Source organism: Leguminivora glycinivorella, chromosome Z (genome assembly GCF_023078275.1).
Source record: "Leguminivora glycinivorella isolate SPB_JAAS2020 chromosome Z, LegGlyc_1.1, whole genome shotgun sequence".
NCBI lineage: Eukaryota > Metazoa > Arthropoda > Insecta > Lepidoptera > Tortricidae > Leguminivora > Leguminivora glycinivorella.
In genome coordinates, this window is record NC_062998.1 from 39,706,274 (window position 1) to 39,994,631 (window position 288,358).

At 37.4% G+C, this 288,358-nt stretch overlaps 11 protein-coding genes and 1 long non-coding RNA gene across 21 annotated transcripts; 7 read left to right on the plus strand and 5 right to left on the minus strand.

Moving 5' to 3' along the window:
* The first annotated feature begins 5,980 nt into the window (after positions 1 to 5,980).
* Positions 5,981 to 20,411, plus strand: LOC125241821. 2 transcript variants are annotated; one of them, XM_048150465.1, is made up of 8 exons: positions 5,981 to 6,138; positions 9,930 to 10,062; positions 12,676 to 12,810; positions 12,945 to 13,084; positions 16,881 to 17,057; positions 17,493 to 17,530; positions 18,187 to 18,309; positions 20,080 to 20,411. In XM_048150465.1, exons 1-8 carry the CDS (start codon positions 6,061 to 6,063, stop codon positions 20,288 to 20,290), a joined length of 1,035 nt encoding a protein of 344 aa, XP_048006422.1. In that variant the 5' UTR covers positions 5,981 to 6,060; the 3' UTR covers positions 20,291 to 20,411. The 2 variants fall into 2 exon arrangements, with proteins under 2 accessions (XP_048006422.1, XP_048006421.1); XM_048150464.1 differs by having other exon boundaries at positions 5,982 to 6,138; positions 20,077 to 20,411.
* Positions 20,412 to 24,206: 3,795 nt separating this feature from the next.
* On the plus strand, positions 24,207 to 26,162 carry LOC125241125. The gene is made up of 2 exons (XR_007178712.1): positions 24,207 to 24,359; positions 24,873 to 26,162. It is a non-coding gene; the product is annotated as an uncharacterized LOC125241125 (long non-coding RNA).
* Positions 25,208 to 41,748, minus strand: LOC125241124 (ER degradation-enhancing alpha-mannosidase-like protein 3). The gene is made up of 10 exons (XM_048149459.1): positions 41,409 to 41,748; positions 40,449 to 40,595; positions 37,876 to 38,028; positions 36,592 to 36,745; positions 34,976 to 35,145; positions 33,455 to 33,676; positions 32,773 to 32,938; positions 30,959 to 31,347; positions 27,772 to 27,973; positions 25,208 to 27,103 (listed from the first exon to the last, which is right to left on the minus strand). The coding sequence occupies exons 1-10, from the start codon at positions 41,522 to 41,524 to the stop codon at positions 26,240 to 26,242; spliced, it is 2,583 nt and encodes an 860-aa protein (XP_048005416.1). The 5' UTR covers positions 41,525 to 41,748; the 3' UTR covers positions 25,208 to 26,239.
* Positions 41,749 to 45,161: 3,413 nt separating this feature from the next.
* LOC125241379 (glutamic acid-rich protein) lies at positions 45,162 to 65,054 on the plus strand. The gene is made up of 9 exons (XM_048149837.1): positions 45,162 to 45,398; positions 45,982 to 46,473; positions 53,137 to 54,208; positions 55,686 to 56,434; positions 57,012 to 57,242; positions 57,784 to 58,040; positions 58,466 to 58,586; positions 59,123 to 59,438; positions 62,825 to 65,054. Exons 2-8 carry the CDS (start codon positions 46,015 to 46,017, stop codon positions 59,432 to 59,434), a joined length of 3,201 nt encoding a protein of 1,066 aa, XP_048005794.1. The 5' UTR covers positions 45,162 to 45,398; positions 45,982 to 46,014; the 3' UTR covers positions 59,435 to 59,438; positions 62,825 to 65,054.
* A 15,412-nt stretch (positions 65,055 to 80,466) lies between these two features.
* Positions 80,467 to 87,106, plus strand: LOC125241025. Its single transcript, XM_048149299.1, has 3 exons — positions 80,467 to 80,572; positions 85,105 to 85,165; positions 85,254 to 87,106. The coding sequence occupies exon 3, from the start codon at positions 85,283 to 85,285 to the stop codon at positions 85,841 to 85,843; it is 561 nt and encodes a 186-aa protein (XP_048005256.1). The 5' UTR covers positions 80,467 to 80,572; positions 85,105 to 85,165; positions 85,254 to 85,282; the 3' UTR covers positions 85,844 to 87,106.
* Positions 87,107 to 88,973: 1,867 nt separating this feature from the next.
* On the minus strand, positions 88,974 to 111,767 carry LOC125241411 (sodium/potassium/calcium exchanger 3-like). Its single transcript, XM_048149886.1, has 11 exons — positions 111,386 to 111,767; positions 106,808 to 106,929; positions 105,974 to 106,076; positions 103,531 to 103,718; positions 102,384 to 102,531; positions 101,706 to 101,807; positions 101,474 to 101,602; positions 95,804 to 96,019; positions 91,323 to 91,424; positions 90,669 to 90,790; positions 88,974 to 89,571 (listed from the first exon to the last, which is right to left on the minus strand). Exons 1-11 carry the CDS (start codon positions 111,546 to 111,548, stop codon positions 89,359 to 89,361), a joined length of 1,608 nt encoding a protein of 535 aa, XP_048005843.1. The 5' UTR covers positions 111,549 to 111,767; the 3' UTR covers positions 88,974 to 89,358.
* A 9,165-nt stretch (positions 111,768 to 120,932) lies between these two features.
* On the plus strand, positions 120,933 to 140,715 carry LOC125241409 (sodium/potassium/calcium exchanger 3). Of its 4 annotated transcripts, none has more exons than XM_048149884.1 (10): positions 120,933 to 121,153; positions 134,059 to 134,247; positions 135,105 to 135,292; positions 136,270 to 136,456; positions 137,469 to 137,531; positions 137,913 to 138,208; positions 138,781 to 138,943; positions 139,297 to 139,398; positions 139,668 to 139,789; positions 139,962 to 140,715. In XM_048149884.1, the coding sequence occupies exons 1-10, from the start codon at positions 121,135 to 121,137 to the stop codon at positions 140,187 to 140,189; spliced, it is 1,557 nt and encodes a 518-aa protein (XP_048005841.1). In that variant the 5' UTR covers positions 120,933 to 121,134; the 3' UTR covers positions 140,190 to 140,715. The 4 variants fall into 4 exon arrangements, with proteins under 4 accessions (XP_048005841.1, XP_048005839.1, XP_048005842.1 ...); XM_048149882.1 differs by lacking the exon at positions 120,933 to 121,153 and adding an exon at positions 121,246 to 121,456; XM_048149885.1 differs by lacking the exon at positions 120,933 to 121,153 and adding an exon at positions 121,378 to 121,501.
* A 1,137-nt stretch (positions 140,716 to 141,852) lies between these two features.
* Positions 141,853 to 153,547, minus strand: LOC125241256 (sodium-coupled monocarboxylate transporter 1-like). Its single transcript, XM_048149638.1, has 13 exons — positions 153,319 to 153,547; positions 153,073 to 153,232; positions 152,639 to 152,756; positions 151,659 to 151,726; positions 150,510 to 150,664; positions 149,970 to 150,110; positions 148,801 to 149,019; positions 148,425 to 148,552; positions 148,095 to 148,237; positions 147,332 to 147,516; positions 146,714 to 146,834; positions 143,593 to 143,739; positions 141,853 to 142,017 (listed from the first exon to the last, which is right to left on the minus strand). The coding sequence occupies exons 1-13, from the start codon at positions 153,501 to 153,503 to the stop codon at positions 141,943 to 141,945; spliced, it is 1,845 nt and encodes a 614-aa protein (XP_048005595.1). The 5' UTR covers positions 153,504 to 153,547; the 3' UTR covers positions 141,853 to 141,942.
* A 3,466-nt stretch (positions 153,548 to 157,013) lies between these two features.
* Positions 157,014 to 186,367, minus strand: LOC125241107 (voltage-gated potassium channel subunit beta-2). 4 transcript variants are annotated; one of them, XM_048149427.1, is made up of 19 exons: positions 186,249 to 186,367; positions 182,706 to 182,800; positions 181,442 to 181,543; positions 180,750 to 180,878; positions 176,791 to 176,899; positions 171,851 to 171,983; positions 164,014 to 164,087; positions 163,695 to 163,928; positions 163,274 to 163,367; positions 160,379 to 160,506; positions 160,219 to 160,298; positions 159,973 to 160,105; positions 159,582 to 159,718; positions 158,813 to 158,909; positions 158,545 to 158,660; positions 157,667 to 157,803; positions 157,426 to 157,585; positions 157,267 to 157,333; positions 157,014 to 157,150 (listed from the first exon to the last, which is right to left on the minus strand). In XM_048149427.1, exons 2-17 carry the CDS (start codon positions 182,712 to 182,714, stop codon positions 157,477 to 157,479), a joined length of 1,821 nt encoding a protein of 606 aa, XP_048005384.1. In that variant the 5' UTR covers positions 182,715 to 182,800; positions 186,249 to 186,367; the 3' UTR covers positions 157,014 to 157,150; positions 157,267 to 157,333; positions 157,426 to 157,476. The 4 variants fall into 4 exon arrangements, with proteins under 4 accessions (XP_048005384.1, XP_048005383.1, XP_048005385.1 ...); XM_048149426.1 differs by having other exon boundaries at positions 171,839 to 171,983; XM_048149428.1 differs by lacking the exon at positions 180,750 to 180,878 and having other exon boundaries at positions 171,839 to 171,983.
* Positions 186,368 to 189,980: 3,613 nt separating this feature from the next.
* On the plus strand, positions 189,981 to 201,779 carry LOC125241226. Of its 2 annotated transcripts, none has more exons than XM_048149594.1 (11): positions 189,981 to 190,767; positions 192,919 to 193,068; positions 193,548 to 193,680; positions 196,621 to 196,783; positions 197,142 to 197,254; positions 197,327 to 198,090; positions 198,444 to 198,609; positions 199,225 to 199,388; positions 199,679 to 199,803; positions 200,648 to 200,854; positions 201,104 to 201,779. In XM_048149594.1, the coding sequence occupies exons 1-11, from the start codon at positions 190,372 to 190,374 to the stop codon at positions 201,174 to 201,176; spliced, it is 2,454 nt and encodes an 817-aa protein (XP_048005551.1). In that variant the 5' UTR covers positions 189,981 to 190,371; the 3' UTR covers positions 201,177 to 201,779. The 2 variants fall into 2 exon arrangements, with proteins under 2 accessions (XP_048005551.1, XP_048005552.1); XM_048149595.1 differs by having other exon boundaries at positions 196,642 to 196,783.
* A 13,425-nt stretch (positions 201,780 to 215,204) lies between these two features.
* On the minus strand, positions 215,205 to 219,486 carry LOC125241672 (secernin-3). 2 transcript variants are annotated; one of them, XM_048150251.1, is made up of 8 exons: positions 219,441 to 219,470; positions 219,301 to 219,358; positions 219,016 to 219,217; positions 218,688 to 218,884; positions 218,180 to 218,483; positions 217,838 to 218,029; positions 217,454 to 217,588; positions 215,205 to 217,175 (listed from the first exon to the last, which is right to left on the minus strand). In XM_048150251.1, the coding sequence occupies exons 3-8, from the start codon at positions 219,184 to 219,186 to the stop codon at positions 216,945 to 216,947; spliced, it is 1,230 nt and encodes a 409-aa protein (XP_048006208.1). In that variant the 5' UTR covers positions 219,187 to 219,217; positions 219,301 to 219,358; positions 219,441 to 219,470; the 3' UTR covers positions 215,205 to 216,944. The 2 variants fall into 2 exon arrangements, with proteins under 2 accessions (XP_048006208.1, XP_048006207.1); XM_048150250.1 differs by having other exon boundaries at positions 219,301 to 219,486.
* Positions 219,487 to 246,244: 26,758 nt separating this feature from the next.
* LOC125240488 lies at positions 246,245 to 248,744 on the plus strand. The gene is made up of 2 exons (XM_048148382.1): positions 246,245 to 246,989; positions 248,470 to 248,744. Exons 1-2 carry the CDS (start codon positions 246,863 to 246,865, stop codon positions 248,742 to 248,744), a joined length of 402 nt encoding a protein of 133 aa, XP_048004339.1. The 5' UTR covers positions 246,245 to 246,862.
* The last annotated feature ends 39,614 nt before the right edge of the window (positions 248,745 to 288,358 follow it).

Sequence of the window (288,358 nt, forward strand, 5' to 3'; positions counted from 1 at the left end):
ATGTTATCAATTCGTTTGTATATTTTTTAATGTTTGTTATTCGATATCTCCGTCACTTCTGAACCAATTTTGAAATTTGGATGATTCTGAAGTACTTACAGATGAGAATGATTATCAGAACGGAACTCTAACCAGGGGCGGCTCACTCTTCATCAGCAGTTTCACTGCACCAAATGTCACTGTTCTGGACGTAAGTACATGCTGTTCTTATAAAAATACCAAAGTCACTATAAGTGTGCCGTTCAGATTTGAGGAGTTCCGTTCTGACCATCATCAGCAGTTTCACTGCACCAAATGTCACTGTTCTGGACGTAAGTGCATGCTGTTCTTATAAAAATACCAAAGTCACTATAAGTGTGCCGTTCAGATTTGAGGAGTTCCATTCTGACCATCATCAGGAGTTCCACTGCACCAAATGTCACTGTTCCGTACGTAAATGCATGCTGTTCCTTTAAAAACACAAAAATCACCATATGTATGCCTTTCAGATTTGAGGAGTTCCCTCGATTTCTCCAGGATCCCACCACCAGAACTGGGTTCTGAGAAAAATGGGACCAATCTGTATGCATATACATTCATTCACGACGGAGATATCGAAGAACAAACATTAAAAAAAAAATACAGACGAATTGAGAACCCCTTCCCTTAAGATTTGGAAGGCGGTTAAAAAAATAGAAAGGAGCCCCCTTTTAATTAGGGAATTTTAGTTAAGTATACTTGTGTCACTGACTAGAATTTTAGAAAAAAAAAGGTCCACTCAGGTAAAAGATATTGTGGATAAGCTTTAAAATCGTGGTACCGCTCTCGACTGTTTCCTCCTCCAAAATCGGAACGAAATTTGAGAATTTTAATAAATAACAATGAAATAATCTGTGTGAGACCGTTTTTTAGTTTTTGGCAAATTGTTACGAATTTTGAACATCACACCTTATTTTGCGACATAATCAATTTGGCTGTTTTTGGAAAATTTTGATGGGGCCCTGCGCCTTTAAAAATAAGAATAACAAAAAAAAAGCAAAACGGTCCGACACAGATAAAAATAATAATTAATAATCTGTGTTGAGAAATCATTGCTCTAGCTTCAAAAACCAGGGAGGAAGTAAGCGAGAGCGTTTGTATGGAGAATCTCGCGCGTTGAGTCTTAAAAGGTCAATTCTACTAGCCAGCTTCGGACATCAAGGTACTTTTTTATAAAATTACTTTGTGCTTTTAGTATTCAATTAATATGTACTCATTTTTAGGGTTCCGTACCTCAAAGAGGAAAAACGGAACCCTTATTAGGGTTCCGTACCTCAAAGAGGAAAAACGGAACCCTTATAGGATCACTCGCTTGTCTGTCTGTCCCTCTGTCACAGCCGATTTCTCCGAAACTACTAGACCGATTTACTTGAAATTTGGCACACGTATGTAAACAAGTGGCCCAAAGATGGACATGTAATATAATTAAATGAAATTAAACGAAATTTAATCATAGGGGCCACTTTTGGGGGGTAAAATTGAAAATTAAAAATCAAAGTTATTAGAACTATATTGTGCTACATATCAAATGAAAGAGCATTTTATAAGCATCTCAAATATATTTTTTTTATAGTTTTTATTTTGGTAATTTAGAAGTAATTTAAGAAAATAAGCAAAAAATGACCATTCCCCCCTTATCTCCGAAACTACTTAGCGTAAAATTTTCAAAAAAATACACGAGATAGCCCTCTACCTGTAGATTACAGGAAAACCTATTAGAAATCTACAGTCAAGCGTAAGTCGGAGTTAAGAGAAAAAAACTCAAATTGAGATTTTTCACTCACTGCCGCTGCAAGTACTTACTAAATGTTTTGAAATTTTGTGAGCGCCATGGACAGGTAGAAAGAAATTCATTTCTGTTTAGAAATTGTTAAAAATTTTAAGCATTTGCCAAAATGACTTAAGTTCCTACTAAAAAAGAGGCGCTTACGACTGTTTAGAACTGCACTGACCATAATATTGCCCTAATAGGTCCAAAAAATGGTGTATATAGACGAAAACAAAAAAATTGTGCCACCGACAACCAAAATCTGAAGTCTATTTGCTCTATCTCTTATAGTGTCCAAAATATACGCAAAATCTTTAAAGTACAAATCTAGTGTACACGTTGCCATCACATGTCGTCAGGCGCTCATGACCTTTTTGTATGGAAATGTCGAAATCCGACTCGCACTTTACCGATTTTCATAGAAAGTTGTGTTTTATTATAGTTTTGAAGGAGGTTTCTTGTTTTTAACCACCAACGCAAAAATATAATAATAATAATAGGTTTGACGCTTGACATGTCTGTCTGGCATCATAGCTCCCGAACGAATCAATCGATTTTGATTTAGTTTTTAATGTTTAAGGTGAATTCGTCGAGTTTTTTTTTTGTACCACGTAGGTGGCAAACATGCATACGGTCCGCCTGATGGAAAGCGGTGACTGTTACATATGGACGCCTGCCACTCAAGGAGTGGCACATGTGCGTTGCCGACTCGACTCATTAGAAACTTGTACAAACTTAGAAGGGGCCTGGGTGCCGACGACTCAAAGGACCGAAGGAAGGAGGGGGAAGGAAGGAAGGAGTACCGCACCCTCGTTGAGCTCTGGCTGCCTTACTCACCGGCAGGAACACAACAATGAGTAAAGTCTAGTGCTACTTGATTGCGGTCTTTTGTAAAGCGGAGGTATTAGACTCTGCTCTACCTTAGAGTATATTCAATTTAGTATTAGAGTTATCAGTCAAGAAATTTAAATGCAGCGCCATCTATTATTAGTTTCGACAACTTGTCATGTGACTTTCCATGCCTAAAGGTTCGCACAAGTCTCAAGTCGCGTAAATTACTTAGTAAATTTTGCCGAGAGACGGCGCTAAATACAATAATACTCATTAGAGTACCTATACTTCTAGTCAAAGACATATATAACTCCGTATAGACAGATAAAGTCTAAGAATAAAACGTACTTACCTCAGTACCACACAGAAGAAGGGCTCAGCTAGATGGCGCTAATATTAATATTAACACGCTTTTATTAGGTCGTCGTGTATGTAACTAACTATGTAATGGAATCTACGGAGGCTAATTTAACCATCTTCCAAGGATCGTAGCGTAATGATAATTGGCAGCTGTATGTAGTTCTGATGACAGTACAATATTATGGTACTGTTGAACTGATCTGATGATGGAGCCGGAAGATATGAACTGGAACTACATGATGGAACATCGTATCATAGCTGTTTTTGGGTTTCTTAGAAAAGTCTTGTAATGAACTTTGACTACGATTAGGTTTCAAGGTCTGATGATGGAGCCGGAAGATATGAACTGGAACTACATGATGGAACATCGTATCATAGCTGTTTTTGAGTTTCTTAGAAAAGTCTTGTAATGAACTTTGACTACGATTAGGTTTCAAGGTCTGATGATGGAGCCGGAAGATATGAACTGGAACTACATGATGGAACATCGTATCATAGCAGTTTTTGGGTTTCTTAGAAAAGTCTTGAAATGAACTTTGTCTACGATAAGGTTTCAAGGTCTGATGATGAAGCCGGAAGATATGAACTGGAACTACATGATGTAACATCGTATCATAGCTGTTTTTGCGTTTCTTAGAAAAGTCTTGTAATGAACTTTGACTACGATTAGGTTTCAAGGTCTGATGATGGAGCCGGAAGATATGAACTGGAACTACATGATAGAACATCGTATCATAGTAGTTTTTGGGTTTCTTAGAAAAGTCTTGTAATGAACTTTGACTACGATTAGGTTTCAAGGTCTGATGATGGAGCCGGAAGATATGAACTGGAACTACTAAAAAGATCAACGTAGTATTTAAAATAAGTTGGGATAGGGTTTTCTTGAGACCCTTAAGAGCAAGTAAAGGGGGGCTCAGGGGCGATCGAAGCCCCCCACAAAAAAGACTGATCAACGTAGTATTTAAAATAAGTTGGGTTAAGGTTTTCTTGTGACCCTCCAGAGGAAATAAAGAAGGGCTCGGGGGGCGAAGCCCCCCGCAAAAAAGAAAGATCAACGTAGTATTTAAAATAAGTTGGGATAGGGTTTTCTTGTGACCCTTAAGAGCAAGTAAAGAGGGGCTCGGGGGCGAAGCTCCCCACAAAAAAAAGATCAACATAGTATTTAAAATAAGTAGAATAGGGTTTTCTTGAGACCCTTAAGAGGAAATAAAGGGGGCTCGGGGGCGAAGCCCTCCGCATAAAATAAACATCAACGTAGTATTTAAAGTAAGTTGGGATAGGGTTTTCTTGTGACCCTGAAGAGCATGAATAAGGGGGGCTCGAGGGCGAAGCCCCCCGCATAAAAGAAAGATCAACATAGTATTTAAAATAAGTTGGGATAGGGTTTTCTTGAGACCCTTAAGAGCATATAAAGGAGGGCTCGGGGGGCGAAGCCCCCCGCATAAAAGAAAGATCAACATAGTAGAGAATGCCTTAAAGCATGAGTCCGCCTTTTGTACTGCAAGATTTTCTTTTATCACTGCTTCCAGTAGTTCCACAGGTGGTAAATGATCTTTATTACTAGATTCACCTACTTTTATCAATTTTAAAGCACTAGTGGATAAAATGCGTTTTTACCCGCTGGTATTAAAGGACAAAACACGTGTTTCCGAGCTAGTGAGGGGAAAAATTCAATGTTGGCTGCTCGCGTGCGGTCCGTTTGTTAATGTATGTAAGAATTTAGAATAGCGTCATTTTGTGAACATCAAAGGAGTGAGCCTTCTGTACTTGTACTATTATACATATATTCTGTGACAAAACTAAGAACATGTGTTCCAAGTACAACATTCGAAATGCCGGAAAGTTAGTAGGTATCGACCGTAAATTGGCGAAATCCAATTTACGGTCAAATTAACACATGTGATGGACTGCCGTCTATAATAAATTGCCGCAATATGTGGTTGAAGCGTCTAGTGTGTCGAACTTTAAGTACCTATCGCTTAAAAAATTGGCTGGTCGAGCACCCGTTCTACACTTATGACAATTTTTTTATTACCTAATTAGAAAAATAATTTTGTGCATTTTTTATGTGAATATTGCCTAACTTTTTGTAATTTCAATCTTCTGTCTATTTATTCTCTAAGTATTATTGTTGTATGAATATTATTTTTTTAAATCAAATCTTGACGTGTAAAATGGCGTTGAATGAATAAATGAATATGAGTATGAGTAGTATGGTTATTTTAATCATTGAAAGTTTGTACGGAACCCTCGGTGGGCGAGTCCGACTCGCACTTGGCCGGTTTTTGAAAATAAACGTTCATTAATGTCATTTGATTAAAGTTAATGTCACATAAAGTGGATTGACGCGTTCTGGGTATAGTCAAATACCACGAAACATAACGTCACTACTTTTAAAAAAACTTGTATCTTCGTCTGTCAATGAAAAGAAAATTGTAGTAAGTATGTATGGAATGCATATAGACTTACTGCGTTTTAACTTTGAGGAGAAGCATGAGATACGAGATTTTTTAAAAGTAGTGACGATAACTATAATTAATAATTATTGTCGATTTGAGTACAATGCCCAGCATAACCATACAAATAACTATCACGCCAGTACAATACTAAATACTATGCATGATAACTTAACTAAATCGAGAATATTTTTCACGCGCAATACTTACTGAATTATTTCAGTTAAAAAAAACAGGTATATCAAACATACCTTTAATTATCTCTTTGTAGCAAGGATGTTTGTTAGTTGTGTAGTACTTAGGGCAAGAATTAAACTATCGCATTGTAATAAGTATTAATAATTTTTAGACATCATCTTATTTATTTATAACGAGTGGTAATCCAGTTGAAATATAGTATTGTCCGAGTAAGTACAATACATAGAAAGGAAACCTTGCCTGACACGTCACACTCTCGGTCGTATCTCAGGAACTCGTCGCAGATAGCGGCCTGCGCATTATTAATATCGATAACAATTATCGCGATACGATTAATGCTCCTCCGGTATGGTTAATCCCTTCGTGAAATAATACCGAACTTGGTACGACGTGTATTTTGCAAGTGATGTAGTGACTGTTTCGTACAAAATGAATGTAAGGAGCGAAAAACCGAAAATCCCGGCGGAACTCTCTCTTGCTGCGTGTCTGTCGGCGGGTATAACTCTTGTAAGTATTTGCATCGGGAGTAGAGTGACAAGCAAACAGGAAGTAGGCACAATTTAAATTAAGAACTAACTATGCACAGAGTGTTCAACGTACTTGACAAATTGTGAAGAGAAGAAAAGGAGATTACTTACCTACCTGTGTAGGCATTTATATCTTACTCATTTTTAAACTTGTGAAAATGTAATTAATGCCTAACATATTATGAATGCTTAGCGAATTTAAGTAACAAAGGGGCAGATCCCGCTAATTGTAGTCTTTAAACTTACGTGAGACATATTTAAATATACAGATCACGTTAATATTAGACTCGGAACGCGTATATTTAAATATGTATTTGATTAAGTTAAGACATTGAAACATATTCATGAGTTATTTTTATTTATACCGCTAATACCTTGTTTATATTTGAGGTAGCAACGGTACGACGGTCCTCTAGGCCTGAAAAATATTGTACCTACATACTTTTGTTATCGTAAAAATACCTTTATCAATAAATGCCTGAACTGTTCCGGTATGCGTTGTTTATCCTGTCAACTAGTGATTCAGATACAGTCTACATATTAATGATAAAAATATAGAAGTATTTATTTATTTTTATGTGAAAATAGTTGTAGCCTAGTACATAACTAAGACAATGTAGGTATTAGCTAAGCGTAGAAGCTAGATATCGTACATTCTAATATGTTACGTTTCGCGATGAAAGATACTAATAAGATAATTTAATACTTATATCATGATGTTAAAGGTAGGTAGGGCTGCCATCCGTCCGGGTTTCCCCGGATTTGTCCTAGTTTGGAGGCCGTCCGGGGGCCGTCCGGGCGGGGAGTCAAGAAGTGTCCGGGGAAACCCGGACACTTTTCACGTAAGGAAGCACTTTATTGAATTTAAGTATTATCAGCGAATTTAAGTTCACTGATTAACTAATATCTGTTTACATAATAAAAAACCGGCCAAGTGCGACTCGGACTCGCCCACCGAGGGTTCCGTATTCGTAACTTTCAACGGTTAAAAAAATCTTAGTTCATATATGTAGACATAACGACTTGACTATAAGCACAGTATAAGCGTTCACCTACACGACCTTAGAATATGTGCTAGGAACGGGCCTCTTTCATATATTTGATCGCCAGGTGTCCGAGATGTGCTAGAAGTACAGGTACTAATGAGCATTATTGTGTTTATTAAAGTGCCATCGCTCGGTGAATTCTGTAACTAATTTGCGCAACCTGTATTGTATGATGGTTTTTCAGGGATAATTATTTATAATGTTAACTGATTTCGACAGTTTTACTTTATTTGAAAGATAACGTTTTAGGTAAAATCTCGTATAATTTTAAAATATGATATGGATGTATAATATGTATATGCAAGGGTGGTAAAATTGAAAGTTGAAATTAAAAAGTTTTTTGTCAATAAAAAAAAAGTTTTCAAGATACACACTCGATTTATTTTGTCCTGTAATATTTAGCATAAAGCCAATGTTTCGTAAAATTTTCACAATTTTTCGTTGGTAAACTTTGGAGATAAGGGGGGCGGGGGAAGAACGGTATTTTTTTTACATTTTCCTTTAATTTTTTTTTTCTTTAACAATAAAATTATAAGAAATAGTTTTGATATGTGCAATTTGAGCTCTTTCTAACGATACCCCATTTGACCTAGTAACTTAGTAACCTAAAAAGAGACAATTTTTTTTTGTAAGAAAAATTGTTTTGTTTTTGTTATTGTTTATTGCAAATTACACATTGTGTGAAATTAAATAAATAAATGGATGAAAATTAAAGGTAATGTTTTTTTTTTAATAAATTCTGACTCGTCCGGGGAAAAAATGCGATTTACGCCAAATGTCCGGGTTTTTTGTATCTTTGTCCGGGTTTGGCGAAATTCGAGATGGCAGCCCTAAAGGTAGGTATCATAAACAAATGGAAATGGTACTTATTATTCTGCAGACCAGTGTGCGTAGCCGAATGCACAAACGCTCACTATAATATATCTTTCGTAGCCATCTATCACTATCGCTCTTGCATATTGGCGCGACAGAGGCAGACTGGATTTCTGCGGTGTTTGGCGTCGCAGAAATGCCATTCGGCTACGGGGCCTGTTAATTATTAAAATGATTCGACTAAGTTACGCAAAGCTTAGAACTCGCTAGATATCGCCACTCTTTGTGGCTCATTTTTAGGGTTCCGTACCAAAAAGGTACAACAGGAACCCTTATGGTGCGACTCTCTGTCCGTCTGTCACATTGTTAAATATCTCGAGAACTACTTATGCTATCGATATGAAATTTGGAATAGTTATAAACATTGTGAACTTCTACAAGTTGACAGTTTTTTTTAATTAATTAATATAAATGATAGAAAATGGCCAAAATGAAAGGGGGGCAAACTGAAAATTTCAAGTTACTAGGTCAAGTAGGGTATCGTTAGAAAGAGCTCAAACTATACATATCAAAACTATTTTTTATAATTTTTTGGTTGTGGGAAAAAAATGTTTTTTGAAGGAAAATGTAAAAAAAAAATACCGAGGGGAACGGTATTTTTTCCCCTTTTATCTCCGAAGTTTACCAACATAAATTTATGAAATTTTTACCAAACATGGCTATTATAACGAATATTACAGGAAAAATAAAATCGTACACGTATCTTGAAAACTTTTTTTTTTAATTTATAAAAAACCTTTCAGATTTACATTTTCAATTTCAACACCCTTGCGGGTGTTTATAGTACCTGTATTTTTTAACAAAATAACAATGAAATTACCTGCTCTCAAATAGAGGCAAAATGGTTAAAATCGGTTCACGCAATAAACAATTATTCCATAAAAATCATCCTCCATACTAGCTCGCGCGCATTAGTTTACTCAATATGCCGATGTACGTTGAACGCTCATTTCCTACATCGCGTTTTTCCTGATATAATGAGGTCGGTTGATCGTCCTTGCGACATGTCATAAGTCGTAAACTATTGAAGTCGAATAGTCTTGATTTTATTTGGACGTTGTCTAACAATAAAATTGTATATTAAAATATTACTTGTTATGTGGGAAATTGAGTATTGAGGGATTTAGTAAAATCTGTAGAGTTCTATGAATAACATTTTGATGATTCAACTATTGAAAGTTTGTACGGAACCCTCGGTGAACGAGTCCGACTCGCACTTGACCGGTTTTTTTTTCTAATGGTCCTGTGGTACCTATATGTCCCTCCTACTTCAAATTGTGATTAACTTACTCTTTAACTATTTTTAATATTACACTTGCGTACGAAAGCCGCTCCGCAATGGCGACTGGCTGAATAAGAATTAGAGAATATTCACACATGCAAATAATAGTGATTATTTTATTCTTGATGATCAGTTTCACACAGCGTAAGTACTCGTACCATGTCTAATGGCTTCGTGCTAACTGCGTACGTGGAAAGACATGTAAAGGGGATTCGGGTTCGAGAATTTATTTACTAGTCGAATTCCACGTAGCAAATAATGATTGAACTTGAATAGTACCTAGATTAAGTATAAGTACCTTAAGTACCTTAGGCCAGTAAAGTAAGAAATGTCTCAGACAGATCAGATGTAATTGTCGGCCGAGGCAGAAACGAGGTTAACAAACATGTGATCAGTCTCTGATTTACTGGCCATGGTATTGTATAAGTATCTACTATTTTTCTGTTCGACGGAGCCGGGAAACGGTAACTTTGTTTAGCTCAGCGGCCTGAGATTTGACGCTTTTCGGCCGGAGGACAGAAACTGTATTTATTTGAACTCGTAACTCGATATTTCATAATATATTTTCAGGTAATATCCCCAATATACATCGTGTTATGCATCCTCGCTTTAGTATACCGCTACAGTTGCAACTCAGGAATGCTGGCCGGTGCTACTGGAGACAGTTACTTCGTCTATACACTCTACAGGGTATACATACAGAGTACGTATTTTACGTAAACAACTGATAAAAAGTTTAAGGATTGCAATTGCAAATAGTGATATCGATCACTTGGCAAATCTTCTCAGATTTGCCTTTTATTCACTATCTTTTCTCTCAAAAATTCCAAACTATATATTGATAGGTAATAATTTTAACTATTAAAATAAAACGACTTGTTCAATAGATTTATTAATTATACAAAACAATTTTTGGTCTATAGTTTTTTTAGGTGTAGGTTTTTTTTACGGTGTTTAGCATAGCTGGGAATTAACGTTAATCCGTTATTCGTTAATTAACGAAGTTAACATTTTGGTTAACGGATTAACTTTTAAAAATGTTAACGGATTCGTTAACTTCCGTTAAATTTCTTCGAGTCCGTTAATCGTTAATCCAGTTCCGCACGCGCCGAGTAAAACTTGCTCTGACCGCTACTGTAAAAGCCCGGAGTACGGCGAAACCTAGGGTTTTCACGTAAATTCACAGTCTACAGACAAATTGGTGCCTTTGGATCACTTGTTCGAGACCTGCTAAAGTTTATTAGTGCTACTGGACCCATCACTAACTGCGAAATAAAATGTAAATCATCAGGCATGACACACAAATCGCGCAACCGACGTATCAAGCCAGAGTGCAGTTACCGTGGATCACAACTTCGATTAGAGGTGTCTCAATCCGAGGAGCCTACGAACCATGACTACGACTGCATGATTGACCCAATAGAACATATAAAACCTAGAATTTACCGAACCAACTTCGATATAAGTCTAAAGCGAACAATACATAACATTTTGCTTTTATCAATTGGCAGCTGGGATTTTTAAAGAGATTTTGGCGAACTTTGGGCTTTTACAGTAACATATAAACTTACGCAAATACTAAATAGTTGATAACTGATGCAACTAGCAGCAGTAAAATTATTTTTTATAGCGATTAACGGATTATCGATTAACTAACTTCCGTTAAATTTGTTGAAATGTATCGCTTTAACGATTAACGAAGTTAACTTTTATAGTAACGAATTAGCGATTATCGAAGTTAACTATTTGATTAACGGTGCCCAGCTATGGTGTTTAGTGCTAGGTTAGCGCCCAAACTATTATCGTGCTTACAGCAAGACGAGTGAAAAACCGTGAGTTCATGAAACTTTAGACCAGCATAGACACCGCGTCGGGAGTTTTATGTATGCAATTGATACTGTAGATTAAACTATGGTTATGTAAGACGATACTCTATACATATAAAAAAAATTAAAGAGTGACAACGTCGTGGTAAAAAGGCGCCTAGAACAACCTCGGTCACAAAATGAACGAAAAAAGATAAAGGCTGCACGGTATTCTAGGGTTGTCACGAAATTCTAACGATTTACATAAAAGAAGGGTAGACTACGGTAAATAGCAGATACTACGCAATATTTTTTGACCAATTACGATAGCAGATTTCGCAGAATAGTCTTTAAAACTTAGCAGAGGCACAAAGGCATCTCCGCAACAATTTTCCCGTTCACGCTGCTTCATTTTACAAGGTTGCTGTGACGGAATGTGTCTTCAAAAAAATTCGACGACCACCTTATATTCGAGACGTGGGGTCACGTCACGTGTGACTATTATTTGTTCTAAAACGTAAGGTAGATTGAAGTAGAAAAAAAAATCTTCCGTTGACAAAGTGACCAGTGCGGTTTAGGCCGATTTTGAAGACAAAAATCTTTATTATTTTCATTAGGTGATAGAGAATCTTTTAAAGAAATTTGAAAAGTGCGTTGTAACAGAGGAAGACAGTCTTCCTCTGTTACAACTTACAACTCACTTTCCGAAGACTACATATAAGTATCAAAAAATTATTATTTTTTTTAATATGTAAGCCCTCTCTTTGTTAGGCCGGCAATTTTTGGAGCGCACCTCGTATGATGCCTAGACATATATTATATTCGCATCGTGCTACAAGTGCTACGCCGCATATTTCTGCTAATGGTACCGTATACCTTTACAGTGAACGTAATTACACGGCTTATTGTCGATGTCTATTAAAAGCTTCTTGGTAAAATCAGTAAAACTGTTTTTCTACGACGTAACATTTCAAGTGTAGTAGGTAATTATAACAATTATAAGGGAATATTCACGAGCTACGACGACTCTAGCCTAACAACGCTTCAGATTTATCTAACAATTATAACATTATGTAACCGGTAAACAAAAAGAGATATACACATAGAAATAATCATTATACTTGATATTTCTGATCGCAAACTGTACCAATTTATCTATAGGAATTTAGAAAACTTATTCAGATTATCAGATACTTTAGGTGAGTTGTTTATGTGTGCAAAGAGAAAAAATTGTGTATTAGAACAGAAAAGTCTACTTTTAATTCCTTCTGGTACGAAAAAAGGTCTTGGATCCTAGGATGAATGACGAGAAGCAATAAATTCCTTTTTCCAATAGGTTTATCAAAAATCTTTTCCACTTTAATAATTGCAATAATTTGATTGCACTACTAAACATACATTTAAAGTTCCGCAACTTCAGTGTCTTTAATAATTTTAATATGTGACACTTTTTCTGTAAGTATGATCACTGTACCGAGATTTACTACCGATGCACATTTTATTTCTTTTAGCGGACTCATGTGGTAACGCGGGTTCGTCGCCACCGGCGGGTGTTCTACTGACGACCCCCGACACAGTGTTTATTTTCAATATTACTGTTTTATCTGCCACCCTTCTGAGCTCTGCAGCTGCTATTGCACTAATTGGTAACTATTTCAGGATATAATGTAGAAGTTTATACATTCAATCCAATTAAGTAGATTTTGGTGGTCACATTATTAACGGTACAAGATTATTAGAAACTGAATTCGTAATACCCAATGTACCTGTTATTTTTCAGTGGTCACAGTTAATAACAAAAGTGGGCTGGTATTTGCCACCGTGTGGACATATATCAGTATATGTGTAGCGTCGTTAATCGTCGATATAACTTACGCTGTTTTCTACGGAACAGATTTTGCGGAAATGAATTACACAATGGTAAGTAATAATTAGGAGAACATTGTGAAAATTTGAGTTTCCTTTAACAAATAATATTTTACTTATGTATTAGAATATAAATTATTTCTAATAATTGTAGACAAATTTAGCATTTAAAAAACCTATATAGTGTAAAGTTTTTTTCACCACACCAACGGGTAAAGGCTTACTTTGCTATTCGAAAACAGGTAGCAAAATTGCATTTTATCCAGAAGAGTGTAAAGTAATTTCATACAAATTTTAACTTGACGTCTTAAGCTAGCTGATAGAATTTACCTATAAATGATGATTTTGAATCATAAATATTGAATAAATCGATGGATTTGATTCAGTTTGATGTTTTATAGTCAGTATTTTGTTCGTATTGGTGTGGTGAAAAATTTTGTGTTTCAATCGGTGGCAAAGTTTGTTTAACCTTAGTGCCTTGAAACCCTCGCAACGCTCAAGATTTCACTTTTTGAACCACTCGCTACGCTCGCGTTTCAATATTGGAATCTTTCGCTTGCTCAGGTATCAATATTGGCACGTGCGGTTAAACAACTACTTTGCCCCCTTGTAAAACAAATAACTATTACACCGTTGTTTGCAGTTCGATAAAATCGATAAAATAACGTATACAGAGTGGGGCCTGTAACAAAGGCGAAGAATTGAACTCTAGGCTATTCTCCTTATACTGATCAACATTTGTTCGGCGACTTTTAAAAATAACTTGTATTTCGATTTTTATCACCCTTGAAAGTTTTTTCTAAGAAGTAATGTGTTGCGAATTCTGTTAAGTCTAAAGTGTGACAGACATCGTCAATGACAACAATAATGGCGTACATTGAAGCTAATATTTATTTTGTATGAAAAATTAAAAATTTAAAGACTTCATAATTTTTAAAAGTCACTGAACAAATGTTGATCAGTATAAGGAGAATAGACTACAGTTCAATTCTTCGCCTTTGTTACAGGCCCTACTCTGTATATAGTAGAGCGGCGAGAGGGTCTCGGAAAAAGTTGATGTGACTGGAGAGTATACTGCTGACAAGTGGTATCGTTGTGATCGGTAGACTTTACTGAGTACGAAATAATGACTTGTCGCATTCTCGGACTGTGGGGGGGTTAACTATGACGTCACAAAGATCGCGGTCCCGGGTTTCAATTTTTTGCCAATTTGTCTTCAGAATTGGATAAGGGGTTCTAGAGAACCCCTTATCCAATTCTGAAAAGTGAGGTGTCGATTGAAAGCGTATAACATGCTGATTAAGATTTCTTATATGTGAAAAGTATATTTTTGTTAGTTATTTTTTAATTAACAATAATGCAAAAAATACTTTTTTTTACTCTCTTTTTTGATTTTTGTGACTCAAAAAGGCAATGAAAACGGCCACTTAGCTAATAAATATGTTATATAAATTATTTAGCTACATTATTAAGCTATCTGTTGCTTTTGAAATTTCTACGATCGGATAATAAATAAGCAAACTACAAGAACAAACCTGTAGGCGGGGAGTACCGCTTGACACGCGTTCCCATACATTCGGCGTCTACCAAATTACACCTCGCGCAAAATTCGTTTCAAGCAGATATACCTCTAATCTTATTCATCGTAACCTATCAATATTGGTATCATTTGAAAGTACAATTAAAGTACTTTAAGAAACAATGTCAATCATTTTCTTAAAATCAATAATCGCCAGTCTGCGGTGGTTACAAAGGAAAAAAGTGGGTATGCAATTTGACTGGTTTCCTAGGTTTGATACCCTAGACGAGTTTAAAAGGGGAGGTAAAGGTGACATATGGGTTGTTCTCTGGCCTAAAAGCTACACAGAGGGTCAGGGGAGAAAAAACTAGGGTTTAAGTTTAGTTTTAAGTTATTTTTTCTTTTATTTGTTGATTTTATTGTGTTTATTTTTTTGTAATTGTATCAAGGGTACACGTTGGTTTCTTTTACAGAAAATTCCCTTTTTATGAGAAATGTGATGAATTTCATGGCATTTTCCGATAGAGACTAAAATTAACTTTCAAATAAGGCCACATAGTCATACTTTTACTTATATAATATTAAGGTGAAAAGCAAGTAATACCGTTTGAACTCAAACGACTTAGAGGTGCGGTTTTTTGACCCAGTAGGTATTAAAAAGTAATCATAAAATCAAAACGATTGGACTTCGGTCGTTATACACATTAAATCAATAAAATGAAGTTACTTATAATGTTTTAGTAATTATAATCATCACTTTTAGCCACTTTTCTCAAAACATAATTGTTCAACAGAAGTCAAGATAAGATTAAGAGCATATTTATTATCAATAATGCGTTATTAAATATGAAATAGTTCATGGGGTACACTTGTTAAGTACATACACTCAGTGTCAAAAAAATTACACATCTCAATCGTTTGCGTTGAAGCAGTATTGACCCACATATTAGAGAGCAGGGCACGCAGGGCGCCTCGTAAGACTATGTGTGGCACTGAGGAACCAGTGAAGTCAGGTCTATGGATTGCTACACTGCTGTCCCGCTTGCACTACTCCGCCGGGGCTATTACCCGTAATATTATATAAGTAAAAGTATGACTATGTGGCCTTATTTGAAAGTTAATTTTAGTCTCTATTGGAAAATGCCATGAAATTCATCACATTTCTCATAAAAAGGGAATTTTCAGCAAAAGAAACCAACGTGTACCCTTGATAAAATTACAAAAAATTAAACACAATAAAATCAACAAATAAAAGAAAAAATAACTTAAAACTAAACTTAAACCCTAGTTTTTTCTCCCCTGACCCTCTGTGTAGCTTTTAGGCCAGAGAACAACCCATATGTCACCTTTACCTCCCCTTTTAAACTCGTCTAGGGTATCAAACCTAGGAAACCAGTCAAATTGCATACCCACTTTTTTCTTTTGTAACCACCGCAGACTGGCGATTATTGATTTTAAGAAAATGATTGACATTGTTTCTTAAAGTACTTTAATTGTACTTTCAAATGATACCAATATTGATAGGTTACGATGAATAAGATTAGAGGTATATCTGTTTGAAACGAATTTTACGCGAGGTGTAATTTGGTAGACGCCGAATGTATGGGAACGCGTGTCAAGCGGTACTCCCCGCCTACAGGTATGTTCTTGCTTATTTATTATCCGATCGTAGAAATTTCAAAAGAAACAAAGAGCTTAATAATGTAGCTAAATGATTTATATAACATATTTTTTAGCTAAGTGGCCGTTTTCATTGCCTTTTTGAGTCACAAAAATCAAAAAAGAGAGTAAAAAAAGTATTTTTTGCATTATTGTTAATTAAAAAATAACTAACAATACTATACTTTTCACATATAAGAAATCTTAATCAGCATGTTATACGCTTTCAATCGACATCTCATTTTTCAAAATTGGATAAGGGGTTCTAGACAAATTGGCTAAAAATTGAAACCCGGGACCGCGATCTTTGTGACGTCATAGTTAACCCCCCCACAGTCTGAGAATGCGACAAGTCATTATTTCGTACTCAGTAAAGTCTACCGATCACAACGATACCACTTGTCAGCAGTAATACTCTCCAGTCACATCAACTTCAAAACTAGACGACTTTTTTCAATTCCGCCGCCTTACTAATAGGGAAAATTAACACCATGTGAACTAGGACACAATCGTAACCACCAACACAAATTTCGAATTTGTGCTGGTTTTCAGGACGAATTTGTAATTGACGATGCTAACATTGAAATTAACTTTTCCTTTTCTGTCTACGGATCTGTTTCTAATGATTTTCGTGTAACTGTATGACCGAGTGTATTCATTTGTTTGTTTTAGGAAATCACTTTTCCAGGAATCGCGAGTAATTATTTGAATGACGTTCTCCGACTGGGATCTTTGCTTTTTGTGACGATTGCTCTTAAAGGGTTCCTTGTTCCTGTAATAAATATCGCTCTACTCATAGTAATAGCGATATATGCTACTAACTATAGGAATAAACTACAAACCGAAGAGGTGAGTCAAAAATCTAGTAGTAGCTTAGGTACCTATCTCTTGTCTCGTAGATATTATATAATATCTACGTAAGGTCAATACGGGTGAAAGAGTGTCATACTTGTACTATTATATATTCTGTGGTCATACGGAGAAATGTATCTGGCCTTCACATTTGGCCTGCTTACACAATGATCCGTGTTTATTGAGAGCATACGTTTACCACTAATCGTGAGTAAGTAGCCAGTAGCAAAAGTATGAACTCTCAAAAACACCTGTTACAATAAAAAGGCCAGACACTAATTAAGGTACCTACCTACACTTACCCGTATTGACTTTACATAAAAATGATAATTGACAAGTAGCATAATAGCCAAGGCCTAATGTAATATCCGTATTAAACTTAATATGTCTGGTGTAAGTAATTTCACATTCACTGTTTAATTTTCATTGCAGCATTCCATACACAAAGTGGGTGCAATTCACGCGTATGAGTAAGTAAATGGTACAGACCTATTACATCTTGCAAGTGTACAAAGTATTTATACACCAGTCCCGCAATTGGAGCTGTAGGCGAAAAATAAACTAGATACATCGTATAATAAATTAAACCAAAAAATATTGTGAACAGGGTGCGTAGCCGAATGGCACAAACGTTCACGAAACGCTCACGAAACGAAACGCTAGTAGATATCTATCTCTATCGCTCTTGCATATTGGCGCGATAAAGCCGGACTAACTGGCGCGGCGTTTCGTTTTCGTTTGGCGTCGGAGAAATGCCATTCGGCTACGGGGCCAGCTCTGCTTGCTACACTTCTACAGTAAACGCTACGGCGGCGTAGCACTTCATCGTAAATGTCGTAACGTCCAAACGATAGAATATAGAATAAAATGTAGGTAGTATTAGGCTCTCTTTAAATTACAAAACGGTTGTGAATAATGTAATTACTCATCTCTGACGATAATAAATATTTTAGGAATACGTAGTTTACGATGTAAATCAGATAACAAATATAGAGGTACTCTGTCAATCTGTCTGTGTGTTTCTCTAGAACTCTAAAGAAAAGGATGCATATAGTTTTCTTTGTTCTTATTTACTGACAGACTTGTTTGACAGAGTATAGTTACTTACTTCAATATATATCATTAGCCAACGAGTCAACCGTGGATTTGTGGACGACGAGCGGCGCAGCGCGCCCCGCAGCCCGCTGAGGGCCGGCCCGCCACAGACGAACACTCTGCAACCGCACCCTCCGCTCTCGGACTATTCCAAGTAGGTGCACAAAACTAAAGGTAACCTTCTAGCTTTTGCCCGCGGCTTCGCTGGCGTTAGAAAGAGACAAAATATAGCCTATATCACTCTCCATCCCTTCAACTATCTCCACTTAAAACATCACGTCAATTCGTCGCTCCGTTTTGCCGTGAAAGACGGACAAACAAACAGACACACACACTTTCCCATTTATAATACATATATATATATATATATATATATATGTATATATATATATATATATATATATAATATTATAATAAAAGTATAATGAACTCTGTAGGTATATTAGTAAACGGAATTATATTTATAAAAAACCGGTCAAGTGCGACTCGGACTCGCTCACCAAGGGTTCCGTACAAACTTTCAATTGTTGAATCATCAAAATGTTATTCATAGAACTCTACAGATTTGACTAAATCCCTCAAGACTCAATTTCCCACATAACAAGTAATATTTTAATATACAATTTTATTGTTAGACAACGTCCAAATAAAATCAAGACTATTCGACTTCAATAGTTTACGACTTACGATATGTCGCAAGGACGCTCCTGAACCGACCTCATTATATTAGGAAAACCGCGATGTAGGAAATGAGCGTTCAACGTACATGGACATCTATCGGCAAATTGAGTAAACTAATGCGCGCGAGCCAGTATGGAAGATGATTTTTATGGAATAATTGTTTATTGCGTGAACCGATTTTAACCATTTTGCCTCTATTTGAGAGCAGGTAATTTCATTGTTATTTTGTTAAAAAATACAGGTACAATAAACACCCGCAAGGATGTAGAAATTAAAATGTAAATCTGAAAGGTTTTTATAAATAAAAAAAAAAGTTTTCAAGATACGTGTACGATTTTATTTTTCTTGTAATATTCATTATAATAGCCATGTTTGGTGAAAATTTCATAAATTTATGTTGGTAAACTTCGGAGATAAGGGGGGGGAACGGTATTTTTTTTACATTTTCCTTCAAAAAACATTTTTTTTCCACAACCAAAAAATTATAAAAAATAGTTTTGATTTTTACATTTTGAGCTCTTTCTAACGATACCCCACTTGACCTAGTTACTTGAAATTTTCAGTTTACCCCCCTTTCATTTTGGCTATTTTCTATCATTTATATTAATTAATTAAAAAATATACTTTCAACTTGTAGAGGTTCACAATGTTTATAACTATTCCAAATTTCATATCGATAGCATAAGTAGTTCTCGAGATATTTAACAATGTGACAGACGGACAGACAAACGGACAGAGTCGCACCATAAGGGTTCCTGTTGTACCTTTTTGGTACGGAACCCTAAAAATTAACTCTTATAGCAAGTAAAGTTTATAGCTAAGGGTGGAAAGTTATGCGACACTGGCGAGTTACTTACATCTTGTAAATTGTTATTCTAACTAAACTAAACGTCAAAGGGAAAAATGTTTTGTCTGTTTGTTTATATTTAGATGAAGGAAAGTTAATTTAATACAGCCTGGCAAAAAGAGTAGAATTTAAAAAGTGCATGGCAATATCATCGTGTCGTCTGATTTTCTCACACGTATTGATAAGAAAGGGATCGATGGCACGACGATGGCACTTTTTTGCCAAGCTGTACAGTCAACCAAATGGAACCCTAGGCCACTCTACAACCATGTCAAAATGACAAGCAGTAAGAGATTTCTTACAATCTGATTTATAACGTCACTGTGACATAGTTCTACAGTGGCCTAGGGTTCCAATTGGTTGACTGTACATAAGCTACTGTTTTTTGTTTAGCAGCCGAGATTATGACCGGTCCAACTCCTGGCAACACAGCCCAGCGCCGATGCCATTCTCGTACATGGAGGAGGCGCGGCGGCCGCGGCCAAGCTACGCTGCGGGCGAGCAGTGGCGGCGCGAGCCTTGGCCGCCCGCGCCGCCCGTGCCCGCGCCCGACTACAGCCCGCCGGCCCGCCGCCTCAAATCGGCCTTGAAACCCAACTATATGTAGACACCACGACTTCTTGCAACTCTCATGTACCATTGTACCTACTAGGTGTCGAGCGCATTCAAATTGTTGGTGTTTATAAAGATTTCCCTAAACAATAAGTAATAAAGTGTCCTTACCCTTACTGCGTACTGTTTGTCTCATCATTATGCGCAGCCTTTTCTTAAGAATCAGAAATCTATTCGGTTATCTGTATGAGGGTTCGAACAGCAAGCCCGTTGCAAGGATGAAGGCATCTTTTTTCATAATGACTAACAATAGCAAACTTAAAGTTTATAAAGATTTAAGTTAAAGCAGCACAGGCTACTTTTTAACCGCCGCCCCAAATCTCAAGAAGGGGGTTCTCAATTCGTCTGTATTTTTAGGGTTCCGTACCAAAAAGGTACAACAGGAACCCTTATGGTGCGACCCTGTGTAGGAATGTCCTATAATATTTATTGTAAACCTCTACAAATAGAAAGTATAATTTTTTTAAATATATTAATTTTAATTGTAGAAAATGGCCAAAATGAAAGGGGGGCAAACTGTAAATTTCAAGTTACTAGGTCAAGTGGGGTATCGTTGGAAAGAGCTCAAATTGAACGTAAATAAGCTATTTTTTATAATTTTTTTGTTGTGGAAAAAAAAAGAATTTTGAAGGAAAATGTAAAAAAAAATACCGTTCCCCCTCCCCTTATCTCCGAAGTTTACCAACGAAAAATTATGAAAATTTTAGTAAACATTGGTTTTATGCTATATATTACAGGAAAAATATAATCGTGTTTGTATTTTGAATACTTTTTTTTTAATTCACAAAAAACTTTTCAGATTTTTACTTTCAATTTACCCACCCTTGCGGATGTATATCGTACTTCAAATTAATACGAGGTGTTACGTAAACCATCTTCTGTCCAATAAAGTAAAAACTGTTAAAATCGGTTAACATTATAAAGAATTATCCCTGAAAAACCAGGTCGCGCAAATTAGTTAGCAAATTGACCGGGAGATGGCGCTATACACTATAATACTCATTAGTGCCTATACTTTTGTCTTCTAGTCAAGTCATTAGAGTTACTTATATGAAAATATGAGATTATTTTTACTAGGTAGTTTGAAAGAAAGTTTGTACGGAACCCTGGGTGGGCGAGTCCGACTCGCACTTGGCCGGTTTTTTTTAATGGTTGTTATTCGATATCTAACTGGATCGATTTTGAAAATTTTTTTTTGATTGAATGTATTATACATACAGATTGGTCCCATTTTTATCAGAACCCAGTTCTGATGATGGGATCCTGAAGAAATCGAGGGAACTCCTCAAATCTTATATGGTGATTTTTGTGTTTTTATAAGAAAAGCATCCATTTACGTTCGGAACAGTGACACTTAGTGCAGTGGAACTACTGGTGATGACCAGAACGTAACTCCTCAAATCTGAACGGCACACTTTTAGTGACTTTGGTACTTTTATCAAAACAGCATGCATAAACGTTCAGAACAGTGGCATTTGGTGCAGTGGAACCGTTGGTGATGATGGTCAGATCGGAACTCCTCAAATCTGAACGGCACACTTATAGTGACTTTGGTATTTCTATCAGAAAACCAACCAAGTACTTACATGAACAATAGTGACATTTCGTCACTACTTTTAAAAAAACTTGTATCTTCGTCTGTCAATGAAAATAAAATTGTAGTAAGTGTGTATGGAATGGAATGCATATTATAGACTTACTTACTGCGTTTTAACTTTGAGGAGCAGCGTGAGATACGAGCTTTTTTCAAAGTAGTGACGATTTGTTGAAGAACAGGAAAGAGGAACTTTTGATGATGAGCAGAACGGAACTTCTCAGCGACGCATAGCTCATGTTAGGACATTTGTTATGTTTGCTAAGGATATACTTTTCAAGACAAATTTTGTCAAGCTCCATTTCTTATAATTGGATATCGGATTCATGAAAAATTGAGGCAACTCCTCAAACCTGAACTGTATACGTATCGCATACTCATTTTTATTTCCATCAAATACTTACATTAAAAGCAGTTTTAAAAAAATACACATTTCTACATATTAATCCATTGCAACATTCGCAAGGTACCTTTCACCAGAACCCCAAATGCGGCGGTTTTTTTCAATTTTTTCTTGAAAAATTATACCAATCAGAGATTCTGCTGACCAAAACTATTAAACCACCTACTAAATGGAATTGTTTGTTATTTTTATTTATAATTCGTACAGCTAAATAAATATAAAATGTATGTTATTTACTACGAAAACGTTGTTTGAAGTCGTTTTATTTATAAAATATATCACGTAAAAGAGCTTGCGAAATAAAAAGTTTATATCCAATTATCCACGTTATATGCTCACATAAACGCAATAGGTATTCACCGATATGATCGCGATTTGCTTGTTTACCAATCTTTAAGACTGCTTCATGACTAATCAGACTAATTTCTGATTTCGGCTATTATTTGTGACCTTTGTATTGTAAATTTCTCTTTCGGGAAATGTGACTTGTATTCAAATGTGTTCGTGGATTAATTGGAATTATTTTTTTTAACTCTTTGGCGAATCGCATATTAATGGTGGACGTAGGAACCTTAACACATTGATTCTAATCAATTAATAAATAGTGTCAGAACGGAGCAATATTACAAATTTACAACCAGCACGGGAAGCATGGTCGCGCGATAGACGATAAAATAGCAGGCCGTCCCTATCGCACTATTTGTAAGTGCGATAGGGACGGCCTGATATTTTATCGTCTATCGCGCGACCATGCTTCCCGTGCTGTGCATTATGTCGCAGTAAGATAGATAAAGCCGTTATATAGTTATAACCCTAGGGATATAATTATATGTCGTAACATAGTTAAACGAAAGCGATTAATTGCTATCTTACTAGGAATATAACTTTAAATATTACGTTACTAGTTTAGTAAAATAGTTATATGACTGGATTCAGTCTAGTGAAATGATTGTAGGCAGGAGTGCGGCGGTGCGGCAGAGGTATAGTTATAACCCTAGGGATATAATTATATGCCGTAACATAGCTAAACAAAAGCGATTCATAACCATCTTACTAGGAATATAATTATAATACGGTAGGTACTAGTTTAGTTATATAATTATCACTGGATTAAACTTAGTCTAGGGATATAATTATAATACGTCTCTAAGTGGAACTGGAACCGGGAGTCCCGGTTCTTTATAGTTCTATACCAAAAAAAAATCAAAAGGAACCCTTATGTCGCGACTCTGTCCATCCGTCTGTGTGTTTAGAGAGAATAAGCACATTGAATTGGAAATAATTAACAAATTCTTGCCCTAAACAATTCTTCACTGTGGTTTGTTTGTTTAACGCATATAATTATATCCCTAGGGTTAGAACTATACCTCCGCCGTACCGCCACACTCCTGTCTACAATCATTTCACTAAACTGAATCCAGTCAATATAACTATTTGACTAAACTAGTAACGTATTATAGTTATATTCCTAGTAAGATAGCAATAAATCGCTTTCGTTTAACTATGTTACGACGTATAGTTATATCCCTAGGGTTATTACTATATAACGGCTTTATCTATCTTACTGCGACACATATATTAATTATTGCCTCTTGGAAGAAGTGAATGTAAAATTTACAACTTAGGCTGAGCGCACACGGAGGCGACAGTCGCTCGACGACTTTTTTGTCCCTGTCGTCACCCCTTGCGACAGTCTCCGAGGTGCGCACACGGGAACGACAGCGACGTAACCACAGACTACTAAAAAGCTATTACCATAGACTAATTCTATTATCTTTGGATATTTCGGATGCAACTTTTTCTTTTTTCATGAAATTGAGAGCCTATCTAAAATAATTTTTTGGTACTTCAGAATGAGTGTTTAAAAGTTTTGATGATTTTACAACCCGGCATCGTTTTTTTCTTAATATTGTCGGAATATTCTTTTGAATTCTTGTCATATAAAATCAGTCTTTCCTCTACTTCTTCAATTAAAAGACAGATATCAATGTCGTCTTCAACAATCTGCATTTAAAATAATGTTTTTTTTTTCGAATAACTGGCAACATTGACAACCGACCGACGACTGTTTTAGCTAGGAACATACTACGCGGACGTCCGTCGTAAAACGACCGCGACCGCGACCTATCAGTGTGCACGGAACAAAACATCCAGAGAGCCAGATTTCGATCGGACGTCCGTGCGCTCAAGGCCACGTCCGCGTCCGTCGACCGATAGTTTGCACGGTTATGTGTATTTCCATTGTTTTACTTACCTACTTTATGTTATTTATTTACCTATTTTAAACTCCATTTCAATAAAATATGTATAACAAAAGTGACTGTAATCTGCGTTGCTATACACATCTGAGGATTGGAGACCTGGTGACCTGACACACAGGTTCAACCTAGTTTGGGCACCAGTCTCCACCGCACAAGTTTTGCAATTATTGTAACCATCCATTAATTATAAGAAAATTATTGTACATGTATACTTTGTGGTGGAGTTAATAAATACTTTTTTCACTTTTTCACTTTTCACATTGTCCAGATTCCCGTCCGCGGTCGATTTACGACGGACGTCCGCGTAGTGTGTTCCTAGCTTTTGTCGCCGTGTGCGCACTTGCATTGAAACCCATAGGGAAGGAGACAGTTGCGTCGCGGCAGGCCTGTCGTCGACCCCTGCGACAAAAAAGTTGCGTCGCAACGTGTGCGCACCTTCATACTAGCCCATAGACCGAGCGACGGAGACAAAACTGTTGCGTCGCCCGTCTGCGCCCTCCCTTAACGTAGTGAGGAGTCATTCAAAAATGTTATTACGGCCAAGGAGGAAATCATTTTGTTAATTTGGTTAGTTTGGCGCTTTGCCCGCATCGAGATTTTAAGATGGGCACAGTAACATTCATACATAAGTAAATAAATTACAATACTCAGATACATGTTTAAAAGTACTTTTATTTTATTTTCTCTGTAGACAGTGTAGACTATTGTTAATAAAAATGATGTTTTTTGTTGTATTACACAACTAACAGCATAATATAACATCGACGACAAGAGCAAACATATTGTGTACAAATAAATAAAACTTATGTATAAATATAACAAGGTCCAAGGAAACGGATTAGGTACGTTTATTTCAAATGTGGCAATCACTGACACTCCATAGCAATCGAAACGCAACTGAGAGTGTTAGAGAAGCATGAAACGTTTCGTTGGCGAATCAATAGCGATTTTTGGCTTGGCCGGCAGACTCGTTAGCATTTTGTGTCCTGCGTACTAGCATTCATCCTTCTCACATTTATGGCGCTTCTACATCTGCTGTTATAAAATGATGTATTACATTGTGTGACAGGGACAGCATAATCAAACACTGTCAAATCTATTACGTTACACATATACCCCCTTATTCATAAACGTTCACTAAAGTTCGACGTATGGGTGTGATAGAAAGGGATTTTATCGACTTGATAACTTTAGTGAAAGTTTATGAATAAGGGAGATAATATTTATAACAGCCAATGTGGGCGCAGTAATACATACATACTTGCTATTTAGAGACGGATGCTTTACGTCGACGTAAAGGATCGTGCCGCTCATGCATGCAGGCGATAAGTTAAACACAAAATAATGTTCCTATAAAAATCAACAAATAAGACGCTGCACACGTTCTAAGTTTGTATCGATAAATAAACAAGACGTTGACTTGATATCTAGGAGGCGTTATAAGGAATGCCGATGCGTCCCAACGGCGGATCAGAGCAAGCGAGAAATATTCGTATACATATGGAAATTGCTGCGTCATTTTTGCATTGAACTTGCCATTGAATTCGCCACAACAGTCGTTTTATTTTATAACTTATGTTAAAGATACGTCAACGGATCCTTGTGTTAACCTTACGTTAAATCTTACAAATAATATATACAATATTTTACATCACTTTATACAAATTGCTATAATCATAGACTCTATCAAAGGTCGTCAGGTTTATTTACATGTGTTTTAACTTGTAACGTTTCGTCGGAGACGTCGTTTTGTGTGTCAGGGGTTGTATCTTCGTGGACGGGAACAGCCGTTCCTTCTATGTGGCTTTCGATGAGTTTTTCGCTCAGGAACGGCTGCTCGCGCACCTCGCTGCCGCAGCGCTGCTCGGCCGCGCCGCCGCCGCTCTCGTCGTGCGATAAAGACAGTTCAAACTGCGCCACTAACTGGCTAAGTACTTTTTTTAGGTGATCAAACGATTCCGACTCCGAGGGCCCGCTCGACGTTTCCAAAACGGCCTCACAATTGTCGTCCTCGCAAGTGTTTTCGTACTGCCTTTTGAGCGATTTCAGCTCGCCGACGGTGACTATTAATTCGGGGTTCTCCCTCATGGACTCCAGTAGGAATTCACCCTCCAGAGTGAAGAGGAACACGGCCGGTATCTCGATGTCGTCCTTGCCGTCGCCGGACATGGCGAACATGGCGGTGACAGTGTGCGTGGAGTCGGGCACGTTATCGACGACGATGGCGAGCTTGGCGCCGGCGTTTTGTATATTTCTGACTTTCTGAGCGAACGTGCAGTGGCCGCGTAGCGCGACGGCAAACTTGCCCTGCAGGTCGGCGGCGTTGTCGAGCGGCGAGCAGGCGTCGAGCGGGAGCGCGCGCGCGGGCGAGCCGGGGAGGCGCGCGTCGCGCACCTCGCGCCCGAAGTGGCCCGGCCCCGCGGGGAACACGCGCCCAAGCACCTCCACGCCCACCGGCGTCACGCCGTTCTCCACATCGCTCATGGAGTTCCATTTGGACATCTCGCGCATAAACGTCAGCCCTTCTGCTGCATCTTTTGATGATTTTGCCTACAACAAATATTAATACTTTATCGATATACTCAGCCGAAAGGGGTCCAGCCCAAATAACAATATTTGATATATTAAAATGTTTAAAAAATCTAAGCCCTATTTAAACCGTTTTAGAACTTGCATGAGATTTTCGTTACATGGAAATATTTAGTGAAGGACTTAACGTCGTTTTATCGAATCGCTTTTGCTGTTCTGTAGAATAGCTTTAATACATTATTTCTATTCGTTTGGATTTATACTTCGATGTTTGTAGGATCAAGCAAAAGTAAGCATGAGGTATAACAACTACAAAGAACGAGAGAACTTCATGCTTATTTCTGTGGAGTTGATCTGAATGCTAAGAAAGTTGATTCTAATGAACACAAGTTAAATTATAATCTATTGAAAATATTTCAACTTGTGCTGTCTTAAAGTAGTCACACTACTATGTATATAAATTAAAACCGAAATAAATTACACATATGAAAGAAAAAGTGACCAAGTCCTCTGGTTCCAGCCTCAGGCACCAGAGGACTTGGTCACTTTTTCTTTCATATGTGTAATTTATTTCGGTTTTAAGAAAGTTGATGTACGACGAATGACGATCTCGTCACGTCTGCAAATGACAATGATCGAAATTTCCGGCAAATAGGTATAGGTATAATAAAAGTGATGTGTGTATTTACCGTATTGGTGGTGTAGAGCAGTTGCACCCTGCCATCGGGCAGCGTGAGCACGGAGATGCCCATGTCGGAGAGCGCGTGGATCTGGCGCGGGTCGTTGAGCGGGCGCAGGCGCGCCGCCGGCCGCGCCGCCGCCGCGCCGAGCAGCTGCCGCATCGGCTGCCGGACCTTCTCCGCCACCAGCGATGCCGTGTTCGGACACGTTCTGTGCAACAAATTAATTCATTCATATTATAGGACATTCTTACACAGATCAACTTAGGGTGCTAAGCGAAGATATAGATAAATAGATAAATACATCCATACATTATAAATGGAAAAGTGTGTCTGTCTGTTTGTTTGTCCGTGTTTGACGGCAAAGCGTAGCGACGAATTAACTTGATTTTTTATGAGAGATAGTTGAAGGGATGGAGAGTGACATAGGCTACATTTTGTCTCTTTTTAAACCCCCCCCCCCCCCCCACTTCCCTAAAATGGGGGTGGATGTTTGTATGAAGCAGCAATTTTTGAAGCCGTGGACAAAAGCTAGTATTACATACATAGAAAACATCCATGACTCAGGAAGAAATATCTGTGCTCATCACACAAATAAATGTCCTTACCGGGATTCGAACCCAGGACCGCGGCTTAGTAGGTCACTACCGACTGAGCCAGACCGTTCGTCATATACTATACGAGAATGACTTTAGCCTACAGCCAAAACCGGTTCTAAGGGAGGGAGCCAGGGCCTTCGAACTTCGTCAAATCCAAGGAGTGACATATTCTTCACTTTACAGATTATGTTTGCCCTCGAATAAAGTCTAGATCCGGCCCTGCATACAGTCAGCATTGAATATATTGATTAAAGATCGTTATCAAGGTGCACTTTTCGTGGCAAATGGTACGGTTGGCAAAAAAAAACAAATACTTACAATTATACTTTAAATAAATATTCAGTTTGTTCTTAACTACAAAATAAATGCTTTCCTTCTTAGGATTACACCTCTACGGTACAGTCAAGTGCAAAAATACGTATCGAAATAATCGTCTCATAAATATGGTACTACGCTCTTATTACACCGGACTAAGATGCTATAGGACATATTTTTGAGTAAGATGTGTACACCCATATTTTTACACTTGACTGTACAAAGCTTTTTCCAACCAAATATATTTTTAAAACAAAATACGTCAAATTATGTCGTAAAAATACATTACGCGAAGTGTATAATATTATTTTAATCCAAATAATCAAATGCACTCTAGATACGACTATCTAGAATTGTTATTCAAGTAGTTCAAGTCAAAAGTAATGCGCGAAGCCAAATCTGTTGAACAAACTTTAGTTATTTATTCAATGTAATTTAGATAAGTAAATATAAATATGTATATATTTCATAATTTGTTAAGTATATGGGCCATTTTTATTTTCAAAGTTGTCCACCCCACTTTTTTTGGATTTGGAAATTTGTATGTGGTTTCCACTTAGAATCGCGAGCTCTTTCAATTCTAATAGGAGAAAAAAAGTGTCCCCAGATTTTTTTTTTCCATTCCATTTCCATTTTTTCATACATTTTGTATGGCGGTAACGGAATGGAAGGTTCGAAAAAATGTATGGAAATCTTGGGAATTTTTTTTTCTCCTATCAGGATCGAAAGAGCTTGCGATTCTAAGTATTAATCGCGTAAAAATACCCATGTTACAAAATAAGTGGGGTGGACAACTTTGAAAAAAATGGCCCATATAATGTTTTAAATACTTGTGTATTTGTTTTTTTGTCAACCATACGCTGCCACCGATACAGCACGCTGATAACGATCTTTAATATTGATACAGTCAAAGGACCGGAACGCATATTTATTTTTATGGTTACGATATACTTATGTATTTGGGATTGAGGTGTCACACTATATTCGATGCTAACTTATTATCGCATCGTGGTTTTGGGTGCAGGAAGTTACAAATACACGAAATCATTCCGGCGCGCAAAACCAAGATGAAAGGTTTTTAAACAGAGTAGTCCAACATAGAACCTTTTATAATTCTCTATCATAACAAAAATCATTTAATTTTAAATTCCTTGGTTATTTGAATTCCAGAACTAACTTAAAATAAACACATATTTATATCACAACCAACTACATTTACCTTCACCAAGACGCAGTATTCGTAAAATTAAAATGACTTGTATTTCCATACATTCAGTATACTTAACGAGGTTCGTGGTTTCTCAACATTACAAGCCATGTTCATTTTAAAACTTAACTGCAGCGCCACCTGGCGAGTCTACAATTAAAAAATAATTCATAAATAATACCTCTATTAAAACAAATTTTTAACAAATAAAAAATAAAAACTAATATTTGCTTACCAGCAACGCGTCGTCACTCGTTTTACAGGAGAATTGCTAATGTTTTTAATTTGAAGTTGAACTACACTGTTTAAATCGGTATACACTGGTAATACGATAAACTCACACAAGTTACACATTCTTATTCATAAAACTTCGAAAATGCTATGGTAACTTTAACTCTTTATTATAACAGAAATGTCAAAATAACAGATAGGCACAAACGATCAACGGACTAATAGTCCTAATAATGGCGATAATCTGGACTTATATTTGAAACGCTTCTGCATTTAGATGTCTATCAGTGCCTTTACGCGCTTCGTGTCAAGACGTTAAATCCTGACATCGCATCCAAAATAAAATTAAAAACTTAATTTCTAACAAACTAAACATAAATGTGCTTTATTCAAGTAAGCCTAGCAACATGATCATTCGAATAGTAGTTCAAATTACACGTACATTATGGTAATTAATAAATATTCATAAAACATAAATTGTCACAAAAAAGCAAACTTTAATAATAAAAAAAATACAAAATGTTCGCTATCATTATATGACAGTTATTTGTAAAGATTTTAACTCTTTAACCGCATATTGAGCGGGTCTTAATTACAATACTGCATTAAACAACTCTTAGGGTAACATAAAGTAACTAACCGATCGAGGCATGTCAACATAAGCCAATTAGGGTCGTAAAATAGACGATATTACTATAAAACTTTGTGCTGCCTACATGTAAATCACAATTTCACGAGCACGAGAAGTGAAAAAAAAATCATCTGTAGCAGTGTGCGTCAACTGAAGTTTCGACGACAAAAGACTTAAGATAATCTCTAAATATTCAAACTCTTAAAGACTTACTTTCTGTATTTGTCCTCGTCTTCGTCATCGATCTTCAGGCTGAAGTAGGAAGTGTTTTTCCCCGCGTGGGCCAGGGACAGCGGCAGGAAATGCGCTTCCGTCGTCAGCACATAGTCCTCCAACTGTATCGGGATATCTTTGTCGTCGCCGAAGAGCATGTACAGATACTTGAAGGTCTCGGCTAGGACGAAGGAGTCCATCCTGTCCTCGTGGACTCGCGTGCGGACGTCGTTGACGGCCGCGTAGCCGCAAGGCACTTTGGTGTACTGCTGGAGAGCTCTGAGGGCCATCTTGCCGACGTGCAGGTAGTGGTCGTCCTCGGTGGCCCGGTGGAGGAAGTACGTCGACTCGAGGAACTCGGGCCGGAGGGGATGCTGTCCCCAGTGCACCTGTTAAACATGCCACGGGGTCAATTTAAAAACGTCTCCCATGAATCCTGCGTTGGTGGCATTGTAGACACCAAAAACAAAAATAGCCTATGAGTGTAACTAACTAACTACGCAACATCTGGCAAATATTGTAGTTAACTTAGGTGATTAATTGATTATTCAATTGAATACGCCGTGTTTTTATTGAATTCCGTTACCTTTAAGGGAAGGTTCTTTAAATCAAATACAATTAATTTCTCTAAGAAACTAGCGTCTTAATTCTTACGGTTATCGAGTTATTAAAAAAATGAAGATAATTACTGAACACGTGTGTGACAGCCTTTACCAAATCCTAATGTTATTTGTTTTGACATGTGCCGTCAATCACTTGACACTAACTTGAATGTTATTCTTAAGGGTCTCTCACACTAATAAACTCATTTATTATGTATGAAAATGGTGATTTTTTTTGCGAATTTAACTAAAACTAATATACATGGTGGTTCCTGATAATGAACCTAACAACGTGTTGAATTTAACGAAAAACAAAAAAAACACGATGTATACACCAGTCTACAGATACAGAGGTAGTGAAAGTATACGTGATTCAACCATTGATTGTAATCCAGCGAAACGAGCCGATTCGAGCACGTCTTGTTCCTCAGCTTTGTGCAGCAAAAAGAAAGTTCAATGAAATTAGGACCCTTTTTTTGGTATCCAACACATAAGATATTTGAAGCAGGAGCGGCTCACTTCTTCTTCGGCGTTCGATTCTTTCGCCGAGCCACAACACAAGTACGAGTGTGACGACCTTCGCGCGGTGCAATAGAACTCAATGTCGGCTGCACATTTGTTAATGTAGGTAAGAATTATGAAAGGCGGCATTGTGTGAATATAAGATCAGTGAGTCTTCTGTACTTGTACCTTATACACGGTGAAATAAAAAGAACCGTTCAAACTTTGCATTACTTTTGGCACACCTCGGACACTGGCGATCAAATATATGAAAGAGGCACGTTCCTACGCACACAGTCTAAACTCGTGTAGGTGAACGCGCAACATGCTTGTATGAGTAAGATATGACAGGTCGACTGGTCACGTTTGTGACAGGCGGTAACTGTGAGGTAACCGAGAGGGGGTGAGCGGCACTTTCAGCGGGGAGCGGGAGTGGCCATACTGTACGATAGTACTCTTTATTATACTGTGCTTTTGGGGGTATAATGAACAACTTTTATCATGGAACCTATGCTGTAAACGCAAAAATTTTTTTGGCTGTTTCATACATTTCGACTGTCATGTTGAAGCTCATTTCTATGGAACAGCCTTTTTTTTCGCGATTTCAGCATTGTTCCCACAACAAAAGTTGTTCATTATGACACCAAAAGTAACTATGCAAAGTTTGAACGGTCCTTTTCATTTGACCCTGTATATTGTATGTGAGCGCACCTGGAAGTCGGTGGTGAAGGCCTCGGGGATGAAGGTGTGGCGCTGCATGACCTGGTAGAGCATCTCGTGCGTCTCGACGGCGGGCCGCACGTCCCCCAGCAGCACCTGCAGCCCCGGCCAGAACGCCAGCAGCGCGTCCATGAAGTTGCGCGATTGGAGGTGCGGCCTGCAAATCATAAGTAGGCTTAGGACTTTTTATCGCATACAATCACCCCCCTTGCGTTATCCCGGCATTTGCCACGGCTCATGGGAGCCTGGGGTCCACTTTGACAACTAATCCCAAAATTTGGCGTAGGCACTAGGCACTAGTTTTTAACCCCCGACGCAAAAACGACGGGGTGTTATAAGTTTGACGTGTCTGTCTGTTTGTCTGTCTGTCTGTGTCTGTGTGTCTGTCTGTGACATCGTAGCTCCCGAACGGATGAACCGATTTAGATTTAGTTTTTTTTGTCTGAAAGCTGAGTTAGTCGGGAGTGTTCTTAGCCATGTTTCATGAAAATCGGTCAACTATGTCGCAGTCGGGGGTTCTTTCAAAATTTTAATTTTGTGGTTAGGTTATTACAAAAGCGACTGCCATCTGACCTTCCAACCCGAAGGGTAAACTAGACCTTATTGGAATTAGTCCGGTTTCCTCACGATGTTTTCATTCGCCTTCATTCATCCACCTCCCGGCCGCAGTTACCTGTGCATATGGACGGCCAACATGACGGGCCCTCTGCTGATGTACTTCATGACGGCGTTGTAGTGGCGGTTGAACCGCGCCAGGTACTTCTCGTCCCCGAGCAGGATGTATGCCTTGAGGCAGTACTCGTAGTAGGAGTCGATGCCGGCGCCCACGCCCGAGTCCTTGCGGACCCAGTCGCCGGAGTGGATGTTGATCACCGTGCCCATAAGGTCCGAAGTCCTGGAAAACAGATGCTAAATAAACACGGTGGGCTCGTGGTGAGAGTAATCTTGTAACAGTTAAACCCATTTGGTGATTAGCCGAGACCACACAGATCCGAGCAACGTAGCAAGGCAAATGGCCAAACTAGACGTGCCTTGTTCGATGCAGAATGCTCGGCCGAGGAAAAAGTGCGTTCTACCTTTTATTTTTTCTTGTACATCATGTAGAATACAAGAAAGTTACAAAATATTTATACCCTATAATTTATAGCGATACATATATAGGCTCGGAGTATAGACTATAATACATAGTATATAATTGTATTGCTAGTACAATGCTTGGTCACACGTTTTATCATTAGGTACTCGTGGCAAACGGAAAACGTGACGATGTCGACAAGGAAACTTCGTAGGCGAATATTAACTTCATTGTGTGAATTTGTATGGTATTTCACCGATAAGTGAATTTATTATCAATCAATCAATCGATATCTTTATTGCTTACTTTTACATAAAAGTATAACGTATGACATGAAAATGGGTATAATACATCGCTATTCCTATAGATATAACTTTATTATGGCTGCACAATGCTTTTAAAATGACTAATTTATAAATAGCACGCATACGGTTAGACATAAACGAAATACCTAATGGTCAATAGACTTGAATTGAGTAGGTAAACATGCATAGTCGTATATTTTTATTTTTGAGTTTTAAGCCTGATCTCCTAAAGACACACTTTTATGGAGGTCGAGTTGCAGGACCGTTGGAATTACCCGATTTTACTCTACACGTGACCTTTTAAGAGTTGGTGCCAAAAGTGCAACAACCTGACAACCCTACTATCTTAGAACTTTTCGGTTCTAATACTTACACGCCATAAGATAAATAAATACCTTCTCGTAGAGTAGACAGAGACCCTAATGAAGCGAGCCAGTGCTGCCATCTACGGGATCATTGGCACTCGGGCATAACACCTGCACGTGGCGCGAGCCTTGTGACAGGCTGAGGATACTATTAAGTGCCTGTGCCGGATCTTCCACATCCTGTCCATGCCCTTGCGCGCCTCCTGCTAGTAGACGAGCCGGTGAGTGCCCGCGCACGCCGTGCACGTCTCGCGAGAATCCCGAGTTGAGCACGCCGTGCCGCAGGTATGACACTGATAGGTACCTGTGCCGGATCTTCCACAGCCTGTCCATGCCCTTGCGCGCCTCCTGCTAGTAGACGAGCCGGTGAGTGCCCGCGCACGCCGTGCACGTCTCGCGAGAATAACGAGTTGAGCACGCCGTGCCGCAGGTATGACACTGATAGGTACCTGTGCCGGATCTTCCACAGCCTGTCCATGGCCTTGTGCGCCTTCTGCTCGTAGACGGGGCGGCCGGTGAGCCGCGACAGCGCCGCCATCTCCAGTATCATGGTGCCCGCGCACGCCGTGCACGTCTCGCGAGACTCTTGCAGGTAGCGCACGCCGTGCCGGAGGTTCACCTGTCAATTATCATCTCCGTTACTGTTACACGTTTTTACAAAAGTTTCCAACTCTATACTAGAAACTTATATTCTATTATTTTCTATTCATACCACGTTGACGGCCTAGTCGAAGTCACAATCGCTCCGTATCGAACGAAACTCAGCTGTCAACCAATAAGGGAGAACGATAAATAGAGATAACTACCTACAATATGCGGCTACGGAGCGTGAACGGTTTTCAACTTATCTACGCAAATTATGCAGAAAAAAGTGAAAAGCCTTGTGCCCTTTCATATATATATAAATAGTTTTCCATCGCATGTTTAAATAAATAAACCTATGTACGACAATGACAATAATAAATATCGCGCATCATAGTACCACAGGTAATGTTTCAACAAACGCCACAAACTCTCACTTACACGTGTCATTGGCAGCAAATGACTTAGCGCAGGACGTAGATACAAAATGTTGGTATATTTTCTTGTTATAATATAAATAAAGCCAAATATGTTCACGCGTGACTGCGGTTTCTTTGCACGGATAGCAGTAATTAGATCCGCTGAAAAGGTGCAATGAACCTTCGGTGTATTTTCTGCATCTGATTGGTTGCACACTACTAGGTACCTAACTTGGTGAGAAACTCAAAACGAAGGTATCAGGCACATGATGATATAAACGTGTGTTTTTTTTTAATATTAAGTAAGTACAACAATCAAACTACTAATTTACTAACATAACCGGTTAGACGACGACGCACAAAAATGTCTACTATTATTTATTGCACTTATTTACAATCCGAAGGTGGCATTCATAATGGCGTTCCTAAGTCCATACCTATACCAAATGACTAATTACTAAAATCTGTATCATACCTACTCTTGAGACAACGAGCGTTTCAATCGTCGAGCGCGAGGTTAAAAACGAAAGTCAAAGTGTCACTACACTTTGACATTCAATTTGATTAAGAACTTGTATCTGTAGTAGTCAGTTTAATAATACATATTTGTCCTGGTTCTGTTTTACAGACCTATTTTCGATCTTCACCTGATCTGCTCTGCTGATGTTCACCAGCCCATGAGCCCATAAAGCGCGTACTTTCCTAAACCTTGACGTTAGCGGATCATCGACAACATCGATAGAGCCCTAACGGCTCAGCCACAACAATGGTCTAAGCGCGACAGCGGTGAGCGGCGGCCATACATTGGAGCGAGACACAGCGATGGGACTTTTCATTCGCACGTGTGACTGCCGCTCACCGTCGCGCTTAGACCAATGTCGTGGCTGGGCCTTAACACTTAAAAAATGTTTTTTTGACTTTTATGTTGCTTTAATGCCACGGTAAGTGCTTTAACGTCAGGAAATCTAAGACAGATTGACTTTATTTACAAACAATCTAACAAGTAGCCAATTACATGAAGGAAAAGGGGGTTGACTTTTGAAAAGTTCAGTGCGTATAGGTACCCTTCCGTGCGGAATCCCCGTGGACGTGTTAAACGCAGGCAGCAGGCGGCGTCCTAGATCTTCGGCTAGGGCCAGCAGCTCGCCGCCGTACCACTGCAGCACGGCCACCTCCGGCTTGAGCGCCGTCGCCAGCACGTGCGCGGACAGCAGACCCCTGCCATGCACATGAGAAGAGAATCACTCATAACCATTTCACCTTTCCATATAAACGGACGTTTAGAATAGAATAGAATAGAAAAAACTTTATTCAGGACGCTTAAACGAATATATATTACAAAAAGATGTCACAAAAATTGAAATAAAACGTCACTGAAAAGGTTTCCACTCAGCTTGGTGTCAAGGTACCTTTTGGATACTTTGACGCTGGTCTTCCGTGGCAACCCTTCCTCTCATTTTATTAAAACTACCTGTTAAGTTGTAATGAAACTTTTCAAATTCAATTTTATGATCTGTCGATTCGTTACCTATAGTATCTATCTACATATACTATATATAATTACATATTACATATTCTATACTGTCCTGTACTACCTGTCCGCCCTAAAAAGGAAAGGAAAGGAAGAAAAGGATAAAATATAATTTTCACCACACCAACTGGTAAAGATCAATTTAGCTATTCGAAAACGGATAACAAAATTGCATTTTATCCACAAGAGTGCAAAGTAATCCATACTAATATTATAAATAGGAAAGTGTGTGTGTCTGTTTGTTTGTCCATCTTTCACGTGATTTTTAAGTGGAGATAGTTGAAGGGATGGAGAGTGACATAGGCTACTTTTTGTCTCTTTATAACGCCCCACTTCCTAAGAATGGGGGGTGGATGTTTGTATGGAGCATTCAGCAATTTTCGAATTTAACGCGAGCGAAGCCGCGGGCAAAGGCTAGTTTCATATAAATTTTAACTTGATGCCTTGAGTTGGCTGGTAGAATTTACCTTCTAATAATTATTTTGAATCATAAATATTGAATAGATTGTTGATTTGATTCAGTTTGATGTTTTATAGTCAGTATTTTGTTCGCGTTGGTGTGGTGAAAAAAATTGTGTTTCACTCGGTAGCAAAGTTTGTTTAACCTACGTGCCTTGAAACCCTCGCAACGCTCAAGATTCCACTTTTTGAACAACTCGCTACGCTCGCGGTTCAATATTGGAACCTTTCGCTTGCTCAGGTATCAATATTGGCACGTCAGGCACGTGCGGTTAAACAACAACTTTGCCTCCTTGTAAAACAAATAACTATTAGCAATATCAGATTCATAAATTTAAAAATAACGTATGAAGCTTACCCCAGCATTCTGATGTTAGTTTCGAACACGGAGACTACGATGTCGTGGTCGAACGAGACGTCGTCGATGACAAGTTTGATGGCTCTGCTGAACTCGGAGAAGTCTCCCATCACCACCAGCGTGTCCAAGCTGTCCACTAGCGTCAGCGAAAAGCTGGAATCGTTCAAGATATTGTCAATCAATCGTTCATCTATTTTGACAATCGGCAAACTTTTTTATATATGAAGGAATTTTGAATTTTACTTATACCAAAAATGCATTTTTACTACACTACGGGCCAATATGGCCATATCACACACTATTTTGAATGACCGGTGGAGGGCTGGATATAATCCCTTCGCGGGCCGTACTTTTCCCAACACTGTAATGGTCATTACAATGTGCTGATCGGTAAAGTAGTCCAGCACGGGAAGCATGGTCGCGCGATAGACGATAAAATAGCAGGCCGTCCCTATCGCACTATCTGTAAGTGCGATAGGGACGGCCTGATATTTTATCGTCTATCGCGCGACCATGCTTCCCGTGCTGGGGATTATCAGCTATACGGACAGTAGCTGCGTGCATTAGAAGTAAAAACCGGCCAAGAGCGTGTCGGGCCACCTCAGTGTAGGGTTCCGTAGTTTTCCGTATTTTTCTCAAAAACTACTGAACCTATCAAGTTCAAAACAATTTTCCTAGAAAATCTTTATAAAGTTCTACTTTTGTGATTTTTTTCATATTTTTTAAACATATGGTTCAAAAGTTAGAGGGGGGGGACGCACTTTTTTTCCTTTAGGAGCGATTATTTCCGAAAATATAAATATTATCAAAAATCGATCTTAGCAAACCCTTATTCATTTTTAAATACCTATCCAACAATATATCACACGTTAGGGTTGGAATGAAAAAAAAATTCAGCTCCCACTTTACATGTAGAGGGGGTACCCTAATAAAACATTTTTTTCCATTTTTTATTTTTGCACTTTGTCGGCGTGATTTATATACATATTGGTACTAAATTTCAGCTTTCTAGTGCTAACGGTTACTGAGATTATCCGCGGACGGACGGACGGACGGACGGACAGACGGACGGACGGACAGACAGACATGGCGAAACTATAAGGGTTCCTAGTTGACTACGGAACCCTAAAAAGTATGTCCGTCCCTATCGCACTATCTGTAAGTGCGATAGGGACGGCCTGATATTTTATCGTCTATCGCGCGACCATGCTTCCCGTGCTGGGGATTATCAGCTATACGGACAGTAGCTGCGTGCATTAGAAGTAAAAACGCCGAATAAGGGACACTTCGCTGCCGTCCGTCGAACGGATAGTCAGTAGGCCCCTAATGCTGATGATGCCATGATAGATTTCATATAGGTTTGAAATATTTACTAGGGAGAGTTTGGTGTTATATCGTTTTAGCAAAGCAGACACTCTCCTTGTTTGATTTATTTTGGGTTTAGTTGTGCTAAAATGGAACTCTTAGGTATAGGACAAATCTACTGACCGTCTGTCGCATTAATTTCTAATCTAATAAACTGAAATTAATATCTAAACCTACTGTGTTACACGCCTGTATTCCCAAAAGGTTGGAATCAAACGAAATTGTGATATTGCAGGGACAGCTAGACTGGCTAGCCCATCGCCCACAATACAATTGAATCCAATCCCACAATCAATTTCTGAGACACCAATTGGAGCAAAGGGGGTGATAAAATTCTTAACCTGTCACTACACAGGGTACAGGGTATAAGAAATTTATTAAATTTGTTACGCAAGAGAATTATGAAATTTGCTAAGTAGCTATTACACGCTTTTTTCGCTTGCCTCTATATGGGAAAAGTGGGATTGGATTGTCTACTCGCATAGCGCTACTTGGCGCTACGAAAACATTGTTAGCGAATGTTAAAGCACGTGCCGTAACTATAAACACCAACCACTGCCGACTGACCTTGAGAGCAATTATTGTTATCAGTATTACAAGTACGATTATTGATTTTTGCGTTGCAGGCAAAATTATTGTATCTGTTTTTGATTAATTTTGGTCCCCTTCGACACTGAGAGCTGCAGCATGTGCAATACATGGTGGCATTGGTGGCGAATGTATCCCGCTACCGACGACGGTATTTTACGACGCACAAAGTGGACTGAACAGCCATAGGGATAACTGGATATTTATTTTATTATAGGAGAGTCTAAGTTACATGGCGTAGCAATTACTCAGATGTTAACAGTATATAATAATAATATTTATGACTGAAATACTTTCAATTTGATTTGATTATTTAACATATAAACTGCAGTAACAATACAAATTATGTGTGCTTGCATCAGAAAGCTTTTGTTTCATAGATGTCTTTAAACTTGCTGACACTCAACTTACTCTCCCATCACACTCTTCAAGAAAAAACATGGCCACAGGAGAGTATTGCACCACACCAGGCGTATGTGTATGTTATTTTTAAGTAATCACACTATCTAAGAGTACACTTTGAATTCATGAGAAAGTTTAGGAATAATAATGATTAACATTTTAGGGGTCAGTGGCAATGATCTCCAATGATAATTTAAACAAATAAACAAAATTCTTACTTTCCCAGTGTGTCATCCATGTCACCCCGGCTTGGTGTAATGCCCTTCCATCTCCCTTTGCAGCTGAGAGGCATCAACTCATCGGCTGGATATGCATTGTCCATATATGCATTGTATGCATGGTAAAACATTTTCCGGGCTTCCTCTCTGTACAGTAAGTTAAATAATATTAATATCTATATATTTACATAACCCAACATTCAGGTGATTATTAAATAGGTACATAACATATTAACACACATGAGCATAGTCCTAAACATTAGCTATGATGTATCAAGCTATGCACTATAGTCTATACCATGACAGCTTACAAGTTACAGGTGTGCTAGTTGGAATAGTCATTGTACAAAAAATGTGTAATCAAACCTCACTCCCCCCCCCCCCCCCCCCCAACCAATGGAATATCAATTCAAAATAGAGAAAGTAACTCTAAATTTATAATATCTTTGTAGTACAGTTTATATGTACATCCAGTTCATTAGATACGGCTCTTGGCACTGAATATGTGAGAAATAAAGTTTGACAAAACATTTTAATGAGGTTATAAGTTGAATATATATAGCACATAATTGGTGTCTTATTTGTGAATACTTTACTAATATTACTTTAATATTAGTTGAATTGTTAGTAACACCATTACATGGTCGGCCTTTCCCCACCACACTTCATCATCTCTGTATTAGCAAACATAAGTTGGAAAGATGGGTGGAACGTTTAAAGATTTATAGCATTAATCACATTTTAAACAATATATTTGGTTAACTTCTTAGTCATGATAACCCAATTCAAGAGGTCAATATAAGAATAAGATGTCTATATCTGTACTTTACATTTCGGTTGCTAGACATTGGACAATTTGATATTCACGTTTACCTCTGCTATTAGTATAATTAAGAATTTAAATATCTGATATACCTAATGATAAAAATTAACATTACGTTAGACTTTCGTTGGTTTTACCTTAAACTTATTCTTTCAGCTTTAGTCATCGGTGCAGAAGTTTCTTCTTCAGTGCTCACACTGATTATTGCAAGAACAAGAACTAATAAAACTCGATAAGCCATTATTATGATCATAACACAATATTTTCAGTAACAATATGACTAATAATCAGTTGTAAAGAAAAAATGAAAAAGAAGGAAATAAATCATAAAAAGCGCTACTGCTATAATTTAATCATTTTTAACACTTTCACATTGTTGTAGTTTATTGTGTATATCGTTTACAGTCAAAAATTAAGCGACTACAAAATAATAGTGTCGCGAGTTGTGATGTGATTGTGATGTGTAGTACTATGTACAGCGATAATTAAATAATTGACGTGTATGTAGTCTATGGGTAAATGTCATACCACAGACTATAGCACAAGGTGCAAAAATGCAGGGTGCACCAAATACTGGAAAAAATCAGGTTTAAGGGTTGATTAGATCTAAGCGTTCGTAGATGGTTCGTAGAGTGTACCAACGTAGGATGGCACTTAAATATCATCGGAAAATCTCGAAAATCTATGCTTTCTGTTTCACGAAAGTTTCTAATAGTGCCAATCGGAGTATCTTCTTAATAGTTTGTGGTGCCAATTCACGACCGATCCGATATAACTTAATTCTTATTACTGCTCTCACTTATGGAAGAACTTTGCCTCAGGCCGGTATTGAGTTAGAGTGGGTGGTCCGTGGTTAGAGTTAGCGCTATAAAGTAGCTAACACATGACCGCACCGCACCGCGACCTCGCAATGTTTCACAGGTTTCACTTACGAGGGAGTAAGTAAAAAGGACTCTTTCTCACCCTGACTTACTGGATAGTATGTGGACGGCAGTGGTGCGGTGAGGTCGAATGTTAACCACTTTAAAGTAGCTGACAAACGACCGCACCGCACTGCGATCTGGTGCCACTCAATCACTTGAAGGTCACACAGGTTTTTCTGGACCTCATCGATCCATCGCTACCTAGGTATTGCGACCGGGCGTTTCTCTATAGATCGCCACAAGTAGAGGAGAGGTAAGCTCTTTTGACCGCACGATCCTCTCCCATCCTTTCCACAACATAGCCGAGAGAGCGAAGATGATCAGACTTGTTCTCGCTGATGACGTTGGGGTCGCCCACCTCCAAGTTCTTCCTGACTCTCCAAAAGCCATAATCCCGTCTCGCAGAGTCAAAAATATTTCTGAAGATCTTCCTCTCTGCCACTAAGAGCCACTTGCACCAACGAAAATGGAGGGTTAACCAACCATTTTATATGGAATTTGAGAGTAACAGCCCACTAACCCTGAGTTAAGTCGTTGGTGCAAGTGGGCCTAAGAGTCACTGTCCTCCTTCACCTTCAGGGTCAACGTCCAAGCTCCGCATCCATATACCAAGAAAGGCCTTATCACGGTATTGTAAACCCTGATCTTGGTTTTATTATTCTGATATAATATCATCAATATTTTGTGAAGGGCTGATAAACATCTTAGCCAAATCTTAGCCTCTTAGGATCAACTTTAGGACATTCTGGATACGGATGTCAATTTCGTCTTCTCTCTGGTTGGTGTCAGTCATCGTGCAACCGAGATACTTACGCCCTTGTCCAGTCAAGCGTAAAAATATGGGTGAACACATCTTACTCAAAAATATGTCCCATATGCATCTTATTCCGGTTAGAGCATAGTCCATTGTCAGCCATATTTATGAGACGAGCTTTTTTTAGAGCATAGTCCATTGTCAGCCATATTTATGAGACGATTTTTTTGATACATATTTTTGCACGACTCGCAGTGCCCGCCTCTAAGAGGGTGCGCCCACGGGCGACTTTTTTGTCGCGACCATGGGCTAGTATGAAAGTGCGCTCACGAAGCGACGCAACTTTTCATACAAATACGTAAGTCGCCGAGCAAAAAAAAAAAAATGCTAAAAAATATCTAAGTATAACTTTAATAAATAACTGAGCATTCGTTTCTGTTTTATATTAATATAGTGTAATAGTGTAGTAATATAGTAAATATATATACAGTATAGTTTGAAAATATTGTATATTGTTAAATAATATAGTTAAGAAATATATCTGTTAGTAACCTAATAACTTAAGTCTTGTCTGAGCAATCACAAATGTTATTAGTTATAAGTGGAAACTGTTTTGGCTATGTATTACCTAAATTATCTTTTTTGTTGATGTAATAGTTTGCTTGTTTGTTTCCCAAGTTTAAATAAAATAAAATAAATAAAAATAAAACTTTGTCGCCCGTGGGCGCGCACCCTAACTACGGCCTTGTCGTGGTTGTGGCTATCCCGTCCGTATTTATTTTGCAAATATTATTATGACAATAAATACTTTAAAAAACTTAAAATGCCGCTTTTTTTTGCTTATCGCATTCATAACAATTTCAATACTCTTTCACGCCCCCTCATGAAATTTCGGTTATTTCAGTAGTAGGTACTTAAGGGTCTATAGGCAATCTAATACAGTACATATGGGTCATACACATGGGCATCATATATGGTACTTTAAAGTTTCGACCTAGGCAAGTACTGTTTATCGCACTAGTGCTACCTCCCTTCGACCGTATTTTAATTAAGTAACCTCCCCTTTGCGGACTTGTATCTACTTTGATGAAATATGTAGTAGGTACTTCTTCTTCTTCTTCTCGTGTCGATGGTTTCCTTTTCTTTTTTATATTAAGCGGGACCAGAAGGTCGCGACGCTTATTGCCCAGTAGGTACTAAATAGTACCTATACATAGACAGATTTGCCCCATTTGTGTAAAAACCGTTCTTATGAGATCTATGAGGCATCAAGGGAACAGGAATAGCCGGGTTTACACAGAGCAAGGCACGTCGCGAGGCAATTTCCTCGCGCGGTAAACGTGCTAGGTATGTAGACGTGCTTCTTCTTCTGTCGAGGCCTGGCTGGTTGCTAGGCCGAGCAAAACGCATGCACTGCCTCGGCCGATGCACGATACCCGGCTATTGATGAACGAAACTCCACGACGACTTGTGCTTTTCTAAATGCACATGTTCATATGATTTTTGATGAAGTAAGCTAGAAGTTTCGGTTAACAATCAAGATTTCGAATTTGACTTGACTTGTATCCCAACTTGGCAACGGTACGAACTCGAACTCGGACCTGGAGCTGAAACTGAAGTTAATGATAATAGGTAGGTGCAGGAAGTGCTCTAAGAACAAATTGAATATTTTTTTTATTTCATGTTTATACAAGGAAGTGCTATTTTGAATGGGACTACTAAGAAATATCCATGAAATACCTAATTACCACTTTTTTTCTAGTCAAATTATTGTGAAATGCACTATGGTTTTAAATGGGGTTTGCTAGTTTTTATGAGCCTGAAAAATTTGGAACGGTCAACTTACGTCCTACCTACACGTAGATACACGGAGATTCAAGACCTTTGTAAGACAAATAAAACACACTTAAAAAGCGTTACAAATATTTAAATAAAATGTAAGACATAAATGCAGCCAGTAGCCACCAAGCTCATGCCATAAAGAGTCATTTTATCGAATGCTAATGGGGCATTTTATGTCCATGTAAAAGAATACAATAATCACTCAGTTTAAATCACGTTTAAATTGATATGCATCTCTTGTTTTTGAAGTCGGGAGAATGAAGCGGGACTTTTGAGTTGACATTAATCCCGCCCAGACGGCAGCACTGGCGCAGTCACGTGACTCAGCTTCAGCCGCCATATTGCATTAGTGCGATAGTGAGAGCATTCTGCCGTCAGTAATATTTAATTATTAAAAATTGTCTTTTACAATTAAATAGTGGAGCATACATGTGAAATTTACCTCAAAACGTATTAAAATACATTTTAATTCATCTCGCTTCGTTACATATTGTTTGCAAACGGTCAGTTCAAAGAAGAAAATTGTTCTGGGTTTCCACCATTGAAGTAACCAAGTGGTGAACGAGTATCAGGAAAGGTCCGAAGAAGCGTACCGAAGGCTGTGCTAGGTAAAGTACTTAAAAAATTATAAGTATATTAATGCCAGAAAAGTACGTTTTTTTGTGTCATTAATAGTTAATTATTTACCGGCATTGATTGTTTACGTTAGTTATCGTAAAGAAATGTTTGTTCTTATTCGAATAGTTACATTATTTTCACAATTTAGTCGGCTTTTTTGATAAGCAATTATTTTGATATAGTGTTGCATTTTCTGTTTATGAGGAAAGTGTACGTTTTGTATGTAGGTAATGTAAGTTTTTGATTTTGGAGCGAAATTCGCCGATTGCATGTGTACGTTATTTATTTTGTTAATACATCAACATGCTGAATGCTAAAACTGTGTACTAATATTACGATTTAGTTTAATATTATGACCTTTAAAATCATAGTACATTATGTACACGTAGCTAGCTGTACGGAGTTGTACCATGGAACCGCCATTTTGATTGCTAGCGCCTTGCCAGGGGGGAGAGGGGCGGCGGGAGGGGGCGGTGTACACTAAAAAAAATGTGACGCTCATTCAGTTGGAATCAGTTCTGAACATCATGAGGATAATAAACCTAACCTTATACATTGTTTGTGTTTTGACAGGTACTGTCACATGGAATGTAGCTTTATCTCAATATGAATGGAGAAGTGAATGGAACCATGGATGAGCCTATGGAGATTGCTCCAGCTTCACCTGTGGACTCACTACACTGTAATAAAATTACCTCTGAAGACTGTAAACATGAGAATAAATCGGAGGATAGTGAGAGTACAGAAATTAATAACCATTTAGAAAATAATGAGAAGGAGGCTGAAGATAAGGAGGTCTCAAGGCCAGATGATGGGGACAACCATCAGGATGAAAGTATGGATCAAACTACAGAGTTAGCACCTACTGAGGAAACTAGTAATAGTGTTAATGAAAATCCTTTGGAAAATAACTGTAGCAATAGTAATGAATCATATCCAGAGTCCTTAAATAGTAATCAGGATAAGACAATATTCATAGAGCAGAAGAAAATGCATTGTGAAGATGAAAAGAGCAAAGACGGAGAGACTGAAAACAATTGTAGTGCAGTCACTGTGAATGATGAGGTGAGTTATTTTTTTCATTATTTCCTAGTTAGGGATCATCCACATATTACGTCACACCAAATTTCAGGTTTTTGGACCCCTCCCCCCTATGTCACGCTTTTTTGTATCCCTTTAACAGGGATTGTCACATTTAGTATGACCCCCCCCCCCCCCCCTCTTACACTGTGACGTAATATATGGATGACGCCTAATACACTGGCTCCCTACTGATTATGTAAATATAATAATTTCAAATAAAAATCAATATCCAAACTACTAAAAAACCACTTGGGTTATGTGTTTATCCTGTTCAAAAGTATGTAATCATTTTTCAACCCTTGACTGAGGTTGTGAAATTTGTTGCATAAACTAAATTTATAACCTATAAAAGGCTTGCTTTATTAGCAATTGCATTAGTTATCCTATTTAAGCACTCAGTTCTGTATTGATAAAAAAACAATGTTAGTAGTATTCTACTAACATTGCCCTAATTTCTATTCTATCCTATTGGATAGAATAGAAATTTGTTGAATGTTGACATGTTTACACCTAATATACCTATAGTAAAAAAGTACTTTTTATGATTTATTTTAATATTGAGTAATAACAAGAGAACTTTTTAAATCCTACATAAATAATTATTTGATTACATAGAACTTAGTTCAAAACAATTTTCCCGGACGGACAGATAGACATGGCGAAACTATAAGTGTTCCTAGTTGACTACAGAACCCTAAAAATCAGACCTTGAACAGAATAAATTAATATGTCTGGCTGCAAATAGTTATTTTAGAAAAGAACTGAATTACTTAATGGTTTTAATAGTTTTATAGTAACTTCTATGCTAGGTCAATTGGTAAAGGCTATGTGAGACTTTTTGGTGTACCTGAAGAAAATAAATGAAAGGTTCAAGCCAATTCCTTTAATTTGTTTAATGACTTACATTATTGGCTTGCATTATTAATGTGAGCCATTAACCAAATTAAAAGAATAAGTTTGACACTTTCATTTATTTTCTTCAGGTACACCAAAAAGTCTCACATAGCTTTACATTGACCTAGCATGGCAGTTATTATGTTCACATTGTTCTTTCACATATACATGTATTAAAGAGTTATTAGAAAACAGCAAGATCTGTGATCTCCACAGCTTGTTGAAAACTAGGGCTCCTCATTTCCGTTCTATACGCCAACCCGTGGGCCGTGTTCTTAGCCGCGCCGGTGCTAAGCGCCCGAACCCGTCAAAGTAGCCGTATAGTGCCGATCGGACGGAGTTCGGCTCCGTTCGGGCTTAGAGTTTACGGGTCTTCCTTAAATATTTTATATTTATTATTTTCATTCTTCGCTTTTATAAAGAACGTGTCACTATATACGTCGACAAGGGATCGGACCTGCGTGATCGGACCTTAATTACCTACACGGACCTAATTACCCGTTCAGAACTGGGCGCAACTCGTGCGGAATTTGTGTAACACGAGTATGGGCCCCCAGCGCTGGGTACACGAAATCCGGACGCAACCGCGTGCCCTTTTGGTAACTACATTAAAACTTCGAATATTAGACATTGAAGTTTCTAGTATTTTATTGTGACTTAATTGTTATTTAGTGCCTTTTTAGGGTTTTTTAATATAGTATAACAATGGCTTTAATTGTATGAAAATATAGTCTCATCTCCAAACCGAATAATACATGCAAAACATTGTATTTTATTGTAGTTTGTTATTTGATATTTCATTATCTTATATTTCGACTTTTCTCGCCACTAATGTTCGTTTTCTGTATCGAACCGGCGCTCTCAAATCGCCGACATATCTATTCAAAAACTATAGCATAGCATTAAAAAATCCAAATTGAAATATTGATAACTTCAAAAGGCGTAAAGGACAATATACCTTAAGGCACTGGTCCCACCGCGAGCTAGTAAGCTATGAGCTATCGGCTATCAAAACGAACAAAAGATAATCACTCCCGTGTAAATAAAAGAGACACGGCGATGTTTATTAGTTACTCGCCCAGCGGTGAGCTATCAAAATCGCCGTGTCTTAGCACGCCTAACGAAGACATTTAACTGTCCGTCGGCGGAAATAATTCGTGTATAGGCGAATTTTAGCATAGTTGTAGGGAATGGTGTTCTAATCCACATACTCAAAGTACTGATGGGTAGGGGAGGAGCTAACGGGTGGAGGGGGGTGTAAAGGTCCCTTTTTTTAGTTTTTCGCGAATAACTCTTAAATTGTGGCACATAGCAAAAAATGTTCTGAAACACAAGTAATCTTCATAAAATTCTCTACAAAAAAGTCTTATACACTTTTTATCTGGGACCAATCGTTCATGAGATATGGAAGGGAAAAGATGGACAATAAAGGAATAAACTCATTTGTTTATGAACAATACGTTTATTCTTATAGAGACGCGGTAGCGTGTCAAGCCAGGTTCAAGTAACAAAAGTAGCAAGCAGCACCGTGTGTAATATTACACGAACCGTTTGGAGCCACATTTGACCCCCTTCTAACTCAAAAACTATTTCACATAAACGTGTTATAATGCAACGTAAAAAGAAACCAACGCGCGTAGTAAAAGTATGAGCTATAAGCGCTCCTTAATAAGCCCGGTACTAGCAGCCCGCCTTAGTGCGTTTTCACATTATGCGATCCGATATCGGATGTCGGAAGGAATTCAAAGGCAAAAATCCAAGACGGCGCCTTAAATGTACGGGATATCGGTCCTACTTCCGATATCGGATCGGATAATGTGAAAACGCACGTAACCCGCGCGCGCGCGCGCAGCCCTTTATAAGCCACCGCGCGGCCGGCGCTCGCTCATCCCAGTCGTCCTCAAAATGTCGACGTAAGACCGCCCCACAAGGATGGGGCGCGACCAGATACAACCCTCACAGCGCCCAGCGCGGAAGGGGCTACTCACACCCCAGCAGGGGTGTTGAACGACATTACAGCAGCGTTCGCTCAGTTTGTCTCGCGCAGCGATCCGATCACATTGTAGCTGACTTGACGAGCAAAGCATCACGACCGCCCGGTATTGCTTTGATGGGATAAATTCATAAATAAAATTCCTAACTATCTTCCGTCTCTACTTCGATGGGAGCGCGGGTTAAGTGCGTTTTCACATTATCCGATCCGATATCGGAAGTAGGACCGATATCCCGTACATTTAAGGCGCCGTCTTGGATTTTTGCCTTTGAAATCCTTCCGACATCCGATATAGGATCGGATAATGTGAAAACGCACTAAGGCGGGCTGCTAGTACCGGGCTTATTGAGGAGCGCTTATAGCTCATACTTTTACTACGCGCGTTGGTTTCTTTTTACGTTGCATTATAACACGTTTATGTGAAATAGTTTTTGAGTTAGAAGGGGGTCAAATGTGGCTCCAAACGGTTCGTGTAATATTACACACGGTTCTGCTTGCTACTTTTGTTACTTGAACCTGGCTTGACACGCTACCGCGTCTCTATAAGAATAAACGTACTGTTCATAAACAAATGAGTTTATTCCTTTATTGTCCATCTTTTCCCTTCCATATCTCATGAACGATTGGTCCCAGATAAAAAGTGTATAAGACTTTTTTGTAGAGAATTTAATGAAGATTACTTGTGTTTCAGAACATTTTTTGCTATGTGCCACAGTTTAAGAGTTATTCGCGAAAAACTAAAAAAAGGGACCTTTACACCCCCCTCCACCCGTTAGCTCCTCCCCTACCCATCAGTACTTTGAGTATGTGGATTAGAACACCATTCCCTACAACTATGCCAAAATTCGCCTATACACGAATTATTTCCCGCGAGATAGGCTTCATTGAGTGTGCTATCTCTTTTATTTGCACGGGAGTGCTTATCTTTTGTTCGTTTTTATAGCCATTAGCTCATAGCTTACTAGCTCGCGATGGGACCAGTGCCTAAGGCCTAACGAGCTTAAAGAACGAGAACTTTTATGCCAATTACGCCCTTTTAAGTCTTGAGCTATCTTGTCTTTTACAATCTTTAATTGAACCTATAGTAGTCGTTCTCTAAGTTTTGCACTTATATTAAAAGTATCACATATAATTAGGTAGTAGTTAAGTTAATAGGATACTAAGCTAAAGGGTTCAAGCAATGTTGGCCTAAACCGTATCTTGAAACCTTTGCAGATAGGTAGCACATTTCATATAACAACTTCATATAACTCAAAGTTAACTGACTAAGACTCACACTAACTTAGACAAGTGGGAAAGAGATAGGACTGTTGCTTCAGAAGTCCATTGATATGTTTGCTTACTGTACGAGTTTACGCTATTTATGACATCCCGCCATTTTACCGACTGGCCGTACTACTAAATCTTCTATATGGACGTTAGGTATCTTGGACAGGGTCTAACATATTATTGCAGGACGTAGGTATTCGGTTAATGATGTGTCATTCCGTCGAAAGCAAAAATCCTGCTCTAGGCTAGGTGTCACTGGATCGCATATGCACCGGATCGATATAGTCGGGGTCAAAATACGTACAATCGGCCACGACTTGCATTCGTATAGTAATCGTAGTTTCTAACTTTGATTTTTAAGTTAAACCAATAAGTTTCGTGTCATGCATTGATTCTATTATTAGAATGAATAATATTAACGTGCTGGTTTATGGGATCCCTCTTTCTTAAAGTGAATTTCCAAGATTAAAGTCGCGCTGACGCTTCGTCACTATGCCGGATAGTAAAAAACTTACAATCAATATCAAGCTTTTACATAATACGAAACATCAATAGTCATCGATTATTGTGTTCGTAACTTCGTATACATCTTCTACTAGCAGGTATATTTCTATAACAGAATACTATAACTTGAAATTTGCTATGAATGTATTATTTTTATCGTTAATGTATGTATAAATACTTTTACTTGACTCAAAAAGTAATTATGAAAGATATAAACAACAACGCGTTAATGCCGCATAATGCACGCCTGCAAACATAAATTAATTTTTCTAACTCACTATCAGTGTACACTTGAGTGCAGTGTTGCATAGTAACCTCCGAGTTGTCCGTATCTAGCGAATGTCGAAAGTAGGTTGTGAAGTTTTGAGGCTTAGGGTCTTTGACCATCGGTTGCACAACATCGGCTCGCGATGGCCCGCGACGGATTTTCATATATTTTCGTAGTAGCGCTTTGTGTAATCAGTTTAATCACGATAAACAATAAATTATACATGAACTTGATGCTTACTTTATTATACTAGAATTACGAGATAAAAAAAAATATTAAAAGAGATCTTAATTTAAAAGTCCGTGATTTCAAATGATAATTATAGATGTTCGTATCACCAAGAAAATGTATCCATTAAGATTTTTAATAAGGTGACAATAACCTGACGAGATAGTCATTACATTTTGCGATATTAGTGTTTGTCCTATTTATAATGAACATCTTGTTATATTGTCTGGCTGATTTCAGACTGCGAAACCGCTCTGAAGGTATAACAATGAGTCAGTTTACCGTCTACGATAGATAAAAGTGTCGTACGTTTCACGTAAACGGCGTCCCGAGACTATCGATATAAACTTAATGTGTAAATTCTTGTATTGAAACTGTACTGAAATATCAACTAAACTGCTTTGTAATGATGGCTTTCCCATATGTGAGAAACGTATTAAAGCGGTACGATTCGGTAAAACAGGTAAACTATACCTACGCACGGTCCAAAGCAACCTACCTATCTAGCTGTGCGAGACAGCACTCGAACTTGCGGTTCGTTTTCAAAGCATAATAACTTGACTGTGAAGTCGTTGCCAGTATATACTGATCCCAATATCTTCGAAAAGAAGCGAAATGAGGGGCCCACTTATATTGGCCCTCCTGTGACAGAAATATGAGCTAACGTTCTGAATAACGGACCTGTTCGGATATACTCTTCGCTCTCGCCCCGCCCTATAGTATTAAATTTAAAAAAAAACAAGACCACGGCGGACGTATTCAGATTTTAAAAATATAATACAATATCAATTTGAATTCAATTCCCTTACGTCCCTCTCGCACCAACTTACGTTGCGTGCCAAACGTATTAAAATAAATTAGTGTTTGATGATTATGTTATTCTGAATAAGCGCCTAGTTTTCATTATGTCTACGTCTTTACAATTGCAAACTTGAAACATAGGCGAAATGTGAGATTATTGTTAAAGTTTCTGTTATTTTTTTGTGGTGTTATTGAACTCTAGTGACCCTATTGTTGTTGGAGATATATTTTTTTAATTATTTAACTCTACCGCTGCCCTTATAACGATTTTTTTATAATTTCGAAAGGAATTGTTGCAGCCTGATATCATGGCATGCTTGAGATTAAAATTTGTTAACTACATTAAAAAAACTGACATTGCCTCTTTTTTAGCGACGTAAAAGGATGCCACAGTCACAGAAGTAATGCCAGCACAGATAGCATGGCGCGATAAATGATATAACATCAGGCCGTCCCTTTCGCACTATTTGTAAGTGCGATAGGGACGGCCAGATGTTTTATCGTTTATCGCGCGACCATGATTGCCTGCCTGTTTTCTAACTTACATTAATTCTCTGTTTCGTTACTGGGAGCAACTATTTATTAACAGTTTTACCGTGTGGTTGGCGCCATCGAACTAATGACGTAATAATAATTACAAATTGTTGTACTAAATGCACCAACACATGGTATGTTTTATTTATTGCAGGAATCTGACGAGGAGATGGACTCTGAAGAGGATTCATCGGAAGAAGGGTCCGAGGTGTCTGCCGTGCCCAGAGCCGAGGACACCGTCAGTATTAATTCAGACTCCGAGCCCGATCGCGGCGATGACTCGTCTCAAGAGAGTCACAGAAATAACAGCAGCGAAATAATTATCTTAGAGAACGACAATGGACCCGACAGCCAGAATAATGGCAACTCCCGCGATTCCGCAGCCGCCGAGGTCCACGAGATTATAAGTGATAATGATAATGACGATTGTGTTGTGACCAATGACGAAAAATCCAATTCAAGTGTTAGTGATAATAGAGTACAGCTGCGACGCAGCAGTAGAGCTATTAAAAGAAAAATTTACATTGACGAGGAAATGGAGAATGGGGGTGACGGGTCTGATATTGAAGAGGTGGTGATGGAAGATCCACTAACTCGTAAATCCAAGCCTATAGTCGTAAACGATACTAAGGCCTTAGTAGCGATGGCAGCAAAGCAATCTAAGACCAGCAATAATCAAAAAAAGGAACCCACTGTCGTGATTATAGATACCAATTCAATCCTTTCTGGAAAGAGTTCGACGCCATCGGCCCCTAAATCGACGGTCTCGTCTATGACGGCGGAGAATTTATATCAAAGTATTGTAGCCCGCGGAACGACTGTTACCCCAGTGAGTAGTAAAACGGCAAGTAGCACTAATACTGTTACTTCCCAAAACTCAAGCCAGACTGCACAACCTAACATACTCCCCTCTCTGACCGACGACATGTTCGTCGTAGAAGCACCTTCATTTATCGTACCTTACGTTTATGAAAAGCCTTCCATAAAGCCATTTAGAGAATTTGTAGACATATTAGGTAAAGAATTAGAGGAACAAAAAGCCAAAGAAGAGCAAGAAAGATTAGAAAAACAAAAACTGGAGAAGGAGAAACGAGAGCAAGAGAAAAAAGAAAAACGGGAGCGAGGTGAAGAAGTAGAAGACTCTGAGGATGAAGAGAAGGAAAAAGATGCTGCCAAGGATGACGCTGAGGAAGACGAGAAGAAAAAGAAGAAGGCTGAGAAAAAAGGTAGGACCCTGTCGTGCTTGGGCTGCTTTACTCATATTTTAGATACCAGTAAATTTTTTTGAAAAAAAAAGCCTTCACAGAGTCTGAATATTTGAATTTCGTGCTATTTTCTACTTACAAACTGGGTGTGCACTATAGCAGGGGGAAATTAGCTAAAATTACGGCATAATTAATGGAAGGTTTTTTTAAATTGAAATATGTACGTTATAGACCAAAGTTATTTTTCATCAACCCTCCCCACTCCTCCCTCCTCTGCGTCACCCCTCTACCCTCCCTTAAAGTGCCGAAAATGCGGTTTTTCTCGATTTCTGACAAAAATGTTGAAGATACAGAAAAAGCGCGTAGGAACGAAGTAATCCTTAATAAATTTACTACAAATCATTCATTAACACTTTGGTTCTAGCACTTATAGTTTACGCGTGATCCGTCACGAAAGTTGGTCCTTTGCGTGAATGTTAAGTTTTCGCCCAAAATGCATACGAAATCGTCGAAATTTGTTTGATATAACTAAAATATTGTAACTCATGACTAAAATAAAATTAAGGGGGAAAAATCACTACCATGGGTGGAATTTCCAATATGTCTTGGAATTCCAGTAACTATTTAAGACGTAATATTTTCACGGTAGTAGTCGCTAGGAGTACCATTGATCTATATAGTGTATCTATGACTGGGGATGAGCTTTTGGTAGCTGTTGGTAGAGCCCTGGAGTATCAATCCAGTAGCCGTGAGTTCAAGTCCCACCCATGGTAGTGATTTTTCCCCCTGAAATTCATTTTCAGTTTATAATATTTTAGTAATATCAAACAGATTTCGTAAGCAATTTGGGAGAAAACTTAACATTCACTAAAGATAATTGCAGTAAAGGACCAACTTTCGTGATGGATCACGCGAAACCTATAAGTGCTAGAACCAAAGTGTCAATGAACGATTTGTAGTAAATTTATCAGGATTACTTTTTTCCTACACGCTTTTTCTGTATCTACAACGGTTTTGTCAGAAATCGCGAAAAACCGCATTTTCGGCTATTTAAGGGGGGGGAAGAGGGGTGACGCAGAGGGGGGAGGGATGGGGAGGGTTGATGAAAAATAACTTCGGCCTGTAATGTACATATCCCAATCAAAAAAAATCTTCCAGTAATTATGCCAACATTTTCATACATAACTTTCCAGAAGCAACGGACTACTAGGACTATGTTACTTGTTTATATTGCTGACTTATTATATTTGTACAGTCAAGAAACACTTTGCAGATTTTAGGGCCCTTAACAGCCTTAACCTTGGTTAGGTTAGTTAACCACTCATTTAGTAAAATATCACAAAGATATTTTTTGAAAAACAGACATGGTGTCTATTGTATAGTTTGTACGCCTTCATGATTTAAGTAATTGACGACAAGGACTCGAATACGGTCATGCCAAAAGTAGGTACGAAGAAAATTGATACTTTGCATAATCATTGTCTATTGCATTTTTCAGAAAGGAGGCGTCGTAAAAATGAAGAAGAAGATGATGTGTCATGGGACGGTGAAAGTTCCACAGATTCAGAAGATGATATTAATAGTGACGAAGAAGATAAAACTGTTGTTATTAAGGATAAAGCTGATTCTATAGAAGAAATTAAGGATGTAACAGAACTAATTACTGATAAGGTTACCACTGGAAAATCTGACAATTATTTTGATTGTTCGCTTGGGAAATTCTTTATAAATATTGGGCTAAACTTTGTGCAGGAATATGTACAAAATGATTTATTGAAGCAGCAAAATCGAAAACTATACAGGGAAAAGAAAGCCGGCCACAGCACGAAGGCGACAGAGTCTTCAATAGCATCCCTTATGAAGAATCTTGAGTTTAGTAAAGAAAATAATGCACCTTATCGGTATCCTCAAATTAAATGTGAATTTTGTAGTTTCAAAACTGAATCCATGTTAGTAATGTCTCATCACTTGGAAACGCCGCACATGAAAAATAATGTATATAAATGTAATTTCTGTGCATTTGAAATTCGAAGTCCTCATGATATTCTTTATCATATGGAGGCGGAGCACAATACGCGGGGGAAGTTGGAGCGAGCGCCGGCCTACCACCAGTGCGCCAACTGCCCCTTCGAGGACAACGGGAAGGGCAAGCTGGCCCGGCATCTCATCCCGTGCGCTAAGAAGTTCAAACCGGAGATCAATCTGGCGCCTCCCGTCGAGTGGGAACCACCGGCCAAAATACCAAAGGTACTTTTTATTCTATTACTGTATGACTATTTGTATTTTAATAGTACATTACATCAGAGGCCGGGAAAATGAGGATTTCCGGCCAAGTGGGTATATACGGATAGGGATACGAGGCCGGGAATCCGTTTTCACGCCGAGGCATGTATAGTGCTTTTCTCAAACATACAATGAAATAAAAAAAAATGCTTTAAAGGACAATATTTTATAAAAAAAAGTTACTTTGCAGGCCTAGGCCTAAAAAATAATATGAAATCCCTTTACAGTCCTCTCGAGTTGTTGCGCCCAAAAAGCGATACTTCCCAGCCCATTTTAAGGAACGTAAAGACAATATTTCATTGCATGTTTGAGAAAACATATTTTGTAGTTTTGAGCTGACAAATCTAAGACGGATGAAACAAAGTTCTAAGTTGGCGTTCCTCCTAATCTGTAGTATATTCTAAATATAGAAATATGTATATTTTTTGTTTGGTTACAGAGAGGTTTAAAATACGTTTGACTCATAGTCGAATACTTAATCGTGTTGTGTATTAGGCGGTAATATAAGTCACATTTTGATTTGATTTTCATAATGTTTCAGATAACAAGAGCTCGGAATAACATGTTGGGGTCGTACCAAGGCGGTTTCGGGCGGCCGCAGCTCGGCAACAACCTGGTGCGCGCGCCCAACATGGGCGGCGTGATGGGCGCGGGCGCGGGCGCAGCGTTCCGCGCGAGGGGCCGCGCGCCGCTCGCCGCGCCGCCGCGCCCCACCATGCTCGGCTCCACCATGATCCGAGGCGTCATGGTGCGCCAACCTACCCCCGCGATGGTACCACTTTGCCTTTGCTTACCTAAATAATAACCAGTTTGATATTGTTAAGACACAGTGTGCATTTTATCACCTTAAGGAGTATATTTCTCAACCTACTTTGAAGTTTTCTATCTTTGACAGGTTTCAAAATTGCCAAAATTTAGACATTCTCATCCCCAATTGGGTTAAATGAGTATACTATTCTACTTGGACTTAGCAATTGGATTTACCTGTGTAAGAAAAAAAACTTCTGAATCTCACCAGTCGTCGACCTATGTCTGTTAGGCTGACCAAAATACTTATTTCATGTGACTGATATATTAGATTCAAATTCGAATATCAACGGGTATAAAAACCGTTCAGTTACTTATTTACATCTCGCGATTCAAATCTTATTGCATAATCAATGCGGCCAGGCAATTCCATTCATCGTTGCTGTCAATACGTACACAAAAAATTTATTCGCCACGATCTCATGACGTTATCGCATTACAAGTTTACATTGCTCTCGGTCTTATTGGTCCGAATAGTCCACACAGTAAAATGCAACTTGTTTCAGAATAACAATAAGAGCGCCATGCTCGGCAAGTCGATGCACCAGCCGTCGATCTCGATCACGCCGCTACCGCGGCAGCCGCAACCGGCGCCCGCGCCCGCGCACACCAAGAGCACCTTCGTCATCTGCGAGATCTGCGACGGCTACATCAAGGACCTGGAGCAGCTCCGCAACCACATGCAGTGGATACACAAAGTCAAAATACACCCCAAAATGATATACAATAGGCCGCCGCTCAATTGCCAAAAGTGTCAATTCAGGTAAATGCATTTTAATTATCACATTATTATTATATATTATTTGTGGCAAAATAAAGTAAATCACTCATGTTTATTAATTCATAACGTTAACATAACGTTGTATATTAAAATAAAGTAGTTTTTTTTCCTGCTTTGGGTTTTACTCCCTGCCAATTTGCACAGGGTGAATTTGCCAATGTCAGTGTTGGCTTGGTGTTACCGTAGTGTTGACTTTAACAAAGTAGTTACTGTTAAACACAAAACACGTTAGATATTATTTGATATATCGATCATCCTGTCAAATACAAGTTTTCGACACAAAGTTGTAAGTCCGTTTTTACAATTATAGACAGGTTAATAAACCTAATTTTGTGATACGATGCATCATGCAACACAATGAAGATTGATGAAGAAGCTATTAATTTTATTGGTGTGGTTATTTTCAGATTTTTCACTGATCAAGGGCTAGAACGGCACCTGCTGGGGTCGCACGGGCTCGTGACGAGCTCCATGCAGGAGGCGGCCAACAAGGGCAAGGACGCCGGCCGGTGTCCTGTCTGTGGCAGGGTCAGTTCTCACACTTCTTCTATTAGCTCATTCAATTAGAACATGGATGTAAATATGATTACTCTAACGAGTTTCATATTTTTATTCATCAATGAAGTTGAAGATTTTACGGTTGCTCAGAATCATCAGGGACATGAAGAGCAGATAAAAGTTTTGTATCAATCTCAAAGCTCGCGCTTTCTTAATTGTACAAGATTTTGTCACGAGAGTACTGCAGTAAACCCATATTTTCAACCATAAAGTAACTTATGAGTTTATTGGCAATTTTTTGACTGTGATCAAGGCAGTTAGTTTACAGAGTCCACCGCGAAAATTGAAATGTCGTTATCCTTTGATATCTATTGCTGACACATTAAAATATGTTAAGAGAGGTAAATAAAGATAAAACATTTCGCTTTGCCTATTTTACAGTAGGTGCTCTACGCAGACTTTTGCGATATATGCGCGCCATTAATAACACCGTGCATTAGCATGGGATGTGCCAGTGCTCTAATCTCCCTTGAATGATGTCCTAACTGACCTCGTTATTTTTGCAGGTATACCAGTGGAAATTGCTCAACCATGTAGCTAGAGATCATAACCTGACGCTCAAGCCGGCGCACCTATCGTACAAGTGCACAGTGTGCACCGCTACCTTCGGCATGTACAAACAGTTCGAGAACCACGTGTACTCGGCGCACAGCGTGGTGGCCAAGCGCGTGATGGACAAGAGCAAGACGGCCGCGGCGGCCGCGCCCGCCGCCAAGCCCAACGACTCGCTGCTCAAGCCGCTCAAGATCAACGACGAGATCACCATCATACCGCAGCCGGTCAAGGCCTCTACTCCCACGCCGGCGAAGGATAAATAAACAGGTAACTTTTAACAAGTATTTATTATGATATGATAGATTTAGACAACTTCGCTCCTATTTTATACGTTTCTGTGAGCTATCTTTTTAATAATGCTTGTTTTATTTGTGTGTGTGCTTATACTTTTATTTTAACATAATATTTCAATTTTACAGCGCATTGGCCTATAAGAATAAGCTGTAATGCTGTAAAATTTTTCTTGGAATAAATAAAATAAATTATAGACTCTGTAGACTTTATCTAATAAGGATTACAAATGTACAGCTAACAGTGTTGCCGATGGTACCAGCGCGAGTAATTTTTGAGTGGGCCTTGAAACGGTAACGACGTTCCAACTGATCGAGCTCTCTGAGCTATGAGCCATTAATAAATTGTTACGATCTTTTGGCCAAATGCTGGGTCCCGAATTTGACAGTTTTTATTCGATCCAATCATGTCGTTTCCTACTTACCTACATTTCGTCACTACTTTTAAAAAAACTTGTATTTTCGTCTGTCAATGAAAAGAAAATTGTAGTAATATGTATGGAATGCATATAACTTTGAGGAACAGCGTGAGATACGAGATTTTTTAAAAGTAGTGACGATTTATTCTTGTTAGTTTACTGTCGCAAAAGGTGATTACAAAAATGAATTAAATATTGACAAAGGTTCCAGTCCCCATCAGTGACCCTGTTGATGCCACTTCAATGTTAATAAGCCGTTGTGACAGAAATGTATCACCTATTGGGCATTAATATTACACGAGCACTGGTACGTTTGCCTTATATTTGTATAGTACTTACGTATAAATAAATAAAGATTTATATTTATGAAGCTTGGCGAAAGTAATTGTAACATTCGAAAGTATCGATGAAATAATGACAAAATGGCTTATTTCAATATTTTAATAGGTAATTACAGTGCAGTGCTCTCAAATGATATGGTGCAAAGAAGACCGAAAAAAAATATGAGACTAGCTCTTATGTCTCTAAAAATAGGATCGTGTCAGATATTTCTGAGGTCTTCGTCGTGTAACATATTATTCACATATTGCGCACATGGCAATATTTCAACTGTAAATTTAATTAGGGCCACATGCACCCGCTTAACTCAAGGAAATGGTGGGTTAACCTCGGGTTAACCCTCCGTTTTCGGTGGTGACCTTAATGCAGTTGCGTGTATTCCTTGCAAAGACATGTAACTCCGTATAGACGGATAAGGTTTAAGAAAAAAACGTACCTCAAAGCCATAAAGAAAAAGGTACGGTGGCCAAGATGGCGTTACACCTTTGGGGAATGCTCAGCTAGATGGCGCTAATATTAATATTTGACATTTTAACACATATCAAGCTAAGAATATGGGCCAAATTGTCAAAACTGAGGTTCAAAAGTTTTAAGCTTGTGTCGAGAGATGACAGTCTATGCGCTGGGATTACACTTTTTACTTTGACAGTAACTCTCTATAATACTCGATCCTCTTTGACTCCTTGTAATAATGTTAACTGTCATCACAGAGAATCTCCTATAGAGTAGCAATCTTGTATATTTTGTTCGCGATACGAGTCACCAGTGTTTGGGGTGCGAGGAGCGGGCGGGGAATGTGTTAAGCGCGCTGTGATTGGCCGTTTCAAGGACGGCGGGCAGTCGCGCCAGATGAAAAGGGATAGAAGTATGACTGTCCCTCTACTGACGCGTAAGTGGCCAATGTAAGTTGACCTATGCCGGCTCTGAATAAATTATAAATATGACTTATTTGTGGAATGTAATGCCGTCTGTTTTTAAATTTGAGCTTCTTGTTACCTTTCCACACCATTTCACACTACAGGTGGACATATTTAAGGCATCAAAATACCCTTTTCCAATTTTTTTGTGCGAAAAACACGCGCTGCTTTCGGGTCTGTTACTTGGTCGATACTGATCGGGCACGGCGAGCGCCCGCGCTTATATCAGTGCAAATACTAGGAAGGCTGGCGACCGCGAGTCGTCTTGTAATGGATGTCTATATGGGTTGGTCTGTGACTGTCATAATATAAAGTATAAACATTTATCTACCATGCTATGCAATATATTTATCTAAGTAGCAAATGCGAACTATTTACATCCTTATTGTTAACAAGTATGACTTTTCGGCATATGCGAATGTGATTGAGAGTGATCACTGATCACCTTTAACGACTGTAGTCACTGGGTTGAACTCACCGCCGTCATCAGTGATTCAGTATTGAGATAAAAACTTCAATGAACGATAAGGTTCTAAGTTCGTATCGGTCCTCCGGCCGGAAAGCGTTAACATTCTGACCGCTGTGGAACACGAAGTTACTGCTTCCCAGCAAAAAAAAAAAGTGAAAAAATTATGTAATGTAGTGCGAAAAGCTTTTCCTTCGTATTTTCACAGAAACGTACGAACGTGTCATGCTATTTCAGTCAGTGTCAGTACAAGACGGACTGACATTGTCTGAACTCAAATACGAACGTTTCTGGTAAAATACGAAGTAGAATCTTTTCGCACTACATCAGTAGACTACAATCTTTCTTATTTACTGGCTAAGGTAAGGGAAGGTAATCTACTATAAAGGCAGCAGTAGCCTACACACTGTAAAGAGTGCATAGTCGGTCCTCAACTAAGGTCTATATTCTCTCTCTGATGTTGAGCATGGCCATATTCTACGTGTTTTGTAGAAGACTATTTGTTAATTTACACAAATATTTGTTGATGCACAGCGAATGTCTCTTGCTGCGCTATTCTAAACAATTTTGTAAATGTATTATTATGTTAAGTAAATATTTGGTATGTTGTATATATGAATGCATTGTCTCGCTCAACAATCCATACAACGGCTGACTCAATTTGAAATAATACCAAACCGCGGGTCTGGCATGTTAGTGTGATATAACCAATAGCATCGGTGTGTCCTTTTCGCATTTACAGAAAGTGCCCATACACGCGACCGTAATTGCTCGTCTGTAATAATAATAGGCAGAACTAAACGTCATGATCTTCTTTTTTTAAAGATTAAGTAAATACAGAATATTCGTCTATTGTGTACTGGATTCTAATATAATAAAAAAAACACCAAAACGAACGAGATAAAAGTAACCCTTAACAAAATTAGCACACGCTACCAATCTATTTGCTACCATTCAGGTATCAAAGAAAATCGCAATGATGTTTTCTGTGGTCTTTTTTTGTTGCATTAATGCGATGCGATGCTAATGCGAAATCTTGTGAATGATTTGTGTATTTCTACAAGAATCTTGAATATATTATACCATTTATCTACAGAATGATGAAGGTGTGTCTTATTAGTTTTATTAATATCATGGATGTATTGATAGAATACGCAGCTGTCAGTTGTTTGGTTGGCATGAGTTGTACGAGGCGAGTTGACTGAGAGCGCGCTTGTTGCAGGGAGCGCCGGGACGCCGCCAGCTTGCCGCCGCCCGCGCCGCGCACCCCACCTCCGCGCCGCCTGCACGGGACGCCCGACAGTCGACCATTAGTATACATTCCAATTACAACCTACCAATAAAATAGATTTTAAAGTCACTTAAAACAATAACACCACTGATATATAAAAGCAATAAATTAAGAGCATATCGACAAGTAATTTGACATTGTTTGCTTTTTAGGAGTCGAAGATCCTTCGACTTGTAGGTAGCAATGTGTATGTATGTGTTCTTGTATTTGATACTGAAGAAATTTGCACTGCCTAGGCGAAATAAGCCAGTGATATGTTGAACGACTTATACTGTCCGTTTGACAGACTAAGATTTCTTGGCTTAAAATTAATTGTGCCGTATTGTAGCAGACGAGAGCGCAGTTTGGTGACTAAACTGCACGTTAGTGATAAAAAGTTGTTTACGTGACATTAATAAACCTTTGATAAATTGGAATGTATACTAAATGCCTAGAGCATTTTTCAATGTAGGCTCTAAATACCTCAGGATTTTTATCGTCGAAAATAATAGATTTGAAATATATCTTTTGTTACAACATCGTGTTCTATAGTTTCAAATGATGGTTCTGAACATTTGATTTATATATATAATATATATATATTTGTGAGAGGTTGTGTTATACAGTTAAGAGCATAATTGAACCAACACAACATGCATCATTTTGAATCGCTTCTTTAATTTTTTCAGAAAAGGTATTATTTCAATACATTTAGTTTAAAATTTGGATATTACTTCGCGAGTGTAATGAAAAACATTGTGTATATCACGGGCGGCTGAAGGATTACGAACTCGAGTTATTTAAGCCTCTCGTTCGTAATTCTTCACTATCTGCCCTTAATACACAATTTACTATTACAAGTCAGTTTTGTCGCGGTACTTAAGGAGTAATATTCTGTATTTAGCATTTCGACGTAAATTTGATTGTCATCAAATTATTTACATTTTACCAAGGGACAAATATTGACTTAGTTGTGCTCCTATCTGTATGCCTCGATTTTGTATAATTCACTATAAAGTTAGGTAGACGATTTATCTTATCTGATATTAGAATCTTAAAGCACCGAAATTAACGAATTTACGGTTTAGTTGCCGCAGCTGAAAAGGGATCTCCCTGCCAAGCAAGTAATAGTTTAAAAATGGAAGTTGTTTTGCTGGTCAACAGCTTCGCATGAGACATAGTTCACACGGCAGGCCACGTATCGTCGCAACTCACAGAACTGTTCCCAGAAGGCTGCGAAGACTGGTCTTGTAAAGTCTGTGTTAAAGTTAAGGATGCCGTCGTAAGGATAACAAATAGTTACAAGTGTTAGATAATCACTAATAGTATTATTTTAATGCGCCTGATCGTCTAACAACAAACCGCAACTTTTCGGTTTGAAACCAATATAGCATTTTGTATCTAGAGGTTGAATCGTTGCTTCTTTATTTATTATTATAACTTATAAGACCAGTCCGCAGTTTTACTGTAGTATTTATATGTATATATTTAGTGAAAAAATATATAAGTATCTCATTTTAATGAGATGTCTTTTGTCTAGTTTTATATGCAGTGTTACGGATTTATAGCGATTTTATAATTCACGGATATGCACGGGAGAAGGTATAGGTCTACTTCGAAGACGAATTACGAAATACAAATCCATCGTAGCGGGTACGTAACTTTTGTCTAAAACGTATATGGTACAGTCATAATTATAACGAAACATCACAATGCTTATGATTTCATCTTTATGTCACGTAGGCGTGTAACACCCAAACTTGAGCTTTTACTATTTTTAACCGACTTCAAAAAAAGGAGGAGGTTCTCAATTCGACTGAATGTTTTTCGTACATAAGATTCAATGAGTTCATTGAAATTCTTGCAACGAAAATGTTTATGCACGCACCAAATGAAAACCGCACTAATAATAAAGCCTCACGGGAGCACAGCTGCGAATGAAAAATGCTAATATACAAAGCATATTTCATAATTATTTAACAGCGTGAGATTAGTCGATTAGTCTTACGAAGTTCAGTTGGTAAAGTTAATCTTTTGTATTACGTCGTGAAGTTCCTACTTTACAAATAAAGTAAAACACTTTTTCTACTCGTCGACTTTAATCTGTCAATTAGGACACCACAGACTAAACTATAAGTGCTGACTTTTCAGTGTTAGATAGTCTTTGACACTTATAAAAATAGTCAACTATAATATTTCATTACAGTTCACTTTTAGTTAAATGTAATAATTTCAAACAAGTTCTTTACTAATTTAAGATACCTGGCAAATTTTTCTGCATATGAAACACGTTTTTTTTTATCTTTCGCGTTATCGACCAATCAGAGTCGGTTATTACAAACAATTGGTTGCCAGGTAATTCGATGTTGATACAACGGTGAACGACGCTATTAACATTAATTTTAACTTGAATGATGATATTTTTCGTCCATTGATGATAAAGATGATGACTCATAGAAAAAGTGTTGTATACAATAGCGATATAATTAAGCTTTTCACACTCGTACCGTACTATTAGGCCACTCAGCAAGCTTCGTGGCCTAAACATGGTACTCGACTGAAAAGCTTTGTATTATATCACGATTGTATAAAATACTATTTAAAATATCTCATCGCACTGAAAGTCGTGAACACGCGAGGAGGGTACCCTAACTGTTCCTAGTCAATTTTCTCCACAAAGCGGGAAGATGTTGGCAGCGAATTCATGAGATTATCGTCTATCTAAGAGTATCGAAACTTTAAACGCGCAAGATATTATCGTATATTCGTTACTCCCTTTAGTTAGTTACGAAAGAGATATTCTCTTTCGTAACTATATATTTCTATCGCTCTGGCGTATTGGCGCGACAGAGCTAGACTGCCTTTCTGTCGGCGTCTGGCGTCGCAGAAATGCCATTCGGCTAGCAGACTGGTCGTAAAATGTCAAGAGCTATTTTCATAAGTCGTTATTACGTAAACGTTCCAACTCTCTAACTACCCAGCAGGAAAGCGTCGTGCTCGCTATATCATATGAAAGGGCGGAGAGTATTATTCCTTTTACGTCGGGATTTGACAAGCTGTCGATAGGTTCTGGGTAATTGAAGGAACTTTCGCACGCTACTATATCCATCTCTGAAGTGGATTTCAGGCCTGGAGCCCATGTCTAGAAGCTACGAGTACAAGTTACAATTTACAAGTGGTAATCATTGTCTAATACGACAAGTTTGAAAGAGAATTCCACTTGTAACTTTCAGTTTTGAGAAATGGTTTCTTTGCTTATACTGACAGGCTAAAATATATAACAAATCATACTGGCGAATCAATTACGAACCAAATAACAGTTTCAAATATAAATAAATTATTCACGTTGATTACATGATTAAGTAGTAATACCTTACCGTACCAGCAGATATTCTTCTGTTAGTGCTTTCTAACCAAGTTTAGACAGCATTAGCTAAGATGGGACACATCGAGAATACGACATCACCTATGATGCAATATATCACAAACGTCGAAAAAGGAAACATGTTGATCTCCGTATTCACCACCACTCAAATATTGGTATGGCTTTGCCGAGGGAGTAGATATTCATTTTATATGTATAAATTTTCTGTCACATTTCTTCGAACGTAATTACGCGACCGAAAAGTGGAATGTAACTTTACTCATTTGTATCGAATAATTCCCGCTTTAGTTAATTATACAAATCCTTTTAAATGTTTGTAAAATGTATACGAACTAAGTACATGTCAAATCTCTAGGATATGGCATCACAACAGGCTTTCATTTATGTGTTCACTTAGCCTCTACCTTCGTGTACTTGCAATAATAATTGTAACTAAAACTGTACCAGTACAATAAAAAATACGGTTTAATGTTGAACCGTTAAACTACAAAGTTAAAAATACTTCTCACGTTTCGTTACACACGACTACTTAAGTTTAGTTGAAGTGCCTTCTATATCTTAAAATGTTCTATTAAATAGTACCTTTGGAAGAGAAGCACTTTTTGTGGCGAATGGATGTGCTCTGAATAGTTCTCATGGTGCACGTTTATTTCGATTTTCTCAATCGCTCAGCTTAACCATTTAATTCACAACTTAAATTATAACCCTCATTTATTTTCCTAACCAATATTTTAAGACAATCGAGTATCAAGAACGTTGTAGCCTCACTGCCTCGGCTAATTTTTGCTTTTTTTTGCATAATTATTAAGGAATATATTTTTGAGTCCTGGTTTCAGAAAATATACTCTGCGGTTGAGAATTAACATCGTTTGATGATAGTTTAAAAAAATCGACTTTGAGATATACATTTTGATTATGTTGAAACATTTACTATAGGTACTTTTTCTAATTTTGTGGTTGCCCATTTAACATTAAGTAGTTTTCTGCTACATGATGTTTTATTGGTACCTATTAAAAAAAGTTGTGCACCGAGTATTTAAATACCTACCTGTAAATTATTTTTAGTAATTATACTCTAGCTAGACGTTAAACATAAATTAATGCTCTATTGTCTTAATATCGGCATTTAGTGAAATTGGATTTAGCTCTAATCATAAATTATTGCTACCAGTTTGTTTAATAATTTTAATGCATAATTATTGAATATGTAAGTGGGCCATCCACCCCACTTTTTTGTAACATGGGTGTTTTTTACGCGATTCATACTCAGAATCGCGAGGTCTTTCGATCCTGATAGGAGAAATAAAATGCCCCAAGATTTTCATAAATTTTCGGACCTTCCATTCCGTTACCGCCATACAATATGTATGAAAAAATGGTAACGGAATGGGAAAAATCCTTGGGACATTTTTTTCTCTTATTAGGATTGAAAGAGCTCGCGATTCTGAGTGGAAACCACATACAAATTTCCAAATCCAAAAAAAGTGGGGTGGAACTTGAAAAAAATGGCCGCTACATACGATTGTTCGTATAACAAAAACGCTGCGGTGAGTCGATGTAACGGCGACAAAAATGCGACAAGAGAGGTAGACAACGTGAAACATAGTTTTGAATAGTGCAGCATAAAGTCCTAGACCTGGGTAGACAACGTGAAACATAGTTTTGAATAGTGCAGCATAAAGTCCTAGTTATACCTGTATACCTAACTCCTCGCGCGGTCATGTGTTGACCTTAAGGAAACTTTTCCTCTAATACGTTTTTCGATAGTTCTGATTAAAAAAAAAGTTGTTGCCGTATTATTCTTGTTTAAATGTTACAAAGTATGTATTACTTTCAAAATTATATCTAAGTACAGACATTTTACGTGACGGTCGCTTCATATAGGGACCAACATTGGCTGCGTTATGTAAGCTGCATCGCAAGTAAAGCAACAGTTTTTACTTACCAGTACTTTTGTTTTCATCCGATAGCTGCTGAAATCTATGATTTAATTCAGATAAGGTACAGCGGGGCAAATCTCGACTGGGGGACAATTGTAACAAATCAATTTTTAGGGTTCCGTAGTCAACTAGGAACCCTTATAGTTTCGCCATGTCTGTCTGTTCGTCCGTCCGTCCGCGGATAATCTCAGTAACCGTAAGCACTAGAAAGCTGAAATTTGGTACCAATATGTATATCAATCACGCCAACAAAGTGCAAAAATAAAAAGTGGAAAAAAATGTTTTATTAGGGTACCCCCCCTGTAAAGTGGGGGCTGATATTTTTTTTTCATTCCAACCCCAACGTGTGATATATTGTTCGATAGGTATTTAAAAATGAATAAGGGTTTACTTAGATCGTTTTTTGATAATATTAATATTTTCGGAAATAATCACTCCTAAAGGAAAAAAAAGTGCGTCCTCCCCCCTCTAACTTTTGAACCATATGTTTAAAAAATATGAAAAAAATCACAGAAGTAGAACTTTATAAAGACTTTCTAGGAAAATTGTTTTGAACTTGATAGGTTCAGTAGTTTCTGAGAAAAATACGAAAAACTACGGAACCCTACACTGAGCGTGGCCCGACGGCCGGTTTTTCCTTTATTACACTATGATGTTGAGTTCTACATGTATCCACTAAACACGCCTACCATTTATAACCGGTGGACACTATTTGTATAATGCAAACATTGTAAAACATGGAAAAAAGGACCAGTTACATTTGCCCGCCAGTCGAGATTTGCCCCGCTGTACCTTACCGAGAATATAGGTATATAAAAAAACAGTTATACGTTTGTCTCTAAGCCTTGCAGTCATGCCATTCTTTATTTCACTTAATTTTGTCCCAGTGTGCCGCTCTATAAGTATAAGAGAATTGCTTCTCCTCATATTACGAAAACAAGAAAATTGTGAATCTTAAGTGCTGTTCCTGTTTGTAGATTAATTGATCCGCATATTAATCATATTATGCATCTATATTTTCTTTGCCAGAGGAAATGAGGACCGAGTATACTGGAATATAAATAGGTATACAATTACACATCAAGGGTGCACAGGCTTCTTCTGGGCGAGCTCACGCCATCGTAGGCCACGTATTTGCCTTTGGCTAGGCTGTGGCTAAGAGTAAGCCCATTTATAATAATAAAAAAAACATCCATTAATAATAGCCCCCACAGGTATTTAATATAACATCAAATAGTTTCTTTCTACACAGTTGCTCAAGAATATAAAAATATATTTAATGCATATTTTATTTGTATTCCCAGCAAGTAAGCTTTTTTAAAATAGTTAATCTAACATAGTTATTTAACTTAACCATGGCCTTAATTTAATCAGAAATAAAAACATAAAACTTTGTAGTCTTTCTAACAAAAAAATGGTTGCCAGAGCACAGCCACTTGTCAAGTAAGACTTCTCGTAAAGTATGAGCGATGTGAGTAATGACAATTACAAAGTGCACGCAGTACATTGTGCGGATTTCGGAAAATTAATTTTGCAGTAATTTAAATAACTATGATTAGCTGATGCACGCAAACGATTGCTAATGGATTATATTAATACCGGTTTAAAACAATGCCCTCATGGTGGTAACACACTATGTCCGATAGAACTGTTTAGGAACTTTACTATCGGCTGCCTCAAATTTACTTGAAGACTAAAAAACAGTATCCCATTCTTTCTATTTTATTTCCATTACTTTGTCATCGGTATATGAATAGGTACGTAATTTTACTTTTGGCATTACGGCTACCAGTTAGAAAGTCCTTAAGTAATTTAGTGGCTTGCTTATGAAGGTTTTTGAGTAAAGTGATTGTTTGGAATCCAATGTGTACGATTTAAATTAATATTAGTACATTACGATACAAGTGCGGAAAAGAGGAAGTTTAGAATGAGTGGCGATAAATCGACACGAGTTACGAATTTCCTCTTAGCACGTGTATCGTACGTCATTTTTTCAGTACATAGAGAAGATTCGAACTTTCGACAGTAGATGGGTACTGAAAAATAGTTTATTGTCTTTAAATGTGTCTCGGAAAAGGTGAATACCATTGATTGAGTGACTGTATTCATGATTACGCATTCCTAATTATTTAACATTACTCTGTGTAGTATTGGAGGTGCGTGGTAAAATATTTATTACCTATTTATAATAAGATTTTTTAAATTAATGACTAGTTCGAACGAAAGTTTAATTAATGTCCTATTGTGTTTTTTTAATTTTTATGTGCGTTGCATGTTTGATGATTGCGATTTGTAGAGACCCTAATTAATTTAGGCAAAATAAATATAGTGAACGACAGGAAAGATTCAGATTTGTAACACTTTTGTTATCTGTAAATATTAGGTATCGTTTAAATATTTGTAATAAAGATACCTTACCATAATATTGATGTTTTATTTTTACTTCATAATTTCCCATTATCTCAAAAACTTTACATTTAGGTAGTACCACTAGTGATGTGCAAGTTGCGGAAACTTTCCAAAAAAACCTTAAATTTCTTAAATTTTTTTCGAAACTTTCACGAAAAATAAAGGGAATTTAAATTTATGAAATGGATAGTTTCCATCCATACAATTGTTCATACAAAGTATAGAAAGTTTACGAAGTTTTCATGTGAAAATTTCAGAATTTTGGAAACTTTCCGTCGGCACATCAGTAACTACGACATCTTAACCAGATTTATAGTCCGGTCTGGCAGAAAGCATGAAACTTGGCATGTATATAGCTTATAGGGCTATAAGAAAAAAAATAGAAGTAGAAACACGCCGAGGTGTCAGTGAAAGCTTCCATCACGATGTCTATGAGAAGTATATTATTCTCCATAAAATTCTCCACAATATTGTCTTTGGAAGTATATCAGCTAGAACTTATAATTTTCAAACTAAACTCATTTTTCCCCTAACAATATTTCTGTTTGATGACCTCTACGATAAGTAAGACTAGCGACTTTGCTCTTTTACCTGTGGCGATGTTGCTTGACAAAATTGTTCCTTGGGTCAAACGGATCCGATTTAGCTCAATAGTCATGAAATCGCACGTCACTACCCCCCCTTTTTAGTAGGAACTTAAGTCATTTTTGCGAATAATCGATATTTTGAACAAAACGAAACAGGAATGAGTTTATATGTAATATTCAAACGCGTTCACACAATTTCAATTCGGAATGGTCATTTATGCCTATTTTCTTAAATTACTTGAAAAATACTTTACTAAAAATTATTTATTAAAAAAAATATTTTTGAAATACTTATAAAAAGCTCTTTCATTTGATATGTAACACAATATTATAGTTCTAGAAACTTTATTTTTAATTTTCACTTTTACCCCCCAAAAGTGGCCCCTATAATTGAATTTTCTTAATTTAAATTACATGTCCGTCTTTGGGTCACAGGTTTACATAATATATGTGTGCCAAATTTCAAGTTAATCGATTCAATAGTTTCGGAGAAAATTGGCTGTGACAACGGACAGACAGACACACGAGTGATCCTATAAGGGTTCCGTTTTTCCTTTTTGAGGTACGGAACCCTAAAAATAGGACAGATTAGCCAATAACCCAGTTCTGATGATGGGTGGGATCCTGGAGAAGTCGAGGGAACTCCTCAAATCTTACTGATGATTTATTTATTTATTTAATCTTTATTGCACAAAATAAAACAGCGTACAAAAGGCGAACTTAATGCCGTAAGGCATTCTCTACCAGTCAACCATTGGGCAAAGCAGAAAAGTTGTAGGCGGTGCAAAACGTGATTAAAACAAGATAATTTGGTACTTTTAGGACACAATACATACAACCATAAATAATACATAATATATAAACATACACAAAATACATACATAATATTAATACAAATACATGTAAAATATGTACATTCAGATGAAACTCACGAATCAATGGCAACAACAACTTTCATCACCTGCCAGCAAAATACTCATTTAGAGCTTTTTAGGGTTCCGTAGTCAGAACCCTTATAGTTTCGCCATGTCTGTCTGTCCGTCCGTCCGTCCGTCCGTCCGTCCGTCCGCGGATAATCTCAGTAACCGTTTGCACTAGAAAGCTGAAATTTGGTACCAATATGTATATCAATCACGCCAACAAAGTGCAAAAATAAAAAATGGAAAAAAATGTTTTATTAGGGTACCCCCCCTACATGTAAAGTGGGGGCTGATTTTTTTTTCATTCCAACCCCAACGTGTGATATATTGTTGGATAGGTATTCAAAAATGAATAAGGGTTTGCTAAGATCGTTTTTTGATAATATTAATATTTTCGGAAATAATCGCTCCTAAAGGAAAAAAAAGTGCGTCCCCCCCCCCTCTAACTTTTGAACCATATGTTTAAAAAATATGAAAAAATCACAAAAGTAGAACTTTATAAAGACTTTCTAGGAAAATTGTTTTGAACTTGATAGGTTCAGTAGTTTTTGAGAAAAATACGGAAAACTACGGAACCCTACACTGAGCGTGGCCCGACACGCTCTTGGCCGGTTTTTAAAAGTAAACCTGCTCGGACACTGCCTAATTTTGACAGGGAGACTATTCCAAAGCCGAGCTGCCTGAATAGAAAAGGAATATGACATGTAACCTGTTCGGTGGGATGGTATAGACAGAGAAAGATTACCAGAATAGCGAAGTTGACGAACACGAGATACACCGTAGTAGTGGAAGAGAGACTTGAGATATGATTGATGATCTAAATGAAACTCCTGAAATCTGAACGGCACACTTATAGTGATTTTGGTACTTTTATAAGAACAACATGCATTTACGTTCAGAGCAGTGACATTTGGTACAGTGGAACTGCTGATGATGATCAGCGCCATCTATTGAAAAAATGAAAAAAAATGAAAAATCGTTTATTGATCACAGATATTGTGTTACAAAGTAAGAAAGGGTTGGGACCTCCTATTAAGTATATCAATACTTGTAGCAGGAGACCCCGCTCTTCCAGCGGCAAGACAGGGGTCTACAAACCAATACAATACTCGTTAACTATACTCTGTCAAACAAGTCTGTCAGTAAATAAGAACAAAGAAAACTATATGCATCCTTTTCTTTAGGGTGCTAGAGAAAAGGATACCTATAGTTTTCTTTGTTCTTATTTACTGACAGACTTGTTTGACAGAGATTACGTAGGTACTTACAGAAAAATTAAGTTAAAAGTATAAATCTATTTTTATTAACCGTCGCCTCAAATCTCTCAAGAAGGACGGTTCTCAAGTCGTCTGTATGTTTTTTTTTTATTATTTTTTATGTTTGTTCCTCGATATCTCCGTCGTTACTGGACCGATTTTGAAAAATTTTTTTTTGATTTAATGTATATGCATACAGATTGGTCCCATTTTTCTCAGAACCCAGTTCTGATGATGGGATCCTGAAGAAATGGAGGGAACTCCTCGAATCTGAAAGGCATACATATGGTGATTTTTGTGTTTTTAAAGGAACAGCATGCATTTAGGTACGGAACAGTGACATTTGATGATGGCCAGAACGGAACTCTTCAAATCTGAACGGCACGCTTATAGTGACTTTGGTGTTTTTATAAGAACAGCATGCACTGACGTCCAGAACAGTGACATTTGGTGCAGTGGAACTGCTGATGATGGTCAGAACCGAACTCCTCGAATCTAAACGGCACGCTTATAGTGACTTTGGTATTTTTATAAGAACAGCATGCACTTTCGTCCAGAACAGTGACATTTAGTGCAGTGGAACTGCTGATGATGGTCAGAACCGAACTCCTCAAATCTGAACGGCACGCTTATAGTGACTTTGGTATTTTCATAAGAACAGCATGCACTTTCGTCCAGAACAGTGACATTTGGTGTAGTGGAATTGCTGATGATTGCCAGAACCAAACTCCTCAAATCTGAACGACACGCTTATAGTGACTTTTTGCCATTTTTATAAGAACAGCATGCACTTACGTCTAGAACAGTGACATTTGGTACAACAGTGGAACTGCTGATGATGGTTAGAACCGAACTCCTCAAATCTGAACACTTATTATAGTGACTTTGGTATTCTTATAAGAACAGCATGCACTTACGTCCAGAACAGTGATATTTGGTGCAGTGGAACTGCTGATGATGGTCAGAACCAAACTCCTCAAATCTGAACGGCACACTTATAGTGACTTTGGTATTCTTATAAGAACAGCATGCACTTACGTCCAGAACAGTGATATTTGGTGCAGTGGAACTGCTGATGATGGTCAGAATCGAACTCCTCAAATCTGAACGGCACACTTATAGTGACTTTGGTATTCTTATAAGAACAGCATGCACTTACGTCCAGGACAGTGATATTTGGTGCAGTGGAACTGCTGATGATGGTCAGAACCAAACTCCTCAAATCTGAACGGCACACTCATAGTGACTTTGGTATTTTTGTAAGAAAAGCATGCATTTAAGTTCAGAACAGTGACATTTATTTAGTTATGTTTGTTAAGCATATTGAGTTTTCAAGTCAAAGTTTTACTGGGGACGCTATTGCACAACACCCTGCATTTTATGATTAAGCACTGAGACTTGGCACAGGTTGTTTCTTGGGTGGCCCTGAGTAGATAAAGATCGGGAGGCATTGAGAGCCCCCCTTAATTTAGGAGGGAAGAGGGGGGGAAGGCTGGCGCCGCCGCGCTTCAATATGGTTTCAACATATTTCTCTAAAACTATACAAAATAGGGCATGCGATATATCATTTTCGGATAAATGAAGGACGAGGAATTCATTTTTGGAACAAAAAAAATGTATTTTAGAACAAAAATACAAAATAAAATGGGAAAATCTGAAAACGAGATTTTTTTTTATACATATTATTGCACATTGTATGAAAACTGTAATGGTTTTTTCTAAATAAAAAATATTATTTAATAGCTACATTTATCTAGTTTTAGAAAATATATAATTTGTTATAGAAATTATAGGACGAGTGATAAAAAATAATTTACATCGCCCGATAGGGTGATTTGAATGCTCATTTCAATAAGTTTTGTCAATGATTTCAGGTATAATCACTATTTTTAACACACGAAAGCCCTAATCATTGTAGTTTATGGCTATTTTAGTGATTAATGTACTTAAAATAAAAAAAAATACAAAATTTTTAAAAAATATTAAAAATGTAATATTTTTTTTTAACATTATCCTATTTTGTTCTTTCTACACAATATATATCTAAAAGCAATAAATATCAATAAAAAGCCACATTTATGCAGTTTATAAAAATATATAGTTTGTTATATAAATATATTACGAAACACGAGATAAAAAATAATGAAAATGAAATGTTTAATGTACGGGTCAGCTTGCATTATTCGATGAGGTGAGGTAAAGGTACCCGCTATGCAGTGGAGTTCGTCTAGTAATACAGAAATATACTTATTCTAATAACGTTTACACATGTAGGTATATCACGACCCAGTACAGAAAATTGTAAAAGTCCTATAATATAGTTTATTTTGATTGTAAAATAAAATTGCATGTGACTTATATTGCAAAAAAAATGTCTTAATCACGTTCTCCTCTCCTAAAGCAGTTCTGCATGCATAGGCTTGATGATTTTTTAGTTTACTATCAGAATTTAGTTACTTTCTTTGGGCCCCCTTAAATCGGTTTTACCGGTTTTATCGTCATATTCTTCCTTTCAGTATCAATGATAGTTAGTTATTGCGCAATAGTGCCATAAAAATAAACTAGATTCGTATTAGCATTAAACATTAATGATTTTTGAACTAAGACATTGCTTTTGTACAAAGGAGAACCTCAAAAAATGGTCTGACTAGACGAAAACACGTGTATCGGGGCTAGTACTCAAGGCTCTCAAAAAGTGTAGCTATTTTGAGTTATTCAAATAAAACAACATGAATAGTCTGAATTTAATTATGTATATATCACAACATCCACTGCATAAGCACATCAGCTCCGAACATTTAATTTAAAAAGTCTTTTTTTACGATTGCACCTTACGGGGCACTGTTTTTTACACCTGCATCCGACAATTTCGAGGCATGTTTCTGCAGCAACAGGCAACGTTGCGGGCAAGTAGGCTCCCAAATCCCAATTGTTACAGACTTTCGTCCAGCCACAAGTAGCAAATAATGGCAAATTTTGAATTGGGAACCCTTACAAAAATGGTGCAAGGCAGCTTTTGTCGGTGAAATGATGTTAATTTGGCGGTCTTTTTTGGTTAATAACTATTTTCGGCACTCGTTAACCAAAGTACAGGACGCAGATCTGGAATAATAAATATGTCAAGTAAGAATTATCCATAAATTATGCAAATCATATAGATAACTACTATTTCACAAGATGTATTAGGATCAGATGTATATATCTGACCTATCATATCAATCGATCATTTCATGTAATATAAATAGTTAAATTCAGACTATATAGGAGTGTGTTGTTTAATTTGAAGTACTCTAAATAACTACACTTTTTGAGAGCTTTGAGTACCTTTACCTCACCTCATCGAATCATACAAGCTGACCCATACCGTACATCAAGATCGCCCTGCCACGTCACTTTCATTATTTTTTATCTCGCGTTTCGTAATATATTTATATAACAAACTATATATTTTTATAAACTACATAAATGTGGTTTTTCATTCATATTTATTGCTTTTAGATATATATTGTATAGAAAGAACAAAATAGGATAATGTTATAAAATAGTTATCACATTTAATTTTTTTTTAATTTTTGTATTTTTTTTATTTTAAGTACATTAATCACTAAAATAGCCATAAAATACAATGATTACGGCTTTCGTGTGTTAAAAATAGTGATTATACCTGAAATCATTGACAAAACTTATTTATTACATTTCAATGAGCATTCAAATCACCCTATCGGGCGATGTAAATTATTTTTTATCACTCGTCGTATAATATATTTCTATAACAAATTATACATTTTCTAAAACTAGATAAATGTACCTATTAAATAATATTTTTTATTTAGAAAAAACCATTACAGTTTTCATAAAATGTGTAATAATATGTATAAAAAAAAATCTCGTTTTCAGATTTTCCCATTTTATTTTGTATTTTTGTTCTAAAATACATTTTTTTTGTTCCAAAAATGAATTCCTCGTCCTTCATTTATCCGAAAATGATATATTGCATGCCCTATTTTGTATAGTTTTAGAGAAATATGGTTTCAAAGGAAGCGCGGAGGCGCCAGCCTTCCCCCCCTCCTCCTTCCTAAATCAAGGGGGGCTCTCGATGCCTCCCGATCTTTATCTACTCAGGGCCACCCAATGAACAACTGTGCCAAGTCTCAGTGCTTAATCATAAAATGCAGGGTTCCCATACAAGACATAGCAATAGCGTCCCCAGTATTTGTCAAGCTTCGATTTCTTATAATCGGATTCATGAGGAATTGAGGAAACTCCTCAAACCTTAACGTTATACGTATATTCATTTGTGTTGCCATCTAATAATTAAAGCATTAAAAGCAGTTTTAAAAAATACCTACACATTTCCACATAATCCAACATTCGCATTGTAGCTTTCACCAGAACCCGAAAGGCGACGGTTTTTTTTAAATTATTAAGCCTAAAAAGCCCATAGATTTTAGGGGTACGCTTTTTTGTATGGGCTTTGTCAGTCCCGCTCGTTCATAAATTGTTCTTGGTACGAAGATAGTAAATCCTATATAAATCCTATCCTTGCCTATACGAGTAACTAATAACATTAATAAGTCAACACAACACTGCGATACGTTACGTTTAAAAGTTATGTCATTAATGAAGTGTCGGAAATTGTAGCATGTCTTTAATGAGAACACAGTCTAATAGATCCCATCCCACATCATTATGAATTTTCTTTCGGTGCAGTTACGTCAGGCGAATTATCGGATTCTATACAATAGACTGACTTCTATTCTGCCGCCGCGCTTAGGATAGAAAAAATAGGAATGTTCAGAAAAAGTCATGCCGTCCACCCATCTTAAAGGCCGGCGACTACTTAGCGATGAAAATTACATGAAAGATACATGTATGTATATTTCAAACTGTCTTGTATTTTTCGATAAGATACAGTATCTTTCCTTGCGGATCTTTGGTTGAATCTTTCGCAAGTTTAAAAAACATAAAACATAAACTTAAGATTCAACCAAAGATCCGCCGCCGCTTGTAAAATACAAGTATTTTTCTCATTATTATATTAATTTGAAAAGTGACTCTGAATGTATTGGCTCTCATACAAACAGGTGACTACTCTTTCCGCTCAGATTATATCTTTATAAAGGTATATACTTTATAATGTGAGTGTGCACGGGAAAACGTCCCACTTTATCGATTTATAAAAAAGCCGCTTTGTCAGTTTATTCGTATAAAGATACAAGTCAATCTCGCCTTAATGGTAACCGACAAAGTGGGACGTTTTACCACATCTCGGAAACTGGCGATCAAATATATGAAAGGGGCGCGTTCCTGGCACACATTCTAAGCTCGTGTGCTTGTATGAGTGAGATATGACAGGTTGAATGTTCGCGTTTTTGACATGCGGTAACTGTGAGGTAACCGAGAGGAGGTGGGCGGCGCTTTCAGCGGCGAGCGGGAGTAGCCATACTGTACGATAATACTCTTTATTATACTGTGGTTTTACTAAACACACTCACATATCTCGATGTCAGTTATCTAAAGAGGTTGAAATTGGAATCGACTATCGTTAAATCTATATGCTTAAATTCAATGCGTCAATTTTGCGTCAAAGGCATTGATAATGTATCATTGTATTTGTCAGTAAAACGTCAGTCTTGTTTTTTTCGAAAGTTACGTGTAATTACAGGATTGATACAAAAGTGTTGAAAGAAACAACATGAATCTTTCGCCATTTTCATCGCTACCTGCAACTCACCTCCAGCAGAAGGTGTTTCGGGTGTCCATGGGCGGCAGTGATCGCTTACCATCAGGCGACCTGTCTGCTCGTTTGCCTCCTATTTAATAAAATAAAAAAATTGCCTGTGCTGAAGGTACAGTCTGACCAAAAAGAGCGGAAGTTAAAAAGTGGCAACATTGTAGAGTCATCCCTTTCAAATCAATATGTGTGAGAAAACGGGACGACACTACGATTTTGCCACTTTTTAATTTCTACTCTTTTTGGTTAGACTCTATCAATATGTTTGCTGCTGTTTGACTTGTAACCTTTTGATTCAGGATAATTTTTAACCACCTTCTGAGCAATTTAGGTCCTCAGGGAGCCTTTCTTGCTCCCCTTGGGAGAACTTGCTCACTGTTCTGGGTCCCCGCATACAATAGGCTACTTTCCTCCTAGCTTCTTTTTAAAAACTGTCAAAACGATTTTGAACGACTTGCTATTATGGAATTCATATGAAATAGAATTGAGTGACGTCACGGTCAACTGATTTACTTTATATATTTCTATCTGATTTATAAAATATAAATTGGAGTTAAAAATAACTTCTGTCCCTGGGTGGCTAGCCGAATGGCACAATCGCTCACGAAACGCTCACGAAACGAAGCGCTAGTAGATATCTATCTCTATCGCGCTTGCGTATTGGCGCGACAGAGCCAGCGGCGTATCGCTTTCGTTTGGCGTCCGAGAAATGCCATTCGGCTACGGGGCCAGTTTTTCTTATAATTATCGGATGCTTTATTTCGTGCATGTTATAAAATATTTTATTTTAAGTACAGTCAAGTTGCCTATACAAGTTAGTGTATACCTACTTAACTTTACCTAAAACCAACGCCGAAATGAAGAGGGATGATAGCGAACTACACATTAAGCGAATTCGACCTTAATGAAAATGTCATGGTTTTTGAGATATTGGCTGAAACATATAACATAACCCTAAAACATACAGACAGACGGACAGAGGGTCGCACCATGATTTTGTATCTTTTTGGTGGTGGAACCCTAAAAATACTATGACCGGGAAGGACCCGCGATTCCCGGTGCCAGTCCCACATAGGACCGGGAAATGAAATTCTTGAAATCAGCACCGGTTCTGCATGTCTTAGGTGTAGTGCTCTAGTAATGTGGCTGCACTTCGTCAGTAATAAAAAATGCTACAAATATAAAAATTAAATAATTTATGTCTTTTACTATTTCCCATAAAGTTACGAAGCAAGGAATATAAGTTATTGTTGAGGAAAAGTCAGCGTTTTTCCTTGCAATGCATTGGAGAAGGGAGGTGTTAGCGGCGGCGGCGGCGGCGTCGACATCGTGTTTTTCGCCAGTAGGTACAGTGCGCTAACATGTGGCGGCGGGCGCTGTGGCAGGCCTCCACGCTTCTGCTTGTGGGAGCCACTATCAATATCGGATTCTTCACACGACCCAGGGACTTTTTACCACCACCACCACAGGTAATACATATTTCGTATGAAAGTATTTTGAGGTAGCTCCGAGTGATGGACAGTTTCGAGAATAAATTTTAATATTATGTTCTACCTTTAGTTTATGAGTGCATTGCGATTATTTCTAGTTTTTTGTTTGCATGAAGCAACGTTTTTCATTACTTATATAAAAAGAAAACATTCCATATTAATTCCACGCTACTGCAATTACAATGAGTACAGGATAGCTACACCTTAGCTGCACCAATTCTATAAATAAATATTGCAGAACTACTAATACACCATTATCCATTGATAGTTATTGATTATAGATATATATGTATAGGTGAAAGCTCACAGTTGAACAGTTGATGATATGACAATAACAAAATTTAGTTCCGAATGCTACTAAGGCCGATAGTCCACTATCATATATGTTTATCATAGAAATATGATCATAGGTAACATGCCATCCTTTTCTTTCATTCCAAGTGAACATACCTACCTACTAAAAGTCATTGAGGGTAGGGACTGTGAAACACAACATTTTCACCACACCAACTCTATAACACATCAAGATAAATAAATCCAACCATTTATTTTTCATTTTTGATTGAAAATCAACATTGAACATAAATTCTACCCTATAGAATTGGGTACCAAGTTAAAATTTGTATTATATTAATTTGCACCCTTGAGAATAAAATGAAACTTTGTCATTTGTTTTAGAAGTACCTAAGTAGTTATTTAGTCGTGTTAGTCGTGTAGCAAGGAACTGAAACATTAATAAAAATCATAAATTACAAATTAAGTCCAATCAGCCATTTGATGCCCTCGTCGCTGGGTAACAGTTTCATAATCAGGTCTTCTGGAGTTCTAATATGAGTAGGAACTAGTGAAGCTATAGGTAACAGGGAACAAGTAGGTCTAGCATATATATCGCATCAGCATTTTCGCGTTTTTTAATAATAAATGTGTGTCGTGAATAGCAGCGCTAAGACATTACTTATTCGAAATATGGTTGTAATTTGTCGAGGTTGCGTTTTAGCTGGACACCTATACTTATTCGTACCTAGGACAATATATACCGGGACTGACAAAACCCACACAAAAAAGTGTACAGCTCAAATGTATGGGCATTTTAAGGATAAAAATAGATGGCGCTGTTTCGCAGCCTGGAAGTGGCAAAAAAGATATGTTCCCCAAGTATTTTTGCGTGTTTTTATTTTTTATAAGAACAAATGACATATTTCTCTATTTTAATATCATGATATCACGTCAATACACATTTTGAAAAAAAAAAGAAATTTGTAAGCATCTGCATCAGCGTAGTTATGGTAATATTCATCAGTATTTAATAGGTGTCGCTAACAAATTGAGGTGGGTACGATTCTTAGTATGAAGATGGACAATCCTATAAATCATCCTTGTTCGTATGTACATATTATAAATAAAAAGTAAGTATGTACCTAAACAGTAACCCCCTTATTCATGTACGTTCTATATCTAAAATTATCAAGCCGATAAAGTTCGTTTGTCCCTTTCCGACGTATTGGTGTGATAGAAAAGGACAAACGAACTTTATATCAGCTTGATAACTTTAGTGTACGTTTATGAATAAGGGGGTAAATAAATAAACATTGTGGATACACTTTACGCAGATAAACCTACTGCAAACTACCCCAAACTAAGAAAATCTTGTACAGTCGAGTTCAAAAAAGTGTACATTTTTTCACGTAATTGCAACGAGCTAAGGTGAAGAAATGTACACATATTTATGAACTCGACTGTACCTATTGGGTGCATTATGGGTGCTCCTATGACTAGTGCCTACCTGCATCACTACGATGTTGTCACTTTTTAATTTCTACTCTTTCTGGTTAGACTATACTTAAATGTAATGTAAATAAATAATTATGAACAGAAAATATACTACGACTCAGGAACACTAGGACAGGCACTGTGTGACCTATGACATGGAACAGGCAGACAGCTCGTCAGCTCAGTTTATCCCTTACATTTAATTAAAGTGTCATTCATTCTTCTGATTTAGTTAGATCAGCTTATGCCTTCTCTATATTGAGTTGGCAGATGCGGACTGATGGTCCAATATTCCTTGTCATTGTACATTTTGAATACTTTAATGTAAAATAAAACCAGTGTGTAAAAATCATACGATAAATAAATAAGTGTCATAAGTGTCTCTACGTTTTGGCTTCAGCTGCGCGCACATCTCCACACGGATCTGTGATGGGAATAGAATCCTGAACTTGCGAGTTTTTTAACACACGAGAAGTAAAATACATTTGCACCCGAGTGTAACACAAAACTTTTCCCCTCACTATAGCGAAAATTGTAACACTAGTCGTGTATAATATTATTAATTACCTATTTAAACGATATTGTACTATGTATATACAATAAGTAATTTTCCACTGCCCAAACATTTTGCTGAACAGAGACTGCATCTAATTGTCATAATTACACATACTTTTACCTATATCTAAGAAAGAAAAATATGGGTTACTAGTATTTTAAAGTTTTTGGGATATGTATAAATAATATCCTGCACGAGAGAATATTCTTGGGTCCGCAGTCAACATCAACGTTAGTCCATCTGTCTGTTTGCGACTTGGTTTCTTAGTCGTTAATAGTCCTAGAAAGTATTGATTCACGCATGGCGAAAGAACGGTAAAAGAAACTAATTTGGGAATCTCCTCATAAACTTTTATTAGGTATTCTTTTTATTGCAATCGTAAAATCGTTGGATAAGTTGAGCTTTTAAATGCATACTTATGGGTGTCCTAGAATAATTTTTTGATTAAATGTATAATTTCGGAAATACTCACCCGAAAGATAAAAATACTTATATGCTATTTTGAAAATCTAGTTTTACTATTAGGAACCTTTGGTGTTGCTGTCTTAATATTTTGGAAATTTCAGGACTACAAAAGATCACGATAAGTTCATTGACCTACGTTGTAATAGGTACTTATGTTTGTAAATGAACAATAGTTAGTATAGGTATACTGTTTACAGTAAGCTATCGTGTCTACTACGTGGTATAATCTACGACACTTAAACTAAACACGGAAATCAGTATTGCGCTAAGTATGGCAAGTGTACGATAACATTGTGATCTATATGGATAATGAGTGGGGTAAAAAATCGAGCATTCGTGCTCGCGAATAATTCTTGCGTCGTTAACAGCACGGTAATTGCCAATTTGCGAGTATTTCATGATAATTGCTTCTGACGTGACTGAGTTCGCTCGAATGGTCGCATCATTCATTGCCATTGAGATTTAACCATTGATAATGTGCACATGTGAACTAGGCTCCAATATTGGATTTTTCATTTCTTATAGTCTGTTCGGAAAGAGAAGATTTGTGGAATGGCGCTCTATGCAATCTGTGGCTTTTGTGACTTCGCACTGACTATACTCGTACTCAGAAACATACCTAATGGACGTGTTTGATCTTTGACTTAATACCTTTAAAGGTGATTCAGCAAACTGCTTAATAGTAAATTAGGCTACAAGTGCGGAAAAGACGAAATTCAAAATGACCGAAGGTCCAAATGAAGGAAGGTTTAAAATTTTAAATCGACTCGAATTACAGATCCCCTCTTCGCACGTGTATCGTACGACGTTTTACAGTAACATATGGTCATTTCAATTTTTGACATAGTTGCGTAATGAGCTCATACATTAAATACCTAACCAACGTGGTATCATAGCGCCATAATCACAGAATTAGATTTAGATAGAAGAAACAAGTTCATTCATTTGTATGGCGGCCGAGCGTGTCAGATTTTGTACTGAAGTTGTTACTTGCCTATGATTTTAAATATGTCTCAGGCCCTTGAGTGTTCATATTTTTTTGTGTTGTTGCAATTAATATTACTTAAAGAGGCATTATTAATGTTTTTGTTCACTTCAACTTACAAAAATTGACGCCCGAAAGCTGCAAGCTGCGATTAAAGACGGACAACTCAGTGGATTTCACTGAGTTCATTTGACACGCTAAGTAGATACGTTTGCTTGATCTATGGTATATATGACATCTGTGGCCATAATGTAGTATGTAAATACTTATTATTAGTTTATTACAGTACGAAATCTCATAAAATTATAGTAGGTACTGTAGGAATATTTAAGCATCATCGATAATAAACTGCAGTGCCTTTGCCTTTTTGTCTCTGGGGGTGGGCGACCCTCAGAGTCGTCCACCCCCAGAGACGGTAAAATGCTCCATACGAGCAATCCGCATTTTACAAATTTAACGTGAGTTTAATTTCATAAAACGAATGCCAGCAAACTACACCCATTCTACATAATATAAGATGTTCAAACACATTGCGTTACTTATTGGAGTTATTAGCTTACAGTTTGTGTGTAAACCTAAGTTAACTAGATTATTTAGTAAGTAAGAGTATGTTAGCCGCGTGCACCACACAGGAAGCGAAATGCACGCTAGACACGCCTGCTATAGTTTCTAATACTATTATGTTTCTTTTGTTTAATAATAACTTAATCTAAGTATAGATTTCTATTGTTTTAGGTCAATTGCTTGGAATTACCAAATTATAGTGCCGACACTATAGCCAGGACATTTAATACAGGTAAATGTACTGCTTTTACTACATACTTCGATACAATTGAATATTTTATGTGAACTAAATACTTATGTAAGTATATGTTTATACTTAGGACGGCGTCTTCCGCGTCAGGTCGGCCCTATGTTCATTCCGCCCACGACGGCTACATTTCTTAGCAGACCACTGATACATATCAACAGAATATCGCCTAGGATCGATCAACTTCTGCCCGAAGCCGACGACATAGTGAAGGAGCACGCGAAACTCGTGCAAGATATTAACAGTTTGAAACAACTCGTGTTTGTGTCCCCTTTTGCGGACGAAAACCGAGACTACGAAGATTCCATTTTCCAAGAAATTATAGAGACTACTACTACACGGTTGCCGAAGAAGAAGACGACTACTACAGCAAAACCGCCCCCAAAGACGACCAAGGCGAGCTCCATCCCCATCGTCCTCCTAGGAGGCGCCAGCAACCAGCGGCAAGTCGTCAAAAGTCAGCCGATCAAGTTTCCTAAGACGTCTATAAGCTTGGTTGGGACTTCCGTATCTCCGTTATTAAAACATCCCTATCCTTTTGTGATGCAGGAGACGTCACGGAGACCTATCAAAGTGTGTATGACCACCATGCCTACCATGTACACCACCCCCCGACCACCCTCCTTGTGGGAGAGGTTAATACGCGCCATCATCCCCAGATAGCACGTAACTTTTAATTTAAGATTAGGTAACGTAAGATGTGCATGAAAATGTATTTGTATCTGTATCAACGTTATATTAAGTTTAGCCGCCTGTCATTGCCACTTGTTACCGTTTTGTTACGAAGACACGGCCGGAATAATTGTGATTCAGTAATTAATAAACGAATACCACGTATTGTATCGTTTTCTTGTCGCGTTAGGATATGGGAATGGGAAGTGCCGGTTCCCTCCGTTACTCAACCACCACCACCGCGGGTCGTCTGCGGCGGCGGCGCGGCGGTTACCGCACCGCGCGGTACATTGTTGTCTCCGATCGCGTGTGCCACTTCTAATTACAGATGCCGATTATGTATTGTCTATTTTTTACACTTTTACGCGTCGGAATGGAAAAGTTGAACGTCTTATATGTTGTTGTGACGAAACTGACTTTTCAATGGTTGATATCGATTTTCACAGCGCCTGCTGAAGTTTTTAACAAATATTTCGTTCTTTCACGATCACTTTGAAGGAAAAGGACGTATATACCGCTGAACAAATTAAAGTAGGTAACTTACGGTCTTTAAACATGTAAGTCGCATAATCAGTCATAATAATAGGTCGCACATTTGAGGTAAATTATTTAAACGCTATAATGAACGAATTTACCAGATAAAGCGATAATAGAGGTATATATAAGTGAAGCGTGTTGGTGAAGCAGTGCGCGGTAGTGAAAGTCATTCTGTTGTTCCCGGCTGAGTTTCATACGTATACGTTTGAGGACTTGCATACCATCGCGGTTAATGAGTATATTATGCCTTGTGACGTGCAGTATATTAAATAGAATCAATGTGAAAATTTATAATTATTAATAATTATGTACTGATTCCTTGGCGATGTCCTAAGGCTGTATAACCACCATACCTATAACTCATATGCTGATCATTTAATTACTTTCCTAAGTAGAACATTCTTACGCTAATTTAATAAGCAAGTTCAAGCAGTTTTGTGGTGTGAATATTAAGGTAACGACATAATAAAGTTTGTATCGTTATTTAAAAAAGAAACACAATATATGACATATTTTTTATTAAATCTAAGAGTAAATTTGGCCTGGCTAGCCATATAAGAGACGATATGAGAAAAAAACTTTGATTGCTGAGGTCGCCGTTATCGAAATCGATTTGGAAGACTATGCTATATTATATAATACATCTTGTACAAAGTAAGTACTTAGTAAACATTTTATTATTACAATAGAATATCGGCCAATATTGTTAATAATAACTATAACTAAATTTTCCTGGTTTTTCGTACGTAATGACTGACTTTCAATATATAGTTTTCAATATCAATGTCTATCGATATTTTACTACGAGTGTAGTAAATCAAAAGCAGATTTTATAGTTTGGTTGCTTGGTTATCTTTATAGGGGCATGGCAAAGGTTGAGGAAATCTAAAGATTTTTTATGCTACATGCTGATAGGCGGGAGACAATGGTTTAGCACGTGTCCACAGAAGTGACGTTTTTAATTATACCGTTTACCTTTATTTATCACAAAACATAAAAATACCATATATCAAATAAAACTAAATTAAAAACTAAAACTAATATTAATCAATTTGTTTGACTCGGTGTAACAAAGTATTGAATAAATATTATGATATTAATATTCGTCTGCTATGTTGTTTACTCTCTCAAGTCTCACATGTATACATGTACTTCTAGATTTTCATGCTTTATACAAAAAAAGTTAAAAGTTATACATTATGATATGGCTCTCTTAAACGTTTTTTTGTACAATTTGGGGCATTTACATAACTAGATTGTGTTTATATACATACGTACAGGGTGGGCCAGTGATAAATAAATGCATTTAAAAAATTGAAATAATCGGTGTTTTTTTTGTGTTTTGAAATAGAAAGTATATATAGAAAACTAAATACCTACATAATGTCAAATAAATACATTTTACTTTTTAAAAATTAAGTCATCATGATGTCGTCATAGCATTTGCGGCACTTCCGTTTGAAAGACTTAACAAGCAAGGCATTATTTGATTAAATTTTACTTTTCAAGTAACTCCAAAAAAAATGCTGCCAGGCAAGTATGGTCGCGCGATAAATGATGAAACTTCTGGCCGTCCCTATCGCACTATTTGTAAGTGCGATCATTTATCGCGCGACCATGCTTGCCTGCCAGTAGTTAAGTCAGGGCTCCTGGGAGGCCAAGCAATATCACCCCGCCTCGATATCAGTTTTTGAGGAAACATTTCATGCAAAACTTGGTCACGTTACTTGAATGGCAGTTGCCCCGTCTTGCTGAATGCTTGCTTGTTGTTGTAACCATGCGATTCGTGAAGTTTCGGTGCCAGGAAATCCCTTAACATTGAGATGTAACGCTCTGAATTAACGGTCAGTGTTCGGCCTCTTCTATCTTCAATGAAAATACGGCCTGATGATTCCCCATTTCTCCAAAACGCTCGCAGTTCTCCCGTGTAAGACACCATTTTGAATAAAACATTACTTTTTTTCTGTTAAAATGACACCATTCTTATAATGCCAATGTTTTGTAATTTTAACAAAGGAGGTCGAGACGAAAGTGATATCACTGGCCCACCCTGTATTTTTAACCGCCTTCCAAATCTCAAAGGAAGGGGTTATCAAGTCGTCTGTATGTTTTTTTTTTTTTTTTTTTTTTAATGTTTGTTCCTCGATATCTCCGTCGTTACTAGACCGATTTTGAAATTTTTTTTTTGATTGAATGTATATGCATACAGATTGGTCCCATTTTTCTCAGAACCCAGTTCTGATGAGATCCTGGAGGGAACTCCTCAAATCTGAAAGGCATACATATGGTGATTTTTGTGTTTTTAAAGGAACAGCATGCATTTACGTACGGAACAGTGACATTTGGTGCAGTGGAACTCCTGATGATGGTCAGAATGGAACTCCTCAAATCTGAACGGCACACTTATAGTGACTTTGGTATTTTTATAAGAACAGCATGCACTTACGTCCAGAACAGTGACATTTGGTGCAGTGGAACTGCTGATGAAGAGTGAGCCGCCCCTGGTTAGAGTTCCGTTCTGATAATCATTCTCATCTGTAAGTACTTCAGAATCATCCAGATTTCAAAATTGGTTCAGAAATGACGGAGATATCGAATAACAAACATTAAAAAATATACAGACGAATTGATAACATAATCCAACATTTGAAAGTATTTATCACCAGAACCCGGAAGGCGGTTTTTTTTTCTTAAAAATTATATAAAAAGCCATTGCCGATATTGTAATGATTGCGCTGCAAATTTACCCGAATTTAGATACTTCTTTTATATTATATTACCGAGGAAAAGAAATCTCATGGTTCTTCCTTGAAACTCTTGTTTACTTATACTGCCGACACAGCAGTTCAGCCGATACTGGTTGGGCGCCAATGAAGGACCCGTACAAAGCGAACAACAGCGAAATGGCGCTGTAGTACCTATAACGGCAGTTGGCAACACTGCAGGCATCCCCAGTGTGTATCGCTGGCTTAATGCGGGCATACGGGCAAGTTGACCGGGAAGAAGACGTTGAGCTCGATGAGTGTAGCGAGTACCAAGTAGCCGAAGTAGAGCGCCGCGCACGCCACGCCGACCCGGCAGTCCAGCCGGAATTTGTTGAGCGCGAGCGACCCGTACAGGGCAAGTAGCGTGGACAACAGCGAGATGGCGCTGTACGACAACCCGCTGGAGTTTATTGACACCTAAAACAATGAATACTGTGTTTGATCGAATACATTACAGGTGCCGTAGCCGAATGGCATTTCTGCGACGCGAAACGAAAACGAAACGCCGCGAAAGGTAGTCTGGCTCTGTCGCGCCAATACGCAAAAGCGATAGAGATAGATATCTACGAGCGTTTCGTTTCGTAAGCGTTTCGTGAGCGTTTGTGCCATTCGGCTACGTACCCAGGCCCCGTAGCCGAATGGCATTTCTACAACGCGAAACGAAAACGAAACGCCGCGAAAGGTAGACCTGCACGGGAAGCATGGTCGCGCGATAGACGATAAAATATCAGGCCGTCCCTATCGCACTTACAAATAGTGCGATAGGGACGGCCTGCTATTTTATCACCTATCGCGCGACCATAATTGCCTGCCAGATTTAGACGGCGTGCGAACTCGCATGCGATTTTAGTTACATTGCGGGCTGTTGAGGGTAGATACAATTTTGCACAGCCATCAAATACCGCAATGTAATAAAACTCGTATGCGAGTTCTCGTACCGTCTAAATGGGCCCGTAGTCTGGATCTGTTGCGCCAATACGCAAGAACGATAGAGATAGATATCTACGAGCGTTTCGTTTCGTGAGCGTTTGTGCATTATTCAGCTACGCACGCTGATGTAAGTAGTGCGAAAAGATTTGCCTTCGTATCGTTACGGAAACGTACGAACGTGTCATGCTATTTCAGTCAGTCTCAGTACAAGATGTACTGACATTGTCTGAATTAGCATGACAAATACGAACGTTTCCGGAAAAATACGAAGTACCTAACTATGTACAAGTGAATGCTTGTGACAAACCACTTTGTTCGTTAGCCATTTCCCACTTTAGCTTACGGAATACAGATTCCCTATTTCGCAGTAGGGCCACGAACAAGCATAGTTTTCGAATAACGATTTTACTTTAGTACCTAACTTGAAATAGAGAGAGCTGAATTGGTCAATGAATTACCCAATGAAAGAAAACTATGGAAACGGAATATATCGCGTATAATGAATTTACAATTCATCCCGACGTTTCGACGGTTTTATTTCATGAGAAACTATCGCGGTAACCGAAGACAATATTTTGAATTACCCAATGGTTGTCCGGCAACGCTGGGTAGAACAGCGACTTCACGAGCCACGGGAGCCCCAGGCACAGCAGGATGTCGAAGGTGTTCGAGCCGATCGTGTTGCTGATGCCCATGGTGCCGTGCCCTGGAACAAATCAGGTTTTTATTCAGATTTTTACAATAGTCTTGCAGAATAATAGTGAAATCAAATAATATGCAGACTTAACAGTTCCATATTATAATATGCGAAGAAGATAAGGTCTTCATAAATGGTCTAACTTCGAGTTGTATTTACATTGAATGTTAGTACTAATAACGTAATAACCTAAGCAAAAATTAAAATTTTGAAAAAAAAAAACCCCGACCGCGACATAGTGGACCGATTTTCATGAAACATGGCTAAGAACACTCCCGACTAACTCAGCTTTCAAACAAAAAAAAAATTAAATCTTACTCGGTTCATCCGTTCGGGAGCTACGATGCCACAGACAGACACACAGACAAACAGACAGACAGACAGAAAGACAGACCGACGAACAGACAGACACGTCAAACGTTTTTGCGTGGGGGGTTAAGAATATTGAACTATACAGCGTTTTTGATCGAAAAAAATTAAATAAATATTAAATTTGTTCTGTAAAATATTCAGAAACCTTCTCATTGAGTAGTAAACTTACCTTGGTTGGTGACGAGCACGCTGGACACGGCCTCTGGCAGGCTGGTGCCCGCCGCCAGGATCGTGAGCCCGGTGATGCTGTCGGGCACATCGAGCGTGTCACCTGACAATCACAGAATAGACTGTTTTATTTTGTTCAATAACAAGTTTACCACTTTCCAAATTCAGATCAGTACATTGTACATTCAGAATATAGTACATTGTGCAACAAGGGGAGGAACTTGAATATTACTAACGAGTGTAAGTTAAATCGCGACGGCTTGCCGGAGCGATTTAAAGACTTGAGTTAGTAATATTCATACTCCCCGAGTTACACACAATGTTTTTCATCACACTCGCAATGTAAAAAATATGTAAATAGATGTAAAAAAAGTTAAGTACGGTACAAGAAATTTCATTATTCCCTTGGGAGAACGATTTTTCTATAACTCACGCTCCGCCTGCGTGCAATAGCACATTTAAAGTGCGGGTGTGATGAAAATTATTTTTCATCACATTTGCTGTTTAAAGGTCTCATTGCGTCTACGTGTACTGAAGAATAATGTACTATTTTATTCCCAAGGGAGTAATGGATTTAGTTTTAAAAATAATTTTTATGAAAAAAAAACGGCCGCCTTTGGGTTTTTAGTGAAAGCTACTTGCGAAAGTTGGATTATGTAGAAATGTGTAGGTATTTTTTAAAACTGCTTTTAATGCTTTAATTATTTGATGGCAACACAAATGAATATGTCGTATAACGTTAAGGTTTGAGGAGTTTCCTCAATTCCTCATGAATCCGATTATAAGAAATCAAATCTTGACAAAATTTGACTTGAAAACTCAATAAGCATAACTAAATAAATGTCACTGTTCTGTTCTTATAAAAATACCAAAATCACTATGACAGTGCCGTTCATATTTGAAGAGTTCGGTTCTGACCATCTTCAGCAGTTCCACTGCACCAAATATCACTGTTCTGGACGAAAGTGCATGCTGTTCTTATAAAAATACCAAAGTCACTATAAGTGTGCCGTTCAGATTTGAGGAGTTTGGTTCTGACCATCATCAGCAGTTCCACTGCACCAAATGTCACTGTTCTGGACGAAAGTGCATGCTGTTCTTATAAAAATACCAAAGTCACTATAAGCGTGCCGTTCGGTTCTGACCATCATCAGCAGTTCCACTGCACCAAATGTCACTATTCTGGACGTAAGTGCATGCTGTTCTTATAAAAATACCAAAGTCACTATAAGTGTGCCGTTCAAATTTGAGGAGTTCGGTTCTGACCATCATCAGCAGTTCCACTGCACCAAATGTCACTGTTCTGGACGAAAGTGCATGCTGTTCTTATAAAAATACCAAAGTCACTATAAGCGTGCCGTTCAGATTTGAGGAGTTCGGTTCTGACCATCATCAGCAGTTCCACTGCACCAAATGTCACTGTTCTGGACGTAAGTGCATGCTGTTCTTATAAAAATACCAGTCACTATAAGCGTGCCGTTCAAATTTGAAGAGTTCCGTTCTGGCCATCATCAGCAGTTCCACTGCACCAAATGTCACTGTTCCGTACCTAAATGCATGCTGTTCCTTTAAAAACACAAAAATCACCATTATGCCTTTCAGATTCGAGGAGTTCCCTCGATTTCTCCAAGATCCCATCATCAGAACTGGGTTCTGAGAAAAATGGGACCAATCTGTATGCATATACATTCAATAAAAATAAAAAAATTCAAAATCGGTCCAGTAACGACGGAGACATCGAGGAACAAACATAAAAAAAAAACATACAGACGACTTGAGAACCGTCCTTCTTGAGAGATTTGAGGCGTCGGTTAATTAATACAATCCGTACAATACCTCAGGCAAAGGATGTTTTAATCGGCCAAGGAATTTTTTTGCACAACTAAAACTTGACTATTATGCTATAAAAAAATATTATACGGTATGAAAAATGCATTTTATTTATGTTTTACAATTATTTCAGTGTATTTTACATTTATTTTGTAAATTTCACGTAGATAAATCGTAATAATTTGCAATCTGGCAGGAAATTGTGACGGCCATCTCGATTTGCGCTTGATCGCGTTGCCATAGCAACGGGCAGTACAACACCGCCATTCATTGAAGGTTTTGCCTTATATGATTTTTTTTCTCTGTGTTTTCCTCTCAAATGTGATAAAAAATATTGTGTGTAACTCAGGAAGTAAGGATTTTGTAAACTCGTCTCTATAACTCTCTCCAACCTGCGGCTGTCGCGAGTTATTAGCACTCTTCGACAAAATCCCCCTTACCTCCCTTGTTGCACAATATACTATTTCTACTATTTACAAAGTCGTGCAAAGATCTTTAAAACCCTACATAAAAGTCTATTCCCCAAAGCCAGCCCCGCCGGCTTCCCGCGCATGCGCGCAGTAACGAAAAAATTGAAAACGCATGAACCATGGCTACGCATTGTGCAAGAATTACTCCCTACAAAACCAAACACAGACTTATCTCCAAGCACCAGCCATACATCGACCCAGTCTTTGTATTGCTTGACGGCACTCATGAAACAAAGCACAGAAAACTTCACTACACTTTAATTGAAATGTAACACTACACTATAAATAGAACACTAAAATAACCCCACAACTGACGGTAAAGCAATTCCACCACAGGTCCAAATTCAACTGTACGACGATATTATCCCCGCACAATCAAACAAAGACACAATTTCAAAGTTTACAATCACTTAGAATAATTTCCAAGTAAAAACAAACAGAGAAATAATAGCAGAACAACTTCACTCACCAGTATAACACACGAAAGCCAGAGACACTGTTAGTCTTGTGGATATTGTAAGAATGACGCGCGTCGGCTCGCTCCGACCCTTTTATAGATTCAAAGAGTGACAGGCGACAAAAAGGGCGACTGGCGACAAATATGGCGACAAAAGGGGCGACTGGCGACAAAAGGGGCGACTGGCGACAAATATGGCGACAAAAGGGGCGACTGGCGACAAATATGGCGACAAAAGGGGCGACTGGCGACAAATATGGCGACAAAAGGGGCGACTGGCGACAAATATGGCGACAAAAGGGGCGACTGGCGACAAATATGGCGACAAAAGGGGCGACTGGCGACAAAAGGGGCGACTGGCGACAAATATGGCGACAAAAGGGGCGACTGGCGACAAAAGGGGCGACTGGCGACAAATAACAATGGATAGCCGCTAAATTACACTCATAAGAAAAAGGTCATAACTGTTTTGTTTACTAAGTCGTACGCCTTAGACATTAATGTCCATGTTCTCTCAGCAAATAATTGTTTACCTATCAGTAGTAACATCTGCATGATTGCACGTGTTTTAGAGAGAGACAGAGCTATTGATATTGATGCCTATCTAGTTCAATAGTGGAGCGTTCCGTAAATCGATAAATATTTTTACTGTAATTGGAACCAAGACGCAATATCGGAACGCCATTCGTCTGACAGAGCCATTGAGGTATTGGCGGCCATTTCTCCAACCTGCGGCTGTCGCGAGTTATGGCACAATTTTTGGATAAAGCGTATCCATTGTTCCCTTTTTTCATGACCCCAAAGAAAACTGCAAAAAGTAGCGTGCTACAAATACAATTTCACTCAAAAAATATTAACAATTTATAAACAAATAAACTTTTTTAATATTATAGCAAATAGAAATATATATATTTCGCAAATATTCCATTAGTAGGAACAATGTAAATGGACATCTGCGCGGTTATATTAACGTACATACTGGACCGCAGTGGGGTGTGTTAAAAATTCTCTTAGCAACGTCGCCTCTAGTACGTAGTACATATACCTCAATGGACAGAGCAGATTGTTAATGCGCGTGCGCGTTAAAATATTCAATGTAATAATAACGAGTCCATTTCCTCGTCATGGACGCTTGTTCTGTTACAGTCTCTATAACTCTCTCCGACAAAATCCCCCTTACCTCCCTTGTTGCACAATATACTATTTCTACTCCCGAACCGAATAACAATTCGTCATTTACAAAGTCGTGCAAAGATCTTTAAAACCCTACATAAAAGTCTATTCCCCAAAGCCAGCCCCGCCGGCTTCCCGCGCATGCGCGCAGTAACGAAAAAATTGAAAACGCATTGTTTGGCTCTGTAACCATGGCTACGCATTGTTATAACATTACTGCGCGCGTGCGCGGTAAGCCGGCGGAGGATGGCTTTGGGCAGCTGGCTCGAGCGCTGGCAGTGCAAACCTTTGCGTGAAAATACAGGAAACAGTGTGATTTCTACGAAAGTTATTTTAGAAAACTATTAAAAACTAAGTGCATGGTCACGAAAAAGTATCGCATGCAACAGTGTTTAACTGAGTCAAAAAATACTCGTGGCGTCTTTATTAACAATTTTCGTCTCCTCTTTTTTGAACCCTTTTAAACGCCGGTTGCATGAAATACTATAAGTCTCCCTCAATTTTCGAATATTAAAGTTATAGAGGTAATGTTATGATACTCGAGCTAGCTACCTATAATAGTGATGATCCAAGCCACCAGGTAAGAGACTCCGCCGATCCAAGCGATGCACATGAGGAAGGTGAGCGGGTAGAGCGAGCGGTGGCGGCGGCAGTCAGGCACCGTCAGCCACAGCAGCAGGCTGATGGGCCACGTCAGCACCCACAGCGCCTTGCGCCACCGCGACCACTTCTCTCCTGGCCACGGCCAGATGGCGCTGGAGATCGACTCTGAACGCAAACAACAACGACTTTTAATTTTGTTTGACGGGGCTACGATCATAACATTAGGATTTCGTTTCGATTATTACGTAACACTGTACAAATATGTATTCTGTGGTAACACTGTAACTAACATTTTTATTTCGGACATGGTTTAAATATTATATTTAGTGAAGCCCACTATAGGTACTTTTATTTTAAAGTAGAAATACCATAGGTACTATCAGATGCAAAAGTGCATGGAGAAATTATGAATGAATTCATTGACAAATTCGCCATGCACTTTTGCAGCCGATAGAACATACTTTCAACACATAAAGAAAGTATTGGGTTGGCACAAAAGTAATGAGACACTTGGTTTACGTTTTATATATTTTTATTATTATTACAATACAAAAAGCTTAGTCGATGATGTAATCACCATTAGCATCTATGACTTCTTGCCAACGATCCGACAAAGTTTGGATGCCTTTCTCCCAGAACTCTGATGGCTGTGCCTCGAAAAAGTTGTTCAACTCCACCTGTACATCATGGAAATCATTGAATTGTTTACCCCGCAAATGTCGTTTCAGGGCTCTAAACAAATGAAAGTCTGATGGTGCGAGGTCTGGAGAATAAGGTGGGTGGGGTATCGTCTCCCAGCCCAAGTTCTGCAGCTGTTGGCGAACGGTAGATGCCACATGAGGTCGAGCGTTATCATGTAGTAAAATTACAGTGGCTCGTCTTCGTCGTTTTTTCTTGATAGCAGAAGATAGTTCGGTGAGCTGTGTTGAATATTTGTTAGCGTTTACAGTTTCATTGTGTAATAGTTCACGAAACAGCATGCCTTGCGAGTCCCAGAAACAACAAAGCAAAACTTTTAAGCAGTTCTTTTGACTCAGCTTCGGTTGAGTTGGTGGCGTTTCTTCTCGAGGCAGCCAAAAAGCACGACGTGTATCGTTCTCATAATAAATCCATGATTCATCTCCCGTAACCAGATCAGTTAAAAACTCTTTACGTCGGGGTCGCAGCAAAAGTGATTGACAGATGGCGACACGGACTGCACGACTGGCGTCGGTAAGGATGTGCGGTACCCATCGAGCCAAAACTTTTCGATACCCAAGCTCATGCAGGTGGTATTCCACAGCGTGGTGACTGCAGTTAAGTGCTTCCGCTAATTCACGAGTAGTAGCATCAGGATTCGACTGTAGTTCGCGGCGTAAATCGTCATCATTGAATGCAGGTGGTCGCCCTGAGCGTGACTGACTTTCAAGGCTCCTGTCTCCTGATTTGAAACGGTCAAACCATCTGGACACCGTGGCATGGCTTGTACTTCCAGCGCCCAATGCAGTGTTGATATTGTCAGCCGAAGCCCGCGCACTGTGGCCTAACAAGTACTCGTATAAGTAAAGTGTTTGAACTTGTCGCTCGTCCATTTTATTTCAATCTAACTAAACCAATCACGAGGGCGGCTTTATATACCCTCACATTAGAAGTACCTAGAATGTTCTACAACATACTAGAATATTATCGAAAACAATTAACTTAAGAAAGGAAATGTATAGAGTTTTGTAGAGTGTGTCATTACTTTTGTGCCAACCCAATACATACAATACTTTCAAAACATAGTGTTTGTTTTGTTTTGGACAATTGGACATTTCATTAGCTACCTTTAGGAGAATAAGCTATATAATGTGGCCTACACATTATGTATCGATCCGGTCTTAATTAAACATATTTACCAAATTAAACAATTCGAATATTACCTACTACTATACAGCTAAGAATTAGTGAAATTTTAAACAACACGTAGGAAGGACAGTACGTAAGTATAAAAGTATCTTTCCTACAGGTAGAGATTAAAGAACAATCAAAGAAATTGAAACATCTTTTTGAGCCTTATAGCCATTGTTACAAGACACAAAAGGGTACGTGCTCAATTACCTCGACCATGGGTATGTATTACAGGATTAGATGCGGAAGAACGAGGGGGAATTAAGATCTTATAGTATAGCTAGACTGATCGAGAGATTCGAGACTATTCTGCTGGGGAGCTATTTGCCTGTCAGCCAGGGTCTGGTTTTGAGGTGGAAATATATGATCATTTTCTCACAATTTAGTTTATTAAAAAATACGCTTGAGTGAAGTCTATCAACATTAGGGTTTGCAAAAACCGGTTAACTTTAAAAACCGGTTAATAACCGAACCTATACCTTCAAAACCGGTTAACCGGTTTTTAACCGGTTTTGCGGATTTTTAGTAAATTACCGTACTACGCAATAATATTACCATTACCTTCAAGAATTCTGTTGTTTATGATATCGTAGCAGGTATTACTTGCACGATGAAGATCATTTTTATCCAGTTTTTGGAAATTTTGTAAAATGCAGAAGTTGCCTCCTAGTCGAATCAGATTCTTTTTAAGAACTGTCAAAACGATTTTGAACGACTTGCTAATATGAAATTAATATAAAATCAAATTGAGTGATGTCACGGTCAACTGATTTACTTTATATATTTACTATCTGATTTATAAAATATAAATTGGAGTTAAAATAACTTCTGTCCCTGTTTTTCTTATAATTATTTGATGCTTTATTTCGTGCATGGTATTAAATATTTTATTTTAAGTACAGTCAAGTTACATATAGTGTTTATGGCGCTTAAAACTGCCGTGACTTTACTGTGATAATCATATTTAAGAACTAAATATTTGTCAGTTGTGCGTTTTCTAAGCATATCGCGGAAGGTCTACAGCTCCCAGAGACACTAGTAATACAAGGAATTAACGTAAGAATACCAAGATCTACTTCCCTTTATTTTAAAAATATAATTTGAAGTATACAGTAGAGTTCGGTTATAACGACGCCCAAGGGACCGCTGATATTACATCGTACTAACTGGACGTCGTACAAAACGAATTTCATTTCGGTTTAAAGATATGTCATTTTTTAGTATGCGTGCTTGCTCATCACCGGCAAATTACTGTCGTATATCGAAACAATAAATAGTCGCATTCCTTGAACCTCGGTTTACGTAATTAATATGACAATCGATTTTTTTATTGAGTAAAACTAGTTTATACGCAATCGAAACATAAAAAGTGGATTCTATTTAGCTTGTAAGATTAGACCCAAGGCGAACCAATGGTTAAAATTATTAAAACCAACGCTCGAAAAAGTCACATGGGCACAATCTCATCTTGTAGGCAAGACAGGGGGCCGTGCTTGGGGTGGAAATAGCTTTGTTTCCCCAATTTACTAGTAAAAGCCTTTGTACCTCTGTTCCTGTAAACTGTATATGAATCTGTTGTACACAATAAAGTGATTACTACTACTACTAAAAATGTTGTCGCTCGTCGTTGTAACCGGACTTGACGGACGGATTCTGCGTAAAATTACGTCGTAAAAAGCGGTTGGTCGTTAAAACTGGAATCGTAATAAACGGATCTACTTTCATAATATCACATATTACGTAAACCGAAGAAATACCGTTATTCGGTTATTGTAAGCGGTTGGACGTTACGTATATGCGGAGTCGTAATACTAACCGGACTCTACTGTATAAAATCTATATTTGAGTGTACTCGGGACTATTATAAATATTATAATCTATGACTTCTTTAAGAAATTCAGTGCTGGTGCGTAATGTTGTCAATGAAAAGTAATAAATAAATATTTATTGTTACAAAACATTGAAGAATTACGTACTTTTGACCCTTTTTTATGCCTAATTTGGTCGTTTTGGGAAATAAATATAGTTTCGGTTATTAACCGGTTAGCGACAATGAAAACCGGTTTTTAACTGAGGCCAAAAAGTCTAGGTTAACCGGTTTTTCGGTTAACCGGTTAACCGGTTTGCATACCCTAATCAACATGGTATGGGGCTTATTTGTAGTATTAAGTAGGTAGGTAAAGAATATTTTTACTAAAGATCAACTTTTTAAAGGAAACAAAATAATAAATTGAAAAATGAAATGATGCCAATAGGTGTATTTATTTACATTACAACTAGGGTATGCAAAAACCGGTTAACTTAAAAAACCGGTTAATAACCAAGACTTGCTTCAAAACCGGTTAACCGGTTTTTAACCGGTTTTGGAGATTTTTAGTAAATGGCCGTACTACGCAATAACTACCATTACCTTTAAGAATTCTGATGTTGATGATATCGTAGCAGGTATTAATTACTTGCACAATGAAGATCATTTTTATCCAGTTTTTGGAAATTTGGTAAATGCGGAAATTGCTAAAAAAGGCTTGTGTGGTTTGAATGTGATTCGTCAGTTTTGCGTTTTCTAGGCATGTCGCGAAGGTCTACAGCTCCTAGAGCCCCTAGTAATACAAGCAATTGATGTAAGGAAACCAAGATCTCCATTTTACCTTTCTTTTAAAAAATATAGTTGGAAATATACGGTAGACTCCGGTTACAACGATGCTCAAGGGACCGCTGATATTACGTCGTACTAGCCGGACGTCGTACAAAACGAATTTCATTCCTTTTAATTAAAAGTAATATCTACATCTCTATTACTAAAACATTTCAATCAATAGGTTTATTTACAGGGTATTATTATCATAGTATTAATACCTTATTTTATTGTGACTTGTTTAATTAGAAAAGTCCTGTTTAGTATGCGTGCTTGCTCATCATTTGTAAGTAAAGCTAGTTTATACGCAATCGAAAAATAAAAATTGGGTTCTATTTAGCTTGTAAGATTAGACCCGAGGCAAACAAATTGTTAAAAACACAACACCATGCCACCTTTATTGTTGTAGGCAGTTTGTTATTTGTCAATTTTGTGTAGATTAATTGGTTAATTATTTTTTAACATAGTAATGGTAAATTTTTTGAATATTGTATAACTAGCTTTATTAATAGTGTGTGAACCTGCCTTAGAAATCTATATTATTTGTGGTCATGGTTCGTTAATATTTCTTCTATGTGGGTAGCTTTTGCACATTGTAATTTTTCCTCAGTCACCCGTTGACCACGAACGCTGTAAAGAGTTCGAAACGTCGGGATGTATTTTAAATTCATTATACGCGATTTAATCCGTTTACATAGTTTTATTTCATGAAATTGTTAAAATTTTAAAAGCAATACTCCAAAAAGTTACATGGCTACAATGTAATCTTGCTACTTGTTATAGGCAAGACAGGGGTCCGTGCTCGGGTGGAACTGGTGGAAGTGGAGTAGACTCGGGACTAATTTTTAAAATAAAATCATTATAGATAATAATGTTGTCAATGAAAAGGCATGAATAAATCTTTATTATTACAAAACATTAAATAGTTACGTGTTTTTGAACCTTTTAATGCCTAATTTTCCAAATTTTGAGAAAAAAATACAGTTTCGGTTAATAACCGGTTAGAGACTATAAAAACCGGTTTTTAACAAAGGCCAAAAGTCTCGGTTAACCGGTTTTTCGGTTAACCGGTTTGCACACCCTAATTACAACCAACTAAGTACCTACTTACTTACCTGAGTCACTTGAATTATGCCTTCTTGCCATCTCTATACCATTTTCCAAATCGAGACGATGATTTACTTTATTAAATGAGTCGTTGTTGTTATTGTTGTCTGCAACTACTGAATAGCTTTTTTCTGCACCTTAAACATCAGAAACAATATTGACGTAATTACGTATTTATTTAAAAATTTAGATATTACGTTTTTTTATAATACGAATAATAAATGTACTTATGAAACATACCTTTAGCAAGAAGAGGAGTTACTTCACTGTACATTTTGGGCTTATTGAAATAACAACATCCACTCCTCACGAAGGATCCCAAACGCTCGTTGAAGGCCATAGCTGTAGGTAAGTAAATATAGTATCATTTATTTGTAAAATAATAAGTTTTAGAATCACATCCCTCACAATAACCCGCCTTGAAAGGGAGCCATTAGTTAATAGGGATAGGTATCCTATTAGTTACATAACAAATAACAAGCTAGTTAACAGGAAGTTACGAGTAAGTATCGTTCGCAATATTGTTAACCATCTAGGAAGGGAAGAATTTGTGTTATTATACTTATTACCTGTGACATAATCTGGGTAAAGGGACTTTATTGTCGATGCCGCTTACGGCTTTATGAGCGATGTTCGTGTACAAATACGACGCCGCGGGACCCAGATAACATCACATATATACCTATTACCTATATCACATATACAGGTACCTGTAGCGGCTGCACCTATAATTTTCGTTCACGATTTTTGTCATAACTTTGGGTTCTTTGGTTTCAATGTTCATGGTAGAGGGGAAACGACGCATCGTTCTCCTCCGAGTTCCGAGATGATACCTATTTCGAATAACTTTCCTAGATGGGTATTCGTAACATTAAGCGTAACATTATCAAATAAAAACGTAGGAATAATAATAATTACCGAGTATGTAAAAAGTGTACATGAGCACGAGCATGAGCGCCTCGTACCAGAGCACCTTGTCGTCGAGCAGCGTGAGGATGAGCGCCACCACCGCCACAGCGTACATCAGGCAGTCGCGTGACACCGACCACCAGTCCAGCTCGATGGCCTGCGGGGGAACCATTGCCTATAGGGAACTGGACTGTACTTAAAATAAAATATTGTACTATATCATGCATGAAATAAAGCATCAGATACTTAGTTATAAAAAAAACAGGGACAGAAGTTATTTCTAACTCCAATTTATATTTTATAAATCAGATAGAAATATATAAAGGAAATCAGTTGATCGTGACGTCACTCAATACGATTTGATCGCGAAAAGAGTTGCATTCGTATTGTTACGGAAACGTACGAACGTGTCATGCTATTTCAGTCAGTCTCAGTACAAGATGTACTGACATTGACTGAACTAGCATGACAAATACGAACGTTTCCGAAGGAAACTCTTTTCGCACTACATCTGTAATTCCATATTAGCAAGTCGTTCAAAATCGTTTCGACAGTTCTTAAAAAGAAGCTGATTTGACTAGGAGGAAAGAAGCCTATTCAAGCTTGAACCCATACTAAACTGAAATAAAAATCATATACAAAAAAATTACCAAGGCCTCCAAGTGTCCAATGCTGGATTCGAACCAGCGTACTCCGTTATAGCCACGGATGCCTGAAAACCACTCGGCCAAAGGTCACGGTGGCAAGGGTCGAAATTTTCTAGTGTATGACACAATTACCGAGGGCTTATGAACCTTATGGCGCCCCCATATTTTATTTATTTATTCTTTATTTATTTATTCCTTAAATTAACATTAACAGCCTAGCTAAACATTTTCTATGAATATAATTGAATTGTTCTTAGAGTTCACCCATAGTGTTAGGAACAGACATTACATTAAATATTACCAAAATTTTATCGAAATTGAGAACAGCCTTACGAGGGCAGGGTACATGTGGTTGTCCACATAATATGAGTTACGTTTTTATCCTATATATAACCTACGTTACTTATAGATAAATTACATACGGGGGTCAAGAAGAGGCGTGGCATAGATGCACGTTTCCATATCAATGCGGTGGTAACCACGTAACTATAAAATGGTGCATTGCATACCTTCCCGGCGATGAAGCCGCAGCAAGCGGGCACGGCGAGCACGTTGAACACGGCGGAGCCGACGACGGCGCCGACGCCCAGGTCGCCCTGCGTCACGAACGTGCCCACGCAGTTGATGAACAGCTCGGGGCTGGAGCTGGCCGCCGCCATGAAAGTCGCGCCAGCCACGTCCTCCTCCATATCCAGTCCTGTCACACAAGAGTTTGTATTATGAGTATTCGAAACCCTCTAGGAGGAGAGTTCATCGCTTCCGCATCCCCGATCTAACAACTGTTTTGGATACACGAGTTTGTACAAATGCATCGATCTGTTATCCTAACATGTATCCACGGCTCATGCGAGTCAACCCACAACTAATCACTAATAAGATTAGGCGTAGCCACTACTTTAGTGGAAGAGGGTGCCATTCTTCCAAGCTACCCGTATGGCGTTTAATTCGTTTTTCTCACGATGTTTTCCTTCACCGATAAACAATAGGTTAATATACAAGTACGTTTAGTAGGTACAATAAGCTCAGAAAAATTAATTTCGTGCGAGCCGGGGTTTGAACCTGCTGCCTCCGGGTTGAAAGTCGCACTGTTAGATTACCAGCGCTCCAACGATCATACATCATAGACATATCCCAATAGCAGTTCTGTTGAGAGTTTTAGTTGGAATTAGTGATGTGCAAGTTGCGGAAACTTTCCAAAAAAATCTTAAATTTCTTGAAAGATTCACGAAAAATAAAGGTAATTTAAATTTATGAAATGGAAAGTTTCCATCCATACAATTGGCCATACATAGTCTTGAAAGTTTCCGAGGTTTTCGTATGTGAAAATTTCATAATTTTGGAAAATTTCCGTCGGCACATCAGTTAGTTGGAATTCCGCTTGGTGCAAAATGTTATGAAGTATATACATACAAAGAAAAGCCTATCTTATTGACTTACTTAACTTTGCTGAATTTTAGACCAATCTCCATGCAAAGTTGCCCATGGTCCGTAATTATTTAGCAGAGAGTTCGTATTGAAGTGTTTTAAAAATAATTTTTAAACTTTGACGACCTCTTGAACTAATAAGTTGCTTTCGGGTATAATTACCTAAGTAATTACATAAGATTATATTATGTATCTTGCGTGTGAAAATGTTACTCATTAGGTAATAGGTAAACAGCAGATAAATACTTATAATTACAAATATTGACTTCCCTTTGATATCCATAGGTATTAAGACTTATTTGTGGACATAATCATTGATAGGTAGATAAATAAGTATTTACTGATGGCGATGTTGTAATATTATGTGTTTGTGTAATAAATAAAGAGATACTTACGCCAAAATTAGTACAATTACCTATTTAATGGGATACATAAGTAATACACGAAAAAATTGCGTTATTTATGTTAAAATTTTTGGTTTTGCTATTCAGCTTATTAAACTTTACTTTAGCCTCAGAGACAGTCCATTGTTAGTGTTTATAAGTAGTACCTACTACCTAGAGGAATTACAGCTACTGCGCAGGCTCAACGTCTTGCACTTGACTATAATTATTAGGGTGGATCAAAAAAACACTTTTTTGGAATTAGCAAACCTAATAGTTATCAATCAATGACCCTTAGTCTATGAAGCCTTTGTGCAAAATTTAAGCATCTTCAGCCCCCGCATTAGGTTTTTTTAATCAACATCTTCAGCGGCCCCGCATTAGGTTTGAAATTTTGAAAATCTCATACAAACCTGAAAATTCAACTTTCAGATAGGAGCGATTAAAAAAAACTTTCGGCAGTATTATGTTCAGTATACATTATTGATACATATTATTACAAAAAACTACCAAAAGTTGCGAAAATAGCGTTAAAAATCGCAAATTTTCGGTATTTTAGCGGCTATTTCGGCAAATGTACTAAAACTAGGCGAACTTTGGCGATTTTTGATGCTATTTTCGCAACTTTTGGTAGTTTCTTATATTGATATGTATCAATAACATATACTTAACAATACTTAACATAATACAGCCGATTTTTTTTAAATCTGAAAGTTGAATTTTCAGGTTTGTATGAGATTTTCAAAATTTCAAAGCTGAAATTTTGCACAAAGGCTTCATAGACTAAGGGTCATTGATTGATAACTAATAGGTTTGCTAATTCCAAAAAAGTGTTTTTTTGATCCACCCTAATAATTATGCAGAAACTGAACTCGAGTAAGGAACGCAGTTGTTTATTGTGGCAAACGCGGCGTGAGACGTAATGCGTTAGAGGGAAATGACAATGCGTTTACCCGAGTAGAACCATACACGGTAATAAATTTATCTGGTTCAAACTGGGTGTGCCGCAAACGCGCTGCGTTTGACGCTGCGTTAATCGCATAAACCGCGTACTTACATTACATAAGCACCATGTTACAGAGAAGTCATTGTTCAACAGTTCAACGAGGTTTGTTAAACTGGCGTTTTTGTGGACGACACTCACGTTCGCATATGATCTCGATCGCTGGCACGAAGTATTGTTCACACACCGCACCCAGTAGGAGAAAGCAATAGATGGCCAGAACACAATGTATTGCTATAAAACCCTGTAACATAATTGTACTGTTCGGTAAAGATGCGTCTGTAAATATTATTTTAATTAAAGTAGATACTATGTATTAGGAAGGTGAAGTAGATGCGAAATACCTATTGTTAGATTACAATGAAAACTAATCTATAACACAACATACGTAAACAGTCGTCATGCCGTTTTATTTATTCGGACTTAGACCGAGCCGTAATATATTTATTACCTATGTACAAATACACTATAGTCTTGAGGTAAGATTACATTGATTTAAAGGTATTGTGTCTTATGCGTCAATAAACCTACTTTGTAGTGATGTTTATTAAATGTAAATATGAATAAAAGGCCTAAAGCATTAATATCAAGAAAATACCTACCTTCAAGTAAGAATAGTAGATAAGAGGCTGGGTACTTTTCTACTAGTAACAATTTTACGCATGCAAGTGTTAACGCTCCCATGAACATATTTTCTCATATATACCTACTTATCATGAAATTACTTTATATTCCAAAATATTCCTTAAGCTAAAACAATAGGTACGTCTACTTAGGTATGCAGTAAAACGTATCATAACTATAGGTATAAGAAAAACGTCTCACTTTGATTCATTCTGGTAGGGAAGAAATTTTCCAAGATGTGAAAATGAAAAGTAAAAGTTCCTAAGTGTAGAAATAAGAAAAAAAAATATTCCGGTGTAATTAGGTACTATGTATATTATATATAGTAAAGTTGACAGTGAACACACATACATGTTGTCTTTGAGGCCGGGTGAACCCGTCCGACGGGAACTCTAAAATGGCGGCGGGCGTGCAATTTTTCTGCGGTTCGGCAACCGCCAGCAAGTGGCGGGACGAGTAGCCGCTGATGGACCCTGCGAACAGTATACTTATTATTATAACAGCTGCTCGCCATTGCGAACAATACAGAAAGTAAAGAGTTACAAACGCAAAAGGGTCATGAGTTCATGTGTGTTGTGTTGTAGTCCTAAGGCACCCCAGAGGTGCAAAGGGCCTTCACAAGCTCGCGCCACGCCTTTCTATCTTCAGCGACCCTCGTGGCCTCGCTCCAGCTCAAACCAGCCGCTCGTAGCTCATTTTCGACGGACCGCTCATGAGCACCCTTTATTATGGTTCCAACCCCGAGTTCACGAAACAATGTATCCTGTTTCTTTTGTACACATTGCTGGTCTGACATTGAAAATTTGCAAAGTGTTACTCTCTGATAGCAGAGGTAAGACTTTCCATCTCCTGTATATACTGTATTATGACAAGAGTTTAAATAGCCTTAATTCAAAATTAACTTACTAGAATTCAATAATTAATTGCTGGTAATGACTATCGTTAAAATTAATAATCAATTAATCAAGACTACTTTTGGCTGTTACTTCGGAAGAGGTGTGAAGCTCGACCATTGTAAGCGTAACAATTGGGTGGCTAAGAAGAGTGGATCCAGGGGTAGTGGGACACTTCGGCTGCCCTACGCAGAAATCAAGTATCTCAAAATTTTCCAAAAAATGGTTTTTTACATCATTCGATTCATTTTTTCAAAATACATATTTTAGTATTTTTTTTAAATTTTTATAATGTATATTTTTCAAAATACAGAACTTTAAAAAATTCAAGTATCTTTTTTTAACGGGATATTCTACGCTAAAGTCAAGTATCTACCCTATTTCTATCTTGAAATCGAGTATCTTGCGAAAGATACTTGCAATTCATATTAGATGGCTAAGTTACTTGACTTCAGAGTTGAAATATTGATATTTATTGCGAAGTTACTTGACTTCAGCGTAGAAATATTGATATTTATTGATAAGTTACTTGACTTCAGCGTAGAACTATTGATATTCATTGCGAAGTTACTTGACTTCGGCGTCTATCATTTTGTTATGATGTCAAAATCTTGTAATTACTAATACATGTATTAATTTGGGTTTCGGGTAGAAATTGTCTTAGTATTAAAAAACAACCAGATGTTAACAGTAAAAGCATAAGGAACTTGTCTTATTTAATATGTAACTTCTTTTATACAAAATACGAAAATACATATAACGAACATACGTTTACATAATTATTGCATGTTGGTTAGTTGATAAATAGGTTACTAGCCTCGTAGTCAAATCAGCTTCTTTTTAAGAACTGTCAAAACGAATTTGAAAGACTTGCTAATATGGAATTTATAATACATTGAATTGAGTGACGTCACGGTCACCTCAGTAACTTTATACATATATTTCTACCTGGCTTATTAAATAGAAATTGGATTTAAAAATAACTGATGTCCATGTTTATCTCATAATTCTGATGCTTTATTTTGTGCATGGTATAAAATATTTTATTTTAACTACAGTCAAGTTCCCTGTTATTATAATTAAGGAAGACTATAACTTTCATTATTTTTTTCTGTCTTCGAGTATTTAGGCACCTACCTACTGTACTTGATTAATATTGTGCGTTCCACGGGAAATCGCTTTCGAGGTTTTTTTTATTATTTAAATAGTCTCCTACAACGTAAGTACTTGATTAAGTTTCAGGAGTATTTTTGAACTCTTCGTGACAGATAAACCTCTTAAACCTATAATCTTAAGACAACTTGCATTCAAACACAACCAGAGCTTCTTTTCCGTATATTACTCCAATATTGCATTTACATTAAAACCTAATTTACACAAGCATGACATACACTACATTAAAGGCATCTATCTAAAATGTATACATTGTATACATATACCTATCTACTAGCGGCCCGCCCCGGCTGCGCACGGGGCTATCATAAAAATGGTTATAGTAATTTATCCTTAAAAGATAGACATATGCTATTACTGACTTTTTTGTATGTCTATGAAAGATACACAATTTCGCGATACATTGTTTTGATACAGCTCAAACAGTTTGGGCAGCGTTTTCGATTAAAGCTCTCAGCCAGCAGAATTTTGTCCGAGTGAAAATTGACACATTTCAACCAATTCAAACAAGATCTCAACAAATTATATACCAAAACCTTTCCGCAGAATCATTTTATTTATTGGTGAAAACCGCATGAAGATCCGTTCTGTAGTTTTTGTTTTAGATACAGTTAAAAATAACAAGCCTACCAAAGCTAAATGAAAACAGTTCAAGATACTTGCTTTCTTGTAGAAAAGCTTTAAAATTTTCTTATCGCATTCTACGCAGAAAGCTGTTTTTGTATTTTAAAATGATTGTGCTAATCATTTTGAAGAAAAAATTATAGTACACTATTAATGATATCTAGTATAATAAAGTTCGTCTGTTTAAAAGGCTATCAATTTATTAATAAGCATATAATCAGGAAAAATAAAACAAAATCGTTTTTTCGCTCTACTGTAAAATTTGGCAAAAAGCAGATACTTGATTACTGCATAGGGCAGCCGACTTGGTCCCTAAAAGACAAATACGAGTTTCAGGGTGCGGAAATCTTTTAAAATCCATATTGGAAATAAGTATCTACTATAATGCTCGTATAATCGTATAATCGTATAATAAATAATAATACCTAAAAAGTTTTATGGTCATTAACGGGATCGCTTAAAACCTGCCTACATAACTACAGACATGCCTACGTAACTATAGAAAAAATGGTAACTAACCACAGATCAGGTTCGGCCTTTGTTTGGGTTCATGTTCATATAGGTGTATAAGTATAGGTACAAGCCGTACAAGTTTATAATATTGTAGGGTCAGTTGTCTCACGTCGAAACAAACGGACGCAACGATACTTTGCGATATCTCAGAAACAGAGATCAAATAATTGTTTGACAATTAGATTTCCGACCCATTTTGCACTTCCATACTGATTGTCACTGTGAGAAAGAACAAAATGGGTCAGAAAACAAATTAAATGCATTATCATTTCATTTGATTTAATTATTTGACTTCACCAACACCATGTTATTATTGTTTATTGCTGATCTTGTTTTACCTATTTTTATTACTTATAGTTTCGCGAAGTGTGTCGGAAGGAGGCTATTCTCCTGGATAGTAATAGAATCACAGATGTCATATATACCATAGATCAAGCAAACGTATCTACTTAGCGTGTCAAATGAACTCAGTGAAATCCACTGAGTTGTCCGTCTTTACTCGCAGCTTGCAGCTTTCGGGCGTCAATTTTTGTAAGTTAAAGTCAACCAAAACATAAAAATGCCTCGTTACGTGATATTCAATTGCAACAACACAAAAATTATGAACAATCAAGAGCCTGAGATATATTTAAAATAACAGACAAGAATCAACTTCGGTACAAAATTTGACACGCTCGGCCCCTATACAAATATATGAATTTGTTTCTTCTATCTAAATTAAGTTCTGTGGATAGAATGCTGCAAAAATAGTAGGGTTTGTTTTTCGTTTAATACATAAGGTGCACTTTTTTATGATAGACTTTTGAGTGGCAAATTCATCCACTCGAAATAAAAAAAAATCTGCACCTACCTACCCAACCCAACTTTTCCCGTAGATAGATAAATGATTTATTTCACGAAAAAGATTAGTAATAACCTACATTATAAATTTACGTACTAACAAGCTTAAGCTCAATGAATGCGTAAAAAATATAAGCTAATATAAACTGTAGAATTTCTGGATTATAAAATCCCAAAATAATAGTCAGACTTCGCTATCGGGCAGATTAGTGTGTGATTAGTGTGGCGGTGCTCAAGATAATAGATTTTTACCTTTGCAACGTTTGATGGTAGATGATATACAAAACACAAGTTTATTTCTTGTACGACTTAATTTATAATAAAACATCTCAAACTAATCAAATGTTAACTTCATATGATTTTTTTTTGATACTTATATGGGACTTTCGATATTGAAAATATCAATAAATAATTATAATAATAATTATGTCTAGTCGCTGCAAAACATCAGAATGAGGTATGTGTGCAGTAATTGCCAGTAGGTATATGCATAATATAGTAATAGATAATATTAGGTCCATGGGTATATACTGTATAAAATTACATTAGCTAAAATTGTGTCGCTTAACTTAACTTCAAACTTGGGTACTTAAATCCATTCTGCGGGCCGATTTTTGAGTCTCACGCGTTGGAATTCAGAAAATTGTCACTGTAAATAATAAGCAAGTCACCGTTTTCAACCGGTATTTTAGTGACAAAATCCCGTATGCGAGATTCAAAAATCGCCCCCCATAAGTTTGATTATCTTTCAGATCAATATTGAATTTTTAGCAGAATGGATTATTGATTGAAGTTAAGCGATTGTCTCGCTATGTTAGAAATGTCTAACAAACAATAAATAAAGCAGGTTTTATGTTAAAAAGTAATCTCATAATTGTCATATTACCTGAAGCGACGCTGAACTCCTCAGTGGCAAGTTCTTGAGCAGTGCTCGTAACACTGCGAGCAAGGAAATAACAGGACGGCAGACCAAAAAACAGAACCACTCTTATTATTACTGCAACTCGAAATTTACGCACTTGTCTAGTCCTTATTAACATGTTGGCCATTTATTACTAATATTTAATTAGATCTTTGACTAGATAAATATGTTGGTGATCACGTCACGATCCAAAACTTTTTTGGGTTGTAGCTTTTGTCAAATAAAGAATTCAAAGAGTTTGTTGCATTTACAGCGCAACTGCATTGGTAGGGAAAGGGTTAAAGTGTAATTATTAATTTGGATGTGCGACAGTCACAGGAGCCGAAGTGTTACTGAGAATAGTTTCTTCGTGCCACCGAACGAGTAAATAAGTGTTGATATCGATAACATCATTATTATTACATTTTGATTCACGTATCCCTATCGTCGTTATCGGGTCTAATGTCAATAGAAACGAGGATACTCTCATACAGGTAAATACGTACATACTTTAATGTTTACGGTTAAGGTAAGAGCAATGTTGCACTTTACTACCTATTTGCTGCGCTATACATTGCTTGAATCTAGAAGTCACATACAAATCTAACATTAAAAGTTGCTAAGGAAAATACATAATTATGACGTTAATGATAAGGAACCTATGTAATGAAGTCGTTTTAAATTTATGAACAGAATACTATTGAACTGAGATTTGGCATAGGTACTTCCTTGCTGCTTATATAGCTATAGGTGTGATACAACTGATAAGTGAGAAAGTAGCAGTGAAAACTAGGAGGCAAAGAAAACTTCGATGCTGGAAGTTGAAGGAGAAATACAGCTTACGGTACAACATGTGTCAAATATATGTTTTCTTTTTACGAGCTGATAATAAAGGTATGTTATACATAATTATTAGGATAACTTAGTTTTTGCCACTTTAAGATAGTGCGCCTATTCAAACATAGGTAAGGTCACAGATCAAATAATACTAGTACAGATACCTAACCCCATACTAAAAATGGGCGCCGTCCTAAGTATTCTAGACCTGTGTACTAAATTTAATCCACACTCAAAGAGCTAGATAGCGCCAGTAGCCACGCGTGGCCACCAAAACTCTTATCAGTATCCTACGTCGAAATAGTCATCAAACTGCAACATCTTGCGACATCTGTTTTAGCTTTCACGCACTAAACATACAATGTCATGTGCACGTTTAAAGTCAGACATTACTAGATGGCGTTGTAGACATAGCCTACCAGTGGATTGTATGCCGCGTGGTTTGTATGTGTGCGTGCAGGTGGTGCGCAATGTACGTACGCGCTGGATCCCCTCATCAGTGTGCGTAGTCGAATGCACACGTGCTCACGATAATATTTGTTTTGTTGTATCTATCTATCTCTAATTATAGCTCTTGCGTACTTGCGCGACAGAGCTAGACTACATTTCTGTCGGCATATGGTGTCGACAATTGCCATTCGGCTACGCCGGCTGCTGAGTAAAATATAGCACGCACCTATTATTATTGGTATTATTTTGTTGAGCCGTTTTATTATGAGTCCTGTGGCATATTGTTGTTTATATAACCTCGTAAGGACGTCTTGTTAAACCAAATGTTAAAACTCCAGTTTTAAGTAGGTAACATGAATAACAAATTATTTAGTTTCTCTAATCAAATTGATTGCTCTATAAATTGATATAATCTGTCAAACAAGTCTGTCAGTAAATAAGAACAAAGAAAACTATAGATATCCTTTTCTATAGCACCCTAAAGAAAAGGACGCGTGGTGACCTGGTGACGTCTTAGAAAAGTTACTTTGTTGGGTTAGTATCGACACAGATCGACTAGAGAGAGGTAGTTTATCGATACAATAAGTTCGAGAACAGCATATTAATGCAAGTTAAAATAAATCATGTAAATAAAATTGTTTTTATTGAATTCCGTTAACTTTAAGGGAAGATCAAATGAATTTAATGTCTCTAAGAAACTTAACTCTTACGGTTATCGAGTTATTAAAAAAAATAAAGATAATTACTGAACATGTGTATGACTGCCTTTACCAAACATAATTACTGAACACGTGTGTGACCAATTCCTAATGGCCGCTGTACACATATGGCCAACGGTTCCACCAACCCTTTGTGAAACCCCTTGGCCAAGATAAGAGCCGCTGTTTACACATTGGCGAACCAATCACTTGGCATTGGCTCTTCATGAAAGATGGACGTGGAATGGAAAAGTCTAGGAAATTCTAGATCATAGACGTTGACAGAAAAATTTGATTAAAAAATAATAACCCCGTAGTAAAATTAAATTATTTGAAATATTAACAATTTTTTGAATATTATGATAAGAGCATTTATCTTTTTTAGGAAATACATTAAACATTTGCAAGGTTATTTTATTTCCTAAAATCTACACTATTATTGACATAGATAAACTTATTATTTTCGTAAATATTTCACTACCGTCCTCTCTGACGGCTGACGACCAACTGAATGAAGCGCCAACGTGTAAACGTAGTTGGCCATTGGCGCCAAGATCCTTTGATGTGTGGACAAAAAACCGACACCAATCGGTTGGCCGGCAAGCGCAAGCGCCAACTGCCAACTTACGGCCAAGTAGCCCTCTACACGCTTGGCCAAGGGGGTTGGTGGAACCGTTGGCCATGTGTGTACAGGGGCCATAATGTTTTTTGTTTTGACATGTGCAGTCAATCCCTTGACACTAACTTGAATGTTATTCGTAAGGGTCTCTCACACTAATAAATTCATTTGTTATGTATGAAAATGATGAAAAATATTTTTTGCGGATTTAATTAAAAGAGGTAACATCAGGGTGGCAAACGGCCTCCGCGCCGCTTGTATGTGTGCTCGCCGCTTAGGCCCCGCGCACATAACATAAAACATAAAAATAAATTCTTGTTTCCAAACCGGGTAAGCAAAGAAGAAAATAAATTATTCGTAGAAAACCGCATGTAATGATGGTTTTCTACGAGGAAAAATAAATTCTTGTTTCCAAACCGGGTAAGCAAACAAGAAAATAAATTCTTCATAGAAAACTGCATAAAATAATGGTTTTCTACGAGGAAAAATAAATTTTTGTTTCCAAACCGGGTAAGCAAACAAGAAAATAAATTCTTCGTAGAAAACCGCATGTAATGATGGTTTTCTACGAGGAAAAATAAATTCTTGTTTCCAAACCGGGTAAGCAAAGAAGAAAATAAATTCTTCGTAGAAAACCATATATAATAATGGTTTTCTACGAGGAAAAATAAATTCTTGTTTCCAAACCGGGTAAGCAAAGAAGAAAATAAATTCTTCGTAGAAAACCATATATAATAATGGTTTTCTACGAGGAAAAATAAATTCTTGTTTCCAAACCGGGTAAGCAAACAAGAAAATATATTCTTCGTAGAAAACTGCAAAAAATAAAGGTTTTCTACGAGGAAAAAAAAATTCTCGTTTCCAAACCGGGTAATCAAAGAAGAATATTTTTTCCTCATACAAAGCCAGTTATCAAACTTGGTTATCTACGAGGAACAAGGGGCCGAGCAACTGTTGCCTCCGCGTGCGCCGGGCCTAAGCGGCGAGCACACATACAAACGGCGCGGAGGCCGTTTGCCACCCTGATGTATACCTCTTTTAATTAAATCCGCAAAAAATATTTTTCATCATTTTCATACATAACAAATGAATTTATTAGTGTGAGAGACCCTTACGAATAACATTCAAGTTAGTGTCAAGTGATTGACTGCACATGTCAAAACAAAAAACATTATGGCCCCTGTACACACATGGCCAACGGTTCCACCAACCCCCTTGGCCAAGCGTGTAGAGGGCTACTTGGCCGTAAGTTGGCAGTTGGCGCTTGCGCTTGCCGGCCAACCGATTGGTGTCGGTTTTTTGTCCACACATCAAAGGATCTTGGCGCCAATGGCCAACTACGTTTACACGTTGGCGCTTCATTCAGTTGGTCGTCAGCCGTCAGAGAGGACGGTAGTGAAATATTTACGAAAATAATAAGTTTATCTATGTCAATAATAGTGTAGATTTTAGGAAATAAAATAACCTTGCAAATGTTTAATGTATTTCCTAAAAAAGATAAATGATCTTATCATAATATTCAAAAAATTGTTAATATTTCAAATAATTTCATTTTACTACGGGGTTATTATTTTTTAATCAAATTTTTCTGTCAACGTCTATGATCTAGAATTTCCTAGACTTTTCCATTCCACGTCCATCTTTCATGAAGAGCCAATGCCAAGTGATTGGTTCGCCAATGTGTAAACAGCGGCTCTTATCTTGGCCAAGGGGTTTCAAAAAGGGTTGGTGGAACCGTTGGCCATATGTGTACAGCGGCCATAAACGTAGTTGGCCATTGGCGCCAAGATCCTTTGATGTGTGGACAAAAAACCGACACCAATCGGTTGGCCGGCAAGCGCAAGCGCCAACTGCCAACTTACGGCCAAGTAGCCCTCTACACGCTTGGCCAAGGGGGTTGGTGGAACCGTTGGCCATGTGTGTACAGGGGCCATAATGTTTTTTGTTTTGACATTTACACGTTGGCGCTTCATTCAGTTGGTCGTCAGCCGTCAGAGAGGACGGTAGTGAAATATTTACGAAAATAATAAGTTTATCTATGTCAATAATAGTGTAGATTTTAGGAAATAAAATAACCTTGCAAATGTTTAATGTATTTCCTAAAAAAGATAAATGCTCTTATCATAATATTCAAAAAATTGTTAATATTTCAAATAATTTAATTTTACTACGGGGTTATTATTTTTTAATCAAATTTTTCTGTCAACGTCTATGATCTAGAATTTCCTAGACTTTTCCATTCCACGTCCATCTTTCATGAAGAGCCAATGCCAAGTGATTGGTTCGCCAATGTGTAAACAGCGGCTCTTATCTTGGCCAAGGGGTTTCACAAAGGGTTGGTGGAACCGTTGGCCATATGTGTACAGCGGCCATTAGGAATTGGTCACACACGTGTTCAGTAATTATGTTTGGTAAAGGCAGTCATACACATGTTCAGTAATTATCTTTATTTTTTTTAATAACTCGATAACCGTAAGAGTTAAGTTTCTTAGAGACATTAAATTCATTTGATCTTCCCTTAAAGTTAACGGAATTCAATAAAAACAATTTTATTTACATGATTTATTTTAACTTGCATTAATATGCTGTTCTCGAACTTATTGTATCGATAAACTACCTCTCTCTAGTCGATCTGTGTCGATACTAACCCAACAAAATAACTTTTCTAAGACGTCACCAGGTCACCACGCGTCCTTTTCTTTAGGGTGCTATAGAAAAGGATATCTATAGTTTTCTTTGTTCTTATTTACTGACAGACTTGTTTGACAGATTATATCAATTTATAGAGCAATCAATTTGATTAGAGAAACTAAATAATTTGTTATTCATGTTACCTACTTAAAACTGGAGTTTTAACATTTGGTTTAACAAGACGTCCTTACGAGGTTATATAAACAACAATGTGCTACAGGACTCATAATAAAACGGCTCAACAAAATAATACCAATAATAATAGGTGCGTGCTATATTTTACTCAGCAGCTGGCGTAGCCGAATGGCAATTGTCGACACCATATGCCGACAGAAATGTAGTCTAGCTCTGTCGCGCAAGTACGCAAGAGCTATAATTAGAGGTAGATAGATACAACGAAACAAATATTATCGTGAGCACGTGTGCATTCGACTACGCACACTGATGAGGGGACCCAGCGCGTACGTACATTGCGCACCACCTGCACGCACACATACAAACCACGCGGCATACAATCCACTGGTAGGCTATGTCTACAACGCCATCTAGTAATGTCTGACTTTAAACGTGCACATGACGTTGTATGTTTAGTGCGTGAAAGCTAAAACAGATGTCGCAAGATGTTGCAGTTTGATGACTATTTCGACGTAGGATACTGATAAGAGTTTTGTTGGCCACGCGTGGCTACTGGCGCCATCTAGCTCTTTGAGTGTGGATTAAATTTAGTACACAGGTCTAGAATACTTAGGACGGCGCCCATTTTTAGTATGGGGTTAGGTATCTGTAGACTGTTAGACCTTTAAATTTATTGAATAAATAAGTCATAATGGCTAATCGTGGCACGTAGCGCCATCTATGATTTTGGTTTGACATTAAATTATACGATGTTCCGGATGAGACCCCATGGTAAGGTGCATTAGGGTAATTCCGAAAGTCGCATAAAAATCAGTATTATTTCCATCATATCAAGATTCCCCTTTCGGAATTACCCTAATGCTGCACCTTACAACATCATTTACGACTTACGAGTATTAAGTGAAATAGGCGAAATAGGTATGACAGGATCAAGCGAAAATCCTTGGTCATTGTCTTATTTAATTTAATCGACTTCTAGTTAAATCTCATAAATAAGCTAGCAATTCGATTGTGTGTTTTTGTTTACTTTTATTTTTTATTGTTATTAATGGCAAACAAAAATACTGCTGGACTGACAGACGGACCGCGAAAAATTAGTAATAGGGCACCGATAGTAATTTTGGTGCTCCGCGTAGGTTACAGAACAATAAAAACGGTTACAGAACAAAAAATATAAACTATAAGTAGGTAAGGTGCATTCGGGTAATCGAATGACAGAAATGCTCTGGTAATTCCGAAAGGGGAATCTTGATATGATGGAAATAATGGCGATTTTTATGCGCCTTTCGTAATTAAACGACTTTCGGAATTACCCTAATGCACCTTATAAAAATATGTGGATTAGGTAGTGTTGATCAATGCCTATTTCACGACTAATCAATGTATATTTGCATTGCGTATTATTCAGTAATCTTATTAATCCAGTCCGCTCATTGAAATGTTTATTTAATTCATGGTGTCAAGGATGAACTTATATCCTGTTAAAAATACACGCTGTAAGTGTAATTATCAGTTACATGAAAAATTCCATTCAAAACATTGAAGCTTATCTGTAGATTAAACTCTTGAAGTGGCCAAGGAACTTTCCGCTGATTGAAAAGTTTACTCATGTTCGTACATACACATTATACGATACCCATTCAATGTTTAACTAACTACTATTTATATAACTGTTTGCAATCGCTTTACGGAAATACTAGTGAGAAACTTTTATATGTACTTACCAATATTGATTTTCATTCTCTTACCTGGGCCATTTTTTTTGTAATATGGGTATTTTTTACGCGATTCATAGTCAGAATTTCGAGCTCTTTCAATCCTGATAAGAGAAAAAAGATGTCTCAAGATTTCCATACATTTTTCAAACCTTCTATTCCGTTACCGCCATACAAAATGTATGAAAAAATGGTAAGTAACGGAATGGGAAAAAACCTTGGGACAGTTTTTTTCTCCTATTAGGATTGAAAGATCTCGCGATTCTGAGAAACCACATAAAAATTTCTAAATCCAAAAAAAGTGGGGTGGACAACTTTGAAATAATTTTTAAGAAAAAAAAACCGCCGCCTTTAGGGTTCTGGTGACAGCTACTTGCGAATGTTGGATTATGTAGAAATGTGTAGGTATTTTTTTTAAACTGCCTTTAATGCTTTAATTATTTGATGGCAACACAAATGAATATACGTATACCGTTAAGGTTTGAGGAGTTTCCTGAATTCCTCATGAATCCGATTATAAGAAATCGAAGCCTGACTTTGACTCGAAAACTCAATATGCTTAACAAACATAACAAATCTCATAACAAACAAAGTCTCTGTTCTGAACTTAAATGCATGCTGTTCTTATAAAAATACCATAGTCACTATATAAGTGTGCCGTTCAGATTTGAGAAGTTCGGTTCTGGCCATCATCAGCAGTTCCGCTGCACCAAATGCCACTGTTCTGGACGTAAGTGCATGCTGTTGTTATAAAAATACGAAAGTCACTATAAGCGTGCCGTTCAGATTTGAGGAGTTCCGTTCAGACCATCATCAGCAGTTCCACTGCAGCAAATGTCACTGTTCTGGACGTAAGTGCATGCTGTTCTTATAAAAATACCAAAGTCACTATAAGCGTGCCGTTCAGATTTGAGGAGTTCGGTTCTGGCCATCATCAGCAGTTCCACTGCACCAAATGTCACTGTTCTGGACGTAAGTGCATGCTGTTCTTATAAAAATACCAAAGTCACTATAAGCGTGCCGTTCAGATTTGAGAAGTTCGGTTCTGGCCATCATCAGCAGTTCCGCTGCACCAAATGTCACTGTTCTGGATGTAATTGCATGCTGTTCTTATAAAAATACCAAAGTCACTATAAGCGTGCCGTTCAGATTTGAGGAGTTCCGTTATGACCATCATCAGCAGTTCCACTGCACCAAATGTCACTGTTCCTTACGTAAATGCATGCTGTTCCATTAAAAACATAAAAATCACCACATATATGCCCTTCAGATTTGAGGAGTTTCCTCGATTTCTCCAGGATCCCATCATCAGAACTGGGTTCTGAGAAAAATGGGACCAATCTGTATGCATATAAATTCAATAAAAAAAAATTTCAAAATCGATCCAGTAACGACGGAGATATCGTGGAACAAACATTAAAAAAAAAAACATAGGTACAGACCACTTGAAAACCACCTTCCTTGAGAGATTTGAGGATGAGGCGGCGGTTAAAAATAGGCCACCTACGAGTTTAAGCCTGACCAGAAATATATGACTATTGTCAGGAGGGTGCTGTTATTCTGATGTATGCGGTGACAGTTCAATTTAGTATGAAGAAATTAGTTCTAATGAAATTCCGCAACATGGCGCGTGGTCATTTATATTTCTGGTCAGGTTTTATATATACCTACCGGCGGATCTCGGAAAGAGCTCTAACGATTTTCGGGGGTGAAAAATCGGCCTAGCTTAGTCTCAGGCAGACATGTTTGTAATACTTAAATATGATGTACCTATACATAGAAAATACCCATGACAAAAACAAACCGGTCCTCATTACGTGAATAATTTGTGTTTACCGGTATTTGAACCCAGGAAGCTAGGAACAACACCTTTGTAGGCCACTACCCTGTAGGCCAGAGCGATCCGTGAAATAAAGATAATCTTTATTTAGTTGTAGTATATTGAAGATTTCAAAGGTACCCATAATATCTTTAAGTTGGGAAGTTGAAATGTGTGCGAAAACGTAGCTACCTGTGCTCATGTGTCTTAAGTGAGTTAAATCATTATAGTTTAAGTTGCGTGTCGGCACGACACAACTCATGATCCGACAACAAAGAAAAAGGGCCGATCAAATTGACATTTGACCTACTGGATTATTGGTATCACTGCTCCGGCGGACTTAATTGTGTTAAATTAGCTCGAGTTTTCTGGCTGTCTAAGATTTTAGAATAAAGAGTGCCGAACTATCATGGCATGGAATGAAAACACAAAATTATAAATACATACATGTGTCATTCACGACTGTAACGTTAATGTGAGAAATGTAAGTACGTATGTGGTGTGAGGAGCGGCTGGGAGCGTGGAGTCAGCGCGGCTGCGAACACAACCGCGCGTCCAGCTCACTCGCGCAGGGAGTCACTCTCGGACTGCGCCCGACCGCCGGCCGACGTACGTGTATTGTATGGAAATAAATAATTGGCCCCCGTATTCTTCTTTTGACGAGCTCTCCGGCGACGGGACCATTATGTCCGTTCGAACGTGAGCGCCGGCATTCGGACGCTAGTGGCGACGCCCTCGGTCGCCTGCGCCGCGCTCCACACCACGTCAACATGAATACCTCCGATCGAGGTACGACTCTTATCTTATCATCGAAGGGTGACTTCGACGGCGACGGTCTCGTGTGGTTAGCACCGGCCGGTCATATGTTCTTCTGCTTCACATACAAGGTTATATGGAAGGAGGTCGGAAGTGCGTCCAATTCCTCGTGAATGGCTAGGGCACTTACTACAGAGGAGTGAATTACTTAAATGAAGCTGGAGAAGCATATATCACCTGCTGTCCGGGTGGCGGCTATTGAAAGTGAATATAGTGGTTCGTGCGTGACTCCTGCCTGGCCCAGTCGAGGGCGATCGCAATCGCCTTTTACTGCTGGTATGTAGAGGATTCAGGGCTGGTACAGCTCCTCTTTCGATGATCGTAAGTACAAAAGACCAAAGGCTACGCTATGTCGGACTGGGTTGAAGTTCCTTAAAAATATATGATAACGCTAATCAATACATGTCAGACAACTTATTTGTTTACATGGCGAATTGGAGTAAGTACTTAAATAGACATTGTAATGACAAGGTTATTAACAATTACAAGGAGTTGTAGTGGTTATTTTCACAATTGTATTCTGGTGTAGGTATCTAAGGTATCGGGCTAAGGGTGGGGCAACTACGAGCGTATGCGCCCATGCGGGCTGGCCTTTTTGTAAACGAATTAATGCTGTCGTTCGCGAGTCAGCCAAATCAAAACATTATCGTAGACCGGCGGCGCACCCTTTTTTTAACAGCGAACTTGCTTTATTTATTGTGATGATAAAGAGGAGTGCCCAAAAATAAGCGCAAGCCTTGGTAAACACTGAATACAGGCATCACTTGTATTGGGTAACATTCATCATAACTGTATAAAGTTGATCATTATTAGATTACTTGTTTCCTACTTTGGAGCAATTCTTGTTTTTCCAATGAGTGACACGCGAGCTTGGCGTCCCGCTCCTGTCTAGCTCCTAATTGCGAGCCGGGGAGCGCCTCTATTTCTAGACCAAGTTTGCTTCAAGTAGTTATCGATGATGACTGACTTCTTCAATTATTCATCTGATGGTCATTAATATCTTTTTCCAATTGTGGCTCTCGGGGCCGACCGCCACGAGCAGATTACTGCCTAATTAATGCATTAGGTACATTACAAACAATTAATATCAAAATTCATGTTGAACTAAATGTATATTGTAATATTTTGTGTACAAATAAATATGCCTTAGCCTCCTGGGTCCTGGTGCCCTCGTAAGGTTTGAACTTTTACAAGAATAAAAGAAAGTTCTACATTCAAAAGCACAAAAATTTGCCAGGGATCCAGGAGGTTAGGTACATTATCGTTTCATTTATGTAATTGGGTATTTTGTGATACTCTTACTCTTCAAATAAAACCACGTAACACGTTTTCGCGCTCGTTAACACGCATCGAAATCGGTTTATCCATTTGATAGATACCTACCACAAATACACGAGACACACAATCGCATCAAAATTATAAATGTGAAATATGTTTTCATCGCACTACTTGATAAATTATGTAGTTTGTTTTTTAATTATCTTTTGAAATAAAGGTTTCATTAATTTCAAGAATAATCAATTTTAATAGGCCATGCGATTAAGCTCGATTTTTTTGAATAAGGGTAAGTATTGAATGAACAAATATTCAGACAATCCTTCTTCATACAATTTAGACCAGAGTCATAAATAGGTAGCCGGCAACAGACACGGGTATGTTGTTAAGTTGGTCTCGAAGACCGAGATGGCAAATGTCTCAGTAAGGTAAATGTATTTGGCGCGATTAGGCCGTCGCTCCTAAAGTCAGAAGGGGAGCCTCATCCGGTCGGTACTCGCGCAAATTGTCAATTGGCCATCGTCGCCTCAGGGCTGTCAGAGCGCAGTGCTGCTCCGCGTCCTCACGTGACCGGCTTAAGATTTAGAAAGATTTGACGTCAACATTCTGAATGAACGAGCTGTCAATAGGTTAACACCCCTGCATACATTGTTGTATGCTAGCAAAGCGAATAGTTTTGCTGACTGTACATGTACATGACTGTAGCACCGGCATCGTACATCCCTATCGCCCGCTAAAAAGTATTTTTCCCCTCACTAGCTCGGAAACACGTGTTTTGTCCTTTAATACCAGCGGGTAAAAACGCATTTTATCCACTAGTGGATTAAGTAATTTGACCTTGAATAGAGGCAAATTTTCTGGTTTAAAATTGATAAAAGTGGGTTAATCTAGTGATGAAGATGTTTTACCACCTGTGGAACTACTGGAAGCAGTGATAAAGGCGTTTTTTGCGTTGCACTTTCCTCGCTATAGTGAGGGGAAAAATTTTGTGTTACACACGGTGCAAATGTATTTTACTTCTCGTGTGTTGAAAAACTCGCAAGCTCAGGATTCTATTCTCGAACCACTCGCTTCGCTCGTGGTTCAACTAATGAATCCTTTCGCTTGCTCGTTATTCAATTCCACACTCGGCGTTAAAATACAACTTTGCACTCTTGTATAACAAATAACTATTACAAACTCACCCAAAATAAACTTGCGCTGAAAGTTCATGCCTACTGACAAAACACTGGCAGTAGGCGTTGTATTTTCAGTGCAAAAGTAGGTATTCCTCATTTTTCTCAATAATTGCATACAAGTTTTTAAAATGAACATTATTAATAAAATAAAAATAAAAAATCCGCAAAATTTTCAGTAGTTTAAAATTACTATGTAGATACATACGGTCTGACAATTCTTCGGTTCTTCAATAGCATTCACCGAGGTGAAGGTTCAATTTAAATTGAAAAGTTCTAAGGACGCTGAGTCGATCGAGCACTCTCGCTATAGTGTAAGCAATAGAAAGAGCATCCAATAGAATTATGCCTTACCCGATCATAATGCCAACTTCCGCTAGTTTCTTAGTTCATCAATTTATTTTTGTTCTTAGTAGGTAGGCCAAGTTATTATTAATTACAGAAATTTTATTTAAAATATCTGGGAGACAAAGCCTTGTTCAGAAAACATATAATTCCAAAACTCCAAATTTTCATTATCGTAGAGATAAGTCGAGTTTTCACCTACGCATAACTCCATTCCTAATTTCATTGAAATATTTAAAGCCGTTTCCTAGATCTCCTAAATATATAACTATTATTATAGATATAATTGAACGAATGCCATCATCGATTGTATCAAAAATGGCAATGAGCTTGACGAGTCAAATCATTTTCTTTACACTCGATCATCGCATAAAAGAACTACACACCTACCATTTTATTTCACTCTACCAAATTCCCTTCAGATGAGCCTATTCTATGAATTCGTTTTTAAAAACATTTAGATTGATGAATTTACTTCACAACACAACCTATTCAATTAAATTATTCGCAGGGTAATCCAGTTAACCAGAATAAAATCGTAAAATAATACCAAGGAATCAATATACATATACCGGGGCTGATAAAGTGATAAAGCCCATACAAAAAAGTGTACCCCTCAAATGTATGGTCCTTTTAGGAATAAAACTAGATGGCGCTGTTTCGCAGCCGCGGAAGTGGCAAAAATCATATTTATCCCAAATGCGTGTTTTTATTTTTTATAAGAACAAATGACATATTTAGTTATTAATTTAGTATCATGATAACTAGTCAATACACATTTAGAAAAAAAAGAAACTTGTAGGCATCATCATCATCAGTGTAGTTATTGTATTTAATAGGTAGTTATGATAGTATTTAATAGGTAGCGCTAAAAAAATTATGTACGATTCTTAGTATGAAGATAGTCAATCCTATATAAACATCCTTGATAATACTATAAGTAGGTAGGTACGTACTGGAATTTTAATTATCTACTTATACAGTTAAAAGTATGTCAAAATTCATTCTTATTTGTTATATGAGTAAGTACTTGATGGTCCAATATTTTTCTTCTCTCAATTGTAGTTTTAACGCCTAATATATTGTAATACTTACCTGATATTTCAACGCGTTTCATCAATTATAGGATTGATAAGGTTATTGATATGAGACTATACGTCTACAATTTACATTAATGAATGAAACTTCAATGACCTTTCTTGTACTTTCTGATACCGTAAAACGGGGCTACTTTGCTCCCCCATGGGTAACTTTAAATATGGTTTGATTGCCTCAAAATCAAAATGAATGGTTGATTAATGAATTATTCAAATCCACCCTTATACACATTATCAAAAAAGTGACAAATAAAAAGTTACACTACAAGCAAAAAACTTTTTTTTATTTTCAGGCGTCATACAAAAGATACTGGTATTTAAGTACAAAATATTACGGAACAATCGAATCACATAGCGATAGATCCACCCAGACATAGTTTTCTGTATTTTTATTTGGTCTGACGTATAGTGAGCTAGTGCGTAATTAAAATGTTACAGCTTCTTAAGTTTAATGATTATCTGATGCCGTTATTCGATTGAGCAGGGGGTAGAACTGATTTCTAAACTATAAACTACACTCTTTTTTTATAAATTCTGTCCAGGAGCAATGTTACCTAGACACCGGGTAACAATGCTCCTAGATAAATAAATATACTTCGGCATATTACATTTTCGCAAAAATCAATGAGTAAAAAGTGTGGAGCAAATTTTGGTGCAATGTAGCCCCGTTTTACGGTACCTGGGGGGTTACCATGACGTGCTAAAGCCGTTCAGTTTAGGTTGAGAGAAAGGGACGGAGCTATGTAACTGCTATAGCTGTGTCCCTTTCTCTCAACCTAAACTGAACGTCTTTAGTACGTCATGGTAACCCCCTGATCTAATTTGGTTGACTATTTATTTTAAAGACACACTCGTCGACAAGACACATCGCGGTCACTAATAGTTGTTATTCTATAACATAATACGTATTACGTACTATTGTTATGAATCCATACTATTACTAATATTATAAATGGGAAAGTGTGTGTGTCTGTTTGTTCATCCGTCTTTCACGGCAAAACGGAGCGACGTCTTGACGTGATTTTTTAAGAGGAGATAGTTGAAGGGATGGATATTGATATAGGCTACTTTTTGTCTCTTTATAACCCCCCACTTCTCTAAAATGGGGGGTGGAAGTTTGTATGGAGCATTCAGCTATTTTCGAATTTAACGCGAGTGAAGTCGCGGGCAACAGCTAGTATTATGACAATCGGAACATAAACCAAGCTATTACAAAATAAATACAATGTTCTTCATTACAGAATTATACAACATCTGTCAAATAAATATTATTGTCCCAGAGCTGTAAGAACCTCTTTTTGACACATGACAGCGTCCACAAAACGTAAACTCGCGCAACCCAATGAAATTTTAAATAAAATCCTGTAATAATATTTAGAAAATCAAGTACTTAAAATAGTACATTACATCATATAAAGACAATATTTCATTGCATGTTTGAGAAAACAATATTTTGCTGACTTTAAACATAATCTAACACATGTTACATCTTCGTTAGTGAGTGTTTTACGATATTAATTTATCACGCAGGATTTACTTAATATGTCAATTATCATTCATTTTTATTTTTAAAGTAGTGGTGTAGTAAGGCGGCGGAATTGAAAAAAGTCGTCTAGTTTTGAAGTTGATGTGACTGGAGAGTATACTGCTGACAAGTGATATCGTTGTGATCGGTAGACTTTACTGAGTACGAAATAATGACTTGTCGCATTCTCAGACTGTGGGGGGGTTAACTATGACGTTACAAAGATCCCGGTCCCGGGTTTCAATTTTTTGCCAATTTGTCTAGAACCCCTTATCCAATTTTGAAAAATGAGGTGTCGATTGAAAGCGTATAACATGCTGATTAAGATTTCTTATACGTGAAAAGTATAGTTTTGTTAGTTATTTTTTAATTAACAATAATGCAAAAAATCCTTTTTTTTAACCGTCGCCTCATATCTCAAGAAGGACGGTTATCAAGTCGTCTGTATGTTTTTTTATTTTTTTATTTTTTATGTTTGTTTCTCGATATCTCCGTCGTTCCTGGACCGATTTTGAAAATTTTTTTTTTGATTGAATGTATATACATACAGATTGGTCCCATTTTTCTCAGAACCCAGTTCTGATGATGGGATCCTGGAGAAATCGAGGGAACTCCTCAAATCTGAAAGGCATACATATGGTGATTTTTGTGTTAATAAAGGAACAGCATGCATTTAGGTACGGAACAGTGACATTTGGTGCAGTGGAACTGCTGATGATGGCCAGAACGGAACTCTTCAAATCTGAACGGCACGCTTATAGTGACTTGGGTATTTTTATACGAACAGCATGCACTTTCGTACAGAACAGTGACATTTGGTGCAGTGGAATTTCTGATGATGGTCAGAACCGAACTCCTCAAATCTGAACGGCACGCTTATAGTGACTTTGGTATTTTTATAAGAACAGCATGCACTTTCGTCCAGAACAGTGACATTTGGTGCAGTGGAACTGCTGATGATGGCCAGAACCAAACTCCTCAAATCTGAACGGCACGCTTATAGTGACTTTGCCATTTTTATAAGAACAGCATGCACTTTCGTCCAGAACAGTGACATTTGGTGCAGTGGAATTTCTGATGATGGTCAGAACCGAACTCCTCAAATCTGAACGGCACGCTTATAGTGACTTTGGTATTTTTATAAGAACATCATGCACTTTCGTTCAGAACAGTGACATTTGGTGCAGTGGAACTGCTGATGATGGCCAGAACCAAACTCCTCAAATCTGAACGGCACGCTTATAGTGACTTTGCCATTTTTATAAGAACAGCATGCACTTTCATCCAGAACAGTGACATTTGGTGCAGTGGAATTTCTGATGATGGTCAGAACCGAACTCCTCAAATCTGAACGCCATACTTATAGTGACTTTGGTATTTTTATAAGAACAGCATGCACTTTCGTCCAGAACAGTGACATTTGGTGCAGTGGAACTGCTGATGATGGCCAGAACCAAACTCCTCAAACCTGAACGGCGCACTCATAGTGACTTTGGTATTTTTGTAAGAAAAGCATGCATTTAAGTTCAGAACAGTGACATTTATTTAGTTATGTTTGTTAAGCATATGTTTTGAAGTCAAAGTTTGTCAAGCTTCGATTTCTTATAATATAATCGGATTCATGAGGAATTGAGGAAACTCCTCAAACCTTAACGTTATACGTATATTCATTTGTGTTTCCATCTAATAATTAAAGCATTAAAAGCAGTTTTAAAAAATACTTACACATTTCTACATAATCCAACATTCGCAAGTAGCTTTCACCAGAACCCGAAAGGCGACTGTTTTTTTTTTCTTAAAAATTATTTACTCTCTTTTTTGATTTTTGTGACTCAAAAAGGCAATGAAAACGGCCACTTAGCTAAAAAATATGTTATATAAATCATTTAACTACATTATTAAGCTATCTGTTGCTTTTTAAATTTCTACGATCGGATAATAAATAAGCAAACTACAACCACATACCTGTAGGCGGGGAGTACCGCTTGACACGCGTTCCCATACATGCGGCGTCTACCAAATTACACCTCGCGCAAAATTCGTTTCAAGCAGATATACCTCTAATCTTATTCATCGTAACCTACCAATATTGGTATCATTTGAAAGTACAATTAATAGTACATTGTGCAACAAGGGGAGGAAGTTGAATATTACTAACGAGAGTAAGTTAAATCGCGACGGCTTGCCGGAGCGATTTAAAGACTCGAGTTAGTAATATTCATACTCCCCGAGTTACACACAATGTTTTTCATCACATTTGAGAGAAAAATACAGAGGAAACAGTCATAAGGCAAAACCTTCAACCGGCGGCGTTGCGACCAGTAGTGTATTTTGATCTACATCAGATTATTCATATTAAATCCATTGTTTTTGATAACAAACACTTTTTGAACGAAAACAAACACGAAAATACTGCATATAAATTAAATGCAACGTTCAAAAAAGCATATAAATCATATAATTAAACTAAAATTGTACTTATTTCATTTAAATATCTGTTGTACTCTCCGTTGCTAGGCAACGGTTGGTGCCTCGCGTACGCACGCGGTCAAGCGCGAGTAGAGAGCATATTGTCAGATTGTAAATTATAACAATTTATCTAAGTTAAATTTTACGAAATAAATGCAAAACACACTGAAATAATTGTAAAACATAAATAAAATGCATTTTTCATACCGTATAATATATTTTATAGCTTAATAGTAAAATTTTGGTTGTGCAATAAAAATCCTTGGCAGATTGAAACATCCTTTGCCTGAAGTATTGTACGGATTGTATTAATTTTTAAAACTAAATCCATTATTCCCTTGGGAATAAAATAGTACATTATGCTTCAGTACACGTAGACGCAATGATACCTTTAAACAGCAAATGTGATGAAAAGTACTTTAAGAAACAATGTCAATCATTTTCTTAAAATCAATAATCGCCGGTCTGCGGTGGTTACAAAGGAAAAAAGTGGGTATGCAATTTGACTGGTTTCCTAGGTTTGATACCCTATACGAGTTTAATAGGGGAGGTAAAGGTGACATATGGGTTGTTCTCTGGCCTAAAAGCTATACAGAGGGTCAGGGGAGAAAAAAACTAGGGTTTAAGTTTAGTTTTAAGGTATTTTTTCTTTTATTTGTTGATTTTATTGTGTTTAATTTTTTTGTAATTTTATCAAGGATACACGTTGGTTTCTTTTGCTGAAAATTCCCTTTTTATGAGAAATGTTATGAATTTCATGGCATTTTTTTTTTTTTATATACCACGTCGGTGGCAAACAGGTATACGGCCCGCCTGATGGAAAGCGGTCACCGTAACCTATGGACGCCCGCAACTCAAGGGGTGTCACGTGCGCGTTGCCGACCCATTAGAAACTTGTACACTCCTTTTTTGAAGAACCCCATACTGTAGTTCATCGGGAATACCTCGACAGGGAGCTCATTCCACAGCCGGAGCGTTCGTGGGAGGAAATTCCTCTGAAACCGCACGGTGCGCGACCATTTAGGTTGCAAGGTGTGTGGATGAGCGCCCTGTCGATGGCGAGCGGTGCGATGATGAAAAGTGGCCGTTGGCATCATGTCAAACAGTTCTTCAGAACACAACCCATTGTACAGGCGATAGAACACACATAAGGAGGCGAAGTCCCTCCTTAGACTTAAGGGTTCAATACCGCCTGTGAGTTTGGGATCGTCGACAATTCGTACAGCGCGTCTCTGGATCGAGTCAAAGGGTCCAAGCGACTAAAATTAACTCCGATAGAGACTAAAATTAACTTTCAAATAAGGCCACATAGTCATACTTTTACTTATATAATATTAAGGGTAATAGCCCCGGCGAAGTAGTGCAAGCGGGGCAGCAGTGTAGCAATCCATCGACCTGACTTCACTGGTTCCTCAGTGCCACACATAGTCATTATAGGTAACTTCATTTTAGTGATTTAATGTGTATAACGACCGAAGTCCAATCGTTTTGATTTTACGATTACTTTTTAATACCTACTGGGTCAAAAAACCGCACCTCTAAGTCGTTTGAGTTCAAACGGTATTACTTGGTATTACCCTTAATATTATATAAGTAAAAGTATGACTATGTGGCCTTATTTGAAAGTTAATTTTAGTCTCTATCGGAAAATGCCATAAAATTCATAACATTTCTCATAAAAAAGGGAATTTTCAGCAAAAGAAACCAACGTGTATCCTTGATAAAATTACAAAAAAATTCAACACAATAAAATCAACAAATAAAAGAAAAAATAACTTAAAACTAAACTTAAACCCTAGTTTTTACTCCCCTGACCCTCGTGTGTAGCTTTTAGGCCAGAGAACAACCCATATGTCACCGTTACCTCCCCTTTTAAACTCGTCTAGGGTATCAAACCTAGGAAACCAGTCAAATTGCATACCCACTTTTTTTCTTTGTAACCACCGCAGACTGGCGATTATTGATTTTAAGAAAATGATTGACATTGTTTCTTAAAGTACTTTAATTGTACTTTCAAATGATACCAATATTGGTAGGTTACGATGAATAAGATTAGAGGTATATCTGCTTGAAACGAATTTTGCGCGAGGTGTAATTTGGTAGACGCCGAATGTATGGGAACGCGTGTCAAGCGGTACTCCCCGCCTACAGGTATGTGGTTGTAGTTTGCTTATTTATTATCCGATCGTAGAAATTTAAAAAGCAACAGATAGCTTAATAATGTAGTTAAATGATTTATATAACATATTTTTTAGCTAAGTGGCCGTTTTCATTGCCTTTTTGAGTCACAAAAATCAAAAAAGAGAGTAAAAAAAAGGATTTTTTGCATTATTGTTAATTAAAAAATAACTAACAAAACTATACTTTTCACGTATAAGAAATCTTAATCAGCATGTTATACGCTTTCAATCGACACCTCATTTTTCAAAATTGGATAAGGGGTTCTAGACAAATTGGCATCTATGAAATATGTCTTAGGTTACCTATAGAGAATATTGCGGCACTATTCTGCCGTGAAATTGTAGCACTATCACAGACTCACACAGGCCATCATAATCTGACAGCAGCGCTTTCTGCGCAGAGTTTTGCGTAATATCCCCTATTATTATCGTTTTGATTTCAAGTCTTTAAGACATATGATCCTGCCCTGTTAAATAGTCAGTTTACATTTATAAAATTGCGGTATTACTATTGAAAAATTTTCGCGATCGTGGCGCTCGCTAACCCAGAAATATAACCCAGCGCAGATTCCACATCTATCAAATTTAAATAAAGTCTATGGAAAATATTTTGCGATCGCTACGCTTATCTTTACATTTATGTCCTATATGTTAGCTATAGTTACTGAAATACATGCTACCATGTAATAACTTATTAGTTACGTTTTGATTTTGATCACTCCGGATTTTTAAAGATATTATTTTTTTTACTTAAATTGTTGCCCCTGGGGCGGTGAAACTTATTGGCCTGGGGAGCCAAATTTCAAAATACGCCCTTGGCCATGCGTGGTGCAAATTTACTACATTGACTGTGCTAAACGAGATAAAAGATAAATCATCGCGTAAATGAGGACTCGCACGAAGACGTTCGCAAACACAACCTAGAATCCTAAAATCAGTTAATTCAGTTAAGCAGGGCAGTGCAGCGGTAATTTGAGACAATTTACTCACGATTGGCTCGTTTGCTCTTCGTTGGAGTCGGTTCTTAACAGCAGGAAGTGTTATTGATGGTAAACTCTGCTATGAGCAGCATGAATTGGCCGTACACATGCTACCATTCACTGTGGCTTTGAGACTGTCGGTCTGTTAGTGCTTACTTGACTCCACAGGATATCCTCACGCAAATGGTGAAAATGGTCTGGCGATGAACATTATCATTCGCTAGCAATGCAATGATGACTCGTATCAGTATTTTCTAACACATACCATACTACACAAATCAGCCTTGAGGCACAGTATAATAAAAAGTACTACTTATCGTCGTGCTTGAGGCAAGTCAGTGTTAATATTGTTTTAATCTTTTGTCCGAAAATGGCCGTCGAGCCGAACTAGCGAATATACTCGACAAAGAGAAAAGGCCTGGCAGCCCTGGGCTCTCGGTCCATCAAAAGAGTATAATTATGTGGTTAACTAGTGACCAAAAGTTTTTGAGATCTGATTTCGCATAGTAAGTACTGTTGTCCTACATATCATTTCGTAGTTAATACATCTTAATATCCATACTCCGAGTATCCATAGGTCAAAGAAATTACAGCAATTAAATAATTCCCTTTGCATGAAATAAAGTAATTTATGATTCTATTTGATGAAGTCAATTAATTGACGATCTCGGGTCAAGTACATCCATTCCTGTTACTACGAGTAATAAGTAGTGTGACGTCGTCTATTCTAGTCTCTACAAGACAGTAAAATATTCATGAAGATGATAAGTTACAGTACCTACATTTAACCATCAGTTTTTGTCCATAAATTATAGTTAAATTTGAAAATAAAGACATGTAACTCCGTATAGACGGATAAGATCTAAGAAAAAAACGTACCTCAAAGCCATAGAGAAAAAGGTACGGTGGCCTAGAGGCGTTACACCTTTGGGGAACGCTCGGCTAGATGGCGCTAATATTAATATTTGACATTAAAATACATATCAAGCTAACAATATGGGCCAAATTGTCAAAACTGAGGTTCAAAAGGTTTAAGCTTGTGTCTAGAGATGGCAGTCTATGCACTGTGATTGATTACACATTTTCAGTAACTCTCTATAATACTTTAATACTAGATCTTCTTTGATTATACGGAATTCATATTCCATCTTACCCCTCAAGAAAAGTCCTTCAGTTTTTCCCCACCTTATCTTAAGTAAGGAAAAATAAACTTATAGGTACAGGATCCCTAGGCCGCCAGAAGTAGCTTAATTTTCTCAACGTATAAAATGTATGGGATAATGTGGGAATTATTACGTACGTTTCATTTAACGAATGCATACTCACAATTTTTTTTCCCAAATTAAAAAAAAACACCTACTTAACGCATTTTTAAATCACTAAACGGATAATGAAATATTAATAGCGATTTTGAGGGCTGTTTCCTTGGGATTCCAGCGATCTGAATTCTGAAACGTGACGCTGACGGAGCTCAGTTACTTGTGTAAGTTAGCTGTGGACTTAAGACTCCATTCCCATGGTTACTGCATATAGCGTCATGGCGCTAGTTTCCGTCCACAAACATAATAGCAAATCATATGTTTTTTTTTTTACTTTCCTAGTATATTTTTAAGTTAGGCATATCAAATTGTTTAGACAACAAGGATTGCAAGAAACTAGCATCAGCCCTTGGGGCCTATTTACTCTCTGTAAGAACTCGCATGAGAGTTTTACTTCATCGGTGTGCAGAATTGTATTACTACAGCAATCCATCAATGTGACTAAAATCGCTTATGAGTTGATGCGCCGTCTAAATGAGTCTTCACTCTAAAGTGCTACTTGTGGTTTTCCAGACGGGTACCTGCAGGGCCGCAACTGCACGCCGCCGGCCATCGACGACTTCCCCGCCGAGCTATTCACGGAGTCGCAGCGGCAGCACGGCGCCGTCGTCATCCACATCCTCATATCGCTGTACCTGTTCATCGCGCTGGCGGTCGTCTGCGACAAGTTCTTCGTGCCTGCGGTAGACAGAATATGCCACGGTTAGTGTCCTATTATTTTAGTTCTCCTTGCCCCGTCTGTCTGTTAATCAAGACCCCTGTATATAGAAAACGTCGTCTATCGACGTCTTCACCCCCGAGCTGTTCACGGAGTCGCAGCGGCAGCACGGTGCGGTCGAAATCCACATCCTCATATTTCTATGACTGCTCAATGCTCATGGCTCATTTACAATAACTTCTTCGTAGCTGCAGAGGACAGGATATGTCAAAGTCTATATTGCAGGATATTCTCCAAAAGCAAAATATTTCAATTGGAGAAATGTAATAAAAAAAAAATGTTTATTTATCAGCTCACAAAGGATTCCGAATTTTACACTAAAATTAACTAAATTAACAATTTAATAGGTGAGACAAGATGTTGAAAATCCTTTGTGAGAGACTGGAGTCTGAACTAGGTTCAGACCTGTATTACAGATCACCAGGCTCTCACCCCGGAGAAAAAATACTACACCTACATTATCATGTACTTAAAGACTAAGTACAAGCATATAGGTAATTACAACAGAACTGATAACAAAATAAAAACATACAAAAAATAACAAGAAATGAAAGAAGAAGGAAAAGCAAAAAAAATAATATACTCAAATAACAAATAATTAACACTTATGCATGCCACAATATTTAAAACAGGAGAATGTGAGTTAAAATGTAAAAGTGGGTAGTGAAGAGGGTCGTGTGATGTTAATGATATGCTACAATTGCTACATAATTCTCAATCTCGTCAAATACAAGGCAGAATAATATTGCAATCTCTGGTTTGGTAACCGGGACAAAAGGGGTGAATGAATTCAGCCAATAATTTTCTATTATCGATAAACAGTTGTATTCTCAATTTCCAGCACTAAACATGAGCAACGACGTAGCGGGCGCCACGTTCATGGCGGCGGCGACGTCGGCCCCCGAGCTGTTCGTGAACGTCATCGGCACCTTCATCACGGAGGGCGACATCGGCGTCGGCACCATCGTCGGCTCCGCTGTCTTCAACATCCTGGCCGTCGCGGCCTGCTGTGGGATTGGGGCTGGAATGGTACTGTTTCCTTAGCATCTTTGCATACTACATACTGACTTCTGTATATATGCCGATGCACTTTAGTTGTGTTTGTCTACCATTTCCTATTTTCCTCTCTCAGTTATTCTAAGGTTAGCTGGAAGAGGTCCCTTAAAGGGATAAGCTCGCCTTTGTTCATAACCATTGTAATTATTCACTGTACTTGTAATTTGTTCTGAGCAATAAATTGTTTACTACTACTACTACTACTATGCAGGTGGTTTCTTTTCTCTTCTGAGCAATAAATTGTTTACTACTACTACTACTACTACTACTTCTATGCAGGTGGTTTCTTTTCTCTTCAGCTGTCTGTACATATACGAGATCCTTGCACTTGTAGATTTTTTATACCCACCCATCTCAAAGGCCTTTGTTACGATTTGTTTGTTTGATTGTACCGTATAAGAAAATTTGCCAAAATTTGTATGTTTTATACATAACTAGCTTTCGCCTGCGGCTTCGCTCGCGTTAAGTTCGAAAATAACGGAATGCTCCATACAAACTTCCACCCCCCATTTTAGGGAAGTGGGGGGTTAGAAAGAGACAAAAAGTAGCCTATGTCACTCTCTATCCCTTCAACTATCTCCACTTTAAAAATCACGTAAATTCGTCGCTCCGTTTTGCCGTGAAAGACGGACAAACAAACAGACACACGCACTTTCCCATTTATAATATTAGTATTAGTATGGATTCATAACAATAGTACGAGTATTATGTTATAGAATAACAACTATTAGTGACCGCGATGTGTCTTGTCGACGAGTGTGTCTTTAAAATAAATAGTAAAATTAGATCAGGTACCGTAAAACGGGGCTACATTGCACCAAAATTTGCTCCAAACTTTTTACTCATTGATTTTTGCGAAAATGTAATATGCAGAAGTATATTTATTTATATATGTTAGGCACACATACTTTCCTATTTATAATATTAGTATGGATTAAATTAAATTGCAGGTTGTCCCTCTCGACTGGTGGCCACTGACGAGAGATTGCCTCGCGTACGGAATCACCGTCTCCATCCTCATATGCATCATGCACGACGAATACGTGCTCTGGTACGAAGCTTTCCTCCTCGTCATGCTGTATGGAGTCTACATCTGCATTATGTATTACGATAAATCGATACAGAACTTTGCTAAAGGTGAGGCCGACAAATACTGTGTATCTTAGTCGTAAGATCGTGTTATTGAAGAAAACGCGTGCATTGAAACTTATTAACATGCGACTATTTAAAGGTTAAATTTAACAAATTCACACGTCATCGTGAATGACACTCAATTCGTCTGTATTTTTTTTTTTTTTTTTTTTTATTTTTTTAATGTTTGTTCCTCGATATCTCCGTCGTTACTGGACCGATTTTGAAAATTTTTTTTTTGATTGAATGTATATGCATACAGATTGGTCCCATTTTTCTCAGAACCCAGTTCTGATGATGGGATCCTGGAGAAATCGAGGGAACTCCTCAAATCTATATATGGTGATTTTTGTGTTTTTAAAGGAACAGCATGCATTTACGTACGGAACAGTGACATTTGGTGCAGTGGAACTCCTGATGATGGTCAGAATGGCACTCCTCAAATCTGAACGGCACACTTATAGTGACTTTGGTATTTTTATAAGAACAGCTTACACTTACGTCCAGAACAGTGACATTTGGTGCAGTGGAACTGCTGATGATGGTCAGAACGGAACTCCTCAAATCTGAACGGCACACTTATAGTGACTTTGGTATTTTGACAAGAACAGCATGCACTTTTACGTCCAGAACAGTGACATTTGGTGCAGTGGAACTGTTGATGAAGAGTGAGCCGCCCCTGGTTAGAGTTCCGTTTTGATAATCATTATCATCTGTAAGTACTTCAGAATCATCCAAATTTCAAAATTGGTTCAGAAATGACGGAGATATCGAATAACAAACATTAAAAAATATACAGACGAATTGATAACATAATCCAACATTTGAAAGTATTTATCACCAGAACCCCAAAGGAAGGCGGTTTTTTTTTTCTTAAAAATTATGTATCATAAAGTGCTATTCAAAGTCAAGTGGGTTACAAAGTTAATCCTCGTCTAAGATTCCGCTTGAAGTATACACATTTATGTTTAAATACAGGCGTTTGAATTTATTTACATACTGATAATGTAAATTCCAGGTAGTTGGAAGTGCCTGAAGAACTTTATGAATAAAACCGATGAAAAGTCAGACAGTGTTATAGGTAAGGTAATTTAAAAATGTATTTAAATTTATTTATCACTGTACAGTCTCCATTAGATATATCTGGGTGCGTAGCCGAATGGCACAAACGCTGACGAAACGCTCAAGAAACGAAACGCTAGTAGATATCTATCTCTATCGCTCTTGCGTATTGGCGCAACAGAGCTAGACTACCTTTCGCGGCGTTTCGTTTTTGTTTTGCGTCGTAGAAATGCCATTCGGCTACGGGGCCTGAGCGGCTGGGGCGCGCAAAAAATATCTCAACATATCTTATCGCCTTGACAATAGAGGTTTGTTCAGATATTTGGGAGCACCTTGACTGCTGAAAGTTGTACCTACTACCAAGATTAAAATATTATTCAAGATATTTGTTATTTTTTAGAAATAAAAGATTCTAAAACCACGAGCTCGACTAAAATTGAATCACCGGAGCACTGTCAGCATAATGGCAATGTCAAAGCAATAATACCAGTTTACAATAACGATAAAGAATACGGAAAATCACAAGAAGATGAACAGAATAAAGGAATCAGCTTAGATATTGAGAGAGCAAGTGATGATATTGCTTATGCCGATGATAGTCCGCATCACGTGCCGCCGGAGACCGTCAAACCCGCTTCAGAGGAGTATGAACACTCTTTGTGGAAATTCCCGTTTAAAAGGAGTTGGTTTACGCAGGTAATGCTTATATCCACGGTACCACTTTTGTTACATGAGTTATTGATCCCACCTATTCAGATACCTACAGGTAGGTACATTAATTCATTGCATATTCGTAGCAATTGCACAGTACAGTCACAGTATAATAAAGAGTACTACCGTACAGTATTCAGACCACTCCCGCAGGGATGTTGAAACTGACGCCCACCCGCTCTCGGTTACCTCACTGTTACCGCCTCTAAAAAACGCTCATACAAGCATGGTACGCGTTCACCTACATGAGCTTAGACTGGGTGTGCTGGGGTGGGTGTGGGGATGTGAGTTAGGAAAGCGCGTCTTTCATATATTTAATCGCCATTGTCCGAGGTGTGATTCAGTGCTGAAGCTTCAGCTCCAGACAGACAGACAGTCGCACCATATAAGGGCTCCTTTTTACCGTTTTTGTACGGAACCCTAAAAACCCATATTTTAAATATATCGTTTAAAACATTTGTAGGTAGGTAATACTTGATTCGATTTTCAGTGGCTATTTAAATAAGCAAACGAATATTGTGTGTTAATTAACTTAATAGGTAATTATATCTTTTCAGACCACATGGTTCGTCACCTGGCCCATTCACTTGGTGTTTTTGTTCACCATCCCGGATTGCGAGAAGCCACGTTTCAAAAATTGGTTTCCTTTAACATTCATTATGTGCATCGTGTGGATTGGATCTCTGTCTTATGTAGTCGCTTGGATGATAACTATAATAGGTATGTGTGTAAACTTATTATGCGAATAAGTAATTCACTCTCTTCACTTCTAACATCTCTTGCTTTTTCGGCACTAGAGAGGTACTCGTAATTCGGTTAAAATTTTGAGTTGCTCTTAGCTGGACTTCTAAAGAGGCTTCTAAAGGGGCCATATTTTCAGTGCGATATGCTACTGGTAACTATTATTCTCTTTCTCTAACATGTGAGTAAGATAGGAACACCAATAGTTGATAACCGCTTATTAATTTCATAATAGTCATCAACATCTGTTTTGTTCTGCTACATTAGTAGCCTTTACAGTTAGTGGCATTTTGGCGTCTAATGTATTATTAATTATATTTTTTATTATTTAGGGGATACACTGATGATACCTGATTCCGTGATGGGTATAACGTTCCTGGCTGCCGGGACGTCGGTGCCTGAGGCCGTGTCGAGTGTTATCGTGGCTAAGCAAGGTAAGGGGCTATTTACACGGTGCGAAAACTCGCATGAGAGTTCATTACATTGTGGTGCCTATTTGGTTGGTGTGCTGAATTAAATGTAACCTCAGCACTCTGCAACGTACCTAACTAAAAATGCATGCGCAAAATAATGAGTTTTAATTATTTTTCATGCTCTGAAAGTGTCTCGCCGTTCATTGGTAAATTTACTAATCAGCACCAATGATTATTAGTATTACTTAGTGCCTTAAGGAATTCTCTATCAGTATACTTTTTACATACAGGGCACGGATCAATGGGGATCAGTAATTCGATCGGTTCGAACACATTCGACATCCTGCTGTGCCTGGGGCTCCCGTGGCTCATCAAGGCGTCGCTCACACCTGCCGAACCTGGACTCTATCTGGTCAGAATCTAAAAATAGTTTTGCTGAGGCGAAAGTCTATTTGAAACCCATTACTTGTATTTATTTAACTATTGTCTATGCGAAAGTAGCGACTGCGTATATTATTGCGAAGCGATTTCTTTGTAAGTTGTTTGATTATCAGATGTATCTTATAATGGGTCATTGTCATCAGGTAAAAATTAACTCAATGGGGCTGGAGTACTCTGCGATATCACTGCTGTCGACGCTTCTGATGCTGTATTTGACGTTTTGGTTCAACAAGTATAAGCTGGACGCGGCGGTGGGGCGCGCCTGCCTGGCCATGTACGCCCTGTTCCTGGTGCTGGCCACTCTCATCGAGCTCAACGTCTTCTTCCCGGTCAACGTGCGGACCTGCAGGAGAGCGGAGCTCAAGTCCTAGGCCAGTGTCACAATCCCAACCGAACGATAACAAGTGTGTTGTACTGTACTATTCTAAGTTACATCATGCGTGCCGACTGCCGACAGATGACGGGAGTTCTTTCGCTAACCACTCGACAAGTCAAATCGCTGTATGTTATAATTGTTCGCCAAGTGTCAATGCCTAGATAGTCATTTGAACTTTCTCTTTATGAATTGCGAGTAATAAAAAAATATAAAGTTGAATATTTTTGCTTTAAGCAAGTATTGTTAATTGTTGCAAGTCTCTGCATTTTATCAACTAAGAAAATAATTCTCTTCTATCAGAATCTCAATCAATCGAATAGGGTGACTAACCGATAAGACATTAAGATTATCTTCAACATTATCGAATCTCATAAACTTAATTCGTTCCTGGCGAATTAGTTTCGTGTTACTTATAATTCAGTAAGTTTAATATTATAATGCACATTATTTAATACACTTTGTCAAGCAAGATGTTGTAAATAATTATGCGACGTAATTATAACAGTTTTAGAGTAACTAAATATATAGTTTATCATTTTCCAGCATTGTTTTATTGTCTTGTGTATCTAATACGTGGACAGTTTCAAAATAGATACCTGTGTTGCAGTTCATTATCGATTGACGAGCTATGTGACAGGTAAGGAGTGAGTACCTACTAAACATATACATAGGTAGATAGTATAGTAGATAGGTATTGAATACGAGTTTCGCTTGGAAGTACCAGTGACCATGCCGCCGGCGGTGACTCGTCAGTCGTCCCTCTTCAGTATCAGTTGCGACCCCGTCTAGTTAACTTACCCTTGTGCTAGGAGATGACAGGCTAGCATTATGGTTAGTTAACTAAATACGGTGTTGCAATAGTCTTCAGCTGTTCCGAAGTCAACTGTAATTATTTTATATTTGAGAAGCATGATTAAGGAGAAATTAGAAGAATTTATGAAGACTCTTTTTCAATGGTCATGACAAAAATCGCTACGAGTACATTTGACTGGGAGTTATTATTCCTCAACGGTAACCGCTGGTTAACTCAAAAAGGCAACTGTTTATATTTGACTACACGAGCTATATCTAGTTCAGCTAGGACATAATAATGTATGCATGTCCAGAAATAATCGTATCGTAGTTATGTCCAGAAATTCTAGTCTAGGTACAGGGGACCGATTTTTGAATCTCGGCCATTCGATTTCGTGAAATTCGTTCAATAATATCTCCACTACTAGTGATTTAAATTCTAATAACATAATCGAAATCGAGTGGTCATTAACACTAGTTTTAAAATTACTAGCCGACCTTTTTCAAAATTAGCATTACGACTTTCCACAGACTTTCGAACGGCGAATTCGTGAGTTCGAGATTCAAAAATCGATCCCCAGACCGCATCTTTCGTTTCAATCGATTGTCGTGCAGTTTGATTTGTACGTTATTAAACACTTGTAAGATTTGCGGAACTATTAGCGAGCGTGAAGTCTACAGTACGGCACCATTATTAGTATACATTTTGTAAGCTACTGCCGTACTCCGATTGTGATTATATATTAACTACGGAAGGACCGTTATTTAACGGTGCTACATTTTCAGCAGTCAGTTACAGCTAGTTGCTACTAGTTATTTGTACTTGATATGTGGTATAGGTACGTAAATAATAATCAGCATTGGAATATAAAATTTTACTTATAGTTACGTACAAGAAATCTTATTTCTACATTACGCTTACAAAATAATCTAGTTAAAACTAATCTAATTACGATTTAAGAAGGGCGTAACCTAGCTGAGTCAGAGTTGTTGTTGGAGAAGAACGCCGGATCTCGAACATCAGTCGCCTTCTGCAAAAAAATTAATACCTAGTAGATTGTGTTTACAAGGGAGCAAAATTACATATTTATAGCGAGGGCGTAAACTGAATCCTGAAAACTGAATCCTGAACGAAGCGATGGTGTAATGACCAACCAGGCACATCACTTGTTGACATTTCGCACTTAAGTTCAGAAAAACTCATTGGTACGAGCCGGGGTTCGAAACCTCCGGATCGAAAGTCGCACACTCTTACCGCTAGGCCACCAGCGCGTCATAATGTACCTATACCTTGTACTTTTGGCACTTGAAAAAAGTGTAAACAAACCGGAGCCGTCAAATTTGACAGATCCAGGGATAGTGAACCTTTTAAGGCCAGAAACCTTTTCCTATAAAATTTAGCTTAAAACCAATATTTCGTAAAAAGTCATAATTTTTCGTTGGTAAAGTTCGGAAGGTAAGGGGATAGCATTTCATTTTTTACATTTCCTTCATAATTCTTTTTATTTTCCACTACAAAAAAATTATAAAAAATAGTTTTGATATGTACAATTTGAGCTCTTTCTAATGATACCCACCCCACTTGACCTAGTAACTTGACATTTACAGTTTGCCCCTTTCCATTTTGGCTATTTTCTATAATTAATATTAATATATTTTTAAAAATAATAGTTTCAGCTTGTAGAGGTTTAAAATGTTCATAACTGTTCCAAATTTCAAATCGATAGCGTAAGTAGTTCTCGAGATATTTAGAAATGTGACAGACATACAGACAGACGGACAAAGCGTCGCCATAAGGGTTCCTTTTGTACCTTTTATATTTATGTTTTTTAGGGTTCCGTACCCTAAAAAACATAAATATAACAATCATCAAATTCATCAACACAAATATCGAACTCGGAACAGATGATGATGATGATGATTGATAACAAGCAATGGCAAATGTCAGACAGATAAAATTTATATTTTAGTGGAGTTAGGTGCGTTTTCACATTATCCGATCCGATATCGGATGTAGGACCGATATCCCATACAATACAGGCGCCATCTTGGATTTTTCCATCGAAATCCTTCCGACATCCGATATCGGATCGGATAATGTGAAACCGGAGTTACACCCAGATAAAAATGCAACCATGAGTTTTAAACCTCTGCAAAATTAGGTACTTTTTGGTTGATGATTCCCTGAAGAAAATAATAATATTCATTAAATGTTAATGACGATATGTTTGTATTCGTGAAGGTGTATACGTTTCGTCAAATTAAACGAAATTACATGTTAGTGGAATGAAATGGAAAATAGTAGTGACCTCAATTATTATTAAATAGAGAAAAAAATTCAGGAACCAAACGTTACCTAATAAACAACCCTCAAATTTGACAGCTCAGGTTTGTTTACACTTTTTTCAAGTGCCAAAAGTACAAGGTATACTTGTCTACTATTATTTTATTAAAGCAAAAGGAGGGTAAAATCACAGTAAATTGTCTTTATTAGTAAGCATCACGTGTAATCAGCGAAAGGGAGTATAACATTCGAAAATATTATAATTTATGGAAATTGTGAACCGGAAGTATTATACCACTGAAAGAATAATGAAAGGCCTTACGCGTGCATGATATGCGTGTGCGCGCAGGTGTGACATCTCCCGGGCGTTGAGCTCGATGTCGTGCTGCGTGAGGCGCGGGCGCCGGCAACAGGGGTGCTGCGGCGGCAGCCAGCGGTGGATCAGCGGCGTCAGGAGGTCTCGGTGGACCTGAGACCAACCGACAATTATTATATACTCCGACACAAGCCTATTCCTTCCTTTGACAACCGGTCCGGCCTAGCGCGTAGAGACCCTGCCTGATAAACCCGAAGGGAATTCCGGTAAGGGAATTTATTTGTGATGAGAACAGATTTCTTCTAATGTATAGGTACATATAAGTATTTATATAATATATATATCGTTGTCTAAGTATCCATAGGTATTAGGTAGATACATAAACTTGTCTCATTTTGTTACAGAGTTACGTTCCGGTAAATTTAACGCCCATTACATAAAAGGGGTTTTTAGACTTATGAGTGGCACGCTTGTATCAATTCCGATTAAAGTTGATTTTATATGCGATATTACCATTATGGATCTGCATCGTTATTGATTGAATATTACATACAAGATTATCTAGACAAATTCGAAACTTTTACTAAAACTGCATTCACTCAATTCTATTATTGAGGGGCAATTTTTCTATATCTGCAAAATATGGCCAAATGTTTTTTGAAATACGAGTGGTAAGTAGTAAAGTGGGGTGGTAGTGCATCACCTACTCAAATTAGTTGTTTTTTGTGTCTTGTCTCATCTACCCAAAGGTTGTCTGGAAGAGATCGCTCTTTAGCGATAAGACCGCCTGTTGACTACCATAGTTAATTACAGTTATGTGCTTATTTTTAGGGTTCCGTAGCCAAAATGGCAAAAACGGAACCCTTATAGTTTCGTCATGTCCGTCTGTCCGTCTGTCCGTCTGTCCGTCTGTCACAGCCGATTTACTCGGAAACTATAAGTACTACAGTGATGAAATTTGATGGGAATATGTGTTGTATGAACCGCTACAAAATTATGACACTAAATAGTAAAAAAAAAGAATTGGGGTGGGGCCCCCATACATGTAACTGAGGGATGAAAATTTTTTTTTTCGATGTACATACCCGTGTGGGGTATCAATGGAAAGGTCTTTTAAAATGATATAAAGTTTTCTAAAAAACATTTTTCTTAAAGTGAACGGTTTTTGAGATATCAGCTCTCAAAGTCGTAAAAAGTATGTCCCCCCCCCTCTATTTTTATAACTACGGGGTATAAAATTCTAAAAAAAATAGAGGTGATGCATGCTAATTAACTCTTTCAACGATTTTTGGTTTGATCAAAGTATCTCTTATAGTTTTTGAGATAGGTTGATTTAACTGTAATTTTGGTTAAGTTATTGTGCTTACACTGAAAACGATTTGCTGCTACGGAACCCTTTGTGCGCGAGCCCGACTCGCACTTGGCCGGTTTTTATTTAAATGTCGCGTCATATCTCTCAAGAAGGACGGTTATCAAGTCGTCTGTATGTTTTTTTTTTTTTTTTTTTTAATGTTTGTTCCTCGATATCTCCGTCGTTACTGGACCGATTTTGAAAAATTTTTTTTTTGATTGAATGTATATGCATACAGATTGGTCCCATTTTTCTCAGAACCCAGTTCTGATGATGGAATCCTGGAGAAATCGAGGGAAGTCCTCGAATCTGAAAGGCATACATATGGTGATTTTTGTGTTTTTAAAGGAACAGCATGCATTTAGGTACGGAACAGTGACATTTGGTGCAGTGGAACTGCTGATGATGGTCAGAACGGAACTCTTCAAATCTGAACGGCACACTTATAGTGACTTTGGTATTTTTATAAGAACAGCATGCACTTTCGTCCAGAACAGTGACATTTGGTGCAGTGGAATTGCTGATGAAGGTCGGAACCGAACTCCTCAAATCTGAACGGCACGCTTATAGTGACTTTGCCATTTTTATAAGAACAGCATGCGCTTACGTCTAGAACAGTGACATTTGGTACAGTGGAACTGCTGATGTTGGTCAGAACCGAACTCCTCAAATCTGAACGGCACGCTTATAGTGACTTTGGTATTTTTATAAGAACAACATGCACTTACGTCCAGAACAGTGACATTTGGTGCAGTGGAACTGCTGATGATAGTCAGAACCGTACTCCTCAAATCTGAACGGCACACTCATGACTTTGATATTTTTGTAAGAAAAGCATGCATTTAAGTTCAGAACAGTGACATTTATTTAGTTATGTTTGTTAAGCATATTGAGTTTTCAAGTCAAAGTTTGTCAAGCTTCGATTTCTTAGAATATAATCGGATTCATGAGGAATTGAGGAAACTCCTCAAACCTTAACGTTATACGTATATTCATTTGTGTTGCCATCTAAAAATTAAAGCATTAAAAGCAGTTTTAAAAAATACCTACACATTTCTACATAATCCAACATTCGCAAGTAACTTTCACCAGAACCCGAAAGGCGACGGTTTTTTTTTTCTTAAAAATTATTAAATGTCATCTTGTCATATTGGTGAGCAATAATAGTTATTTGTTATACAAGGGGGCAAAGTTGTATTTTAACACCGAGTGTGTAATTGAAAAACGAGCAAGTGAAAGGATTCTATAGTTGAACCACGAGCGAAGCCTGAACTTGCGAGTTTTTTAACACACGAGAAGTAAAATACATTTGCACCCGAGTGTAACACAAAACTTTTCCCCTCACTATAGCGAGGAAACTACAACGCAAAAAATGCGTTTATCACTGCTTCCAGTAGTTCCACACGTGGTAAATCATCTTTATTACTAGATTCAGCTACTTTTATCAATTTTAAAGCAGTTAATTTGACTTTTTTCAAGGTCAAATTACTTTACCCACTAGTGGATAAAATGCGTTTTTACCCGCTGGTATTAAAGGACAAAACACGTATTTCCGAGCTAGTGAGGGGAAAAGAATATTTTTATTGTATTGTAAGTACCTACATAAATCAGCCCCCTTGACCGGGTTATGGCCCGGACCGGTCGGCAGACAGAAGATTGACTATTCTATTCCTAAATTTTGTCTTTATAAACCAGATCATAACAGTCCAAGTTCAAACAGTCATTCCTGGATGACACACTTAAATTAACTAAATAGGATAAACGTGAAGAACTTGCCATCGCCGGATCATTTGGCTGCGTGAAATACGACACGACGACGCCCACCAGTACGCATACAATCATCCCGACGAACGTGTAGTATAAATAGCTCAATCTGTACAGGAAGAAGGTACCCGACCTGTTGGCAACAATAAGTTCAGTGACACACTAAGTACATGTATTTGTTTGTTTTGAACGTATAGTGACAGTTCTGCAAATACGAGAGGGTACAATTGTAATCTACATGTAACACGACAGTTATTATTTAAATGTATGACATAGGTATGTAGGTACATACCTTCATACATAGTTAGGTGAACAAAACTATCTGCACAAGATAAGTAGCATGAGAATAAAAGAGTGTTCAGATTAAGTGAACGCGACTGTATAGGGGACAGTCGTGTTCATTTAGGTACATCTACACAGTTACAAAAATGAAACTATCTGAACACGCTTTTCGCGCGCTTTCGGGCATATCGACTGGCTCTCGACTGGACTCAACTAAAATAAATATTTTCCACGTTTTACATTATTGACAGAACTATAGTGTCATACAATCACTACTTAAGCCATACATACTTACTTAATTCAATATTAATTGTCGTAATTTATCAAGATATAAGTTGAGAAGAATACCGATCAAATTCCACAGTGTGAGCCATGGACACCGGTGTTCCAGGCATCGTGACGTTTGCCTCACAGCCCGCGACCGACACGGGTTTGGTGGGGAACACGATGTCCCCCCTCATCATGGCCGCTTGCGTGCCGATCGACATCCAGCCGACGAACATGGTCGACACGAGACCTCCTGCGAGGGCCCCCTGCAACGGTCCAATTATTGAGATGACTGAATCTACACCTGGCGACTAAAGTTAAGAGGTAACAGGCCTCGTAGCCGAATGGCATTTCTACGACGCGAAACGAAAACGAAACGCCGCGAAAGGTAGTCTAGCTCTGTTGCGCCTATACGCAAGAGCGATAGAGATACACATCTACGAGCGTTTCGTTTCGTGAGCGTTTCGTGAGCGTTTGTGCATTCGGCTACGCACGCAGGAGCTAAAAAGCTTAAATCTAAAGACTCCACTGTTTCGATTTGTGAATTTTCTTAGGTAAATATACTTGGCTCGCAAAAGTGGAATGAGGCCAACTCAGGTGAAATAAATAATGATGAGTAAAAATCTCTAAAATTGAGTTTGGTACTCGATTGTTTACATCTCTCGAGTTTGGAAGTGAAATTAAGTATGTGATTGTATCGGTCTGTTTTCCTTTTTTCATAAATGATAGATATCGTGGTTAATCATGTCTAGCTTCAACAACCAATAAACAAGAGCACGTTTATATGAAAAAATGGCCACTCTTATTGCTTCTTAGTAATAGACATAAAAAGGCATTTACCAACCGTTGAATTAGTCCATGGTAAAAATAGGCCCATAGAAAACAGGCCAAGTAAACTGCCTGCAGTTATACCAGCCAAGCTCTTGCCAGCCTGAATCAAAGCACCCATGTGCTCTACCAAAAACACGAGCACGACACAAATGGCACCTGTCGAATAATTAAAAACTAAATATAATGTTTGTAAGGGGCCTACTGACTATCAGTACGCCGGACGATAACGGCCTGTCAGTTATTCAGCACTTTTTGCTTAAAACTTATACCTAGGCCGATAGCTTCCGTGTTAGTTAACACATAATTTTATGAAAAAATCTTACGATATTGAAATATTTTTTACCAATGACTACAACGATGATTTTCATGATGAAGCTTGCAGTTTTCTCTGATATTGGCTTATTATAGGTAGGTCTGATGAGATCCTCAAAAATAACACCGCAGAGTGAGTTTAATCCAGTTGACATTGAACTAAAATCAAACATTTCATTATGCAGGTTTAACTAAAAACAAATTCATTTAAGGGTAAATATTTGGACTAAAGACTTTTACAAGCTGGTGTTAAAAAAATAAGATTTTTACAGGGATATCAATAGACAAGGTGTTGTTATTTGATTAGAACTCGAATGGTATTTTTGTAACAGTCTTATCGAATAAATATATCTCAATGTTAACACATTGGACGAAGAGATGCATAGTATATTTATAATGAAAAGTACCTCAAAGCTGCGCTAAAGACCCCACTCATGAAGATGCCCGGCAGCGCCGGTATCGTGCCAGTGATCTGCATCACGAAGTACGGGAGAAGCTGGTCGCTCTTCCTGATGGCGCCGGTCTGCAGCGGGTCGCACGCCGCGAACGTCGCGTATATCACCAGCCCGGTGTAGCAGCACAGGCTCACTATCGTGTAGATGCCAGCCGCCATTATGAATATAGTTCTGTCAAAATACCTAGGGGTTAGGTAGGTTATAACCTAACCACAAAATTAAAATTTTGAAAAAAGCCCCGACATAGAGGACCAATTTTCATGAAACATGGCTAAGAACACTCCCGATTAACTCAGCTTTCAAACAAAAAAAAAAACTAAATCTAAATCGGTTCAACAGGTTCGTTCATCGGTACAAACTTATAACACCGCGTCGTTTTTGCGTCTGGACTTAAAAAAGGGTTCGTATATTATAACTATAACGAAAACTAAGACGTTACGCCTTTTCCTGGCACTCCTAACTTAGCTGACTGCTGTGTGTCTATATTTTATTAAAAACATTTAATAGTTATTTGTTTTACAAGGGGGCAAAGTAGTTGTTTAACCGCACGTGCCAATATTGATACCCGAGCAAGTCGAAAGATTCCAATATTGAACCGCGAGCGTAGCGAGTGGTTCAAAAAGTGGAATTTGAGCCTTGAATAAAGTATCAAATTAACGCCTTAAGGTTAAACAAACTTTGCCACCGAGTGAAACACAAAATTTTTCACCACACCAACACTATGAAAATATAAACTATAAAACATCAAAAATTTATTTACTTAAATTTATTTAACGTTTATGATTCAAAATCATCATTTATACGTGAATTCCAACACCCAGCTTTAGACATCAAGTTAAAATTTGTATGATATTACTTTGCACTCTTGTGGATAAAATGCAATTTTGCTATCTGTTTTCGAATAGCAAAATAAGTCTTTAACAGTTGGTGTGGTGAAAAATATTTTTCTTCTGTATCCCGTTGACCATGGACGGCATGGACGGTTTCAAAACATCGCAATGTAGATAAGTTATATTAAATGCATTGTACCGTTTCCATAATATTTTTGTTGACACTCCATCAAAGATTATGATTAAACATGCATGCAGCACAGCATGGAACACTTTAAAAACGTTACTTACATGCGCGCCCTTTTCAGTGTCGATAAAGCCAGACATCTTTGCATCATTGCCTGATTGACGGAACACGACGCGAGCCAGCTGAAGAAATTGCCAAATACTGTCGTCCAGAATGTATGCCTTATGGTTGGGTCGGGGTCCATACTAAGTATTTTTTTAATACATAGATATGGTATAGGTACTATTACCAATGAAATGCCTTGCTCTATGGTTAGAAAATAATAAAATTAAAATCTGAGCCAACGAGTGCTACGTGCTACGAGCGTAGCTCTGGAGAAAACGATTATCTTATCTTATCATGTCCAGCGACACTAAATATTTTACTAGGTACTGGAAACTAATATTAATAATAGCAATATCCATACTAATCCATACTAATATTTATGTATTATAAATGGGAAAGTGTGTGTGTCTGTTTGTTTGTCTGTCTTTCACGGCAAAACGTAGCGACTAATTGTCGTGACATAGGCTACTTTTTGTCTCTTTCTAAAACGAGCGAAGCCGCGGGCAATTGCTAGTACATTATAAAATAACATAAATTACTTAAAAAACTCCAGTCGCTCCCCTTCCTCGTTTATAGCAATAACATTCTTCACTCCACCGAGTCTCCATGTCCCGTATATCAGCACGAATACGACGCCAAAATACATGAGTACCGTTTGAAGGGTGTCAGTCCACACAACTGCTTTAAGCCCCCCCTGAAATCATTCAATAAATAACACATGGGTCTAATGAAACTTTGCGACAATTGCTTTTATTTCTGTACCTAGCAACTATCCTTGTCTTCGTCTACATATGAAATTCACAGTCATACCTATTAAATTATTTAACTTTGCACAGCTCTTGTGTTTATTTATTAGAAATGGTATGTATAGGTTATTTATTGCATGCAGGAAGATTCCTACTAACAGGGGGGTTACCATGACGTGCTAAAGCCGTTCAGTTTAGGTTGAGAGAGAGGGACGGAGCTATGTAACTGCTATAGCTGTGTCCCTTTCTCTCAACCTAAACTGAACGTCTTTAGTACGTCATGGTAACCCCCCAGTACAATATAACCCTATCGTGCGTGACCTTAATCTGCTTACCGCATTCATTGCCAGGGAGTTTGCCCTGCGAACTGCGAACAAACTTGTATAGCGAAGAACGCATATGTCTGCGTCCTTGCTTGATACTGGAAATCCTTCCCCAGCCGAATGTTTATTAATATGTATAATGTTTTATAGTGGAAACCTTATTAATCTTATTATTGGTTACATGCATTCGCTCGCAGTAAGAACGTAATGGAATGGAGAATTCGCTTTTCAAAAAGTATTCCCGCTGAACACAGGACCTATGTGCGTAGCCGAATGCACAAACGCTCACGATAATATCTCTTTCGTAGCTATCTATCTCTGTCGCTCTTGCATATTGGCGCGACAGAGCCAAATTACATTTTTGCGGCGTTTCGGTGGCGTTTCGCGTCTGAAAAATGCCATTCGGCTACGGGGCCTGGGTACGTAGTCGAATGGCACAAACGCTCACGAAACGAAACACTCGTAGATATCTATCTCTATCGCTCTTGCGTATTGGCGCGACAGAACCAGACTAGGTACCTTTCGCGGCATTTCGTTTTCGTTTCGCGTCGCAGAAATGCCATTCGACTACGGCACCTGAACATTGTGGGAATTGAATGTAGGCTAGTAATATACTTACAACAGTGGTGTAAAATATGCAAACAATGCATACTATTGGTGTGATTAAGTGAAGATTGATCCCAGTTACTGTAAAAAACAGGCATGTAGGTAAAATGTACAAACTCGCACTAGACAAACAAACACAAATCAATATGTAAACAGGGTCTAAGCCAAGGATACTGTGCACGCTGTGACTGATTTAAAATGGGCTTAGTTATTATTTCAGTATAGGCTACTTGACCCTTTTTTAAAGTCTGTCTTCATCACTATTGTATACAATACTTTTTCTACGAATCATCATCTTCATCATCAATGGACGGAAATATCATCATTCATGCAAGTTAAAATTAATGTTAATAGCGTCGTTCACCTTTGTATCAACATCGAATTACCTAGCAACCAATTGTTTGTAATAACCGTCTCTGATTGGCCGATAACACGACAAATAAAAAAAATGTATTTCAGATGCAGAAAAATTTGCCAGGTATCGCAAATTAGTATAGAAATTGTATGATGTTCTATTTTTGAAATTATTACAGTTAACTTAAAGTCAACTATAATGAGATTACATATATTATTATAGTTGAGTCGGAACTGCCATAGAGTATCCAACACTGAAAAGCTAGCACTAAACTTATAGTTTAGTCTGTGGTGTCCTAATTGACAGATTACAGTCGACGAGTAGAAAATAGTATTTTATGCAACAGTCGTTTAAAGGAGGTCAAAAAAGACGAGTGGCGTGGGTAACAATTTGAGGCGAAGCCGAAAATTGTTATTAAGACGCCACGAGTATTTTCCGTTGCCATGGTTACAGAGCCAAACAATGCGTTTTCAGTTTTTTCGATACTGCGCGCATGCGCGGAAAGCCGGCGGACGCTGGCTTTGGGGAATAGACTTTTATATAGGGTTTTAAAGATCTATGCACGACCCTGTAAATGCCGAATAACAGTTCGGGAGTAGAAAAAATATATTTTAGCAAAATAAATAAGTGACGGATACCTTGACTAAATGCCAATGCTGGCACATATATTACTATTGGAATATAGAGCATCATTTTCACAATGAAAATTATTGATCCCAGTAGCCTTACGTTGTGGCAAAATCGAAGACGTAAGTACTGAAAACAAAAAAGTATTAGAAACTACAGTTAATTTGCCTGTAAGAATTCAGTGTTGTGACTGAGGTACCGATAAACGTATAATTTTACAACTAATTATACTGTCAATAAATGGTCAATAACCACATAAACAACTCTATAAAAACATTAAAAACTGTGTTGTGTGTTTTACATACATAAAGAACCCTAGTCTACATAATATACCAATTAATTAATAATGCAATGTGTGTACAGTGTAATTGGTTTTAATATTGTCAGTAGAATTTCTCTTTGAAAATATCAGATTGAATAATGTACCTGTGTAAATTAAACTGACCTCATACGTAGATGTGATTTGAAGATTATAGAAAACAGGAAGGTAAATGAAAGCAATGGCTATAGATACGGCCCATTCTGAAAATACTACAGCCCATAACTGTGTTCCGTATGTGTACATTTCTGCGGGCAGTCCCAAGAGGGAGATACCGGAGACATAACTGCAATGAAAAGGAATAATTAAACCTAAGCTTGTAACTTATCAATCAGAGAAATAAACTGGTGAACTTATGAAACACTATTTTACCTGGCTATCAATGACATAGAAATTGGGAACATCCCCATAGTTTTGCCTCCCATCAGGTACTCGGACGTGGTATTTTGCTTCTTGCTAGCAAAGCAAGCAAAGTAGATCCCGATAAGCGCTGAAAGTAACAGCATGGCTCCGAACACGAGATAGTCCAGCCAGTCAAAGTATATCACCGACGTCATATTGCACAGGTCTCGTTTCGGCGTGGCACGTCTGATCAGCGGGGCACTTAAACTACATCTCAGAGTAGAATGGGCATTTACCGAGCGGATCTTGCAGCTTGGACGAGCTATATTTATACTTGGAAGGATCTCGGACAGGCACGGAGGGATGAGGATATTAATTGGCTAGTTACCGGTGTCGCGGCGGTCGGCGGCTCGCTCTCTCGGATCGCGCAGAAACATTGCAACCTACCTCTGCGCCTGTAGCCACGAGTACTTTTGTTGATGACGCTTCATATCATATCGTGTTTCTTTCTCTACATACGGATAATCGCCGTATTGGTGGGACACAGCCAGCTGTGTTAACGATTGTACTTTTAGGTCTCTTAGCTAGAGGTATAGGTATCCCGTCAGACGTCCTTGTCTATCTAGTTTGTTGGAATCTGTACGCAATAAATAAATAAAGCTGACAGTCTATCTACAACTTGTCTGGTTGTACTTCAACTCCATTTTTATATAGGGTGTCCAAAATACAGAGTGCATCAACGTATACAAAACCAACTTTTAAGCACGTCCACTTATTACGACACCCTTAACGGTTTCGTTTAATATAGGTATACAATTATGATACATACCTACATTATATGAAGGTTTTAGTCTCAATAATACATGTAATCGTTTATAGCTGATTTAATCATAAGAATGATTTAAGTACAATGATCTGGCTTAAACATTATAACACATAAAATATAAATATATACAAGCTGCGCTTGATGTAATAATATGCTCGTAATAATAATAAACTTTCAATGACTAATAACAGTAGGTACGAAAATTGTGTGATCTTAATGCCTAGTGATATGAAATGAAGGAAGGAATAAATGTTGTATCATGCTACATTTCCACTCGATAAGGTACATTGTAGACGATCACAAGTCCCAGTCAAAAACATACAGATGAATGCAGGAACCAACCCTTACCTCTTAGTTACAGTTCAGTAAAATAACTATAATCACCAATCTAAACTTATTATTTTATGTCCAAGAAGTATTTGTAATTTATGAGATACCTTTACTTCTCAATTATTTATTGTAACAGGTACATGACTCTAAAATTTCAATTTTAATAAATAAGTCTAGCAATAAATCTAAAAGTAATTTCCACTAACCTAAAAACGAGTTTCGGAAACTCATATAATTTAATGTACATAATATATACACGGTGTTTCCGGTATCACTCAAAACCTCAGACACCCCAACTGATTTTTATTTTTTTAAACTCATCTAGGGTATTCATCTTTTAATCTGATCGTTACTTTTTTTTAAATTGAATTTTTAATTTTCTGTACAGCTCTACTTGACTTTTAGCTCTACACTCAATAAAATAATTGCTAACTACCATCATAAACCATAAGACTATTTATTTGTGTACGTTACTGCAACGACATAAGGTTTACCAATAGACAGCTAAGATGTCACTGTAAAACACTTTAAAGCTTTGTCACAGTAAACTTCAAATTGGACAGGTAATCGCAGTAAGCAAATAAACTCAATATTCAAAATGACAAGGTTGTAATTAGGTACGAGTTCAATTTGTTATGACTTTATGATAAACATTAAGATTAAACTGACAAACAACGTCAAACTAGTAGCGGAAAAAATAAACGTCCAAGTAACCGGCCAGTATTAATACCCCTAAATACTGAAAAAAGGTAAACAACCTCTAGCAATGCGATATACACAATGTTGTATTACGAGTACAATAGAATGGGCACGTAAAAAATAATTAATAATACTAATTTAAATAAAAATATTACCCCCATCAAGATATAGCTCAATCGATTCTACTCTCGATTCTGAACAAACTGTTTTCAGGTTTTTAGTGTTAAGTGAAACACGGTGTATATATATATATATATCTCGCTATACCGGTTTTATGTATACCCCCTTTTATATTTTTGAGCTATTCTACACTTTAATAACTAATCTATTTACTCGCTGATCGCAATTAACAATAATATTGTCTAAAAAATGTAATTATTTAGGTATGCAAACCCATTAAATACACGCGCATACGCCTCGTCTTAAATATCTCAGACGGGGGGTCCTACTAATCTTAATTTACTTGGATCCATTTCAGAAACAGTACCTACCAGTCTTGTATTATGAGTTTGTTGCCATGGCAACCATACAAAACAACGGCGAATACACTTGTTATAAGTTGGTTACATTATTTGTACGGTTCCGGAAATGAGCCAATTAAGACCTACATGTATTGTTTTTTTAATTTACATTACAAAACAGATTTTACAGTTATTTCATTTCATGTACAATTACTTGATCCAATTAATTCTAAATTCAATTACCACTATATAGGAATTTCGCAAATTTGTAGGTAGGTATATCGACAAAGAATGTACATAGGTTTCTTAAGGACCGTGCACTAAATTCGGCAGTGACTTGCCGGATAGGAATACAATAGGAAAGTATTATTACACTGTTGAAACCAGGACACAGCTCTGGCCTATCGCCTACTATCGTATCCCGTTATATTATAAGATGTCTGCGTATGAAGTGGACTTTATAGAACGGTGGTGCAAATCTTAATACTCGGCGGAAGCATGACGATTCATACGCTGGTATGCTCTCTAGAAGCCTTAACTTTCGAGCAGCTGATGGTGCACTGTGAGTGGCTTGCAAAGTTTTCAAATCGTTTAAGCCAGATAGCCCAAGTCAATATTTGCGTATCAGAAAAAGCATTAATATAGATTATGTCACTTTATAAATATCTTCCTAACCTAGTATTTTCAAAGGAATCATGTTTACCTACAGAACACGACCATCTTCTAGATGTTGAAACACATCGATCACCATCTCTGCATAATAAAATAATAAGTATTACAAGACACTTCTACGATGCCCCGGATTAATCCCTCAGTTACTTGAAATCTATCTAACGTGGACTTCGAATCGTACCCACTACGAAAACAGTACGAAAAGTAAGTAGATTTACCTTACTTTTCTATTTGGCTGGTCATATACTTAATAAACAACTACAAGTGCAAGAGTGACAGTCCTTTTTGTACAAATCTAGATGTTTACATCCTTACAAATACGATCTAATTATCAGGTAGGTACATTTAGTTACGCTTTTACATTAAATATTTTTGTAACACTCACTTTACTAGATAATACACCCATCAAGTGTATATTTCGTACAAGTATCCCATTGGTTAACTTCATCACAGATCCATGAATCACTTCCAGTTTATATTTTCGTATATGTTTCCGAGGTCGATTCGCATTGGCCGCACGCACACCCCATCTGTCGTGAGGTGCTCGGTTCCTGCGTGTCGAATAGGCGATGTCGGCGAGGCGGTTTCGCGACAGTCTCTCTTTCATTCTCGTAGAATAAGCCCGGCATGTTAGAGGTGATGCAGGCCATGTTCATCTCGTGTTATATGTCGGCCGGGGAGGAGAGGTCGAGCCGGGAGCGGCGGCGGTCGCGCGCGCCGGCCAGCTGGCCCGAGGAGGAGCGCTGCAGCGACGAGGAGCGCGCGCGCGCCGGCTCCGACTTGGACTTCTTCACCTTGCTGCCGCCCGACGCCGGCTGCTTGCCTTTCAGCGACGACACCGACACCACCACGTCCGTCGACACGCCGTCTTGCTCTGAAACATATTCGTCATTCGTTTTTACAAGTGTTACTGCACTTTTAGAGATCTGGATATTAGACATTAGCACCTAGTACCTAATCATGTAGAACGTAAAACCGTATGGTACAGACCTGTTCGCTTGATGACTTCACCCGCATTATTCAAAAAGAACTTTGGCTTGGATTCCTTAAGCGATTCCTGTGTAAAAAATCGAAAAGTTTAGAACAACCAGAAGAAACGACATGTACTTAGTTCAGCATGTAGTTAGTTAGATATAATTTTGTATTCACCTTTGATTTACTAGATTTGGAAGCAGAGTCAGTGCTTCCGCGCCACCACGGTCACTGAATCTCACAAAAGCCTCTCCCGGGCTCCTTTCCGGGGGTGGAGGCCTCGCCCTCGATCGCCTCGCCTTCGGGCTTAGGCGACCCCGTCCCAGACGTTGCGCCGCTAATTAAAAATGTATTTTATTATAATAAAATGTGTTATTGTAGGTACAAGTATCATTACGCAGTATTGGACAGTACTTACGTCATATCGACTCGCACAGTGTTATTGTTCTGTTGGTTCCGCATGGCCAGCGTAGACACCATGGGCGGCCTTTGTGGTTTGTTTGCTAGTAGCCTTTCGATTTCAGCCATAACTAGGGGCGTTAATTGTGGGACAATCTGTAGGTACCAAAAGTCGTAATTTAAAACCAAACTTTACTCGAGACTTGTATTGTACCTATGCATGTACTATCAGCAGCAAAAGTGTATGGAGAAATTATGAATGAATTCATTGATAAATTTGCCATGCATTTTTGCAGCTGATAGTACACAGTCATACAATAATAGTTATTTGTTTTACAAGGAGGCAAAGTGGTTGTTTAACCGCACGTGCCAATATTTATACAGAGCAAGCGAAATATTCCAAACTCGCTACGCTCGTGGTTCAAAAAGTGGAATCTTGGGCGTTGCGAGGGTTTCAAGGCACGAAGGTTAAACAAACTTTGCCACCGAATGAAACATAAAAAGTAAATTCTACCAGCCAGCTAAAGACATCAAGTTAAAATTTGTTTGAAATTACTTTGCACTCTTTTGGATAAAATGCAATTTTGGTATACGTTTTCGAATAGCAAAATTGATCTTTACCAGTTGGTGTGGTGGAAAATAATATTCTATTCTATTCTAATCACGTCAAAGTCAGAATACCTATAATATAATATGCATGTTCTTTAAAGACGAAGTCTTGAAATGTATCTGTAGGCAGATTAAGAATGTAGGGAGTCTAAAACTAGTAAGTAGGTACGTACTTTAACTACAAACTATTCCGTAGGTCGCTAGTAGCGAAATAGTCTGTAGTTATAGACAGTCATAATTACGTTAAAAATATTCAAAGTTACGTAAACATTACTATAACTATCATACCTGTAACGCGTGAATGTTTTCTTTAAACTGTTCCACGCTGGTGGCGCCTAACAGTAGGCAATTGACTGATTCATTTTTCAAGCACCACGCCACGGCCAGTTGACTCATCGAACAATCTAAGAAATTATGTTAATTTTAATGTTTTTTTATTAAACTTCCTTCTGAGTTCATACTGTCCAATACGTGTCATTGGACAGTTTGAACTCCTCCCGAAATTTTACTTAAAATGTAGGTGAGGCTATAACAAACATGCAGTTATTATACATACTTAGTGAGTTTGCAAGATTTGACAGGTCTCGTAACTTGTCTCCATATGTCCGGGGTTCTTCGCCCGTCACCTGCTCCTTACTCCCGGAGCTTCGCATCTGGCAAAAACATTACAGCAATTTTAGTAATAGGTAAGGTAGACGTAACTTTATACAAACATATAGGTCGCAAATAAAATCAGAATGAAATCTAAAATATTTCAGTTGTCTAAAAACAACATAAACACTAACTATAAAGTTATCAGTTGCATCGACTATATCATCTTGCTTGACAGACAGTTTGGTACAACCGACCCTTAGTCCGTTTTCACATTATCCGATCCGATATCGGATGTCGGAAGGATTCAATGGAAAAAATCCAAGATGGCGCCTGTAATGTATGAGATATCGGTCCGACATCCGATATCGGACCGGATAATATGAAAACGCACTTAGGGCTGGTTGCATCAAACCGTCTGTCACCGTTAAAGCATTCGTTAAATTTTATTGTATGGGAAGTTCCATAGACCTCTACTGCGTGATGATGATGTGTCTGTCAAATGTGGTTGATGCAACTGGCCCTTAGTCTCACAAAGTAAGCAACTCGTGTGCTTAAAAGTACCTAAGTAATGATTTTTATTACACTGATATGCTACACTGCGTCATAAAAAATAGTTAAATATCTTCAACGTGCAATTAGAAAATTAGAGTTTATTATCAATTTATCACACAGTTCTAAAATTGGTCAAGCAAAAGATTCGCATAAAAACGTTTAAAAAGGTAGGTAGTTACATCAGGTACAGCTAGGTCCTCCTCGCACCAGCTGAACGTGCTGTATTTCCTGTTGAAGCGAGACTTGGCGAAGAGACCCGTGATCTCCTCGCGGCCCAGCCCTTTGCCAGTCGTTATGGCCGACCACGCCATCATTCCTGAAATCACCATACAAGCTTGATAAAATAAATCTATTTATTTACCTACACGAGTAGGTACTAAATAAGATTTCTTGGGTATGTTATACAAAAACATCAGGTGCCGTAGCCGTGAAAACGAAACGCCACGAAAGGTAGTCTGGCTCTGTCGCGCCTATACGCAAGAGCGATAGAGATAGATATCTACGAGCGTTTCGTGAGCATTTGTGCCATTCGGCTACGTACCCTTATGATCACAATAAATGTGTACTCACCTACTCCTATTTTATGGTATAATTCAGGCATGTACAATTCTGGTTTTTCCCTGCAGAACATATGGTATTCGGTTTGCTCTACTATCGGAGTGATACAGTTAAACTGTCTGCAATTTGTGTAGGCGTCCATTATCTAAAAGTAGCAAAAGGGAATATAAATTAATTTTGTCAGATTAAATGCTAGGAAATTACCAAATATATAAATGAAATGGTGTGAATTATATTAAATAATCCAACTATTCTTACCTCAGCAGGTGACCAACGAGCCGTTCCCCAATACATTACCCACCCTTGGTTTATGACAAAATTCATAGCCCGTACCAATTCTGAAAAATACACAGTTTACTTCATGGAAATCTCACTTAAAATAAGAAAAACTACTCAATCAACTACTAACAGTACTAACCTTCCATCGGGCATACAGGGTCGACCTTATGCAAGAGCACCACATCAATGTATTCCACCTGTAGTCTAGCAAGTGACGCCTTAATGCTTTCGATTATATGCTTTCTGGATAGACCTCTCTCATCCGACCTGTCATTACCAAACCTAATGAATAAACAGTTGGTAATACATCAACAACCAAGCAAAAAGCACATAAAAGCGAGTGTTATAAGTGTTAGCAAGTTGTCGAAGAGCTAAATAAAGCATTAATCAATCATCTGTACTTGAGAAATAATTCAAATCCGTGGAAGCTATTGAAACACATGACACACGTTAGCATAGGTGACGTGCAATATAATAAATGCAAACAGTTACGTAGACCGGTACATGTAATTATGTAATTATACTAATTATAATATCAATATGTACATACATATATAGATAAATTCGTATACACCGTGTTTTTTAATTATTCCATAATCCTATAAAATATTACATCACGTGTAAGATTCAGGTGGCCCTACCGTCGTTCCTACTCATTCAATGGAGAAAATAGCCACTCTAGTTTCTTTATAAATAGCCACTTCTCGTAACATACACTAGAGAAATTTCGTCGGGTACCACGGCGGGCGTGTGGTCAAAGACGTTAGCCACGTAAGCTGAAGACCCGGGTTCGATTCCCGGCTCGGCCACCAGTGGGCCTTGTCGTTTTTTCTTTCGTGAATGATATCTATTTCAATTTATAATTTATATATAGTAGTGTGACTACTTGAAAAAAAGAACAAATCAAAAAATATTCAATAAAATAATTTGATATGTTCGGGATAGTTGTAATGCTAATTAGGTGTTCCGATATTACGAGTTTTTACAATGGTTTTATGGTACAAATCAGAATACTAAGGACCCCCTCAGTATTCTGATTCATATCCATGAATATCAACAAAACTAGTGCAACGGGACTTTGTTATAGCAAAAAAAATAGGTCCCAGATATTACATAAATTTATTATTTTACTTTTATTATTTTCTCTTGGAGTTTATGAATGTTCATTTTTAATCCTACTTATATCAATATTATACGATATGGAATATATTCAATTGAGAAAATCAATATCTTGAATTTTATCAATTGAAAAACACGATGTATACACAAAACCATATAAGGACAAAAAAGCTACACACCCAAGCCTTCCCAACGAGTAAACGGGAAAAAATAGAATTATACATAATTATTCATCTAGTTTAAATTACTTTTTTTGCATACTTTGCAGTTGCAGTCCAGGTCTTAAATTGACTGTGAATTTAATTGTGTAGGTATAGATATTATAAACATATGTGTGCTATTTTGTGCACAAATACTAACGAAACATAGAAAAATATTTTCGATAAAAATCATACATGATAATATTGATATCATTCTGCAAATGACAGGTGATTTGCTAGCCGGTCTGGCCCAGTGGATACTCTACACAATTTTATTACAAATACAGTTTTGAAACATATAGCTCCCCAAAACTATTTATACACGGTGTAACATGAGAAAACCGAATAATTTTAACATCGTATTCCTCATCATATAAACTTTTCTGGATTTCGAATACTTTCGGAGTTATAAGCATTTAAAAAAAGATACTTATCATTTCTCGGAACAAAACGCTATTTTGATGGCGATGATGCTGTTATCGGAAATTGCGTCTAACTATCCTCGTTGATAGATGTCAAAAAATAACTAGTTACTACAAAAAAAAATTATTTTAAGTGCCAGTTTTACGAAAGTTTTTATGTGAAAATACATGCAAAAAACTAAAAAAAAATTACAGAAAAAAATTTTTTTTGGCGAACTTTGCTTGATGGCCTATAACATTTTATCTTAATTTTTCCCTCAGAAATGCGTAGTTCAAATCTTTTGGTTCTGTCATGTTACACCGTGTATAGTTTGACTGTGGAGTCAGATCTCGCTAATATAACAAAAAAATAGTATCGCTATCTAAACGATAAAAATCTCTTGGACGAGACGATCCAGTGGAAGGTAACGACCATCCTATAGGATGTCCAAGAGATATCTCTGCCTGCTAAGCCGACGGTCCCGGGTACAAACCTCCGTAACGGCATTTATTTATTATTACATTTATTTAAGTATTTCAATAAAATATGAAAACCCAATCCTATTTGTAATACCAACGTGCCCGAATTAGCACACGTATGATTATAAAAACTTGTGGTTTCTCCTTTTTACTTGTAATTTTGATTTGAAACAAGTGAAGCAATAAGAGTACGTATATTGCAGGATTCAAGTGAAGGTAAGTCAATAATAATAATAGTTATAGACATAAGTAATTTTTTAGGAGTACTGGACGCGTGCAGGGTGGAGGCATTCCGGGTACATGTCTGCCAGACAGTTACAACAGGGAGTGAATATCGGTAACATTAAGTATCAAGTTTCTTAATTTCAACGACTAAGTACGTCAAGTACCTACTCAGGTAGCTCAGGTAGGGATTTAAACTTAGAATATTAAGTATTTTATCGATATTCCTCCCTGGGTTGTTAGTGATAATAGACCAGTGGTGAATATCATCCATTCCTACTTAGGCAAAGAACAATGAAAACGGAACATTTTATAAGAGGTTAGAAATTAAGCAATATTAATCAATCCGTTCTCCCTGTTCCTTAGTGTAGTGGGATACAACACTTAACTTTAATTGCTATAATAAGGAGACAAGACCATGATTGTCAGAAAAGTATTAAAGTACATCACACAGGTATAAGGTACCTACAGCTACGTTTACTTAAATCTCAGATGCCAATGAACATTTACTCAAACAGTTCAATACCTAACTTCCAAACCGTTATCTAAACATCCAACATACATCCAAACCATCATACCATTTGAACGGATACCACCACATGCAACACTTACTTGGTACTCCAGTAGATCTTTGTCGTTATTATAATACTCGTTCGTCTAACGTTTATTTTCTTTAGAATCCTCCCTAGTTCAGCTTCGCCTTTTGCTGTTAAAGTAAGGTTAAAACAGTGTTATTGAAACTATTTTTCCTTTTGTAAGCATAAAAAATATTGCGTCAGAAATAAAAATAATTAATGTTTTCTGAAATATTATATGGAACCACAGTAAAAAAGCTCCTAAATAAAGTAAAAAAAGCTCCTGAATTAAAAACGACGACGTGAGTATTTATACGACTTAAACATAAAACTTACATTAAACAAAAAAAAATCGCCCCTCATTTGCAAGACGCTTAATAAGAAGAAAATATTAATTAGGTACCTAAATCATGACTACCACTGTTCTCGTATAAATCTACCTACTTACTCATACTTACCGCAATGAGCTTCCGACAAATCGAATAGATTTATACCATTCTCCAAGGCAGTCAATATAATGTCTTCCGCGTAATCTTCGTTGAGCATAGTCCAGATGCCCACCCCAATATTGGGCACGCGCAGACCAGATTTGCCCAGGTTTTTGTAGCGTAATCCAGGAGTCACCACAGAAGGCATGTTGGCGTGATTTCCCATATACGTGGACATATGCCGAGACACACTGATTTCTCCAGCTGCAAATTGTTTTAGTATTAGTAAATTTTTATAGTTTACTAAATGGAATTTAACGGAAAAGGTATTTTTCTTAGATTCACTTGCCTTGATCTAGCATCTGCTGAGAATTTGCGCTGAAATCATCCATGCAATCCAGGGATGCAATTGGAGCACGACATCTGAACAATCAAAACATGACAACATTACATTCATATTCATAATATCACTTAGTAAGAATTAACTACCTACAAGCTTCGTATGTTTCGGAACACTTGGACAAATTTTAAGATGCGGACTTACTTATATTTGGAATTACTTCCACAATAATTAAATGATACATTACGTACAGTCACTGTTTGCAATACAAGATATAGGTATGTACTTAAGTTGTGATTAGATCTACGCTAATGATGATGACTATAATGTTTCTACTGGCATTAGTTACCTACAGTTTCTAGTGCTAGGCAGTACTTAGCTACTCCTAAACTGCCCTAAATGTATTTATGTATGACTAATTTCTATTTCTACTTATATTATACCCTCTATGCACCATTGTACCTACTTCCAATGTTTACCTTTAAACCAAGTCACCAGCAGAATACTGTTGAAGTTGTGACGATTTTACTCTTTCAGTTCCTAGTTCTTTATTGATTACACATTTACAGTTTTTTTATGAAATTTATTTAAAGAAAATGCAGACCGTTGTTATTTCTAATCCGTCATTCCTGTTTACATAGGTAAATGAAATTTTATTAAAATATTTTTAAGTAATGTCCAGGAGTGGTACAATGCTGTACAGAGAGCGGGTTACATTTATTTTAAATCTAATTATCTAACGTGTACTTACATTAACTATGCTTAGTGAACTAATATTCAACAAATTTTATTTGTTTTTCTATGTAATTTTTATAAATGATTTGCTAATTTTATGCTCAGGTAATAAATTTACATATTCCTACAACACTTCAACCTAAATAAACGGATGTTATTTCGCGCTTTTACAAAGCAAAGAAGCAGTATACGTAAGTAGATATATGGCAGCCGCAAGTGGGGTACAAGAAGCTTGCAGACACAGATAGCGAAGAAGAAGTAAGATACAGTGTCGATGCGTCAGTGCGAAGAGTACAGGATCTCACCTTACCTGTGTTGGTTGACCACTTCCCCAATGAACAGCATGAGACAAGCCAAGCCATCACTTTTATCTAAACAACAGTATCTATTATTCTGCGATCACATTTGAGTCCTAGCACTTTTGGAGATTAGCCGTCAGGTTATCTGGTATTATGTTTTTAGTGTGCCACATGATAATATATACTGCGTTTTGGAAGGTACCTACTGGCATGCGACGATCGCGGTGCGCGATGTGGCGGAGTGCGCTGTCAGCTTTACGGGCCTCGTAGGAGAAGACATACGACATACCTTTGTATAGTCATTTTAATAGACTAATATTCTGCAGTTGTCACTCTTTAAGAGCTCGGTTATTACTCTTCCGTTCACAATACAACTCGAAAAAAAAATTACCTAATTTACATTATTGGTCAATGCATCATCTCAGAGCGCGTGACACGTACATTGTAATTGCACTCAACATACAAGCAAAGAGTAAAGCTATTGATTTTAATAGAGCGTTGAAGAGACGTTTATCAAAACATGACCCCAGTTTGACTGTCAAAATCGATGTAGAGTATTGACAGACTTTACACAGTTTAATCAGTGTCAATTAAGTACTCAGCAGAGTTAATTGAGCGTCGACTGACTCCCTCTCACAGAGAACCTCCTGTGCTCCCTCTAGATTGCAGGGGGGTTCAGTTACCTATCTCTGCAACTTGCTGAACCTGTATTTTACATACGAGTAAGTTACATGCTACGCTCGGTTCAGCACTTAGTAGAAAGTACAACTACGCCGGAAAGTAAACTATTTTATAATCGTGGCACTGGACTTGTGTTAGTGGTGCAGTACCTAGGTACGTAATATGCTCTATTTTTTTTTTCAAATATGACTGTCGACAAACGGCAGGGTTGAGTGGAAACAAAAAGCAGAGGTATTTGCCCAGTAATCAGACACTAAAACAGACTAAGTAAAAAAAAAAACCGGCCAAGAGCGTGTCGGGCCAAAAAAAAACTACTGGTCAAGTGCGAGTTGGACTCGCAAAAGTTAGGGGGGGGGACCACCGAGGGTTCCGTACAAACTTTCAAACTCCCCAGTTAAAATAATCTCATGTTTTCACATAACTCTAACGACTTGACTAGAAGACAAAAGTATAGGTACTAATGAGCATTATTGTGTATAGCGCCATCTCTCGGTGAATTCGCTAACTAATTTGCGCGACCATAGTATGTTGGTTTTTCAGGGATTATTCTTTATAATGTTAACCGATTTAAACAATTTTTACTTTATTGGAAAGAAGATGATTTACGTAACATCTCGTATTAATTTGAAGTACTATATACATCCGCAAAGGTGGGTAAATTAAGTAAAAATGTGAAAAGTTTTTTGTGAATTAAAAAAAAAAGTTTTCAAGATACAAACACGATTATATTTTTCCTGTAATATTTAGCATAAAACCAATGTTTCCTAAAATTTTCATAATTTTTCGTTGGTAAACTTACCTAAGAAGACAGGTTGACGACGACTGCTTCTTTGTTTACCAAATTTCAAATACTAAAAAAACGAGGTATAACAGGGGCTCGCGTTGTAATGAAAACGAGCCAGGTTACTATCAACTGGACAGGTTAATATCAACGTCCCGTCCTCCCATTCCAATTTCAGCCGTGCCGTGCGCTCATTATGCATGCAGCAGGTGGAAATTACATTGCCTGCAAACCTACATAGTTGCACAGTGAACGTTGCAGCCCTGAGTAAGCTAATGACTGAATCGATTTCATAAATACACAAAAGAAAATCCGTCGTGTCGTTGAAAAAAGTGTAAACAATAGTATATTATATAACGGTAACGTTATGAAGGCTATAAAAGTTGAGTACCGCGGTTAGGCCACGAAGGCTTGCCGAGTGGCCTAAGTAAGGTACGAGACTTTTATAGCCTTCATAATGTTACGATTGTATACTATACTTTTTCTACGACAGCCACATACATACCTATTCGAGAATAATAAAATGGGTTAGTTACTTACTTCATATAATGAATGGGAATATTTGTGTGGATCGTCGTAGCATTGAGTATTCTGTCCACAAAATGTTGATGGCGAGATATTGTTGCACAATTCTTCAAAATATGCCAACAATGCGGTTTCAGAGAAAGTTGAAACATTTTTTTGCAATTTCCATGTCATAAAACAATCATAACATTTTTGCTACGCTGTATCCGACTTTCCAGGTACCTAACAAATTGTCAGTCACTTTGAGCGCCATAGCCTTGATTTCTTGGGGAGTATATTGTTCACCAGAATCACTTATAATTACTTAAGTTTTTGCATAACGTCGACTTAAAATAAAGTATAAAACACTAAAATAGTTCAAATAATTTTTTAAAAAGTTTACAAATGTGGGAACCACTAATGCACAGCCAGAGAATGCTCAACCCAAGAATTTACGACCCAGGAATTGGAGTCCATGATCACATTTTGGGCCGTACATTTCTGGGTCGTACATTAACCGAACTCTTCATGCCATAGACAAGAGAAATAGAAAATAAGCCGGTTTTCAATTACGAAAAATGTGGTTGCGTTCAAGAATATTTAAATGTCGAATGTAAAATTATTTGATAAACTTATGATTTTTACCTTTGTTTTGCAATATCTAATATGTAAAACGCATTTCAGTTTATTTTTTCATCTTGATTTAAATTATGAACCTAAATATTATATTATTTATTAAGAGTTATTTATTACTGCAAATGAAAACATACCTGATAAATGGAAGTTGTACTTTTAAAAATAAACTTACAGAACTCCTATATTCATATGAATACTGCTCAGCAGTTATCATATGAACCTATAGACAAATAGACTTTTCTATCGTTACTCAAATGAACTTAATTTGGATACCGCTGACAATAATCTAATTGGACAGATTTAAGTGCTGGAGTAGAAAAATGATGTTTGTGGTGAACTTGGCGAGTTTTCCACTAAGCACTAAGGAGTTTAGTTGTAAAGTGTGGTAAAGGTATGTCTTCTCCCGTGTGGGGGGGGGGGGGGGGGGGCTGGGGCGGCGTCGTGTCGTCGGTGTCGGTGTGGAGTTACCGATAGATGGTGGGCATGTGGCTGGAGTCGACGGAGGCGCTGTCGGGCGGGCCGAGCGGCGTGTGCGGCGTGCAGCTGGACTCGCTGCGCGACATTTGCGAGCCCTCCTTGCCGCCGCCGCCGTCCGCCCCCTTGTACTGCATCTCGTGCCGCCTCATTCTGCTCCTACGCTTAGCAACAGCATCTCAACACCCTACAAACGTCTTATCTGTAATGAAATGTCATACGACTCCCGCGGCGGCCTCGAACCGACCCTCGGAAAGGACGTAGGGGCACGGTTTCGTAACACTCAAGGACAGTAAGGTAAACATAGAGAAGCATGCATGCCCTACCACTAACATCTAACGCTAGTCCACTAAGGGTACACGAATTAGAGTGACATCACATCGTTTACATCCACACTCTCAAATCCACAATTAAGATCATGAAGTAGGAAAAGTAGGTTTTAAGTTATTAGTGGTTGACACGTAAGGGTTCAATCGGTGGGTCACTGTGGGTGCACTCACCGGAGCAGCGGTTGGTGGTCTACGTACTGAACATTAGTTATCGCTGCGACGAGCCGTCGGGCAGCGGTCTGACTGTATTGCGGCGAGGGGCGGGCGAGGGCGGCCGGGGCAGGGGCGCGCAACGCACAACCCCTGCGCTTTGCGAGCTCACTCTCCGCACATGCGCGCAGCGTCTCGCCGACGACTCGGTAAAAGACGCGCGCTAACTTACCAACCGCGGCTTATACAGCCTTTGTCACTTGCAAGATAACCCGCTTTACTGACCCATTTCGGCATTTGGCCCGGATAACAACGCTCGCGTTATGTGTAATGCATAAATCTGCGTAATTATCGTAACTAACTTTTATAACTTAACGTACAGAACCGAATGCAGTCGTATATAGGTAGAAAATAACTAATAAACTTACATACAGGGTGAAATAAATGGACCGTTCAAACATTGCAAAGTGACTATCGAGGTCATAATGAACAACTTTTATTATGGGACCAATGCAGAACCCGCGAAAAAAATTGATGTTCCATAGAAATGAGCGGCATCATGACAGTCGAAATATATGAAACAGCCAATGTATGTGTGTATATCGACGCTCGAAAGAATCCGAAACACGTAAAAAGTGTAAAAACCCACAGGTCAAAAAAAAATACGTGATTCCACATATCAATTATGATGAGAAATAAAGGACAGGGACACGATTTTTCCCGTTTTTCTTGAAATGTAAGCAGTGGCAAAAAATAATTGTATTTGAAAACCATAAAATTACCTATTTTTCTGTAAACAGCAATTTGAATTCCGTATTCCGTACAATTTTAAGTTCGCACGAAGTCCGTAACACTAATGATTAGTGCTGGTTACTAACTTACTACGTATTACGTTACGTATGTATGTACCTATAGGCTGCGTCGGGAAACAATATTTAGTTTAGTAGTAGGTACTATGTTAATTCGTCAAAGTATAGGTACATATTTATTTGACGACCGGTCTGGCTCAGTCGGTAGTGACCCTGCCTGCTAAGCCGCGGTCCTGGGTTCGAATCACGGATATTTGTTCCTTCCAATCACAATGTAACCTGAAAACACCTACGGATAGAAAATTAGGTTACAGTTGAACAGTGTTAATGCAATTATGAATTCACACTATGAAGTATCCGATAGTTCGCCAACAGAAGTCAGCTAAGTGCTACAGCCAGTTGCGAACATGCGTTTGAAGATAGTTTGAGTGGCACTGAAACTTGAGTAGTTGAATGTGCTCTGCCTTCACTTTACTTTATGAGCCGACTCATCCGTATTGATCTTATGTACCTATGTATGTAAATACGTAATTTTAGATACTGACTGGGTTCTATTAGATTGAAGCCTGCATAAATATAATTGACGGAAACTTCGTTTATTTCGCTGTTTACGTTATTTGGTATCACTACAATGCAATAATCACTAAATGAGCGAAGAATAATTTTTAAGAAAAAAAAACCGGCGCCTTTGGGATTCTGGTGAAAGCTACTTGCGAATGTTGGATTATGTAGAAATGTGTAGGTATTTTTTAAAACGGCTTTTAATACTTTAATTATTTGATGGCAACACAAATGAATATACTTATAACGTTAAGGTTTGAGGAGTTTCCTCAATTCCTCATGAATCCGATTATAAGAAATCGAAGCTTGACAAAATTTGACTTGAAAACTCAATATTCTTAACAAACATAACTAAATAAATGTCACTGTTCTGAACTTAAATGCATGCTATTCTTATAAAAATACCAAAGTTACTATAAGTGTGCCGTTTAGATTTAAGGAGTTCCGTTCTGATCTTCATCAGCAGTTCCACTGCACCAAATGTCACTGTTATGGACGTAAGTGCATGCTGTTCTTATAAAAATACCAAAGTCACTTTAAGTGTGCCGTTCAGATTTGAGGAGTTCGGTTCTGACCATCATCAGCAGTTCCACTGCACCAAATGTCACTGTTCTGGACGTAAGTGCATGCTGTTCTTATAAAAATACCAAAGTCACTATAAGCGTGCCGTTCAGATTTGAGGAGTTCCGTTCTGACCATCATCAGCAGTTCCGCTGCACCAAATGTCACTGTTCCGTACGTAAATGCATGCTGTTCCTTAAAAAACACAAAAATCACCATATGTGTGCCTTTCAGATTTGAGGAGTTCCCTCGATTTCTCCAGGATCCCATCACCAGAACTGAGACTACAGACGAATTGAGAACCACCTTCCTTTGAGATATTTGAGGCGGCGGTTAAAAAATGAATCCTTGGCTCTATTGTAATAATTGACATCTTAACGCTACGTCCGTAGCAACATCTAGTGTATAGAAAAGCTACGTACTCTACAGGCAGGCAATTATGGTCGCGCGATAAATGATAAAACATCTGGCCGTCCCTATCGCACTTACTAATAGTGCGATAGGGACGGCCTGATATTTTATCGTCTATCGCGCGACCATGCTAGCCGTGCAGGAGCAGATTACGGGGCGGGCCCGTTACTAAAAGTGGTAAACTTATCTAGCCTACCCGTTGTGAGCAAGACTATGCGCTACTCAATTTGACTGACCTGACGCCAGAGACTCTCCTCACAATTGTGGACGCTGTAGACTTGCTGCAATATGGAGATCTCACCGTGAAAGGTACTTTATGGTGGTAGACGAGAACTTTGCGTAGTACATATTGAGGCGCAGCCGCTGCTGGTAAAATCGTAAGCGCCGACCGGCATCGGCATACGGTACCGTCAGATAAAGTCTAACCAGAAATATATGGCTATTGTCAAGAGGGCGCTGTTACTCTAAAGTATGCGGTGACAGTTTAGGCCCTGTGGGGCGATTTTTGAATCTCACATACGGGATTTTGTCACTAAAATACCAGTTGAAAACGGTGACTTGCTTATTATTTTCAGTGTCAATTTTCTGAATTAGAACGCGTGAGACTCAAAAATCGGTCCGCTGTAGCCGAATGACATTTCCGCGACGCGAAACGCCACCGAAACGCCGCAGAAAATGTAGTCTGGCTCTGTCGCGCCAATACGCAAGAGCGATATAGATATTATCGTGTGCGTTTGTGCATTCGGCTACGCACACAGGTAATACATAGAGTATGAAGAAAATAGTTTAATGAAATTCCGCGCGGAAAAATGGCGCGTAAGTAGGTAGTTAGTTATACATTTCTGGTCAGGCTTTACCTATATCATCTTATCAATATTAAGTATGTAAATAAAGAATATGTACAGGTGAACTTGCCCCGGACATGACGGTGCTCGCTCCCGGTCGATCCGCATTTGGCAGACGTCGCTAGCCGAGGAGCGCCAGGTGCGGGCGTCCGCGGCCGCCTCGCAAGCTGACGCTTCGCACACGTCGCTGTCTATAGACTCTTCTATGGAATATAATTTAAAAAATATCTCATATCAGAATTTATTACCTAATACAATTTTTATAATACTAGCTTTTGCCCGCGGCTTCGCTCGCGTTAGAAAGAGACCAAAAAGTAACCTATGTCACTCTCCATCCCTTCAACTATCTCCACATAAAAAATCACGTCAATTCGTCGCTCCGTTTTGCCGTGAAAGGCGGACAAACAAACAGACACACACACTTTCCCATTTATAATATTAGTATGGATAACAATGGTAAACTATCGAGGGTTTACTGGTGAAACCCGATAAATCGAGATAATTTGTCCTTGAAATAACAACATTGTGGACAACAAATTGCACAAATGCACATAGTTCGAATTTCAAACACCTATTATTTCAAGGACAAATTATCTTCGATTTATCGGGTTTCACCAGTAAACCCTCGATAATTGTGTTTACCATTGAATAAATTATTGAATCTGAATCTATAACATAATTTATTCGTTATTACTTGTAACAATGTTACACAGTAACCTAACCACAAAATTAAAATTTTGATAAAACCCCCGACCTCGACATAGTAGACCGATTTTCATGAAACATGGCTAAGAACACTCCCGGCTAACTCAGCTTTCAGACAAAAAAAACTAAATGTAAATCGGTTCATCCGTTCGGGAGCTACGATGCCACGGAGAGACACACACACACACACACACACACAGACAGACAGACAGACAGACAGACACGTCAAACTTATAACACCCCGTCGTTTTTGCGTCGAGGGTTGAAAAGGACAGCAAAAATATGGGATATCAAAATGCCAAGTGCGCGTTACACATGTTGTGTTTTTGCGGTGTTTGAACTGTTTGAAGTAAGATAATAATATACTGATACCAATACCAATTCTATCCAAGCCGGAAACTTGAGCAACACACCGCAGGCAAGATACCGGCTGAGTGACCTGCCGCGGCTCAAATCCAGTGTTCCAGTGCTGAGACACATCCCCAAAGGAGCCCGCTGCCTCGCTGCTGAGAAGCTTTGCTCGATTATCGACAATTGTTTACACACGAATAGCGTTGACGACTGGATTGACCTACTGTCGTTCTCATACACAACCTTAAAGTTGCCAGATGCCACTGATCGCCGCTCTCTTACATATAAAGTAAAAAGTAACATTAATACAATTAATCAGTACTTTCCATCCACGCAAACCACAACCAAACCTACCTCTTTATATCGCACCATCGAGACTAAAGTGCATGACGGCGATTTGAGGGGAGCTGTTCGACTGCTTCTGTCAGACTCCGCCCTTGCTCCTTCTAATGAGAATACACTACTTGCTTTGAAACAGAAGCACCCGCCTCCATCTAGGTTAGTAGTTTTGCCACCTGAGCCTTGCATTGCAAGCCCGTTTCTGACCGTAACGCCTTCAAACGTAGCCGCGGCAATCGCATCTATCTATAATGGGTCTGCCTCTGGTCTCGATGGGTTGCGACCCCAGCACCTCAAAGAACTGATTTCACCTGCCGCAGGTAACAACGGTCCCCGTTTGTTGGATTCCCTAGCCAAATTATGCAATTTCTTACTGAAAGGTATGCTAAACCTGGAAGTAAGACCATTTCTTTATGGGGCCTCCCTTTGTGCCCTATCTAAAAAAGACGGCGGAATCAGGCCAATTGCGGTTGGTAGTATTTTTCGACGCCTCACGGCTAAACTGTGTTGTCGAGCAGTCAGAGAAAGCATGGCTTGCTTCTTGCAGCCCAGACAGTTGGGGTTCTGCACAATTCTGGGTTGCGAAGCGGCAATACATGCCACGCGCCACTTCGCAACAGAACATAATAGTTCTCATGACATCATCATCAAGATAGATATAAAAAACGCCTTTAACAGTGTAGAGAGAGACACAATTCTGAATGAAGTCCTAGATCAAATTCCACTCCTTTATCCCTTCATCTACCAATGCTACGCCTTGCCGAGTAATCTCTTCTACTCGGGTAACCTCATCCAATCACAAGTCGGCGCTCAACAAGGCGACCCATTAGGACCTCTTTTATTCTGTTTGGCCATACACAAAATTATTTCCGCAGTAAGCGCGCCATTGAACGTATGGTACCTTGATGATGGTGTCATCGGGGGCAGCCCAGAAGTTGTAATTGAAAACTTAAAAACTCTATTACCGGCCTTAAAAACAATAGGATTAGAAATAAATTCTACAAAATGTGAATTGTTCGCCTGCGGTAATGTAACTCCCGAAACACTCACCAATCTGGAAACAGTTCTGCCGGGATTGAGACAGATTGATAAATCCTCTTTCCAACTCTTAGGTGCTCCCATATTTTCCGAGGGTGTCAGCTCTGTATTACAAAGTAAAAGGCAGGCACTCGCGGGGGTACGTGAGCATCTGAATCACCTGTCGAGACACGTCTCTCTCATTCTTCTGCGGAACTGTTTCTCAGTACCTCGCACTACCTACACCCTTCGAACATCCCCAACCTGGCTATATATACAAGACCTACAAGCCTACGACGACACTCTAAAACTCATCCTGGAATCAGTGCTGAACGTAAGCTTGAGCGGAGATCAGTGGCTTCAGGCAAGTTTACCCGTGCGTTACGGTGGTCTAGGTGTCCGTCGAGTCCAGGATATCGGCCTGGTGGCCTTTTTGGCCTCCGCATTCGGTTCAGCTAATCTCGTCTCACGTATACTAGCTATAGATAGCACCGATTACCTGTATACCATTCGCATCCGATGCTTTAGCCAAATGGGCCACATTATGCCCTTCCAACGACCGGCCGGAAAACCCGGCTGTTCAGAGGGGCTGGGACGATATCCTGTGCAGGCTCCGTCAAACTAACCTACAGGCTGGTGCCTCGGGATACGATCTAGCGCGACTCAAGGCGGTTTCCAAGCCTGAGTCGGGTGCGTGGCTGCATGCCTTGCCTTCTCCTCAACTGGGGACACTGCTAGACAACGATTCCCTAAGAATCGCAGTGGCCTTAAGGCTAGGGAGCAAGGTGTGCAATGTTCACCGATGCATTTGTGGGGCGTCAGTTGAGGAAAACGGCCACCACGGACTCAGCTGCCTACGTTGCGCCGGTCGTTTCCCCAGGCACCACTCGATAAACGAAATAATTCGTCGTGCGATGCTCTCGGTAAGTGTTCCGTGCCTCCTGGAACCGCCAGGTTTGTCTCGAACCGATGGCAAACGTCCCGACGGGCTGACGCTGGTTCCTTGGCAGAGAGGGCGGTGTCTTATATGGGATGCAACGTGTGTGAGTACATTTGCTGCATCCCATATCAGACACACAGTTAAGACGGCAGGCTCAGCAGCAGAGACTGCCGCCAAAAACAAACGCCTGAAGTACTCTGCCTTGGAAGCCACTTATGACTTCGTGCCCTTCGCGGTTGAGACAGCCGGGCCCTGGGGAAGAAGGCGTGTGAACTCTTCCGAGAGATCGGAAAGCGCCTCAGGGAGAAAACAAAAGATCCCCGTTCTGAGTCATGGCTTGTCCAAGTTGTCCAACAGGTCTCCATCGCCATACAGCGGGGTAACGCTGCTAGCGTGATGGGGACCTTTGGACCCGGCATGGCCCAGAACGGGTTCCTTTAGGTATCCTACCTTTTCTTTTTTTTTATATATGTAGTAATAATTGTTTTTTTTTATTTATTTTATAATATACTTATTATTTCAAGTGACTGTATCTTTTCAAAAAACTATATAAAACAACTAAGGTTTTTGAAGCAGGTTTTGGTTAGAAGTTTGAAATTATACATATGCATATATTGCAACCAATATAGCAAGGATTATTTAATATAGGATTTACAGTCTCCATACTAAGAATCGTACCTAATTTTTTTAGCGCCACCTATTAACTACTACCATAACTACACTGATGATGCCTACATTTTTTTTTAATGTGTACGTGATATCATGATATTAAAATAAAGAAGCATGTCATTTGTTCTTATAAAAAATAAAAACACGCAAAAATATTTCGGGAAAATATGTTTTTGGCCAATTCCAGGCTGCGAAACAGCGCCATCTAGTGTTAATCCTAAAAGGCCCATACATCTCAGAGGTACTCTTTTTTGTATGGGCTTTGTCTGTCCCGTATTATATGGTCCTTGGTGTGACTTTTTCAGCATAACAACGATGGCGCCTGTAATATAAAGGATATCGGTCCTACATCGGATATCGGATCGGAAAATGTAAAAACGCATAAGTATAGGTATCACTTAAAATATGAATTCTTGAAAAGTTTATGTGTAAGGACCGTTACAGTGAACTCAACACGTATGGGAACACGCCTACTGACGTGCAGTCGGTGTGCAGTTCTCATACAAGTTGCAGTTGGGTTTAGAGTTTTGCCTGCTCGTTCACTGAAAAGATCGCTCCCAACTAGTACGATCTCCGAAGTGTACTAGTTCGTTCTTTTAAGACATTTAGGACAGTAGTACACCGAGAGAGCGAGAGACAAATTGTGCATATGGCGTACAGTAACGCTCGCTCGTACAAGCCGAGAGCTGTTCGGCCGTTTTCGCCCGCTCTCGGTCCGAGTCAGTCGGTTTTAGTTCGGTTACGGTCGAATCACACGGATCGCTTTGCTGTCATTGTCACTCCTCTGCTCTTCGCTCCTTTCGCTCCAATTCTATTGCGCGTGTATGAGTGTACTAAATGTACTAGAGAGCAGAATCATTTGGGAGTAGTTCGGTCTAGTACAGTGCAGGGAATCGTGTCTTTTGTACTATTAGTACATGTCTTACACAAGCCTAGTTGGGTTGGGTTGCAGTTGCAGTCTGTCTGGTGCAAGTTAAACGGATACTGACCTCTGCGAGTCCCCAGCCGGGATAGGTTGATCCAATTGTCGCACTCCGTGATGCTTTGTATAGAGTGAGGTGTTGTTAGCTGAGCACTGCACGCCTTTTTCAGCATGTTCTGTAACAGAACAAGCGTCTATGACGAGGAAATGGACTCGTTATTACATATAAAACTTACGGCGAATCAACTTTTCCTTGACCAACTTTCTTGGTGCATATTTTCTTTGGGATTTCATTGGATATTTTGACAAATAATATCTTTGAAGCTTTATCACATGTATAGTCACGTCTTCACTCATAAAATTCACTGTTATTCGATGCAAAACAGGTTGGAAAAACATATTTATCAACAAACTACGTTCACATGGATGAAATACTGACACTGACAGTTGTCAACTGAGTAGCGTTCCAATATTATATCTTGATTTCAATTATAGGTCGTAAAAATTGATAATGATAAGTAGTGTATATATTTTCTGGATGTGTTTATTGTAGCATTTAGAAACAAAAATGATATTTTGCCTCAAATTTGATTTACAAAACTGGTTAAAAACCTTAGATAAAGTAGTATTTGCATATTTATATTTACCACAATATAAAATGTTTCATTACGTACTAGGAATCAACAAAAGATATCTCCATCTCACTCTAAAACACGTGCAGTCATGCAGATGTTACTATTGAGAAGCAAAAACGTACGTGCTGAGCTGTCTTGGACATTAATGCCTAAGGCGTACGACTTAGTAAACAAAACAGTTATGACCTTTTACTTATGAGTGTAATTTAGCGGCTATCCATTGTTATTTGTCGCCAGTCGCCCTTTTGTCGCCATATTTGTCGCTCTTTTGTCGCTCTTTTGTCGCTCTTTTGTCGCTCTTTTGTCGCTCTTTTGTCGCTCTATTATCGCTCTTTAGTCGCTCTTTTGTCGCTCTTTTGTCGCTCTTTTGTCGCTCTTTTGTCACTCTTTTGTCACTCATTTTGAATCTATAAAAGGGTCGGAGCGAGCCGACGCGCGTCATTCTTAAAATATCTACAAGACTAACAGTGTCTCTGGCTTTCGTGTGTTATACTGGTGAGTGAAGTTGTTCTGCTATTATTTCTCTGTTTGTTTTTACTTGGAAATTATTCTAAGTGATTGTAAACTTTGAAATTGTGTCTCTGTTTGATTGTGCGGGGACAATATCATCGTACAGTTGAACTTAGACCTGTAGTGGAATTGATTTACTGTCAGTTGGGGGTTATTTTAGTGTTCTATTTAAATATAGTGTAGTGTTACATTTCAATTAAGGTGTATAGTGAAGTTTTCTGTGCTTTGTTTCGTGAGCGCCGTCAAGCAATACAAAGACTGGGTCGATATATGGCTTGTGCTTGGAGATAAGTCTGTGTTTGGTTTTGTAGGGAGTAATTCTTGCAAAACTAAGCTTAGATTATAGCACGTAAAGGAAACTTCACTCGTTTGTTTAGTTGGTCAGTAAAATTCAATTTAGTAATTTTCTATGGGGTTATTTTGTGAAAGTTATAAGCCAGATCATTGTTTGTGACAGACTGTTGTCCGGCTAAGCGCTTTATACCTTGCGGCTGTTAAACATAAGGCGTTTAGGGGTCTTTTTGTTCCAAGTGGAGGCTTGGGCGTCTTTATTTACTTACAAAAGGCGTATTTTCTCACCGGTCTCAAAGAGTCCAACTGTTAGATGGAAGTGAGGACTTTCACGATTGACGAAAGACATTAGGAGTAATCCTTGCTCACTGAAGTCGGCAGTATTTGAGGCTGGGGTCCTATATATATATATATATATATATATATATATATATATATATATATATATATATATATATATATATATATATTTATTTATTTATTTATTTACTCGGTGTTCTGGTTCATGCTGGCGTTGGCCGCTGGAGATTTCGGTTGTGATCGATCCATATCTAAGTAAAGTCTGATCGCAGCTGGGTCTCCCATGTGGCTGGTACTGGTGTGTCCTAGAATACTGGATATATACACGGATAGGGCGATCTACTCTCTGCTACCCTAGCCTGCGGGCAAGAGCAGAGGGGGGGATCAGAACACAAGCCTATAGGTTGCCTATCTCAGCTTCGCTGGCTGAACTGTACAGTTCTAGTAGGGATACACTTGTACATATTCTGAACACAAGATCTATGGTAAGTGAGGGTCTGTGTTTCAGATATGTTAGAGTAGGGAAAACAATAGGAGTAGGGTAGAGTCACACACTATTTCTATGAAAGTAGAGTTCTATTATGATTGGTCTTAAATTATAATTGGTCAACGTGTATTGTGGAGAAATAATTTAACTACTACTATTTATATGGTTTAAATGGACTTTAAATGTGGTGTTTACTATCTTAAAATATGTGGTAAAACTGGTAATTTATAAAATCTCTTATTACTTAATTTATTTGAGTGAAATTAATAATTTTTGTGGTAGCAATTTCTGATCTTTCGGTGTGGCTGCGGGACGCTTAGTGTTGCTAACTAGTTTTTCAAGGTAAATTCTATCAAGTTGGTTAGGGAAACAAACTATTCTTTGGAATAAAAAGCATAGGTTTGTTATAGGGCCCAGTGGCATGCGAGCGCCGTCCACTGATGGAAAGTCAAAAGCTTAGAAAAGTTAGTAGACTTAGTTCTTATAAAAGTTAGCAACTGCTCGGTGTTTCGATAAAATATTAGAAAGATCGAGAAGTTATGGTCTATTAGCAGTATTGGGGAAAAGGGGGGTTTAGCTAGGGAAACAGAAACAAAACAAAAAGGGGGTTAGTTTGTAGATAGATAGCCCTTCAGGCTTACTTGCTTAGGATCCTGATAAAGTGGTGTTTGATCAGGTCAGGGATCCCATACCGTATCGCAAGCCCTTGCCCAAGCCGGGACCACTAATAAGGCGTAGCGGATGATTACCAAAATATTTTTAATATTTATTTCATGTATGTTTCACTCACTAACTTTTATTCTAAAATTTCTTCATCACGTCATTAATTTTCTCACATATAACTTTCTAGGCCTAAATCTGATAAAATAATCTTCTATAACACTATATTATTATGCAACAATAACCTTTATTCTTCTTTAAAATATAATTAAATAAAATTTTAAAAATTAGTCAAAGATACAGCTGATACTCATTAAAGGATCTAGGTTATCGCGGTTCACATCGAAGGGTTCTACTTATTCACGCTAGACGATCACAAGGCCAAATTTACGGGGTATATTTAAAGAGGGGTTAGCTATACTGTTGATTAGTCAAGTAAGTAAGTAAATAAGTAAGGTGAGCGGAGGTTTAGTTACAGTTCTGCGCAATTATGTTCTGGTAAATAAAAACAAAAGCTAAAATATTATATGCGCTGTTGGTACCTGTGCGCTATATAATCAATGTTTTAATTTAATCATTTACCGTACAATGTTTACATATTATAGCATACCGATTCTATTTTACCTTTAGTAAAGTTATTAGGCTTCAAGTGCAATCTACGAAGGTTCTTATTACCTATTTGTATTTACACATTTAGTTGTCAAAGCGGACCCCATGAGCCGTGACAAATGCCGGTATAATGCAAGGATGATGATGATAATGATTATCTATTTACACATGACGCATTAGAACCTTGGAATGCCATATTTTAAAAGTAGGTTGTATGAGAGAATTCTACGCGTTCTCCGTAGCACGGTGCCTCGTAGCATGCTTAAATCGTAATGTAGCACATTATCTGCCGTAGCACGATCAAAAGCACGAATCATGCTGTTGAAGAGGATCGTCATCATGATTCTGGCCTTCATCGCTCATTGTTGAACATAGGCCTCCTTTCGTGTAGGTACGCCATTCGCCTTCGTATACGCGTTCCCACGATTTGTTTGACATAGCAAGATATGAATTATTAAATTTCAAAGTAGTGACAATATATGTACATATTAATCCCGAAAATTTCACAGTTACCAAAAAACACACGGTACTTACTCTATAATGGGTATCCGGTATGGAGGGTCGACTGTGGCGCCACCTGGTCGCCATGCGCGGCAGCTCGCACAGCCCGTGGTGCGACCACGACGTGTTCATGCCGCGCACCGCCCCTGCCGCCTCGGCGATCTACATCATTCATCCTTAGCACAGACAATAAAAGCAAGACCGCAATTGTACTAAAATTTCTTTTGCAGCCCTTACATTGACAAGCAGGTGCTCTTTACATATTCAGTGCCAGTTACCCGATAGTCGGTATCTCTCTCCATAGGCGCTTATTGCTTTATACGCATTCGTATATCGTATGACGTCGCGCCGACGCAGCGTCAGGCTTTGCCATACAGTTGGCCCGACTCTACTTACTCTCGCGAGACGCTAGATGTGGGGCGACGCGATGACATTGAATGTGTTTAACTAATGAAATGAATAAGAGTGTATCGGCGAGGTGCGTGAAAGAGTGGCGCTGATTGTCACAAATTAATAAAGGTATATCATTATGAAATGTCAAATATTAATGCTTATCGTAGCCGTTGGAACCAATTTTACTCCGTATGATTTAACATAGAAAAACCCACAAACATTTAAAGCTTTACAACAACTTGTAAGTTACTTAGAGCCCTGTCTACTTCCAGTAGCAAATACAAATACATACCTATTTACAAAATGGGTAGGAATAGAGGGAGCCACCTTACCTCCCTTTTTTGTTCGGCTTCCGCTTCAATGGCCCGCTGGTGCAGTAACTCTATGTCCAGCTTCCGGTCCTCCTCAGCCTCCCGGGCTTGGCATTCCTTTTCCTGATAGTTAAAGAGGTAAATATAAACCTTATAATAATTTTTAAGACATAAAAACCGCCGCCTTTGGGGTTCTGGTGAAAGCTACTTGCGAATGTTGGATTATGTAGAAATATGTAGAGTGTAGGTATTTTTTAAAACAACTTTTAATGATTTAATTATTTGATGGCAACACAAATCAATATACGTATACCATTATGGTTTGAGGAATTTCCTCGATTCCTCATGAATCCGATTATAAGAAATCGAAGCTTGTTAAAATTTTACTTGAAAACTCAATACGCTTAACAAACATAACAAAAATCATAACAAATAAATGTCACTGTTCTGAACTTCAATGCATGCTGTTCTTATAAAAATACCAAAGTCACTATAAGAGTGCCGTTCAGATTTAAGGAGTTCCGTTCTGATCTTCATCAGCAGTTCCACTGCACCAAATGTTGCTGTTCTGGACGTAAGTGCATGCTGTTCTTATAAAAATACCAAAGTCACTTTAAGTGTGCCGTTCAGATTTGAGGAGTTTCGTTCTGACCATCATCAGCAGTTCCACTGCACCAAATGTCACTGTTCCGTACGTAAATGCACGCTGTTCTTATAAAAACACAAAAATCACCATATGTATGCCTTTCAGATTTGAGGAGTTCCCTCGATTTCTCTAGGATCCCATCATCAGAACTGGGTTCTGAGAAAAATGGGACCAATCTGTATGCATATACATTAATTAAAAAAAAAAACGGTCCAGTAACGACGGAGATATCGTGGAACAAACATTTTAAAAAATAAAAACATACAGACGAATTGAGAACCACCTTCCTTGAGAGGTTTAGGGCGGCTGTTAAAAAGAAAACCTACTTCTTAAAATACACAAAGAACTTGTTATCCTTTTCTTTGTACTAAAAGTCTAACAACTGATTTCTTTGAAGTAAGTATCAAAGCAAATTACGTATAATTACGTATTACGTTAAAACACCGATAAACAGTTAATACCCGACGTGGTTGAATAAAAAGGAAAGAAAGCTATCCATTACTCGTTTGAGGGTATTAATAAATACCGAAGGTAAGGGCGACACAATGTACACATTGATCTCTACATGTAGGTATTTAAAGTAAAAGTACAAAATAGTAAAATCTAGCATCTAAAGGAAGGCAATGTAAATTGGACAACCTTCTGCATTTGACGTTCGTGCTCAATCTTCTGCTGCTCCAATTCCTCTTCCGGTATTGGCGGAGTCTCATCACCGCTGGATGTGTGCTTCGCCCCTGGGAGGCCAAGATATTTTATATTTACAATCTCCTAGCAATCCTCTAGCACAACTTGACTTGTCGCGCGCGAGTCCATACTTGACGTCGCGCTTGATGTATGGACTCGCGCGCGACAAGGCAAGTTGTGCTAAAGGGTCACGTGGCGCCACCGTAACCTACTGATTTTTCGGTCAAATCCATCAAATCACATAAATTGTTTCCATGCAAGCAGTTGCAGTGGCAACATTCTATCATAGCCATTGAGCGTGCCTCCACCATTGCATAAAGATGTGTATAAGAATACCTATTCGAGTAGGATTGATTATGACAAATAAGTACCTACATTCCGAATACTTTATGGAACTATGTCACAGTATACTAAACATAAAATAGTACAAGTTGGTAGTTCAAAGAAGAATTAAGTATCTATTGTAACAAGTTTAATGTTTATATATTAATTATGTATATATGAGTATAAGTATAAGTCCTTAAATTATATTTATGTATTATATGTATTTATGTATTATTTGATGTAATTATGTTTTAGATTTCTGATTTTCTTTTTCTGTTCTTTTGTTTTCAATGCACCGCCTACAATCTTTTCTGCTTTGCCTTAAGGTTGACTGGTAGAGAATGCCTCATGGCATTAAGTTCGCCTTTTGTACATTAAGTTTGTCTTTTGTGCAATAAAGTTTAAATAAATAAATAAATAAACCAATAAAGCTAATTTAAAAAACCAAATGTTACCAAAAAGAACAGGATACGGCAGCCGAAATTATCTTAGTATCTTGATCTTGATTTTCTATGTTAGCTGAACTAACACTGTTTTACACTTTTTAGGATACCTATACTGCCCTGCTAAGCCGAAAGGCGCTAAGTCTGAGATACGCCTTTTTGGTTTTTTTTTTCACCATTCAATAGCCATCACAATTGTGCGTCTAATGGTATAAGCCAAATAAGGCTATCTCTCTTAAATCTTTAAATAAAACCACTAACAATATTTTGTATATCTCAATTTTTCCTATAATTACTAACGTCAAACGGCATCTCGATTTTCTTAAGCTAAATAGCCTTATATTGACATAGGTTAAACACGTTTAGAAATGGTCGCTAAATTTTTTTACAGTTTTTCGAAAGCAACAAGCGTTAAGTCCATCCTTCGAACTACTTTCGGAGTTAGCCTTTTACGCTTAGTAACTATCGATATTGTTATTTCTTCAATGATTGAGATACGGCTAAACTAACACAATATACCTACGAGTTAAAATGGACTTTAAGATCGTTAAGTTAAGAATCACATATCCCTTACGTTTCCCGTTAGACATGACGGTACGTTAAGAAATGATCATTTAATTGATTATTTTGTTTGCGAAAGGATGCAGATTGGTTTTGTGGTGTGGTGCAAATTGGTTTAGTGAGATTAAAGTTAGTTAGTAATTACACACAATATTTTCAAACGACGCATACGGAAATCGACTACTTGATCTCGATCTGTATTTGGGTAAGTTTTTACATTACATATTACTTCTCCAGTTTTTTATATAAATGTAAAATTTCGAAATCGAATACATGGTAACATGTAGATAGGTATAATATGTTATGTTGAGTTAAATTTATATTATTGTGTAATATCAAAGTAGATATAAGTACGAAACAGCATTTAATAAGTAGATATTATATGTGAATACTAGCTAGGCACCGACCCCAAGTATATGTAAAACACCCCGACCATATATATATATACATACAGTGTGTTTGTAGGTAAATATGTATGTATTTTTTACATTTTTATTAAAGGTCTGTTTGCTCATAATTCCATGTTTATATATATCGTAGTTCTATGTATTTAAAATATGTAGCGGTCTTACATTAGTACTAGATTATACACGGTGAGCCTGAATAACCAGAAAGATTGTAACCTTTTTTGAAGAGAAAGATTTTTTGAAGAAAAATAAGATGTTGTGCTTTTTTATACACGAGTGTCCCTTTATATATATTTTATAGATTAAATAAATGTATGTTGGTTGGTTGCAGATTATCTATGTCACATAGAAGTTCGAAAATGATGATGGCCTTAGCCCAAAAAAATAAATCTCAGAGAGAAAAATTTAAAGATTCTAAGAAACTAAAACGTGACATTCAAAATATCGACCCTGATTTTTTTCCTAGCAGTGATGATTCTAATGATGACGCTCTTTTATCCGTAAAAGACAATAAAAAACAATTTTTTTCCATCATTAACGAAGTTATACCTAAAATTAGTTTTCCTGAAGAGTACATTACAACGCAGCCTTCTACTTCAAAGATTGAAACTGTTAATACAATTAGAGAAGATAACAACAATACAGAAAACTGGGAAAACATCTCTATCAAAACATTGGATTTATTAAGAAATAACTCTATTTCCATTAGTGAATATAACATTAGCTTTCCCGAGCAGTCAGCGATTACACCTATAGATACCGCAAATTGTAATGATGAGAACAATCTTATCAAAAACATTTAAATTCAAGAAGAACAAACCTTGTCATATCAGTCCCAGCGGGAATTCATCATACAAAAAAGAAAAATATTTTAAAATCGCTCTCGGGTTTAATTCCTGCTAATAGGATGTCTTTTTGGCGGGAACTCCCAACATTTGACTAATTTTTTCACATCGAAAGGAATGCATTATCAATTTCTTTTTTTTATGTACTTTGTTGTCAAGACTAGCAAAGTTGTTGAAAAAAAAATTGTTTTATTTTTTGTAACCAAAAATCAAGGTATTTATATCATATAATAAATATATGTTTTTTTGTATGGAGCGTAATATGACACAATTAAGGTTAAAGGCCGTATCTCAGTGTTCAAGTTCCCTATTTTTAATCAAAACAGCGCCATCTCACAAAATACTTATAACAGTATACTTTATGTAAAATCTCGCTATGTGAAAAATATCTATGGTCAAAATAGTATATATATACGTTTAAACATCCTTGAGATTGTTTGTTTTTGTAGGTGAAAATTAGTAATTGACAAAAACGCGATTTACTCAAAACTTACGTTGATTGAGTTAGCGCCTTTCGGCGTAACAGGGCAGTATAGCAGAAACCATCACCCTTATTAAAAGGTCACCGCTAGTTTTGTTACACGTTGTGCTCGTACCTATTATACGATATGTGATTATAGGTCAATTGTAAACATTTTTTTACAGGATTAGTGGAGAAAAAATATTTATAATACCAAACTATGACTAGGCAATACCTATAAGTGATATTGCACACATTTAATACATATTATCCGTTTCTTCTCTAAACCACAGAACACTATATATATTAGGTAGGTAAAAATAACTCCATCTGTTAACAGTATTATTTTTACTAACGTATTTTAATAAAGTGAACAATATCCCTAATATCAGCCAAGCTTTTGTTTTGATTATTAATTACACGCTGTCGCCGACACAAACGTCTAAACCTATTCTTACCGGTAGGCGGGTGATACGAAATCCAAAATTGGTGAGCCAGTTTTACACAATGGTCACACGAAGAGTTGACACCAAAATTTTCTGCAGTGGCTCTATGGTCAATCCACAGTGTTGACTGAATCGCGTATCTATAAACCGTGAGAATTTATTCATAGATGTTTATTTTCATGGCTATGTGCAGTGAAGTTCTATATGAAACTGTTTTGGCAACGGGCCAAAACACATCGCTGCCGAAATCTTACGGTCGAAGCAAAATAACCGAATGTTATATTCAAGGACAAATATTAGGTATTAAACATACCTAAAGATTAGTAGAGCACTTAGTTATTTTTAATTCATTGTGTATTGCTGTTGACTTAACCTGCCTACTAGTGACAACCTACTAGCACGATTAGCGTTCGTCACTAACGCCCTGTACAGTCGAGTTCATAATGATTTGTACATTTATTCACCTTATCCCGTTGTAATAAAGTGAAAAAATGTACACATATTTATGAACTCGACTCTACCTATAGTTGTGAAGGTGAAGGGGGTGTTACCTAAGTAGTTTTAATAACATTTTCTTTCTCACTGTGCCTAGTCCATCATAGTTATATATTTAATAACAACTATGTTATTATACCTACACTTGTGAAACGCGATAAAACTTAAAATAATAGTTATAAACTTAGTACCCACCTGAAATGATCGTCTCGGAACCTAATTTATTCCTATACCAGTAGGTAAAGACTGTATCGTTAAATATGGAGACAACTTTGAGTAGCCGTATTTATTTGCTATTATATTTTTTTCTTAAAACAAGACATAGGCTTAATAAGGCACATAATAAGGTTCACATTTTGTCCTAGAAACTCGACGTAAAGCAAGTGGTTTAGACAGTATTGACTTAATCCTCCCGAGTAACAATTACGATTCCGGACAAATGCTACTAGAAAATTCGCAAAGTGCGTAAAAAACGATACGATTGCGAAAAAAATTGTACTGTGTGAACCTCAACGACATATGATCCACAAAGCAGAATATCTGGACATAGTCTAGCCATAGTTATTTTTAAGAAATAAAGTTCAGGATCTGTGTATGGCGGCCATTTAGAGAATGTGGCATGGTGCTTCCTCTAACTCCGACTTTGATGTCGAATTTAACTATCATACACTGTTTATATCGATTTGGTTTAGGCACTGTTCAAACACCGTGAATGTCAGTTAGACTTTGGCCTATGGCTAATTTTTTTATCTGTTTCTCTCATCCTGCTTGCATCAAAAATTTACGACAATCCGGAACGTTGCTCAAAATAGCGTTTTTTTTTAATTATATAAATTCACCGCATTTATTCTGCAAGTACCCAATTGAAAAACCATGAAGAGGACTCTTAAAGAATATATTTTGGCAGCATATTAACCTTTGTTTGTTGAAATCGTACAAACAGTCATTGAAATATTCTCAAATTAAGCCAGATAGGGGTTGTCCGAAATTTATTTGCTAGACCTTAATGAAAGTACCATAAAGTCTCTAAAATAAATAAAAAATTAGACCTTCTTATATCAAATAGTGCTTACCAATACCTTCAGATCATACTCTCGGAACATAATAATATAAAATTATGCACATGTCAACATTTAGACGAGGTTTGTTTTGTCCTTATACTTATCGATACAGTCCTTAAGGCTTATATTAATACATATTATTTCTTTATTTATAAAATAGTTATATAATAAGTAGGTATGTACTTATATCAATAATTTTTAAGAAAAAAAAACCCGCCGCTTTTGTGGTTCTGGTGAAAGGTACTTCCGAATGTTGGATTATGTAGAAATGTGTAGGTATTTTTTAAAACTGCTTTTAATGTAAATCTTTGATTATTTGATGGAGCCGTTCATATTTAAGGAGTTCCGTTCTGATCTTCATCAGCAGTTCCACTGCACCAAATGTCACTGTTCTGGACGTAAGTGCATGCTGTTCTTATAAAAACACCAAAGTCATTATAAGCGTGCCGTTCATATTTAAGGAGTTCCGTTCTGATCTTCATCAGCAGTTCCACTGCACCAAATGTCACTGTTCTGGACGTAAGTGCATGCTGTTCTTATAAAAATACCAAAGTCATTATAAGCGTGCCGTTCAGATTTAAGGAGTTCCGTTCTGACCATCATCAGCAGTTCCACTGCACCAAATGTCACTGTTCCGATGCTGTTCTTATAAAAACACAAAAATCACCATATGTATGCCTTTCAGATTTGAGGAGCTCCCTCGATTTCTCCAGGATCCCATCATCAGAATCGGGTTCTGATAGAAATAGGACTAATCTGTATGCATATACATTCAATAAAAAAAAAATATTTCAAAATCGGTCTAGCAACGACGGAGATATCGTGGAACAAACATTAAAAAAAAAACATACAGACGAATTGAGAACCACCTGTCTTGAGATTTAAGGGCGGCGGTTAAAAAGTATTTAATTTGTAAGACGTGCTGTGATGGTATTTCGTTTTGCTTGTTATGTATGTATTATGTACATTGTACAATCACAGAATATACATGGTAACATGAGGAAACCGAATAATTTTAACAGCGAAGATCATAAAAAAATTTCTGGATTTCGCCTACTTTAAGAGTTATTAGCAATAAAAAATTTAACAATTACTTATTATTTCTCAGCACAAAACGCTCTTTTGATGCCGATGATGCCATTATCGGGCATAATCTAACTATCTTCGTTGATAGATGTAAAAAAGTTACAAGTGACTCATTGAAAAAAGTATTTTTTGGAAAAAAAAAACAATTTTTTTGTGACGATTTTGATTAACGTCATATAATTAACCTTTCTTTTTTTGGCCTCAGAAATTCGTGGTTAAAATCTTTTGGTTTCCTCGTGTTACACCGTGTATAATAGTAATAGTACAGTATGTACAATACAATTTTACTACAAAATACCTACATTCTAGATAACCTGTTCAAATACGCTTTTTCTGACGGACGGGCAACTGCAGGGGCCTTGCACTGAGTGTGGTTCAACATGTTGTAGGTCACATTTATTAGATTTACCACGGCCGAGTAAATAATGTTATTTATTCATTGTTAAATAAAACCAACTTGCAAAGTCCGTCCCGCTCGCAAATAATTTCAACAATATTTGACAACAGAACAACGACAATGTTTTTCTACTTTTGTATTTTATAATGACATAGCGCCTCCTCATTGAGATTGAAAATGTTGCTCTTTGGTAGTATCAAGTTGATGAAGCCGAAAGGAAACGTTGAAAACATTCAATATTGTAGGTAAAGATAACACACACACACAGCACAGTAAGATAATCTTAATAAAGTTTGGCCCGAGGGGTTGCCCAAAGAACATTTCAATATCGCGCGTTTTTCTACTGACGTAGTGGGTGCACTTGAGTATAAAGGCCAGTCTACATATACGGGATGAAAAGGGGTAGTCTAGACAGTATCAGACCAAAAAAAGAATTGGCCTCCATTCCAAAGAAGACAAAAATAGCAGTGTACGCAAAAATCAATTAAAAGAGCTATGCAAAATACAAATAGTTGGACAGAAAAACAAACAATAACTTGAGTATATAACATATTATAGGATATTAATAAAAGTATTTTATATTTTTATAACTAGTAACCCTGTCTCGTGTCATGTCTACACTACGTCAGAGGTTAAAAACACGAAAAAAAAAAGTAAAAACTGTCTATGGTTGACGCCTTGATTGACGCTAGTTGTAGAATTTTCTTAAGATTTACGGTTTTATATCGTTTTAAACCAATTATGATCAATGTTTGAACTATTATAATTTATTTCTGAATTACTTGTACAAATGCTTTACCTCAAAATCAATTTAGAGCTTGAAGATAGTGATCGGAGCAGAAGCATACCAATTATGTGCGTCTTTTATAATTTTACATGTGCGTGAATGAAATGTCAGAAATATTACGCATTTACTTAAATTTCCTACTATTTTAACCATGTAATGCCGCGTCAACGCGAAGATTTAGTTTTGCATCACCGCGAAGCAAACGTGCAATTCAGTTGTAATGAAACGAACAAAAGTGTAGTGTCGGTAGGTAGGTTTTGACAGCCGGCAGGCTCGTCGAGAGTGACTTACGGTTGGCTTCCTATAAAAATGAACAGTCGTAGTAGTGTAAATGAAACGAATTTGGTGAATTTCTCGGCGGATCTTTCAACATTGAATCAATTGGAAACTAAAGACGGCCTGCTGAGTTTTCCTTTTGATCATATATACGCATGTCACTCTGAAAGCTCGGATCGCAGATCGACTCTTACTCTCGATAAGGAGGTTGAAATCACGACACATTGTGTTGTTGCTGAAGATAAAGAGCTGGTCGTCAGTAGGAGCCCAGATGTGACCAGACTTACTGAGCAGCTGTCAGCTTCTGAGGGCCAAAACAAGAGGCTCAAAGACCTCCTTGTATATCACTTGGACTTAATACAACAACAAAACGAGCTGATCACAAAAAGGGACAAGTTATACCAAGCTTTGAAACAGGAGAATGACACAGTAAGTAACCTAACTGCCAATGCTGACAGTGATAACACTTACCATCTTATTCTGGTTAACAGTAACTGTCAAAATGTACTAGATCTAGAACTTATCAACTACTCAGTTGCCTTCCTAAGCCTATATGTGGTGTCACAAAACTCAAATGATTTTAAAAATATTATTATCAGCTACTGATACTAAAGTATATATTAACAATATTTTTTCTTTTAGTGATATTTGTCTTAGTAAGGCAGACTGGTCAGGTTTGAATTATAGCTACATGCAATGTGTACAAATTGTTAGATTTAGTGTGCAATGCGATTGTCTTGTATTTGCCGGGCATGCTTGTAATGTAAACTTATTGAAAAACATAGGTGCTTTATTTAGTAGATCCTCAATATAACCTTTATGTAGTTACCAATTTACAAGAATATCATATGATTAATAATGTTGACAGTTGAAAATGGCTAGGTTATAACATATATTAACATTCTTCTAAAGAAGTATTACACTTGTAGGCTAGGCACAATAAAAGACAGGCAAAACACTTCTTTTTAATGCATTTATTTACATGATATTTTATTACATAATTGATTGTAGTATAGTGTTGATAGTGGCAAACAACATCACCAACTTGTTTGCAAACAAACTAGCTAGGTAATTTTAGGTATAATTAATAGATGGCGCTGTTCACTAAACTATTGATTGATTACATGCAAAGCACTTTTTATACATTCTTACATATTTGCATACAATAAGCCCTAAGCATTCATGAATTTTAGCTAATATGCAAATTATTATATTATATCAATTAATATATACAACTTTATTTTGTACAATAATGCATTTGCGGAATAAACATGTTGAAATATATGTAGTATTAGCCCTTCAAGTAGGATATGTTATTTTTGAGTGTAGAAACTTGGATTTTATTTCAAATAGCATGTTCACTGTCTTTTGCCTACATATATGGGTTCACGGCGTCTCTATTACAGAGTTGTAATGTTGATAGTCCAGTTTGGGACAGTAAATAAGCTAATCAATTTTAAAATTTAACTGACATAATCACATAACATAACATAAATGACATGTTACTTGAAGGGTTGAATGATAATGTGTAGAAGAAAGGAATAATATTGGTAAATAATAAAATGCAGCATCAAGTAAATATGCACAATAGACATTAAGGAAAATGATCTAATCCTCAAAATTATGTAAATATAGTATGCACATTTTTACAGTATAGATTGTTTTTGCTAAACTATGTCCAATCTACATTTGTTAGTGTGCATGGGAAAACGTCCCACTTTGTCAATTGCTATAAAGCCGCTTTGTCACTTTCTTCATATAAAAATACAAGTAGATCTCGCCTTAATGGTAACCAACAAAGTGGGACATTTTACTAAACACACTCACATTTGAAGATTAGTCACAGTTCTTCAGAGTACCATCTAATTTTAACCTGAAATCAGAATGCGAAAATTTACATGTTTTTGATCTTATATGTAATATCAAAAACATGTACCCTGGAAAAGAATCTTTAGATGAGGAATTTTGTTGGACATTTACCTGACGAACATTATTTGTTCCTTGTTTACCTTGTTGTGTATTTTTACTTTAGGGCCTGTACAGGTTATGTAGCAATCTTGTATTGCTGTGATCAAACTGAATTATACTCCCAGTCTTTGTTGGAAATACATGTTATGATATTTTAGTATGATATGGTATGGCATTTTAGTATGATATGGTACACTAGTGTTTAGGTCTCCTAGGAACTTAATAATAGTTTTTTTTAATTCAGTTGTTACTTCATATACTCTGGGATATACACTGACAGTAGATAAAGGTGTAAAAAATTAATATAATTATGTACTAATAATTTGATCCTATTCAAAAATCTTAATGTTACGCCTTATACATATATTGACAAACAAGATGTGCACAATATGTACATGGTGTTGTTGATTTATATATATTGTTTATCTTAGTCAGATCAAATAAAAAAATAGGTAAAAAAAAAACCTTAAGCATGTATGTGCATACCACTTGTATGGTTAAAGATTTTTTTGTGGTATGTTGACAATTTCAAAATATAATAAACATAAAAAAAATTAGGATCCACTGTGTTAATCTCCAATTATGTACAAATGAGTGTTAAATAATTTCCAGCTTAAGTCCAAGCTGAGTCGCATGGACAGACGGCTGACGGTTAATCAGAGACACTTTGCCAACCCCCCACCTCTGGTGCATGTGCCATCCTCCAGCGTGACTAGCGTGACTTCAACTGTTGTCAAAAGTGAACCCAGCCCACCATCGCAGGTAATACATTTATTTACCCTTATTAGTTAAGGAACTGGTTTTTCCACGTTTTCATAGTATTAAAACATTTATGCCTGCCTACATATTGAAGAATAGTTCTGTATAATGAACATTACCTATGAACTTAACATTTTGAACACCCAGAACATCTTAGGGTGTCACTACTAGTTTGTCCACTGCCCCAGAGATGTGATGGCTGGCGCTGTCAAAATAACTTTGACTCTTGCAAGTAATGTTTATATTACCTTGCTTCTTGGTCCAGAGGTTGGTGTTTGAATGATGTTTGTGTTTAGGACAGTATGATAATATTGATAATGATGTATATAAAGCCTTTTTATTAAAGTGTATAACTCTATGAACGACATTTTGAATTATAATTTGCTTATAGTTTTTAGGTACGAAAATAACCACCAGTTCTATTTTTATGCATGTGGAAGTAGATGATTAATTAATTGTTCATTATTATGGTGATATTTCAGATAATGCTCAATAGTTTTACGGAGCTCCTGTTGACAGATAGTAGAACAAATTCATTTATATTTGAAAGTGATATCAACAAAACAAAACCTTTTGCCCAGGAGCCTTTTGAAATTGCTAGGACTTCAGAAGCAGGTAAGGTATTTTTTATGATAGGCATAATTGAACCGACTTTTTGCTGACAACTGTTGACTTGCTGCACAGCAGTGTTGGCCGAACGTCAATGCAATTAACCATTAAAAATTAACCATTGAAAACGTTAATTGCCATTAACCACTGATCATTGACGGAAAATGAATTGTTAGTTGCAATTAACACCAATTGCCATTAACGTTAAAGCCCTTCGAAAAATTTACAATTGAAAAGGATTAATGGCTAATTGCTACACAAACCATTAAAAATTAAATTAATTGCTAATGTAAATTGAAAGTGTCATTGACAATTAACAATTAACAAAAATAAATTGTGTTATTTAAAAAAGACGAAACATATAAAAGTTTTAAGTAGGTAGGTACTTATTTTGAGATTTATATTCTGCTCTTCGTGAACCCTGGTTGTGGTTGTACCTAGTGGAACTCAGGTTTAGTGCAACATAAAAACAAGCCGTTTTTGTCATCCAACTCGCCTTGATGAGTATTTGGGTGAGCAGTACCCAAGATAGAGCTGATGCTGAACCCTGGCAGCACCTAAGGGAACTTCGGGTTTGGTGTAACATAGGCAAACGCTGTTTTCGTCGTAGGACTTGTCTTGATGAGTACTTGGGTGAGCAGTACCCAAGGTAGAGCTGATACTGAACCCTGGGTGCGCCTAGAGGAACTCGGGTTCGGTACAACACACGTGTGTCTATGTCGCACCAAACCTGAGTTCCTCTAGGCACTGCCAGGGTTTAGGCCGGGTCATTCTGCTGGGCCTTATTGACTCATTGAAGTTTGTTTTCATCCATATCCAAACTAATATTATAAATGCGAAAGTAACTCTGTCTGTCTGTCTGTCTGTCTGTCTGTTACGCTTTCCCGCTTAAACCACGCAACCGATTTTGATGAAATTTGGAACAGACAATCTTTAGACCCTGAGACAGAACATAGGCTACTTTTTATTTCGAAAAAAAGGGATGAAGGGGTTGAAAAAGAGGTTGAAAGTTTGTATGGGATTTCTTAATTTTAAAAGATAAAACCATGAAACTTTATATTTTAGCACTTGATAAGAAATCATTGAACATCTTGATAACGGATAGGGATAGGGATAGGGATAGCGATAGCGATAGCGATACGGATACGGATAATATGGGTATCGTTAGAGGGATACGGATAATCGGTCGGCGGTCTCTTACTATCTATGTGCTCTAAGACGATCGTTGTTTGCTTGCTTGAAGATTACGTTTGCGATAAGTATACTTAAGCAAAATGTAAAAAAATTAAGGGATAATAGAAAAAAAGACTTTTTACCCACCGATCATAGTGTCGAAATACGGGCTATGTGGGATGTTTATAAAGGTTTCCCCAGCGTATATATAATTACCTACGCTGTGGTCGATGTGTAATATTTCTACAATCATTGCAAGCAAAAGTATTATGTGCAATCGAAATAATCGCAGATAAATATACCTACAGAGAAACCTAAGGATCCAAATGAAAATCTTAATGAATACTTTTATTACGCGGGCGAAGCCGCGGGTAAAAGCTAGTATGATTTATAATTTTTAAATACTTTTAATAAAATAGGGGTCACTATCAAGTTTACCTTATCGCTAAACGACTATTTCGGCTAGATGTCAGAAAATTTAAATATACAGTCAGTATAAAGTCAATTCAGCTGGGATGACATGAAAATAGAATACTCAATCAGCAATAAGTAAATTTAACTGGATGGCTAAGACTTAGAATGAATGAGTAGCCAAACGTCTGGAAATATACATAGTCCGTATGATTAGCATATCTAAAAAGCCAAAAGTGTAGTTAGTTAATTGACGTCAACACAGAATTATTCAGTAGCAAAACGTCCGGAAATATAATGTGTCATCGCCATGGTTTATAAATATGTAACAGAACAGTTCTTATTAACAGTGCGAGAAGGTTTGAATTCTCAAAACACTTAAGCATTTTAAAACCAGACGTTTTGCTAACGGGTCGTTTGGCGTTTATTCTATTTAGCAATAAAAACATTAAACAATCCAGATTTTTTGCTCCTTGACCGTTTAGCGTTCATATCTGTTTTGTAATACAGACATTCGAAGATGAAGATGTTTTGCAGTTAGATCATTTTAAATTGTTACGTTTTAAGATCCAGACGTTTTGCTAAAGACACATTTAGCATTCATGTCTACGTAGCCACAAAGACATAACACAATCCAGACGTGTCAGCTATATAGTCTTTTAGCGATAAGGTAAATTTGATAGTGACCCTAAAATAGTAGTATCAATTATTAGTTCATGAAAAAAAATATTAATTGCATTAAACATAATTGCAATTGAAATCAATGATCATTAATTTTTATTAACCTTAATGGCATTAATCAGACAATTGCATTGACAATCAATGGCATTAAGCTTCGCAAAAATTCAATGGCCATTACATTTAATTGCAATTATCATTAATGCAATTGATTAATTGCGAAATCAATGGCCAATGCAATTGATTAATGGTTAATGGCAATTGACGATTACGGCCCACACTGCTGCACAGTGTGCAGAATGCTAAATTTTTAATGAAGAGTCTGGACTTGGTGTTCTCTGTTTAACTCCTTTAAATTTGTTGTATTTTAACCCTTTTTCAGACAATAATACTAGTGTTATTTAATTAGTCCAGCTTTATAATTATTTTGTAAGTATTTCTCAAAAGTCAGTCTAATATAAACTTTATTCAATTGCTAGGGTTGAAAATCTTTTGGCGCGTAATTGGTCGGTAATCCGTGCTATGCCTGATAAAGGGTTAAATATGCTATATATAACAAAATTACACATTAAATTATATTAGATTAATTCCTGATAGTAATTTCGTTTTTTGTTCTCAATTGATTGCTCTTTGATATTGATTTATTTCACAAACATTTCTTAGGTTGACAAACACTTTTTACAGATGTAATTAGCTATTTACCAGATAACCTGGGCGTCCCCACACTCCTGGATACAAACCTCGGCTGCGAAAACTTCACAATGATAGAAAGTAAGCGTTCGTTTGTCAAAAAAGAAATTAAGACTGAAAACCGGCCCGAACCACTGTACACGGTCACATCAAATAGGTGAGTATTTATAGTTGTTAATGGAATTGAATAAATCGAAAATAAAAATATTATTTGATATAAGTGTTGCTTAACTTCAAACTTGGGTAAATCCATTCTGCTTTAAGGTTGAATATATAATTATGTAATATGATCTGAAGGATAATCAACCTTATAGCAAAATGGATTTACCCAAGTTTGAAGTTAAGCTACACTAAGTACAATTTAAACACATTGTTTGCTTAGTAATAACAATATGTACTTCTTACTTATTTGCATAACCTAAGGAAATTCCATTTCTTTTCATTGCTCATGTGATGTGTGCATTACACCATGTAAACCTTTTTTATTTATTTACTTACCTCATTGTCTTTTACAGTGGAAATCCGGTTATACAAAGAATACAAAGGAATAGAAGAAGAACTACTTCTGGAATTAGCAGCTTAAATCGAATGAAAAGTCCTGGAGTGAAAGTGGAGCCTGTAGAAAGTGGTAAGTAATAGTCCGCGCATTATTTTTCGTTATGTTTAATTATCAAATATTTAATGCTTTTTATATTTTTAGCAAAAGTATTGGAAGAAGAAAAACCATTTGAGCGTAATTTTAGTGTAAATAAAAAATCGAAAATGATCAACACATACGGGAAATCAAAAAGTAATTTTAAGAGAGCCAATCAATTCGGATCGCTGTCGGATCGGCTGCAGCTGATCGACACGACGCCCACCGGCGAGGACCCCTACCAGCTGGGCGAGGCCGACATGCGCGAGCAGTCGCCCATCCCCAAGCTCATGCTGCAGAAGACCAACCACGGGCGCATCAAGATCTGCACCGAGACCGTGGGCGGCGCCGCGCCCTCGCGCCGCATCTACGAGCCCGCGCCCGCGCCCGCACCCGGGCCCCCCGACGCCGCCAAGCTCAAGCTGGACACGCGGTACAACCTCGCCAACACCAACTACATGCACCCCTCCGAGCTCAAGGCCGACACCTCGCCCAAGACGCTCATCGTCGTCGAGCCCGACCTAGATATCGTCAAGACGGAGCCGGAGATCGACTGGCGGATGTACAATCCCAACAAACCCGGGAACGAGACCAGCCTATGTGACTTTTCCTATGGCGAGAATCCCAATAATTTAGCATCTAATATATTACCCTCGTTGGACGCCGTCGAATTTCAAGATTTATTTTCATCAGATCCTTCTTTAAACTTGGATAGTCTGAATCCGATGGACTTTTGTCCGACTAATTCTGCTACTGACAAGAGTTCACCTGACAAATCCAAAAGACGAGCGGGTCGAACTACTAGTCTCGTGGGACCTAACACTTCAGTGGTACGTATCAATGATATCATTATCTACACAAGTATAAACTCCAAAATTACATTACTTTTGCCACTAATCGGCCCAAGCTATGCAAATCAAATGTTTGAATGAAACTAGTCCCACTGCACCGCGCACACTATTGGAAGTATTCATCGCGCGAATCAGTTAAATGCTTAATGCTCCGCGAATATTTGTTTCCCACTCAGTATCATTCGAGCTCTGCTCTTAAATCACGACATATATCGAACCACCGCTCCCGTAACCTGCTTTACCATTTGTACCAGTACATTCCCAGTTATTATTGTGATTATTAAAAATCTTCATTTGTATTAAATTCAATAAATTTTGTTAATGAATTGTAGGAAGAAGTAACAGTGGCGAGTAAACGTGGAGGGGACAGTAAACGTGGCAGAAAACGAGCTCTCTCCACCGGACTACTCAAAACAAAACGAGAAAACCCCCCCAAAGGTCCCGCCATACTCCCACCGGCCACCACAGCCGCCAAACCAAAGTTAGTTAAGGGAAAATGTAAGTAAATCTTTAATCTATTCAGATATTCATTTTATAAGATCTAGTAAAAGAGTTATGACCTCATTGCCAATGTGAAGCGCCGTTAGTGAACACACATTCAATATTCATATAGTTTATATGTAATATAAAGGTATAGAGTCTGAGTTCATAAGCACTACAAACCCGAGATTATATTGTATTGAGTGTGTGATCAAATGCCGCAATTGCGGTCGTAGCTTGCGGTTCCTGAATACATAGAGATTATAATATTTTGCAGTAGGTAGGTATACTTACTAACAAAACATCCAAAACCAGTTTGAAATTAATGAAATATGTTGAAATATTTTTTGATAATGCAAATGGGACTGGGCGGGACACGTCTGCCGGATGCCTTGTGGGCCAAGATAGCCACACGTTGGGTACCACAAATTGTAAGGCGTCGCGGTAGACCTCGCTAGAGATGGCGTGACGAGCTTGACGCCTCTGACGAGGACTGGTGGGAGACTTCAGGGGATAGGGATGCGTGGAGGAATTTGAGGGAGGCCTTTGCCCAACAGTGGGACAATATGGGCTCATTAGTAAATAAATAGATACAATAATGCAAATAAAAGTAGTGTTACTTTATATTTCCAGCCGCTATACGTGGTAAGAAGTCGCCGCTGCCAGGCATGGTGACCAAGAAGCCGTACCACACGCTCGTGGGCGACCCGGACATCTCGTGGTACCTCGGCCTGGACCCCGAGGTCAAGCCCGAGGACATCGACCCTCCTGCTGACGCCAAAGTTTCCACTGTTGAGGTAATTGCTTCATTCATACTAATATTATATATGGGAAAGTGTGTCTGGTTCTGGTTGTTTGTCCGTCTTTCACGGCAAAACGGAGCGACGAGTTGACGTGATTTTTTAAGTGAAGATAATTAAAGGGATGGAGAGTGACATGTTTAATAAAATACCATTCGGATTCGGACAATGAAAACGCAAATGTTTCATACTGTTCTAAAGGATACTGCTGTGGTAAAAACAGTCCCTAAGTAAATATCAATCACACTATCCTATGAATGACATTTAACTTTTATTGCATTGTATAGGTACCGCGATGGAGAGAAAAGCCATACACGAGCACGTACACCCTAGAGGGGACAGAGAATCTAGACGACAAGGTTTTTGAAAAACGCCACCAAAAACTAGAAGCCGAGGAGAGACGACAACTCAGGTAATAACAGTGCTTCATGCTTTTAGTTACATACTTTTATTTTTACCAACAAATTGGCTATGTCTGCACTGTGTCGCCTGAAAAATATGGAAGATAGGTATTTTTTTAGTGATGACGAGGTTTGTTTACGAGAAATGTGTAGCGCCATTTAGCACCAACCAAGTACACTGACAGGTAAACAATAAAAATGATATAAAACTGTGACGACAATGGTGCAACCGACTTTTCTGATATCAATCTGTTTAATTATTTACCTCCTTATTCATAAACGTACTCTAAAGTTATCAAGCCGATAAAGTTCGTTTGTCCTTTTCTATCACACCAATACGTCGAAAAGGGACAAACGAACTTTATCGGCTTGATAACTTTAGAGCACGTTTATGAATAAGGGGGTTAGTCCACAACTAGGGCCGTTAATGTAAATATTTTTTAAAGGGCCCTTTACATGCTTGACAAATAACAAATTTAACCGCGTCCGCCATAGCAACTTCAGGTGTTGCTGGCGTCATGGGCACGACAGCACACGACGCCTTTAGTCGTTTTTGGCGGTCAAAGATTAAACAAAAGTGTACCAAGCACGGGGATGCCGTGTTTGTGTTCGGTGTCGTTTGGCACATGCCAACCAAGAACGAACGAACACTTGTTTGGTGTTGTGGCGAACAGTAAGTGTGTGGAGCTTTAGGGCCAGTTGCATCAACCACATTTGACAGACACATCATCGTCACGCAGCAGACATCTATGGAACTTCCCATACAATAAAATTTAACGAACGCTTTAACGGTGACAGAGGGTTTGATGCAACCGGCCCTTAATGAAGATTTTATTTAGTAATTATCTTTGACAGATGGCACATGAGGCGGATCCGCGAGCAGCGGCACGTGGAGCGGCTGCGGCAGCGGCAGCGCGACCCGTGGGGCAGCGCCTCGCCCGCGCAGCCGCCCGCCACCTTCACCATCTGGCCGCACACGCAGCGCGACGCGCGCTTCATCGAGATCACCGACACGCTGCCCGTCATGGCCTTCGGCGAGATCCTGCCCGCCATACCCCCGGCGTAAGTCTACACCGCACATTACAGTCGCACGCACCTTCACCGTCTTGCAGGTCCAACACCCAAGGCGTATTCATTCGTCACGGGCTTAGACACTGATTCGGTAACGTGGTCTCACTGGTCTGAATGATAGCGCTTTATGTTTGACACGGCTTCGAAATGGTTAACAAATCATTACTATTACACCACAACACAATTTGTAAGCGATGATAGATTTTAATTGTATTTAATATACTCCTTTCTATGTTTCAGAGACTTCGTGTTACCTTGGGTGAGGTCTTCAAAGGCTCTGAAGAGATCTAAAAGATCCAAAACATTGCATTGAAGTGTCAGACTATTAAACGGTGTTATAAACTGTTATTACAGTATGACGAGGAGTCCTACTTTAGGCATAGGATGTATGATGGAAGTATTATGATTTAATCGGAGCTCATTATGACAGGTCATTGAGAGATAACAACGCAGCAACGTTACTTGTGTGAGTTCTCTAAATCTTAATATGATAACGATGGTCTGGCACGGATCTTGTACGTTCACCATTCTTGTCATTAAACACAGTGACTTAATTATGTTGCAATATGGCACTGTTTTCTTGAAAAGTCGCTTTCCGTACAATGTTCGTGTTTAACCATAGATAAGGTCTTTGGGTACAATAATTTTCTAATAAATCGATACCGCAATAACGGAATCTTTCCACACATTTGAATGTTATCGTTCGTTTGTAGTTATTCCATGTCATAATTTTAATACGGGCGATTATTGTACCGAAATAGTTAACTGGAACAATGCTTTAATTTTGGTAAAGCCTGAGTAATAATTAGATGTTAGTTAGAGGATATCGGGTGTATCGAGTACCTGTGTACAGGACTCGGGAGGAAACCGAACGATTTTAATGATGTGACTCGCCCTAATTATTTTAGAGACTCAAATCTCGTGTACCTTTATATATATATATATATATATATATATATATATATATATATATATATATATATATATATATATATATATTTTTTATAATTATGATGTATGGTGTACCTAATTTAATATTTTTTCTTTTATGTTGTCGGTATATTTTTATGATTACAAATCAGTGTTATTTTTTATAATTTTGCGTCTCATGGAATGCATGATTAAAATCTTTCAGGTTCGTCCAGAGCTTGTATGTGTATTGTGTAATGTGATACAAACATGTTGGTATTGCCGTGCATACTGTCGCAGCCTTGTTGAGGTGTGCCGTGGCTGTGATAGTTGCGAGTCGTGTTGCCTCTGTTTCCATGTGGAATGTATTGGGACGCGGTCCTGTTATGTAAAAATAATCATATTGTTCATATTGCATACTACATATAAGGTTTACAAATGAAACTTCCACTGTTTTATAAATTAAAGGTATTTGCGTTTTTGCCGAATCATGTTGCAGTAAAGTAATAAAAGTCCTTTAATGATAATAATGATAAATATCACACTAACGAGTTTCACAGTATTATCCCGAGACCATATGAAGTAATTCTTCAATGGTTCTATAGGCACAAAAGAAGTTCAAATTTTATAACTTAATATTATCATTAAGCACGAGTCCTCACCAGTGTAACTTGATAGTACCTAAAATAGATTATTTACCACAAAGAATCAGTTAACCTACCAAGTTTGTGTCAAACTTTAATTGTTAACTTACATACGCAGATTCCTCACGTTTGGTGCCGCTGACGTAAAATTAACTGAGTTTTCACGTGCAAACAGTTGTTGTATAACAATACTTGAAATACTTAATGCTATTTTAATGAAAACATTTCGAATATCTACATAGTTGGCACATTTACGATCAAATGCATTTAACTTCTGGATATATTATATTATAATATAGCGTTAGTTTATTGTCTGTGTGATTATTTACCAAAAAAATAATATATCAGCTTGTATTAAAAGGGTGGGCCAAGCATTAGAAGAGTGTAGACGGAACTGCGAGGAACACAACTTTTGACGTCGTAACTTTGGGCTAGTAGTAACCTAAAGCCGGAGCAAAGAGGGAGGATTGAAGGTCCCTTTCTTTGGATGTTTGCTTAAATCTTGAATACTATGCATCCTAGCGACATGATGACAGAAACAATAAAAGTTGAATAAATTTGCTGCAAGTTTGTTTCTATAAAGATTTTCGATCGAGATACGGTTTTCGAAGTATCTACTCTTTTTTAAATTATTAATGTGCTTACTCTTGGCCACTCTTGAACATTATTTGGGGGTCAAAGCTTTTATTCGTTCATTATCAATATCATCATGTCGGTAGGACGCAACGTTTACAAGATGAAAGCGAAAAACGTAAATCTGAAACATTCAAAACCCCTCTCCCCGGCGCCGGCTCAAGGGCCTAACTAGTTTTAACAAAGTTATGCAGCCAAAAATTGAGTTCCAAGCATTTCCCTCTACACCTCTTAACGATCATTCATTTGCTGACCTATAGACAAACATCGCGTAGTCAATTTTATGTCAACTGCACTAAATGTATGGCCATGAGAAAAATGCACTACGTTGAGCTTTATTCCGTCATAAACAGCATTTTTACTACGATACTCCTCACACGATACTTCTCTGTCTTTGGGATGGGGTCCTTTTAGATTTCTTTTAGAGTTTAAAGACAGTTAAGGCACTATATACAGATGTAGTGCTTAAGGTTTTATAACGTACGAGTCAGTCACAGTACAAAATGTACTGAGGTTGACTGAAGTAACAAAGACGGACGTTGCCGAGAAATACGACGGGCAATTAGGCAAGGATTATGCACTACACCTGTACTCTTGACACGTGTCAGTTCGATGGTCATTCTAAACAAGATTATGAAACTTCTCGCTTTACGCTTATATTATATCGTTGGTACTTACTACTTGATATTTTTACAGTTTTATAAGATAGGGTATCTTATAAAACTGTAAAAATATCAAGACCGCAGTTTTAATGAAAAATCATAAGGGCTTCTGACAACGATTATAAGCACGTAGAGACAAAGCAAAAACATACGACAATAGAAGTAAATAAAGACCCTTCTTCTTCAATAATATTTCCTAACTAAATTAAAACGGAAATTTTATAGAATGCTTCCTTACCTTGATTATTAATTAATTAAAATGAATAGTATCTTCGCTTACAGAAAATTATATTTCTAGAGTTATGCCCTGGGCTATGAAATCACTGCAGAGTTGTCTTGGTTTATCCTGTATCTGCTTTCATGTCCATCTAATTGTGCCTATTTCTGCTTAAGAATAGCGATACCAAATTATAAGCAATATAGTCAGGTACTGTTCGAAGCTTTACTTGCGTAAGAAGGGTCGCAGCTGTATTTCAAAATGACAAATAAATTCATTTTAATAATTTGTTGTATGCACTTACGTTAGTAAAACTTGCTAGTGTAAGGGTATATCGCCTAATAATGTCTGGTAAATAATTTGAAATAATGTATTCTGCCAAAAAATATTATTATTTAGTCTGGAATAATCGATCAATGTGTTATGTGTGTGTACATAGTTATCGTGTTGTTATTTTCTCTTTGTTATCGTTGTTTTAAACATGACAAGTAACTTTATAAATTAGTATTTGTAAATAATATGTTTTAATGACAGACAATCTAATCGAAATAATAAAAGTACCGTACACATAATTTAAATAGAGTGTAAATACGCACGACTGTACCTACATTGTTGACACTCTGAATATCACATAGCAATCGTTGCAACCGAAGTGGCAAAAAGTGTAGAAATTCAAAAGTGGTAACACTATGTAGTGTCATCCCGTTTTCTTACGCGTATTCATACGAAGGAGACGACACAACAGTGTGGCTTTTTTATGTTCTACTCTTTTTTGCCAGACTGTACTTTATTTACAATTCAACCCCCATGTTCGTTTTGCGCGCATAACTATCAAATGTATTAGAGCGCTACGTAATGATATGATGGTAAGACATGCAAAAACCGCATCACTGACACGCGTACTCTAGCTTCTCGGAGGAAATATAGACTGGAGTAGCCTTCATGTTGCGTCTACGTACAAATAATTCTGCCAAGATTCGCGGGAGGTGAGGAAATAACACATGTAAAGGAGTACTCACAAATGCAAAAAATATTATTGTCAATACACACGCACATTATGATAAAAAATAACTTAAATAACACATGCTCATTATGATGCACAGACATATCACACATGGAAATACTTCGTAGAAACACAGTGTATACGGACACTAAATGCGCACGTGTGTGTCTCAAACTATAGGGATGAGGCAGGTATCGATAACTGAAGTCGATAATAATGAATCAAGCTAATTATAATTTTAATGATCCGCGCCGCGGTCCCGGGTTCGAATCCCGGTAAGGGCATTTATTTGTGTGATGAGCACAGATATTTGTTCCTGAGTCATGGATGTTTTCTATGTATATAAGTATTTATATATTATATATATCGTTGTCTGAGTACCCACAACACAAGCCTTCTTGAGCTTACCGTGGGCCTCAGTCAATCTGTGTAAGAATGTCCTATAATAATATTTATTTATTTATTTAATGATGTCGTTGCTTTTTTTAGATCTGTTTAATGTTTGGCACTATTATAATCATATTAAGATTCACTAATGACAATCCTGGGTCGTAGGTATCACGCGGGTGGACTAGCAATGGATAATAGGATTAGTAGGTAAAGAAATATTTGACATTTTGACAAAACATTAATTTATTTTTCCAGACTAACTAATCAACAACGTTTACTGCGGTTGGTGGTACTAAATCATTATAGACAAACTTGGTTAAATAAATAAACTAGAAATGGTTTAGTCTTCATTAACTGTTATCAATACTGGTTCAAAGTGAAAAGTTTATTAAGTACATGTAATAAAACTAAAATCATTCTCTTTTGGAAAATTGCAAATATATTTCAAATGAATTGTGTGATCAAGGTTTGCAAATCATACTTTATTTATCGATAGTTGGTATTTCATCGACCATGCCCACATCTCTATGAAGAAGTCTCGGGCGGGTGATCTTTCTAATTTTCAATTATCCTTGTCAATATTATTATATGCTCTATTCTAATTGCAATTAGGTTAATTCTTACAAAATATAAAAATGGAGTCTCGTGGGGAGTGCGCCTTTTCTGGATTTTTTATGAATAAATTGATAATATAAATATCGACTCTATTTTGAACCACATTAGGTAACTTCTTAAACAGCAAAAAATCGAAGTCTCGTGTAGTGTTCGTGACGTAATTTCTACCCACCAACAAATTTCAAATCGATTGCATTCGATCACATAAATCGATATTCGATGACGTATGAAAAAAATATTATTATTTAGATAATAAAAACAGTAATACAACAATATTCAAATTACTTACAAATGGAATATTATGCCATCTTTTTGCAAACTTGAGGTATTTGAGCGCTTATTACAAGTGTTCACAGCACACGCGGGCATTTTTAATTACCAGTGATATGTGTCGTGGCGATTCTGTGAATGAGCATGAATCGATTGTGAAATTGTATTTACGTGACTTTATGAACATTTGTTCAAGTTTTTTGGCAGAGGGGTAAGTAACTGAAAGGCTACTCCAGTCTATATTTCCTTTGAGTCTGGCTTCTTACCAACATCTACCTACCGCGTATCGTATGCGTTTTAAGCGGAGTCTGGCCCTATTTGCACATTTGAGGCCTTGCGCCCGGCCCCATGCAGGACGACTAATTCATACTATCGTTATTTTGTTGCATATGCACTTTCAATTCTAGGGTATGCTAGTTAGTTTTATTGGGCATTTTCCGCAAATCGACAACAAATGTGCCTATTTTGCGTGACAACTGTAGGCTATTATTGTGATCTGTTATTGTAATAATTTGTATTCACAGGGGGATGGAAAAGTTATTGTTGAATGTAGCAGTCTACAATCATTATTTTTCGTAAACATATGTGATAGTTAGCATTGACGACCCAGATCAGACGCAAGCAGCACAATAAAGGTACCATTATCCGTGCCGGTGTACAGGATGTAAATGTTTAACATTTCTATCCTTTCTTTAAACCTAAATTGTTTCCGAATTTATGCTCCGACCGTGTTGTACTACATGTTTGTTTTGTACGTTGTGGAATGTTTTATTATTTTAACTGTTTATTTGGTCGTTTATCAGGTTCATTCGTGTATATTATGCAATTTATTGTCGCGTCTCCGCTTTATAATGAATTTAATTTCATGTTTTTGTAAATTTTGCAAAGCTGTAAGATTTCAGGTGAATTTAGGTGTTTGTATATAAATAAAAAATGTTTTTAGTTTTATCTTGCGAGATCTTATTGGTCGACATGTAATATTTTTATGTGCCTAGGAGTTTAGTGTAATAGTAATGTAATTGAGTTATAGATTTGTTTTTTGATTGTCTAATCGTAGTATTATATTTTCTGTAATTATAAATGAATGATTAAGGCCACAAGTAACACTTACTAGTTATTAGTTTTGCCTAGCATTTTGACGACTGTATTTTTGCATATATTTTGAATAATTATATTTTTTTAAATGTACCTATACTTACATAATTTTATCCCATTGATTTGCATTATGTACTGAAATAATTATGGCATGTATTATGACTAAGTAAATGAACAGCTCTTTATTCACCCACCCATAATATTGGCACAAACACTTTTCCTACAGACCAAACATATGATTGTCATAATAGAGATATGTATGTCAATGTTAAGTGTTCTAGTGCCAATAATTGAGTAGTTTAACAGTTTAACTGAACAGTTCTTACGTCCTTGTCGTGGGACAGAAACATTCAGATAAGGATATTTGAGCTAACTATGTACATAACTCGTCCGTAAGTACATAGCGTCCAAGGCCCCGTTTCAGGAATCGTGCAAGTCTTGTACAGTCAAGGTGTTAAATATAGATGCGAACAAGGTGCCTTAAATATGTATACACGATTTTATTGTTTATACGTTAAGGTTGTGGATACATATATTTGGCACTTTGTCTGTATCTACATTGAATACCTTGACTGTACGAGAGTGCAGCACTGATATGCGAACATGATAACATTGTTTTAATACCGATGCCAAGTTGTATTTTTCGTGAAACGGTGTCCTAGTTTAATCTAATCCTTAGAGATTTCAGTTAATGTATAGACGAGTAGGTAATATGCTAACAAACATGTTGCTACTCTCTGTTGTTTGATAGTATGTCATATTTCATGAATAACAATTAATTATGTAGATTATAGCCGCGTTTATATTTGTCTGTTGTGTTGTGTCGTGACGCATCAGAACGGTATCGGTTTCAACCATTTAATATCGTTGCATTCACATTTATCTGATGCACTGTGTTGTGACGGCTTGTGTTGTGTCGCGTCACAAGCGATCCCGGTCCGCGTCAGATCGGGTGAGGTACGGGGGGCGGGGCAGCGACACGACACAGCTCCTTTGGCTAGTGTGAACGCGCTAGTCTTGTGTTGTTACGCGTCAGAGCTTTTGATGTCTTCTGCAATCAAACTATGATTTTTTTCAAACTGTGCCTTCGACGTTCTAAAATACTGAGGAAATTTTTCAGGATCACTCTCAACTTCTCAAGCTCTTTAACGAGACTATGAAACTCGCCTTTACTCTCTCTTTTTCTATTTACTGGATGAATCCAATACCTCCTTCTCTTTTTTTCTTTTGTAAGAAGCGTAGCCAGCGCCAACAATTGCAATTCAACTTCAAAATCGGAATCTGAATCGGATGATTCTTGAAAAAACATTGTGAACGTGTGAGCTATCCGAGTGCTGAGAACGAACTGATAAAAAATTGCGTCAGAATGCGTCATAACACGTCATATTAATGTGAACAGTAGCCATCACGACAGAGAGCATCACAACACGACACGACAGACAAATGTGAATTTAGCTTGAATAATAGTCGCTGATATGAAATCGTCGCGATATGGAATAAGTAGTTGTAAATATTTATTTAATGAAATAATGTAGTGAGTGGTGTACTAGTGGCTTACGGAACTTACTACCAGCATTCTAGTCTGTTTCATTACTCATAGTGTACGCTGCTCGAATAATGTGTCTGCAGACCGTGCCGCATTCGAAATATTTTTTTCCATTTGTACAATATCTACGTACAAATTGATAATTCTAAAGTATGCTAAAGGAAATATATATATTGTGATATATGTTGGTGTTTTAATTCGAAAGCTTTGTTCGCTGGGTGTAAGATTGTCGGTAGAAACTTCTGTCCGAGCCACAGTTATAGGTTAATAATAAGACACGTATTAACAAACTGCGCTCAAGGAAGGCATTACAGAACTTCCAAGTCCATGACTTAAGTCTGATCGAATGTGTAATTTTATTAAGCTTGCTGTAGACTTGAGCGCCGTCTATTAATATGAGTAAAAGTGCCGTGGCACAGTTAAACTTAATCAATTTGTGCTAAGTCCGAAGGAACATGCTTACTGTTGCGAACTGTACGTCCTGTCGACCGGCTATGCGGCGCAACGCATTCTGTACTCTGCTTGGTTTCCCATCGCAGGTGACAGTTGCCTCGCCTAGCCGGTGAATAGGTCTTGATTTCACCAATGAACTGGCCACTGGTTTTTATAAATAATAAGGATCTCATTATTCTTAATAATTGAATACTATAATGAAACAGTAGAGATAGTCGTTTTGTGTACTTTCAAGCGCCACACCCAATAGGTACAATTATAAACTCTAAAGCAACGTCTCATGGCGTAGGGAAACAAGCAGGACGAACATATCATTTCCTGGTTTTCGACATCACTGGGAAATTTGTATTAAGCAAGGCTCGCATGATTAAGTGGCTTAACTAAAATACCGTTTTGTCAAAATTACTACATATTGTGATGTAAGGATTCATTTAAGAGGAATCAACAGAACTAATCTATGATTTTTGTTTCTCTACATTAGGTATCTTTACTACATTTTATACAGGGCTAGGTTTTGGCCGCAACTTATGGGGTACCTCATAATTGTGTTAGTTGGTTTATGACTATGAGTTGCAAGATATGAATACAAAATTAACTTAATGTAGATAATAACAGTATGGCATTTATTAAATCTCAAAGAATGTGCTACGTTTAAGTGTACAACTTAGCCGTTTATTTGTAATAATATTGCATTAGGTAGCTTAAATATTTATCTTTCCCTAATCTTACGAATTCATGTGATACTTCAGACTAAGTTGTATAAGTACATGAAATTAAAGAACCTTCACTCTTTGAAGTATACCTTATTTTAATGAAGCCTATTGTGCCTGAGCTGTAAGTTCACATTTTTGACACATTTGTTTTGAAGTATATTGCGATGTGGCTAAGACGTATCGTTTGCCAAATTTACTGATTATTTACGAAATGATTGAATCGATTAGGCCCTATGTACGGTCGACTACAAAGAGATGTATACACTTTTTCACCTTATTGCATTGTAATAAGGTGAAAAATGGATACATCTCTTTGTAGTCGACTGTACAAGGAGGCGCTTAAACAAATATACGATTTCTATCAACTTACTGAAATGTCATTTAAATCGAAATGACTCTCTGCCACAGCACTAGTTTAAAAATAAAAATGAATGATAAATGACATATACTCTGTCAAACAAGTCTGTCAGTAAATAAGAACAAAGAAAACTATAGGTATCCTTTTCTCTAGCACCCAAAAGAAAAGGATGCATATAGTTTTCTTTGTTCTTATTTACTGACAGACTTGTTTGACAGAGTATAATAAGTAAATCCTGCGTGATAAATTAATATCGTAAAATACTCACTAACGAAGATCCGCAAAAATGTAACATGTGCTAGATTATGTTTAAAGTAAGCAATATATTGTTTTTATGTACCTGATTTTTTTTAATATTATTATATGATTTTATTTAAAAGTTTATAAGGTCGCGCCAGTTTACGTTTTGTGGGCGCTGTCATGTGTCAAAAATGTGAACTTACAGCTCCGGGGCAATAGTTCTCCAAGTAAAGCATGTACCGAAAAGTTTTTTACAAAGTAGGTATATTTTTGATATTAATTAAACCACAATTTATAGTAATATTTTATTTTAATTAATATCATGGTATATGTCTATTTACAATGACTATATACATTTTACACTTCAAAACCTGGAAAATTAGGACATAAGCAGAAAAATAAATCGTTTACTTGCTAATACTAGCATGCAGAATCTGTAAAAAAACTATTCGGTACTGCATTAGGGTAATTCCGAAAGTCGTCTAATTACGAAAGTCTCATAAGAATCACCATTGTTTCCATCATATCAAGATAGATAGATAGCTATCTATCTATAAATAACTTTTCTCCTCACTAGCTCGGAAACACGTGTTTTGTCCTTTAATACCAGCGGGTAAAAACGCATTTTATCCACTAGTGGGTAAAGTAATTTGACCTTGAATAAAGTCAAATCAACTGCTTTAAAATTGATAAAAGTAGGTGACTCTAGTAATAAAGATAATTTACCACTTGTGAAACTACTGGAAGCAGTGATAAACGCATTTTTTGGGTTGTAGTTTCCTCGCTATAGTGAGGGGAAAAGTTTTGTGTTACACTCGGGTGCAAATGTATTTTACTTCTCGTGTGTTAAAAAACTCGCAAGTTCAGGATTCTATTTTCGAACCACTCGCCTCGCTCGTGGTTCAACTATAGAATCCTTTCACTTGCTCGTTTTTTAATTCCACACTCGGCGTTAAAATACAACTTTGCCCCCTTGTATAACAAATAACTATTATTCGTATCCACAACACAACATATAAAGGCTTACAATAAACAGGAAAAAAGAAATGTGAGTATACCGCTCACCGCTTAACTTAACCAACCAAAGAAAAAAGAAACAAAATTATAAAGAAACATGTGTCGTGGTACAAAAGGCGCTGGCTCAGCGTTGTGATGTGGCAAGCCACATCGCTGGTATTCTGCCAGTAGGTACCTTAGAAAAAAAGTAATTAAATTAAAAACACCTGAGTGTGTGTGTGTGTGTGTGTGTGAGAGAGAGAGAGAAAGAATGTGTGTATGTGTGTTTGTAAGCGCGCGCGTTTTGAGCGTTGGGGGACATTTATAACTTTTATAAGCATAAAATAAATATGTATACAAAATAGCAGCGACAGGAATCAGTTTAAGGGGAATTAAAAAAAAAAGATCAAAGAAGAGGATTAAGAATGATTGTAATTAATATTGTGATTTCTGCTGGTTAAGAAGATATAGTCGAGTCGAAGATTCCCCTGTCGGAATTACCAGAGCATTTCTGTCATTCGGAATTACCCTAATGCACCTTACAGGCCTTAACCCTTTACCGCATGGATTTTTTAATCTCTACGAATTAAATATATGTGATAAAATAACATAAACGTAATAAAATAAAAATTATGAAAAAAATCTAAATTCAACCTAATTAGAAATATTAGTAAAAAACCACCAGTTCCAGATTAGGAACTATATGCATCAATGGCTACACCGTGTCCCTGGTCTAATTTGGAACAGTATGCGGTAATATGTATGGGAACGAAGATGACAAAAAAAATACAGTTTCAAAAAACGTTTTTTACTTTTAATAATTTCGCGTGAAAAAGAAAACCAAAGCACTTGAAGACAATATAAAAATAAACTTTTTACATGAAAAACAATGTCGTCAATAAATCATTTTACGTGAAAAATCTGGAAACAATTGCGGTCTTTGTTTAGGCAAAAATAACATCTGCATTTGTGGCAATATATATGCGATTTCAGGCTACAATGTTTGTAATACGATACCTAAACTGTAAATTTTAAATTGTTGATTTTTTTTTGGAAATAGACTATTTTTTATTTTATTTTGAACCCTTTATTTAAGTAAAATAATATATGTACGAAACACTGACTGCATGAAGTTCCATATTTGTCAAACTCACAAAAAAACCACTAATGCATACAGTTCCACATTAGTCTAATCTATTTTACCTATAACGTATAGTGTTCCATTTTAGGAACATACTTTACCGACATCATACATAGTAATTTAAATATAAATACTTATGCGTTTTACCATAAAATCATGCGGCATCCATTGTTTTAATAATTACTACTTAAAATATATTTATTACACTGAATACAATCACGAAAATCGTATATCAAAGTTGTAGATCGCACTTGCAACTAAAAATTGCCAAATGTCGGTAGAAATGAAAACGTTTCATGGACCACTGACTAGATAGAAGTCATAACGAGTACAGAAAATGTTCCGTAGTATGCATACTTTCTACCCGGTAGAAGTTGAGCAAAACAAATGACATTTCAATTGATTTACGAGGAAAATAACATTACGTTCCAAATTTGGAACCATATGCGGTAAAGAGTTAATACCCTTCCTACTATATCGTCGACATAGGTACAACATAGATCTAAATTGTCATAAATCATTTCCATATTGATTTTCGAGAAAATAGTACATTACGATACAAGTGCGAAAAAAAGGAAGTTCGAAACGAGTGGCGATAAATTAAAACACGACCGAAGGGACACGAGTTACGAATTTCCTTTTCGCACGTGTATCGTACGACGTTTTTCAGTACAGATGAGCCTCCGAAGTTTCGACCTGGCATATAATGAACCACTTCTCGCATTAGTGCGTAAAAAAAACACCATCTGTACTGAAATAGTACATTACGATACAAGTGCTGAAAAAAGGAAGTTGGAAACGAGTGGCTATATAGTATATATATTAAAACCAAAGAGAATCGAGTATTATAGAGAGTTACTGTCGAAGTAAAATGTGTAATCACAGTGCATCTCTTGACACAGGCTTAAAACTTTTGAACCTCAGTTTTGACAATTTGGCCCATGTTCTTAGCTTGATATGTTTTAAAATGTCAAATATTAATATTAGCGCCATCTAGCTGAGCGTACCACAAAGGTGTAATGCCATCTAGGTCACCGTACCTTTTTCTGTATGGTACTGAGGTACGTTTCTTTCTTAGACTTTATCTGTCTATACGGAGTTATATAGGTCTTTGATTAAAACACAACCGAAGGGAGAGAGGGAATTAAGTGAGCGTGTATCGTACAGATGGCTCTCCGAAGTTTCGACCTGGCCCCGTAGCCGAATGGCATTTCTCCGACGCCAAACGAAAGCGATACGCCGCTGGCTCTGTCGCGCCAATACGCAAGCGCGATAGAGATAGATATCTACTAGCGCTTCGTTTCGTGAGCGATTGTGCCATTCGGCTAGCCACCCAGGGTGGCTAGCCGAATGGCACAATCGCTCACGAAACGCTCACGAAACGAAGCGCTAGTAGATATCTATCTCTATCGCGCTTGCGTATTGGCGCGACAGAGCCAGCGGCGTATCGCTTTCGTTTGGCGTCGGAGAAATGCCATTCGGCTACGGGGCCTGACGAGAAATGAACCACTTCTCGCACTAGTGCGTAAAAAAACTACCATCTGTACTGAAAATACTATCCTAGTGTTTATTTAAAACGCTCCCTTCGGTCGTGTTTTAATTTATCGCCACTCGTTTCGACTGGCGTACTTTTTCAGTATGCCAACATCTTTGGCCGAATAACGATTGGCATAATCTCATTAGCTATGCATAATCGTTTGTAAAAGTCAGTAAGCAGAACATCGATACCCATCTTACCTAGAGACGCGATGATAGCGAGAGCGAGTTAGTTCGCCGCCGAGCGATGAATAGGTATAAATCGCTCGCTATGTCTTTTATTAACACGGGAGCGACCACGCGACTCTTGTTCGTTTCTATCTATCGCCGATATCTCTTTGCTTACTCGCTTTCGGTGGGAGCAGTACCTTAAGCTGGCTCATGTTACATAAAGAAGATCCTCCTCCTCTTCCTCTATTTTTAAACTCGCTTGCCTCGCCCAGAACTCGAACTCATGTGATTTAATCCACAGAGTAATTCTTTCGAGTGCTTATCTTTAGCGCAATTAGTGAGAAATGCCTGTCACCTAACAAAATGTCGCAGCTTGCTACTTACTGATCAAGAGGAAGGACCTCATACAAATCGCCCGGCATGACCTATCTCCCGAAATCTGTGGGAAGGACTATTAGCACATCTCGGACACTGGCGATCAAATATATGACAGAGGCGCGTTCCTAGCACACATTCTAAGCTTGTGTAGGTGAACGCGTAGCATGCTTGTATGTGTGAGATATGACAGGTCGACTGGTCGCGTTTTTGACAGGCGGTAAGTGTGAGGTAACCGAGAGGGGGTGGGCGGCACTTTCAGCGGGGAGCGGGAGTGGCCATACTGTACGATAGTACTCTTTATTATACTGTGCTATTAGGTACGGCTGCTAACGTCTTCCTAGATGATGCTTGACGAAAAGAAAACGAAATAGTTGTCTTGCAATAAACTTTATCGAAACTTTCGTTACAAGTCATAGTAGATGATTGTAATACTACTTATTACTATATTATATAATTAAAGATATATACAAGAAAAGTAAAAGTAGAATAAAATTAGACAGGCTGGGACCTATCATTTCGTAGAGGCGTAAAGCAAGGGGACCCACTGTCACCCAAAATTTTCATAGCTGTACTTCAAAATATTATGAAAAACTTAAACTGGGAAAGGAAAGGAATACAGGTTGGCACAGAGTTCCTGAGCAACCTGCGCTTCGCAGATGATATTGTAATATTCACAAATACATCAAAACAACTAGAAACAATGCTTATAGAACTGAATAAGGCTAGCCAAGCTATAGGATTACAACTTAACACTATGAAAACAAAAGTCGCTACAAATAGCTACAAACATCCAATAATCTTAAACAAGACACAGATAGAGTATGTAGATAGCTATATATATCTTGGCAAGCAAATATCTTTTAGCAGAACAAGACACGAAGACGAAGTAGATCGCAGAGTCAACATTACTTGGAAGAAATATTGGAGTTTCAAAGAAATATTAAAATCAAAACTACCGCTTAAGTTAAAAAAGAAAGTAATTGATTCTTGCTTGCTGCCATGCCTATCTTATGGTGCACAGACCTGGATATTTACATATAGAATAAAAAACAAAATACGATCATGCCAGCGAGCTATGGAACGAAGCATCCTAGGACTAAAACTTATAGACAAACAAAGAAGCGATGACATACGCAGGAAAACAAAAATAATAGATGCAGTACAACACACTCAAAGGCTAAAGTGGAAATGGGCCGGACATCTTGCCAGGGTCACAGATAACAGATGGACAAAACGTGTCACAAAATGGTTGGGTCCAAGCGGGAAAAGGAGATCAGGAAAACCAAAAGATCGTTGGGTCAATGAAATCAAAAACATAGCGGGGACAGACTGGATGGAAAAGGCACAAAAAAGAAGTGATTGGAGGCAGCTGGAGGAGGCCTATACCCGAACAGGGGCCATGTCTTAACCACGTTTTGAGATTGAAATATTTACAGATTGTTAAAACTTATTTTAAGTCATGGAAATAAAGGCTATGTTTACACTATATTATAAGTATAATATAACACATTCGCTACTAAGTACATCGCTATTGACATCGAGATCATTCAAAAAGAGTCTGATAACGATACGAAGTTGTGTGATGTAGAAATGTAATACATTTATTATTTGTATATTCATTTAAATTCCATAAAATTTAATTTTATAACAAAAGAAAATAACAAAAACATAAACAATAACAACTTTTAAATATTCTTAATATCTTTGGTTTCTTTATGACCCTTTAAATAGTTTTTAAACGTTTTTAAACGATGTAAAGGTTCATTTATGGTGTTTGGCACTTACGTCACACCTCGGACACTAGCGATCAAATATATGAAAGAGGCGCGTTCCACACAGTCTAAGCTCGTGTAGGTGAACGCGTATTATGCTTGTATGAGTGACATATGACAGGTCGACTGTTCACGTTTTTGACAGGCGGTAACTGTGAGGTAACCGAGAGGGGGTGGGCGGCACTTTCAGCGGGGAGCGGTAGTGGCCATATTGTACGTTAGTACTCTTTATTATACTGTGTTTACGTTATTATTACGCATGCGGTGTTGAACGACGTAAGCACCGACCGCCACATGGTACCTTTTGTCGTCGTAACCCGTTACATTTATTCTTACAATCTATTCGTTTTCGGTGTCAACGATGTAAATTTTCACTTCTTTCATAACATAATCTTCCATCAGATTGTCAATGTTTAAATTTTCTCCGGCGTCATAGTGACGTAGCGTTGATTCCACTCGCTCGATGCTTTCGGCTTCCAATATTTGTAACTGTCTGATCAGTTCTTGGCTTTTGGTGCCTCGGATTATATGATCTGCATGTAGCTTGTATAAACGACTCTCGTGCTTGGGCTGTAAACGAAACTTACTTTAATTTTAGTTACCTACTAATTTATTTAATAACTGACAAGAAATTACAAAATTTCGTAGCATTAGTAGTCATTTAAACTTGCCTACGACGAGACCCCGAAGTCCTACAGTTCAAAGTTGTATACATATTTGAAATTAAATTTGAAAAGCTGCGTCGCGCCGATTATCTTATCCTACTTGAGTGAATGCTCGATCCGGCTCTGAGTGTAAGTAGGTACTTTTTACGCAACTGCACCTAGAATGATCAAGCTTTTACTTACTTCCTGGAGGCTCTCTGTGTAGCACGAAGTCTCGCAATTCGGAGTGAAGACAAAAGGTTTGAAAAGCGACACGCTAGGGTCTGGTGTTGCCGTGAACCAATGGACGCTTCTTCCGTTCTCCGTTAAAATTGATACCTACAAATAAGTAGGTAACAGTTTGTTGAAGTTTGAGTAATCTAAGTAGAGCGGCTTCTAAACTTAGTAACAGATATAAATTTCATTGTAGATTGAATATGTATAATATGTAGCTACTTATAGTAGATTGAATATGTATAGTATGTACCTACTAGTGATTTTTTAAATATTATACCCTACATTATAAGGAAACAGAAAACATAATTACCTACTATAATGAATGAGAATAAACTAGCAATTCCAGTTTACCTGACTTCCTTGGGTGGGGAAGCCATCATCGCACCCTCGGCATATTCGGCTCTTCTTGTGCCGCAGCACATAGAACATGTCATGTATGGTGAATTCTGAATCCTTACAGCCATTTCTGAGAAGTGCCTCACCATCGAGTTGACGGTGGACGTCACCGCCAGATGAAAAAACTTTCGTGAAGTTAAACTCGCCCTGAAACAGGAAAAATAGATTTTACATATATAATGTAGCTGAGTCAGTGTGTAAATTGTTTGGTGGAGGTGCTTGCTTACTTTAATGAAATCTCTTTCACAACTTGTACAATAGCCATAAATTAAAGAATGTGTAGTTAAGATTTCTTACCTGTCCATCCCAAAGTCCTAACTCCTGCGCTTTTTCTTTTAATCCATCAGACATTTTGTCGATCTTCGTAGTGATAGTTAGGCCATTAGAGATGTTCCTGTATGACAACACTTTCTCCGCAGCCCACAGGTTTCCGCTTGTCTCGAGCACCCATGCTTGAGTCGGGTCCGCAATAAGAAACGAGTTGTGGTAAAAGAGACTGTCATCATGCTCACTGCAGGGACCACCTTGTCCATATTTTTCAAGAAGAGATGTAATAACATCTATTGAGTCTTCAGCAGTATTGCCTCGTTCTAATCCCAAGCTGAAAATAAATTCATATTTAGTAATATATTTTCTACATAATATTGATAATCTGGGATGAAATTAATGAATTTAGGGAGAGGTGGAGCATGGGCCATTATTTAAGAAATACGAAATTACTAATTCTACAATTTAGTTTAAGCATCCTTTTAAATATAAATTGCAGAGAGATAAAACACAATTATTTGGTAGAAAGTCATGTTACCGAACAAGATCCATTCCCAGCAAGCGTTTTTCCTGAGCATTTCCGAGGCCCTTGTCATTTTTCGTCCATACAGCTTCATTGCCAATGACCACATTCTTGTCATTAGCACCCATCTCCGCTCCCCACATCCACCCTGGCTTGCTCAGTATTACAGCATTTAGGGGCTTACAGCTCTCTTCAATTTTAATGTATGTGCACTGTTAACATAACCACAAAATAAATTCTGTGTCGAATGCCATAACACAATCAATACAAAAAAAAAAAAACTAAAATTTTCAATTATAAAAATAATCAGTTGAGAGTCACCTACCATGCAGTGTTATGTTACCTTTAATGGTCCCTGTCTGATTCCTCCCGCGAAATGCACAACTTCCTGCACCTCATGACGAGGCCGGTCAGAATTTTTACCAAATATAACTTGATTATCACTTGTGTGAGGCGGTAGCACAACAAAGGTGTCACATGATTGTGGAGGAGACATATTAGAGCGTGCATTCATTTTTTCCACAAGATGCGCTTTCGTGACTGCACTGCAATGTTTACAAAACGACAAACGTTATTGATTTTCACTTATTGATTTTGATAAAGCTATTGATAGATGCCATGCAAGTACCTTATTCCGTGACGTCCACTCTTAGGTGGCTTCCGCCCGTCATGCGACGGTGTGGATCCTGCAATGCAATTTAAATTGCGTTTGTTTATATAGTGGTCTTCGTGTTCATAGTCATTAGTCAAGCTTTAAATCAACAGTACTTATTTAGAAGTCATAGTTTGACAGACTGACAGTACAACTACCACGACAATACAGGCGAAGCAAGAAAACATGACCTTGAATGAGGTTAGGTAAAGGCTTCTACATACGTTGCAATTAAGCTAGGAACATACTACGCGGACGTCCGTCGTAAAGCTAGGAACACACTACGCGGACGTCCGTCGTAAATCGACCGCGGACGGGAATCTGGACAATGGAAATACACATAACCGTGCAAACTATCGGTCGACGGACGCGGACGTGGCCTTGAGCGCACGGACGTCCGATCGAAACGTCGCGTCGTACGAATCGACCGCGACCGCGACCGATCAGTGCACGGAACAAAACATCCAGCGAGCCAGATTTCGATCGGACTAGGCTTGTGTCGTTCACGAACTATGAACTGTTAGGAATAAAATCCCATCAATGACCGAAATGAACTGAATCTTTCCAAGCTCTGAGAATCGGTCTTTGCTCATTTAGTTCAGTATAGGATCGGCGAGCGCGAGTGGTTTGGATCGAGAACGAATGTGTGACTGCGTCGACCGAGAGCGAGAGCTATTTAGCAGAGCAACAAAAAAAGTCAAGTTTTCATATTAAACTTCGGTTACTTACAACCTTTGGGCCCGGAATGTTACTATATGTGGACTATTCGTATCATTTTGACACTATTCGGTCCCATTCGTTCTGATCTTTCCGACCGCAGTGGTCGCTGGTCTGGCTGAACTAAATGAGCAAAAGACCTAAAAGAGCGAACTAGTTCGTGGGAGCGATTGAACGAGATCGGAGCGCTCCGACTCCGATCAACGAACGAAACGGCACAAGCCTAGATCGGACGTCCATGCGCTCAAGGCCACGTCCACGTCCGTCGACCGATAGTTTGCACGGATGTGTATTTCCATTGTCCAGATTCCCGTCCGCGGTCGATTTACGACGGACGTCCGCGTAGTATGTTCCTAGCTTAAATGACATGCGATTTTGCAAAAAATGTAGATAAGTTTTTTTGGATGGATTTTTTTTCAGGTTGTTGATTAAGCCTAACTTAGCAAAAAAAGATGAGAAATTAAAAAGTAGCAACATTACAGTATACTCCCATTTTCTATTGATTTGAATATTTTGAATAGGACTATACTACAATGTTGCCACTTTTTAATTTCTACTTTTGTCAGACTGCATACTATGGTAGGCACAAACTACTAAGAAGATACATGATAGGATTGTAGGACAATGAATTCCAAGTATTTCCAACTGATTGTCCCTTAAAAATCCCAGACTCATTGGTGATAGCAAAATTATTGATGATGTTTGGGCCAGGTCTCGACAAAGTAATTTTAGGGTCCCCCCCACATCTAGCGCCTCGCGAGCGTCGCGTCAGGCCAACTGTATGGGCAAAGCCTGACGCCGCGTCGACGCGACGTCTTTTTCCATTCAGTTGGCCCGACGCGACGCTCGCGAGACGCTAGATGTGGGGGGACCCTAAAGTATAGACGGTCAACCAAATCTTGGCACGGTCAACAAAAGGCGGCAAATTTGAGAATTGTAAGCAAAAATTTAAGGCTCAGCGGCAAGACTTATTAACTTCCTTAGAAATGTGTTAGAAATACATGACCCCTTGCACTACGCATGTAGTGATTGGTTTTTAACATAGTGATCCCAGGAATAAAAATATTCAAATTTTTATCCCAATTGTTATGGTGGTAGCAGATTGTCTTGTAGTATATTAAGATACTACTAATCCATACTAATTTTATAAATGGGAAAGTGTGTGTGTCTGTTTCTTTGTCCGTCCTTCATGGCAAAACGAAACGACGATTTGTCGTAATTTTTTAAGTGGAGATAGTTGAAGGCATGGAGTGTGACATAGGCTACTTTTTGTCTCTTTCTAACGCGAGCGAAGCTGCGGGCAAAAGCTAGTATCTAATAAAACTTAAATAATCTAAACATATTATTTATTGTACTAAGACTCAATATTTATTAATTACACTGAGATCCGTGTTCAAATTGGTTCGAATAAACAGCGATGCACTGGCAACATTCGGCAACGGTAATGGCGTCTGAAGACTGCTTGATAACAAGTGTTTTAGTGTATTTCCATTGTCCAGATCCCCGTCCGCGGTCGATTTACGACGGACGTCCGCGTAGTATGTTCCTAGCTTTATGAACATTGTTAACCTCTACCACAGTATAATAAAGAGTACTATCGTACAGTATGGCCACTCCCGCTCCCCGCTGAAAGTGCCGCCCACCCCCTCTCGGTTACCTCACAGTTACCGCCTGTCAAAAACGCGACCAGTCGACCTGTCATATCTCACACATACAAGCATGCTACGCGTTCACCTACACAAGCTTAGAATGTGTGCTAGGAACGCGCCTCTGTCATATATTTGATCGCCAGTGTCCGAGATGGCCTCTACAATTAAATAATTAATATTGATCATAGAAAATGGCCAAAATAAACAATACCCCCCCCCCCTTCTTATCTCCGAAGTTTACAGACAAAATATTATGAAAATTTTACGAAATATTGGTTTTATGCTAAATATTAAGTACAGGAAAAATTAAAGTTGTGTCTGTAAATTGGAAACTTTTTTTTATAAAAAAAACTTTTCAGATTTTAACTTTCAATTTAATCACTCTTGCGGATGTATATTGTACTTCAAATTATTCTTTCAAATAATACAAGAGTTTACGTAAAAAAATATCTTTCAAATAAAGTAAAAACTGTCGAAATCGGCTAACACCATAAAAAGATCCCTGAAAAACCAACATACATACTAGTCGCTCAAATTAGTTAGCGAATACACCGAGAGATGGCGCTATGTCTATACTTCTAGTGAAGTCTTTCAAGTTATACTCGAGAAACATGATTATTTTAACTATTGAAAGTTTGTCCGGATACGGAACCCTCGATGGGCGAGTCCGACTCTCACTTGGCCGGTTTTTTTGTATGGAGTTGGCGTTCTTCTCCTAGTGAGTATTATATTCTTTGCTCAGCGGCGGCAATAGTCTTAACTCAGTCTTAACAAAACGCGAAGGTTTAGTTCCCATAGAAAATTAGAATTTCGCGTCTTTTTAACCGCCGCCTCAAATCTCAAGGAACATTATCAATAGGCTAGTTTCCTATACTTAAAATAAAATATTTTATGCAGTGCACGAAATAAAGCACCACAAAATTAGAATAAATATATGGACAGTAGATATGTTTCAACATAATTTCTATTTAATAATAATAAGTCAAAGAGAAATATATAAAGTAAGTGAGTTGACCGTGACGTCACTCCTCAGTATTTCATAGTAATTCCATATTAGCAAATCGTTTTGACAGTTCTTAAAAAGAAGCTGATTTTACTAGTAGGAAACTAGCCTATTCGTCCGTTTTTTTAATGTTCGCGGCCCATTCAGTGGAGACGACCTACGCGCGGCGCAATAGAATTCAATGTCGGCTGCTCGCGTGCGGTCCGTTTGTTAATGTAGGTAAGAATTTAGAATGGCGGCATTGTGTGAATATCAAAGGAGTGAGCCTTCTGTACTTGTACTATTATTATATTCTGTGTCAGAACCCAGTTTTGATGATGCGATCCTGGAGAAATCGAGGAAACTCTTCAAATCTGAAAGGCAAACATATGGTGATTTTTGTGTTTTTATAAGAACAGCATGCATTTACTTACGGAACAGTGAAATTTGGTGCAGTGGAACTGCTGACGATGGTCAGATCTGAACTCCTCAAATCTGAACGGCACACTTCTAGTGACTTTGCTATTTTTTTATAAGAACAGCATGCACTTACGTCCAGAACAGTGACATTTGGTGCAGTGGAACTGCTGGTGAAGATCAGAACTGAACTCCTTAAATCTGAACGGCACGCTTATAATGACTTTGGTGTTTTTATAAGAACAGCGTGCATTTAAGTTCAGAACATTGACATTTATTTGTTAGGAGATTTGTTCTCTTTGTTATGTTTGTTAAGCAGTTTTCAAGTCAAATTTTGTCAAGCTCGATTTCTTATAATCGGATATTGGATTCATGAGAATCATGAGGAATTGAGGAAACTCCTCAAACCTTAACGGTATAAGTATATTAATTTGTATTTCCATCAAATAATCATCTATGACCATTAGTTTCGAATTTCCTCTTTGACGCACATCGTCGCCGCATAATTACTATTTTTAATTTGTGGTCATTGAGGTATATGTACTACGTACTAGAGGCGACGTTGCTAAGAGAATTTTTACACACCCCACTGCGGTCCATGGACCGCAACGTTGTCAGTCGTCTCTAGGCCCTTGCAGTGCAGTGACGTGCCGTGATGCATTTACTTTCCACGTGAATAATGCGTTCTTGTGTGCTTAAAGATTGTTCTAATCACTTGAAAAAATCAAATAAAAGTCAAGGTGTGACATTTCATCGGTAAATTAAACAAAAAACTCGTCTATATTATTTTAAGATTGAATATTCTACAAACACGCGAGCGGGAGCGGGACTGCCGCCATTTTGGTGACGCAATCATAGACTAGAAAAAGTTAACCGCGCAGATGTACCATTTACATTGTTCCTACTAATGTGTTTCACCTCTAATATATATTTGCGAAATATATTTCTATTTGGAAAATTATTAGGTAACTACTTACTACTCCATGAATTATGTTACTAATAATATAAAAAAAGTTTATTTGTTTATTGATTGTTAATATTTTTGAGTCATCATCCTCCTTGCGTTATCCCGGCATTTGTCACGGCTCATGGGAGCCTGGGGTCCGCTTTTGACGACTAATCCCAAGATTTGGCGTAGGCACTAGTTTTACGAAAGCGACTGCCATCTGACCTTTCAACCCGAAGGGTATCTAGACCTTATTGGAATTAGTCCGGTTTCCTCACGATGTTTTCCTTCACCGAAAAGCGACTGGCAAATATCAAATGACAGTTCGCACATAAGTTCCGAAAAACTCATTGGTGCGAACCGGGGTTCGAACCCGCGACCTCCGGAACGAAAGTCGCACGCACCTACCGCTAGGCTACTAGCGCTTCGTTAATATTTTTTGAGTGAAGTTGTATTTTTAGCACGCTCACTTTTTGCAGTTTTCTTTGGCCTAGTCATGAAAAAAGGGAACAATGGATACGCTTTGTCCAAAAATTGTGCTGAGGAAACTTGGTTACCAACTGACTACACATATATATGTTCATTCATTATATTTTAAAGAAGAAGATAAGTACAGCACAATTATATTAATTTGTATTGTTTAATTTGTAAATAAATAAATCATTTTGACTAGAATAGCCGTATTTAAACTAAATGTAAAATTCCCGTTAGGCAGAATATAAAAATGTGTCACATCTGATGGTGGTAATGGCCGCTCCCCCCACCCCGCGCATTTGTCAGCATGTGCAGTGTTTTCGCTTGGCAACGTCGCCTCTAGTACGTAGTACATATACCTCAATGTTTGTGGTAGTATCTGACATCCGATATTTAATCTGACAATTTCAAATTCAGAAGAAGCGTCTCGCTACTTATAATGTAGGTACTAGCTTTTGCTCGCGGCTTCGCTCGCGTTAAATATACAAACTTCCACCCCCCATTTAAGGGAAGTGGGGGGTTAGAAAGAGACAAAAAGTAGCCTAATATGTCACTCTCCATCCCTTCAACTACTTATCTCCACTTAAAAAATCACGTTAATTCGTCGCTCCGTTTTGCCGTGAAAGACGGACAAACAAACAGACACACACACTTTCCAATTTGTAATGTTAGTATGGATATGGATTTTCCTTAATGTATTCGACTTAACAACTTAGCAAACTTGAGTCAATGAACAAAGTCAAGAACGGCCGATCCGGGTTTTTAGTTTAAGTACTTTGGGGTTAAATTGTTTTATTTGAACAAAATGGACGCGGACTGCCGTGGATGTCAATCTGTTAAAGGGGCAGTTCTCCAAGACATGCTTTTTTGTCTGACTTTCGTGCTCGATTTTTATAATTATTTTAGGAAGATACCTACCTAATTAATAAAGCTATTAAAAACCTTTGCCTATATGCTATTCTATTGAAGGCCCATCTGGATATCTAGAAGAATGTGGTGCATGAAAATCAGGGGTCACGAAAAAAATCAGGGGTCATACAACTTGAAAATCACATCATGAGGGCATGAGAATCAGATTTGAATACATGAAAGTCAGATTTGATTATTGATAGAAGGAAAAAATAAAACTAAATAATTAATTAAATGATTTAAAATGTTATTTATTATTTAAAAAAAACCGTTCTTGGCTAAAGAAGAGAAAGTGTGACCTCCTCAACTCTTAAATGATAATAAATTTAACAATCAGTTATTAACAATCAATTATGTAAGTCTTAAACAAAGTAACGAGCTACATAACATACTCACATTATTAATGTAAGTTTAATTTAAAAATATACAATCATTGTTGTTAGGAATGTCGTGGTGTTTTTTTATATTTAAAATCTCCTTTATCCGAGTGGGCTTTTGTGGGAATAATTAGGTAACAAGCCTGCCTAATTAGAAACAATTGAACAATTATTGCACCTATATCTTTATATAAAATTCAAATACTTAACATATGTAGACACAGCTTTGTGTAACTAGAAGGCATTTTAAAATTAAATTTATTTTCAAACGACACAATCAAACGGAAAATAAAATGACATTGACAGTGAAGTATTTAATTTTGAAGTAACCAGTAAAGTGGTACGTAAAACAGGAACTAGAACTTGTTAAATCAGTTTCCATTTAATAATAACATTAACAGGGTGTTTTTGCGTAGGGTACGATATTTATACCTACACTTTATATCATATTGCATAGTATATGACTAAATACCGGGATTTTACCATGAACAGGAGAAACAATAGTAATCCTAATAACAATTATGACGAACTTATGACTACTATATGAATAGTTCTGATTATCATGCATGATTTCTGACTTTCATGTCACAAAAATCCATGAAAGTCAGATGCACGATAATCAGAATTAATAACAAATCTCAAAATAACTCTTTAACATTACGATTTTTTTAAACAAGCTCAAGGTTACTTTAAATAGGCCATCTGAGTGTACTGTAGGAATTTTTACATAAACAATGGACGTGAGGTTTTGGAAATATCTTTATCATGACATTCAGAAATCAGCCTAAACCAAAACGAAATATTGGCGATCTTACCTTTCGTGCTCCGAAAATCCCGCGTGAAGACGACGTGTTGCCTGTTCGGCTGATACGCCGCGAGTCGCGACTGACACTTGACGTTGAAGGACATTAGATACCGCTACGTCGATTCATTGGCGAGGTATTAGTGTGGTTTCAAATAAGCATGATTCTCAGGCTTGTCTTTGAGACAAGTAAAAAAAAATACCTTTATATTATTTTTAGTTAATATTTCGTAATAAAGAATTGTAAATATGTTTAGTCGATTAATTAGGTATATGAAAACATACATTGACTTCTTGAAATGTTAATAGGTTTTAAGTAATCTGCTATGATTTCTTGAATTCTGGGTTAGGGACACGGCACGGTTGTCACTTGTCAGATTTTACCGCTTCAAGATTTTTTTTAAGTACGATCCATTTGACATTTAATATACATTATATGCTCTCCAGGTAGAGAACATTGCAATTATGTTATCGTATTTTTTGCAGAATTAATATAACATTAGAACTGTGCTTTATGGCCGGGGCCATGGTCAAATTCCTTGCTCGGAGAATGACCCAAGGCTTATTGAAACTTAAAAGTTACCATCTTTGTTCCAAGTTTGTTCTCGGGTTATTTTGAGTTTGTTACGACGAAAAACTTAATATATAAAAGATAGAAAATTAAAAATAATTTTCTACACTTACCTAAATCCATTTTGCTTAGTTAGGTACATATATATAATTTAAAAAATAATTCGGCCAAGTGTGAGTTGTACTCGGCACCAAGGGTTTGGTACAAATTTTCAATAATCAATTTAAAATAATCTGATGTTGATGTTACTCAAATAACTCTAACCTAGACCTAGTAACTTATTATTTACAGTGGCGGTGCCCCCTTTCATATTGGATCTTAATATTGAATATTTAGTGAGTTAAAAAATAATATACTTATGTATAATTTAAATTTGTAGAGTTTAAAAATGTTCATTAGTGTTCCAAATTTCAAAACGATAGCGTAAGTAATTCTCGAGAGACAGACAGACACACAGACGGACAAACTGGCGCCCTAAACTAGGTTCCTTTGGTACCTTTTTGGCACGGAACCCTAAAAAGATACGACGGGCCAGTGAAACCGGTATTTATATTTTACTTATCTAGGTATTTCTTATATTATATTTATCTATATTAGATTATGAATTATGTTGACCCCATAAAATAGAGAAGGCCACAAAACGAGGGCAGCGCCAGTCCTTTTCGTAATTGTGCAATAATATCCATACATCTATGTGATCTATGTAACACCCAACGTCAAAATATACTTATAATTTTTCGCATTTTTTTATTTAGTGAATCCTACGAAATCTGTTGACATATCCGTAACATCAATATCCAATCCAAAATAATATTATATTTACCTACAGGCGAGGCGCACCAAAAATTCATTGACGAATCTCCTGGTTTATTGACGCTTTGTAAAAAAAAACCTGGTTAACATTTCAGTAAACGTTTTATAGATACCGTGTCACAATGGGGCTTTCATTTGTAACAGGATACGGTAACCAAATAAATACTTCCTATAGTACCTAGTTGTCTTCACCTATACCTATGAGTACAGCACGGGAAGCATGGTCGCGCGATAGACGATAAAATATCAGGCCGTCCCTATCGCACTTACAAATAGTGCGATAGGGACGGCCTGCTATTTTATCGTCTATCGCGCGAGTCGCGCGACCATGCCGACCATGCTTCCCGTGCAGGTTAGAGCAAGTAAGTAGGTAGAAATTAGAGATGGGTCGAATATTCGGTAAATATTCGGTATTCGGCAAGTTTTTCAATGTTTGTATTCGGCCGAATAATTCGGTTGCATTGCCGAATATTTACCGAATAAACAATAGTTATTTGTTATACAAGGGGGCAAAGTTGTATTTTAACGCCGAGTGTGGAATTGAAAAACGAGCAAGTGAAAGGATTCTATAGTTGAACCACGAGCGAAGCGAGTGGTTCGAGAATAGAATCCTGAACTTGCGAGTTTTTTAACACACGAGAAGTAAAATACATTTGCACCCGAGTGTAACACAAAACTTTTCCCCTCACTACAGCGAGGAAACTGCAACGCAAAAAATGCGTTTATCACTGCTTCCAGTAGTTCCACAGGTGGTAAATCATCTTTATTACTAGATTCACCTACTTTTATCAATTTTAAAGCAGTTAATTTGACGTTATTCAAGGTCAAATTACTTTACCCACTAGTGGATAAAATGCGTTTTTACCCGCTGGTATTAAAGGACAAAACACGTGTTTCCGAGCTAGTGAGGCGAAAAGTAAATAACTAATGAGGATCTCACGTATTCCGTTGGATAATAAGCTCCTTTTTTAGTAGCTTTCTAAGGAACTAATAAAAAGAGTTAATTAATTACCCATGCGTCAAAATGTAAATACAATTATTTCAAAGTTAAGAAACCGTAGTTTGAGAGTTGAGAAGAGTTCAGAGTTGTTTTAACTAACTTTTATTTATCCACTAAAGCATAATTAATAAGCACATCGTTGTAGTAACATATGTAACCATTATCTCAATCATTTAATAGTTTTAACTTAACATCCGCTTTAAAAATATGGCGTAACCGAATATTCGGCCGAATGTTCGGTTCGGTAAGAGTTGAACCAATGTTCGGCCGAATATTCGTATTCGTCAAAGTCCATATTCGGCCCATCTCTAGTAGAAATACAATTATTTTAAATAACTGACTCCCCGGGAAATTCTTGGAAAGTTATTCAGTATAGAATTTTCCTCGAAAGTCGTAGGTTCGTCATATTTACATTAGAGAAAAAGACGCAAAATATAATATTTTTTAATTTGCCGCCTTCTTCAAGTGGCGGAAACGGCTTGACAGACTATACTTGGTATCTATAGTTATACGTACACAGGTGTAAAAGTTTGCCATAATCGAATTGTTTTCACGGTGCCCGAGAAAACTGGTGGCACGCTGGCCATAAATCATTTATGTAAACAGGCAACAACAATGAAGCAAAATATAGAGTGCCCTACGGAACCCGACACCGGACGTACTAGCGACTTCCTGTCGGTTTCTGGGGGTCTTACCTACCCGAAGATTTCAAAAGTAAGGATCAAAGAGGATCGAGTATTGTATGTAGAGAGTTACTCTCAAAGTAAAATGTGTGGTCACCGTTCATACAGGTTTAAAGTCTTTTGAACCTCAGTTTTGACAATTTGGCTCATATTTGTTAACTTGATGTATTAAAATTGTCAAATTTTAATATTTGCTCGTTCTGGTCGACCAAAGGAGTAGGCAAAGAGCATTGAGTCACTACGTTTGGAGTAGGTATAATATAAGTCTTTGGTAAGGATAAAGCAATTCAATTATAGTCATTTATACTGAACATTCTCGTTTGATGCGCCTTGGTGGCACTCTATATACTTAATAGACTGTCACGCCTGGCTCGCATTCGTGCGCAGTGGTGTTTCTGACACCGCGTTCTGGCACCATTTTTGGTGTCCGTATGGCACGTCCTTACAATATGTAACTCAATGTACCTACCGCTTCCTCGGGGCAGGTTCTCACCACTACTATATATTGCCATAACCTTCCATTAAATATGAAAGAGAGATTTTCGACAAATAAACTTTCCCGCTTTGTGTGGTTCTTATTCAGCTTTTGTGCTTTGTTGTTTACGTATATTTATAAGCAGTTAATTAAGGTAGGTACGAATAATAACCACTATGGTTACGAGCTATGCTACCATCATATCCCGCCACTTTTATTAATTTTATTGATAATAACAGAGGCGCTATTTTGAGTAATAAGTAACTAATAATTATTTAATACCTAAGTACTACCTAACATCCAATATTTAGGTTAGATATATGTATTTGCAGGTAATACTACTAATAATTGAATCTTACCACATTGGAGCGTAAATGCCGAACACGCTAAATTATAAATTAAGTAATTTCGTATTCATAACCATACCTCGTCCTTAGATCACAGATTGAACACAATGCCTCGTATCGTAAATGGGACAATCGCCAGAGAAATCGTGCACATAACTGGTAACGAGATATTCAACGCGTATTCACAATGTTGAAAATCAGTCAATGGCTTTGCGTTCCCCTGGGTACGACTAAGGTTATGCCATTGCTATGCCATTCTCTATAATCTTTAAGATTCCAGGTTGGTTCCAGCCTAAAGCTGACGACCGGTTTGGCGTAGTCGCTAGTGACCCTGCCTGCTACGCCGCAGTCCCGGGTTCGAATCCCGGTAAGGGCATTTATTTGTGTGATGAGCACAGATATTTGTTCCTGAGTCATGGATGTTTTCTATGTATATAAGTATTTATATATTATACATATATTATATCGTTGTCTGAGTACCCACAACACAAGTCTTCCTGAGCTTACCGTGGGCCTCAGTCAATCTGAGTAAGAATGTCCTATATAACATAGAGTAATAGAAACAGAGAGAGCCTCAATAAAGACCGGCTGTGACCCAACAATGGCGGACATTTTTTTTAAACTTTTTTTATGGATTGGTGGCGGAACACTCAAGCCAGCAATGGCAGACCGTTTGCGATGTGCAAACACGTTTTAAAATCAAAATAATGATGATTCAGGTCAAGAGAAAATCAATTCTTCATTTAATTTCTCATAAATTAATTATTTTACATGAAATTTAGAAATATATTGTTTTTAACTATAAAATAATGACTCACAGTGCAAACACTATTTAACAAAAATACTGGTCACACTCTTGTTTTGCAGTTTGTTGGTTTATGATTATGAACATTAATAAATATCGTGATTTTACGTATAATAACGTATTAATTTACGCATGAAAAGTTACTTCGTATTTTTTTTCTTTCGATTGTTGTAATTTTTACGCAGTTTGATAACGCATGTAGGCATATTTTCTTATTTTTCTGGAGATGTTTTCGCAACGGGCGCCTCGATCCGTCTGACGGGAGATTAGTGGATGAGGTCATAGACAAAGCTATCAATGTGGATGATGGAATCACAGGTTTTTCTTCGGAGTTATCCGTCCATAGAATTGTAGGTTCATGCTATATAATATTTATTTATTTATTTAAAGCTTTTATTTACAGGCATCTTCTGGGCGAGCTCTCTACATCGTAGGCCACGTCTTTGCCTTTGGCTAGTCTGTGGCCAAGAGGAAGCCCATTTATAATAAAATAAAATTATAATAGCATTGAAAAAGCGAGCATGCGAAAAATTACAATATTGAACTGCGAACGTAGCAAGTGGATTGCAAAAAGTGGAATCTTGAGCGTTGCGAGGGTTTCAAGGCACGAAGCACAAGGTACGTACGTAGTAGTACGTACGTACCAATTTTGCTACAAACTGAAACACAAATGTTTCACCACACCCAGAGAAAATAAATTCTCATCCGTTTTCGAAACATCAATAACGGCTCAAAAGTCAAACTAAAACCAGCCAACCAACTCGGTTTGTTGAAATATAAATATAACACTTATAACTATGTAGGTACTACGAGTATCAAACACAGGCCTCCAAGTTAGATTTTTAGATTTGTATTTAATTATTGTAAGTACCAAGTAAGCATTTAAAAACATGGTATGAAATCTATTTTTTGGTCTAAATTATTACAATACCTAATCAGAGATAAAAATAAAAACGTTTTACAAAAAAATACAACCGACTTCAAAAAGAACAATCATCATAATGAGGTTCACTTTATGGAAGTGCTAGTTTTCAAGGGAAACTACTCGAGTTACTTAAGAAAACACCGAAATCACCCACACATACATGTGCCTTTAAAATTTGAAGAGATCCCTCAACTCTTCATGGATCCCATTATCAGAACAGCTCCAGATTAATATGGGACCACCTTGGAGGTAGCTCCTTTCAAAAAAAAAGAATTATTGAAATCGGACTACGGGTATCGGAGTATTCAGGTAACATACATAGAATGAACCCTCTTAATATATAACCTCCTTCTTCTTTATTTTCAGTAAAGAAGTCGGTTAATAACCTAACCACAAAATTAAAATTTTGAAAAAACCCCCGACCGCGACATAGTAGACAGATTTTCATGAAACATGGCTATAAACACTCCCGACTAACTCGGCTTTCAGACAAAAAAAAACTAAATCTAAATCGGTTCATCCGTTCGGGAGCTACGATGGCACAGACATACACACACACAGACAGACAGACAGACAGACAGACAGACAGACAGACAGACAGACAGACAGACAGACAGACAGACAGACAGACAGACAGACAGACAGACAGATAGTAAATTTGTGACTGCGTTTGTGAACAATAATTGAACGTTCCCTTTTCTATTCTGATCGATGTCATTTGAGCTTATAAGTTTTATTGGTACATACTATTACTTACTTCCTATTGGGCATTTCAATCTTTGTGATATTTGCTAGCACTGCAGTCTGAGTCTGAATGAAGAATTCCTCAATAACCTATATAACCGACATGTTTTTGATGTGTTTTCTAGCGCGGGTTCCGATTTTAAGGACATTCTATCAAAAACGAAATCGACTTCTTTTTTAGGACTATGCTTTGTAAGCATACAACTACGAGTGCTACGACTTACAACTTGCTGATCAGGAATAACAATAATATACTTACCTACCTAAAATTTGTGCAAAATGCTTATTTGGTTAATTTATCTACGTATCGTAACATAAAACCTCTATAAAGGAATTAGTTACTTTAAATTAAAATTAAAGTTATTTTAGTTGAGTGACTAAGGTAGTCATAAAATTAAATAAAGATTCTCGAGACATAAATTTTTCAAATTTAAGTACTATTTTATTACTTAAGCCTCAGAATCGCTAGTGTTGTTGTTGGCAATTGTCTAGCCCTTTACCCGACAAGTTTTTATTTGACCCTCGCCGCGTTGCGGATTTTCAGCTGAACTAATTTATTTTACTGGCAAGGATTTTTTTGACACCCGTCATCGAAAGTCATCGAATGTCAGTGATGTAGGTAAACTAGAAGTAAATCAGAAATATTTTAAAATTTCTAACGGTTTCATCGCAAATATGCCCAAAATAATATTTAAAAAAGTGCAAATAATTATACTGAACGTGATAAATTACGTACAACAAAAAAGGATGAAGGATTTCACAGCATGTCGATAACAATGTTCCGAGATCGGTTGTTGACATGTCCGGTGCTGACGGTTATAGTGCGGTTTTCTGTATTGATTAGTTGGTTTCGATTTAGCTTATTATATTTTTTGTTCTTATTGATGGTGTCTGTAGCTCTGCCGTGAAAAATATTTAAAGAAATAAGGAGGCCTTTCCATCATTGCCACCAGTACAAAACAAGGTCCCACGTAAAAAGAAAACCAACATCGACGACTTCGATAAAGGTACAAGATTCATGGATGCATGTCTGTGCGGAAATAATGAGCAAGTCTTAAAACCTAGCTTATTAAATTTTAATTCTCTAAAACCATGTTTAATTTTCTTCAAATATTAACGCGAAACCAGTAAACGCTGTACCCATTATACATGACGTCCGCACATTATTGTCATATGAAAACGATTTGTAGCGACACTCTTTCAGGGTCAAATAAAAACTTCTCAGGCTTTCTCATGAAATCACTGTAATGACAGGATGGGAAAGTTTAACCCTCATTTTGGTATCTGGGATATACAAAGCGCGCACAAGATTGTGATGTCTGCAAAGCGCGAGCCATAAAGGTGGAAACCCATTACACCATATCATGCTATGACCGTGCTATGAACGTGTCAGACAAAAAAATATTCTTTGTATTACAAAGTATGAGGCTATGCATACTAGCCCGTTCCATCACCGATCATACCCGTAGCGTGCCATGCACGGACCGTCAAATATTGTCGGCGAGGATATTTTGCCGGTGTCGAAACGCTCCGTGAATGGCACGCAACGGTGATAGAACGGTGCGTGCAGGCGGTCAAACGGGGTATAACCGCGTATGGTGACCGTTTGAAGCACGTTATACACGCGTTGTCATACTTCTTTCAGTCACTATACTCGCCTATGCTACGGGGATGATACGCGGACACTACGGTCACTATACTCGTCTATGCTACGGGGATGATACGCGGACACTACGGTCACTTAACTCGTTATGCCCGGATATGAAATGATGTGGACACGTTGTAGTGGGCATAGCCATCCGTGTCGCGTTACATTCCGTGCCTGACACGTTCATAGCACGGTCATAGCATGATATGGTGTAATGGGTTTCCACCTTAAGAGCTTTGAAGGTTTAAGCGGAACCATATACTTATCTCTTGCTTTCAATGCGATTTTTAATGGTTTTTGTAACAATTTGAATTTTAATGAGCGCGAGAGCCGTGGCAGCGTCCGGTTGGTCTACAATCCGTAAAAAATATAGGATTCACGACAGAGCGTAAGTTTCATTACGAGCTAGCATAGAGCTGCTAGTAAAGTGGAAAATCACAATATTATTGCTTTACACGAAGGGCAACAAATAAGAGGAGTTTGTAATTCCTCTTATTCCGCTATTGTTAACTTCGGATTGGGTTCTCAGCTCTCTCACGCATACCTACAGCAATACCAAATATTTTCTTAGCAGTTTTCATGCATCCTCTCTATTCAGCACTTTCTTTGCAGTTGATGACAAATTGCAATGCAACATATAGGTAATTGAAAGGTAATGATAATAATCTGCGCAATAAGGTAATGACAACAATATCAACATTTTGACGACCGGTCTGGCGCAGTCGGTAGTGACCCTGCCTGCTACGCCGCGGTCCCGCGTTCGAATCCCGGTATTTATTAGTGTGATGAGCACAGATATTTGTTCCTGAGTCATGGATGTTTTCTATGTATATAAGTATTTATATATTATATATATCGTTGTCTGAGTACCCACAATACAAGCCTTCTTGAGGTTACCGTGGGCCTCAGTCAATCTGTGTAAGAATGTCCTATAATATTTATTTATTTTATTAACATTTGTATATTTAGTTGAAAGGTACAGGTTCAGCCTTTTATATACGGGGTATATTACATAGAGTTCGACCGAGCTAAGTTTGCGGCGATTTGGATAACATAGCCTGTGCAAGTATTATTTTAAACAAAAAAGTTCCAGGAAAGTTTTGTGTTGTTATAAATTTATTTATTATTAAATTAAAATCAATGAACCATTTGGGATTTATCGCTTCTGAAATAAGTCATACGCCTTTTCATCAAAATTTAATAATTACCTTTGACGGCGATCAGTACAAAATTGTCATTGTTCTTCCTATGTAATAGTTTATCGCTATATTACTGCTTTAATTTAACTCATTGCAGAAGCCTTGTTAGTTGTTTTTTTAATTAACAGAATGAGAATCGTGGCGACGAAACGTAAAAGCGTAATCCTCGGCGTCCACACTGATTTCCATTCTGTTTACGAGACGAGGAAGCTCTTATACAGAGAAACCTCGATATCTCGAACCACATGGTAAAATGTATATTATATTTATGAAAAACGTCAGATCGTGATGTAGAGTAAAATAACCGACGAAAATAACCGTTTTAGGTAGGGAGTGACTATTTCCAGTTTGAAGTTATTAGGTAATTTCCGAGTTATAGACGTGGTTAAATAAACAATACGACAATTTTTCAGTTGATGAGATGAATTTTTTTTTAGAGTTAGTTTAGGTCAAAAATTTACTGAATAGTTGTTAGGGGAATCAAGAAGAGGTTAAGTTTATGAACGACAGGGAAATGCATTTGTTTGGCGTCAATGGGAATTTCGTCTTATCGAGATTCGAGTTAGCGAGGTTCCACTGAATAACAATGCAATTGTCCCCCTTGCTCGGCCAGTACGGTTATTGCTCCGCTTGCAACTCAAGTAGTTCGGAATAGAGGGTTAGCAACAGAAAGCTTGCGTAATAACAGGCAAATGGCTGGCTAATAATTGAAGCTTGCTGCGAGCCTTGATTACGAAGCTAGCGACGTCGCTAGGGCAGTGGCACGCTGTCGGCAGGACTAGCGTAGACAAGATGATAATCATTCACGCTGTGTAGCGTTGTTTGGTTTAAATATTTTGCAATTAGTATTGATAATAATAAGACCGTATATAAAATTATCACCAGTTGCATATCTGAAATAATATACAAACATGTCCATAATTATAATATTCTTGCTGAACAGCAAAAAGGTTGCAAGAAACTGAGCCAAGGTTGTAAAGAACAACTAACCATTGACTCTGTAATCTTAAATCAGGTTTTCAAAACTAAATCCGACCTACACACAATGTACATAGATTATCAAAAAGCATATGACTCTGTGCCCCATTCCTGGTTAGTCAAAGTACTAGATATATACAAAATCCATCCCCAAATCATACAGTTCCTGCAGGTAACAATGCAACACTGGACTACCCGACTCCGACTGACTACACCAACTGGCACAATAGAATCAGACCAGATAAAAATACAGCGAGGTATTTTCCAAGGAGATGCTCTCAGCCCACTATGGTTCTGTCTAGCACTTAACCCCTTATCCAATATACTTAATAGCACTAACATAGGATACTCACTCAAATATCAACCTGACACAAATGACCGAACCGACCGAACTGACATTCAACTAAACCACCTCCTATACATGGATGACATTAAGCTGTATGCCCCTACCGAACTTGACCTCGACCGACTAGTTAACTTAACAGAAATTTTCTCACGGGACATTAATATGAACTTTGGGATCGATAAATGTAAAATAAATTCCACAAAAGCAGGTAAAACCTACAAAAATAGTTACACCTTAGAGACTGGAGAAGCAATAGAATCATTAGACGAACTCACAGGATACAAATACTTAGGTTACCTACAATCACGAAGGATCCATTATAAAGAAACAAAAGACAAACTAAAGACACAATTCAAGCATAGACTTAATTCCATTCTCAAAACTCAGCTCAACTCGAGAAATACAATTAAAGCAATAAATACATACGCCATACCTGTTTTAACATATTCCTTTGGGATTATTAAATGGAATAAATCAGATCTCAAATCTCTGCAGCGCCTAATAAACACCACGATGACTAAGTTTAGAAAACATCATCCTAGATCATGTCTTCAAAGACTGACCCTGCCAAGAAAGGAAGGCGGCAGAGGGCTCATAGATATAACCAACCTCCACAATAAACAAATAACGACATTGAGAAAGTATTTTCACCAAAAATCTAATTCCTCTATCATTCATAAAGCCATAGAACAGAATGACCGCCAATTTACACCATTGAATCTTAAAGACAGAACTATCCAAAAAACTGAATTTCTAACCGACAATAGAACCAAAATAACCGACTGGAGCGCAAAGTCCCTACACGGCAGACACCGTCATGATTTAAGCCAACCCAATGTCGACAAGGTGGCGTCGAACGCATGGCTGAATCGTGGCGAACTCTTCCCGGAGACGGAGGGCTTCATCATGGCTATTCAGGACCAGGTAATGGAGACTCGCAATTATCAAAGGTACATCATTAAAAATAGAACCGAAGACACATGCAGGAAGTGCAGCAGTTCAGCGGAAACCATACAGCATATAACCGGAGCATGCAGAGCAATAGTCCAAACCGATTATAAGCATAGGCATGACCAGGTAGCAAATATAGTCCACCAGAAACTGGCGCTTAAATACCACCTGATCCCTCCTCCAGCCACTGCATACTATAAGTACACACCTGTCAATGTTCTCGAAAATACTACTCATAAAATGTACTTCGACAGAGCCATATTAACAGACCGAACCACACATTATAATAGACCAGATATAACTGTGGTAGACAAAACAAATAAAACAGCCCTTTTAATAGACATAGCCATCCCAAACACCCATAACATTCAAAGTACAATAGCTGAAAAACTATCCAAATACACAGACTTAAAGGAAGAAATAGCCCGGATATGGAAGCTAAAGAGTGTTACTATAGTACCTATTGTTTTGTCTACCACAGGTGTCATCCCTCAACAATTACATACCTCTTTAAAATCTCTGTCTCTGCCTCCATCGACTTACACAGTTATGCAGAAAGCTGTAATCCTGAATACTTGCCGAATCACCCGCAAATTTTTACAGAATGACATTTAATTATTCACACAGACCTAGACTAGAATATACATTATGAAATTTAAATATGATATACACTTGGCCTCGGCCCGTGTACTTCATTACGCCAGTGCTATGAGTACTGAGAAGTTTAAAGAACCCAAATAATAATAATAATAATAAAATACTTTATTGCACACTACAGAAGAAAAAGAAACATAATTCAGAACAGATACAACGTGGTAGGTAACAACAGGCGGTCTTATCGCTAAAACAGCGGTCTCTTACAGACAACCTTCAGATAGTCGAGTGGCGATCGGAATAAAATTTACGGGTGGTGCAAAGAAGAACAGAAGGCTAGTACCTAAATGTACAATATAATAAAATACATATACTACAAATATAAAAACTATGATAGACTACATATACTAATAAATACAACAATATATGAGATATAACTATGGAGACCATTTCAACGACATGAAATTTCTTGGAAAACAGAAAGTTTATGAAGTAGACAAATAATGATCCTTCAACATATTGTTGTTCAATAGGTTAAAATTTATTTATATTATTTATTTGTTTCTCCGTTTTTAAACTCTCGGGTCTTTCGAGCCCGGTCATTTATAAGGCGTGCGTGGGGATATAGATCCAACACGTAGAGGCCGCTTGGAGATATTTGATGTCATGTAGAACGCCTGCTGGAACCCATTCACGGGTACATATAGATACCCGTGAACCGATTTCAGCAGGCATTGGAAACTATTGTCAATAAAATGGAAAGAATAGATCAGGTCTATGGGTTGAAGTTTGGATGAGTTATGAAAATTGGCTATTGCAAAGGTCCGGACACCTACCATAACATTGCGTTAACAAGTTATCGAGGCAGGCGGTGACTCGCCACTCGGTAGATGGGCACCTGATTTGCCATCATAAAGACGGCCAGGCGCAACACCGGCGTGAGTGGCTCAGGGGTGTCGAGAGGTGGTGCTGCGCTTTCTTCGAAGTTACTCTCGGCGTTATGCCCTTTAACATTTCCACCCCTGGAGCGACAGCTCAGACGTTCCTCTCTGGACGGCCAATGAAGGCAAGCCAGAGCTGAGAGTCCTGCGGGTCCCCTTGGGTTTCCACTCCGGCCGGCGAAGACACGCCGGAGACGGAGACCCTGACCGACTCTCGGGAACACTCGGGTCCGTGGGGTCGTCACTCCCCAACAGCTCGCCACAAGCTGCCCTGCATTATTTATATTATTATCGTTTCCTATAAATAATCTTACAGTTGAAACTCTTAGTCAGTTTTCACATTATCCGATCCGATATCAGATGTCGGAAGGATTTAATTCAATGGAAAAAATCCAATATGACGCCTGTAATGTATGGGATATCGGTCCTACATCCGATATCGGATCGGATAATGTGAAAACGCACTTATCTGGACATTCTGAAATTATTCGCATCTGGTGAGTGTCAGAAATCTCTGCGTCTAGTGAAGACTACAAGACTTCTTGATGACAGTAACAGTGAAGGTATTCTTGAGAACTCGAGTATCTTTGTCTTTGTTACAATATTTATGTGTCTTTCACGTAGCCACTCAGTTGCTTTTGGTAGCTCTATAAGTTTGTACTTTTGGCTCTTGGAAAAAGTGTAAACAAACCGGAGCTGTCAAATTTGACAGATCCAGGGGTAGTGGACCTTTTAACCTCTCGTGTGCCGGAACGTGGATCCACGTTTGTAGGTCTAACTCTAATTTAAAATTAATTAGAATTCAATATCTACTAACGTGGATCCACGTCCGCCGTAACGTGGATAAGGTAAGTAAGGTAGAAGGTAAGAAGTAACAGTGCGATCGATACCTTGTATTTTTAGGTATTTAATTAACTGAACAAACCATGAAAGGGGTTGTTTATAAGGTAATGTTTGGTTCCTGTTCAATTATTCGTATTTAAAAATAATTGAGCTCACTACTATAGTCCGTGCTATTCCAAAAACATATACTTTCGCTTAATTTTACACAACAAAAGGAGTGTAGGTACAAGTTTCTAATGGGTCGGTACCCATTAAATATTTGGTGTGGTACTCATTAAATATTACTTACTGAATCAACTAAACTACCATCTAGTATAAAAAAAAACATAAATATAACAATCACGATCTCATACGGAGAAACAGAAGCTCGAAAACACAAATATCGCACTCGGAACAGATGATACCAAACATCAAACAGATGAAATTAAAAATCGCGTAAGGTACCTTTTTATTTAAGTAGTGTTACACCCAGTTTAAAACGCAACCATGAGTTTTAAACCTCTGCAAAATTAGGTACTTTTTGGTAGATGATTCCCTGAAGAAAAAAAATAATATTCATTAAATGTACCTAATGATTTTGATAGCTCACCGCTGGGCGAGTAACTATAAACATCGCAGTGTCTCTTTAATTTGCACGGGAGTGCTTATCTTTTGTTCGTTTTTATAGCCGATAGCTCATAGCTTACTAGCTCGCGGTGGGACCAGTGCCTAAGTATATAGGTCCATCGAACCCCCCCCCCCCTTTCAACTTGGTAATTTTAGTTAAATATACAAGTGTTATTAACTATTAAGAACAAATCAGTCAAAAGATATTTCAAAAAAATCTTTAAAATCGAGGTTCCGCTCTCGACTCTTTCCTCCTTCAAAACTTAATCAATCGGAACGAAATTTGAGAATCTGAATAACAATCAAATAATCTATGTCGGACCATTTAGGTTTTTTGTTTAATTGTTCACACACACCTTTTTTTGCGCCACAATGAAAAAGGCCGTTTTTGAAATTTTTGATTGGCTCTATAAGAGTCTAAGACACTAGTCTTTAAAAAGCAGGATATCAAAAAAATCAAAACGGTCCGACACAGATAAAAATAATAACAATCTGTGTTGAAAAAAACAATGCTTTATCTTCAAAAATCAGGGAGCAAATAGTCAGGGAGGAATTGACCCCTACCGTATCGTCTTAACGTACATATTGATAATGATGCAATACAATTGTGTAGATAATAATGCAATACAATTGTGAATCCCGCCCGCATTAGATTAACTAAGTAAACCAAGCATCATTTAGACACCTACTTCTAAAAACTGCATTTAAAAATGCGCATTAATTAAAATTCTTGTTGGTTGGTTGGTTGGATTAGAGTTTTAAAAAATAATAAAGGGGTATAACGAATGTTGAGAGAAAACTACGCTCTGCTCTGCAAGTTTCTCTACTGTTACGGCCTGAGCGCGAGGAAACTCACAGAAAATGTATTATAAATTTGCAAACTGTGACATATTCCAAATTAGTAACTTATAACAACCGTTTGTTACGTGAGCTACAATTTTAAACGAGTTTTACCTATTTGACTCTTGTTTTTATTTTTATAAGGAGAATATGAAATGTCGGTTTTTATGCTGTGCTGTAACGTGAGCTACAATTATAAACGAGTTTTACCTATTTGACTCTTGTTTTTATTTTTATAACGAGAATATGAAATGTCGTTTTTAATGAAATGTCGGTTTTTATTATGTCGACAAGATGTACTTAATATTCTAAATAACTTTCTGCCTAAATAAGAATTCCAACTTTAATATTATTCGCTTAGGCTTAGTTAGGTTGTGTACCCCGTTTCTATAAACATAAAATTTGCGAGTTCCCTTTTCATTTATGTCTGTCAGTACTGTCGGTAGGTACTTATAAATATTGTATAAAACAAGTCACAGTATCTGTGTCACATACACATATGAGAAGCATACGAGTAAGTGCGTTTTTACATTATCCGATCCGATATCGGATGTAGGACCGATATCCCATACATTTAAGCCGCCATCTTTGATTTTTGCTTTTGAAATCGTTCCGACTCCGATAACGGATAGGATAATGTGAATCAAACGCACTAAGTGTGAGCACTGGTGGCCAAAAAATATTTTTCACTAAATTATTAGTAATAACTTATTACTAATAAATTGTCATCAATATTGAATTACAATTGTCATGGCCATTGAATTATATTTGTACATATTATTCTAAAACTATTTCGATTACTACAAGAAACTTTGTCGAGTAGAGATAGAGACGTATTTAGGAACAAACTAAGTTAGTCCAGACTGCGAAAGTGTTATGGAAGGAAGCGGGGGTTTGAAGGTTCCATTCTTCGGGTTTTTGCTTCCTGTACTGTAGGTGTCCTGAAAACCATGCGTTCTAGTGACATGAAAATAAAAAACCAAAACTTGTTCGCTAAGGACGTAGTATAAAAAACCTCACATATTTACATACATGTCTCAGTTGAATGCAAAAAAACTTTTGCAACTGCACAACTCTTAATTCGTCGACACAATTATTTTTTTAGACATCACCGTGACTAATTGACTAGGTGTGTACTTTTAGCAACTAAGATAAAAAAAAGGTGTCATGAACTTAACAATTCAAAATGTTAACCTTAAACAATTACAATGACTAAAAAACTGAATGAAAATGTAGCACTGGACTGTCATTAAAAAAGAAACAGAATTATCTGAGTGACACTAGAAGTAATAATTATGAAAATGCAGAACCGCGTTTCCACGGAAATGGAAAATTGCCGTTGAGAGCTTTTAAATATCCGTCCTCGGCAATGTAATGCAAACTTGCAATGAAATTTTTAGAGCTATTAGAATAGTAATAAGTGCCTTAACTACCTCGTTCCCGCCAGGAACGAGCGGGCGAAGTCGGACCGACTTGGCTACCTATATAAAAACAAAATTTAGACAGCAACTGCCGCTATGCAAAAATGTTTATTGGCTATGCGGTTTTATGTATAACATGAGAGTTGAGGCGTGTAAGCAAGGTTTGCTTTTTTAGGACTAGCTCCATTAAGCTTGGTAAACTGAGAGTCAAGTGGCCGCCACGCTGCGGACCGGAATATTGTACTTACTCGTGCAGGGTCGCGGTAGCGTAGCGCTGCGTTGGTCGGCGTGCCTCGTTGGCGGAAGTTTCATAAGTCACGTTGGGTTATACGGAATTTTATACGGAGTTTTTCAGTCTTCAGTTTCAGTCGTAAATATGATGAAATACTGTTCTACCTAATACTGACAGGAATAAGTATAATAAATATAATAATCCAACTAGGTATTGACACATATTTAGATGTTATGTAGTAACAGTATAACTGGCTTATAAAAAAACTCAAAGCTTTGAGCTTCTACGTATAACGATTAACGGTGGTAGAAGGTGAGTATCTGTCCTCAGATATCGTATCCTAAAATAAGTACCAAGTTAGTGTTAACAAAAGTACCTAGGTAAGTCAAATACGGTATACATAAATAAACTCTTAAACAGATTGATATATGAATAAGTTATTGTTTGCGGGACCTTTCCTAGTATCATTTGTATGAAACGCATGCTGTGTTTACCTGTAAGTAATTGTTGCACTTAGTCTGTAAACCATTTGCTTGTATACTTAACTTGCAATATTTTTATAAGCCAGTGTAAACAGTTGTTGGTGAACCAAATAAATAAAAAATAAAAAAAAACCGGCCAAGAGCGTGTCGGGCCACGCTCAGTGTAGGGTTCCGTAGTTTTCCGTATTTTTCTCAAAAACTACTGAACCTATCAAGTTCAAAACAATTTTCCTAGAAAATCTTTATAAAGTTCTACATTTGTAATTTTTTTCATATTTTTTAAACATATTGTTCAAAAGTTAGAGGGGGGGGACGCACTTTTTTTCCTTTAGGAGCGATTATTTCCGAAAATATTAATATTATCAAAAAATTATCTTAGCAATCCCATATTCATTTTTAAATACCTATCCAACAATGTATCACACGTTGGGGTTGGAACGAAAAAAAATATCAGCCCCCACTTTACATGTAGGGGGGTACCCTAATAAAACATTTTTTCCATTTTTTATTTTTGCACTTTGTCGGCATAATTGATATACATATTGGTACCAAATTTCAGCTTTCTAGTGCTAACGGTTACTGAGATTATCCGCGGACGGACGGACGGACGGACGGACGGACGGACAGACAGACAGACAGACATGGCGAAACTATAAGGGTTCCTAGTTGACTACGGAACCCTAAAAAAGGTCAAGAAGGCTTGTGTTGTGGTTCATCAGACAACGATTTATATAAGTAATATATATACAGTGTGGAAAATCGAAACTACCTTAAATATTGTGAATAGCACATTTTGTGTAAGGGAGACTTTCCTTTGTTTTTAAAAACAACAAATTCTGCATTTAAGGATTTATGTAAAATCGCTTGCCTCAGTCGGGACTCGAACCGGTCAAATGTGACAAAAAATAACGTGCCGTATTTTATGATGCAGATTGAAAGGGTTACTGATAAGGTTCATTTTTCTCTAAATAACAAATACAATCAGAATAACGGAAGGCCATGAAAATTTGGCACATTACCGTGCCAAACGTTATTTTTTGTTACATTTGACCGGTTCGAGTCCCGATTGAGGCAAGCGATTTTTCATAAATCCTTAAATGCAGAATTTATTGTTTTTAAAAACAAAGGAAAGTCTCCCTTACACAAAATGTGCTATTTACAATAATATTTAAGGTAGTTGTCATCCATGTGGTTGTCATCCATGTGGCATTCGATTTTTCCATCAGACAACGATATATATATATATATAAATACTTATATATATATCTGTGCTCATCACACAAATAAATGCCCTTACCAGGATTCGAACCCGGGACCGCGGCGTAGCAGGCAGGGAGATGGGCCAAATATTCGGTAAATATTCGGTATTCGGCATATTCGGCAAGTTTTTCAATGTTCGTATTCGGCCGAATAATTCGGTTCAATTGCCGAATATTTGCCGAATAAACAAAGCAAATAACTAATGAAGATCTTACATATTCCATTGGATAATAAGCTCCTATTTTAGTATAATTTTCTAAGGAACTACTAAAAAGAGATAATTATGCGTCAAAAATTCAAAATATAAATACAATTGGTTTTTTTTAAAGTTAAAAAACCGTAGTTTAAGAGTTGAGAAGAGTTTAGAATTATTTTAACTGAGTTTTAGTTATCCACTAAATCTTAATTCATAAGAACATAGTTGTAGCACGTTGTAGTAACATATGTAACCGTTATCAATTATTTACTAGTTTTAATCTTAACATCCACCTTAGAAATATGGCGTAATCGAATATACGGCCGAATGTTCAGTTCGGTAAGAGCTGATCCGAATGAGCGGCAAATCCATATTCGGCCCATCACTAATATATATATATATATATTAGACATGCGCGCCGCTCGGAAAAAATCGGGCGGCGGCGCGCCTCGAAAAAATCGTCGGCGGCGGCGTAACGCCGGCGGCGTGAGATTTTTTTTCAACTTTTTAAATATCACTTTCATGGGGTTAAATATTAATGAAAATCTTATTTATAGTATATTATGCAACCGTTTTTTAAGACACTGGGTAATAAAGTGAGAGGCATGGGTACCAGCAGCAGTGTCCCTTCGGCGGCTTTTAATATGAGGCGCGGCGTAAGACAAGGTTGCGTTCTGGCGCCAACGCTCTTTGGTATTTTCTTTTCGGCACTACTCAGGGCAGCTTTTGATGAATGCGATGTCGGAGTTCATCTGCACACCAGAAAGGATGGGAAATTATTCAACATCAACCTCCTAAAGTCAACTAGGAAGCGGTATGATGTATAAGTCCGTAAACTGCTGTATGCTGATGACGCTGCACTTGTCGCAAACTCGGAAGAAGAGCTACAAGAGTTGATTAACGGGTTTGGTCGTGCATGCCGAGCTGTTTCAATGAGTGTGAACACCAAGAAAACTGTAATAATGGTCCAGGGCACCGATGTACCACCAGCAATCACACTTGATCAAGTAACGCTTCAGTCTGTTGATAATTTTTGTTATCTGGGATCAACCACAACATCAAATTACTGCATAAATAAGGAAATAGATACCCACATTGGAAAGGCCGCAACAACTTTTGGAAAACTCTCTAAGCGAGTTTGGGCTAATAACAAGCTTACCATTTCCACCAAGGTTCACGTTTACAAAGCCTGCGTCCTTAGTATCCTGCTGTACGCGTCAGAAACGTGGACCACCTATTCCAAACAAGAGCATCGCTTAAATGCATTTCACATGCGTTGCCTTCGAACCATAATAGGAATAACTTGGAAGGATCGGGTTACCGGAAGCTGTTCTTTCAAGGACCCAATGCAACAGCATAACGGCTATGCTGAAACAGAGACGACTTCGTTGGCTGGGACACGTTCACAGAATGGACCCTGACAGATTGCCTGGCGAAGTCATGCTCGGACAGATTGCCGAAGCCAAGAGACCGGTTGGGCGACCCTTTCTCCGTACAAATACAAATACAAATACAAAATCATTTATTCAGCAAATAGGCCACGGGGGCACTTTTACATGTCAACATTACAGAGTATTCATTAAAGTTAAACAAATGAAATTAATAGAAATATTAACTAAAAATATTAATCATAAGCAAAGTAGCTATACACTGATATAGAATTAGAGATGTATAAAGTCTCTAAATGTCATATTATTACTAACTATAATCAATACATAAAGAAAGTGCAAACAGATACAAAGATAAAAGAAATCTATAATACTTCAATAGTTGTAAAAGACTGAATATTACAAGTAAAAATATTATACTTAGTCTCCAAGAGTCAAATTTTATAAAATTAAAATATTTAAAAGTAAAAACCTTTGTCAAATAATACAAAAAAAAAATACAGAAAATGAACAGCTAAATTACACATTTCAAGAGATGTACAAGTCTCTAGTTGTCAATCATTAAAGAACAAATCAAGTTTACAAATAAGGGCCAATCAAGGATACAAATTAAGTTTAAAAATATAATCAAAATCTCAGAGATGTATAAGGTCTCTAAGTGTCCAAAAAACTAACATTAACTTAATCAAACGACAACAAGGTCATTAAAGTAAGGAATCTATTTTAAAATAAAATATAATCAAAATCTCAGAGATGTATAAAGTCTCTAAGTGTCCAAAAGCTAAAATTAACTAAATTAAACGACAACGTGATGGTCTCTAGTGTCATCCTTAAGACATTACTTACTTAAGTTTAATTCTTACAAGAACCGAATGTAGTGTCTCGCAATCCGCTCAAAAGTAAAGTTAAATAATCTAACAAAACATGTGGCCCAGGTAAGCTTGAACAGACCAGTCTCCACAAACAGCACCCGTTCACGAGTATGACGCGTATCTCAGCCATCGCCTCCCTCAACCTCCATTCGGGAAGGTGGCGACCCGATCAACACGCCACCGTAAGCAAAGACTTTTAAGCGAGCATGACATGTTCAAGCTAACAGCAAATTGACAAAAGAAAAATCGACACAGTGAAACACGACATTAAGCTTGTAGGTGACATTAAAGAGGGCAACAATGCCTAGTATAGCTATACATAACTAATTACATGCTCAACGTGACTTAGAGATGTAAAGGTCTCTAAGGGTCAGTGTACTATCATACTTTAAATAAATTTTATATAACTACGCTATATAATGAAAACAAAAATCTTAGAGGTGTATAAGGTCTCTAAGCGTCCTACTAACATAACTAATGATACAATACAATCACATGAGAAAAATTACGCTGTGTCATTTTTACTGGATACTAGTACGGTTGTATTACAAACTTCTGCTACCATAATCAAGCTACTGGCTTAAAGGCATTTTTATCATCTATAAAATCATTTACCGTATAGTAAGCTTTACCTAGCAAACAGCGCTTAACATGTGACTTAAATTTGCCGAGTGGCAAGTTCACTACATCAATGGGGATTTTGTTATAAAAAGTTTCAAGGACTCCTGCAAACGTGACATGAATGGCTTCAATATTCCATCTTGTAGCTGGGAGGAGCGTGCGGAGATGAGACCGGAGTGGCATCGTAGCTTGAGGGAGGGAATGATAAAGCATAACGAGCTTATTAGGCTGGACCAACTCCAGCAAAAGCGTCTCCGTAGAGCTGCTGGACCACCCCAGGAGTCAAGGCACATTTGTGATCGATGCGGCAGAAAATGCCGATCCGCCATTGGCTTGTACAGCCATCATAACCGATGTAGGCTGTAGAAGTGTAGACTGCCTACTCATAATACCTACCTTTTACTTAGTCGCTGCAAGTGCTGCAACTATCATCTGGAGAGATGCTGTGGCCACTGGCCAATGCTGATGACTCCCAGTTCTTATACTAGATAACTAGAACTGGAAACTGTTCAGAAGACCTTCTGCAAGTTTTCCTTGCACTTTTACCCTTGCCCAAACCTGATGACTCACTGGCTCATTCCTCAAAAGAGAAAGTGGACTTTCCTTGCTCTCTGTTGGTCGCTTTGTCTTCTTTTCAATATTGCCTGGGTTCAACCTAGCAAATAAGCGTTGAAAAGGGATGTCCGCTTGCTGGTTTGAAAACAGTTTTAAGTACCTTGAAAACCACCAGCTCAATATCACCCGGCAGTACGGTCTTCGTCTTCGCTATGGTCGAGGCGCTGGAGACCTCTTTGTCTACCTTACTTGTCGTTGCGCCACAGCTATAGAGAGCACTGGCTGTTAGCCTGGTTATCACAAAGGCCTTTTATAGGTTTTGGCGTAAGGCTCTTCTCTTTAAACTGACCTCGTACTGTCTTCCTAAAGGGTTGTGCACATTGGTTCCTGCTTCCTGTTTAGGCGAACCATTTCAGTCGTCACTATCGGAATGAGTATGCTTGAACTATAAGCTCATAAACGTTGGCATATCCTAAGGATCTGTACTGTTTACCTTGTTCTTTCTGCAATTCAATGATTTATTGTTTTCTAACAATATTTACTGCTATACAGATGATAACACTACCGATAGCCGTTATACAGGTAGTGCAAAAATGCCTCCCCTGAGCTGTTGTCGGAGTATAGGAATTAGGATGCAACCTTGTGTTTGAGATCGAGACGTTTTTGGTCTCAAAATTGGATAATCTTAACCTAGCCCAGTTAAAACAAAGTATAGTTAGTGCGTTTTCAACTAGTTACCGGTAAGAAAACACCATTTGTCACGGCGCCAAAGTTTCAGGGCATCCCTTTTACCATCTCTAACCAAAAGTATAGATACTTGGTGCTGGTATTACGAACCATATCCAGTTTCGAAGTCATGTGAAACATGAAGCTAAAGGGATTTGGGTTCTATTAACGATTGAACAGGGCCAAACTACCGGGTCAGCGTCAGCGACTTTTGTTATATAAAGCGCAGGTTCGACCTTAATATTGAGTACTGTCCCCCATCTCTGGTCTGGCACTCCGCAATACCAGCTCCTTCCGCTTGACTCCATCCAACGGCGGCGGGCAGTTCGGTTTATCAGCAAATTTATTGACGGCTTAGATTAGAACCTGTCAGCCTTCGCAGCGCCGTTGGAATGTGTAGAACATTCAAAGAGAGCGTTTATACAATGGGGATATTAGGAAGAGCTTTTTGTATACTACCGTCTCAAATTGTTAATTTGTTACCCACAGCACTCGCCATTTTTAACCTCTCATAAGCAACGGTTAATTGCATAAAATACTATAATGAAACTAAAGGGACACGGGGTACGCGCGTTTCATTAGTTTGTTTATATTCAATGGATTTTAATATTATTAATCTCGTATGGTTCTCTATTTCGGCGCGAAATTCAAACTATCGGCGGCGGCGGCGGCGCGCTGGCTCCTTTCAGCGGCGGCGCGCTGCGGCGGCGCGCATGTCTAAGGCAGCGTTCCCACTTATGCGTCGCGTGTCTCGGGGCGCGCAAAGGGCGTCCGCGCCACGCCACCTGAGTGTAATTCAAAAAGCGTCTCCTCAGTACATTTTGTATAGGAAGGACGTAAGGCGCGCCGCCAAGCGGCGCGGCGCGCGCCCCGCCGCCGCCACGCCACCTGGGGCGCGTCTTACGTCTTTCCTATACAAAATGTACTGAGGAGGCGTTTTTTGAATTACACTGAAGCGGCGTGGCGCGGACGCCCGTTGCGCGCCCCGAGACACGCGACGCTCTGGTGTGGCCGGTCACTTATATATGTCGGAGCCGGTAGCTCTACGAAAGCATCAGGGGCCTGGCACCAGCTCCATGGTGGGCGGAAACGGTGGGCATATCACACACACACAAGTGACACAAGTCCAATAAATGTTTATGCAATAAATTATGTAACTGGTAACGAATATTACTAAATCACAACGACAGTTAATTAAGTTCCAAATCACAAAGAAATCACACCAAGTCAATCAAAGCTTTAACATCACCAAGTTATCAGAAACGGAAACGAATCCGTGGGTCAAGTGGTACAAGTCGGTACTTAAAGCGCACACGTAATCTCACGGCACGGTTCTGGGATAGCGCGCGGTCGCGCGTCTATATTCAACCATGTCCCAAATCTTAATGCCCTCTTGGCACCTCAAGGAATGCTTATAATAAACAACTAATTTCATTACGTACCACATCGGACCCACGGCTACGTTCGGCGGTGTTTATAATATCCGCCCCGTCTCAAAGAACAAAGATATCACTGTGACAATTCCGCTAATGCTGTTAATGTAAACATTGGACCAGGAATGTGGGCCACCTTCACGGGCCTCAGCCACTATAGGGTTACAGGTGCCTTGCGCCGACACGGCGATCCTGACTGTCACACGTCCCAGTGTGCCCAATAAAATCGCAGGCTTTCAAAAGAAGTTCAATTTTAATCACTCATTCTGCTCGGCTATCCTGCCATCAAGTCACAACTATGACAGAAAGTTAAGTTCCCAAAATCCATGCCACAACTTATAATCAAGTTGTCAATGTATCAAAACCAATATTCACATAAAACACAGATCAGAAACAGCCCAAAATCGAATTTCACAAATTCGACACAAATCAATTGTCTCAACATCAATTCAGGCCACACGCCAAAACAGATCACAAAGCAACCGTATTCCTCCTGCTTGTCACTACCACCGCGCAGTCTCCGTACCAGCTACACTGGGTTAGGAATATGACCTACGGCTACAGCTAGCAACCAAGGCAGTAGATAACGTTGCAAAACACAATGCCAACCATGTGACATCAAAACTCAGAAACACGGCATCCATGTGTATCATCACACCTCGCCGACACGGGCTGATCCTGACTGTTCACTAATTTCATCAACAGATGATCATTAACCATATTTCATGAGAACGTAACAATCTGACATTGTAGCGCCACATCGCACGCACCTATTAGTGCATATTTTGTTGTTATCAATGCACAAAATCAATTTGTGTCGAAGAATCGAAGAAATCAACAAGAAGTATCAATTTGTATCGAAGGAAATTAATAAGGTATCTTAAATGGACTTTAAAACTTCAAATAGACTTAAGTTGATTTCCTTTGTGATTTCGTAAATGCATTCAATATCAATTCACAGCGTAGATTTCCTCACAATTGTTATACTCACAAATAACTATCTACGCTTCTTCATAATTTGTTTTTACACTGCTGCTTAAATAGCCTTCATACTGCTGTTCAAGTGCTATTCATCCACACAATTTTTTTATATTTTTTTTTAACATTTAGCATGACTAGGTTATCATAATCACCAAATGAATGTCACGATGGTCAGTAGTATTCTTCAATATGCTATAAACAATTCACTGGGATTATAATTCTACAACAATAACCTTAATTACTGTATTAAAAGAGCTCAACACCATACCCCATTTCTCTTCATTGCTTCCTTGCTCTTCATTGCTATCTTGAATAGAATTCTTAATTTTGAGCATTATGCGCTCAAGCATACTATGCCAGTGCTATATTATACCATATATACGGGGAAAATTTGTCTTCGTGACTCAATTTAAGTTTATTTGCTAGCCATCGGCCATAAACTAATATTGTGATAGTAAAGCTTCTACAGTCTCACATGACCAATATTCAAGTAATACCTAAGTAGTAGGTAATAACATTCTTTTTTTTTTGTCATCGAACACACACGATGTCACAACGAAGCTTATCCGGACTAAATTTTCTTCTTCAAGTACAATTTAAATATATCTTCCAATTAATAATACATTATCATTGTTTATTCAGGAAACGGCAAAAACTTATTATGTCCAAGAATCATGTTTAGGTAGGTACTTTATTGCTTCAGCCAAAATGTGAAGTAATCGAATGTGCTTTATCAAAAAAAATAACTAAATGAACTGAAATGAAATGGTCAACACTGTCAACAGTGTATCTAATTCATTTTTGATAAGAAACATAAGATTTCGAAGTATATTTAGAAGATATGTACTGTACAAGTACAGTACTGTAACTTATTTTTTATTTTTTTTTTTTTTTTTAGATTATGAATGTTCAGTTCAGGGTCTCCTAATTAATTGTTAAAAATCTCTGGCTCTTGTATTTTGCTTCAACAGAAATACTAACAGGACCCATTCGTGTACCGTTTCTATAAACAATAACATAAGTGCTCGATTATACTTTACTTGTACAGAAGCCTCATCAGCTACGAACTCTTACAACAACAACAACATTTGTAACTCGTGATAGTCGTGATGTAAAATGTCGGCATTGTAAGAAAAGCTGTAAATAACTGGCTTTTCTTCTTTCATCATATTTTCTTCCTGTGGTTGTGGTCTAAAACGACGTATTTTGTTGCTTTTACAAAAACAACCATCACACTATAAAGTTACTGATCCAACCAGTACAGTAGCAATATTCTCCAGCAACATAAATGTCTAAAGGACAAGGGCTTGCTAAACCCAACAGACGTTATTTGATGACGCCATTAGAATAAATAGCTCTTTGTTCGTTAACAGATAGGTACATTATAATTTTGTCATTTTTTTTTTTTCATCTCTCCAGAAACGCATCACTGTACCTTAATATTGTTGTTTCAAGTTTATTGTCTTCTTTAACAGAACTGACAGTGAAATCAAAAGCTTAAAGACTTGCAATAACTTTTAGGTAAACCAGGACATGTTATTAGTTTCGTAAACCTTGTTTAAAGTTTCTAAACTTTAAATTATTTATTTAGCAATTAAATAGTCCACAAGGGGCACTTTACACGTCATACGTCGAAACTGACCACGTCTATAATACATCAAACATCAACCAGTTCATTCAAATTAGGTCTCATTTCGCCAAAAATTGTTTCACTTTTCCCAACATATAATTTGTTCAGCCGACTCTGGTCTACCAGATATTAAGGCAATAAACCAATCCAACGGATATCTTAAAAACGACGCAGTAACCCAACAAAATGATTAAAGATGCATTGACAAACTATTCATTCTCAAAATCATATTCAGTTTTAATCAAAATTCAAATGCGTATACCTACTACGCTAACGCTGTGCATTCTCTGCTCAATGGTTGTACCTATTTACTCGCAATCTACCCAAGATTGCCACTTTTTTTTTTTTTTTAATGTTACTTGAGATTATCACGCTTGCCATCACACTACAGGCTGGCCGACACGTACCCATCTCATACAGACTGGACAACTCTGTCACCACCTGAGCCGAGACTAGCCAAGCGACTCTCTCACATATACGACTCACCAACCGGAGTCAAACACAACACAACGAAATCTGGCAACAACGACACCACAAATGCCAATGCCAACACATATCATAAAGAATGCAAGCCTTCTATTTTATGTGGACTACAATGTCCCTTTCTCTAAAAATTATCGAAACAAAGTTTGTCATTGTCTCCTTAATAAATGAAATAGTTCTTAAATCAAACCTCAGTTGATCCTGTTTCATGGTTTTAATAATTGCCACATCTTTATAAATCAAAAGATAAGAATCCATTTCTTTTCATTGAGCATTTAGCAAATTGCATGAAACAAACCAAAATAATCTATCGATGATTCATGAATATCTTGATACTACTTAATTTTTTTTTTTTTAAAGACAATGTTATCAAAGAAGTTCAACTAAATATGTCACGTTACTTGACGACCCGATAATCAAATCAAACAAATTCTCATCACGACAGCACAGTGGGTGCTTCACTGAACATCAGGTACTATCATATGGTAATGTCTTTTCCACCGAGATGTAGATAACACATTAGACTGCATCATTTTCGCTGTTAAGTAATTTATAACCATACAAAAGCTTGATACCTTTAATCAAGTATTCAACGAAAGCAATTATGATTGGCTCAATATTTCGCTATCCAGATTACTTGACAAAAAAAAACACACATTTTCTTAATAATGGTTTCTCACCGGCTAGGCTCTTCTAATTACAACACTAAACAATGTGTAGTTCAGATTCAGTAAACTTTAATTACATCTTATAGTAATTAATACTCAGCATCTCTCTCAGAAATCTTCGAAAAAAAACTTCTCAAAATCAGGTCAACAAAATATCGTTGAAACCATTTAAATGACATGGTCAAGGTTCTGATAAAACATACATTAATCTCTATGGTATCTAAAACAAAAACAAGTGAATAGTCCATTCATGTAATAAAATCTCAGTCATAAAACATTATTCCGTAAGTTCGTCGCATAATGTAATCGACATCAAATAATTACGTTCGATACTATTTATATCGACTTTCTGTTAACACAAGAGTTAACACTTCATATCATATTATCAAAAACATTGAAACTCAACAAAACAACACACAGAAGTGTATAAAGGCTTAATGTCTATTACTTATCTTGTCATCCCAATAGATAAACGATTGCTGTGCAGTCTGGATAAATTCGTAGGTACTGCATCGCAGTGTCCGCAGTCAAAATTGCTGCACTCTGCAACCATCGCGCGACTAAATATCGCAGCACTTATTCCGCTTCCGGAAAGTAATCAAACCAATTGCAGGTGTAATATTTCCATCATATAACATTTCAACAGGTATTTTTATTTATTTTTTTATTTTAGGAAATTCCCATCTTAATAGGTTGCATATTCCATACGGTAGATCCTCAAATCACGAACAAAACAACCTCCAATCGATTTCCAATCAAATTCCAATACATTGTTGATTTCGGAATTTCCACAGCTTTCCCGAATTTTCCTCTTTCACGATCCCACTTCTGATGTCGGAGCCGGTAGCTCTACGAAAGCATCAGGGGCCTGGCACCAGCTCCATGGTGGGCGGAAACGGTGGGCATATCACACACACACAAGTGACACAAGTCCAATAAATGTTTATGAAATAAATTATGTAACTGGTAACGAATATTACTAAATCACAACGACAGTTAATTAAGTTCCAAATCACAAAGAAATCACACCAAGTCAATCAAAGCTTTAACATCACCAAGTTATCAGAAACGGAAACGAATCCGTGGGTCAAGTGGTACAAGTCGGTACTTAAAGCGCACACGTAATCTCACGGCACGGTTCTGGGATAGCGCGCGGTCGCGCGTCTATATTCAACCATGTCCCAAATCTTAATGCCCTCTTGGCACCTCAAGGAATGCTTATAATAAACAACTAATTTCATTACGTACCACATCGGACCCACGGCTACGTTCGGCGGTGTTTATAATATCCGCCCCGTCTCAAAGAACAAAGATATCACTGTGACAATTCCGCTAATGCTGTTAATGTAAACATTGGACCAGGAATGTGGGCCACCTTCACGGGCCTCAGCCACTATAGGGTTACAGGTGCCTTGCGCCGACATATATATACTATGTCTAAGAATACCCATAACTCAAGAGCAAAATATCCGTTCTCATGCCACAAATAAATGCCCTTAAGCAAACTTAATTTAAACTATCAAGGCTGATTTTTATATAATATCCGCTGGGCCGAACTGTGGAGAAAATAATGCAAACTTTAAACATCGATACTAATTCTACATTATCCCATACCTATATTGAGTCCTTGAGAAATTTAGGGAGGTCTGGCGGTTCTGGGCTTTTAGTCCATTATGCAGTTATGGAAAACTGTCGTGAACAACTCGATAAGATTGACACGATCGTCAGTCCGTTTGAATATAAGCAGACACCGCAGCCCAAACAAGGTTACTGTATGTGGTATCATGGTATGGTGTGAGTATTAAGCTCTTTCGTATACACTTTTACGGAGTGGGAATAAAAGCTTTGCCTTTCAATTAGTTTGTTGTACTTATGTAGGTCTACCTACTGTTTATATAGGTAGTAATACGTATTCTATTACTTCACCAGTTGGTATTATAATGTAGAATAGGTATCTTAGCCGGTAGTTTAAAAACATAAGTTTACTTAGGCTTGGCTGTCTATGGATTAATCTAAGTCTGCGTTTTATGTAACTTAATGTATATATTTTAACTTGTTCACTCAAAAAGGTAAAGCACTTACGAGGCCTTTAATTTTAACCGGCTACACGAGAAAAGGTTTATTTGATGATAATGCACATACAGGCCAATTAGCTGCTTGTTAATTATAGCTCAATTTGCAAGTTAATGATGATTAAGCACGCAAAGTAAGTGTATTTTGTATTTTTTATGTGTTCGATGGAGTCTCAGAGGAGGGGGCGGTTGTTTAGCGGGCGGCCGGTGGAGGGAGGAATCGGATATTACAGGGGAAGTCCCGAAGCCATCGATCATCGTTAATGTCAGATGAGCGAAGCGCCTTTTAACGAGGTAGGTAGGTGGCCAGGCCACTGCCACGGCCGGTATCATTCCGCATTCACCACCCGCGGAAACGACAACAACGCCGGTGGCCGCCGGTCACTCAACTTTGTCATTTTATACCGCGATGTTGTATTAGTAAACAGCGGTATAGTGTATTCGGGTGGTTACGAAAAGTTCGTTACAATCTTTCATTCCAAACAATAATTGATTGAGTTAAAGTTGTTTTTTGGAAGTAACCGACTATTTGCAGTATTCATAATTACCCAATCACACCATAGGTACATAATTTATAGTAAACCAAAAACCATCTCTTCGCGTCTAGAATACCTACCCTTTACCTTGTAAGTATTGTAAAGAAACAGTCTGTTTTGTGGCATAGGTTACCTATCCTTATTTAATAAAATGTCTCATAAGGACACGAGTCTTTTCTCTTCACAGTTGGTTAAAGAGATTCACAACACCTTATACCTAATGCTCGTTTACGTTTATTATTTTGTCATGAATAGTGAATGCTGGCCGTGACAAATGATAAACACTTATTGTTATTGCAATTATAACGCTACTACGTACTGAGAACTGGGGGGCTACCATGAAGTGCTAAAGCCGTTCAGTTTAGGTTGAGAGAGAGGGACGGAGCTATGGAACTGCTATAGCTTCGTCCCTTTCTCTCAACCTAAACTGAACGTCTTTAGTATGTCATGGTAACCCCCTGTTAAGTTTAACTTTTCTAAATAATGGCGCGTGTGTTGGGTGTTAATTTGTAACAAGCATTTACACTTTAGAATACTATTCGTTAGCGTAGGGGAAGGTTGCGATCATTGGACCGGCGCCTTAATTGGACCACTTAAATATTTAAAAATCTAATCGCGCTAGACGGAATCTACTAAGGTACAGTACAAAGTGACTTGGGCCTCACCTTGGACCACCCCGTAACCTCAGTCGCGCTTCGCTTCCCGGAAAAAAGTGACGCGTCCAAGAGTGTTTCGAGCGCTGTTTAAGAGGATACGGTAGCGAAAATGCTAAAATGGAAAGGCTTTCAACTTGGGAATTTCAGTTAAATATACAAGTGTTATTATAGTTAATTTTTTTTCGATAAATCTAGTGATTTATCGAAAAAAAATTGTCCATTAAGAACAACTCAGTCAAAAGATATTTAAAAAAATCTTTAAAATCGAGGTTTCGCTCTCGACTCTTTCCTCCTTCAAAACTTAATCAATCGGAACGAAATTTGAGAATCTGAATAACAACCAATTATTTATTAAAACCCAATATTACATACATTCTCCATGTCGTTTATACTATCGAGTAAGGTATTGTAATCCAAAAACTCCTCGTAGAGACTAAGTCGGATATAAAAATAAGGTCCCTAATGGCATCTGACGCCCGCCCAAAACGGAAAGTAAATTAATGTAAATTAAAATTGTTACAAAGACCTTCGTGGAAATCTTAAGAGTAATAAATTAAAATCTTGGGAGCTTATTGTAGTCCTCAAACATACAAACTCTACATGAGTTTTAAAAATCATTCTTATTCTGAACTTAACTAAAGTTGATTCTAATACGCAAAACACTTCGTTTAGTTTAGCTTGGTATGTACGTTTCAGAAAAATCTTAGCATCTAAAATGCTTGGATACGACATTAATTAAATTCAAACGGTTCAAACCTCTAGAATGGGATAAGGTCAAGGATGATGATGATGATGATGATGATGATGGTTCAAACCTCTGGTGGTTTAGCCGAAAGCCCCACCAATGCCAGCTATTGCCGAAGCTTTAGACATCACTGTTAGCGAGACATTGCTTAGATCACTAATTAATGTATGTTTATTACTACTATTATATATTTTTTTTGTTTTCCTGCCCTGTCCCGTTAATCCCCACGACTAAAATGGCTACCTTGAATAAATGGCATATGTGAGAGCTCCTAAAATTATGACAAAGTGGACGGTACAATAATAATAAAAAAGGCGAGTAAGCTAAAATCAAGCCAGGAAAAGGTGGCTGGACTGTATGGAAGGACCTTAGAAGAATGAGAAAGTATACCATCCACTAAGGGAGGATTGTAGCGACATTGTAAGTAGTAAGTAGCAAGTAATTGTCTTGGTTTGTATGCATATACATAATAATTATAATGTAATAGCCCTCAAGAGGTTTCGCGCTAACGAACCACAAAAGCCGGATGTATCGTACTATGTACAAGGTATTAATGCCGTTGTAATATTTCCGTGCATTTGCTCAAAGTGATGCCTTCCTAGAAGTGGAGGTGAGGCTGGAAGGTAAGCATTGTTTCCGATTAAGATAATTATAATTTACTGAGTCATAAATTTATCTTGAATTTTAATTATAAAATTCAAAATCATAATTCAAGGTACAGGCTCGAAGGGCGCTATTAAAAAGGACTCTGAATAATAATAGTACATTACGATACAAGTGCGTAAAAAAGGAAGTTCGAAACGAGTGGCGATAAATTAAAACACGACCGAAGGGAGTGTTTTAAATCGACACGAGTTACGAATTTTCTTTTCGCACGTGTGTCGTACGACGTTTTTCAGTACAGATGAGCCTCCGAAGTTTCGACCTGGCATATATTGAACCACTTCTCGCACTAGTGCGTAAAAAAAACACAATCTGTACTGGCCCCGTAGCCGAATGGCATTTCTCCGACGCCAAACGAAAGCGATACGCCGCTGGCTCTGTCGCGCCAATACGCAAGCGCGATAGAGATAGATATCTACTAGCGCTTCGTTTCGTGAGCGTTTCGTGAGCGATTGTGCCATTCGGCTAGCCACCCTGAAAACAATATTATTGCCATCCATGCTTCATTCTTGACTAGCTTGCTGTTGAACACTATTAGACCCGACCACATCTAATTGAAAACTCGTGAAATTAGAAATCATGACAAAACTATCTAGTAAAAAATGTCTATAACTATACATAGATAACTTTGCTTAAGTACCTAAGCGTGTAGATGTACAAAGCCAAACGGTGTCATGTTTTATTTAAGTTACACATACTGGTATTATTACTATTATTAGTGTCAAAGAAAATGCCCTGTGAATAATGTATATGCATAACAATACATAGGTAGGTATTATTTCTGTAACCCTACTGTTGTAATGGTTATTTTAATGAAATTTGCAGGACTGAGAACAGAAGAAAAGCAGAAAAATTGAATCAATTTATAAGGCACGGATTGTTGCCCGGCGCGGAATGGCGCTGCATGTTTTATTTGTTTTTAGAAGCGAAAGCGTTATAATGACTATCGTTAATTTTGAGCTCCGCAATCCCACCGATTTTATTACTTTTGTTAAAATACCGTGATTTACACTTAAATCTTTTTCAAAGCGCAAAATATAATTGTTTTCTCTGATATCTCGACGCGATGAATAGAATTAAGCCTTTATGTCTAATTCAATGCTGTAAATTAATCGTTTATTTGTATGACGATAATTAATATCTTGAGTAGATACTTACTTTAGTCTTTTATTGTATGTCTTTCCCATCACGGAACAATGGTATTCCGGACCTTTGGGAGGCGTGCGCGGGGCCGAAGTCAACACGTAGAGGCCCTTTCGACACTTTAATGAAATGTAAGGGGTACACCGAGCGGATGTTGCCCTTGCCCGTATCATGGGACACACGCACGACATCTTACATCCGATAAACGCTTCCGACAGTGTCAGATGTCGGTCCGATAAAACGCATTGTTCCAAATCAATGAAGTATGATTTTGTATCAAAAAAATTTTTTCCACTTGTCGACTGTAATCTGTCAATTAGGGCAGCACAGACTAAACTATAAGTGCTAACTTTTCAGTGTTGGATACTCTATGGCAGTTCCGACTCAAGTATAATAAGCTCATTATAGTTGACTTTAGTTAACTGTAATAATTTCAAAAATAGAACTTCATACAATTTCTATACTAATTTGCGATACCTGGCAATTTTCCTGCATCTGAAACACATTTTTTTTATCTGTCGCCTTATCGGCCAATCAGAGACGGTTATTACAAACAATTGGTTGCTAGGTAATTCGATGTTGATACAACAGTGAACGACTCTATTTCCGATGATATTTCCGTCCATTGATGATGAAGATGATGACTCGTAGAAAAAGTATTGTATACAATAGTGATATAATTAAGCTTTTCACTCTCGTACCGTACTATTAGGCCACTCAGCAAGCTTCGTGGCCTAAACATGGTACTCGACTGAAAAGCTTTGTATTATATCACGATTGTATAAAATACTATTTTAAAAGTTTTATATTTAATAATTATAAGCATTATAATTTCAAATATTTTAATTATAAAGCGACGATTGAATTCCACATAATTTTTTTCTAGAAATATTTTATTGTCATTCACTAGCTGTCGCCGAGCTAATATAAGGAAGAAAATGGACGAATTAAAAGTGCATGTAAGGCATTGCTTACTATATGAATTTCAGTCTGGCCATTCAGCCGCCGAAGCAGTGCGTAATATATGTCAGCGTGTTGCTCCTGAAGTTGTGTCTGAGGCCACGGCGAAACGATGGTTCCAGCGGTTTCGTAGTGGCGACTTTTCATTATCAGATCAACCTAAGTCTGGTCGACCGGTGAACGAGTCGTACTCTTGCTACCGAGTTAGGCTGCTCTCATGTCACCATAGAAACACATTTACACGAGTTGGGAAAAACTACAAATACAGTGTTTGAATACCGCACGAACTTGATAGAGATCAACTAAACCGCCGTGCCGATATCTGCATACAACTTCTGTCTTTTCGCCGCACATTCAACTGGTTGGACCATCTTATCACTGGAGATGGAAAATGGGTCTTATATATAAATCACACACGCAAACGTCAGTGGCTAGCTCCAAACGAAAAAGGAATAGAGGCACCAAAAACAGAGCCTCACCCGAAAAAAGTTATGCTGTCCGTTTGGTGGGATATTCATGGTATTATTCACTGGGAACTCCTACCAAGTGGATGACTGTTACCACATCAGTATACTGTAATCAGCTTGAAAATTTAAACCAAAAAATCTGTCAGAATCGTCCACAGCATGCTAAAGTTTTTTTCTTACACGACAATGCTCGCCCACACATTGCAAAAGTGACTCGGCTAAAGCTATTGGAGCTAGGTTGGAAAGTGATACCTCATCCACCGTACTCTCCAGACTTGGCACCTACGGATTACGCATTGTTCAGATCGCTAAGCAATGCCTTGAATGAAAAAAAGTTCGATGATCAAGCCCATCTACGACAGTACATAGCTGAGTTTTTTGAATCTAAACCTAAGAACTTCTTCGCCGATGCTATTCATTCTTTACCAGAACGATGGAGACAAGTAGTAGATAACGAAGGCCGTTATATTTTTGATAAATGATCAAAATAAAAATTACAATATTAGTTATGATTCGCTCATTACTTTCTTACCAACCCAATAAAATTAAAATAACGAGCATAAAAACACTCAAGAGTGGCAAGTAAAATAAATACTCATAATTTTACATTTAACTATATCTATCCGTCCGCAATTGACCGATGAATTACAATCTTTTTTTTTCAACAGAAATTAATCATTAACAGCAGCTGTTTAATAGAAGCCATTTTTGTCACGCACACTACTACAAACGTATACCTACATAGAGATAAGTCCGCCTACATTGTATATTACTGACTCTGTAACTGTGTCTCTTTTGTTTCCTTTATGTACAATAAAGCTTATACATATATACATTATATACGCACACACACAAACATTATCGGCCGACAGCTGGCGGGGGGTCCGGCATGCCAAAAATGTCGGAAGCGTCCTGCCGATATCGGCAGTTCGGTGGTGCCTCGGACAAAAACTGTTGTAGGACAGTGCCATCGGCATTAAATCCGCAATTTTTGCGTTTTATATCGTTTTTTAGTAATAATGATCTATTAAATACATAAATGAAGACCTGGAAGCGCATAAATCTTACATTTTACATCCTTCCTACATCCGATATCGGATCGGATAATGTGAAAACGGCCTTACGTATCGTTGTAGACTTTTCTGGATTAGAGTTTTCGTTGGATTCTAGTTTCAGAGTTAGGACGATGCTTTTAAGTGTACTTTTATGAATGACATTTACTTTTTAGGTGAAAATACATAAAAAAAACAAAAAAAAATGTTTGCCAATAGTTCCTTAAATTTTTACCTTCTCCTCATTTTTACCTTCTTTTGAACTCAAAAATCTGTGGTTAAAATCTGTCCAGTTATTTACACCGTGTTTAAGACATATATACCTATATAGATTCTGATTTCAATTATCTGTGCACGACAAGGGAGAACAATCATTTTATTTCAACGATGTGGTGAGTTGGTGACCAACTTGTTCTTAGTTTTTATTCGCTCTGCGACATAGTATAAGAATGCAATACGCCAGGTTAAAATGAAATGCTGGGTTGTTTGTGTTTGTTCAATACACCTGGCCTTCCTTTGATTGAAAAAACTTCCAATTAGGAGTAAAGCTCGAAACTCGGGCTCGTTGCAGCGCACTTAAAATATTTGGCAAACCATTCTCCGCTTTGGCCACCGCACGTAGTCATTACGTAAGTAGTATATAGTTTAGAAGAATAAGTAGATACAAGTCACGCGAGTGGTAGGAGGTCACTGGGAGAGTTCAGGGTGGAAAGGGGTCAGTTTCTCACCACTACAGTACTCTCCTGAGGTATTAAAATTATCTAAAGCTCCTATCAAAACCGGATGTATCATACGTTGGAAAATAGGGCACAACATGTAATGACATTTTCACGTTATCCGATCCGATATCGGATGTCGGACGGATTTCAAAGGCAAAAATCAAAGATGGCGGCTTAAATGTATGGGTTATCGGTCCTACATCCGATATCGGATCGGATAATGTGAAAATTCACTAAGGAATTTCTTATCTAGATTAATAATTCCTAAAGAGGTATCGATACTTCTCTCATAAATAAGTACATACCTACACTGAGAGAAAATACAACCAGTTTTCATGTTCGTTTAACAAGTTTTTTGGTTAAAATAGCGCCTACGTGCTCTTTGGTTCAAACAACAAGCTACTTGTCATTTGAATCGGCAATATATTTGAATCAACAAGTCGATTTTATAAAAACAACCTGATACATATTGTTTTAAACATACGTTTGGCTGATTCAAACGGATAAACCGCAACAAGTCGAACTTGTTAAATTCACAATCCAAAGGGCCTGGCCGGACTGCCATAGTAAAATTGCCCCTGGCTAAATATGAAATATTGATATGCAGGATTATTTGTATTGTTACTACATGTACTACTACTGGATATTATGCCTCAAACTATTTCCGTTAACGAAAAAAATTAAAAATAAGAAATTTTGTTTTTTATTTTTTTCTTTAAAACCGCGTATCCGATTGACTTGTTCTTTGGATATTTTATAGATATGTTAGGGATACATCAATTTAAAAAAAATTAACTTCCTGACTTTTTGTTAAGTACATTTTTTTTTTATTTATGTTTTAAATAAATTTTTTTTACCACATACGAGTTAGCGACACCTACTATATTTTCATATAATAATCGCCATTTTATACTCTATTACATATATTTTTATCAAAAATATTAGTTTGGATCAACAATGTCAAAATAAGTTATTTATATATTACTAGTATTACCCTTTAGTACGTTGCTCCTGGAAAGTGATGTATGAAAATTTTGGCATAATTAATGGAAGATTTTTTTTTAAATTGAGATATGAAAATGAAAATGAAAATGAAATGAAAATGAAAATGAAATATTTATTTTTCAAGTAGGCATATTACAATGCGCATATGAACGTCAAATAAAGCTACGCCGGCTCTAACCCTACGCCTCAGCCTCGAGAAGATTTCAGTCCCCCCTCAGTTGGGAGGGGGGTATCCACTATGGGACCGGCAAGAAACTCGGCGGGCAACTTCTTTTCAAAACATTACATCTTATAACTAACATGCATTAAATAACAAGATACAATTTAACATGCAAAAGTATTCATCAAAGAATATGAACAGACTAGGTACTCTATGGCAATTAATTTCAATAAATTATATTATTGCTTAATAATACGTCGTTCTTCTTCAGAGAAAACATATCAAATTGTACAGAAGAAAAAGATAATATGAATCTCAATATCATTAAATATGTAATTTACCTACACAACATAAAATATAAAATATTTGATGTGCTTTCTTATCTGAACTGTGTCCTCTATACATAATACAATTATTTTAATTGCTATTCGTTTTTTGTAGTTTCTGGTTCGGGCCATGCATGTTTGTCTGTCAAATAGTCCTCGACTCTGTAATAAGCCTTTAACATCAATGATTTTTTTAAGTAGTTCTTAAGAGCTGGGAGGGGTAATCTCAAAGCAGTGTCAGGTAACTTATTATAAAAATGAATGCATTGCCCAACAAATGACTTCTGTACTTTACGGACACGAAACTTCTTTATGGCAAGCTTATTTTTGTTTCTAGTGTTATAATTATGGATATCAGAATTCTTAGTGAAACAGTCTAAATTCTTAACAACATAAATTATACTATCATAAATGTATTGGGAAGCTACAGTTAAGATATTAATTTCTTTGAAGAGTTCTCTTACTGATTCACGTGTTCCTAAGTTGTAAATAGAACGAATGGCTCTCTTTTGTAATACAAAGATAGTCTGTATGTCAGCTGCTTTGCCCCAAACCAGAATACCGTATGACATTACACTGTGAAAATAACTATGATACACTAGGCGAGCTGTCTCAACATTAGTCAGTTGCCTGATTCTCCTAACGGCGTATGCGGCTGAACTTAATTTGCTTGCTAGTTTCCTTATATGAGGACTCCATTGTAGATTTTTGTCCAATGTTAAGCCAAGGAACAGTGTTGTATCTACCATATCTAAGCATTCATCATTCAAAAGTATTTTTGTATCGATTGGTTTAACATTCGGCAGAGAGAATCGAATACATTTGGTTTTCTTAGAATTAAGAAGTAAATTGTTGACAGTAAACCACTGCAGTACATCAGCTAACGTGCTATTAATTACATTGTAATCCGTAGATTTTCGGTCAACATTAAAAAGCAGTGATGTATCATCAGCAAAAAGTACTATTTCACAAAAGTTTTTTTACTATACATGGCAAATCATTTATATAAACCAAAAACAGGAATGGACCTAAAATTGAGCCTTGTGGCACTCCGAGTTTTGTTAACAACTACTGTTTGTGTTCTATTGCTAAGGTAAGAAGACATAAAGTTTAGGGCATTTATAGACAAACCATAATGTTCTAATTTCAAAATGAGCGTTCCATGATCCACACAATCAAAGGCTTTTGAAAGATCACAAAATATGCCAATTGCATCACAAGAATTTTCCCAAATATTATATATATGTTTAATGAGTACCGAAGCAGCATCGGTCGTGGAACGGCCCCTTGTGAAACCGAACTGTTTGCTTGTAAGTAATCTATGTCTGTTGAAGTGTCCCAGTAGATCATTTAACATTAGCTTCTCAAAGACTTTACTTAGAACAGGAAGTATTGATATGGGACGGAAATTGGTTATATCACTCGAATCACCCGATTTAAAAAGCGGTATGACTTTGCTACATTTCATAAGATCTGGAAAGGTGCCTTGTGAAATTGAAATACAGTGAAAACTGGATAAGTGGAATCGCAAGGGACCGGCTGTTTAGTTCCGCTTATCCAGGTTTTCCATTTATCCAGTTTTCCACTCAACCAGGTTCAAATAAAACGTTTTTTCACTTACAGAGGCTCTCGCTAACAGAGGTCGTGGATGCTTGTAATTTCGCTTATAGAGGTCGCAAATAAAAGATCAAGTTTTAAATAATCAAGTTTTATTTAATATGCATGTTATGTACATACAAACATGTAACTATGTAGATATGAATTAACAAAAAATAGGAATATAATCTTGACTTCAAAAACCAATAGGTACCTACTGTAAATAATCTACAGTACTCGTACACAAAAATAATATCTTTCCTATGTTATGAAGTAACTTAAATTGAAACAAAATCAAATCAACAACATTTATTTACGCAAGAGTATGGTTAAATAAATCAACGTACTGATTGTACTTTAATGAAAATAATCTGTCATTTTGGCACACTATACTGGACACTGATATCTGCACGGGACTTCCCACTTTCATAGTCTTTTATAATTTTTAATTTATCTCGAAGAGATAAACACTTGATTGCGCGCTTAGGCATTGCGTTAGATAACAGCACGGCACCACACTACCGCTAAAATAACCAAACTGGACGTAATGTCATACAAAATACATAGTGTTAACGAAACAAACTATACCCTCCTTGCGCGGGTTTATTAAAAATACAAATGTTATTACGCCAAGTTATTCCACTCATAGAGGTTTCGGAGACGGCTGTTTCCAGTTACAGAGGTAAAAATAAGAAATTTACGAAAAAATGGATTCCGCTTATAGAGGTCTCAAAATTCCACTTATAGAGGTAATTCGTTGCTAAGGGACCGGGACCGAGAACTTTTGTCCACTTAAAGAGGTTTTCCACTTACCCAGGTTCCACTTATCCAGTTTTCACTGTATTATATATTACGGCCAAGTAAGGTGCTATTATATTGTATCTATGACATGACTAATTACTTTAACTGATGTTCCCCATAAGTCTTCCGTTTTCTTTAAATTGAGTGACTTGAATGTTTTAACAATATTTACAGAGTCTACTTGACTAAATTCAAATGAATTATTACATTTCTTAACATTAGCACAAAGTAATGAATGGGCTTGAGCCGCAGAAGAATGTAAACATTTTGTGGTGTTAACGGCTATGTTTGAGAAATAATCTTCGAATGCCGAGGCAACATCGCTGTTCGACATTATTTGTTGATTATCTGATACAATGTTGACTTGACAATCGCGTGATTTACATTTACTTACCAGCTTCTTTATTTATAATACTCCAAGTTGTTTTCACTTTGTTGTCCGACACTTTCAATTTAGAACTAATAAAGTTTTTCTTGGCAGTTAAACACACTTTCTTGAAGATTCTTGAGTAGCTTCTTACATAGTCCAGGAATTCTGAATTCTTGCTCAGCTCTCTCTCACCATAAAGTTCATAAAGTCTTTTTCTACTTTTGTGAATACCTACAGTAGCCCATTTACTAAACTTTGTTTTAACTTTTGACCCACTAATAGATTTCACTTTGAAATTGTTATTAAATTGATTAAGAATTACATTGAAAACTTCTTGATACAAATGATTACAGTCATAATGCGAAAATGGTATTATAGACAAACTATGTTGAATTTCATTTTTGAATGATTCCAAGCGAGATCCAGTAATGGGTCTATATGTTATTGTTTGTGGAGTATCATGAATAACGTTTAAGAAAGCTGCCCTTTGGCCGCTGTGATCGGAATGAAAACAGTTAAATAATTTCTTATCTATACATTCACAGTTACAAAAAATATTATCTAGGCATGTTGCACTAGTCACACCTACCCGGGTAGGTTCAAGAAATAAATTAAATAAATTAAATGATTTAAACAAACAGAGCATTTTAACAGTATTACTAGATGACTCGAGCAAGTTAACATTAAAATCTCCACATACAATAACATGTTTTTGGCCCTTGCACACTAACTTCAGAACATTTTCCATTGTAGATTCAAATATGCTGAAGTCAGCTGATGGTGGTCTATAAACACATACAATAATATATCTGTCTAATTCAGCACATGAAATTTCTATAGTTCTTTCTATGGAATATTTTACAACATCTTTGCGCTCTTTACACTTCATACAATTTTTAACAATAATAAGGGAGCCACCATGAACAGCAGATTTTCTGGCAAAAAAACTAGCTAATTTAAAATTAACATAATCAAATATCAACTGTTCTTGTTTCAACCAATGTTCAGTAATACACATAACTTCAACATTATTACTATCTAAAAATAATCCTACTTCCTTATGAATGGTAAGTTTTCTCCTTAAATGCTTACGAAATCGTCGGTTTGATAGTACTAAAATATTATAAACTCGGAATGAATTTCAGGGGAAAAAATCACTACCATGGGCGGGACTTGAACTCACGGCCTCTAGATTGATAGATATGATAGATAAATAACGCTAGGGGTACCATTGATTCATATAGTAGAAAGCTGAAAGATTCGCTAGAAACTAGGGATGAGCTTTTGGTAGCTCAGTTGGTAGAGCCCTCGAGTTTCTATCCGGAAGCCGTGAGTTCAAGTCCCATCCATGGTAGTGATTTATCCCCTTAATTTTATTATAGTCATGAGTTTACAATATTTTAGTCGTATCAAACAAATTTCGTAAGCATTTTGGGAGAACACTTTAATATTCTTTAAAGAAAAATGCAGAAAGGAGCAACTTTCGTGACGGATTGCGCGAAAACTATAAGTGCTAGCACTAAAGTGTTTATGAGAGATTTGTAGTAAATTCATTATGGATTACTTCGTTCCTACACGCTTCTTCTGTATCTTCATTGGTTTTGTCAGAAATCGAGAAAAATGGCATTTTCGGCTCTTTAAGGGGGAGTAGAGGGGTGACGCAGAGGGGGGAGGGGTGGGGAGGGTTGATGAAAAATAACTTCGGCCTATAATCTACATATCCCAATTTTAAAAAAATCTTCCATTAATTATGCCAAAATTTTTATACATCACTTTCCAGGAGCAACGTACTAAAGGGTAATACTAGTAATATATAAATAACTTATTTTGACATTCTTGATCCAAACTAATATTTTTGATAAAAATATATGTAATAGAGTATAAAATGGCGATTATTATATGAAAATATAGTAGGTGTCGCTAACTCGTATGTGGTAAAAAAAAAATTAAAACATAAATAAAAAAAAAATGTACTTAACAAAAAGTCAGGAAGTTAATTTTTTTTTAATTGATGTATCCCTAATATATCTATAAAATATCCAAAGAACAAGTCAATCGGATACGCGGTTTTAAAGAAAAAAATAAAAAACAAGATTTCTTTTTTTTAATTTTTTTCGTAAACGGAAACAGTTTGAGGCATAATATCCAGTAGTAGTACATGTAGTAACAATACGAATAATCCTGCATATCAATATTTCATATTTAGCCAGGGGCGATTTTACCATGGCAGTCCGGCCAGGCCCTTTGTCTCAGTGTACTACTTACTGAACTACTTATGATCGCGTGCAACATATATTTGTAAAAATATAATTCTACTAGCAAACATTTTTGGCATTTTCTTTAAGCATTAAAGCTTTTTTCGCTGGAATTGTTTTTAAAATGATGATATTTCTAATATTTTTTCTTTTGTCTCACAATTACCCAGCTACGTAAATACGAGTACATGTGCCAGCTACATGACACCGCCCGAGTCAAATACGCACGCATGTTGACCCAATGGTCCATCTTACTTGATCGTTAAAATCCAATAAAAATGTCTGAATCATAACTACATTATTATAAGTACCTATGTGACCTACATATATGTATGTGTCTAAAGTATAATAGGTAGTAGGTAACTTCAAACCAACAATACAGAATTTTAAAAATATATCAGACATTTCCAACTACGTTCGTGACTTTATATACAGCACAATATAAAATTGTCCTGTTACTCCCAGAGCTGTAACCTTTATTTTGTTCGAAGAGGGTGCACTTTGTCGCAGGCAGAGACTCTAATGATTAGTATCTCCTACAAATGCGACGTTTCAATAGCTTTGTTTCCGCACGCCCCGAGTCGTTCGCCTCGCGTTGCGGTCAGGCATAGCTCGTAACTCTAAGTTCACTTATTCTTGGATTTGTATTAAATAAAACTCAAAATAACTGAAAATCAGCAGCTCAGAATTTACGAAGACAGTTACATTGACCTATTTGTTGGTTATATGCATTCAGCTGTTGAGGTCCTGCAGGGAGGTTTACGACGGGAATTTTCGGGGTTCTAGAATTTTATAGCCCATATTTTCCTACGTTCACCGCCAAATAAAACTGCAGCGAGTGAAAAAGCAAAAATCACTTAACAATAGCGGTGAACGGACTGCAGTAGCGGACACTCGCCATGGGAATGCGCGGCACGATCTGCTACAGGCTCCGACCGCTACGTCTGCCGTGCCATGCCAACAGACAGCTAAATACTTACAGTCTGCCTATACTCAATATGCCATTCTTTAAGTACTTACGAACTATATCAATTATGCACACGAACATATTAAAGTAAAAACCGGCCAAGAGCGTGTCGGGCCACGCTCAGTGTAGGGTTCCGTAGTTTTCCGTATTTTTCTCAAAAACTACTGAACCTATCAAGTTCAAAACAATTTTCCTAGAAAGTATTTATAAAGTTCTACTTTTGTGATTTTTTTCATATTTTTTAAACATATGGTTCAAAAGTTAGAGGGGGGGGGACGCACTTTTTTTTCCTTTCGGAGCGATTATTTCCGAAAATATTATTATTATCAAAAAACAATCTTAGCAAACCCTTATTCATTTTTCAATACCTATCCAACAATATATCACACGTTGGGGTTGGAATGAAAAAAAATATCAGCCCCCAGTTTACATGTAGGGGGGGTACCCTAATAAAACATTTTTTTCCATTTTTTATTTTTGCACTTTGTTGGCGTGATTGATATACATATTGGTACCAAATTTCAGCTTTCTAGTGCTAACGGTTACTGAGATTATCCGCGGACGGACGGACGGACGGACGGACGGACGGACGGACGGACGGACGGATGGACGGACGGACGGACAGACAGACATGGCGAAACTATAAGGGTTCCTAGTTGACTACGGAACCCTAAAAAAAAAGAATAAAAAAAAAATAGGTATGCGTCAATGATGGACATGTAGTACGTACCTACTTACTTATTGTTAATTTTGGTATTATGTTATGTACCTATATAACATAATACCAAAATTAACAATTTAACTAGGTAACTGTTTAAGTACTTAATGTGGTTAGCTGTCATCTGTATCTTTTCTTAATACACGTAGTTAATTTAATGGCAAGTATGGTTATATATATGTTATGGTGAGAACTTTTAAGAAGGTAGATGTGTGTTTTGTTTACCTATACCACTCGAATTCAATGTTATGATGGTACTGTTTATTTCTCCAAAAAAGAAAAGAAAATAAAAATAGGTAGTTTTAGAGGAATATTACACATAAAAGTATAAATAGTGCTTAAATATAATTAGCGGACTATGTCATATTGTAAATCTGTTTCGGTGTATTACTTGCGACGTCTTGCGGTCGGTAGAGAGCAGGCTCTCGAGCTGGGATTAACGATTGCATTTGACAGAATCTGCAATTGGGAATTCCATTTTCTCTGAAAATAAATTAGATAAGGTTGCATAATATCAGCTGTGTTCTTAAGGAATAAGTTGGTTTTTAGTTAATTGATTATATAGGTTATCACAAGGTTCATTCCATTGAACAAAGGTATGAAATAATTGTGATTTTGTTGGCAGACATAATAACACAATCAGGGTTGGGTTCCCCTTTTACTGAATATGCACTACAATTAACAATAATTGTTTTATACAATGTTTACATAGCCCTATTGTAAGCACTAACATGATACAGTCCATTGTATTTGTATTTTATTAATAGATCTAAAGTTTAGTTTGTACTAATATGTATTCTGTGGTTTAGTGCAAGATTTAATTAAAACTAAAGTACCTACAAGAACCAAAAACGCCATTCTTGTTCTTTTTGTTTAGTGTGGTTTCCTATGGTTTTTAATAAAGATACAATGTTTATAGTATCAGCTTCAGCACAGTTTATTCCTGATCAGCTTATTTCTGGAAATGGCACATTATTTAAATTAAGGTGACTAAGTAACTTATAATAAAAGATACCATTAAATACCGTATACCTAATTCATACGCGACTGTAGTACATTTCGTACTATACAATAAGTCAAATATCTATTAATCCGAAACGAGCTTCACACATTTCCAATCAAACTTAATCCGAAACTAAACATAAGTAGTTATTGAATTTGATTTTAAATTATGAAGCAGCATTATAAACGTGTAGACATGGGCAAGATTTGTAGCTTCCTACTACTTGCTGTGCTGAATTACACATCGCGCAACACAAATTGGTTTGAGTGAGAGGCAGCGTTTGCGAAGTCTCTACACGAGTACCTGTGCCTACCTGCCTACAGAGGCAGGTGGACCCGCCCGCGTCGCGTTACTGAAGGTGGAAATTGTAACTCCCTTTCAGTGGAAGTGCAATCTCACTTAATCATTTCCTGCTCATTACCCGCTCTTTCAGTTAACAAGTTCCTGGTACTTTGCACTAAAGCTTAGACATACCTAACCTACAAAAGCTAGTGTCTCACAGATACCGCGTGTTAAAATATTGTCAGACTATAATTGGAAAGTCGCTTTGACGTGGCGATATCATGTTGTGACACATTATTATGTGGCGTCAATAAATTCGCGTCAAGTCTTGGGACGTCATCTTGTCGTGTCATGTCCCGTCAAGTCATGCCACGTCACCGACCTCCGCTACACGCGTTGTTGACTTATCGAAATTGCGTTGTTAAGATGATTCTGAGGTTTCTCTTATATGCCACCTTTTACTAACTACAATTGGCAAGGACTCTAGATAAGCACATACATCACATATTCTTTGTACATTGTGCTTAGCATATGTTGGTGTTATAAGCGCTCGAAAGAATGATTGTAGGTATACATGCAACGGTGCAAACCTTAGCTAATCATTATTGTTGATCAAACACACAACTCTTAAACGAGCCCAGGCTTTTCTAATGAACTTTATAAATCACTAGCGACCCGCCCCGGCTTCGCACGGGTACTATACCTACATGTAAAACTTCCTCTAGAATCACTCTATCTATTAAAAATAAACCGCATCAAAATCCGTTGCGTAGTTTTAAAGATTTAGGCTTACATAGGGACAGAGAAAGCGACTTTGTTTTATACTATGTAGTGAAGTGTGCCAAAAACATGACAGTTTCACGTTTCAGACAGCCCAGACAGGACAATTGACAACATTTCATATTTTCGACTACTACTTTTTATTGTTTGGTTTGAAAGAACTCAATATTTAAAGATACACGTATTTTTTTATTTTTCCCAAAAACTGCTATTTTAATACGAAAATCCCTTTTTATTACTACTTCGAACAGAAAGAGCGTAAGTTACAAACGTCAAGACACAGCGTTCTGACGTCACATGTGTTGTTTCATACACCTAAGTATAATGACACTATTTATTAGTGATAGTGACAGTAATTCCTACTTAGGTTTTCGTACTTCGTTAGGAGTTCCTGTTACTTCGCCGTCGATATAAGTTTCAATAATGCTACGTAAATATGAAATTAAATTTGTAGCAAACTACGGATATCTCAATTTATTTTTATCATTATACCATCGGCAGCAATGTTAGTACCTTATTACAAGGGCATAAAGCCTACCGATGATTAGTTAAGAGTGTTGCTGTTAGTAAACGCTATTGGCCCCTTCGTAACATTATTAGTACTTAGGTATATTTTTAAGATTTCTCTGCGTTATATGTATTATTATACTAAATTGTGTTTTTAAACTTATGTATCATAAAAAATACTACATACTATGTACCTAAATAGCTATCATTAATATTATTTTATACAAATACCCTCAAATTACTTTGAGCGTTTTTAAATGAACGAGTTACCTTCGTATTTATAGGTACACCGAATTCCAAATTCAAATATTTTTAGTTTAGTTAAGCATTTTAACTAAATTAGTTTAAAATAGCTTTAATTTGTTTTATTTGTTATTTGTATATTTTTATTGCAGTAATGGTCAATGTTTTTACTTTTTCTTCTTTTATTCACGTTTATAAGAAATAAATTTTATATATCTTAATAATTAATAATTCAAACTTATTAAATACTTAGTATAGTGCCAAGTTAGGTATATATCTTAGATATTTCTATTTCTTTTCCATACACCCGTTTCAATCAAACGTTGAGCTATTCCTTTATATTTAAGTATTAACTTTCATTGCGGATGTTAATTTGTTATCAAATTTATCAAATAAAGTTTGAGGTCGGAAATCAATTTTAAGATAGTCATCTTTCTTATTATATCCATACTGCAATATTGTTTTTGAAACAAAATACTAACACATAACCAATGCCTACTTGATACCTACACATAAATAATGTTACCGAAGAAAATTATATAATGGTGGGAGAGGATTTAGGTAATGACTATGGTTAGTCGTGACAATTGTATTCTACAATTGTCGCACCTGTCAGCGTGGTGAAACCAATAATTCTACATATGTAATATTTTGTGACAATTGTCGCACCTGTCACCTATATGAAATTGGGGCCTGGTTATATATCTGCACTTCTGAAACTTAAAGCTTCCGCTCCTTACGTCTAAATCTCCATACTACTAGTGATGGTAAGTGTCACAGTCAAACTCAAATGACATCCCAACCGGAAGATTTTTTTGGTTATAGTGGCAGCTCTGAATAGTCTGACTCAGCTACGTAACGTCACTTACCCCTTTTAACTATTTTTAAGATTTTTTACTAAAAATAAGGAAAAAAAAATATTAAAAAATATATTTTTGTGATCTACAGGCGTATATCTCGAAATGGTTTTCGATTTAGGGACATTGAAAATTTTGAAATGTTGTCAATTCGGAAAAACAAATGGGTGCTTGATGCTCCCTGGCACATCTAACCCAGGCTATAATTATCATATTCAGTACGGCTTAAGGAAATGAATACCATTATGTAATAAAATAATTACGTCTTTGAATTCCGAAGTTCAGCTGGCTCTTTTGAATCAAATATAACATCTTAAAGGAAAATTCTGCAAAAGTAATGTTGTTTTTCAAGTAAACCTTCCCAGAAGCCATGCTGCAGCGCGTGAGCGATGAAATTCACAGCATTTCTGAAAGGAGATAAAAGTTTCATATTGGACGTTTTCATTTCTCCTTAAAGACGAAACTAAGATGCGAGCTCCAGTAGTACTTTTATGAATAAGCGCTGAGCGTTTGAAGAATTGCTGAGAGAAATAAAATATGTAGTTGTAGATACTTATGCTTCGTACATTTTATTCCGGTGATAAGTTGCTTGAATTTTCAAGTTATGGACTAAATAATATAGTAATGGGAGTTGCTGATAGCTTTTTGGCACTGTTTTCTCTTAAACTGGATAGTTGTTCATTTATACCAAATAGAATCCTAGACTAAAGGCAAGTTCGATGAAATATTAAATGCAAGCGACATCATCCGTGCGAATATTTTGAACAGTGGTGACGTACTCATTTTAAATGTGCATATTTTTTGCATTTCCAATCAATTTTCCGCACGGCTTTTATAAAGTACATTAACATTCACAGCATGTGCGCACATCTGCGGTGACAATCGATGTTAAATGTCTTATCGCTGCGTGCCACAGTAACGATATTAAATAAATGATTTATCACAACATAATGCAGACCATTGTAGTCAATGTTGCGCAATACCTTTGTTATTATTGTTTGTTCAACCTCTGATTCCGTCAATTTCAGTTTACACCACTGTATATTTAAAATAATTAGCTTTTATTATATTTTCGTTATACTAAATTGGTGGCAAACAAGCATACGGCCCTTCGATATCAAGCAATATCCGCAGAGTATGGACGCCTGGAACTCCATACGCCAACCACCGTGAACACAACATAGGTCTAGTCTCGGTGTTATTTGACTGTAATTTTTGTAAGATGGAGGTAACTCCCCGGTTGGGATCGGGTCTAGATTTGGAATAACATCCACTGAGCTGTATCCTACAACACAGTACCTTTCCATTGTAGGTACATGGTTTAACGATATACCTACCATGCTCCAAAAACTAAAATTACGAAGAGCTAAGTACCAGAAACTTAAAGTAGTACGAGAATTACTGACCTCTTCGATCAATAGAAAAAGTAGGCATGGTACCTAAGCATAAATACTAGCGAATACATTAACGCATAAAACACCATTTCATCGTTTTAGATTTAAAAGAATTAGAAATTATAAGACAATTTATGACTTCGTTAACTGTATTTGACAGACTGAAAATCGGTAAATATTCTGTGATTCTGGAAATATTCGAATGCTTGGTCGAAGTTAGATAAATGGTGAGCTAAAGCTCGAAGCAATTACCTCAGTATTATAATTGAAGCCTGGCTTGTAACGGATTTACAGTTTAGGTACTGTGTGTTACGTTATTTGAGAACCTCCACGACGAGGTAACGTTGATAATGATTCTCAAGATATTTATTAAACAATCTACGTTCAATTTTGTTTGCTACCTTTCGAAGTGTTTTCTCGTTAAATATTGTTAAATTAATACAGAATCATAAGAAGATTAACGATTACAATGTTACACACAATACTTATGTATAAAATGTATGTAACTAGCGACTCGCCTCGGCTTCGTACGGGGAGTAAAGCATAAAACGTCCCACTTTGTCGGTTACCATTAAGGCGAGATTTACTTGTATCTCTATATCTATAAACTGACAAAGCGGCTTTATAGCAATCGACAAAGTGGGACGATTTCCCGTGCATACTCACAAATAGTTCCAAGTAGTAAGTTAATTTAAAAGATAAACATATGCCATCGCGGAATTTGTTTGTTTTATGTGTTAGTGATTTGAAAGACGACGTCGAGTTGCTGTTGCGTGTTGCCATCAAGAATTTATGTCTGCGTAAGTGCTAAAATTCATATTATTTGAGAGCAGCTTGTTTGCTTTTATGATTGCACTTATGATTACGGTACCTACTAGTGTAGTGTGGCCACCAAGAGTTTCTAATACGAGTGTAATATGACCTCTATGTTTGGTTCTAATAAGTCCGTTTCATGGGGGCGCTGGTCACTTTATCCGTTCAATGAATGTTACTTCCCATGAATTGATAATATCACATGTTCTCATTATTCTCCGAAATGTCCAAGCACGAATTAATTATAACAAGCTGTTAACCGACGTTTGGGCAATTGGATGTTCCGTAGGGAAGTGTAGTTTCGATAATAATATTCGTATTACTAAATTAGACTTAAGTTTTATGTTATATTATATTTCAGTTCATATAAATTCAAAACAGATACCTCTAAAAGATCCCCAACGGCGCAAGAAGACTTACTCGAAAGCCGTTTAATTGAAATTCAAATTGCAGTTTCACGTAGAACCTGCCGGCCGTCATATTAAAATGTGCATGTATCTGAATACATTTTGGAGCTCGGAGGTGGGCAATCAGCTTCTCCTGGTCCCAGTACGACTAACGCACTGGAGTATCAACTCTGCACTAACGTAACCACTTTACTAAGATTACATACAAGTTTAATGGAATTACACGATGTATTCAACATTCAAATTATTGTTGAATTATTTCATGAATAATTTTTGGTCGCTTTAGTAAAACTACTTAGTGCCTATGCCAAATGTTGGGATTAGTCAAAGCGGACCCCAGGCTCCCATGAGCCCCGGCGAATGCCGGGATAACGCAAGGGTGATGATGATGATGATTTTTTAAGTCACATGTTTTATAGCGTATAATGTATATACTAGGATAGGATTTTTCATATAGGTACAAATACGGCATACATTACTGCATACGCCGGGAAGTAAGAGGTTGCCCGGCTGTGTTATATAGACGGCCGATTGTAACGAGGCCGGATAGGAATACAAAGGCGTCAAGCCCTTTTCACGGCAAAGCATGTATAGCCCTGTACATGTTGCACTAAAGGCCTTTAAATACGGTTTTTTTATTGCTAAATTCCAAGATGTTATGTCACAAATATGCATAAGGTCCTCCACATTCCACATGTAAGTGGGAGCAAGAAACAGTTTTTTTTTCAAACATGCTATGAAATATTGATGTTATGTTCTTTATAATAGGCTGGATAGTATATATTATATGACGTTTCAGTTGTGGCTAGGACAAGGGGTCGTTAATGGAATTTCATACAAATCTTGCAGGCCTAGGCCGGCAAAGTCCTCTTTTATAATTTTGTAGGTTTAGCCATAAAAAAAACTAAAAGAGGCTTTACAGGCGTTCAGACTGCAAGTTGTGTAGGTTAGGTTGTAAGCAATATTTTTTTGGTGCTTACGTTTCGACGTTTTGATTTTTTTTATTGCTAAGTATATAAAAGAGTGTCACGGGTACGAAAATTTACGCGACGGTTTAGGACATAAAGCCAAATTTTTATTGTCAGTACACTTTTATTTATTTCATATCATGTTTAAGAAAAGCACTATACTTACATACATCAGCGGGAAATTTGGGGTTGCCCGCCTCAGACCTATCCGGCCACGCTCCGCTCGTCCGTCTACAATCTACATGCCTTCGGCCGGCCTCTGTAGTAACGTAATAATTTTATCGCTCTCATTTGCGTCAAAAAAAAAAATCACAGTCGCCGTGCGGTGCGGACGTTTGTTAGCTACTTAAAAATAAATTACTTTTCACCACACCAACTGGTAAAGGCATTCTTTGCTATTCGAAAACAGATAGCAAAATTGCATTTTATCCACAAGGGGGCAAAGTAATTTCATGCAAATTTTAACCCGATGTCTTAATATGTCTGCTAGATTTTACCTATAAATGATGATTTTGAATCAAAAATATTGAATAACAAATAACTATTCTGGCCTAGGCCTGCAATATTGTATGAAAATCCTTTACTTACAGCACTTATACCTACTTTGGAGTAACGCCGCCTGCAACGTGAAACTTTAAAGCCTATTTTAACGTACGTAGTGACAACATTTCATACCATGTTTGAGAAAAAAATAATCTACAGCTGTTAAAGACACTAGGTATAAATATCATCAGATAAAAGGAATATTGCATGTAATAAATAAAAATAATTTAATCATACGTATTTCCCTTACCTGGCGAGTTCTACTCCCCACACTTATGTTGTAAAATTCAATCACTACACGGTACATACAGAGGATTATAATTTATAAATAGACAAAAAAGTAAATGAATATTTCATTGATGATAGAACTGCGGGCCGATTTTAGAGTCGATCGAATTCAGAAAATTGTCACCGTTTTCAACCGGTATTTTAGAGACAACATCCCGTGTGCGAGATTCAAAAATCGCCCTCCTGGTATCACAAATTGTTTGAAAATAATAACTTCACCGTTTTCAACCGGTATTTAAATCCACAGGTATCTACACTATTAATCCTAGCAGAAATAGCTAGATTGAAGATATAGGTAGTGTAGGTACTGTAAGAGAGTCGGCCTATCAGTGGAGAGCATCCAAACATTTAAACAACGCTTTGAATCAATATTTTTTTATATTTTAGGAGCTAAGTACAACCGTTCACTCTCAATCGCTGCTTCTATATGAATGCCCCATTGAAGTGTCTGTTTTCCTTGACGTTCTTATACTGTTCCAATTTTAAATCAGGGACTGCCAGTCAGCGACCATGACTGCTGTAAAAGGTTTCATTCTGAATGCGAAACCTCTTACATATCCCTCCCCTTATGTTAGAAGCAGCCATTGTTCACAATATACACCCTATCCTGTCTATTCTACCCTAACTACCGGTTGGCCCTACCTAAGCCAGGCCCCCCTACACACAAAAAAATCTCCTAACACCCAATAGTGACAGCCTCATTCAAGGTAGCCAACATCTAACGCTCTTTGCGTGGTTGCCTAGTCCACGGTTGAGACCGCCATAATTTGGATAGTTGGACTATAGCCAGGTCCTCGCAAATTAGTCAGATATGGACTATGGTTAGGAAAACCAATGGCAAAAACCTAACCCCTGCCCATCGACTAAACCCTTTTATTTTGAACTTTCTGACAGTAGGTGACTAGATGACATTGACATGACAGCTGTTAGCAAATTCACCTAACTTCTCACAAATTAGATTTGTCGATCACGGCAGGATTACCGCCCTTGTGCAAGCCAGCACGTTGGTGATGACGACGAAGTGGGGGTTGCATATGACCGCCTGGTCATCTAGTCGGCCTTGTCCATGTAAAAGAAATGTGTATGAACGTTGTTCTTTGTAGTCAGGAAATTATAAGGGTGTGGGGCTATAGGAAAACATTATGGAATAAATAAGCCTATCAAATAGTTTTTATTCTAATATAAACATTGCATAAATAATATGTATAGTATTCTACATGTTATATATTGCGCCAAAATAATTAGTTCAGACATTTTCTGTCACAAGTCGTTTTTCCTTTGAAATAATGTACATTTTAGTTCACTAATCACAATTATTCCGTAAGTTCTACAATATAATGTATAATTAAAAGATTGGAAACTAAATTTACATTGCCTATCTAATGTAACCTACATATCTAGGAAGATTTACTGCATATGTGTATGATTAAGTATATAGGTATGATGGAGCTGATGTTCACGCAGAGTCGTAGAGTTTCTTGAACAACACAATCTTGAGCGCCCGTTGCTCTGTTGAATGGCATTTCTCCGACAGCTACATAACGGAATAGCGATCGGCGACGCCTTTGCTGGCGTTTCTTATGTCGCGCTTCCTCGCGCTGTGAGGTCGGGGTTCGTTGTCTGAAAACTCTGAAACCGAAACTAGGGGAAAGACGTTAGTGCCTCCACCATGATAGAGTCGGATAGCATCCAAACATTTCTTTGAATCAATATTTTTTTATATTTTAGGAGCTAAGTACAACCGTTCACTCTCAATCGCTGCTTCTATATGAATGCCCCATTGAAGTGTCTGTTTTCCTTGACGTTCTTATACTGTTCCAATTTTAAATCAGGGACTGCCAGTCAGCGACCATGACTGCTGTAAAAGGTTTCATTCTGAATGCGAAACCTCTTACAGTACTCGAATGCAGAATCTCACAAATTAGATTTGTCGATCACGGCAGGATTACCGCCCTTGTGCAAGCAGCACAGGCGTGTGTGTGTAATTATATGTTAATAGCTTCCTCCTCTCACTACGAAGGCGGATTCTAGTTTAACTATTTCTATGTATGTGGTATAACACGTTGATGGGTCCACGAATAGTGTTTAATAGGCCTACTCACTCACTTGATCCGTGCGCTTGCACACAAGTTAAATGCAATTACCACCCTTCACCATTTTCACCACCCCAACTGATAAAAGGCTCTCTCGCTACGTCATAAACGGATGAGAAAGCATTGAGGTATAATGTACTAGAGAGGACACGGCGAACAAAAAGTTTGCGCCACGAACATAAGTCCAGTGGACTTATGTTGCCTCAGTCAGTCTCTGCGCGTGGTGGGAGGAGGTTGTCTCTGACTGCACACAAATAAAATGAAAAAATGCCTTCCTGTGCTATAAAATACTGTTGAAGCCATACGAGAAAATCTAATAAAAGTGACGGTGTCACATTTCATCGGTTAGTAGACAAGCTATTTTGATCTAACTTAATTTAAGTAATTATTATAATGAAGGGACGGGCTCCTTAAACGCGATGCTATGGCCGCCATTTTGACAACTGGAATCATAGATGAATCGCGCAGACATGACATGTAGGTAATAAGGTATAATAATTGTGATCATATTCTGTTTTCAATATATAATATAAAAATATTTATTTCAATTTATAGTTTTGAATATTACACGGTTCTAATACGAATTTTAGTCGGTAATATTATACAATAAGCATGATTTTGAATTATTTCTGAATTATAATTCTCATTATTGACGAAAAATAGTGACACCAAAACTGAAATAGTATTTAATGCAACCGGTGTTTAAGGGAGGTAAAACAAGGTGAATGGCGCGATTATTATTCTGAGCGACAGAAACTTATAAAACTAATTTTATTCAAAGGAAATTAAAATTTATGAAAAAAACAATTACTTATTTTTATTTCACTGAGTAGAAATTAAATATAACACAATGTATAATAGTGCTAAAAGTGAACTACTTAGTATAACACACAAAGTATAAAACAAAGGTCTACACTAAAAGTGTCGCGTCTAGGTGGTCAAGTCTTACTCTATGACACGGTTCGCTTCACGCGCATGCGCCTCGCGCTGCCGCCGCTGCCGGTCGGCGCACAGAATATGTTCGAGTTGTCATTTCTAGTACGTAGTACATAGTAGTTCAATGTGAGAAAGTTGCATTTTTTTTACAAGAGTGCAAAGTAATCTTTATGCTCAAAGCTGTAGCGTATAATGATGATTTTGATTAATACATTTGATGTTTCACAGTTAATCTTTTCATAGTGTTGGTGTGGTGAAAAAAATGTGTTTCACCCGGTGGCAAAATTTGTTTAACTTACGTTATTTACGTTAACTTACTCGCTACGTTCGCGGTTCAATATTGGAATCTTTCACTTGTTCGGGTATCAATTTTGGCACATGCGAATAAACAAGTTTACCTCCCTGTAAAATAAATAACTATTAATATATTTTTCGTGTACTTTAAGTCATCCGGGCCTATGATTGCATCCATTCGGACGTATAGAATAAGGCTCCCCACAGACAGTCTTAAAAATTCATAATCTTAAAAAAAAATTGTATGCAAATTGACAGTTCAAACTGACACTGACAGATTGACTGACAGTTTGAACTGTCAATTTGCATACAATTTTTTTTAAGATTATGAATTTTTAAGACTGTCTGTGGGGAGCCTAAGTCATCAGCATTCAGCATCAATCGGCGTGAGCTGCTGTTTGGGTCAATCCACGGCAAGAGTAACATAAGTCACGGTTTTATGGCATGTTCCATTTATTCACGACGCAAGTTCAAGTGATAAATAAATGATTTGCTCGAAATAAATGATTTATTATTATTATAAGTGTTACTTTACAAACAGGGGAACAAAATCAAATTATTTTATTAAATTAGGAGGATTTTTTTATTACAGTTGGTCAAAGGCGCCTAGCCTTAACAGAGATAACATACACTAGAGAAATTTCGTCGGGTACCACGGCGGGTGGGTGGTCTAGTGGTAAGGACGTCAGCCGCGTAAGCTGAAGACCCGGGTTCGATTCGGCCACCAGTGGGCCTTGTCGTTTTTTCTTTCGTGTATGATATCTATTTCAGTTTATTAGTGTTACTTTCCCGATATATGCATAGATCCTTTAATTTGCAGCTGTAGTTCAAATAAACACGCAATGAAGTCGTGACTCACGTTATATTACTTTTACGTGGATTCACCCGTTTGGTTTTGAATAGTGCTCACCTTCAAAGTCATATCAAAATACTTAAGATGAAGTATGTCTCAAAATAATGAACGATGTACGGGACACGTGTTAAAGAGATTGCATATTATATTTAATGTTCGAAGAATTAATTACTCTAATGAACAAACTGTACAATACTGGGGCCTATTTCTATGGACTGCATCGAAGGGATTGCAGATTTTTCACTTTAATTTTTTTTGCTCACGATCAGTGAGAGTGAGAAATGAATCTGAATCCACGGAGACTTATAATATATACACCGTGTTTCACTTAACACTAAAAACCTGAAAACTGTTTGTTCAGAATCGAGAGTAGAATCGATTGAGCTATATCTTGATGGGGGTAATATTTTTTGTTTTAATTTGTATTATTAGTTATTGTTTACGTGCCCATTCTACAAATTTGTAATACAACATTGTGCATATCATATTGTTAGAGGTTGTATACTTACCTTTTTCAGTATTTAAGGGTATTAATACTGGCTGGTTACTTGGACGATTATTTTTTCCGCTACGAGATAGACGTTGTGCGTCAGTTTAATTTTAAAGTTTATCATAAGTCATAACAAATTGAACTCGTACCTAATTACAACCTTGTCATTTTGAATTTTAGGTTTAAATTTGCTTACTGAGTCACCTGTCCAATTTGAAGTTTACTGTGACACAGGTTAAAGTGCTTTACATTGACATAGCTGTCTATTGGTAAACCTTATGTCGTTGCAGTAACGTACACAATTAAACAGTTTGAAGGTATATGATGGTAGCTAGCAATTATTTTATTGAGTGTAGAGTTAAAAGCCGAGTAGAGCTGCACAGAAAATTTAAAATTCAATTTAAAAAAATAATAATCATCAGATTAAAAAATGAACATTCTAGATACGTTTAAAAAAGTAAAAATCAGTTGGGGTGTCTGAGCTTTTGAGTGATACCGGAAACACCGTGTATAATCATTAATCAAAATCGAAATATTTAATTTTTTATGATTTTTATCTCGATTAAAGGGCAAACCCTGTTTGAATATGTTAACAGATTGAACTATTTCTAAAAGTTTTAGATTTAACCCTAAAATAACACAAATAAATATACGCTTCAAATTAAAGCAAAAATAATAATTTACTTAATTAAAATGTGTTTTCATTATCCCACCGTTAATTATAATTGAAATACATACAATAAGCCTAGCTTTTTAGTTAATTAAAAGCTCTCAAATCGCGGTCGGTATTTATAATTACAAATCTACATGATACAACTCATCCTTTTCTATTTAATTTTCAAGATTTTATTAAGTGATAAACAGTGAGTAGTACAATAGTGTACTTGAATATCACGAACACAATCACGAAATACAATAGTCAAAACCACGTGATCAGTGATCAGGAAATTGTTTCAGTGACAATATAAAAAGTTATTAATAAACTGTGTGGAGCAATAAGTATGTTACTGCCGCGGACATTTAGGTGAGGTATACTCAATTTGCTCAGAATGGAAGCTGTAAAATAAATAAATAAATAAAATCCCGTAATAATAATTAAGGGTTTTCAAGTATTTAATAACAAATTTCGCTTAATTATTATTTTTACCTTTTTTCCCAACGTTGGGAAAAAAGGTAAAAATTAATTAATCGCGTTCGACCTGTGTGTGACTTTAAATATGTGTACAAAGCGCGAGAACTTAAAGTGTTATAATCAAACACATGATACATTTTATATATCTTCGTTATTGCATATTTTACGGTATTAATTTACCACACTAAATAGTTACCTACTTATTCTGTCTTTTATATTTTAAATAAGTATAATGCTTTGGCAGAATCTGACACTACCATTGTGAAAAACATTTCTGTAAGTTGATAAAAATTTATTTATAATGTCAGGTACGATACTTTGAAAACCAAGCAAAAATGCAAAGGAAATTACGATGAGAAAAACAGGTTAATTTTTAGTAACTTGTTTAATCCGCAAACAACCGATCCCCTTAGTTACTTCCTCTTATTACGTCCCTTAGCGATGACACATCATTAGTTACCGACTTAACCAACATTGATTCAGATATCTCCAATAACTGGCAAGGAGAAGGTGAATGGGTAAACTTCGTGGATGCGCCTTGAGGAAGCTGCTTTAACTAGGAGCGTTAATTAAACATGCCAGTACACACAGATTAAGCACGTTTATTAGGCGTGGGCTTTTGGAGTAGTGTAATCAGATGGTACCTTAGTTGTACAGTAACTACCGTTTAAACTTTCTTGATACCCAAAAACTTTAAGTAAGCTAGCGGGCTACATAGGCACTTTTAAAGGTTTGTTTTTTTACGAACAAAAAATACAATTACAAATATCGAATCAGTGAAATATGGTATGTAATAGTACATTACATCAGAGGCCGGGAAAATGAGGATTTCCGGCCAAGTGGGTATATACGGCCGAGCGAGCGTGCGAGCGAGGCTGGATAGGGATACGAGGCCGGGAATCCGTTTTCACGCCGAGGCATGTATAGTGCTTTTCTCAAACATACAATGAAATAAAAAAAAATGCTCTAAAGGACAATATTTTATAAAAAAAAGTTACTTTGCAGGCCTAGGCCTGAAAAATAATATGAAATCCCTTTACAGTCCTCTCGAGTTGTTGCGCCCAAAAAGCGATACTTCCCAGCCCATTTTAAGGAACGTAAAGACAATATTTCATTGCATGTTTGAGAAAAATATTTATTTACATGAACATATTTACATAATTATATGTAAAAGAAACTAAGACTAAACTTAAAAGCTAGCTAATGTCTAAAATAGCTCCTTGAGGCATTGTACCAAGAAATATTAGCAATATTAGATACCTATTTAGAGATTACTATTGTCTCTAGATTCCGAATCACAAACAAACAATATAATATACTCTGTCAAACAAGTCTGTCAGTAAATAAGAACAAAGAAAACTATATGCATCCTTTTCTTTTGGGTGCTAGAGAAAAGGATACCTATAGTTTTCTTAGTTCTTATTTACTGACAGAATTGTTTGACACAATATAAATAAAAAATAAAACAATAGACAAATTATAACTTTCTTTAGAGATATAAAGTATCAAGTGTCAGAATCATCAAAGTGACAAAACTGTTACCGTTATAATTAATTGATTAATGGCTTATCCATCATCCTGTCAATGAATTCCGAGTCTTTCGTAACAATGAGACCAATTTTACTGTTGGTTTTGTTTTCCATGTCTATTAATAAAAACGTGTCTCCGCCGAAAATGTATTTATTTACGTTTGAATAAAGAAAGTCAATTGTTTAGGCGTAATTGCCAATAACGGTTCTATCTAACAACAAAGGTACCTCAGCCCAACTTTATATAAATTCGGTTACTTTACATTTTAGGTTATACCTAAAATGGCACATTAGAGTTCAATGAAATGTATTATCTAGTTGCTTTGTTCTTGCGTGTGGTAAGTAATTGAGTGTTTAGCTGAACGGGTGTAATAGTTATCTCCTATTACTTATTATGAACGATGTGCTTTATGCCATCGATCGATACGGAGAATAAGAAACTTTGTCTTTATAGTAGTTCATTGTTCGCTAGGAGAATACATATTATTAATTTTTAAGTTTACAGCACTTTGTCTTTCATGCCATGCCGTAATTTAAAAATAAAGATTACAAATAAAAATATTATGGCCTTTTTGGAGTTACGTGCATATTATATTACTAGCTTTTTCCCGCGGCTTCGCCAGCGTACTAAAAGTAATCTTATTAAAACGTTGAACTTTGTACCCCCATTTCACCCCCTTAGGATGTTAATTTTGAAAAATTCTTTCTTAGTGCTCTTCTACACCTTATAAGGAACCTACATGCCAAATTTGGAGTCTCCAAGACCAGCGATTTCGGCTGTGCGTTGATATGTCAGTCAGTTAGTCAGTTTTTTCTTTTATATAAGTACTTACACAGAAAATTGCTATTGGTTTCAAGGCACGAAGGTTAAACAAACTTTG

Excerpts from the sequence above, each read along its gene's own strand:
- LOC125241226 (XM_048149594.1), top strand. The coding sequence starts at position 190,372 with ATGAACAGTCGTAGTAGTGTAAATGAAACGAATTTGGTGAATTTCTCG. Across the intron at positions 193,069-193,547 it reads AACCCAGCCCACCATCGCAG|ATAATGCTCAATAGTTTTAC; the intron begins GTAATACATTTA and ends GTGATATTTCAG. Across the intron at positions 198,091-198,443 it reads TGGGACCTAACACTTCAGTG|GAAGAAGTAACAGTGGCGAG; the intron begins GTACGTATCAAT and ends AATGAATTGTAG.
- LOC125240488 (XM_048148382.1), top strand. The coding sequence starts at position 246,863 with ATGCTGAAACAGAGACGACTTCGTTGGCTGGGACACGTTCACAGAATG. Across the intron at positions 246,990-248,469 it reads GGTTGGGCGACCCTTTCTCC|GTTTCAAGGACTCCTGCAAA; the intron begins GTACAAATACAA and ends TTGTTATAAAAA.
- LOC125241107 (XM_048149426.1), bottom strand. Across the intron at positions 180,879-181,441 it reads AAGCCGAACAAAAAAGGGAG|ATCGCCGAGGCGGCAGGGGC; the intron begins GTAAGGTGGCTC and ends TGAATGATGTAG. Across the intron at positions 171,984-176,790 it reads CCGGCTGGGGACTCGCAGAG|AAGAGTCTATAGACAGCGAC; the intron begins GTCAGTATCCGT and ends TATATTCCATAG.
- LOC125241379 (XM_048149837.1), top strand. The coding sequence starts at position 46,015 with ATGAATGGAGAAGTGAATGGAACCATGGATGAGCCTATGGAGATTGCT. Across the intron at positions 57,243-57,783 it reads GCCAACCTACCCCCGCGATG|AATAACAATAAGAGCGCCAT; the intron begins GTACCACTTTGC and ends AACTTGTTTCAG. Across the intron at positions 58,041-58,465 it reads TGCCAAAAGTGTCAATTCAG|ATTTTTCACTGATCAAGGGC; the intron begins GTAAATGCATTT and ends GGTTATTTTCAG.
- LOC125241821 (XM_048150464.1), top strand. The coding sequence starts at position 6,061 with ATGAATGTAAGGAGCGAAAAACCGAAAATCCCGGCGGAACTCTCTCTT. Across the intron at positions 10,063-12,675 it reads CTACAGGGTATACATACAGA|CGGACTCATGTGGTAACGCG; the intron begins GTACGTATTTTA and ends TATTTCTTTTAG. Across the intron at positions 12,811-12,944 it reads AGCTGCTATTGCACTAATTG|TGGTCACAGTTAATAACAAA; the intron begins GTAACTATTTCA and ends GTTATTTTTCAG.
- LOC125241411 (XM_048149886.1), bottom strand. The coding sequence starts at position 111,548 with ATGGCCAACATGTTAATAAGGACTAGACAAGTGCGTAAATTTCGAGTT. Across the intron at positions 101,808-102,383 it reads GTACACTTTTTACATACTCG|CTATGGCCTTCAACGAGCGT; the intron begins GTAATTATTATT and ends ACTTACCTACAG. Across the intron at positions 101,603-101,705 it reads AACTCCTCTTCTTGCTAAAG|GTGCAGAAAAAAGCTATTCA; the intron begins GTATGTTTCATA and ends CTGATGTTTAAG.
- LOC125241256 (XM_048149638.1), bottom strand. The coding sequence starts at position 153,503 with ATGACGTCGGTGATATACTTTGACTGGCTGGACTATCTCGTGTTCGGA. Across the intron at positions 153,233-153,318 it reads TCTATGTCATTGATAGCCAG|TTATGTCTCCGGTATCTCCC; the intron begins GTAAAATAGTGT and ends TTTTCATTGCAG. Across the intron at positions 142,018-143,592 it reads CACACGCATATCATGCACGC|AAGGCGACTGATGTTCGAGA; the intron begins GTAAGGCCTTTC and ends ATTTTTTTGCAG.
- LOC125241409 (XM_048149882.1), top strand. The coding sequence starts at position 121,333 with ATGAAGCTGGAGAAGCATATATCACCTGCTGTCCGGGTGGCGGCTATT. Across the intron at positions 134,248-135,104 it reads GGTAGACAGAATATGCCACG|CACTAAACATGAGCAACGAC; the intron begins GTTAGTGTCCTA and ends CTCAATTTCCAG. Across the intron at positions 135,293-136,269 it reads GTGGGATTGGGGCTGGAATG|GTTGTCCCTCTCGACTGGTG; the intron begins GTACTGTTTCCT and ends ATTAAATTGCAG.
- LOC125241124 (XM_048149459.1), bottom strand. The coding sequence starts at position 41,524 with ATGATCATAATAATGGCTTATCGAGTTTTATTAGTTCTTGTTCTTGCA. Across the intron at positions 40,596-41,408 it reads GCTGAAAGAATAAGTTTAAG|AGAGGAAGCCCGGAAAATGT; the intron begins GTAAAACCAACG and ends CTTACTGTACAG. Across the intron at positions 27,104-27,771 it reads TGCTCTACACCACCAATACG|GCAAAATCATCAAAAGATGC; the intron begins GTAAATACACAC and ends TATTTGTTGTAG.
- LOC125241025 (XM_048149299.1), top strand. The coding sequence starts at position 85,283 with ATGTTCATTCCGCCCACGACGGCTACATTTCTTAGCAGACCACTGATA.
- LOC125241672 (XM_048150250.1), bottom strand. The coding sequence starts at position 219,186 with ATGAATGCACGCTCTAATATGTCTCCTCCACAATCATGTGACACCTTT. Across the intron at positions 218,885-219,015 it reads TCAGACAGGGACCATTAAAG|TGCACATACATTAAAATTGA; the intron begins GTAACATAACAC and ends TTATGTTAACAG. Across the intron at positions 217,176-217,453 it reads ACACAGAGAGCCTCCAGGAA|CCCAAGCACGAGAGTCGTTT; the intron begins GTAAGTAAAAGC and ends TTTCGTTTACAG.